The 249,180-nt window shown below is 40.4% G+C and overlaps 3 protein-coding genes and 2 long non-coding RNA genes across 16 annotated transcripts; 3 read left to right on the top strand and 2 right to left on the bottom strand.

Annotated features, from left to right (window-relative positions):
- Window positions 1–10,140: 10,140 nt before the first annotated feature.
- On the bottom strand, window positions 10,141–41,533 carry IL6ST (interleukin 6 cytokine family signal transducer). The gene is made up of 16 exons (XM_086868326.1): window positions 41,386–41,533; window positions 34,306–34,386; window positions 33,412–33,723; window positions 31,483–31,615; window positions 30,075–30,235; window positions 29,584–29,735; window positions 27,037–27,196; window positions 25,900–25,982; window positions 24,811–25,030; window positions 22,385–22,561; window positions 21,575–21,673; window positions 20,835–20,981; window positions 19,762–19,902; window positions 18,465–18,561; window positions 17,072–17,153; window positions 10,141–16,196 (listed from the first exon to the last, which is right to left on the bottom strand). The coding sequence occupies exons 2-16, from the start codon at window positions 34,370–34,372 to the stop codon at window positions 15,471–15,473; spliced, it is 2,757 nt and encodes a 918-aa protein (XP_086724452.1). The 5' UTR covers window positions 34,373–34,386; window positions 41,386–41,533; the 3' UTR covers window positions 10,141–15,470.
- A 106-nt stretch (window positions 41,534–41,639) lies between these two features.
- Window positions 41,640–160,389, top strand: LOC111941374 (uncharacterized). 4 transcript variants are annotated; one of them, XM_086868322.1, is made up of 8 exons: window positions 41,640–42,094; window positions 43,014–43,139; window positions 47,237–48,029; window positions 51,998–52,093; window positions 52,198–52,296; window positions 53,178–53,218; window positions 152,985–153,038; window positions 158,805–160,389. In XM_086868322.1, the coding sequence occupies exons 5-8, from the start codon at window positions 52,285–52,287 to the stop codon at window positions 159,070–159,072; spliced, it is 375 nt and encodes a 124-aa protein (XP_086724448.1). In that variant the 5' UTR covers window positions 41,640–42,094; window positions 43,014–43,139; window positions 47,237–48,029; window positions 51,998–52,093; window positions 52,198–52,284; the 3' UTR covers window positions 159,073–160,389. The 4 variants fall into 4 exon arrangements, 3 of the variants coding, with proteins under 3 accessions (XP_086724448.1, XP_086724449.1, XP_086724450.1); XM_086868323.1 differs by lacking the exons at window positions 47,237–48,029; window positions 51,998–52,093 and having other exon boundaries at window positions 41,648–42,094; XM_086868324.1 differs by lacking the exons at window positions 41,640–42,094; window positions 43,014–43,139; window positions 47,237–48,029; ... (1 more) ...; window positions 52,198–52,296; window positions 53,178–53,218 and adding exons at window positions 103,803–103,889; window positions 115,965–116,027.
- Window positions 67,801–115,440, bottom strand: ANKRD55 (ankyrin repeat domain 55). 7 transcript variants are annotated; one of them, XM_023944536.2, is made up of 12 exons: window positions 115,024–115,397; window positions 113,655–113,780; window positions 107,996–108,118; window positions 106,028–106,158; window positions 103,835–103,944; window positions 100,578–100,638; window positions 96,862–96,990; window positions 83,823–84,007; window positions 82,340–82,507; window positions 78,245–78,909; window positions 71,901–72,002; window positions 67,801–68,525 (listed from the first exon to the last, which is right to left on the bottom strand). In XM_023944536.2, exons 1-12 carry the CDS (start codon window positions 115,061–115,063, stop codon window positions 68,272–68,274), a joined length of 2,094 nt encoding a protein of 697 aa, XP_023800304.2. In that variant the 5' UTR covers window positions 115,064–115,397; the 3' UTR covers window positions 67,801–68,271. The 7 variants fall into 7 exon arrangements, with proteins under 7 accessions (XP_023800304.2, XP_086724413.1, XP_023800305.2 ...); XM_086868287.1 differs by having other exon boundaries at window positions 78,245–78,906; XM_086868288.1 differs by having other exon boundaries at window positions 68,418–68,520.
- A 2,569-nt stretch (window positions 160,390–162,958) lies between the features above and the next one.
- LOC147648517 (uncharacterized) lies at window positions 162,959–223,075 on the top strand. 3 transcript variants are annotated; one of them, XR_015280642.1, is made up of 4 exons: window positions 163,057–163,203; window positions 171,855–172,077; window positions 197,971–198,160; window positions 219,664–223,075. It is a non-coding gene; the product is annotated as an uncharacterized LOC147648517 (long non-coding RNA). The 3 variants fall into 3 exon arrangements; XR_015280641.1 differs by lacking the exon at window positions 219,664–223,075 and having other exon boundaries at window positions 162,959–163,203; window positions 197,971–199,328; XR_015280643.1 differs by lacking the exon at window positions 197,971–198,160.
- On the top strand, window positions 189,982–192,139 carry LOC147648518 (uncharacterized). The gene is made up of 2 exons (XR_015280648.1): window positions 189,982–190,096; window positions 190,558–192,139. It is a non-coding gene; the product is annotated as an uncharacterized LOC147648518 (long non-coding RNA).
- Window positions 223,076–249,180: the final 26,105 nt, after the last annotated feature.

Raw genomic sequence — 249,180 nt, 5'->3', positions numbered from 1 at the left:
GCACTAATTCCTGAGAGCAGACAGTGGTCTGAAAAAATCAAGAGGAGCTCAGCCCAGGCACTGTTTGTCAAGGACTAATGAGCATTTCTCAGATTATGGTGGTGCTGGTGGGGGAGTGTAGGATGCACCACCACAATCCACCCCATGACTAAAGTCAGCTTCTCTGGGCATGCTACCCCAGGCAGCTCTACAGCCTTGGGACAGAATGGCTGGAAAGCTTCCCAGTGGAAAAGGAGCTGGGGGTGCTGGTGGCAGGAGCTGAACATGAGCCAGGCTGTGCCCAGCTGGCCAAGAAGGCCAATGGCATCCTGGCCTGGCTCAGCAATAGTGTGGCCAGCAGGAGCAGGGCAGGGATTGTCCCCCTGTCCTGGGCACTAGTGAGGCCACACCTGGAGTGCTGTGTCCAGTTCTGGGCCCTGACTGCAGGAAAGACACTGAGGGGCTGGAGTGAGTCCAGAGAAGGGCAGGGGAGCTGGGGCAGGCTCTGGAGCACAAGTGCTGTGAGGAGCAGCTGAGGGAGCTGGGGGTGTTTAGTCTGGAGAAAAGGAGGCTCAAGGGGTGACCTTGTCACTCTCCACAACTGCCTGAAAGGAGCGTGCAGCCAGGTGGGGTTGGCCTCTTCCTCCAAGTAACAAGTGTTAGGATAAGAGGAAATGGCCTCAAGTTGTGATGGGGAGGGTTTAGACTGGATGTTAGGAAAAATTTCTCCACCAAAAGCTTGTCAAGCACTGGGCCAGGCTGCCCAGGGAAGTGTTGAAGTCACCAGCCTGTGGGTATTTAAAAGATAGGGTGTGGCTCTTGGGTACATAGTTAAGTGGTGAACTTGGCAGTGCTGGTTAACAGTTGGACTCTATGATCTTACAGGTACCTTTCAACCTAAAGAAATCTGTGATTATACAGGGCACATTCAAAAACATAATCCACTTTATTGATACATTTCCCCCCAGGGCAGAAGGTAGCTGAAATCTGATCAGACTTTTTGTAGGTGCACCCATGCATACCATTCCTAAACAAAAAGAATGTTAGAATTACCTCTGTGCTTTTCTAACCTACCCAACACACTCATTTCTTGCTTGTTCAGAGCTTCTTTACAGCTAGTTGTCCATTATTTGTATTAGTATTTGATCTCCCCTCCAACTTCTTGTCTCCCTCAATGGTTGTTAGACCTTACATGAGGAGCTGTTGAGCTGCCATGTATTTTGCATCCTTGCTGTGAGAAGAATATGTTAAACACGCACAGTTAAGGTAAGTTGAAATGCACTCTCTTTCTCTAGTGTTTGCAGAAGCAGAACACCTCCAGGTGTAAACTTTTACCAAAAGGAGATGGCTTGGCCCTGTCACTGCTGCAAGGTGATATAGTTTCATCAGAAGTGATGCAGTTGTGCAGAAGTAAACATATATCACGTGCATATATGCATCTATGTAACTACAGATTCCTTTGGGAAATGCCTGTTGAAGTGCTTGTGTATACCTGAGCATATGCATGTGTGCACATGCCTGAACTCAGACACGTGCACACATGAGGTGTCTTAATTAATGTCGTTTGTGCAAGAGTACCCACAGAGAAGGAAGTTGTTTATGTGATTTATATTGCTGCACAGTGTCATTCACCAGCACAGATGGCATTGCAGGCTGCTTCACTGCTGGGATGTTTTGCATTGTGCATGGACTCTAGTTAAGAGCCCACAAGGTCCTGGCCCTTGACCAGAAACCCTAGCCCTTGTTTGTGCTCTATCTGTGCTCTGTATTTGTGCTTTTAGATTGATGTGCCTGGTTTCTGAGTTTCCTGTGTGAGGAGGTGCCTGGCTCCCTCCATTCACAATTCAGTGCAAAACAGCACTCAGTCTGGATGCTCAGGAAGCTTTGGACACACGGAGGCTCAAGTCCAGAGCTACAGGGTAGGAGTGTCACCCATTGCTCCCATGATACAGGTAATTGCTCAGATCAGTAGTAAGACAGTAACTTGATGCCTTGTGATTGCAGCAGTGCTAGGCAAGGCAGCTCTCAGGGATAAATTGAGTAGATCTGTGCAATGACACAACGCCCTTAGGTTATTAATACTGGGCAAGGTATCATACATTTTAAAATGACACTGAAAGGCTGGGCAGAACAAATGTCAGAGCCCACGTTCTGTGCAGCCTCAAACGTGGTCATGAAAGTGAGGTTTGGTCTGGTGGTTTTTTGTACCTGAATGGTACCAAATCCTTTGGCCTTACATTGTCAAGGATTAGAAATATTACGGGAAAAGATAATGAGTCAACTGAAGTTCCGCCTCAGAGAAATATCAGATTTTAATTTTGATCACTCCCTTTATGAGTTAGAGATTTCTGTTATAGCAGGGGTTTCATGTATTGGGTTGTAAGATTTTAGCTTTGCTCATCTAGATGTTAAAAGACAAAAACCAAAGATTCAAAGGTGCAATGTTTGGTGTAGCAAGCAGTGCAATTCTAAATCTCAGTGGTCTCACAAAACAGTGTTTTGAATAAAAGAATCATGCGTTTTAGGATTTTAAGAGGTAATTTGTGAATACTTAGTGAACAGCTTTATTTTTTGCTAGTAACGATTCTGAAACAGGATATCCTGTTAAATGTCACTCGACAATAACACAGAGCTTATATACCATACATTATTTAAGGCTATATTAAAGCTTCTTTTAAACAGATGAAACGGATACTAATTTAAATTAATATCTGAGTTGCTTTGCTCTTGTATCAATCTGCTGCAAAGATAGTGGAGTTTTGTTCTACTGCTCTGTGTTAATGTCTGGAATACTGATAACAGGCAGCAAGGCATATTCTCACTGCAGGTGAGTCTTGAGCCTGTGAGAGCATGAGCTTATTGCAAGTACAGGTAGTTGTTAATTAACAGTTGTTAATTGCAGCCTCTTCTCTCTCCTGGCACAACAGAAGTAAAATACACAGTGACCTTATGGTGTTTCTCTAGAAAGGCTGGAAAATGTGCTACTCTTGCCTCCTTGCATAACTAAAGGAATTTATATGTCTTGTGAACAAAGGATGACATTTGTAAACAGAGCTGACAAAAAATCATTAAGCATTGTTTTTGTGGCATGACCTGTTCTTAGTCATACTGTTTATTAGATGTATTTATTCCAAAATACTATTTGTACCCTTCTCACGTACATGTTGTGTTTTGCAGTCTGAGAATTTATGAAGAAGGCTCTGAGAAAAAGTGTCAATTTCATCTGTTATGTCTTTCTTTCTTCCACTTTGCAGAATTTTTTTTCTCAGTATTTGACAAAAATATAATTATTCTAGTGAACTTGGACTAGTTTGCCTGCTCTTTCACTGGGCTTTCTAATGATTATTTTGTTTGCCTTTTTTCTCATGAGTAAATAGTCATTTTACTTCTGCCTCACTGTTTAATTAAGAACTATCTTAATAGCTAAATACTAATTAATTAATACTATTCTAAATACTAATTAATACTAATTAAGAACTATCTAAATATCTAAAACTAACTGTTTTATTTTGGTCTCTTGAACTCAGAACATGAAGAGTTACAATCAAAAAATGGGAACAGATGTTTGACTAACACATCCTTCTGTGAATCGAAATTTTAGCAATATATCGGTTTTCAAGAATATCAAAGCATTAATAGAAACAGATGTGCATATTTATGCTGTAGATTTATCCCATCAGTATCCTAACAAGATACTTGACAAGTAAACAGCATGATTATTTGGTGCTGCCTGTGTATAGCAGACTGGAGGAAAGATTAATGGCTTGAAACAACTGAAGTGTGTATTCAGAGCAGGAAACAGGGCAAGTTCTGGGTAGGTGGTGCAGCCACTGCTTCACCCCTCACCCACTGGAGGCCCTGGCCGAGCCCCAAAGTGGCTACCAAGCCACTGCCCCCCAAGCCCGCTGTCCCACAACTTCCTTTTCTCAAAATCTGTGTTACTTAAAACTGGATTTTCCTAAGTGAGTGCTTTGTGAAGTGCTTTACTTTAATTGTATGTTGCTTTAAAATTTGCCAAGTACTTTATTCTCTGATGTTTGCAAATAAAAGTTTGCTGTTCAGCCTCCTGAGAAGTTTGTTGTCTTCTGAGGGTGTCGAAATACCACAGCCATACCACAGCCCTTTGAAACACTTGCTGAGTGAGGTTGGAGTGTACCACCATTCCTGTGCTATACTACCTTCAGCTCTTAAGAGAGACAAGTGTAGAAAGTGCTCTCACCTGACAGAAAGGGACACAGTTTCAAACCAGTCATGTATCTGACTTTACCTGAGAGGTTAATACTCCAGGGTGCAGGCTGTCCTGAGATACCCCAACTACAGGTTAAGGATATCCTTTCCCAGGGTCCAGAATTACTCAGGTTTTTCAAGTGGGCTTGGGGGCATGGAGGAGGGTGGAGGGTTAGCCCACAACTCATATGCTGGGGGATGAGGATTCTGTTTGAACAGAACATCTAAGGCTGCACTGGGCTTGGTTCCCAATTCAAGCTGTCAAAGAAACTAGGCTAGGGTGGTTTATATTTTAAAAATGCTGCTTTAACATTGACTAGTCCTATTGAGTAGTTGGAATAGGCTCTACTGAGATCTTTCTCAGCCTCTTACCTTGCCTTGATTTCCAGGCACTGCTCAGCCCCATACTGATGAGTAGCAAGTCTGCTGAGCCAACTAGTATATTGTTTCAGGGTATGACCTGAGAGAACTGCAGTTTCTGAATACTTATTTCTTGGAAAAATAGCTTTATTTATATTCAATGGGTTTGCCATTGCTATGCTCAGAATGCAGTAGTAGCCTAGCCTAGGCTAACTTCTACAGAATTTTCACCACTACCATGAGCATGACATGAGTATGTCTAATGGAATTTAACAAAGAAGTAACACTTTTCATAATCAGAAAAAGATTATGCAAGAGTATCTAGGGATGTCAGAGACAATGAGCATAAGACTATAATCACAGTTAATGCTCTGGATGTCCTCTTGGACCATCACTGATCTAAACCAAACATTTGATTCTGAAGCAAAGGAGCATTAAAGACTTTCTAAAACATTACTATGGCAAATTATGTCCTAATGCAAGAAATTTCTTTATTATATCAAATGAACCCAGCACAGTTCTGCAGTGAATCTTCTCTTAAGCGGTGTCTGCTAAGTCTGGACATGGACTCCATGTTGTATTTCTGTTGCTGTCTTAGTTAGCTGAGAGGGTTTGAGCTGGGAGGGGTTTTAGCCTTCGTTTCTTTTTCCAGTTTGGTTATGTTTTGTTCCCTTTTAGTGTAGGAATTTATGCCTACACTATCAATAGTTTATGAGCTACAGATTTTTTTATTATTAAAAATCTGTTTCTAAATCCTCTGAACACAGAAAGGTTTGAACAGTGGGGGGTGGTGTCTTTGCTTTGAATGTAAAGCTTTTTTGTCACTAGCATACTGCCCAGAAATGCTCATACCCAGTGTTCATGTGTTCATGAACACATGGCTCATACCCAGCCATGTGTTCATGGGTTGCTGCCTTTGCTGCCTGCTTCTCTCTCCCATGACTTCACACCTCCTTCAAACATGCTCCATGCATTTGCTTTCATCTCTAGCTATTTTATAGCTTGGCTCACGAAGAGGCTTGAACTACTGTTTGTCTTCAGGGACTGCATCTTTCTTCTGCTTTTGCTTTTATTTTCTGGAGAGCTTAATTGCTTTTTACACTTCTGATGAAAGGTGTCTACAGTTTTTGGACCAGACAAGGTTACCCAACATCTGATCTGCAAGGAAGAAAGCAGGGGAGTGTTGAATCATTTTAGTTGAAAAGTAACACAGGAGTTTAGATTTTGCTATTTTTCACCTTTCTTCCAGCACAGAGGGCTGGTTCTCTAAGTACTGTCTTTATTAGGTAAAGAACAATCCTGGTAAGAAGCTGTGCATTCCATCTCCTGATGCAGTATGGTGAGACTGAGAAGAGATGCTTGAGCTTGAATAGGGGTTGCCCCCATCCTCTGCTCCCATCCCTTTTTACCTTTTTTGCCCATATTCCCACTTCCCCAGCCTCGCTGTCTCGATGCAAAACTACCAAACAAAGTGCTGTGAAATTACCTAAGCCTTGGGTTTATTAATAGATCTGCTAGTTTGTAGATATGGACCATGTTATGAATACATATTGTGATACTGGCTTTTTGCAAGTATTAAGATGAATATATGTTAGAATAGCTTTTGCTATGTCTTTTTCTTTTTTCTCCTGCTAGTACCTAAAAAGTTTGCAGGCATAGGTCAAGAATTTTGGATGTTAGGGCTATATCCTGTCTGTACAAAACAACCTCCAGTGAACACATGGATGGGGTCCAGGCTATTCAACCTTGCTATCGATGCTGACCACCCAGCCCAAATAAAAAGATGATAAAAGGGAAATCAAACTTGAAGAGCACATGCTCTAAAAAGGTGGGCCCAAGGAATGACCAATGCAAAAAAAAAAAAAAAAAAAAAAAGTTCCTGGAAAAGCTAAATCCATGTAGCAGGGATGGTATATAAAGGGTGTTTCCAAAACACCAGGTGTGCTCTTGTCAGAGAGCCAAGCACCCAGGCATTTTAACCCTTTGCTTTATTATCTTTGTCTCCTATTCTCTTTTTGTTTATATTACACCTTTTAAAATTTATCAGGTGAGTGAACCTCATTTTTCACAACCAGGCTCCTGAACTAAGGTAGGACCAAGGTAGCTCATGTCTCAGGAAGTGAGCTGGCAGTGCTGTGTCTAATATGGATAGGAACTCAGCTGTACGGGTAAATCCCTCACATGCCCCTGCTTGTTTTGTGGTGACTTGGGTTGTTCTTTTGTTTCCATGTCCTCAGATAAATTCTTGGATGCATTGTCTCCAGCTTGTAGTTGTTCTGCTCCTATGACTGAGGTTTAATTTTGTAAGGATTGATTTTTTCTTTAATGATAGGGCTAACTAGAGTTTCTCTCTGGAGGCACATGGTTGTGCAAGGTATCTCTGTTTACTCGAGTTTTTGTGGCCAAGTCTGAGTTTCACTGCCTTTAAAGGAATTTGTACTCTGTCAGTGTTTGTTTATTTTTGGTGCTTCTATGCTAACATTTTTATTTAAGTTACTCCACATGCTGCACTCCCCCGGAGTCTGACCTTTTCCCTGCATTACAGTCAACCTAATTTTAAAGGCTGATACAAGATCCCTTATTCTTTAAGCTCATGAAATGATTCAACTTTCCTCCATTTACAGAGGTGTATCTATGCATTATCTATCCTAACTGGCATTAATTTATATAAATACATAATATGGAGAGGCCTTCTGACACATGCAAAAATGTTGATAGTTTCACTTAAGGAAGATACCTAGCAGACAGAGAAATAAAAACACATGCAGCAAATGGAGCATAATGAGTGCTGAAAGAACTGAGCCCTGAGCAGGCTCTGGAGACATCTGCTATTACCCTGGGACTATTTGTGTCAAGCTCTTGTGTCTGAGAGAAGAAGGTGGGGAGGGAAGTAGGGACACTCTTCAGGTGTCTGGCTGAACACGGCAAGTTTCATGTAATACATGATAAAAGGACACTCAGGGCATGTTTTAAAGTTTATTTCAGTGACTCTATTTAGGAAAGTTACCTTAGTACCAAAATAGCACCCTTGCCTCATCCACAACCGAGTCCTGAGTGATGGTGGGGAGATGCAGCATGCATGGTGGGGTGGTCCCCGTGGGTCTTTGGTGCTCGTGCAGCCATGCATGTTCTTTTGCTGATGACACGTCTCCTCAAAATGGGAAAAAGCTGAATCTCTTCAAGCAGGAAGAGATGTTCTGCCACAGGTTTAGTCCAGAAATGGTCTTCAGGAGCCTCGTGGATTTTTCCCAAAGCACTTGGCTCAGTGGTAATTACTTATCTGGGCAGAGCAGGGCGGTGATTCAGGCTGCAGCAGTGCATGAGAACAGGTTTCCTGTCAGCAAACCCCAGCACGTCTATGAGCCCGTGGGGACAAGGAACCGGTAATTGGGGCCTGTTTGATGTGAGCTGGCTATTGTGAGGCCCCATCTGGGGGGATGGTGTGCCAAGTGGGCTCTGGGATACTGACCTGCTTGGCCACAGGCCGGTGCTGAGCCTGCCGCTGACCTGGATTTATGACTCAGGAGTGCGGGGGATGGAAAATCTTAACAAGGGCTTTTGCTCACAAAAGGAGAGGAAGAAAAACCAAGGGGACTTGCTAAACCTCCAGAAAATCAATATTAAAAACATTCAGTAGCTAGTGCTGGAGCAGTCAGCCTGCCAGCTTTACAAGCAACATGTGCTGCCCTGTCCTGGTTCGGTCTTGGTGGCCCTGGAGCAGCCAGGGCACAGCTGCTCTGCTCACCAGCAGCACCGTGAGAGGCCAGGAGAGGCTGTGCTGTGCTGCCGAGAGCAGCGGATCTGCAGCACGTCCCCAGCTGCTGCCCCACTGCCCCAACACCATGGTGCTCCCTCCCTCGCTGGTCCCAGCACGTGTCTGCTCAGCTGCATCCTGGACACAGTGTCCCAGAAACTCACAGCCCTATGGGACATTCTCTAAGTAGCTTTATTTGGGATTCTGGTGCCCAGAACCTGCTGCGTGACAGACACTGCACTCGGGTAACAGGCTGTGCCAGCAGCAGAAGAGGACCAGCTGAGAGCTGCTGGAGCTGTGTGGCTCCTGCAGAGCTGTCCTCTCACTGAAACCTGTTGCTGGCCCCTGACCCAGCTCAGAGCCCAGGCTGGCTGTGTGACTCAGGAGCCGCCACAAAAGGAAAGCCCGGGCTAGTACACCAGTGCAAGTACGCTTCCATTTCCAGGCAAGCCTGGAGTCAGATTACTCATTGGGAAAGGCGTACTGCAGCTCCCGGTTGGGTCACTGCTGCTCAGCCTCCTTGGCTGATCCCGGAATTTCCTAGCTATTTCGTAGGGAGTGGGAGGAATATTTTGGCTCTGCTAGTTACTTCGTGTAGATGGAGCCTGCTGGGAAGTCAGTAAGGCACTGGATCACCCTGCCATGAATAGCACAGATGACTGGAAAATACATGTAAGATGGTTTTACAGGTAAGTCCAGTGTTCCTGTGATTATCACTGGTCAGAACAAAGCAGAGATCCCCCAGCTGCACTGCAACCACCTTGCCCAGTGCTGGGCAGGGCTGGCACCTCTCAGAGTTGCTGTGGTGCTGTCCAGTGCCAATCCTGGCTGGACAGACCTAGGCTAGTTCAAAGGTAGAATGTGGTTAGGCACACCTCCTGCTTCTGTGCTGCAGACTGCTTGCCCCTGCCACGGGGATAAGGAACTGTTTCCTTCCAGGAACCGAGCTGTTCTTGGTGCTCTGCGTGTACACTGCACAAGTATGTGCTTCCTGTCTTGCTCTGGCAGCAGGGGAGCTGCCTGTAAAAGACAAACTGCTGCCTCCTCTTCTGCATGCACTGTCCTGCACTGGTGGAGCTCAACTGCACCAATGCTCATCAGCTGTGAGCACAGGGGAGAAGGAGACACAAAAATGTTACACCTCTAGAAAAATGAAGGGCCTTATGTGAAACAGTGGTCAGTGAACTACTGTACAGTAAACCCACATTTTGGTAAAGAAATTTTTGCATCTAAACACCACCAAGCATTAATATGCCTAGGATGGCTCTTCTGCGGCACTAGTAATTCCCCATGACATATAATGGAACGCCCCCTTCCTCACCCCAGTGCCCACTCAGCTTTATAGGGGTCTGTCTCTTCAAATGAGGACTTCAGTCAGGAAGGAGCAGCAGCTTTTCCCCAGCTGCCCACCTTAAAGCCTTCTGTGAAGGTGACCAGCCTTTGAAGACCCACCTCTGCTTTTTCAGAGCTGTGATAATGTCAGTACTTTTCAGTACCGAGATACAAATCTGTGAGGATCCTCCACCCATGAGAAACAAAAGAACTAAACCCAGGTGAGACTGAGAGCAGTACCAGACAGAGGTCAGTGATGCCTTTCATGGAACTGAGGTACTCTACATAGGTAGAGTATTATCTGTTTCCAGGAGCAATTACGAAGGCAGGACTAAAGACCATTCACCTGCTGCTGATGAGGTAGCCTTTTATCCAGAAATGTCATGGTCATGCATCTCTGTTTTTTGCATTCCAGGAAGCAGCCCAGACTCTTCTTCTGTGGTTACTACCTGGTCAGCCTTACAAAACATCGACTCCAGCACACAAGGTAAGTATGGAATTTTGTTTTGTTTTCTTTCTGCATATTATGTACTACAGAAATGCAACATTCAGGCTCCAGTAACAAAGAGGAAGACATTCAAAACCAACCATAAAAATAAATTGTAGAAAGCAGATTTTATATGACAATACACATGCAGCTTGCAAAAGAATAAAGACAGTGAACAGGTATTAAAACACATTTCCATACAGAGACAGCTTATGCAGCAATTTACAAGTTTAACCTCTGGCCAGAGTACGCAAGCCCTTTAAAGCTGGCATTCAAATTACCACTAGCTTAATGAGCCATACTTAGTTTAAGTACACAGCAAAATTTAACTTAATGTTTACATTCACTAGCCATCCAATCCAGCATCAAGGCACTTTCCTTGTTGGTACATCTGTTCCTGTGTCGCACACCTCCGCTCACCTAGATGCATATATTGGCACAGCAAACTGGGTGACCAGTAACTTCTTATCCCCAAATAAAAGCAATTGGTTACTAGACAATCCCTGGCTGTATCAAAGTGTCAGGCTATATGTGACACTGTAAACAAAACTGGTGTATTAAAAAAAACACGGCAAGTTGACTGGATCCATTAACAAATGTGCTTTGATGATGGAAAGTGATAGGTGTTACTAGTTTCACACTGCAGAGAATGCCCATCTGCCACGCCCATGATCCCCAGAGAAGAACAGCTGACAAACTTAAGTCTGAGCAGGAGGATGTGGATGTGGAGCTTTCCAGCCATCAGTCAACAGTTGTGCCATAAGTGTTTTTCATCTATTGTTACAGAAGTGTGCTTCTGCAGAGTAGCAATGACATTATTGCATATATCCCCTTCATGTTGTCTTTGCAAATAAATACAAGCACTGGCTAAGGCTGCATTCCGGGAGGTACTTGCTGCCCACCCTCTCTCTGCACTACAGTTAAGAGGCAGGGAAGCAGACAATTGTTGAAAGCTGGCCCTTCATTATTATTTTTAGGTTTGTTTTATCAAATCCTGTGGCCTTAGAAATGCATCCCTGTGCATTAAGTCAGCACTGCTTTTATTTTCAAGAATGGCTCAGATTGCACAAGTCCTACAAAGGAAACAACAGTGAAAGCAAATATGCATGGTTTTTAGCGTTTTTGTTTGTTTGTTTGCTTTACTGATGCTTTCACTTTAAAGGAAGAGAAATAGAAATTCATGAGTCCAATGCAAGTTACTTAATTTCAACCTGCTCCAGACTTTTGCACTTATACCTTGACTTTACTGCAGTTTTCTGGATCAAAAGCAAAGCTGAAGACTTGGGTTGGCTGCAATTCCCTAACAGCTGTTTCATGACAGAAGACTCAACATTTTTACATAAACTTCTCCTGTATAACATTACAAGTGAATCCTGGAATTTATAATGGTTATATGTCTCTATCCTTGCAGACAGACAAGAGGTTTGGGGGATTATGGGGATTAATGAACTCTTACAGTCAATTAGTCTAGAATTTTTTAACACAGTTAAAGGAATGCATTCAAAGGACAGTTAGCCTCAACTACAACCACTGTCTAGTGGGGAAAATAAACTAGTGTATTTAGTCCCATTTAATGCATACAAATGACAATGTAAAATGTGTATGTCCTGGAGTGGGGCAGACTATTAATAATCTGAGAGTCTTTGGAGTTTCAGATCCCACTGAGAAGTCAATTCCATAGCAGCATACACTGATGCCCATCTTGGGTACCTGAGACCTGGCTCTAATTAAACAGTTACTTAAATTAGCATGGTGATCACCACCTACTGGGCATACTGATGTGTGTTTTAACCACTTGATAAAGATCATGATTTACAAAGCTGAATTTCCCATGCAGGTGATGGATCTTCTCCGGAGTCCAAGAATGGGACTCAGCCCAAGCATGCAAACTCCCTCATCCTCCCAGGGCCAAAGTTTTTTCCAGTTTTTGCTAGGCTTCAGTACCAGACAAGCACATATTTGTCATAAACTCTCCAGAACAAAGTTTAAAAATTTTTTTCTTCTGCTGTGCTTGTACTGCCATGTTAAGGCGTAACAGGCAGCTTAATTTTCTGCAGTAGCATGTATGAAACAATCCCACAACTTTCACTACAGCAGGAGAGGATATTCCTAGACTATCTGCCCTTAAAGTGAGCCAACACACTCCAGGAAACATAACCAAACAACTCCTGGTCTAACAGGACCACCACAATAGAGCTACAAAGGTAATATATTCACTTCTCTTGTAAACAGAGAACATTAACCAGCCTGCATTTAAGAGGTTTATTCAATATACTAATATATTTCTACTAGCCTCCCTTCCCCACCCTCAAATTAAAAGTCCTTACAACTATTCTTTCACCTGTGCCTGAAAAATTCCAGTCCAGAAATCAAGATGGACATGAAAGTGTCTACACTGAAATATGACTTTAATAATGCCTTCATTTTATGTGCACCACTAGCCATTGTGGGGGGAGGGTGTGGAGGAGGGAAAAAACTTTTTATTTAATTATTATGTTAGGGTCAACTCCAAAAATTTCAGTGGATTGCTACAATTACACTGCAGATACTCTTAAAAACCTGTATGCAACTGTTTGATACAGTCCAAAGTACAAAATCTTGTTAAACCCTGAACACTGCATGATATATTTGGCACGCAGGTTTATGAACTAGCTGTAAACCTGTTATTTGTATGTATTGTGGCTTCTACAAGCTGTTCACCCACCATGAGCTCCTGCTTAGGCTTCAGTATTTTAGCCCTAGATAAATGCACTACCTCAAAAGAGAGTATGTCACTACCAGCCAGCCAGAACTTTGTCCAGGACCCATTCAGTTCTTCGAGTTTATTACCACTGGTCCATAAACAACAGTGAAAGATACCAGAAATGACAGGCCAGAACTCTTGTTAGCAGAAACTTTAAAACTCAGAATCTTGCTGCTGTTTAACATCAATTAAGTCTTGCATGGCCCATGATTAACAGCAACTGAGAAGAAAATACCATCCCTTTACAGAAAGACAAATAGCAACTTACTGAATACCCGACAGTCTCCCTCAAATAACATATGCTATCAAAAATTACTATTACTGAATCACAAAAACATAATTTAAAACAAATCATGAACATGTTTTTGAAAACATCCAGACCTCTGCAGCACTGTTTAGACTACGTAGGCAGGTTGTGGCCTATAGCATTTCAGGAGAAGATGGATTAAATGCAGTTCTAATAAGCATGCACACTGCTCAACAGAGACTCTTCCCTTTTACCTGTGGCTTCTACAGTCACTGTGAAGTTTGCATAGAGAAGATAACTCCTTCCCCAGTAAAGTAACTGCTATTTTTTCCAAGAATAAATGTGTTCTGAAAAAGGAATGCTCCTTCAGCCTCTGAAAAACCAAAGATGGTGTCTGCTGTCTCATGAGAGCAGTTTTCATTATGCCTTTGCGCCCTAGGAGGGAGTTTGAAGGTGCTGAGGTGCAGTGGGGAAAGGAAGAAAAAGGTCTGAAGAAAGGTGTAACTAGAGTAAGCTGCAACATAGCCTAAAAAAAAAGTGCCTAGACACAGAAAAATACTGTCAAGAGAAAGGAACTGTGGAATACTGAAATGTTAAAGATTCTGCATTCTTTATCTGTTTTAAATATTCCAAACTTTGAGAGGTAATCCTACAAATTTACTCTTGCACTTGATTTCGTCATAACAAAAGCAAAAGACATGTGGACATTTACATGTATACCCATCTTTTCATGCAGTCTGGCAGACAAGGGAAGATACTGACACAGGCATTTCAAGGGCTTTTAGCAAGTGCTCTACAGAACAGCAGTACCAGAGGTCACAGCACAAAAGGTTTCAGGTCTTAAATACATAGTTATTTTGCTGAAGGAGAAATAAAACACTTGTTTTAGTCTCACAAAACAGCATTTAGTGTTTTGAAACACAGTTTTATTAGTGTCAGATTAGAAAGCTAGCTAGCCTATATTAGATTTAAAATTAATTTTTAAAAAAATCTTTAAGAGTGCCATAAAATTTCTGCTTATCGCTGGAGAAGGGGTTTATTGTCACATAATTTAAATTTTTTTTAAACACTAGTAGAGGAAGTTTCTAAGAAAGGTAGCTTCCTCAAAAAAATGTAAACTGTATGAGCAGGGAAAAAGTGAGACATTAAGAATAAAGTAAGGAACAACCACTGAAGTGTGTTTTGTGGCTCATGATTGCCAATAGAAAAGGAAACAAGTTTAACAACCACTTAAGTGTGCTACCAGCAAAGTTCAAATTCAGAGTACAGGTTCTGGTTTTAGTTCCAAGACCATCAATGACTTCAATGCTTTGGCTGCCTTCAGTTTCCAGGACGTCCTGCAGTATTAGCAGTGAGGTTACAGCACACTAATAGCTGCAGTCTGTCAGGAGGAAGGTCATATTTCCTTTCTCCTGAGCAGTCAGAAAAATGGTAAAAGCTTACAGCTTGTTACTTGAGCTGTACACAGCAAAGGTGCACTTATTAAACAAAGGCATATATGACCACAGAAGTTTTATATAATCAAACAGTGATTGGGGTACAAAGCCTTTAAGTAACCGCTGATCTGTGCTGTCATTTGATTTCCACACTTTTGAGACTGAATTGCTGTGCGTCAAGTTGCAAGGCACATTTTTTAGGCCAAATTACTCAGTCGTTCATGTGTACACACATCTAAATGTAGGTAAAGTATAGATTACTACAGCAGCATTTAGATTCAGGCAATCTCGGTGTTTTCCTATTTGTACACCATAGCAAGTTCTGTTTAATTTTTATGGTTTTTAAACAGGGCTGAAAATGATTGGCAGGTCTGGTAAGCTGAAAATTGAGGCACTGGGCCAAGTCAAAATTCAGTAAGTCAATTAAGTTATTGAAAAGTGTATCATACAAGTATTCTTCCATGTCAGAATACTGAGCTTCAGTCTTACTTTTGCACAAAGCTGCACTATGCAACTAGAGCTGGCTTTTTAGGCTTGTACACTGTCACGCATAGAAGTGTTTCCTCTGGGAAGTCTATTGGCTGATGTGGATATTTAAAACTTTACCTTTTCAATCATGTGAAATTCTGTTATGAAGAGATACACAACACCCAATGTAGCACAAAGGCTCATTCAGTTACCCAGATGTAAGGTTTTATGTAGTGCATAAAAGTAAACCTCCAGTAGGTCTGGACTGGAAATTTTCCACAGAAACAGTCCTTACTGTATTTTGTCAAATTACTCTTCACTTAATTTCAGTTTTTCTATCTGCAGGAAGATAAAAATACCTAGCTTACTTTATCAGAAACACAGGGGAAAATGTGAACAGGCACTAATGAAGGCCTAAACAGAGCCAGTCTTTTCTCTCACTGAGGCATATAGCCCCCTTGTCTCACAGTCTGTGGGAGGTAACTTTTTGGCATTTCATCTACTGACAGTGGATTTTCTTCCACTGTTTCAGGTCTCACAGCTTGTCCTTCAGTACATGTCTGTAAAACATTTGATAGAGCAGCTTCCTGGGTATTTTTTTCCATCCCAAGGCCCAATGGCTGTGAACTCTGACCTGAGATCTGCAGTTGAACAAATCCAACAAGATCTCCCTCATTAGCATGAGTAACCTGCTTTGTTCTTTCAAAGCATGGCCTGTCTGTGTTGGTTTCATCCTGACCACCATTTTGTCTGAAATACTGCTGCCTCTGTGCTGTACTCTCAGCTCCTCCAGCATGATCCTCTGATCTCTCTTCTGAATCTAGCAGTGGCTGAGTTGACTCAGACCTTGAAAAGACTTGTACAGGTGTCTGGTCTCTGTAGCCATTAAGCACTACAGTCGAATACTGTACAGTGCTTGAAGTGTTCTGTGTTGTTTCACCTTCATCGCTGTCAGAGACGCTTTGCCTAGGAGAAGACATGCACGAGGATCCTCCAATACCACTGCTGTGCCCTTCTGAAGTACTTTTTTCTTTTTTAAGCAAGTCAAAGGGTTTTAGATCTTGTTCTGAAAAAGACTTCTTGTCATCAGCTTCTATTTCTACAATGCTTACATCTGTAAGGCTGCCTTCTGGGGACATCTGATCTTTGGAATTAAAGTTATGCTGAAAGAAAGAGATGTATGTCACCTAAGAGGAAGGTTATGTTAAAAATCAAAAGCCTCAAATATATGAATTTTTATTCATAATGCCTTTGAATTTCTTCATTTAAGTCTTCTCTTTACAAAGTCTGGCAATGTCTCCAAAGCACAAGTTAAAAAATGAAGGATACAGCTTTGTTTCCAATACAGAGCCTTAACTATGTGACTATTCTAAAATCATAGTGGATGTGTGAGCAAATCTTTGCTCTCATTTTAATTATTCTTCAGAGCTGTAGACACAGAAGCATTTGCTGTGCAGCACAGGAACATTCTGTACTGAGAATCACACATCGCTTCAAACAATGTACCCAAAATCAGAATACTTCACAGAAATTTGCCACAAGAAAGGCTAATTTGTTGAATAGAATTTGCCTGGTCACTCACCCCACATGTCACATAAATTTTGCTGCCATCTTTTCATATTCATGAGGAACTGTTTATAGTTCCTTCTCTCTCATTCTTGACTGAACTTTAGTGAAGCAAACAAGTCACTTGAGGGTTTTAAGAATGGGAATCACAAGTTGTTTACTTAATACCAATCTCCCATGGAACAGCAAGGAAATGAGTACTTGACCCTTTCAACTAGTAAACTGAATGTAATTCACAACTTTAAAGCCCATACTAGACTTTGAATTTGTGCTAATCTGTAGATTCAGCTAATGCTGAATCTACAGATGCAATAAAGGCTTCTAACCATTTGTATAATAATGTCAATGAAACTTAATATTCAGGTTTTTCCTTGAAATCTATGTTTGCTAGAAGACAGAAGTCTCCCACTGGTTAGTTTATCTGAAACCTTGCACGCTAGGAAGATATAGGATGCAGAAAGGTGAGTATTACCTTAGCTGGAACTTGAGGAGACCACTGAGCAATATTACTCTTGGATGGGTCAGGTACGATAGGCCAGATATGTTTTTTAATTCTGTAAAGGATTAAAAACAGAATACAGTCACAAGATGCACACCCCAAATTCCCTGTTCATAGCAACTACAGCAGAATCCAGGACACCACTCCCTTACACAGAAACTTTGCATTTCAAATAAGAATGCTTCCAGGGTTACTCTGCATATTTGTATGAGGCAGTATGACTTTTCAAAACACAGCATTGCATTTAACATCTCCAGACATTAGACACAGCTATCAAATGTAATACAAAACAACAAATGGTAATGGTGAGAGATTTTCAAATTTATAGCACTCTAGAATGTACAGATATATTACTTAGGCAATTTATGACGCGTTACAGTATGAAAATAAAATCCTGCTTTTGTTTTAATATAATTATGAATACCAAAGACCAAAATCTAAGCAAACTTCACAATTAAAAATAAAAAAATACTTGGAAGAAAATCTTGCTTTGTAATTCTTAAGAATGTAGTGTAACTTTAAACCAGAAGCTTTTGTTTGATACATCACCCCCAACCAAACCAGCTTTGAAACTGATGCACCTATCTTGCTCTTTTATAAACAGGCTCCCACAACAGATCCTCCGTAGGAGAACTCTGAAGAACAGTTCACAATAGGCTTTCCAACTGATGTCCATTAAGCACTAATTTCAGGAGCAGCAGGGAGGTCAAAAGGAAAAGGGCATAAAATGCAGTCTTTAATTAGAAAGGAAGGATAGTTGACAGATGACACAGGAGAGGTGCTACACCTTGCCAGGGGAAACACTGCAGCAATGACATCTTGGTTAAAGCCATAAACAAGAAATTTGGGGTGGGGTAGCAGGAGGAGGCAGGTTGTTTCCCAGCAGTCAGTAAAGAGACAGAGTTACTGGAGATGATTATGTCTGCTTAATTTTATTTTATTTTTTTTTTATGAAGCTTAACATTTGTTAATGCTGTAGTTAAATAGCCCAAATACAGCAAAGAGATTTCCATGCTTCACAAACTAGGGACCATAACTCCACTCACAGGATAACTAAGAAGCAGACAGCATATTCTGATCAAAACCTAACAAAGCTAATCCTAACTGTCCAGCAAGAAAAGCATTTATTTTCTTGAAGGACTGAATCATAGAACACATAGTATGTGTATAATTAACAGTAAGAAATTAGTATCAGAAGAGGCCCTAGTTTCTCAAGGAAAACACTGACATTTTTAACACCCATCAATATATGCATGTTTTAACTTTTTTCCTGCTCTAACTGAAGAATACATAACTGGGTTGGTATGAATTACTGCCATTTCTGTTATGCTCAGAAATATAAGAGGAAGAGTTAATTTGTACTTACAGGTCACGTTTGTTGAAGCAAAACAGAACTCCAAGAAGCACAATCAACAGGAATGCTAGACACACAGGTACAACTATCGCTTCAATTTCTCCTTTTCCTGAAGGAGGTGAAAAAAAGGAGTTATGGCCCATTTTGGCATTTAAGGAACTCAACAGTAATACGTATTTCCAAAAGGACAGGGAGAACCTGAAAATGAAATACCTCATTGCTCAGTCTCAAATCTTCACATTCAGAACCTTTTCACCGTATGAAAAGCACCTCTTGGTGAAAACATGAAAAGCTCTGTCCTGACAATCTAGTGCCTTGCATCAACAAAAAACATGGGCTGGTCTATAAGGTGTAATACTGACAGAGCAAATAATTTTTCAGCTTGGGCAGGTATGACAGTAACATCTTTGTCAATTCATCTGCTGCCCAGGTGTTTCAGTGCCCTGGGGGCTGTCATAACATGGTCATGGTCAAATAAGTAAAGTTACTACTCATCCATCAGTTTTTTTCTGTACATGAATATCTTCTCTGCCCGCAAACACCAAAGTTTGCATTATTGTTATGTATTCCTTCCAGTGTAACACACATTCTTAAGTAAACCTTGGAGAAGGTTTAGGGAAGAGCAACACCATACAGAAAAAAGCCTCTGCTAAATTTAAGTAAGTGTCTTGCACAATTAAATTCTGTTAGTAATGTTGCTGTTACCCTTACACATATAAGAAATACCCTAAAAAAGCTGAACATACAATAAATTTAACTACTCAAAATAAGTCTCCATAAAGAACTGTATATGATAGTGATATGAAAGAACGTGGAAGGGCTCTGAGGATGACATATGCTTACTGGTACCTACAACAGCTGATCAAGATATAAGCAGACATCACTACAGCTTCTGCAACATACCTCAGCAGGATTAAAGCAAAGACTCTTGACTGGGGGGTAGGTGCCACTGGACACCAAAGAGACAAGGGAACTGGGTAAATCCTAATTACTCATGAAAGGTCATGGCAAAATATTATAACCTGTAGTATACATAAAACACATCCAAAACAACACAAAGTGTGATTCATGAGATTTGCAGAGGACATCTTGTTCTCTATACAATTAGAAAAATCCTGACTAAATTACCTTTTAAGTTACCTGAAGTAGCACTAAACAAGCCACCCAGGTATTATGAACATCACAAGCTGACTGTAACTGAAACTTTAAAATAAAAGCACCTTCCCCTTCGAACACATCTTTCACAGACCCCCACTGTATTGTTGCAACATTAATTCCTACTTTTACCCATTGTGCCACTCTGCCTTACCAAATTTTTGTGTAGTAAATGTGAAATCAGGACCAGTCCTGCTTCCATTATCTGTGGATGCCATCATCCGCACAGTATACAGTGTGTCACTGGTTAGAGAGGAAAGGGTGTACTCTGTCTTGGAAGGGTCCACTGTCACAACTAAAAAGAATAAGAGATTTAGACTAGTTTTCTACAAACAAATTACATCTCCACTAAAACAGCAACATTAAGATATCAAGAATTCAGATGTGAAAGGTAGTTTTAACAGAATGCACAGCATACGGAAAATACAACAGTCAAAGAACACAAATTTGTACAAGAAATGCTGAGATTCATTAGCTTCTATTTAGGTGTCTGAATTAAGCCTCCTTCTATATTTAATTGCCTGTGAGATTCTTCTTATCCCCAGAATGCCCCTACAAACTAAACTAGTAGAATTGAAGCTTCAAGTCTGTCTAGTAAGCCAAATACATAGTGCTAACAAGGAACTGCCAATACTGACTAGAAAAAAAACAAGGTAAGGAACAGTAAGACAGAGGTATGCATAAGAACCCTTACTGGCCCTTCCAATTTAAGCAAACCTAAAAATTAAAGTTTTGATAGTGCCAGCTGCCTGCAGTATGCCTGCAGGTCATACACACTACTGAAAACTAAAACACACTTGAAACAAGATGATCTACAACAGTACTATGTTGATCCAGGAGGATTAAAATCTACTCCCCACTTCCTTTTCTTAAGGTTTTATCATAGTTAAATGTAGCCAACTCGTTTTGAATCTCAGATGGTCTACCATCACCTTGATATACCACATCTCATTCTGTATTTAGATATCAACATGTGAGCACAATACTCACAAATCAGCTTTCAGAAATTAAACTCAGTACCTCACTATATACTGACTGAATGTTCTGAATTCTTCACTAGGGACTTTCTGTTCTGTATGGAGGAGAATTATGGCTCAGACACCAGTTTTATGTTCTCAGAACAGGTTGTCAGCTATAACTGATTCTGTGTATTTTTTCAGGAACAAATATCAGGAAGGAAACAGGTGAAACACTTCAATGCCACGAAACACTTCTGTTTTCTGGTACCTGTTTCATTTCCATCAATAGTTTTGTACAGTATGGTGTAATTTCGGATAAATCCATTTTGTTCCTCAACTGTGAGATGGTTCCATGTCAAAACAGCTTCAGCTTTTCCTACTTTTTTTGTCTGAACAGTGGGTCCTTTTGAGGGACCTGTAATGGGAGATGATGATTAGTTTCTGCTTGGCAACCTTGCATTCACAGAGCAGCATATTAACAAGCACTGAACTGTTTCAGCATAAAAACTTCAATGGAATAGTTTGACTAACTTATCTGGAAAGTATTGTTTTCAAACAACATAGAAGTTACACAGATGTTTTAAAAAAGAAACATTCAGGAATAGATATTAAAAATAAAATCAGTGCATTGCAGGAAACCTTCAAATGAAGTTAAGTCTTGATTTCACACTTGAAAAATAAATATCAGCATATAAATATCACCATTAAAAATTTTAATTATATAATATATAATTATAAACATATCACAAAAATAACAAATTCATATCTAATTATTTGATAAAGGTTGGAAAAACAAAGAGCCAGCCAGAGCCAGCCATCTGTCTAGTTCCAAAACACTGTAAGAAAGCAGAATGTATAACAGAAATGAAATAAAAAATCAATGATGTCACCTGACCCTCAAGTACTAAACCATTTTTCATTATACAATCCACATTAAAGCAAAGGTTTCTTTACTTTTTGTCAAAAAGGGTCAGTGTATGTGCTTCAAGGCAATGATTTTATACTTACGATCTTGCTTAAGATAAGCCTTCACAGACTGTCCACTGCCCTGACCATCAGCATACAGAGGGTACACAGTTATCAAGTAGCACTTGAAAGGCTTTATACCTAATAAAAGGAATTTAAAAGGTGTTGTTTCACAGTCAAATTGCTTATCATTCTTCTCATTACCTTCAGATACAGGTTTCTGAGTTTCTGCTGTTCAACTAGGTGCACTTGTACCTAATGACCTTACTGATACACTGCTCCAAAATATGAACTGAAGGAACAATACTGCTCCAAAATACTAACTAAAAGATCAATATAATGGTTCACATTCAAATGTAAAATTTAATAAGTAGACTTCAGAGAAGTCAGGGAGTTTTTTTCTAATTTGTTTGAAATAGAAAGCCCTTACTTGTCTGCAGCATTAACTCCCCAAATTATTGATTTCAGATACTGATCATAATCTCAGAAGAACAATAAAGCTAATCAAATTTCACTGTTTGAATTGAGTAACCAAATAGTTTGACTTTGAAAGAACTCAGCCTTTTCACTATTTTAATGGTTTCCAAGCATGACAATACCAAAATCAAAATGGAGATAAACCTCTTGTTGTTACATTATATAAATTATAAAATGCAAGATCAATACAGTTGTATATTTGACAAAAACATACAAATACTTCCATAAGGCTCACAATAAACTAATTTAAACCATCAGCATTAAACTCCTATTCTACCATAAAATTCTAATCATTGTGAGGATGTTTCTAATCTTCAGAATACTAGGCAGTTTTTAGTGTCCTACAAACTGTATGTAGATTTATGAGCTAAATACCTTTTAAGTCTATTCCTTGAACATCTCCTAGTGCAATCTGCCAATCTATGATGCAGTCTGAGCTGCTGGACAACAGACACCATTCGATCACATATTTAAGAACATAACTATTAGGAGCAGTCCACCCGACCCACAACTTGTCATGTTTAGGTACTGTTCTAAGATTCTTCACAGGAGCTGTAATGAAAGAAAAGAGAAAAGTGATCAATATTGACAGTTCTTTCATGATAGGAGCTTTTCTGGAAAATGTTGAACGTTTTAAGGTAATGGCAGCAATTTAACAGAACTGAAGTACGTGTAAATGCCGTTTTCTGAAATTTGGAGATTTACACATGGATCTTTGTATCAGAGATCCAAAAGCAGTATCAGGCTATTTAAAAACTGAAGTTAGACTAAACTTCTCTATTCTCATAGACACTATGTTTCTTTCTTGCAAAGAAAGGTTTTATTTCAAGAGAGAAATCAGACCTAGAATGGGAATTTACAAATGTATCAGTTATACTCAAGCACGATACTAAGTACTTTATGTATAGTGTGTACGTATATATATATATATATATATATATATATATATATATATATATGTAAGTAGATAGTGTATATATAATGTCCAGCCCAGAAATGGGCAAACACATCCTGGGATGGGTGTGAACTGGCTCATGGGTCAGGCACAACGGGTTACAGTGGATGGGGTGGTATCAGACTGGACACCTGTCAGTAGGGAGTTCCACAGGGCTCCATCCTCGGCCCTCTGCTTTCACATCTTCACACATGACTTGGACTCAGGAAGGGAAGGGACACTAAGCAAGTTCCCAGATGATACAAATCTGAGAGGAACTGCTGACTTCAAAGGGAGGGAGGCCCTGCAGAGAGACCCCAACAGATGATGGGCAATCACAGCTATATGAAGTCCACAGGGGCTGGTGCCAAATTCTGCACCGGGATGGGGCAGCCCTGGCTGTACAGACAGACTGGGGAATGAGAGGCTGGAGAGCAGTGCCATGGAAAGGGCCCTGGGGTTCTGGGGTTCAAGTTGAACATGAGCCAGCAGTGCCCTGGCAGCCAGGAGGGCCAAGTGTGTCCTGGGGGCATCAGGGACAGCATCACAAGCTGGGCAAGGGAGGGGATTGTCCTGCTCTGCTCTGGGGCGGCTTCACCTCAACTGCTGGGGGCAGTTCTGGGTGCCACAATATAATGAAGTTACTGATCTCTTAGAGAGCACCCAAAGGAGAGTTAAAAACACAGAGAAGGGCCTTGATAGGAAGCCATATGAGAACAGCTGAGGTCACCTGCTCTGTTCAGCCTGGGGGAGACTGAGGGGAGACCTCATTGCAGTTACACTTTCTTTAGCAGGGAAGAGGAGGAGCAGGCACTGATCTCTGCTCTGTGTGACCAGTGACAGGACTCAAGGCAATGGCCTGGAGTTGTGTCAGGGGAGGTTTGGGTTGGATATCAGGAAAAGGTTCTTCACCCAGGGGATAACTGAGCACTGGAACAGCTCCCCAGGGAAATGGTCACAGCACCAAGCCTAACAGAGTTCAAGAGGCATTTGGACAATGCTCTCAAGCACACAGTGTGACCTGCCCTTCCATGCAGGGCCAGAAGTTGGACTTTGAGATGTGTCCAACTCAGCTCATTCTGTAATACATATTATATGCTTATATACTATGTATATATACCTTACTAAGTACTTCCTCCTGGCTCCAATATTACTTTGTTTTAATTATACCTTTAACTAACTCATCTAATAGTTTTAGAACCAGTGGCTCTCTCTTGGTGTTTACCTGCACCTATCCATGTACTTTTTTTGCTTCCTCTCCTGGCAGTGTTTGGATTGTTTAAGAAAATGCTGGAAATAAGGATAAACCAGCTTGTCCTTACTACTAGTGCAATAATGAACAAAAAAAAGAACACTAACAGTAGGGAAACAGTGGAATCAGATAACAAAACAACCAGGTAAGATACTGAAAATGTGGGAGAATGAGACTGGGACAAGTGAAGAAAGGAGTAGGAGGGAGATCAGGAAATTAAAGGAGGAACAAGGGCAGAATGTATACATAAATATGTACCAACCCTTTGATGCTTTCATATTTTTTTTTTTTTTAGAAAGACAGAAAAATGCCTGCTATGCCAAGAAAAGAAATAACAGGGAATATAGTACACAGATGCCCCAAGAATCAAAAACTAGCAGAACACCACAAAGAGCTTCAAATGACACTATAAGTACACAAATTCACATGTTCCCTGGTACACAAATGGCAGTATATACAAAAGGCATGAAACTGTAGATAATTCAGTAATCCTTTAATTATGTGTCCATATATGTACTATTATATACAATATATGTACTATTTTATAACACTGAATATTTCTTATAAAAAGGGCCATGCAGATTTATTTGACGGAGACATTACTAGGACACCCACCTTTAGAATTACTTGCTGGGATAAGTAAAACTGATGGAGGTGATGCCCCAACACTGTTACGGGCAATCAGAGTCACTTCGTAAGTTCCCTCAGGCAGCTGCAAGGTATGGTTGGTGCTGGTAACATTGTATTTCTTCACTGGACAGGAAAGACATGATTTATCTCTGACAGTCACTTCATATTGCAAGATTACTCCATTGGCTTCAAATGGCTTCAGTGCCTATCAGAAACACATCTTTGATTAAGCTGATATTGAATAAATGTGATTTAACCCTTAGTGTCCTAAGGGAACGATCAAAAGATATGAGAGCAAGGCAAGTTCCACAGATCAAATACCTACATTTAAGAAAAGCATAAATAACCTGTGCACATTTCTATAAAGCGGTCACATCCAAACACTATTTTTTCTTTCAATACTCTTTCTTTAATCATACCTAATGATTTAATAAAAGCTATTCTGTAAGGACTGCAAAACTTGTTGATAAAACCTCAATTTCATGTAACTTTACACCACAATGACATAAATCTCACACCTTTGGTTCTGTTAGTATGACAAATATGACACAGTTTATGGACCAAAAGAAAGCAGGAGTTGGAGAGTGACCTTAATTACATTCCTCTTCTCAGCTGGACAAACCATCCAGTTGGACACAGCAGCCTTACTGCACACAAATGCCCAGTGCTGTTTTTAACAACCTTGGCCTCTGCAGTATCTCAAAACTTAATGGATTTTGCAGCTGGGGTATCACTGTCCAGACAGTGTTGCCATTTTTTAGGTTACAGCAGAAGGCATGACATGAAGCCATGCTTTGTTCAAGTGGCAGTTCCAAATCCACAGGACAACAAATGAGGGATCTGAAAGTACAGTCTGTGTATTTTAGGTCACATATGAGTGTCAATTAAATGATAGCCTTTGCATCTGTATATTTAATTTTTCATAACTAATTATTATAATAAGAATACTAAAGTCACTTCTCATATCAAAACCTCCTATACTATCTCAGCCATCTCTCAAGGCTGTTGGGTAGATTTTTCTACTTAAAAATCTCATGTTTTCACAAGAATGCTCAGTTTTGCAATTTGCTTTACCTTCCATATTAGATGCACAGTCCAGGAAGCTGGTGAGTGAGAGGTATCAATGATCCTCCATAGGGGTGGTCCTTTAGATGGTTCTGAGGAAACAGACAATACATGACAGTATTTTATTTATTTTCATTTATTTATTTTACAGTATTATTTAATCTGTTTGAATTAATCCTTTGATTATCATTATATGCTAACTTTCTTTAAAAAAACCCACACATATTAAAAGGCATTTCCTTACTTTCTCAATGAAAATTATGCTTGGCATATTAAGTGGAAAATTTCCTGAAGAGAGGAGCAAGACACCTGTTCTGCTTTTAAGTGTACAGCATCAAAAGAAGTATGAATCACAATGGTGGGCATCTACAAGATGGCCACCATTGTGACTTGTATTTCTTTTGATAGACTGAAGGTGACAATGCTGAGTGAGGCATTATCACATCTACAGGGCACAGCCTGCATCCAGCCCAGCACACCTGCACCCTGCAAACCTTGCTACAGTCTGTACCCACAGTTCCTACCCCTCTATATCAAGTTACCTAAAAAAAGGTAAGTGCACAAGAGTCAACAAGGAGACAAATTTCTCCTGGCAGTAAGACTCCTTGATTCTAAAAGAGTAACAGATGCAGTACTTTTTTACAATACTACAGTACGTTTTGGCATCTGTACTATGAAAAAGTGGTATTTCCAGAACAAATTCCATTTCAAAGTAAAAAAAATTGCTCACCTATGACTTTTACTAGCCTCCTAAACATCAAGTTGCTCATAAAGTAAGGCAGTTGGCCTACTAAGAAAATCTCTTATAGGATAACTTCTGTTACAGAGAATAATCTTCAAAATAAAAAAACCAAGCATAAAGCCTAGATTTCCTCCAGAAGACAGTTTTCTGTGAAGATGGCTCTTCTTCCCTGCTGCTGTTCTAGCTGTTTCAGGGAGCACCTCTACACTAGCTTAATGGGAAGCTTTTCTTATGCTCCTTGGAATGCACAGGCCAAGTCAGTGCTGAAAGTAACTCAGGACAGCTTTGTTGCTTATACAAGCAAGCGGCTCAAGCAAGGATACACCATTTCAGCTGGCCATGACCAAATTGCTGAGCACTCACACACTTTGTAAGTCAGTGATCTACTTTTATACATTACTTACCATCTTCAGTGGTAATCCCAGTCTTTTCTTTACTCCAGTCACTCCAGTAGCCCACTCCATCTTCCTTCATGCAACGAATGGAAAAGACATACTCTGTGTAGGGTCTGAGACCTTGGACACTGAATGAAGTTCTTGGGGAAGCTGTATCTTCAGAAGGAACCTGCAAATGTGACAAAGATTTTAAAGGCACTGATCAAAATACTGTAGAGCTGAGTTCTGTGCTACCTAGTCATCAAAGAAGGCTCCCCACCACACACACCCCCCTAACACAAACAAGCTTTCCTTCCCTCTCTTTTCCAAAAACTTCAGTTCTCAAACACTGGTAAAGGCTCAGTCAGAGTTGTGTCTTTTACCAGGTATAAGAACATACATACACTAGAACAGTTAGGCAGCTACCTCAGAACAGTATTTTTTAAATTTTTTTTTTAAAAATTAGCATCTCTCTCCTTCCTTCCCACATAATTCTGCTGCTTACTAATCTGTAGTATCCTGCCTCAAAACTCAGAACCTTGCTATGTTACCTGCTTGATTATTGATTTCAAAATTATTGTTTACTGGAAGTCCAGGTTCATTGCTTCCACTGATCCAGAACAGTGCTTCTTGAGTGAAACTGAAAATAGTTTTAGAGTAGTTTATAGTTTTGTTAATAAATTATTTTCATAAGCTCTTTCATTTCTCTTAGGTGAGAGGCCAGAAATGTATTCTTAGTAGGTATGTAAGGAAGCAAGGTGGAGGAGATAGTGGACACAGGTAGGTATACACACTGACTCCCAAGGTTATTCCACTTGCAATGAAGGGCTTTTTACAGTGAGAATCCCTGCAAGGAATGACTCCAGATTAAACACAAATGCAAGACACTTAAGAGGTTAATCCTGAGGGCAAAGAATTATCTAGTCAAATTCTACCACAGCTAAGCAAGTTCAGCTGATTTTAAAGTTACTATTTCATTTATTTTGTGCATATATTAAAAGGACAAGAGAAGTTAGAAGAACTTGTCCTATTGTCCTACCAGGACAACATATGCAGAGATCCTAGAGTTGCACACTAGATTGTGCAGGCCATTGCTTTTTAAAATAGCAGTAGAGGTGACCTTAATTGTTCCTACATCTAAAGCCACATTAGTCACAAGGAGCTGTGTTAAGCTACTTGCTCCAAAGAGTATTTTGGTAAAATCAGAAGCAGTCTTCCTTCCATGAACTCACAGAATTCAGAATACATTTGGGCCTCTGCTGCAGTACTGCTGCTCTGAGAGAAGGCTTAAACTACGGGAAAGACTAAGGGGCTATTAAAAATATGTCCACAAATTAATGTAAAGAAGAAAACCCCCACAGTTCTTGATGACAGCATCATAGCACATTACAGGTAGGCTTATTCCTTACACTTTTCCTGTTCTTCGGCCTCACACTTGAGGCACGTACACAGGGCAGCCAGATTGTACAGAATTACACAATCATCTAGGCTGGAAGAGACCATTGAATCTAATCATACACCTATCACTGCTAAATCCACTCCTGAACCACATCCCTGAGTGCTACATCTAGACCTCTTCTAAACACTTCCAGAGATGGTAACTCTACAGCTTCCCTGGGCTGATCCTACGCAATTCTTTCCATAAGAAAGTCTTCCTCATATCCAATATAAACTGTCCCTGGCACGACTTGAGGCTATTTCCTCTCATCCTAATGCTTGTTATTTTGGAGAGCAGACTGACCCTGACCTCACTACAACCTTCTTTCAGACAGCTGTACAGTGACAATGTCACCTCTAGCCCCTCTTTCCTCCAGGCTAGATAACCCCAGCTTCCTCAGCTGTTCCTCATAAGATTTGTGCTCCAGACTCTTCCACAGCTCTCTTGCCATTCTCTGGACATGCTCTGCTCAGCACCTCAGTGTCCTTCATGGAGTGAAGGGCCCAAAACCAGAATTCAAGGTGTGGCTTCACTAGTGACAAATACAGGTAGACAGTCACTGCTCCTGCTGGCCACACTATTGCTGAGCCAGGCCAGGATGCCATTGGCCTGTTTGGCCACCTGGGCACAGCCTGGCTCATGTTCAGCTGCTGCCACCAGCACCCCCAGGTCCTTTTCTACTGGGCAGCGTTCCAGCCATTCTGTCCCAGCCTGTGGCCCTGCCTGAACCTACTGTAGCCCAGCTGCAGGTAGAGTATGTTCTAAAAAGCATCCCAGCATGAAACAGTGTTTACCCCAGCTCTGAAAGACATTTAGATCACTCATTTTGCATATGCATGGAAAGATGAAAATTCATTAATGTTCTATTCACTGCATGTGCCAAATAAAACTTAAAATAAACATACTGCACTGTGACAGGGAGGACAGCAGAAAAGGCCACGAAGATATGGAAAGGTCACCATACTCGGACTGTGCCAAAAAATACCTAGATCACAACCTCCATGAACAGGCCAGATAAACTTCCTGGAGTGGCCATAACAAAATGAAAGTGAATGCCCTGAACTGCAACAGAGGGAGTTCCAGTTTCACATATGTCTGGGTTATAGCAGAATCATGGCAAGAAGTATTAGTGGTATTACCTCCATCCAGTTTGTGTCACCAGCTATCTTGTAGCGAATATTGAATTTCAGCGTCATCACAGCATCTGAAATCCAATTCTCCCAGGAAAGCTTCAGAACAGTAGGTAGTATTCCTGAGCTGACTGATACATTCTGTGGAGACAGTGGTTTAACTAGAAGAGAAGAAGTTAAAGTCAACTTCACAGCTATTCTTTAACATGCCTTTAGAAGCTGGCTCACTGTGTTGCAGCACTACTATTAAAGCCTTTCAGGACCTGAAATAGCTGCTACTTTATACTATCTTCTAAATCAGACTGCTCAACACAAACTTGCTGTCTGAACTCTGATGAAATCTCTCACCACCCCTACCTTTGCCCAGCACAGTTCAAGCTCTAGTGAACAACATCTATGCAGTGGTAACTTTTATAGTGAAGAAACATGAGCATACCAGTTAAGCAATATGCACAGCAGCAGTAGTAATATTGTTAAAGCTTTAAGGGGCATATAGTTACCAATGTCAATGGGATCAACAACAAGAGGATCAGATTCAGCCTTCCCAAGTGCATTTGTTGCTTCTACCCAAATCTCCGTGTTAACAAAGAACTGAATATCAGTAACGGTGCAAGAATTGTTTACATCTTTTGGTATACAATCAGGAAACATCTCTTCTGGCCTAAATAAAAGAGGAAAAAAAAAACCCAAGATACAAAGCAGTAAATTTGGTTTCCTTTAGAGAATATTTTGAAGTAGATCAGAGTGAGCAAACAGTTTATCTTGTATGTCTCCCTTCTGCCTTAATTTTGTAAGCAAAGGGAGGGGAAGAAAAAGTGGGAATGGCTTGTTCAGCCACAAATGCGTGATTGCTTTAAAACTGAAACCAAAACATAATCTCTTGACTTCCAGTCACATATTTTCAAAAGCACAAGCTAGAGCACTGTAATTAAATCTGTATAAAAACTTGACCTGGCTTAAGAAGAACAAGAACTGATACAACTAATCAAAAGCAACATGGTCAGTAACTAAAATGCAATAGAAAATGTAGTCAGTGCTACCCACACACCTTTCAAGAGTACAGTTAGAGGTGTGATACCTAATTTCTATTCACCATCTTCTTCTACACTAACACTAGATAGTTGGGTATCAGGAAATTTGCAAGGCATTAACATTTTCTATCTGCACAAGCCTTCAACTACACCTGTTACCAAAACACTTCAGCAGAATGGGGTAGCAGGAAAGCTGTAGGCAATCACTCCTGTTTCCAGATTAATGCAACAATCCTGTTCACTCCTTTTTAAACTATGAGAGACCATACAGCGAGTCTGGAAAGTAACTTAATTTGCTTTCACAGGAAAAATACTTCATTGAAGCTTTCATGTTAGGATTAACTCAGAATAGTGTTTGTACACAGCTCCTATGAACTGCAGATAGGTAATACCTTTACAAAATTCAGTCATTTCAGTAGTTTCCCTACTTAGAATCACAGAATGGGTTTGGATTGAAATGGACCTTTAAAAGTCATGTTGTCTGGTCCTCCTGCAAAGAGCAGGAACATCATCTGCTTGTTTAGAATGGGATAGAAGTGTCAACCCAGAAAAGCATAGAAGCTTGGGTACAGCCCCCTATTATTAGATGTATTGTACTCAAGACACACTAATCATGTATTTAAAGAATAAAAAAATATGGATTACTGTTACTCCAGAACAAGTTCAACAACAAAACTTCCAATCTGACTTAGAATTACTTGAATTTGTTAACTTCTTTAACTCTTCCCTTCTCCCACCTACCAGACAGACAGCAATGCTTCAGAAAACTGGACTTATGTTAAGAGCTCTTCCAAAGAATCATGAATTTCAAGGACTGTTGGTTTAGCATAAAAATATTCTTCAGAATTATTTAGATATTTTATAGAACGCTACTTACCAGCTGTATCTCAACCTGAACTGAGTATCTAGGAATGTGTGCCTTCCAGGGTTCCAGGTACAAGTCATAATATATGTGAATCTTGATACCTGATGCACAATGCAGCTTAAGTTTTTGGGCTTCTCTGGGGCCACTGTACAGAAAGAGTTAGCAATAATTAATCTAACATTTCAACCCAGCAAGAATCCTTTTAAAGGCCCACTAGAGCAATTTTGGTGAACATCAGAAGCATTTAATTAATTACTTTTTTCCTAAAGAATGTGGCAAAAAAGTGCTGGATACCATCCTGCAATCAAAGTCAAGAAGCTTAAATAGCTGCTTTGACAAACAGTAGGCTGTGTAAGGATTAAGCATCTGCTAGTAAGGAACAAAAAAGATTTCTCATTCTGAGGCAGAAAACCTTGTATTAAACATTCCTCATATAAATACATTTTAATTCACACAGAAGAAAAATAAATTGAAAACCAGTACTGAATTGGCACATGTTGACTGCCAGTGACCTGAGCTCTGAAGGCAATTTCGTAATTCTGTTCTCTCCCAGCTGAAGTATGGATGAAGCTTTTGTTGCAAACCCATGCAAGAAAGGGATCTTCATCAATGCACTGTAGTGCATAAGAAACTTCTTCAGAATGCAGCAAAACTATTTTCTTTCCCTCTTAAACTCAAACATATAACATACAAAGCATTTGCTCCTACCCCCTATATTATCACTATTTACAACAGTAAATAATGTACTTAGAGAATCTTACTTGCTTTCAAGCAGAGTGCTAGTTTCAATAGAATAACCTTATTGCTTTCTTCCTGAATAGCTGTATTCTTCTCAAATCTGTTGCTAGTCTCATTATTTAGTTTTTCTTTAATTGACAGTATCAAAATACAATAGCTTTAAATAAAAATGCATCTCAAGACTTAAAATATGAATTAAAAATGCAGAATGTCATCTGTACTGTCATTACATTTATAATAGAGTAATTTATCTGTTCTCACCTTTCCATATATTTTACCTTGCAGAAATATTTTTTATTTTATCTTTTCTGGTACAACAATATTTATTCCACAGAAGTTGAAATGGAAAACAATTTCCCGTGATAACATTTTGTAAGTCATATCAGAAGCACATAATTTTAAATTGTGAACCCAAGCTGGCCTTTTGCATGCAGACCATTCAGCAACTGGAGTACCTTTTGCAATCACTAGGAGACAACATAATTCACCAGGCATATCATGCGATATTTAGGACACTACAACACTTGTCCCATTAGCAGGACACCAAGTAATTAAGAAGTAGCATATTAAATTATTCACGTGACTTTCTCAAAACAGTCTTGTCTAAAAGCACTTGGTCTCCACCACGCTAGTGCTATCATTCTAGAACAAATGAAATTTATTAGTAGTTAAAAGTATTTTCTAGGTATAGAGGTAAAGTAATCAAAATAGTATGTTCTATCTTTAAGGCAATTCAGGTTAGCTTTAGTGATACAGATGAACTAAATGTTTCTCAGCCCATTAAAGAGGAAAACATTTTCAAAATGTTAGTATAATACCAGGACATATCCCCTAAAATCTACCTACCTCCAACTCTGATACAGAATCAAGAAGTAAGGAAAAGTTAATTTCCTGCTTTCTATTTCAGTTAAATTCACATCTTTATTCTGTAATTAAAATCTGCCATTTTTGTTGTTCCATTTTTTTCTATTCCAACAGTGAAATACTCCAGAGTATTTTCTACTTTTTAGAAAACTTTATTCAGTGCATACTGAGCAGCTGTGGTGGCACATAATTTGTCAATATTTTTACTCACTTATCCAGGAACCGAGGGAATAAAAATAAGTGCCTCAAGATATGCACACATTCTATTGTTTGCATTTTCCCATTTCTCAGAAACAATTTTCTTAAGACCAGAATAAAATATAAAAAAATGGTACTCACAGCCTACTGTAACAGTAATTCCATAAATGTTCTGTTCAATCTGTCCATCTGCTAAAATGTTGCATGTCAGAGGGGTAGCTAGTGTAGAAGTGTCATTGAATGTGACACTGGAAACTGTTCTGTTTATTTCACGATACTGTTCTTTAGGTACCAGTCTATTTTTAATCTTCCAGATAATCTGACTGGCATAGATATTGCCAAAGTCAAGACAACTCTCATTCAGAATGCATAATGCTGTGAAATTGGAACCAAGGGCCAGTACAGGTGACTCCGGAATGATGTGACCACATGACTGCACAAGACCACCTGAAGCTAAAAAGAAAACAAATTTCATATTTATTAAGAGCTACAAAACATTCCCTAATCAATATTGCTACTACATCACTAGTGCAATGTTAAAAACACTACATGTATTTAATCAGCAAGTTAAATAGTCACTTGACAATTACAAAACTGAAACGCATTGGTAGACTACCAAGACACCAAGAAGATTTAAGGGCAAAAACCAGTACAGCATTCTCTAGGCTTTGCTATTACAGAAGCATTTTGCCAACCTAGGAAAGCTCTACTAACAAGCACAGGCACTTAAAAAAGAGAACAGTAGGGGGTCAAGGGCTGAGTGTTTGTATCTTTTGAAGGAGAAAGTAATTATACTTGAAGTTACTATTTTGATAAAAAAACATTTTCTGTTAAGAAAGTAACCATAGGAAAATCGAGGTAAGTGCGCACCTCTGTTGTGGTGAAGTAGTGTTAGAAGATTAGGTGTGTTTATCCTAATACACCTTGCCTTCTGACCTCATCCAACAAGCATCAAGACAAAAAGAAAGCTGGTGCTTCACACATCCAATGTAACTAGTTCTATATTCTCTTGTATTTGAGACACAGAACCCTTACCGTCAGGAGAACAAATGTTCAACACCAGATAGAAGCCACAGGCCACCCAGTTCCACCTAGAAAACATGCTGCACAGGATTTCTGTAACAAGAGAAAGATATATATTTTTGAATTTAAACTATTACTCTTTACTTTAGATCAATGTCATAATCAGATTTGTAGTTGCTCTAAGATAATTTCTCACATATACACATTTATTTTCCTTTGTAGCATTTGTATCTTCTCTCATTAGAATGGGCATATTGTTTCCAGTTTCCTCACTGCTAAAACAAAATCAAATGTTTACTTAAAAAAAGGAGTGTTTAAAGCTGCTTTAATTGCAAGTTTAAGAAATTTATCAGCTTTAGGTTTTCACACTGTATACGAAAACAACTTCACTGGTAACTCTGTGGGAGATTCAGTTAGAATACAGGGTATAACATTGTGGTTCAGATTTTAAAAGATAACCCCCTATGAATATGATTATGGTTATCACACTTAGCTAACTTTCAAGGGCACCGACACAAAAGCTTCACACAAGGTTCAGAACAACTGACCACAAAACCATGTGTCTCACTCACACAAGTGATTTAAAATACATTCAGGAATTACAAAGCACAGTGCTTCCATATCAAGAATTGTTGTCTGCTATAGAAAAAGCACAAACTAATTCTTCAAAACGTTACAAGGGAGCTTGCAAAAGCTGCAGTACATTTTATAACACTGTATTTATTTCTGTATGGCAACAGAGCCTACTCTGTTCTCGAGTTTTGACATTTCTAGAAAACACCCTGGAGAAACTGAAGTATTCACACAGTAGCTTCCACACTGTTGTTCTGAAGACACTAAATCTGTTCTGATTTTCTCAAGCTACAGTTTTAAAGCAGTCCTAAACTACGAAAAGCAAGTGACCTTTATGTACTAAGCATAGGACCTATATTATTTTTAGCTACATTTAGGCATCTTTACAGGAACTGGTAGATTGGCTTAGTAAAATAAGGCATTTAGTTCACAAACTGACTTCTAGAAACGGACTTTATACTATCCTTACACCTAGAAACTAAACATATGTTCTCTAGCTTTACTAAAATTTGAGATGAGATGGCTTGCAGTTAACACTGTTTCTGAAGTCTTATTTTCCACTAACCTGACAAACTTCTTTGGGAACTAGTATTCTGAGCTTTACCCCATAAAACGAAACTCACTAAAAGTTTTAAGGAAATTCCACAGTATTCCCTAGACAGGAAAATTATTAAGCTACACTTACTATATTATCAGAAGATGAAGCTGCAATTTGTGACAGTTAACACGACTTTGCTTTGATTGCATGTAATTTACTTTATAATAGTAACAGAAGGACACAAAGCATTTCACATATGTAAGTAAAACTAGACACACATTTAAGCATGGATCACTATCAAGCCAGAACCTCATTCTTTACACATCAACACAACTAACCCATTTTTTCTTTACAAATCAAGATAAACAGTGTAAAGAAAAATCTCTATTCACAGGAACAACTATATGAAAGCAGATCTCAATAATTTATAGCAGTCTTCATAGTGTTTGCCAACCCAGGTATCTTTCAGTTAGAACTAAAGTAAAAACCCATCAGAATCATCCAGCAGTATTTTTCTTTGTTTTTATACTTGTGAGTTCATTACTCAAAAACCACCAAAATTTCCAATATAGAAGCTTTATAGTAGGAACACTGCTGATTGAAAGACTTGACAAATATGTTAACAAGCATTTGTTTGTCATTAAAGTTTGTTGGTTTGTTGTTTGACTAAATAACAAGTAATTTGCAGCTATATGGCATTGTGAACCAAAAGGTTATTAATTTTTTCTATGTTCTACTTAAATACTCTCAATGGGCTGGATACAAGAACCACTATACTACTTAAAATGCAATGTGTACTTGGATTTTTATTAGAAGAGTACAGTAAAATAACTGTATCAATTGATTCTTGCCTATTTTGGAAGTGCCCACTATCTGAAAGATAAGGTGCCTACCCACACATGAATTTCTATATTTTAAAAAAATCCTGACTAGTTTAACAAATTTTTATAAATTTGCATGGTGAATTCAACCAAACTCTAAAGAGTATCTTCTTTTAGTCTAAATAACTAAATAAAACCATAAAACATACTTTAGAACATAAAACATACTTAAATGATTTGACTTATGCTAACACTTACCAGAATACTGTTTGTTAACCAAAGCTTATTGTGCTCTACTATGGATAGCCTTTAGGATCTGTTATTTCAAGAAAGACCCATTTAAATTATTTAATCAGAATAATTTGAGTTGCAGAAGATCTGAAATTCATCAGAAGCCTGAGGGCAACTGCAAGCTGGGTGGAAAGAAGCAGGAGCTCTGCTTCACGGCTAATTGACAAAAGCTGCAAAACAACAGCAGAAGCAACTTTCACAGTGAATGGGAAAGAATGAAACAGGTGTAAAAAAAAAAGAAGTTTGAAAAATTTTGTTTAATTTCTCTCCCATTTGCTCTCATGATTCATACTACCTTAGAATAACAGCAGGGTCATCTGAACTATTACATCATTACAAAGCTACTGGTTTTCTTTTGGGTCATTAAAGTCAAAACAATATATCCACAAAATTATTCACTGATTTTCTCACCAGCAGTTATTAAGTATGGCTCAGGTTATTAAAAATATACAGAAAAACAACTGAAAGAGTAAATAAATAAAAAGCAATAACCAACATAATAAGTAAACAATAATATATAATTATCACACGTTTTGTCCAAAAGTGTGATTTTTTTCACTGGAAATTAAAATTACTAACTTTTTGTATAAATGCCATTTCTATATTAAACTGTTTTCCAGACTTGAAAAACAACATTTCAGTTGTTCCAAGCAAATTCATTCACACATAGGAGACTGAAGTTCTCTTCTACTACTTTGTAGCTCTCTACTACTTTGCACTTTGGAAAGTTCAACAATTGTATTGAGGGAGCAAATCACACTATTTTCCACCAGTCAGCTCCTGAAAGGCAGGAGAACAGAGCTTCATTCTCCAACACCTGCAAAGGAAAGTTAAGTAGGAAGCCTGCCCACATACAGTATGGGAACCAAGCAGCTGAAACCATAATGTCAAAACCATGCCATAATTCAGCATATACCTGCTTTAAGCTGTTCTGATGTATTTTACTTACCCCCACCCCCTGCTGATCAATGTAGTCTGAAGAAGACTGAAGCTAAACACCTCCAAACCCACAAAGGGGATATTACAATCCCTTCAAATGTGTGCTATTTTAAAAAACATTAGTGTTTCTGGCTTTTTACAAGACTGATTCTTAATTGAAATTTAGTTCTAGGGGAAAGATCCAGAGTTACAATAGACACTTCCATCAATCTTGCCTATATGAAAGCCATAAAATAAATGTAAAAACAAAATAAATGGTGGGATTTAAAACTAACAAAACAAGCATATTACAATGAGGAAGATACTCCTACGCAAACTGCTGTTTTCTTATCTGAGTGTGTAAAAATGCTCAGGCAAAACCAGTGCAGAAACCCTGCATATAAGCTACATCAAACTTAAAAGATAGTGCCATCATTCAACAGTAATGCTAAACACTAATTGTTCATCATTAATGATTTTAAGTCAGAATAAGCTGTTAGCCTAGACAACAGAAAACTCAGTTTCTTTCAGTCACTATGCACAGCTCACCCAAGCAACTGGTACAGTGTTTATGTATCTAAGACGAAAGCTGAATGATGCTGAACGAACACTGAAACAGCTAGTCAGTTCAGATTCTTTTATTAAAAAAAACCACAAAAAAAATCAGCCAAATCAACACTTTCTATCTACACTACGTAGTTACTGTGGATCACTAAGTGAAGGGGCAAGGGAGCCAGAGAAAGAAACTACTTTAGAAGTTTGCCAGATTATTCTCATGGTTTAGTGGCAAAAGATCAAAATAGATGATAATACTACTGAGTAAAAACAACATGGTCAATTTAGGATGCTGCTGGTGACAGTCCTTAACTTAAAGAAAATAAATTACCTTGAAGAGGAAAAAAACTCTAAAATACTCTCATTATTTCTGTAAAGACGGACTTATAAAACTAATATACCACAAGATCACCCCATTTAATCTCCAAATCAGATGGGACTTCTATTATTCTTCACATCCTGCAGCCATTTTGAAAAGAAAGCACTAAGGCACACTTTATGCTTGATCCGTAAATTGATGCTTCATTCAGTGTCTATGAAAAGCTATTAACAACCCTAAAATAAAACCTTATATGGACAAAGTAGAAAAAGTGTTAAGTTTTAAGACAAAACTGTGACTAACCATTTGTGAAGTAGTATCAGCCTTTCATGCAAAACAGGTATCACTACTTATTCTAAGCAAGAGAGAAATCTTAAAAACTAATCTAATTTCATATGTCACAAGAACTGCCCCAAAATGAACACTGGGATATGTCATTATAAAATGACATATACAACAAATCTCTCAGTTTCAGAGAAGTGGCAATTCCTGTCCAAGTGACCTACAAATCACAATGTCAGTTTATGAAACTACAGCTAAAATAACATCCACTTGCCAGCAAAGCCGGCTTGGAAGTCAGGAAGTATAGATAACACCACAACCACCACAGGAAGGTGTTCGGTCTATTAAGGCTCATCATCACATCGATCACAAGAGACCAAAGGTTGCAAGAAAATGCATTTCCAGAAATTCCTCCAAAAAAAATGAAGACCTATGTTTACAGCTTCAAGAGCTAATCTGTCACTAGGAATCCACATAGCTCAGGCAGACAGAACCAGGGATGCTTCACAAAGCAGCTGCTGCTTGAGGTTTTATAACAAGCCAGACTGTACCTAAAGCTATCTAAAAGCTGTAACTATCCTCAAGGAATTCTGATTACTCAAAGAGTAACTGCTTTCTAATTAAGTGTGTTTCATTTGCAAGCTTCCTTCCTTCCTTCCTCCAAGCTTACTTCCTTCTTGGAAATATTTGTCTTTATGTCAAAAAACACCAGACACCTCTAAGAGAAGTACTTGAAAATATTACATAATGTTTTATGAACAGAATATTCTGAAACACATTTTTGTATTTAAAACGTCTACATGCAATGACATTTCTGTCCCTTTCACTATCTAAACAGGCAATTTCTCTGCATTACTTACTCCTCTGCCTCTAGAAGGAAGCTTGTCCCTGGAGTTTTAGTAGAGCTCTCAGAATAAAAAAAAAACAGAGGAAAAAAAACCAACCCAAAAAAGGTAGTTTTTTGTACCTGAAATACCTAATTAGAGGCACCAAATATTTGCTTGCAATAATTGAGTTCCTTCTGGTACCCTCTTAAAATGGTAAATTAATTTCTCTGAAATACTCCAGATTTTTTTCACAGGTAGCAAGTAGTTTTAGTCCAAAAATCAGATTAATTTATACAAAGCGATGTCTTAGCATTCTGTGTTCTCATTTTAAAATCAAACCTTCCAGACTGACCACAAGCAGTGCTGCTTCTCTAATCTAGACAGTTCTTGCTAGTACAAGAAAAATTGATAAAAAATGGTCAAAAAGTTTATTTGATTTCCCATAATCATGCTAGTGCTAATCCTCCAGACAAGCAGCACGGGAACAGAATCTCCATTTGATATACTCACTTACAGATATGCATCTTTCTCCTCAGCCAAAAATATTTATCCATCGACTTTACTTGAAGCACCACATTTCCAGACATATAAACAACATCCAAATAATTACTTTGAATGCTCAACTTCTAGGAAGTAATCTCAAATTTTCATCATCAACACTTACATTCTTATTGTGCTACACCAACACATAGATTAAAAAAAAAAAATCTCTGTTCAGAAGTTTTATGCTTTGGACAGTATATTTTATGTAATTCTGCCTCTGAAAGTAACAGCATATAGGAAGCATAAATGTTATATCTTTATAGAAAAGATGGTCAAAGAAAAAAGACATTAGCTCCCAATAATATCCAAGCTCTTCAGGTTGTGGATTTCCCCCTCTACCCCTATGTGAGAGGGAAACACTAGTGACAGAACTATCCCACATAGTTCTACTACCTGGTAGCAGAACTATAGCTATGTGTAGAACTATGCCTTTGGAATGCCTCAGCAGTAACAAGCAGCCACCAGCTGGCAAACCCCTAGTAAGCCTAAAACAAGCATAAAAACTGAGACAGGGAATTATTCCCCTCAATCCTGCCAACACACTTGGCAGACTGCTTTCCTTTGTGCCTCAGTTTCATCATCTGAGAGATGAAAATAATGATGCGGATTATTTTTTTTAGAGAAAGCATCAGAACCCCACTAGAGGGTTGATTGGAGCTCAGGACCACATGGGAAGTAAGCAGAGAGCCACTGTACCCGCTCCTCCCTAATTCCCCAGGGAATCCCCTCCAGTGCTTGGACCAGCAATAAGACGAAGTGTGCCTATCTTTCAGGGCAGCAGTTTTCTACCATCTACAGGCAACAACAGCAGACTACTTATGGCGACGGCAACAAAACGCAAATCTCTTCATCAAGGAAATGCCTGTCGGTGGCATGGCCACGCTTATCTGACAGTCGAAAAAGCCGAAACACGCGAGTCCCGCGAGGGTCGCGACACCTTTGCCAACTCAGACGGCCGGCACTAACCACCACAGCTCTGGGGAAGAGAGCAGATAACCTTCAGCCCGACCCTGCGCCACGTCGGGCCAGGGCTGCGGATGGGGCACGCTGGAGCAGCGCCGCGAAGGGCTCGGCACCTCCAGGCCCACAGCGAGCGGCGCCGGGCGAGGCCTTGCTGCGCTCTGAGCGTCACCGCCGGGCAGCTCCGCCGAAGCCGACGCGGAGAGGCTGGACAAGACGAGACACCGCCGCGGGGCACGGCTGGCGATCGGCCCGGGAATCGAGTGGCGCAAGGTTGTCCACCCGCCCGCCCCGGCCCGTCTCCCGGTCGGCCCTGAATGAACGCCCCGGTGCCCCCGCCCGCGGCGCACGGCCCAGAGGGAAAGGATAGCCCAGAACAGCCCCCGCCGGCGGATGCCCCTCAGGGAGGGGGTACTGGGAACGTGGAGGGGAGTCCCGCACAAAGCCGCTCAGCTCAGCTCTTACCTGGCACCGCCGCCTGCGCTGCGCGGCCGCTGCCCCTAAATAGCGGCACAGCCGCCTCGCGCCATCGCGCCGCCGTCCCGCACGCGCGGCCCCGCGCCCGGTCACGCTCCCGCCCCGCCCCAGCCTCCGCACGCCCTTCCCTCCTCCTCCACCCACGCCACCATTGGCCAGCAGGGGCCATGACGTCCCGTGCGGGGCGGGGCTGAAGGAAGGGGCGGGGCTTCCCGTAACGCGGCGGCTGGTGCCAGGATCCCGGGGGCGCGGGGGGCGCGCGCGGGGGGCGGGAGCGGCGGCGGGGGCTCTGAGGGAGGCGGTGCCCCACCTCGCATCGCTCCATCCCGTCCGTCGGCCGTGCCCGACGCCCCCCGCAGGGTTCTCCCATCAAAGTGTGTGCTCGCTCTGGGCGGCAGCCGCGGGACACCGGCTGAGGACAGCCGGACCCTCCCCGGGCCGCCGCCGGCCAGGCCTCTGGAAGTTTCTCCTGGCCCTTGACCGGCCGGGCCTGCGCGAGCGGCGCGGCGGGGGTGTTGTCCTGAGCAGGCCCGAGGAGCCAGCGATCTTCCCGGCGTTTCGCAAGACTCCCTTGGGAGCACGGGCGGCTGGAGAATGCTCTTGTCAACAGCTGCGGTGTGAGCAAAGCGCTGCTATCCGGAGCAGTCTCGATGTTTCAGTCTCTGAAAATCGGTCAGGACTCCAGTCCCTGAAAAAGGTGTTTGTGGAAGGCTAGGTCTCTCAAGAAATGGTCCATTACATAGATCGTAAATACGATCATGACCCACCTAATTCTTGGACGTTTTTTCATTCAGTTCATTTCTTAGCTTTGAAAAATTAGTTTAGTAAATCAGACAGAATCATGTGCTCTAAGATGCTTTTTTCATTCCAGATTTTTTTTTTTTTCCAGTTAGTGAGTAAGAAAGAACGCTTTTCAGTTCCACACTGCAAATTCAGTGCTTAGAGTGTCAAAGGAGGCTGTTCCTAATGAGTGAGGAAAGTACCAGACATCACTGACGCATGCCCGAGTTTATTCCTCCCGTATGCTTTAGGATTCTTTAGTTCTTAAATTTCATTTAGGCTCAAGTAGTCTGTGCAGTATATTACACTTCTAGTTACATCTGTAAACGACTGGGCAGACTGGCTAGATAAAAAAGAAAAATACAAGATGATAAAAAGATATGACATCTAGTTCAGTACCTTGTTTCAGGCACTGGCATGAGCTGCTAATAAGACAAGATTTGGAACTTTGGAAAAAAACAGTGGAACATAGAATGTTTCTCATGGATTTAGTACCAGTCTCTGATTATGCTTGGTGTACTGTCTCAGATGGCATAATATCCAGCAAAAATGTTGTTGCTAATTCTGAAAATATTGTATTTTTTCTATGCAACAGAGTAAAGCTGGATGGGCACTTTAAAATGGTAATTTTTTTTTGCTCAGCTTTCCTAAAAACAAAATTGTCTGTACATACAAAATTTATGATAGGTATTTATCTAGGCTGCACATTAAATTTATTACTTTATGTCCCTGCTTGCAGCTGATGCTCTCTAGTAACGTTAGATACTGTAGATATTGCTGTTTTCTCCCAGTGGTGATTTCTCAATAGACTCAGTCCTTTCCATTTTCTCCTACAGGATTTTTGGTGTTCAAACCCTTCTTAAGGTATCAGGACAAATGACATCTGGGCAATAAGTTTCACAGTTTTTTCAATATGATAAAAGCATTACAGTTGGTCACTTTTGCTTTCTCACCAGATAATGGTAAGTATGTTTGTGTTTACATTGATTCTGCATTACAGTTTGAGACTGTAAAAGTACAATTTGATTGTATAATTGGTAGATCTCAGTGTGTATGGATATGCCTGCTTCAGCATCCTCAAAAAATTGGTGTTTGGCAACAAAACTTTAAGTGGAACCAGGCTCTAACTAGAAGGAGTGAAAAAATTAATGTTTTTTCTCTTGTTCTAGCATGTCTTCTGTCTCTTGTAACATCGCTTGAGTTCTGCTGCTAAATAGACATTCCAGAAGTAGACTCTCCACTCCTCCCCCAGCCAGCAGAAAGCCTCTTATGACATTCTTATTCTGAAATCCTATAGCCTGAAGCGATTCCTGGTATATTGCCAGAACTTGTAGAACAACCTCTCACTTGCCTTCAAAACCAGTCCTGTGACTGGCTTCACTTACACATGACATGCATTGTAACTCTTCAAATAAGCAAGAGATTGTGCATTTCACAGACTATTTATGGATTCAGTGTAAAAGTATGTACACATATCAGAAGTTGTGTAGAAAAATAAAATAATTTGTTTGCAACTGGACTTAATTTTTCTGTATTGGCACAAAGTATGATTTATTCATTAACAATTTAGTTGCCAAAAAACTGATTGTTCTTAGATGCCAGCCATTTCTGGTGCAAGCAGATAAAAAGTTAACAGCATTACACCTGCCACTGGATAGAATCAGGACATTTGGGATCCCTGGTAAAGAAGAGAATTAAGCCGTTCAAGCATGTTGTGAATTGGCTTTTCTGCACATGGATGATTTCCTGGAAAGACTCCTTAGTTTGATTTACTACTTCATAGTCTTCCCTACATGTTATATGGCTTTATACTGTATGTATATAGATAATATACACTGTACTGGTATATAGGTAATATAAACACCAGTTATATAAACTTTCAAATACTGAGAGAAATTAAGAATTCTGACCACATTTTGTAAATGTTCATGCTAGCTAGCATTTTAATCTGCACATTGAATAAAGCATTATATGAAGTGTTTATTTTATATATTTGATTACATGTTTGGTTATATATTCCTTAAATAAATGAGGCAAGAATAAAAGAAAGCTAGTTGTCAGGAATTGGAACGTCTTTGATATAAACTACCCTCTGCTTATTCACACTGCAATTTATATTCTGACACAATGCTCACATCAGGGCTATATAAGATATTTCCAGACTCCTGTGATACACAGTTAGGATAACAGTCAGTGAAGCACGCCTTTACATCCTCTGCTTTCTCAGTCCCAGAAAGAAGGAGGTACCCTGGAAGTGTAAAGATGGGCACTGACACTTGAAAAACATGGAGCTGTTGGTGAAGGTTGATAGCTGTTCAACTGTGGCAGCAGAGATGTTTTTGGAGAAGCTATTAGAGATTGCTGAGAAACAAACTTGTACCACTCTATGGACATTTTCAGCAGTTTTGTAACAAGTTGTGAAGATTTGCAGTATGTGCAGAATTCACTGAATCTTAAAATAGGTGAGCCACAGAGGAAAAATCTTTCTGGAATGTATTATTACCTTGGTATAAGGACATGGAGCATGCTATAGATGCATCAGGGGTGTGAAAAGATTCCTCACTCTGACTACATGTGGGTTTTTTTGATAATGTGTCACTCTCAGAATAGGGATGTTGGGGACGATCCTCTTAGTAAGGGAGAAGCTGAGCAACAACACCCTTTAAATGGCCGTGTTCTGACCCATGCCAAGATATTTTCTGTGAGATGGGTGAATCACTATATAGAGCTATTTGCCTGGAGGTTCAGTGATAGATCCAAGCCTCTTGCCAAAGTGATGATGTTGTTGCAGCCTTGTACCTCTTCTGAGCTTAGGTTTAGGATCTCCAATGTCTGACATTCTTTAACATGAAGAAGAGTCACTTTATTTTTTTTCCCCCTTTGGCCTGAGTGGTCAGAGCAGTAGCAGACTGTCGTATTGAAGCCACAGTCTTACAGGTCATAAAGTCATGGTGAAGTCCTCTGAAGAGGTTGGGAGGAGACAGTAGCAAGGAAAAAAAATGGCTGATGTAATTGTTGGAAATGATTTAGTGACAGTTGCAACAATTCACAGCCTTTTAACTTACCAAACATGAGTAGCTCAGTGGCAACAAAAAAATGGACTTGGTAATTCATTGCTTCCTCTTGAGAGAGATGGGAGCATATTGCTTTTTTTTGAGAGCAGGTAGGTGTTTGCAATTTGTGTGACAAATGAGTAAAGTTCACTGAACCACAAGCAGCCATTATGGCAACCTAGTATGTACAGCTGGATGCTTGATGACATCTCCTTACAAGGGAATTAATGATGCATATTTCAACAGGGCTGACCTCATTCTTTAGCATTGCTATGTCCAGTGAAAGGGCATAAAACCTGAGACTGGACAAGAAATTGCAAAATTCAGCCAGGGTCTGTTGAGTTTCATCAGGACTTCAGAACTTCATGAGAATCTTGTGATCATTGGAAGAAGCCAGGAATAGGGATAGCTGACTCCTCGACATGTGATATGCTTGATAGAAAAGCTTTGGAGAGCTGAAGAGGGCTTGACCTGTTCTTTCATCCTGATTCTCAAGAATAGGAATGCTAACACCATGAAACTGAAGCAGGGTGTATAGAATAGAAAGGAGATTGGTTACAGCCCACTTTAAATTAATGGAACATCTAATGGACCAGTGTGGAACTTAGCAATTTGCTTGTTTTTCTGTGGTGGAACTCACAGAGCTAATGACATTTAAGATCTAGACTGGAAGCTTTGACTGATGAAACATGTTGCTAGGGGGTGTTTTTTAGGAAAAGATAATGGGTAGGATAATCAGAAAAAAGTGGTCTGGTCTTAACTGGAAGAACAAGACCAAAAGTGAGCTCAGAAAAAGGAAAACAAATAGGAAATGTAAATACGAAATTAAAAAAATTGTAAAGGATTAAATTGATTAAACATGAAAAATGTTTAAGTCAGAATAAGCAATACAGTTCACTGAGAAGAAATGCTTGTTCAGAGCTATGGTGAGGTGGAGGTCTCATGCTGCAGTCTCTTATACCACATGGGAGAGATGCCCATGAATTTAGTATGCTTTTGGCAGCTGCTGGAGCTAAAATGCCTTTGGAGTAATTCTGCACACACAGACCAGAATGTGGATCTGTCCTTAAGGCAGAACTCTTGGGCAGTGAGTAAGAAGACCCAACTAGGAGTAGCAGAAGACGATTAAAAAGAAAATGATGTCTCAGATTGACTGTAATCAATGTTTCCTACTTGGCCACAAAGGCTTTCATGAGCAGTATAGCCAATAAAAAATATGCAAGAAAATGTATGTCAGTACTTTTTTTTGCCAAAGTAATGAATTATTTGCAAAAAATAAAGTCATGTATGAAGAACAGCTGAGCTGGGCCTAATTATTTGGGTTGACAAAAGACATGCTAGCAATAGAAAAAGGCATTCTGAAATGAAGGCTGTGGTTCAGTCTGCTCTGTTACGGGAAGCCAGTCTGTCTTATATCAGTGTAATTGTGGATTCTTTTCTGATGCTGACCTCTTAAAAAACACATGGGTGGCACTTCTGTCCTTTCCAGTGAGTGAGGGAACAGTTCTAGTCAGGCAAATTAGCACTGGCCATGGTTATCCACGCATTCCCTTGAGTTTTGGCCAGGCTGTAACAAGGTTCTAGTTGGTGCAGAACAGCGCCAGGGATGTGCCATTTCAGGTTGTATGATGACTGGCATACAAGGCGTGGAGTCACAAATGGAGCACATGTTCTTGGTCCTCAACTACGGAGTGTAGCAGTGACAGCACAGGGGTGCCTAAATCTATGCAACACACTGTGATTGCTCCATTTAGCCTTTGCCTCTCCAGACTAAGGCTAAAACTTGTCTGTGTGAGAGCTGGTCTTAGTGGAATGACTCTAAACACAGAGTATGTATCAGTTAAGCTGTGGTTGGAAATGTTTGCTTTCTGATACTACAGCTTGTGACTTCTCAGGAAAGGATGGTAGAGACATATTTAAGAAACAGTGTATATGTAGCTTACAGAGGGGAAATACGCTACAGACAAACTACTGACAAGTTCTTTTGGTATTTTTCCTTGCTACAGCTAGTGTTCTACACTATACCACTGAAATCAATACAGTGAGATACCACTTGACTTCCAGGAAGAGAGCTTTCAGCAGTAGTAGATAATTGTCTTGAAGTGACATGTTTTAAAACAGAGGCCTTGACAGCATTGTGCTTCAAGTGTTCTGCTTGAACTGTTAGAAAACACAAAAGGCTGGAGCGTGTTGCTACAAGTAAAGACTGTGGAATTCACAGGGAAGTACCTTCTCATCACTAACGCTGAAGCTAAGTTAGTGTTATATAACCCCTCACTGACTGCTGCCTTATAGTTAAATTGCTATTCAGAGCGAGAAAAGATATACATGGTAAAATATATTCAGTCCTAAGTACTTCACTGATAGTATCGTCAAAATGAATGCTTTTGTGAGAAAGAGTAACAACTTTGTATTATGAAGGAATGAAGACCTCAGAATAAAAGCAATTGGAAAAGCAGAAACAAAATTTAACATGCCAGGTATATTTGCGTGTAAATTTGGAACTAAGAGATACAGAAACAAAGACAGGATTTTTTACATGAAATTCTGTGGAACATAAAGTATACAACAGATTGAAAGAGAACAAAGGAGAATATTGACTTTTGGTAATAATTTCTAATTGCTGAGACTATATATATGTATATAGTATAACTTCCTTCAGCTACAAGACTAAATAATTTATGTCTGGAGTGAAGCAGTACCTAGGAAACTTATGGATTCACTAAAAAATTCAAAAAAACAGTAAGGATTTGTATTAGCCAATTCATGTGGCAACTTCACCTATGGAACAAAATACAGGTAAAGATCTTTGCCCCAAGTGTTTCACTGCCTTTGAGGATCTACTTTGTATTTTACATTTCTGGTCTCATTGATCTATCTTCTCTTCTTCAGCTACCCTACCATTTATTTACCATTCTTTACCATTTGTTAAGCGTTCTTTCTTGCTTTTATCTCCTTCTTTTTGATCTTTGCCATTGCCAAACTCAAATTCATGTATTTTCCTGTTTTTTTCTGCCCTCTCTAGCATTACCCGTTGTATTTACAAGTTTTCCAGCATCAGTCTGTCAAAATAATTCCTTTAAAGAGTTATTTTAGGAGAAGGTAAATTGCTTAAAAATACTTTTGTGCTCAATTTATACTATCACTCAGCTATATAACAAGTAAAATTCTGCCAAAAATCTGAAATGACAGAGTTCATTTTCCTCTTGTCTCACCAATATGGCATAACAAGTGCTTTGCACTCAGAATTTAGGAAACAAAAATGATGGTGGCCATGCATAATCAAGTCTAATTTGTCAGTATTTAAACGACTCTCTAGTGCCAACAGCACTGAAAGCTTGCTTTAAGAGATAAGCCAGAGGCATATGAATCCTAGCCTGAGAACATCTCCTTCACTGATCTGTGAAGCATTCTTTTTAGAGCCAAGTCTGCAATGTAGAAATTGTCATTGTTCCTTGAAATTCTGTAAAACTTTAACTTCCAAGAACAGAGCTTGGTATGTTTTGTGATTTCTCTTTGGTTTAGTTATCTCACTGACATTTCTCAGACTGAAGTAGGAGCACATTGTCTTGTCAGTATATAAAAGTATAGAAAAAATGTAGATCTTCCCCAGAATCAGAGATCCTAAAAGATAAAGAAAAGATAAAAGAAAATGGTAAAAAAACATTAATAGTAATAAATGTAATATACACACCAAACTGCATAAACGTAGACTAGTGCTCCCTCATTCTTTACCTTATTGTTGTCTCATTTCTTTTTCACTTTCCTTTCTCTTTCCTTTTGCCCTTCCTTTCTACTGTAATTGGAGCCACTTACCATACATTCTGTAGGTGTTTGCTTAAATGTGTTTTGTCTATAGTTAACTAAGCAGTGGGAGAATCCTCTTGGAGAGTTCTACATACTCTACATACTCAAGATCAGGTTCAAGTCACAATCATCCTTATCAGTATATCCTGAGAGATATAAACTTTCCATATTTCAGTGCCTTTTCTGAACAGATCCTTTATGAAACTACTTCCTAGTATTTCCTCCAAAGTTATAGTTCATTACACATTACTTGAATTTTATTATATGACCGTCCATGTAATCAATATCAACTTAAATAATAATTCATTCACCAACCAGGAGAGGCATTACAATTTTTACTATCCTGATAATTTGTATACGGTCCTTAACCATGTGAATAAATGTATTTCAGAAATGCGTATAAATTCATATATCGTTCATTATTGCCTGATGAACTTGATTCAACAGGAGTTGTTAATAAATTACTTCTAATGCATTGGATATGTTGAAAATTTCTCAGATTATGTTGATATTATCCTCCTAGCTTCTTCTTGTCAGCTTTATACTATAAATTGCATGCATGTCAACATATTACATGTTGGTATAGAAAATATATATAACTCCTTTTAAACTAAATTTTTGAAAAACAGTACTATGGAGTTGGATCATCTCATCTTTGGATGTGCTGAGTGTACATCCAGTTCCCTCATAAACTGATAAGTGTGTAATACAATCTTTGAGAGAATGGTAGAAGCTCATCACCTGCAGAATTTACTTTCTAAATTATTTACTAAATTGTTTTACAATTCTATGCTAATCAATAACTTATCACTAAAGATCAGGCTATTAGCCCATATGCTGTCCAATGCATTTACTACCTATAGAATTACAGGAATTTATTCAACATGTCTTCTTCTTCTATTTTTTTTTTTTTTTTTTTTTTTTTGTGGTACATTTATGCATACCTTATTACAAATTTAAATGTGCATCACTGATAATATACCTATTTTATACAGGCTTAGATGACCATTAATGCCTGGAAATACAGCAATACATTCACAATAACCGATCATCTCCTCTGGAGTGATTCCATGTTTAATGTAAAGATGAATTCCTTATGTCATTTTGAAAAAAGCTGCCCTATAATGTCTTAATGTTACCCTTCCTAGTTCTGGGAAAGCTTTTCAAATGTTGTCTAAGCTGTGGTCTAAAGCCGCTTTGCAAATTGTTTACAGGTCATGGTTTTGTAGAACACTTGGTGCTCTCAGGAATGACCTGGTAGTTGCTGTCTCTCCTGCAGTGTTTTAAGTGTCAGGCTGTTCTTTTCCTACCTTGTCTCCTTTAAGTCTTGTCCCACTTGTCCCAGATTTCTTTTCCCTGACTTTTGCATGTTATTTTGAATTTATTTTGTGTTGTCCAGGGCATGTCTCACCATCCAGAGGCAAATTTGGTTAGGTAGATTGGTATGGTACAATTCATACAGCCTGTGATTGGTGGGGGAACCTTGCAGAAGTACTAGGAGCAGGTAGAGACAGGGGAGAAAAGGAAGCTGTGAACAACAAGGTGCTATTCTCAGTGCCTGAGTTAGAAATTTATGGTGGCTGTATTCAACACTGGTGAGGCCACACCTGGAGTGCTGTGTCCAGTTCTGGGCCCTGACTGCAGGAAAGACACTGAGGGGCTGGAGTGAGTCCAGAGAAGGGCAGGGGAGCTGGGGCAGGCTCTGGAGCACAAGTGCTGTGAGGAGCAGCTGAGGGAGCTGGGGGTGTTTAGCCTGGAGAAAAGGAGGTTCAGGGGTGACCTTATCACTCTCCACAACTGCCTGAGAGTGTGGCCAGGTGGGGGTCAGCCTCTTCTCCCAAGCAACCAGTGACAGGATGAGAAGACATGTCATCAAGCTGTGCCAAGGTTCAGATTGGACATCAGGAGGAAGATTTTCACGGAAAGGTTTATTAAATACTGGTATGTCTGCCCAGGAAGATGGTGGACTCACCATTCCCAGGAGCATTCAAGAAGTGACTGGAAATGGCACCTAGTGCTTGTGACACTTGGTGGTGGTTGAAGATTGGACCTGATGATCTTAGAGGTATTTTCCAACCTAAATGATTCGGTGATTCTGTGAAACTGGTATCTTGTATACAGATGAGCTATTGACGGTATAGTGGTAGGATCTTGTCCCCTGGGAAGCAGCAGTTCCTGGCTTCTGTCGAGTTCCTTCCAGCAAGTTCAACCACTGAGTTAGAAAAGAAAAACACAATCTGACATATAATCCTTGACAAATTGCTGACCCTTGTATCTGAGGGATGAGAGGAAACTATTATCTGTGTTCACACAATTCTTTTCTCTGTAAGCAGCAATTCTTTGTCCTCAGCCTTAAGGAAAAAAGTCTGAATTGAATTCAGAAAGTTCAGTCTTATTTCTGTGTCTAAGAAGTCCCTTTTACAGATGATTGAACTCAGCCATGTCTGGAGTGAATGTAACAATTGTTTAAAAATGTGAAGTCTTAAATTATATCCAGCTGATTCTGTAGGGGAATTTTGCAGGCAGGAAGAAGTTAATTATTCAAAGCTGGATCCAGATCAGGATTAGGTTTATTGGCTCACACACTGTAAACTTGATAGTTCTAATAATGTAACTAACATATTTTTCTTCTATCATTTATGAGCATGTGCAATGCTGTAAGAAAGTGTTTTCCCAGACAGCTCAAGAAACAACTTCTAACCTGTTTGATATTCAATTACACTTTTCTTAAGAAAAGGAATGTAAGCTAAAATCATATTCCAATATTTACTGAAAAAAAAATCCAAGTAGAAGCTTTTCAGGTCATAGTTTAGAATTCCTTGGTTTTGCTTTTTTCCCCTCAAAATGGTCAGGGTCAAAATGACCAGTATGTTTTCAGTGTTCTCATTTGTAGAAATGTGATGTTATCTTGGTGGTATGATTATCCTGAAGAATCACAGCTAGATTTTTGTCATATTAAGGGCTGGAAGATTTGGTTCCTGAACCATGAAGTGAAACTTACGGATGAAAATCTAGACCAGCAAAGCTAATGAATGTTTTGTTAATCACCCTGTAGGGTGAGGATGTTCTCTGAGGAATTAAATCTTCAGCCATTACTAGAAAGTTAAACAAAAGTATGATTTTATTTTAATCCTAATTCTGATTTTATTTTTAAAAATAGGTGTTTGCTGTTGAGCTCAAAAACAACTGAAGTCTCTTGCTGAATTCTGCAAAATTGTGCTGACCTCTGCTAATCCCTCTTATTTATATGAAGCCTAAGGTATCAGTACCATGAATAAGACAATATTTACAAAAAAATACCCAAGAGAATGAATTTTCATAAGAATTATCTTATTTAATCTCTAATTTCAAATTTGACTTAGTTCACAAGTTAAAAGATTTTAGAGGTTATAGCCCATGCTTAGGGTTACGTTAGTATTGCCTTCTAAAATAATGTTAGGGAGGATGAAATTTGGACTTACAAAAGAATGGAAATAAATCTGTCTTCAAAGAACAGAAGGAAGAAGAAGAAAGAAATAAAATTGTCTGCTCTTAAGACAAGTTGGTACTCAGAAATTAATAACATGAAAACACCAATTTTTAGTTAGAACAGGCAAGACATTTTGAGTTACTTACAAAAAAAATAGGATCATTATGAAAGTACCTTGAACTCTTCAGAAACCTTATAAAATATTGGTACAAAAGTAAAGTTATTTCAAGATACAATGGTATTGTTTTTTCCTTTTCATATGTTATGGTTAACTGAGGAGGAAAAGTTTTCTAGGATACGTATAGCCTACATCAGGTAAAAGAATCTTTACTTCAGCAGGAACCTTCTTAAGCAGTATAAAATTTGATACTGTTAATGCAGTATATCTGTGTTGAATGAGTTTGATCTATTTGTGCCTGTTTGTAGAACTTTTTTTTTTTGTAGATGAGTCCAAAATGCAGACAAGAAATGTCACCTCTGGCAGACAGAATTGATTTTCTGCAAGGGAGTTTTGTGAACAAAAATTGTAGTGCCCAAATAATATTTTGTGATATTGCTTATGTACAAATGGAGACTGAAAAACAGTATTTCCTTGGAAAAGTTTAATGTATAAAAGAAGTAAAGGGAAATTCTGTACTCAGTAAAGTTATTTTCTTTCAATTGTCTTCTAGGTCAGTTTTCATCCTCAGTTTTCCAAAAATGGACTATCCAGGTGAGTAAATGCAATCTAGCCAAACTATAAAGAAATGTCACAGTAATTGAGGTCCTCTACATATTCAGCCTTTAATGGTACATTTTTCACAATGTGTATCTTTTCAGTTACAGTTGATTTTTGAAACATGGATGACAATAGTTGTGTCAATTTCTTTATGAAATGAAGCTACAGTGTAGTGGTGTAACGCTTGACTGACCTACAGCTTGAAAGGAAGGGAAGTACAGTGAATCCACTTCCTATTTGAGTCAAACCCTAGTTCTAAAAAAAGAATCACTGATAATAACAACAAAGAAAAGGGCCAAAAACTGTCAAGGTGAAAAGGGGGAAAACAGTAACAAGATTATTGAAGAGATACAGAGGACATTGTGCCTCTGTCAATGATATTGGGGTACTGCATAAATTTTAGCTACTGTAAGAAAAAGGAAATTTATCTTTTATTGTTTACCTTACACAAATAATCTTTCAAATTAATTGCTTTAAGTAATAGATTTCTTTAAACTCCACCAAGTTTCAACCTCTAACCTTCTCTATTTCTTATGCCAGGACCTCTGAACCAGGGGCTTCTGTTGTTTTTTGGTTACATTGGTACAATAGGCATATAACTCATTCTTCTGTGAAACCAAACAAATTTCTCTAATTATCATGAATATGTTATATTGCCTAGCTCTCTTCTTTGGATTCTTACTGTTAGTATTTGCTGACTTTTCAAAGGTATATTATGCGACCATTTTAGGTATAGTGAGCATTGTGTTGTCTAATATAGGTATAGGAAATGCTTCTTAGCCCATCTAATAACACCAGGAGGAGTTTGGATAATCTTATCGTCTTAGTCTAATGTTGATTGTGAGTACTAGAGTCAAACCCAGCACCATTACCTTCAAGCACATGTTTGTTAAAGCTTTTCCTAGCAGCCTGTGTTTCCTCGAAAATAGTCAACATCTAAGCAAGACCTTGCATTTAAATAAAGTGTTTGAATTTGTGAGCCAGTCTGTATAAATTTACCGACTCCAGACTTTTTTTTACAGAAAAAAAAAATAAATTTTACAGAATCTGTAAAATTTTAATTTTTTTGGAACATCTATTATTTTGCTAAGCCTGATCATCAAGCAAAGCCCTTTGTGTTCACAACTAACCAATATTAGCCATCTGGCAGCTATCTGTAGATTTAGTTTCCCAAACCATAATTTCTTTCCAGTGCTAAGCCTAGGCAGATGACCAGGGGCCTCCATTGGCGTCTCCCTTTCTGTTATTTTTAAAAATTACTTCCAGTATTTCTGCCCAGTACTTAGCACCCTTGTTTACTTTAGAGTATTTCCAGCAGATGGGGAAGAGTGTTCCATTTTCCTCACATTCAGCACATTTCCAAATGTCTTTTTTTTTTTTTTCTTTTCTTTAGAGCAATAATGGGACAATATACTACTGGAATAATATGTTTCAAGAGGGTTTTCTTTCATGGCTGCACTTCTTGATGACCACAGAGATCTCTTAGATGCCACTGTTCATCTTGCTTTGTGTTGCTTTGACTATGGCATAAAAGCGGAAGCATAGTCTGTAAAATGAATCTGCTCTAAAGAAGTACTCCAGATCTTCTCCCCTGCTTTTTACAGCTCTGTATTCTTGCTAACTGTGGCTGACAATTACAACTGAGAAAACAAACAGCTGCTTCAGATTACAGGAAGAGCAAAATAGTCCTCAATTCCAAGATAAGAATTGTTAAAAAAGTGAAAAAAAAACTCACTGCAATATTACCTGTAGTTTTTCTCCTGGTTTGGAAGAGTGCTATATTTGCATGCTAGGGAGGCTTATAAAAGCTTTGAGTTATGAAGACAAAGACAACACTTTTGATAGTGCTTTTTGCCCGTGACATGGCTTCTCCAGCCTCTGTTCAATATACAGGGTTTATATTCTAAATATTTGGTCAATACAGCTACAAGACTGGAAAGCACACACTCTCTAAGCACTTAGCAGTATTGGGAAACCAGTGAAGCTAAGGTGAAGTTATGCTGGTGTTGTTTACTTTTAAGGGTAATGAGGATGTTGCTTTGTTTCACCTATGTAATGTATTGTCAGAAAGAAGAAAAGCTCATGCTTTCCACTTGTATGTTTTGTGGCTCACTCAAGTTTTACCTAGGTAGTATTCTCAGCAGACAGACTACTACATTTCCACTGAAACAATTCAATTCCAAGCCCAGGAAATACAGATAAGAAATGAAATAGAAACATTGATCTAAACTTTGTGGTTACATAATTATTGGTAACAAGAAGGCTGCCTTCCCATTTTATTCATCTATGGGTTCATCTAAATCAGGCCTTAAATCAGTTTTGAATGGACTGAAATCAGTGTAGCTTAGAAAGCTGTCATAGAGGTTTCTGAAACTTTACAATCTTCCCTTAAGAAAGGCTGTGGGCCTCCTTGTGATAGGAGTCTCTGTATGAATAAAAAAATTATTATTTAGGACACAGAAGACACTCAAAAAACACTGGTGTGAAAATTCCAGGGAAGGATTATGGGAGTAGGTTACAGTTTCTAAACTTTCCAGGATGGAACACAAGCAGGAGTTGTTGCACAGTGTATTCTGGAAGAGTGGGTGTAGAAAGTCATGTAGTGCTCAACCAGCTCATGATTTGGCAGGTGAATTCCCACTTCAAGACATGCTCATAGCCTGTAGCTCCTGGCATCTTGCCTGCTTTTCTGGTTTGAAATGGGAGGAGTGGATTTCCATGTATAAAAGTACTTTTGTCTACAATTCACCTCAAATAGTTGTTTATCAGCTGCTACACTTTCTAGCTGGCCTTAAGCCTCAAACCCTATGACAGAGAAACTTTTTTTTCTAAAGTACTGGAGAACATATATATGTATTTGTGATTTAAAAAAATATAAACATATTAACTACATTGGAAATATTGTTCAAACAAATTGGACTTCCTTTTAAAGAAGCCAAGAAATATTTGGGGAGAAAGATTTTTTTAATTTTTTTTTTTCTATTTTCACTTTCTGTATTAAATCATTCAAAGCATGCCGATTACAGCACATCCTCTTTACTTCTTGTAATGTTCTTCTCTAAGAGAAACACTCATATAAACATTGCAGCAAATGGATCTAACATTTATTTCATTTTTCTCTTCACCTCAGGACTGTAAATGAGCCTAAAAAAAGATTGTAAAATTCTAAAAAGTGTTTTAAATTACTAACAAAACATGAAGAATTTATACACAATATATCTGAGGCTCTTCTGACATGCGACATAAAGGGTTCTGAAAGTCCTGTTGCACTTATCTACTAGAATATTTTACAGTGCAATTGCATCTCAGAGCTCTATAAACATTATTTTAGAATTGACTGGAACATCTGAACCTAAGTCACTGCTTGATGCTGACTGGCCCAATGTTCCTCTACAATCATTTTACACTAGTGTATGTAAGAATTCCAACAGCTGTACTTTTCAACTGGCCTTGCAATCTCCCATTTTAGACAATATGTTTACATGTCTGGCTTCTAAAAACAGTACCAGGAATGAGGTGAAGGGTGAGAGATGCCTTGCAGGAAGACTAAAGAGCGCTCTCTAAAAGATTCTTATGAAGCTAAAAGAGCATGTATTTCTTAGTTTACAAAGATTGCTGATACATTTGAAGGAGCATGGGCTGTTACTATTAATTTAAAAATAGTTAATAGTTAGAGAAAGCCTAAGGAATCATGCATATATAATCATTATGCTTTATCCACTGCTAAAATGCAACCCCTCTTAGGGTGAAACAGTGACTGCTCAATATGGCTTGTCAGCACTACAAGGATTCTATCTGTCAGATAACCAAAGTGACTGGTATTAATGGATGACTTGAGAATACCAGTTTTCAAGTTTTCAGTAATTAACTGCAAATGGGCATCATGCATGGCTGAATCAAGAATCCAACTAAGATACCTTCGCTATATCACCTTGGCCAAAATAGTTTCATTTTCCCCTTCTGTGTAGCCTGCTTATTGCAGTTATAAATTTGGGGATTACAGATGTCTATTTCTTGTAACATATTTGCAAAATAAGAAGCACAATCATGTTTATATTTTCACTGGAATGTCTAGGTGCTACTTTGATATGAGGGAATAAATTACAAACAGTTAAATAAATAGTCACATCTTATGTATAAAAGATGCACTTTAGTGTAATTGGAGTCTAATGGAACCAAAATGAATGGCAAAAGATTTGCCTGCAGCTTGGGAGAGGATGGATGCAGTCTGAGACAATGCTGGCTTCTGCCACAAGCTGTATTTCCAGTTATGCTGACTGCAAAGTGAAAGAATATTTTGCATAATGGAATTGGCCTTTTTTTTTTTTTTCTGTGTACACCAACCACATGAACCACACCCTAAATGGTTGCTCTTTTATAAATCACGGTACAGATTACTATCATGTGCCCTGCTGCTCTGTGACACTGGGCTCTTTCATGAACATATTTATTGCTTACTTTCCTATACTCCTGCTAGACACTATTAAAAGTGCTCACTGGTGAGATCTTAATTTAAACTGGGTAAGTATTTCCAGAAAGTCAAAACTGTTAGCATAGTCCTGGCATTTTATGGCATAGGTGTATGATGCTAAACAGGTTGAGTGTACATAGAAAACACTCCTGAGGTGGTGTATGAGCCAGCTATGTTGCTGCTGGCCAGTATGAACAGGTAGTATGAAAGCCAGTATATGATCACAGCAGAAAGTGGCCAGGAATCCACCAGGAAGTCTCTCTGTAAGAGAGTTAGGATGACAGTGGGAAGAGAAACAATAAGCTCCTCTGGCTCTGCCTGGAAAGAAGGTTCCCATTTTTGAATACAGAAACAGAAACTTGATTCTAGTGCTTGTTTCTTTGTATGTAGGAAGCATAACCCTGCTATTGAAAAATAATCGGACCAAGTTAGAGACCATGCTTCTAACCTCTCATGTATCTTACTCAGATTTATTTGCTAGTCATTAGGATCCATGCAATAGTTGCTCTCACAACTATTGTGAATACTTCCCTGAAAATTCTTATTTTAACTCTAATCACATTTGGAAACAGGGCATCATGTGGTTGTTCCTCAGTTCCTTCCTTCCCCATTGAAAGAGTTTTCCAGCGTGCTTTGGTATGGACACCTGGGACTTAGAGCTCAACACACTGAGTTCCATTTCATTGCTCTGCTGCTCTATTCTGTTGAATTAAGCCTTACAATTTCCTCTTTGCAGAGGTTGTGGTAGAAAGTGTTCAGGTTTTAAATCTTACCAATCCATTGAGAACACCACTAAAATAAGTGAATGTGATATATCATTTTTATAAAGAAACTTTTTTTTTCAGAGTACACAGCAGAAATTAACTGGTGATCTGAGATAGCCATTTGTGTTTTCCAAGAACTTCAACAGTCAGCTGACACTCTTTTACCATTTGTCCTTTACAGACAAAACTACACACTCTGGGAGACCTGCCCTGAAAGGAAGATTGGGTAATCATTTTAAAAATGACAAATTGAAAGTTTTAGTCCAAAAAATATAATGCCTGAACAAATGCATGCATTATAGTGAGGTGATACACGATACTGCAACTAATTGCAGGAGCTTGATGTTGTGAAAGAGTTGTTTTACTGAGTTCATGTTATAATTTCCAATAGTACATCACTATTACTCTGTGTTGTTGGCATTGAGGGCTTAGTACTCCTTCATCCTAAAATGTAAATAACAGCTGGAGGATCAGTGCTCCAGATTTCAGATGTCGCCCATAAACAGAAGAAAAGAATAATCCCTGCAAAATTCATACTCTTGTAGAAATCCACATGGTTGTCTAATCAAAAATGACATAGAATCACAGAATTGTTTAGGTTGTAAAGGACCCTTAAGATCATTGAGTCCAGTTGTTAACCCAGAGCTGCCAAGTCCACCACTAAACCATGTAGTGAAGTACAACATCAAGGTTTTCTTTTAAACATCCTCAGGGATGGTGACCAGCCACTTCCCTGGGCAGTCTTGACAGCTCTTCCCATAAAGAAAAGCATGGAACATTAATCTCCCCTGGTGCAACTTGAAGTTCTTTGCTCTTGTCCAATTGCTTGTTACTTTGGAGAAAAGGCTGACCCCCACCTACCACACTCTCAGGCAGTTGTGGAGAGTGATAAGGTCACCCCTGAGCCTCCTTTTCTCCACACTAAACACCCCCAGCTCCCTCAGCTGCTCCTCACAGCACTTGTGCTCCAGACCCTGCCCCAGCTCCCCTGCCCTTCTCTGGCCTCACTCCAGCCCCTCAGTGTCTTTCCTGCAGTCAGGGCCCAGAACTGGACACAGCACTCCAGGTGTGGCCTCACCAGTGCCCAGGACAGGGGGACAATCCCTGCCCTGCTCCTGCTGGCCACACTATTGCTGAGCCAGGCCAGGATGCCATTGGCCTTCTTGGCCACCTGGGCACAGCCTGGCTCATGTTCAGCTCCAGCCACCAGCACTCCCAGGTCCTTTTCCAGTGGGAAGCTTTCTTCCCCCAGCGGTTATTCCCCCAGCCTGGGACTTTTGTGACCCAAGGGCACTCGGCCTTGTTGAACCTCACACTGTTTGCATTGGCCTCTTGATCCATCCTGTCCAGAACCCTCTGCAAGCCTTCCTGCCCTCCAGCAGATCAGCATTCACACTTGGTGAATCAACTTGGCTACCAATGTAATATTGCTGTTTAGTTAAATAATACAATGAGGTTATCCATAACAACCAACAGGACCTCCCCACACCCCCAAACTGTTGTGTGGAATGCAGAATTTATCACACTTTTCCAGATTATAATGTTGCAGAAATGCATGTGAATTGATGCTTTTACAGAGTTTAGAAGATGGGCCAGGAGGCAACTAAAGCTTCTACTGGTATGAGAGCATATTGGAAGAAAATAATAAGTGATATCTAGTGCAGAGACAAAAGTTCATGTTTTAAATTAGGATCGTTTAAGTCATCACTTGAAGCAATTCATACTTGTTAGTTTGAACTGTCCCAATAGTTTAGTTTAGCCCAACATTTGCATTAGTAAACTTGTATTATGGAGTTATACATTTGAATGTTATATATGAATGTTAAACAAGGGAGACAGCTAATGTAGGTTTTATTTTCATATCATTTAGTTGGCACAGTAACACAACAAAATTTTCAGACCAGTCTGTTGCCTAAAGCAGAGCATGTCAGTAAGAACTGAAATCCTATAGCTTTCCAGTGGCCTCTGTGGTTTGAATTGATGATTTTGCTTCAGCTCACAGAAGCCAGTTGTAAGCACTGGCCTTTTTAATCTTAAAGACAAGTTAAAGAACAAATCAACTTGTGATTTAGATTTCACTGTGAGAGTTTTTAATTTGGTACAAATGGAGAGCATGACAACCTCATCATGCTCTTATCACCTTTGCTATAGTGAACCTGTGTAAATAAAGCTGTGCATTCTCAAGTGCTGTTCACCCAGCATCTTTTTTTGGGTGACAATGATGGGCCGAGATGTTTACCGAAGGGTGCTGCCCAAGAGAGGTTGGGCTAACCATAAGTACCATGTCTGGTGTCCCTTCATGGGCGGTACTACAAGGCAGCAGCATTTTAATTTGGATCAGCTAGGAAATGTGAAACAAAACCATCTTTTGTGATGAGTGTTATGTGATGGGTTCAGTTAGAGTTCATAAAACCTGTTAGGAGAGCAGCTGGAGTGCGCTTTTAGTGGATTAGTTTGTTGAATCTCTTTTCTGTAGTTTGGGAGGGCAGAGTGGTACTGTGACTCCAAAACCTCTGCCTATTCTCTTCCATCATCTAAGAACGTTATGGAGAAGAGAGGACAAGGAGGATCAAGGAGACAACTTGTCTTGCTGTACCTTTCCTCATCCAGTGAGTGATCACACAAAGCAATTGCCAAGAGAAGGTTCCACTTAATTTTTCTGAGGATACAGTCTGTTTCCAGTCTGTTCCTACTGCTCTTAAGTTGTGATTCTGGGCTAAGATTCCTGGTGTCCTGAGTGAACTGTTCATAGCTATGGGTAATGTTGCTTTCCCGTCTGCTAGTGACAGCACTGTGACTACTACATATTACCCAGTGGAACCCTTGCAGCTGAGCTGGCCAAGGTGGCTTTTGGTCAAGAATAAGTGTAGGCCAGTGGCCAGGCTCTGCTGTCAGATTCTGACTCTCTGCACTGTACCCTGAGAAGAATAATTTATTGTCTTTGTTTCAGCCCTCAAATTGTTTCTTGCATTCCTCCACTTGATTGCTATAAATGCAGAACACTCAAAGCAAGTTAAGGAGGGAATACATAAGCCACATTTTGGAAGTTTAACACCTGAGCACTGAAGTTAGCTCCCACTAGCCACAGTTCTAGGAATCCATTATTGGAAATTTCATGTCTAATCTTTCTACCTTAGTTTCTTCAAATGTGACTTGGGCTAATACTATTTAATAAAGTACTGGGAAGTTTGCAGTCATGGAATGATAACGTTTTTGTTCAGTGATAAATTTCATTAGAACATATAAATATATCCTGCATTTGGCTACAAGATATCTATGGATTTTAGTAAACTGTTGCTATCCTTGCATAAAATCTGTGAGGAAAATAAATCCTCTGTGAAAGCAGACTATCTGCCTGTCTGCCACCTTACCAGAAAACACCAGAAGCATGCAAAAACTGGTACTGGATTTTTTTTTTATTTGCATAAAGAACTTACTCTGATTCCTGCCAGTTTGAGTGTTCTTTTTACCTTTGTCTGACATGTGCTGATCTTACATTTACAAAAATAACATAGAAAACTAGTGTCAATAGATCTGACAATAAAATGAAATCTTATTTGTGAAAAAGAATTTGGAAAAGTATTTCTTTCTGTTGTGTGTAACAATTGCCTCAGTTAAGAGGGTGGTGTCTGAATTAAGAAGTGCTACTCTAGTAAAGGAGTAATATTGCTGACAGTCTGGACATATTGATTTTTGCATTTCTGAAACTAAGTACTATGAGGTCTGCATTGGGAACAGTATAGGAGAGGCTTTAGCTGTGCTTTTAAAGAGCCTATAAATGCAGCATCTGTTTAACTGTACAGTAGGTATGCATGCAGTAGTGAAAACAATAAAATCCTGATGAAAATTTATCTGGCATAAAAACCCCCAACAGAACAGAAGGCAAAAGAAGGACAGTAAGGACACAAATTGCTCTTCTTGGCCTATGTCATTAAGAAGTCATTATGTGGAAATCACCTTGTGTATTAATTATAATTAACCACCTTAGTGGACATAATTTTATGTTTCCTGATGAAACCTAAGCAGTGACAAATCGGAGGCAGTTTTCCCAAGACATGTCTTGGAATCTACCAAAAAAATAAGGTGACAAATTAATTTACAGTCAAAACAATATTTTCAGAATATTCAGCTGAGGGAGAAAAACTACAGAGACAACAACAAACTTCAGTGGTTTCTGTCTGTAGTTTCTAGGACATAATGGAAAAATATCTCAAATCAATGTGAGGAAAATCTTTATAACATCGCAACATAGTGAACTGTGGAAAAAACACTAGACACTCTAACAGCAGAGGTCAAAGCATAAAAATATTTTTAGAGTTTCAGGTGTTAGAATTTTCAAAAGCATCCAACTCCTTCCTGATAAACTCCCTATACAGGATGTCCCTTTGGATCAACGGCTGGAGAGTGAATGAACCTTTCAGAAGCTCCAGACCTCTAGTTCTGAAAAACTTACATCTCTAGGGTGCTAGGATTGGACAGATGAGGTGGCAGCGCCTCTCACTGGTTTCACAGAATTAATTAACGATTTGGTTTATCTGTTCTTGTTAATAAATCTCTGCTTGCTTCTAAGAGTCTACTGCAAGAATCACTTCAGAAATACTACAAGTTTGGTGAATTTTAGAAACCAAAAATGCAGTCTTTACAAATGTATTGTATAACCAGAGTTTCTGGTCAGAACTTTTATTTTTTTCCTTCCTCAGATTATATTTACTCTCAACTTCTTATGTGAAAGATACAACAACTGGTGTTATTTTCACATAAGATACAATTATTTAAGTGCAGCCAACAATTCATGCACTGTAGGAAGGTCTTCCTTCACAGCCTTCAGTGTGTATGCAAAGCTACTTTCACCTCATCAGGCAAGCTGAAAGTACAGCTGAAGTTTGTGGCATTCTGTGTGAGAAAAGCATCTGCTTCCTGATGTAATCATGATAGGAAAGGCTGTGACTGTGGATCTTTTGTAGTGGTGATGATGGCTACAGGGACACATTTGAGAGCTGGACCAAGCCTTTTCTTAGTGCATTAGTGCGTTCAGACAGTTTCAGTCTGCTCCTGTGTGATACAAGGAATTCTGCCACATTCTTCTTCCAAAGGATGGAATTCCACATGCTTAGCATAGAAACTTGTGCAAAGGTACAGGAAGGCACACATGTGTAGAGTCAAATAATACTCTTAGACAGGTATGAACATACCCTGACTCTGCAGGTTCTTTTAGTGTTTGCAGAACTACAGAAAGTCACACCACTATGCCAAGTACCCTAAAGCATCACAGTGACATGGGAATGGAGACTTCATTACAGAAGGCTGTGCAATGTAAGTGAGCAGAGATGCTGAACCAGATGACCCACTGCGGCCCCTTCTACCTTGACCATTCAGTGATTCTGTGATTGTGTGACCTTACTAAGCTCAGTAACAGCTGCATCAGGCAGGCCCTTGTCAGTGTTGGCTATCTGTGAGGAAAAGTTGGACTTCAGGATCCTGACAGGCATGGGGTTAATTTTTTGTTTCTGTGTCAACTGCTTTACATCAAGTACTCCTCTGTGCCCTTGGTCTCAGGTGGCTCTGAGGCTGGGCACTGGACGAGCTGGTCTAAACTGTCTCTTATAATGGTGAGTTTTTACACAAATAAGGCCAGCGCAGAAAAAAATCTCAGAATCTAAGGAATTTCCTATGATTCTCTGAATCCTCAGAAAACCCTGTGAAAAAAATGAGAAAAAAAATACACCTATAAAATACATAGGTAAACAATGTGTACTTGTAATATTTCTCCTAAATCATTATGAAGGTGCCAATGCAGAGGAAGAGGTGTGATGAGCCATGATGACATTATGTGAGCTCTTAAAGCCGTCTTACGATTGTTTGAAAAGTTTATATGCTTTTATATCCCAAAGTGATAGCTATGGTGCTTCTGGTGTTTTGCAGTGGAAAAATATATGGATTGTGCAGACAATCCTTTGGTGATGGTAGTAGAATGCAGTCTATTGAGTGGTGAGGGGACAGAGATCTCCACCTTTCGCAGTGGTAGAAGTGCTTTATTAGGACTGAATTTCAGAAACAATAACTTGCTCTGTAGGTATTTAAACAAGAAAATTAGCTCGTCAGATATTCTGCTCAGCAATAGAAAAGCTTTTGAAAGACTGTCATAATAGTAGGTGATCCTTTGTTTTACATGTGCATGTTTTTCCCTGTTTTCAGTAATGGACTAAGGCTAATCACCTGCAGTTTACTGGAAGAGTGGACCAGTCCATTCAGTATCAATGTATGAGCAAATGGTCATTTTAAATAAAGACTGCTTTTAAAATAATTTTGAAATTATATTCATAGGAATGGTATAAGGGATGTAGAGCTTATGCTGGTGAGGAGACACACTGTGTTTTGTTCAGAAAATATATCCTTTGTTTATATATGTTTTCTCAGCTCCCTGTGCCAAGCTGAACTCCCCAGACACCTGAATACTTCACACTCTATGAATAAATTCTCAACTAGTGTCAGAGAAGAATGTGCCAGGATTATTCAATCACTAGGCAGAGGGGAAAAATATCTCTGTCATGACCTACCAACCAGACATTTCTTGGCAATTGCTAATCAACAGTGTAAGCCTTTTATTGTCTCCTGCCATTATCTTCCAGGAAAGGTCTGAGCAAGAGGTCAGAGTAGCTTAAGTAGGTATTTGTTCATTTGTTATCTTCCATGCAGTGTGCTGGAGTCAACAGTCTGCTCTCCATTGAAGGTGAAATACTTCACCTTAATTTGTTATGTTCCTTTACTGTAGAATTTGGCAACCAAACTCAAAAGATAAGAATACTTTCTGGTGGGAATGTTTCTGAGAATAATTTTTAGTGCTTTCTATGAGCATTAATTTTTGAAAGATATATATTTGGTAAATCACAAACTACTTCCTTATTGGCAGTCTACAGAAGAAACAGATTAGAAAAGTGACCTGGATCTTAACTCAGATTACCAACTCCTGCAGTTCAGGTAACAACTGTATTCTATGCTTAACTTTGAACAGGCAATTGGATTTGCATTCCTTTCCTGAAAAAGACTTTCTTGGGTTGCAGACCCCCAGAAAAAAAAACATTAATTCCTAGAAGATGATAAGGAAAAAGGGGGTAAATTATATGAAAAATTAACCTAGCACCTGCCTTCTGTCACACAAATAAATTGCCTAGATAGACAGTGGTAATGTGTGTGGTAACAAGTGACTGGACTTGAAATTCCGCATTTTTTTAAGGACTTTAATTTGAAGACCAGTGCTTTCTTTGATCAGAAATTGTTCATTATTCAACTTTGTCCACCCATGCTGCCTTAAAAAAGCACTGCTGAACAGGAAAACCAGAAATTTGATTGCTTCCTTTCTAGGAATGGAAGTACCCATTCCCAGAAATGGGACATTTCTCTCCCTTTCTCTTTTGCTGTAATACTGGAAACATTTGAAATTTGTTCAAGTCTCTATGGGAAACCAAGACAGACAGCTCTATCTTCCTCTCCAGCATAGAACAGCAGTTGGCAAACAAATGACGACTGCCACATGGTTGCCTTTAGGCAGCCCAGGACTCCTGGACCCTGGACATGCAAGGAAATGCAAGAAAAGAGAGAAATTCACCTCCTCTCTCAAATCCAGCAGTAGCAATGAGGCTCCCCTTCTACCCAGGGAAAAATGGAATTGCATCACATGACCAGCCTCTTTTGAGGCATCCCAGTAGATAGCTAAAGGTATGGTTTCCTTACCCATTGAAAAGGGTTAATGTGGCAAAGGAGTTACAAATGCTTGACCTCACTAGGATTTCCTTGTTATGCCATTTGGTCTTCACTCTCTTCCACATGCTGTACCCATTCCCAAGCTGTTTGTTGAACTAAAGATAATTAATCTCTGCCAGAATGGTTAATTTAGGCTTACATTTTGTGAAGACAAACCACATTCTTGTGACGGCCAGAGCTGTAGGAATTAGATTTCCCTTCTTTTCTGTGCAGTCTGCACCAAAACCATTTTATTTGTACCAAGTGGTAATGGCAAAAAGTCTGCACTGAAGCTTTAATGTTTCTAGGAAATAACTTATGAACCGTTTCTCTATTGTATGAGGGCACACAGAGAGGTACAAAGTGGCATAAGTTGGGACAGAGATTTTGGGACTTGCAGTAAGGTAGAGTTTTATGCAGAGAAGCTCAGAGGCTCTGTAGAGCAGAGAGAGCAGATTAGCCAGTAACCTTGTGGAGCAAATACCAGTCTGCTGTACTACAGGAGAGATTCTGGACTTTTCAGTGAGACTGGCCTTAACAGGACTGGCCAGGTGCAAAGACAGAGTATGCCAGAATTGATTTTTCTTTTACATGTGCATACATCTGTCATGCAGTGTTTTTTCTGCCTCAGGGAGTAGTTGTCTGTGATGTCCAAGCACATGAGCTTTTTAGTCTTACGTTTTTCATCAAGAAGCTAGATGTTTACATCACTTGATGAATTTGAGCTTTATAATCAGACATTTGGGTGAAATATTTAAAAATAAAACTTTGTTTTATTTGTGTACTAAAGTTCCACTTCCCTGTGTTGCATCAGAGCAGCTGTTGTTGTGCTCTGCTTTTTTCTTTCTGGGACTGTCTATGACAGCCACCAGCCATCCTATTTACAGTCATTAGCACAAGGAAATTGGAAACTGCAGCTTCTGGAACATGATTATCTTCTTCTTCCTCTCAGGTTTGTCTTTTACTGTGACACAGGAAAGGAAATGTTTGTACAGCTAAAAGACACAGAGATAAACAGAAATGCCAGGTCCTTTTTGAATGAGCTGCTGATATTGAGCTAATTTTGGACCAGCTTACTAGAAGTGGTGATACAGAAGGGTGACAAAAGGGGACAACCTCCCCCAGCTCATAGCCCCTCTATAATCAGAAGTGTAGAAGCCTCTAAAGCAATTGCAGCAAGATTTAGATAAGAACCCTGAAAGAAAGCAGAGGCTGGCATCTTTGTTAGCCTCTAGGAAAGGACAGTCTTGTGCAATGTTTAGTCAGAGGCTTATACCACTCGTAAAGGTTCTTGACTGAACAGCAGTCTAATTAAATTTCCTCCAGTTCAGTGATCAAAGTGAAACAAAGCCTAAAAACTCAGGACTGTGCAATCATTGTTTTATGAAGATAACAGTAGACAATTGCATTTTTGTCAGTGAGGAGTATGAAGAATTAAATAAGACATAAACCTGTCTGTGAAATGAACAGTTTTGAACAGTGCATGCTAAATGTCTGTCTGTTCCACAGGAATTAGTGTTTTGTTGTACTTTTTTAACTTGTTGAATTCACAAAACCAAAAAATTTACGAATCAGAAAATGTGTGAAAAACAAGACCACAGTTGCTAAAACTGCCTTTTATTTTGAGTTTATTTTCTTAATCTTAACATGATTTTTTAATGGCACACAGCATCAGAATCAGCACCTCTGCATTTACAATGACTGAGAAGCCCTGCCAATTTGTTTCCCCAGTTCCAAATTTTAAATCATGAAGAAAACCTTACTCTGTTCTTTTTTTCTATGAAAGGCATTACAGCACATTGCTGCAACAAAATCATGTTATAAGGGGTTCATTCACAAAATAAATTTACTGCACATTAAATGCTGATTTAGTAATTTCATCATAACTAAAAACTATAATGCAAATGCATATATATATAGTGCAGCTTTTGTGAAGTACTAACTTATCTTGGTTTTTATTATGCTCCAGTTCACAAGAGTATCATTAGTGCAAATTAATGAGATTTAACTGTAAAGTTGTATTTTAACAACCACTTAGATATATTTAAGCTCATTTAGGCCAGTGTAATGAGTTAATATCCAGCATCTGATTTGGTGAGCGCTTTCTCAAGCTCCTCTTCAGGATTAGGTTTCTTCTGGTTTTGGATAGCAGGTAGGACACAGCTTGGTTTTAGATGCTCTCCTGAGAGACCAGGCAAGAGAGAACAGAGGGTATGACTCTGAGAATGTCCTGTTTTCACTGATCTGGAGATTGGAGCTGGTGGGAGGATAACTGCACTGGTTCGTAGGGACTTAAACTTCTTAGCATCCTGAGATGGTAGCTGAACTAGAGGAAATAGGAAATAGAAAATAGGAAAAAAAAAAGAGAAAGTGCACAGAAAGTGAAAAGCATGGCATTTTTACAAATGATTTTGCATCTTTCTTTGAGCTGTTGTCTCTTACTGTGTGTACTCAAGCCTGTACCTGAAAAATGTGATCATAATATTAATATATTTTCTCGCACATGGTAGAATACTTTGAGTTCACTCAAAAAATTTTGATGTGCAAACCAAATTTTGAGAGGCTCACTAGTATTTCTCTTTGGAACAGTCATTGTTAATATATTCAAAGTTCATGTCTGTGTGAAAAGTATCCATAAAGCTTTATGTATTTTATGTACATCATTAAAAGCTTTAAATGATGGATTTAAGTAGGCCAAAAGCTTAACTTCAACCCATGACAAAGCAGCCATCACAAACTCATGCTCGTTCAAAGAACCCAAACACCATTGCTTCCCACATAGTCCCACATACTGTGCTCAGTTTATTGGATTTAAGATTTCAGGATTGGTACATACACAGCTCTGAAACAATGCATATAATGACTAGTGTTAGTACATGTGCTGAAACACATGAGCCCAGACCCAGAGCTGGGATCTGTGGGAGGCAGAGCCCTTAAGGACCCAGGAGCTACATAAAGCAAAAACACCATTAATGACTGACATGGGGAGAGCAGAATTGGCCACCGAAGACCTAGTGGTACAAAGGAGCTACTGGTTCAGGAAGCCTTTTCCACTCAGTAGACTCTGGAGTGGTTGTTATTACAAACTGCAGAGGCAAAAATAAGGCTGTCAGAAAGGCATTGCCTGAGGAGTATGGAGTCCAGCAGAAGAATAGGTCTTAGACTCCCCTCCTTTGCAAGCAATGGACCGCAGCACCTTTCTGCAGAGATGTGGGTGCTTTGTGGAGTGCTTTGCTGTTAATTTGGGAAAGAAGAAACTTCAAATCATGATGAATAATGTCAAAAACAACCACAGATCTCCATAAACACTGTTAAATGACCCATAGAAATAGATTTTAAATTTGTTTTTTAAATTTGTTGTTGGCTTTTTTCCCAGCAAGTAATAATGTCACTTTTTTGTGCATCAGACACATGTTGTCTCCTCTTATGTCTCCAGAATCATCAGACCTTCTTAATTACATGGAGAAATGACAGCAGCAGAGAGTTTTCTAGAAGTCCCATATTTGTTTGAAAAATTATTCTGACATTTTTTAAGGAGTGTGTGACAGCCTGTTTTCCAGAGGGTGTTGGAAGCATTCCATGTGGAGATAGAAAGAGTGTGTGGGGGATGAAGTAGCAGCATACAGAACAGGTGATGCAGTCTGTGTTGTGGAGACTCAAGAAGCCATGTGAGGGGTCTTTGGCCCTGGGAATATTTGAAGGCTGAGAATTTATGGTTTAAAGTCACTCAAATACTCTTCTTAGGCTACTGTTTAATTCCTATTTTCCTCTTTCTAATGTGTATTTTAAAATGTTTTTACTGAGAGATTTAATAATTTCTTCCTTCTTTTTTTTTTCCCCTTCCTTTTTGGGGGGAGATAGTTCTTCTTTCTGTTAATCTCTGAGTAGTTTCAGTTCTCATTCTCGTTTTTGCTTATTTTATTGTTACAGCTTCTTGGTTTTGTTTTTTTTTTTTCTTTTTCCTTAGCATATTTTTAACACACATCTAGTTATATACTAGAGAATAAAAATAATAGAGAAACACAGGTATTTATACTCAGTCTGTTGCTGGAGCATTTTGCCTGGATAAAGGCCATGTCCAAAAGAGTAATATTTTTAGGGCTGGATGGAGGACAAGTGAAATCTCATATTGAGATGAGACTGTGTTATTTAGAAAGCTTCAGAGGCAAATATGTAATTTGTGTTAACAAGAAATACAGTCTATTTTGAAATTAATTTTCGTTTTCTGTTACTGGCTTGAACTAACGTTCCAGCAGTAATGGTACCTGGATAGATGTGCTGTGTTCGTTCATTAAACCATGATTCTTAATTGTGACAATTGTACCTTATTTGTAAAACAGTTTCCGGCATGAGACTAGAACTAAATTCTTGACCATTTGTATGAATGCAAGAACGACAATTACTTTGAATGAATTTTTCATGGATTTTGCTTACAACTATGATTTAACTAGAAGATACAGAAAACATGAGTAGAAAAGTTTAAAAAATAGAACACTTGGACATGGGGTTTTAAAAACAATTAAATTATTTTCTTCCTTCTGGGCTGACAGAGAATAAGTCAATACTCAATACTCAATATTGAATTACCTCAGTAATTCAAACACCTTTTCTTCTTCCTGTCTGATGTAAAAAGCAGTAGCAGTGCAGGGACCTGTGTATCCCCACCCAATCTGATGGTCCCTATAAGGCTGCCTCTGCCTCCTTTCTAGTAATACTGTCATCACTGCTGAATTGCTTCTGACATTCAGATTATAGGCAGAAGGGAATCTTAAATTTTGATCTGAATGCTTTAGGACCTGGCTGATCTACAGAAGGACAATTAGTAACCTGTAAATCTTCATCCAGTATACAATGGAGATTTGTGCTTTGTGGAGCACAAGAATGAGAGGTTGAGACACTGCTGGGAGTAGGGCTAGTGTCTGTGTATGAAGAACACCCCAGTTGTTGGCTTGATCCAGCCTTTAACAATCACAGTCTTCACACTCTGCTGAAACGCTGGGAGTGGGGTGATGCTCTTCTGCTCTTTGGGACCACTGCTTCCCCAAGCTGAACATAAGCCAGCAATGTGCCCAAGCAGAAATACACCCAACAGCATCCAGGGCTGCAGATTGTGACAGGTGATTCTTCCCCTCTACTTAGCTTGGGTGAAACACATCTGGAGTTCTGAGTCCAGTTCTGAGGCTCCTAGTACAAGAGTGGGGGGCCATACCATGTCCAGTCCATGCCTATGTCCAGTGGAGGGTAATGGAGATGACTAAAGGAAAGGGCTGGGACTGTTCTGCCTCAAGAAGAGAAGGCAGTTCAAAGGATATTGTCAATATGCATAAATGTTTGATTGTGGGGAGTAATGGAAAAAGAGACAGACTCTTCTCAGTGGAGTTCTATGGAGGGAAAAGAATCAATGGCCACAAATAAGTAATAAGAAACTTTTTTCCTCTGAGGGTAGTCAAACACTTCCCACTCACTTCCACTGGGAAGAGATGGCCCACAAAAACTGTGTAGTCTCAATCTCCATTCATAGAGATATTTAAAACAAATCTGGGTCTGATCTTAGGCCATGTGCTGTAGGTGACTTCTCTGTGAACAGACAGGGGGATGGACAGACAGTCTCCAAACAAACACGAAACCTCTCTCAAGCCCTCAAATGCCAGCGATGGAGGCACACAATATGAGACTGTAACTGACACTTGTCTGTACTTACTTTTGTGGGCACTGTGGTTTGGTATTGGAGCTAGACTGTTCTGTACAGGAATAATATTTTTCATTTTCTGCTGGTCTATGGACATCCGTTGAAAACTTCTACCTGTGAAAGAAAAAGAAAATTATTATGGAAATAATTTTAACTAGTGTGGTGCACTGTGCATTTTTCTCCAGAAAAGGAAAGAAAACTTACTTAGTATTTCTCAGAAATATGTAATAGCAAGAAACCACTGACCAAAAAAAAAAAAAAAAAGCAGTTGCTTAGTTCACTTTACACTTATAAAAAGGACTGATTGATTTAGTATAACCTTCACATATACCCTTATCACTTTTTCTCATATAACATAGCAATAGGTCTTAAAATGGGCACAGTTTATTAGCTAGGTCTCTGTAAGAATATTTGGACTCTAAATCTGTAAAATTATTCAAATAGATGATTTGATTTCAGAATTGAAGCTTAAATTTGCAAAATATCCTGGTAGGTTCTCAGCCTTTTTAAGTATTAAAACACAGAGTTCAGCTGCTGGGTGGAAAAGGACATGGAAGGCTAGTTTTAAGAGGGTTTTGTTGCAGAAAAAAGCATTACACAACCAATAGAAGGCAATACTGATCCTTATTAAACTATGATTATGGCAGTATCATTTTCACCAAGAAGAATATATACTGGAAAATGAAAGGTTAATTGGTTAATTCTGGCATTAAAAAATACAGTATGTTAGATGATGTAATGCATATCATCACATAAAGGACATGTCTAATACTAAAAAAGTAGAAACTCAAGCACCAAGTCAACCTTTTCACCAGATCTTTTTCCTGAGCTGATCTTATTTGTGATACTCAAGTCCCTCAAATTGTTTTTCTTGTTATCACCAAATCTGTGGTGAGCTGTGTAATGAGTTGTCTTGGCAAGCAGCTGCTCATCTAGCATTGCTTTTCAACATAGCTCAGTGAAGAGCAGGCATATGCTCTGTCAGCACACAGAGACAAGGGGAGACATGGGGTGCATGTAGCAGGACATCCTAAGCAGGATGAAGAGATGGAATTATATTAATTATGCTTGTGGCTTTGCAGCTGATACTTAAAATTACCTATGTGTTGCTGGGCTGTAAAACATAAAGCTAAAGAAAAATAGTTGTTGAGCACTTTTCTAAAGTAATGAATGCTGTAACTATGTTCTGTGTTGCTGACTAAACAGATTCTGTGTGAAAGGAGTTGCAGTGGTGTTTGTCAGGCAAACCACCATGTTACAGTGCAGCCTTCAGCTCAGCATGGAGCAAGGTTCTGGTCCAAAAGCCACAACAGTTGATAGACATTGGGTCAGTCTGCTGGATCCTGTGGTTAGGCCGATGTCTTTGAGCTAAAGCATGAAGAATCTTGTATGGGTCAGCTCTGCTTAATAGAAACAGACTTCAGTTTGCTTTTCCCGTGTTTTACTCTTTAACATCACTAGTGTCTAGTTGGTAAATTTCTTCTATAGACCTTGCATCCACAAAAAACTAAATATATCAATTTCAATATAGCAGAAAATCGTTTGTTGCTCTCATTAGAGCAATTCAAGTTATATTGGTTTCTATGCTTATGCTTATGCTGAGAACTAATGGCTTATTGTGTATATACCATCATGGCTTTGATAATGGGAGGTTGTTGTTGCTATCAAGAGACACGTTCATTCCATAAATGGGGCTATCTGTCAGCAAAACAACAGTAGAAAACATAATCATGTTTGCAAGGGTGCCATGAATGCTTGGAAAAGAATCCTTGTTAAAAGTTTTGGCATCAAGGGGAAATATTCTACTTTTCCTTTCTATCTGTTTCATATAACATCTGGAAAAATATTTTTTCTCTCTTTGAGACATCTCTTCTGTCCCTGAGAGCACATTTATGATTGCAGTTAGTTTTGAATAAATGTAAAGGAGGCAATTTCATTCTTAAAAAATGCAGGACTGCATTTGGGTTTTTCTACAGGTTGTTTTTAAAAAAAAATTTCTTTGCATTTAGGAAGGTGAACCACATAGTGATATGTAAAAGTTGTTAATATTATGATGAATGTCTCTGAGTAAATTGGTTCTTAAATTTGAGAACGTGACAGCCACACTGATCATCTTTGCTCTGCTTTCCTAGTAAAAAAATGTTTCCTGTTGAACTACACCATACTGCTTATATCATCATAAACTTAATAACAGCCCATTTTTCACATTACCTATCCAGCTAATAGGTCAAAAGGTACTGAGCTGCTATAATAAAACCCATAATAAAGTATCCTCTTACATCTGGAAATTTAGTAACCCCAGAGAGGAGTGGGTGATAGGCATCTCAGAGCTGCCTTATACTGGAGACAGGTTTCCTGTTACCCATATCACTAGGAATTTTTCTACTTCCACTAGTTTTCCTTGCAAATGTAGATGGCAGTACATTTTGCACAGAGATGATTGCAAAGGTCGTAAGTACAAAATGTTTCAGATTTTTTATGCCAGTACTGTGGCCAGCAAGAACTCTTGAAATTTTGACAATTTTTAGTATAGACTGTCTTTGCTCTTCTCAGTGGAGTGCAATAACTCTGACAGAAACCAGTGGCATAGTAGTAAGGTAATTCTCATTGCTACATACAGCAACCTCTCCCCTTTTTGTAAGTGCTAATGCTCAGCTAGTAAATTGACTCATCTTTCATTCCCGGGAACACAGAAAATAGAACAAAAAAGCCTCCAAAGGCTTTGGCGCATATATGGGCCAGCTGCCTTTGTGGCAAGTGAGCATAAAAATTAGCTTTCACTTTGACAATGGACATGGTCATGCAAGACAATCAACACTACGTATCAACAGAGAAAAGAATTTTCAAATTTAGTTTCTTTAGGTTATTGATACACACGATCCTGGGCTAGATATTCAGTGATTAGGAAATTATATGTAGTCCCCCCCAGTCATGAATTGAGAAATGAAGTATTAACACTTCAGTGTCTTCAAAAACCAGATGTTTTTTTTCCCCCTCAGCTAAGTTTCCTGCAGAAAGAAAGAAAAATCAATTAAAAACAAACAAACCCAAAACCAAACCAAACAAAAAACCCCAGCAAAAACCAACAAAAGATATTTTTTTCTCATACAGAGAGCTGCCTGCACAGCATTGCTGGCTGGGCTGGAACCAGACTTTGCTTTCTGATCCCTGTAAGTGCTGCAGGAACAGCACACTGGAGACCTGGAAGCCCTGGAGCTCATACAGTAAATGCAGTTCTAATTCACAGAAAGTCAGGTGGCTTTAATTACAGGGGCAGACAGATTTAAACCACACACAAAGGCATGAAGAGGGACAAGCAGATCTTTTTATCACAAAGAAATGTGAGACAGTATCTCTGTTGTGCAATGCATTCCTGTCAGACACTCTTTTCCTCCATAGAGGATTTTAATTCACATGTTTCAAAGGAAGGTCCTTTTTGCCAGCTACAGGAATAATTTTACTGCTGGAAAATGTTGTTAAAGGGAGTTGGTACAAAGAAAACTAGGCTTAAAGAAGACTCAGGCTTTTTATTTTCTGAGAGATAATAAATCGTCAGAAATAAGATTATTACTTTCTCTTTGGGCATGCAAAGATTGCTCCATTTATAAGAACTAGATTTTTGTCATAGGATATTCACAGAAATATTTTTTTCTAGGAAAACCACCTATCCTTCTGCCCAGATCAGACAAGGGTTTAACCAATATCACCATTTTCTTAGGACTGTAGTATACTTCAATATTAAGAAAAATCTAGAATCCCATTTTAAATAACATGGTAGTTACTTCCATATCAAATGTATTAATAATCTAGCAAATTCCAATAGGAAACTTTACCCAGAAATAGTTGTCCTCCAGTTTTGGTTTATCCATTTTGAGATCATTCCTGCTATTGCTGTCAAGTTCAATGTTCCCAAATATCTTAGCCTCACTGTACCCTATTATAGTGAGGTTATAAAGTAGCCCTGCAGGTATTCTTGTGTTCCACGTGTGAGATGAACCTTGCAGAATTTAGTGTAGAAGGAGTCGTGCAGAAGCAATCATTGCTGGGCATGTGGAGTCTGGGGCTCGTATGGTTGAGTGAGTAGCTGAAGAGTGCATTGTAAAAAAGTGGTGACACCTACGGAGCAGTTCTATTAAGCATTCAGGAATGTGGTCTCATATTCAGGAAGTGGCACTTTTTAAATAGTTCCTTTTTACACGAAAAAGCTATTTCCAGGTTTTATTTGCACAATGTATGTATAATGACCTGTCATTCTGAAATTGCTCTAGGTGTCAGACATGTGTGCAAAGATTTGCTTTTTTATACTTCACTTCTCTTAGATTTCTGTACAGTTTGCACTATCATGTGGCTAACTGGGGGCTCTTCTTAGGGTTTCTGTTCACTCCTCTTTACACTGAAGGGTAATGTCACTCACGTCTCTCGGGGTGAATGTAGATTAACTTCTTGTAAAATTTTTACTCCTTTTAAGTGTATTCTGGAAAGTTTGAGGTTTGCTTTTGCTTGCTTCATTTTCGGTTAGATACTGCAGTGATTAAAAGGCATGCTAGATGTATTTAATTTTTGCACGGGACTAACCCCAAAGGAGATTAATTTGGAGACATTGATACGTTGAAGTAAACTCCAGAATACAGGCCAGCCAGGCAGATTCATTTAAAAATGGACGTGAGTCAACGAAAATACTAGATCCCAAATCCAGCCAAACTCTGGTATCAATTTCACCTTAGAATTCTAATGCTCTGCTTCATTACTGTTGCATTACAATTTCCAGATGTTGGGGGCCAGGTTTCTTTTTTTTTTTGGTTCCTTCTTACCTATGGAATTTTTCCCATAAGTTGCTAAGAAACACTGACTACTGGGCACTTACGGGTACTTAAGAAAACAAAGGAGTGGCCGAGCCCAGGGGGAAGGAGGGCATCTGGTTGCATTTCTCTCCTCTGGGGAGTTTCTCTCCCAGGGACGGCGATACCGCGGGAATTGGGCAGGTAAAGGAGGGCTGGGGCAGCTCCTGGCTCTCTCTCGGGGGCTTCAAAGGAGGATGGTGCGAGCTGCTGTGCTCGGGGAAAGGAAATCGCTGCCACGGGCGTAACCCAGCCCGGAGCTGCTTCTACTGTGAAGTGAGCCTCTGCTCGTGAGAGCAGCCACTGACCCGGGACCTTATAAACACCTGCCTCACTAAAAGAGGGACCTATCCGCATCTCCTCGGTGTCCGGGAGCCTGAGCTGGCCTCTCCCTGCCCTGCTGGGAGCCGGGCCGCCGCTCCTCCGGCGCTGCTCTGGGTTTCTGTGCGCTGCAGCCCCGCCCTGCCGGGACGTCCCGCGGATCCAGCCACCGCTTCTGACACATCTCATCCACCAGCAGGGGATTTCTGCTCATTCCTGCCGTTCCAGCTTGGTGCTTCCGAGAGTCCTGCTGGGGCACCGGTATCGACTGCCCCAGGGGCGTTTGTGAAGCAAAGCCTCTCCTCCATCCTTTCCCGTCTCGGCTGAGAGGGCTGTCACGGGGTCCCTGGTTCTGTTTGTCCTTAATGCCATAGTTGTTGTTGTTTGGTTGCCTTGTTATACGTACTAGTAAAGAACTGTTATGCCCATCCCAAATCTTTGCCTGAGAGCCCCTTAATTGCAAAATTATAATAATTCAGAGGGAGGGGGTATACATTCTCCATTCCAAGAGAGGCTCCTGCCTTCCCTAGCAGACACCTGTCTTTCAAACCAAGACACCAGACCTCAGCATAAAAGTATTTGTTACATCTCTGTAAATTTAGCAACCTGAACTCAGCTTTGGAGAAACCGTAAAAACCATCATACCAAAGAGCTGGCACTCAGGGTTGCATTCAGGGTGGGAAGGGGTGCCACTGCAGCCTGGAGTCAGAATAAATCCATAAGGGTAAAGTGGAATGGCATAAAGCTGTCCAGCATAGCTCTGGACCTGGTTGGTTCCAGAAGCAGCTCTCAGCACAGTCAAAGATTTGAGGGCAAGACTGTTCCCTTACACATCTGCATCCAGGATGAGATGTGGACACAAGGCAGCAGGTCGAGTAGTGGGTGTTAATGTACAATTCACAAAGCACATAAATGACCTGGAGGCACTAATTGCTCAGGTGCCTTTTAGGCTTTCTTGATATCTGCATTTTTGCTTGCTCATCAGACCTACTTAAATCTCCTATTTCCCACATCTAAGCACCTTGCTTCAGCTTTCAACTGATGTCCCACCCACATGCTATCTGTGATGGCCAGATAAAGGAGAAATTGAAAAAAAAGTTAAAAATAGAAATGTTATTGGTCCTTACTTTTTTCTGACTCAACTTGCCACATCAGTAGATATTATAGGATTTAGGATATAGAGAAGGAAAAAATTACCTGATGGAGAACTGGGAAGTGAGGGAAGGCAGGGAGGGCACAAAAGCACATGGTGGGATCTATCAGAGTTTAAGCCATTCATCAGTTTGTCTGAAGGAGTTCTAGTACAGACTTTGTAAGAGAGTCTTTGGTTAGAGACTGTGTTCCAGGGATCATCCAGCAAAATGTGGCAGCTATCTGCGTTGTCCAGCAAGTTGTGCTCACTCCTACTCTTTTGAGATTTGTGTGGAAAATGGTGGGTACTGGAGCTGGAGCAGAAGCTTGATATTTTGCTCTGGGAAGCAGTTAGGAAGGAATTGCCTGCAGTGATTGGGGGGAAGGTCTGGGTGGTGATGGGTGGGAGTCCCTGACATACTGATGGCTTCTTTTCTGGTATGAGGTACTTAGTGTCTGTGCTCTTTCTTTTAAATTCAGGTGTGCTCTTACACTCATCTGGAATGTCTTTGCAATTTTTGTTCATAATGCAATCAAAACGGGTGATGATATCATCTACTTCTGAGGTCTCTTCTCCAGGAGATTGACCCCTGTTTCTCTCCTTCTGACTGGTTTTCTGATAGTCTTTCTTCCTCTTGCAAGAGAAGATCTGGTTCAGCATACTGAATCGTCCTTCTTTCTTTATAAGTCTGTTGTTCTGGGAGGGAAACTTATGAACTGACTCAGATCTACTGGAAATACAAAACAAAATGTGATGTCAATATTACCAAACAATGAGAAAATATCAACTGTATTACTCCATGAAAGAAGCAGCATTCTATCCAGATAAATTTGCCTGGGTGGTTCAAGAAAATTAGGATCCCAAATTTGTAATTAACAAAGACTGAAAGTGCTGCTGTGTTACTTCACTCTTTCTTATAGATGAATTGCCTTACAATCATCTTAATGTAACTTAGCATAGCTATCTGGGAAAAAACAAACAAAATTTTCTGGCTTTGGCATTCTGGTGGTTTTAAAGCTAAAAATCCCCAGAAAACTTACTCATCTCTTCCTGTGAGATATGGATTAGGAGAAAGGCAAAACAGGCTCAACACTTAAAAGGAATAAAGAAAGTTTATTAACAGAACTACAAGAATAAGAAACCAGTATGAAACCTCCAGAAACCTTTCCTCCCTACCACCCAACCTTTCCCTTGTCCAGCTGACAACATAGAGACAAAACCTGGTGGTTAAAGCAGTCTAAACTTTACAATAATCTTTTCATCTGTCTTTGTAGAGAAAGGAGCTCTCTCTTGTCATGGGGAGTTCTCCACAAGAAAACAGTTTTCTCATGGCTTTTCAGTCCTATGATTGGCATCTGCCCAGAAAAAACCTCTGACTCTCCTCCCATTTTCACACCACCCTGAGATATGTTCATGGGCCATGAACACAAGGGGTATTATTTTAAGGATGAGTTTTTCAAAAGCAAAGGTTCTCTTCATCTGTCTCTGTGATCATCTCTGGGAACAGAGGTTTTCTCTTTTTCTCCCTGGGGGCCAAGGGTCTTTATCAACTCTCATTTCTCTCTCTCTGTTCAAGCATCTCATGGGATCACAGTTACTCCACCATTTCCTTAGCTTATCAATGGATACCTTTGCTCAGATCTACACATTGAAATACTTCATTTCCCCCAAATACTCTTTCATGAATTAAAGGAGTTTTTCAGAATATTATTGTCCATGGCCCTACCAAAAGAATATTTCAGCTTATTAAAGCATCTCCTCATTCTCCTTCCATCTGAGGCTTGATTCTTTCTTTCACTGACTTTGATGGTTTATGTTGTCTCTTTACATGTTGATCGCTCTCACTTTCCTCTCTCTGGGAAGGGATTAAATCTGCAGATCTCATCTGGGTAGTGAAAGGGTTAAAATCTGGCTCGAACTGCAGCAGGTAGTCACGGTGTCGGATTTCATCTCGGCAGCGAAAGGCAGCTGAGGGTTTTCGGCTGCTTTTTTGGCCTGGAACCGTCTGTGCAGCCCCCCCGGGCCACGGTGGGGGGAGAGGAGATACTGGCGAGATGTCAGCAGCCATGGCTCGGCCCAGCCTAGGGCCAGGGCTCCCCTGGGAAAGGCTTCAGACACCCCACTGGACCGGGACCCAGAAGGCTTCCTGGGAGGGCCATAGCAGAGCCTGGCTCCAGCCTGGGACGAGGAAAGTCCCACAGGCTCCTTCCCCCGTCCGGGAGCTACGGCAGGCCAAGCCCAGCCCCTGCCGGGCCGCACAGGCCTGCGGGGGGAACGGGAGCTAGCTGGAGTTCTGTTACCTTTCAAAGATGGAAACAAAAAAGAGCCAGAAGCTCCTGGGCTTAGGTTTAAAAGCTGGTATTCACAGAGCTGATCTCACTTTTCAGTGGTGAACAATACTGTCAATTCTCAGAAATGGCCAGCTATTGGCCAGGTCTCAAGCAGAGAATAAAGTCCCAACAGCTTCTCTCAAAGCCCTCACTTCCATGTTTTCTACCTTTTTTTTTTTTTTTTTTTTTTTTTCCTAAATGCCAAACCATCATAAGCATCTACCAGATGTGAGGATGAATGATAATGAGAAGATCATGCTGTGGTCTTTTAAATCAGGTGGTCTTTGTATTATGCCACTTTTGGAAAGGTATCTCCAGTCATTGCAAACACTGTAAAAAAAGGCTCTAGTTCCCCGTTCCTACTGCCCCCTTCCTTTTTCATCTTTCTCATTCACCCTTTCACTTCTAGCCCCTTCTCTTGCCTTGCTTGTGCTAAAGAAGTCCAGCACAGTTTCAGATTAGTCAAGATAATTACTTACACTGGTATTGTTGCCTTTTCCAAACTAGAAATGAAACTCAAGGTATTTTTGGTATGGGAGGTAATATAAAAGCGAACATTATTGAAGACCTTCAGGGGCAGTTATGGAAAGATGTCCATAAAAGCCCACCCCCACAAGGTTGAGTACATTTTTATGGGTTTTAGGAAGTTAGCATAATTGATACAAGAACATCAATTCTCAAATAAGGAGAAGAAGTGGTGATGGAAATCCCCCCCAGGTCAAGCCCCTTCTCTGGAGCCCCTCCCTTGGTACTAGTTATAGTTTGCCCATGAGAGTGTATCTAGAGCAGTTGTTCTCAGCCTTGGTAGCCAGGAAGAACCAAGACAGCATAAGGGCCTTGTACCCCTTGGGGTTTGGAGCTCTGGAATTTGTTTTTGTCTTTCTTCCTAGAGAAAGGCCATGGAAAATTACTGGGAAAACTAGCCACTAGTACAACAGGCTACAAAGGTACAAATATATATATATATATATATATATGCGCGAAGAATACAGAGAACATACAAAAAAGAAAAAGGCAATACTGAAAATGGTGTCAGTATTGCTGTCTTTGTTTTGCAATGAAATTTTGGATAATCTCCTACCTTCTCTAATAGACAGAGTGCAGGAGACTGGGGAGAGGTAATATCACCTGTGTCTCACATTTGAGGCATAGGACATAATACTAACTTCTGATTACATAAGTACAGAAAGCACAAAGAAATGGGGAGAAAAATATAAGTGCATACTTGAAGCAGAAGAATGCAAACTAATTAAAAAACAGCTACCGAAAAAGGACTAATACAAAGAAAGGAAGATTGTAACCAATAAGTATTTTTTAATACTTTTTAACAGACAAGAACACAGAAAAAAAACCACATCAAGGTAGAGAACTAAAGAAGGCTAGGAGAATACTACCAAACCCTTACTCTGAGGATGAAAACTGGAGATTTATTTTATTGTCTGTGAAAGCTGCTTTTGTGCTCAGCCTATCTGTCTGACATGAACACACAGATAGGGCACAGAGATTTCAAAGAAGTGAAAGGTACATATATCTGAGGGCTGGAATTTTGTTACACAAATTTTGTATATGAAGGTGACTGAGCAAGAGCTATATGCGCATCTTCTTCAGAACCCTCTGCTGCTTGGTAGAGTGGTAAAACAACCTCAGTGAGGAGTCTTTAGTAGAGAACTGATTGTGATGTTGTAACATTGGTGGAAAATGAAATGAGTATTGCCAATGAATCAAGAAAGCACCACCAAGAGCTCAAACCCTTCAGTAGTATTCAATAAGCAATAAATTTGTTTTCTAGTCAGTGGCAATACGTGAGCAAGATGTGAAATTTACTTTTACCTGCTCTCCTGAGACAGCAGCTTGATGCATGCAGTGTGCCCACAGTATATTGCATATGACAGAGGAGTGTTCTCATTGATGTCTCGAGGGCTGCTGTCTATCCCCAGTTCTAGCAGTGTTTGTACACAGTCAGCTTTCCCTGCTGCTGCAGCCCAGTGCAAAGGAGTCCTACAGGAAAGGTAAAAAATACTTGAAGGTAATAAGAAAAGCCTCTCCCAGATGAATGACAAGGACTGAACACATCTACCAGACTGCCACTTTGCCAGTTCATGAGTTCTGCAATAGGCAGAAACCAGAACACATAGAGTTTTGAACCTCTACAGGAGAATCAAACTGATTTTGTGCTTGGCAGAAAATTTGCATCTTGTATTTGGAAACTTTTGTCCAGTTTCCAAATTGTAGTATTTTGCTCTTGTGGAAAACCTGAAATCACAGACAACCCTACACAAAAAGCATTTAAGAAAAAAAAAAAAAAAAATTGTATTCCTTTTCAGTCCCAGTGATTTTGGATTGGGTGCAATCAGAAACACAATAGAATGAAAATCTTATGTATGTGTTTGTAGTGAAAAGCTTATATTTTCCCTCTCCAAGGATAATTTATTCTGTGGAAATGTCTGAGCACAGATATTGGAATAGGTGGAATAGTCTTAATGACTGGAATAGGTGAAATGTCTTAATGAATTTTGAAGTGTAGGCAATCTCCTCCCTTTGCTCTTCTTTCCATAGAAACATAGCCTTCTCAACTACATTTTAATGATGTTTAGAAACTGCTCAAGAACCCTGTTCATTTTATTTCTGTTCCATTTTATTGCACTTTTCCATTAAGAATGATATTAAGTACCTGAAGGCCTAAGCCAAGAAAACCTTGGCTTTTGCTTCACTGCAGAATGATCAACATGAACAGCCAGCTAGCTCTCTTTGCATTAAATAAGCTTATGAGCAAAGTTCCAAGGAAGGTAGGTGTGGAGTGAAAAAAAGGAAAGATGACTCTTCTGTACTTATGAAATAGAGATTTAATCACAGAAGGAATCACAGGTCTTTTCAGAATGGAAGGTGAGGCTCCTCTGGTCCTATAGGAGTATGATAATTTCAACTTAAATACAACAAAAGAACACTGCCATTTCTTAAATAAAAACAACAACAGGATCATGGCTTCAAGTTGCAGGATTCTATTGTTTCGAAAAGAATGTTCACTTTTTATTGAAAGAAACAGGTGAGTGGTGGCAAAGTCCTTACACAAATAGTCTCCTATTCTAGCACAAACAGAAAGCTAAATATAATTCCTTCTAGTCAATTATCATCCTAAGTATGATACATGTGAGCTGGACTGGTTTGCAGTGTTTCTGAACAAGCACAGCTCTCTGTGGAGTGCAGGGCATTACTAGGCCATGACCAGTGAAACAGGAAACATGATTATATAGTAAACAGAGCTGGTATCAGGCTATTAGAAAGAAAGCAGCAATTTCAGAATTTCCATGGTTACCTGTCATCCACATCAAGGGCCTGCAGGTTGCACTTTGGGACTTTAGCCAGCTCACTGATGATATCACTGTAGCCTGCAGCAGCAGCAATGTGCATGCATGTTTTGCCATTCTCATCATCACAATTTATTATTGATGGTCCCTGCCAGTGGTCCAGAATGATGGAACACAGAATCCTGTTGCCACTCTGGAACAAAGTTCAGAGAAGAAAAGTTTTACATTGGAGCTCACACAAGGCTGCATCTTCTCTGGTATAGGATGCAAAATACAATAATGGTATTCTTCCGTGTGTATATCAGAATCTCCAGGTATGAAAGCCAAAGTCTTCCAGTCTCCAGCTGGGAATTGTGCTTACTTTATGAATATTCTAAAACACTCCAAACACTGGAAAAATAATAAATAATGAACCACTGCAAACATCTCCAGAAGTTGTAGAGTGTAAATGACTTAATAGAAATTGTGGTTTTTGATGTTTTGCTAAGCCAGAGTCCAGAAATATAAGCTTATATTTTCCAATAGAAATTTAGGGCTGAAAAGAACCTCCAAAAAACCCATATCTGTAAGTCTGTCTCAGTACACTTAGAAAAGCCATGTCAAATAATTGTTCAAGTGCTTCTTGGAAACTTTCTTAGCTAGTTTGCTTCAGTGTCTGATGTCTTTGTAGAATGTCAACATCGTTCTCTAATGCAAATGAAATTAAACATTTTATATCCTACCTTAGTAGAAACAAAGCAAAATAATTCATTACTTTTTTATAACAACAAAAACACAAGATTGAAAAGGTCTTTCTGTATCATCAAATTCAATCCCTGCAGTCATTTGAAGCTATGTTACATCATCCCTCTTATAAACTTATCTTGTCCATTAAAGGCAATTAGGGTTTTTTTTTGCCCCCATTACTCTCAAAGGAACACAGTTCAAGAACTTCTTTGTTTTAATGATTTGTATCTCTAATTTCTATTCATACTCAGGGCTGATTATAGCCTTTTGTTTCTGTTCCAGCATTATTATTTATATTAAATACTTCTTTCCTTTTACTGGTACTTGTTCTTCAGATGTATTTATAGGCAATCATCACATCTCTTTTGAATTGTTCTCTTGCTGCTCTAACCAATCATAGTCTTTTAAGTTTCTTTTTGAAAAACATGCTTTCTGTTTCTCTCATTAACCTAGTAACCTTTTCCTTTTGTGTTTCGGTTGTGTTTCCTTGAAGAGGGGTGATTAAAACTGTACTATTCATACAAAGATGTTTTTGCCAGATCTTATACAGTGACACTGCTATTCCTTACTTGTGTCAGAAATACCTCTTTTGGTATGTCATAAAATAGCATTTGCCTCATTCACAGCTGTGTCACATTAGAATCTCCTAATCATTCTGGAATGACTCTTTACACCTCAGTACTTCTCTTCCTTAGTTGTTTTCAAGCATAGAGTTTCTAGTTTTCGGAGGACCCTCTGTTACTAGCACCCAAGTGCATGACTTAAACATTTTATCCTATTCAGTTTTGTCCCATTTGTGTTACTCAAGATTTAAAGGTGATCCATATCCCTGTATGATATCCCCATTCCTTCCTGTTATTGTCTTTTTTTTTTTTTTTAATTGGCAGATTTTATCAGAAAGCTCCCATATTATGTGCCAAGTTATTATGAAAATATTAAACAAGAGTAATATCAAGTCTTGTTCCTGAAAGTAATTTCCTTCCAGCCTCTATTTAACATTTAATCATACTCATCTTCTGGATTTTAAGACACAATTTCTTCTGCTTCTCTGTACTTTTGTATATTATTTTGTAAGACAGCTATTTATTCTAAATATATCTTTTAAAGATGGGTAAATATCCATTATCTCAAGCCTCTTCTATACACTTTTCTTCTCTGCTCTTGGGATTCAGCTTCCTGACATATTTTGCACCATTGACAGGATACATTCCAGGTCCCTGGAACATTCTGATCTCAAAACTACTCAGTCCAGCTGAGAATTCCCTTAATTTATCAAAACATGTCCCCCTGAAAACAGAAATTTTGGTTTACATTTACTTGGTTTACTCAGATGTTTAATTTAGAGTCATCTTAATTGGATTAATCATGTAATCCAAACTCATTTTCCATGACCAGTATTTTGTAACATTTTGATTAACAACGTTCAAATTGTTATTAAGTTACAGTTGTCTCAATAGATAATGAAAAGAAGAGTGTTTATCCTCATGTTCGGGATTACTGGTGTCCTTTGAATAATTGTTGTTTTCCTTGTCCAGTCCATATGCCAGATACCAATATCCTCCATACTAGTGTGATTCCCAGTTACATATTTTCATCATTAGCGTCAGTGAAATCTCTATTCACATTCAGGGATAGCTAAATTTAGAAGTCTATTATATACTTCTAGCACTACCACAATAAATACCTATCTGTTACCATCCTTTAATAAGAAATTTTTGATACAAAATAATTAACATTAGCACCTTACTACTTCTGTATTCATGTTCTAGTGACTACTATTCCTCAGGTTTTACATTGTCTTGCTAAGTCCAAATTTTGCACCTTGCAGCTACAATTTCAGTCCCTCAATGTTCTTGCACAACTCTTGCCATTCACATAAATTTCCCACTGTTCTTACTGACATTTTATACGTTTACAGAGTGTTCTGTCTCCCACCAATCTTCTGTTTTCTAGACTAAACAAACCATTTCTATCTCCCAGTGTGGGTCAAGTTTTCCAACCCACTTATCATACTTGGTGCTTGCTTTTGGCCATTTTTCAGCTTGTCCACAGTTTGTCTCAACCATGGCACTTCAAACAACATAATTATCCAGCAAAGGCTTCTCTCCTTACATTGAAAATAACTTTCTGTAGCCCACATATACTATACTTCTGTTAATATGTCCTAGAATAATGTCTGTTTGATTTATATCAACAGCATAATATAAACTCCTACTCACTTTTTAAATCTGCTAGTCTATTACTCTTAATTTTGCACAAAAATATTTATTTTTTTCACAATTCTATATACAGTGTTGTTTAATTAATTTCAGTTAATTCCTACAATTTATCAAAATAATTTTGAATTTCATCCTCACCCATGAAGTATTTGGTCCCTGTAATTTGATTTTAGCTGTGGGTTATATATGTGTTCTGTATTTTGATGCCTCATTATGGAACAAATAAAAACATTCTTATGATACATCCCTGGTTGGACTGTCTATCAGATATTCACCTCCAAAGATTATTTGAACTGTCCTGAATGTGGCTGGTAGAGAATTTATTATGTGTGATAGAAGTCCCTGGTTGATTTTGATGGCATCACTCCTTATTCTTCCCCTGTGGAACATCTTGGACTGAATTCTGGGTTTATTAGCAGGTTGTACATATAAAAATTGTGTTGTTGATATCCTTCAATGTGATTAAATTTGCATGTACTGCTCAGATCAGAAAGAAACAAAGAATAAGAGTTTTAATTATAACTGTATTTGCCACATGCTTAGTAAGGCAATGTACCATATGATGAACTTTATCTTGTCACTTTTCCAGAATTCTTATGTTTTACTACATGGGATTAAACTGATTAATTGACACTAAACATACTATAATCTAATAGCTTCTTATCTGAGGAAGCAATAATTGCTTTGAAGATGGCTATGAAAATTCTGCTAGTTTTAAAAATTCAATGAAATTGTTACTTCCATTTTCTAAGAAATCAAAAAAATATTTCCTAATATTAGAACCTTCTGCTGAACAAGATTTCTGGGCACCGGCTTTCCAGTGCTCTCCTCTTAGAAATGCCTTCTTTAAATTCAACTTGGCTCTTTTAAATTGCACTCAAAATTCTCCTAAAATGCTTACAGTGCCCTTATTCTTAGATTAATAGCTTTGAGCTGTGGTCATCAAAAATGTAGTGTTCCTGTGGTAAAGTCACCACAGTACTATTGTTAGACCAGGATATTCTCTGTTAAATTTACCATAAGAAAATTAAGAGGTTTTGTAACCTTACTGTATGCATCGCTAAATTTCATCTTCCCTTTTTGTATTAAAATTCTTTTCAGCAGAGATTCAAACGTTCTCAGAGATTATCAGTAATTTTTGCTATGTTTCTAAAGAGCTTCTCAGACCTTCTGCCCCTCCCCCCCGCCCCGCCACAGGTTTTGTTACATTTTTGTCCCATCTCACACTTTTATCTGCTTCCATCCATTATTAATTCTCCTCAGTGAAATTTTCTTCCTTAGATCCCTCATCTCACTTAAACATACTTTACTGTCCCAGGGTGACTTTACTTGTCCCAAACCAGGACTTTTATGAAGAAGAAATGTCCTAAAGTCTGGATCCATGAGCCCGTGTAAGAAAATCTCTCTTTGTGCTTTATGCAAATTTTTGTCTGAGATTTGTGTTATCTCCAGACAGTGGCAACCAGCCAATTCATTAACAGGATATTTAGCTTTGACACTTGATAACAACTCCGGTTTCTGTAAGCTGGTTGTCAGACTTCTGAGGCTACGTCTCTCAGTGCTTTCCAAATAAGAAGACAATTATTCAGGAAGTGCCTATCAAGTCAAGTACCATGAGGAGAATCCCAAACCTCTGTGTCACTTTACTAGTTTTGGCACTTCTTTCAGATATGTCTACTCCATTAACACTCATTGTTACTACAGCCATGGTTCTCATACTTCACCCCGTTTTATGTCCAACTGATAAGCTGAATAATAATTTTACTTAAAAAGTTTCTTGTCACTTACATAATAGTATACCATAATATTGCATTTTATTCTGCCAGGTCTTCAGTGAGAAACATTGAGATGTTTTATTCTGTTCACTGCACTGTATAGAGGGTTATTTCTTCCCCTCTTCAAAGTAGTAAACTACATAATGGGGTGGCAAAGAGGAGTCACATGAAAGGAGTCTGCTGAGCCTGCTCTCAGTAGTGGAGGGCGGGGAGGGTAGAGCAACAAGCTATGGACTACTTAACTGTTCCCACAAAACCCTGATAAAATATTTTTCTTCCAAGTAAATGCCTCTGGAGATTACATGCTTAGGTTGTATTAGTTCTCCTATATTTTCTGTCTGTATTAGCATGCAGTGTAAAGCCTTCCTCTATCTTTGCTGGGTGAAAATTCCCTACCAGAAGCTCTTAATGTTGCTTCTTATCATTAGCATTGCACTTTAAGTCTGTGTTTTCCTCCTCTTTTACATTCTCTCATCTTTCAATTCCACAACTATGAACCCAAAGCTTTGACCTTTCCTTTGGTAACTTCTGCTCCACCCCTGTGTGGCTTGAGATTTTAAGCATTATTTCACTCCTTTCTGGAGCAACAAAGAAATACTATCACCACTGCACTACTCTGGGAGGTTACTCACTTTTATAAAAAAGCAAAATTAATTACATTTACATAAGTACTTCCAGCTTCCTTCTGGAAACCAGCAATGTGCATCATTGGTTGCTGTTTGAGTTTTACATTGAGAATCCAAGCCCTTTTTGTCTTTCCTCTTATCCTTCACAAACAGACATCCATAGAATAATCTGAAATCAACTGAAACACCAGCAGGACCATTGGAAAATAAACCAGCCAAATGAAAGAAAAATCTCCTCTTTGCTGTAATAAAGAAACACGAGCCATTTAAAGTATTTTCTGAGCAACCCATAGCAAAATTTAAACAAATAACTTGTCTGTGGACTTTCTGCTTTATCACTTACTATGTTGGTAAATACATCTTCCCCTTCAAAGAAACTTTCAAACCTTTTTCTTTATTCTGATAATCAGTATTTACCAAAAGCCATTCCACATTATTTTCTGACTGGATCTCTTGACTGGATCTTGAAAAGCCTTGATCTTTAACTCAAGGCTATTCTGGCAGAAATTGTATGTTTAGTTACAGCTATACTGGCAAAACCCAACTATTCTACCAATACATTTTTTCTTTTATGTGATTAATTTCACTCATGTGCCATTTCCCTCATATTCATATGCAGAGAACTGTAGCAGTATATCACATAATTACTTTTACTGTAATACAATTTAGAATTTCATCCTAGAATCAGAGCAAGATAAATGTTGCATCATTTGTGTGTGGGGATAAATCAGGTTGGAATCAGATATTAAGGCAGTATAGAAAAACATATGCCTATTGTTGTAGGTGCAGTGTCTGCTGTTTTAAGGATGGAGAATGCCAGACTCAAAACCAGAGGCATTGCTTCTAGTCTGCAGCCAACAGTGCAGTGAGAAATGTCCTGATATTGGCAGTTTGTCTTGCTGAAGAGTTTTGCACGCATCAGTGCTTTCTTGCATGTATCAAGGACTTCCAGCACCTCCCCCTCTGCACCCAAGACTAGAGAAAGCTATAGAATGGAAACACACTCACTCTACCTTGACTGATGTTATTTCCTGGCTGCTAGATGACTGAAATTGGCAGTAGAGAAGTGAGCGAAAATTCAGAGCATTCTCTGGTTTCTCTGCCCTGAGAGGACATGGAAAACTGGTGTCTGTGATGGGGAAAGAAACAAGTCATAATATCATCTTCATCTTTCGTCTTGCCAGGGAAACTATGCCAGAGATTCCTTGAATGCAGCCCAGGCACTTCATAGGGTATGTTTCTGATTGCAAACCAATACAAATGATCAAAAACTCTACTCACACCACTATAGTTATATTGGTGAGACTCAGTCAGCTCAGAGAGAAGCTCATTTTTCTTTTCCTAACCCAAGTGCTGCAGCTTTACACACCCACTGAGACAGTATCTCTGCAGAGTTAGAGTGACACAGCTTAGCTTGATTTTGTGGTACTCTTGGAAAGAGAATGTGTTGTTGTACGGAAAGTTTGTCCTGTGCCCCTCAGAGCATTGCTGCATCTGCTACAGCTAGGGGGACATGACATTTAAAAAATATTTATCCTTTTAGCACCCTTAATGTGTATTGGAAAAAGATACCAAATGAAAAAAGCAATCATGGAGACATTATTCTGGCTATTATTTATCCCTTCCTCTCCTACCCCCTCTTTGCTCAAACAAAACACTGCATGAAACACTGGCCAAGTCACTCTGAGAATTTATTTTCACTTGGAGTCTAAGTGCATATGATTTACTGTGTAAATGACTATGACTATGACTAAAATCACTTGGCAACTTTTCCCTGCTATTGCATTGTTGTAAGGACTGATTTCTCCAAATGAGCTGTTTGCGTGCTTTGGAAAAGAGGTAATTTTAAAAATCTGCAGAAGAATAAGGATTTATTGTCACAGAAATGGAAGTGTTTGTCTTTAAGTGCCTTTTGTCAGGCAAAGGAGATCAGGACATGTATGGATATGCAAGAAGTGTGTTGCATGTACATTACTCATATTCTGGCATCCACTGTGGAGTTACATACTCCACACTGTGTTGCACTGTGTGCTGGGAAGAGTTCTGGCAATTATCCTGTACTTACCTACAGGCTTTGTCCAAGACATTCCTGCTAAGCTCAATGGGAGTTCTCCAATTGATTATCTCAGACATTTGATTGGCATGAAGAATTACACCGTCTATGGCATGTTCATACTTTAAGGGCTTACTTTTTAACAGGCTATTATTTCAGTAAAAGTTTTTCTGATGATCTGGCTGTACTGGTGAGTTTTTATATTAATACTGCAAGTCTGCAGATGGTACAAAACTGGGAGGAGCTGTTGACATCCTCCAAGGCATGGCAGAAAGACCTGGACAGATTAGAGAGATGGGCAATCACCAACCTATGAAGTTGAACAAAGGGAAGTGCTGAATTCTGCACCTGGGATGGGGCAGCCCTGGCTGTACAGACAGACTGGGGAATGAGAGGCTGGAGAGCAGTGCCATGGAAAGGGCCCTGGGGTTCTGGGGTTCAAGTTGAACATGAGCCAGCAGTGCCCTGGCAGCCAGGAGGGCCAAGTGTGTCCTGGGGGCATCAGGGACAGCATCACCAGCTGGGCAAGGGAGGGGATTGTCCTGCTCTGCTCTGCTCTGCTCTGCTCTGCTCTGCGGCAGCCTCACCTCGAGTGCTGGGGGCAGTTCTAGGTGCCACAATATAATGAAGTTATTTATGGGGAATAGAACAGAGAGTACAATGGAACTGATAAAGGAGCCTGGTATCTTAGGCCTGATCAAGTAGAATCTGTGGGAGAGACAGACACAGGTAAGTGCTCCCTGGGCAATAAGTGACCAAGAAACTGATTGTGAAGCTTTGTGATAAGATAATGTTACCAGGTGAAGTGATGTCATGAAGAATGTGTAACCAATAGGAATTGTTACCAAAAACAGAACCCTATGTAAGTGCCATACAGGTAAAACCCTATATAAATGCCTTGTATACTCAATAAAATTGGCTTCTGATCTCAACTCAGATGTCCCTATCTCTCAATCACTAATATTATTAAACTATAAGAGACCATCCAAAGGAGGGCAATGAAGATGGTGAATGGACTTCAAGGAAGCCATATGAGGAGCAGCTGAGTTCACCTGGTCTGTTCAGCCTGGAGGAGACTGAGGAGCTGGCGTTGCAGTTACAACATCCTTGGGAGGGGAAGTGGAGGGGCAGACAGGCCTCTCTTCTCTGTGGTGACCAGTGACATGACCCAAGGAAATGGCCTGGAGTTGTGTCAGGGGCGGTTTGGGATGGATATCAGGAAAAGGTTCTTCCCCCAGAAGGTGGGCAGGCACTGGAACAGGCTCCCCAGGGAAGTGGTCACAGCACCAGCTTGACAGAGCTCAAGAAGCATTTGGACAATGCTCTCAGGCACACAGTGTGACCTTGGGGATGGTGCTGTGCAGAGGCAGGAGTTGGACTCAATGACCTTTGTGAATCTCTTCCAACTCTGCTTATTCTGGGATTCTGTTATAACTTAAAGTGGAGAAATAGGTTGCAGCTATATAAAAGAAATAAAGTAGCAGTCAGGAACATCCTTCAGTACTGGAATTTATTTTCTGTATCAAATAATTCTTAAAAGCCTCCCTGCCATGGTTTAGGCCTAGATCAATTAATACTTTGCCTACCAATTCCTGGAGCTAATATGGGTGCCAGCTCATTCCCAGTGGGTGGTCTGTATATGACCATTCTGTTTGGGAGAATAAAAGAGTATAGTGGGACACAGGCAGTCCCACGATAGTTTGCCTCAGTGCCAGAGCCAAGACTCAAGCACATTTATTTCACTGTTGCAGACAATGTCACAAATATTTAGGGCACTTTATGTAAAAAAGCTCCTGTTGGTATTAAAGAAAGTTTATTTCTTACTCAAAACTATTTGCAGACTCTCTTCCATCTTGTTTTGCAACCTGACAGCTCATTCTGTAGATCCCTGCTGCTATGCAATGTTCCAGGCTCAAAAAGCAAGAGTTGTACAGTTTCTGGAATGACAGTATTTACACAAGGAAGTAATTTTTAAAGTGTATATTTAAAAAATGAAAATTGATTATCTTTTTGACTTGTTAACAGTCAAAATTGTCTTTAAAGCTTAGTGACAGAAAAAAGGTAATCACTACTCTTCCTTTCAAGTAATTTTTAGAAAACTACATGAAAAAAGGAGAAACAAAGTACAATTTTGCAGGGAAAGAAATCTGCCTGAAGCCAACTAGACAGTGAACCATGCCCAGCAAATGCAACTTTTCTGCCCAGTCCAGTAACAGACATATCCACAGTAGAGAAACATTTACTGGGTCTTAAGATGTCTTTGGAAGTCTCTCTGAATTCTTCCCCTAGATGTAGCCCACATGAAAAAACGGGGTGCTGGGCAGAGAGAAGGAGACAAGTGATCCCTTGGGAGAGATTCTGAGCCACCACTGATTTCCCTGGCCCCTTCCTCTGCTCTGGCTGGATAGCCAGCTGCGTCCTTGAGATGTCCTGCAGCAACAGAGACATTCTTTCCCAGAGATCCTGACATTTAAGTTTGCTTTCACCTTCCAAGTAGTTACAGAGAGACTGCAATCCTTGGTCAGCCAAACATAAATTAATACTTACGTATGCATTTCTTTTACAGTGTGTTTTATATATACAGGTATTTCACTCTTTTTACTGGAAACAGAGGAATGAAATAACTGTGTTGTTGCTATGGAACAAATATGCTGGCTTCTAATTTTTTAAAACTTTGCATGCCAAATCAGCCTATTAAAAAATCATAAGCACATCTCCCCATGGCAGAATATTATTTTCAATAGTTTCTCTCTAGTTGCTTTCTTTTTATTCTTACAGGTTTGTATTTCTTCACTTAAAAAAAAAAAATAAAAAAATCTGTTTTTTTGTTTATCTGTTAATGGAAAGCTGATATTCTCACATAATCATATGACCTGGGGAGCCAGAGTCTTTGAGAAAGAGACAAACAAAATTCTGGTAAAAATGATGACAACTGGCAAGGCAATGTAGCAAGATTCCAAATCTTCCCAGGCAGTTTCCAAGATACTACTAATACTGCAATAGTATAGTACTATGTGCTGTATGGTATATATTATATTTTACTAGGATTTCAATAATATCATTACATAGATTTGTTAAAATGGCTTTACCCTTTGCCTCAATATCAGTTAACAGTTTTGTATTTCAAAGGTGTGTTTCCTTTTCACTACAGTAACTAATGCTGGCTGAAGTGAAAGGAGAGAAATACCCCGAGACACTTCTAATAGGCCTGTCTGCACCAGCACAAAGAAATACTGCATGTGTAAAAAATGTGACATGAGATAGTCTCACACCAGACAGTAATGATCAGCGTTTTTGACACTGATACATTTGCATTTAAGATGTGAACTTGAATGGCAGGAGATTTGAGCTTTTCAAAAGAGCAGACCTTGGTCTGATCATCCCGTGATGCCTGATGGAAGACAAAACCACAAACATGCAGTCTTTGAATTAGCAGGGAACAATGATTTCATACGAAATATCCCTCAAGCCCAAGAATTTGGGTTTGAATGGTGGGCAATGGTTTTCATATGGTCGTACTGCGTGTTTCAGCCCAGTGTGCACAAACTGCCTCTTTCCTGCAACTTCTGAAACAAGTTTCTGTGCAGTGTCTGGTCTTCCCCTTACTGCACTTTAAAAAAAAAGAAATTAAACACAGGGCCCTATTCAGCCAAAAATAACCCTTGCAGCTGTACTGCCTGAGCTCTGTGAGACTCTTGTTCTCTGAGGATATTTATACAATTCTTAAAGGGAAACTATCCCCTTTCAAGCAGTCACAGAGGAGGCTATAACACATAATGATGATCCCATCCAGCAGAGCTGTTGTTCTGTTCTCTGTCACAGCAGAGAAAGTTGTGCCTGTCCACAGTATCCAAATCTCCTGGGCCTAAAAGGGAAGCAGAGAGAACTGGCTGGAAGTGGTTGTTACTTGGCCAAGAACTTTATTTCTTGAGTAAGAGAAATGCGAAGAGATTTATTTCATGCTCTGGTATTTCAACTGCCACTTCTGGACCTAGAATGTGGAGAAGTATGTGGATGGAAGAATCAATTTATAAGGTTTCATGGCAAAAATCTCACAATAAGAGTAAAAGGGGTGTGTGGGTGTGTCACCCTGCACACTTCCTCTTCATTTCCGGGAGCAGCTTAAAGGAAGAGAAAAGAGGGTATTTGTGACTTCCATTCACCTGAGGCCAAGTGGGTTTCATGCAGTTTCCATTTCCTTGTTTCTCAAGAGTTATTCTGCACATTTGTGAGAGAAGGGTTGAGGTGAGCATTAGCAGTGGAATTAAATAATAAAATGTACAAAATACAGAATCAGGGAAAGCTTAAACAAGAGGAGCTCTAAAGGTTATAAAGAGGATTCACTTTTCTCTTTCTGTTTGTTGGACAGTTTGTCCCCAGAGCTATGATATAGCCCACTGGCTATCATGCAGGAGTTTGCATGACATTCAGAGGTTTCCCACTGGAAGCAGCTGGAACTGGAGTAAGTCTGGTAAAAATGAGCAACAGGTAGTCCAGTAGATACCTTTAATTTCCTAAGGGAAATAACAAGTTCAATTTAAGATTTATTAGAAATAAAGAAGAACAAATTTTTTTTGTTTATTATTTTTGAAATAATACCAGTTGCAGAGGTCAAAATATACCTCTACTTCAGAAAAAAAAATATGTTAGGCCTGTTATATGTTAATCATCTTTGTGAGGCTGTGGTTGAAGGAAACAGACTATATGTTCAGTAACAAATTGTAAAAAATTTGTTCAGTAAAAAATTGTTCAGTAACCCCGTAACAAATATAGTATGTGTCAGTTCAGAACTTTTGAATTTCCTTGTTGACACTTCTTTTAAGAATTAACTTAGACCAAAAGATGAGGATGCAAATATTTGATAATTGTACAAAAATGTTGCTGGATTTTTGTGTTTTATTTTGGCTTATCTGTTGTGCATGTATTTTCAACATTGATACTGGAGCTTGCTATGGCAAGAGAGCAAGTACAAACATACAATTTCATCTGACCAGTCTTCTGCAGTAAACTAGGAAAACCAGTAAATTATGCTGTATTTTATATCACTTACTAACAATTACATAATACAGTTTTTAATGTCATATTAAACCTGTATGGTTTGTTCCTCTAATGATGGCCTGAGTATTTGACAATGTTCTTTTGCATATGAGATAGGAACATACTGCTCAACAGGAAATGTGTTTAGCTCCATGTCTTCTCCAGTGTCCAGAGAAGTAGGGTCTCAACCCTTCAGCTAATTACTTCATAGATACAGCTCTTTAAATGTGTTTTAAGTTGTTTTTACATTACTTTATTCTCAAGGGCCTTTGGCAAGAAAGCTGCTGTTTCTGCAACCCTGATTTAGTGAAAAAAAAATTAGGCATGAGTTCAACATGAAGCATACACGTAGTCTCACTGAGATAAATAAAAACTTTAGGGCAACAGGGGCCCTAACAGGGCCTCTATTAGTTATGCCTTTGTCTTCAAAGAAGATGCTAGATCCTTGATCTATACCAATTGGCAAAATGCTGGGGCTTAGTGGGCATTCTTAGCATCAACTTCCTTATTCCACAGTCCCAACTATTTCCTTAGGAGTATCTAGTATCTCGGACACCACAATAGCCAACTCAGTTCAATAAACATCCCACTGCGACTGTATTGTGGCTCACCTGTACTGCCCAGTGCAGAGCTGTTTTGAAGTCCTTGTCCACCAGAGTTGGGTCTGCTCCCTTGTGCAGCAGAGTCTGGGTGTGCTGGGGTCTGTTGTGGAATGCGGCCCAGTGGAGTGAAGTCATTCCCTGTAAGCCACGAACCCAGAGGGCAAATTATTGTCACTCACAAGAGCACCCTTCAACTCTCTGTAGATAAGCCAGGCAGCCCTGAAACTATCCAGGGTGGACAAATTCTTCCCTCCTCACCTTGATTTGAAACAGTAGCAGCTTCTAAGAGGAGGAAAAGCAATTTGCTTTTTGGAATTATTACAAAACATGGATACAAATACAGATGCTTACTCCATATACATGCCTATAGCCTGTTATAAATAACGTGGTCATGGCCACAATGGCTGGGAGGGACAGTTCCTCACTGCTCAGCTTGAATCCTGCAATAAAAGCCTGGTTTAGAATGGTGCTTTGGCATTACACAGCGTAATGTTTGTATCTGTTCTTGTCTTTGATCCAAAATAAATATTATAAGCTATTACTGCAGCTGGCACTAGTCAGCAAGCTAAAGAACTTACAGAGTGATGTCCACAAAAAAATCACAATATAAACATTTTATATGTACCCTTCAGGGAGAAAACAAAGAAAATGGTAAGGTATTCAGATGCCTTTTCATTCTATCTTAGCTGCATCCAGTCAGTCTTAACAGATCAGAGAATTCATGGCCTATATCTGCACCTTCAGCATTGCTACTCTCACCTGCATTTTACCCCATATCCATAATAATTAAGATTTTCTGTATAAATTGATTAATTTATTATGTTTCTAACAAATTGCTAGTGTTTTTCAGGTGTGGTGACATTTTCCTTTTGGACCCTGTTGTTTTCTCTTACCAGAAAAAATGCATTTCAAGGGTCTTGCCTTATTTCTACAAGGATAAAAAGCATTTAACAAAAAAAACCAACCAACCAACAACAAAAAAAAGAAGTTGAGTGGAAAAGCATTTAAAACTTGAAATAGAACCCCAAAAAAGCCAATTGTTAATAACCTAGATAAAGTATGAGCAACATTGATGCAGACAGCTTATCAGTGCATTAAAGTGGAAGCTGTTTGCAGTGATTTTCTGACTAAAAGCCTGAACGCCTTAGCATTCATTTCTCTCACTCATCATGTATCTTTTAAGTCTTTTAAGCTCCCATGTGGCTTAAGTATGAGTGATAACAAAACAGAGCAGTTGAATGAGAGCAATTTTGGTTTTAGTTAAGGTTTGCAAGGATTAATCATAGGGGTTTGGGTTTTGTAAAGCCAAAATTGAGGGTAAACTCCTGCACCAACTTAAATTAATGGGAGCTCTGCCACTGATGTCAGTAGACATGGGGGACTTAATACTGTTAATGGACACACATTATCTGTGGGGCTTCAGTAAAGTGATTTCCAGCTGGGAAATGAGTACTGTCACTAGTCCTGGAGAGCATGAAAATCACTGAAGGAGAAACTACCGTGTACCAGGCCGTCTTCCTGTCGTCCTCTGCCAGTGTGTTGATATGGCCAAAAAAAAAAAAAAAAAAAATTGAAAAATCAACTTTCTCTCTGTTTCTGCTGTGGTAGCCAGCAGAATCAGCGGTAACATAAGAGTGTAAAACTGTGGATAGTTTTAAAAATCTCTATAGTACAGTGACAAAACTCAGAGAGATCAGTAGCAGATGCATAGTGCAAAAATATAAGAAACAAGGCTTGATAATATACTGCCACCTAATACATGGTAATCAGACTAAAGACTTCATATGACATCCAGCCCTCTAAAGAGTGATGATGCATTTTCAGAAAAAGTATTTATTTTCATTTTATTTGAAACTATTGCCTGATAATTTTTGTAGAAGTCCCCATATTTTTATATGCAAAACCCCAGACCAGTAAATAGTAATTTTCTTTTCATTTCTATGCCATTTATGATACCATGGATTTATATCATTCCTCTGATGTAGTTGCCAAGTTGAAAGTCCTGTTATAGTTAGTTTGCTCTAGTTAGCCTGCCCATGTAAGGAAGCTGCTCTATAACTATTATCATCTTTGTAGTCCTTTTTCTGTTCCTTTTCTTATGTATTTTTTTCAGCTTACTCTTCTAGCCATATAGCTGTACAAAGGATTCAAACAGAGCTTCATGCTTTATTCTTGATTTCTTTTCTAATACTTTGTACATTGCATGTGTCCTTTCAGAGAGCCCAATAAAGCAAAGAGCATTGAGCTGTTTGCAGCAGCAGCAGCAGCTCACTCGTGTGGGCTTTCTGCACACACGGTCTGTGGTTTGTGCTACCACCCTTGAGTGGCATCTGTAGGTAGACGGACTACTGTTTGTTAGTGGAAGCATGAGAGTGGTATCAGAACTGACAAAGCTGAGGGTCCAGCAGAATACAATCTTAGAGGTGAGACAGCCAAACAATTGCACATTCATAAAAAATAAGGAGCAGTATGGGACATAAAAGGACAAGAAATACAGTGTGACACTTGTTTTGCTCAGATTCAAGGCTTTTACAGGGAATGTTTCTTCACATTGTCATCTCACAGGCTTCACTAATAAACCCACAGAAAGACAGTTGTGGAAGCTATGAAACCTCCAGATGCATTTCTTACTGTTTACGTGTTCGTGCATTTGTCAGGGTGTTTTTCTCAAGTGTCAAATGGGAAAACTGAAGTGTTTTACTTATGCCAAAAGAACAGCTCTGTTAGTTGTAATCATTTATGAGGATCCACATTTTTCAGATAATGTGAGTATTCAGGGCTTAGTACTGACATTTGAACAAATATATTGTCAGTGCCAAATGACAATGAGATGGACTAAGAGTTCCAAATTGCATGTAGCAGTGCTTTACAGCAAAATACTGTGGCTTGAAATAATGATCCACCGTTCCATGCAATTCATTAGCCACATAGTTCTACGTTAAGGCAATGCACATGTCTGGTTTAGGATGTTGTGAGCAGGGTCTGAAAACCTTTCAGTAAGTAAGGAAGAGGAAAAATTAACAGCCCTCTGACCATTTTGGCACTGTCGAAAAGAGGCACATCCTTGAGCAATGAAACATATGAAAAGACACTCAGAATCTCTCTTTTGTCTTGGCTTCTCTATTTGGAGAAAAATGCATGGGAAGTTAACTCTTTCCTATGTACCATATATATACATGAAGGACACAATTCCATGTGGAAGACAACGGTATGAATTTTTGTGCTTCCATGACTGTTCTGTGTAATGCCAGCTCTCTGACACTTTTCTTGAGAACAGTACTTGAATGATGGGATCAAGGAATCATTAAGTCATAGAATGGCTTGGCTTGGCTTGGATCTTAAAGATCACCTGCCTGCCGTAGACAGAAGACACCTTCCATTAGATCAGGTTGCTCAGAGCTCCATCCAGCCTGGCCTTGAACACTTGTTATTGGAAAAGGTGAAGATTTTGTCCAGTGTCTAATTTCAGAAGAACTGAGGGCAATTATTGTCTTGACAAATGATTTAAGAGAAGGACTCAAGGTAACTCATAGTTGGCTGAATAGAGAGAAGCTTTATTAGCCTACAGGTGCATAGTATATAGAAGGAAGAATGAGATAGTACTTTGCAGAGTTCAGCAAAAGCAATATAGAAATTTTTGACTAGTGCACAGCCTTATTTTGAAATCGAATGGTTTCTATGCCTCCAGTGCCAAGGACTGTGACTTGTAGCACAAGCTCACTCACCTCATTGTCCTGGTGATTAATTTCACTAAGATTTGATTGCTGCAGAAGCAAGCTCAGAAGCCTGTGGAAGCAATGATATAATCAGTGTGCTGTATTCCTGACTAAACTTGAAAAACTGACAGTTTTTTAAAAAACAAAATGCACAATTTCATGAAAAATCAGCATTAGTGATGGCCACAGGTCAGAATCTTAGGTATGAGCTTTGTCATATGAGCAAAACAAAATAGGATTTTATGGGTTATGGTAACAACAGAAGTTTAGAGCTTAGAATTAAAAGATCCACTCAGAATAACTGTTGTGCTGACTGCTAGGCTAGATTCAGAATGTATAGTACTGTACATGTGTGCATTTTGGTAGCTTAGCAATTTGCTGCCAACATATTTTATGTCTTAAACAGAGATGCCAGCTTCTGTAAGGATTTTTCACTCTAACTCTCAGAGTAAAAGGATGTAGTGTACACATTTGTGTGTCTATGTGTGTACGTGCATGCTTGCCATATGTTTACAGACACAAACCCCAATATTTTACAAGGCCTTACATAATGTCTGATAGAATAGGGCCATTATTATGGCATAAAACATAGCAATGTTTAGGTTCACATTTTATAGAATATTGGACTACAAACACTCCCCTCTGGTGGAGGGAAAAATAAAATAGTTACATGAAATACTATTCAAGCACAATAATATTTTTAACACTTCGTTTTCCTTTTGCGATGTTGTGAAGATGTTCTGAAGTCACTATTGGTTTAGCAAAGATGGTTGTTTTTTATAGCAGGATGCTAAGTGTTTGGGTCATGTACGTGGCTGGGCCATGGAATTGAAAAATACCATCCAATCACATGCTGTAAAAAAGCCAATCCTAATATGAATATGCAGTTCTTAGGATTCTAGCAAAAGGAAGGATGTATCCTCAGTGGATCACTGTGCAAACCTGTGGCTCATCTGATGATGTGAATTTGCTAGAAACCTTCAGAACATGAAGAAGACATACTATTTAGCAAGGAAAGTAAAAGATAATGAAGTATAAAGGAAAGAAAGCTGATAAATGTAAAGATAACACAGAAACAAATGTATAAAATCCTGTATTCATGCCCATGTAGAGGAGACTGAATGAAAATCTTTTGCTGCTTTCTATCTTCAACCACTTCTAGTGTATTTTCTGGACTGAACTGTGCTCAGGTGTGTGCATTAGATTAAGCTGAGACTGTTTCAAGTCAAATTTGTTCTTCCGTACCGGTAATAAAGAGCTAGCTATGTAAATTATTCAAAAGAAGATATTTACAGCTGCTTAGGGATGATTTTGACAATTCTGCAGTGAAAATCTTATTTATAACTAACATCTTCCTCAGGTGTTTAAAGTCCAAATTTAGGAGCTCTTTTAAAGCAGAGTCCCTAAAGGGTGATGATTGGGAAGATCCCAGCACATGGATTGTGCTTAGACTTCAAATGCATTTGCACATGGATACAAATTCTTGTAGAAAAGAGGTGTCACACCTCTTTTTCTAAATAGAATCACATTGTAGGAACTCTGAAAAGGATGACACTAGGATGGTTGAGATTGGTTTGGTAGAAGTTTGTAAAAGTGAAGAAAGAGTCTGTTGTCATTTAGCAAAACTACTCAATCTCAGAAATTCAGTGTCTGAAAACAGGTGTTGGTAAATATCAACTAGCGAGGAAAAATAAAGTGAGATAACCATATTGTGCTTGCAAAACTCATTTATCATGTAGTTTTGTAATCTGATAAAGGGCTCTGTGATTCCACTCCGGATATGATCAGTGACACCACTGTATGTGAAAGCAATCTAATTATTTGACCTGAATCTTTAGCATCAACAAAATTTGACTCAGTTACACCATTAGACCATTATGGCAACTTAAGTGATACCATTTAAATATGTAGATACCCAACCAAACAGCTGAGGTTTCTCTGTTATCTACTCTTGAAGGCATAGAACAGGAACAGATTCGCTTTTCCACCTTGCCTGTTAGGCTCTGTGGAGGCCCTGGAGCACATAAATCAACTATCAAATCAATACATGAACTGTCTCTGTCTTTCCATGCTGCCTCCAGCATGTGAGTAGTGGACTGCCAGATTTCAAATTTAGCTGCAAAAGCATTTCACAAGTGGCAATTGCATATTCTCTTTTGGCAGTAACACAGAATTCAAGGGACTGACAATGACCATGATGGAAAAACCAGGCCCATGTGTGGGCTTGGGGCAAACCCAGTGGGAAGACAAGAAAAGGAAAACTGTGCACAACCAAGAAAGGGCTGACTGTATCCTTGGAGAACATGAAAAACACTCAGGGGACCCAGTGTGCTCCTGGTTGAGAAGATTAGTGTTCCTTCTCAAGTAGCAATGTGTATGGTGTTGTACAAACATTGTCTTCTTTCTTGTGTAGGCTTTGTTTAATGATAGTGACCTTTATTGCAGAAATCTCAAATTATTCTCTCCAAATGACACACGAAAAGCAAAGATAATGTGGAAAATGAGCAAAGCTGTTAAAAGAGGCTGGAGAACAAGATCAGCGGAAATGGCCAGATGTCTGGGCTGGTCTGATATGGTTACAGCAACAAAATCATAGACTCAGTGATTAAGTCACACAAACATGTTGCATGTACTGGAATGTTTTACCTGTTACCTTGTCTTCCTATACCTTCAGGCATGATTTACTTAGGGGATTTTTGTGAGTGAATTTATTCAGATGTACAAATCAAAATTTATTAAACATTCCTATTGTCACAGGCTGGAATCAGAAAAAGAGAATCTTTCTTAAGAGTTCTTGTGAAGACACTCTGTAGCTATTGTTCTACCTTCAGTAAAAGTAGTTAAAAATGAGCCAGAACACAAATCCTTAACTTCCCCTTTATGGCTGGGGATTTTCAGAGAGGTTATCTTGTGGAAAACTTTTCTCACATTTGCCACACTATTCAAGAGAAGTCCAGAGAAGGAGTCTTGTAATATTTCATGTGGGTAGGACAGATAGTTGGGCAGGGGAAACGCAGGGTTTCAACCTCTAATTATTTTCTCTCCTCCAGCTATTGTGATATTAAAACAGGCTCCTCATGTTACCCGGCCATCGATCTCTGGTACACAAGTGTTGCACAATGTTTTTCCTCCTCTCTACCCCCTTCACAGTAACCACTAAACAAAGACAAAGGTCGCAAGTGTAGCTGTCACAGCTATTAATCCTGCTCTGGGCTCTCCCTGGGTTGCTGGATACCTGACTCGATCAGCCAAAGCTGGGCACATACCTCACGTCAGGCTCTGCGGTGGCAGCATGTAGCGGCAACCTCCCGTTTTTGTCAGGTATGTTCTGCTTAGCACCATTCCTGAGCAGGCTGACACAGCCCTCCAGCCAGCCCTAAAAAAAGAAATTGGAACATATCAAAAAGGAAAGTCAAAAGTATAAGGCCAGATCTTTTCTTGTTGCTGCCGGCATTCACATGTGACTGTAATAATTTCTGTCAGCAGAGGAACTGCACTTTTTTTCCGCAGTAGAGGTTAATCAGCACTGAGAGTAGTTCCCCTTTGGAGTCTGTGTCTCAAACTACCTCAGTTGTTCATTTCTCTGATGAGGTTTAATTTACACTGTATTATTATTTGTTTGTTTGGTTGGTTTTTTTGCCTGCAGCTGTGGCAAGCACTAACAGTGATTAAAAACCTACTAATTCCTGTATCACTAGCAAATGCTACACATATTCTTGCATGTGAATTCAATCATACTAGATTAAACCAAGAACATGAGCACTCCATCTGATTTTGTCTGTGATATTTTAGCAAGGATGGCAAATCAATGGTAAAAGCCTTAGAGTGTGGTCTTACAAATGTTGTTGCCGAAGTTTGTATTAGTGGCAGTGTTAGACTGAAAATAGTACCGAAACAGATGGGATGAATCAGTTCTTGGACTAAAATCTTCTACTGATCACCTCAGCATAAAAGCAAGTAAACAGCCTGGTTGTGACCACATAAATCTTTCAGCATATACTTAAGTCTGAAGAAAATCAAGCACAAGTTTAAATGATTTTTTAAAACCTCAGCAGGTAATTGATAAAGACCATTGCCTCTCATATGAGCTATTTTGGATTGGCATTATGAGCATTTCTGGGGAAAATGTGTGGAATGGTGGAATCAGAACAGCCCTGTTGGAGCTGATGGTGGACGTACAACGCATTCAAATGCCACACGCAGTCTTGACTGTGCAACTCTCCTGAATTCATTTGTCTGGACACACATCACAGATGAATTCTCTCTGGACCTCTTGTTATATCCCTCACAGAAACAGAAATGGAAACTTAGAAGCCTGGGTGGTTTAAATCTTTTCCAGTCATTTAGTTTTTTCCAAAGAATATTTTTTCCCCTCTGGGAAAAGAGGAAGGAAAAAATAAGTGTGACATTTATTATGGGATATTTAAAAAAATATCTTGCAGAGGAAATGTTTGTTTTCAAGTAAGTGGGGCATGCTCCTTGCACTGGATGAGACTGCCTGTTTTGTTATTTTCTACACTTATTTTCTGGCTGAATATTGCATAGGTAAGCAGGAACATTATTTTTGTCCTGGAAGACAAATTTTCAGGAAGAAGCTAGGTGCAAGGCATTTAATTAGGCTACCACAGTGTCTGTTTAAATGAGCTGGCAGTCATCCAGTGCAGTCATCCAGTGCAGCCATAGCTGCACACTCCTTCTTCCTTTCTGTCCAGTTAATAATGGAGGCCCAGTCTGCTCAACTAACTTGGTCCCCACTTTCTCTCTGAAACCTGAATTACTTCCCGTAAGGAGCAGAAGACTAGGGAGAGGAGGACTGTCCTTGTTACTTTAGACAGATTCTGAAGTACAATTCCTTTCCCAAATGTCTCAGTGGGATGTCTGCTTCTCCAGTCACTTACATGTGGCTTGATCAGGGCACTGGATTATGATCTGGGAAAGTGCACCTGCACCTTCAGCACCTTGACCTTCAGTTCTCAACCTGGCCAAACAAAGTCAAGCACCACAGTGAAAAGAAGCCCTGGTTCGTGTGGTGTGCAGGAACACATGCCTACTGACCACCAGAATCTGAGATAGGAAAGCCCTCAGTTGAGCATAAATATTTAATGCTGGCTAAGGGAGAAGTCAATCTGCATATTAAGAACAAGACAGGACATTCAGTGAACAAAAAAAAAAAGTTTTTTCTTGTGAGATCCTCATATCATGCACTTTTTTATAAGCCAAAAGAAAAAGGACACTCTGATAGGAGTCTCTGAAAGGAATCCTGATTCTCTTGTAATAATTATTGCTCCAGCTCTGCATTGTAGTAAAGTTTCAAAACCAATTCCACTGTTGTCTAAAACCAAATGTTTTGTGCTTTTTTTTTTTTTTTTTTTTTTTTCCCCCTGTAGTATAAGGAAAAGTCTTATTTGGTCTGCACATTTACTCCCTTCACTCCATCCTGGTGCCCCAAGTCTTGGTACCAAATAAGTTGCCAGAGATAAACTGGTACGTCCACAAGCATCTTGAGTATTAATATTGGCTCCCATCTTCAACAAAAGCTTCACTGTGTCAACCTGGCGTCCTGACACAGCATGCATCAAAGGTGTGCAACCTGGGGAAGAAAGCCAGATTTATTTTACAATTTCATTGTGCCATGCCTATAAGATATAGTTTCTTACTTTCTAATGTTAACACTGGCAACTTAACAAATCCTTTCTCTGATGACTGTCCACTAGTTTTACTGAGCTTTTTCTAGTCAGGAAGTAACTTCTGTTGCAGTCACTGACCACTGATTTTAAAAAGAGCATGACTATATTAGCAAAAGCTTTGCCTCATTAACACTGCTTCTGGAGGGAAAAAGTGCTCTTCTGTTGATAAGTTCCCAAAATGAACTTTTGACTTTGTACACCATATTTTGGAGGCCGATATTCTTCAGAATGACTAGTAGCCAGATGGTGCTTGTCTAATTTTCTCAAACCCCAGCTTCATTCTGTGTTTGTATTCAAATCACTTATCAAGTGTGATTGAAACACTAATCAAGCTGTGTCCCTTGCAAAGGTATAAAAACGTGATTTGGCCCTATACGCAGAGAACGACTTAATTGGAAGTCTGGATTTGCTCTAGGATATTTTATTTCCTGTTTTTATATAAACTTCTTTAATATCCTGCAAAAATTTTCTGTTTTGTAAAACCCCCGAAATTTACATTTAAAACTAATACTCAAATTTCTTTTTGAAGTATTGTATAATTTAATTGCTTCCGCTTCCTTCCATTCTGTTGACTGTTGAAAAACAGCAAGAGCTTTTCCCACAGAATCTGGCAAAGCAATTTAAAATTACTAGTCTGGGAATAAACATGAGTATTAGAAACTATAAGAATATTAGCAACTTCACATATAGTTAAAGAATAATTATTCTTACTGGACCCACTGAGATTGCTGAAGAAATGTGCAACTCAAGCTAAGATCATGCCAAGCCTGACAAGTGTGCAGGATATGAGCTGTATGTTTCGTGCTGGAAAACTAGTCTTCAGTTACATTTGCATGGACAACCTAGGACATAAATTAGTGCCAGAGCTGAAGTACTCCTGGCCAGTCCATCTCCACTTACTCCACCCTCCATTCATACCTAGTCTTTTTCCCATTAAGGGGGGAACAGGGACCATTTTGTCTTGAGTAAATTTTCTCTACGAACCAGAGGTTTTAAAGACATCAATTAGAATGCCTGGTTTAAAGTATAATTGGTAGCTTGGTAAAAGCTGTTAAACATTAGAAAAGACAGTGTTCATATGGAAGTTTTATAAGAAACTGACATTAAAAAAGTACTTCTGACAAAACAAGTTGTCCTTGAGAACAGCTTCCAGAGGTCTGTGGTCCTTACTCACTTAGGAAATAGATGCATATAAAACCCTGCCAATGTATAATGATTTGTAATAACATTAAATAGTAACTTGAACACAAAATGAGCACAGCCTGACAAATAAAACAGATCAGTTACATAATTGCACATTGTATAACCAACCCTTTGGCAAAAAATTACTTGACAAAACCATTCAAACCGTGACTGTACACATACTATAACCTCTGTGTTAGAGATGTGCAGAGTGTATGTCATTGGGCATTGGTAAAAATATTCTTTTTCCTCCCCTGAAATGTCAACAGTTTCTCAGCATCTCCCTAAATAAGATAAACTAAATAAATGGTAAAGTACAGTCTAATCATAGCAAAGCAGCTTATTTGTAATCATATAAAAATATCTTACAATTACAGGGGGAAGGAATTATCCGAACTGTGCATTTCCAGTGGATGTTCCAAAGAGTAACTCAAATTTCCCATATTCTGCTACTAAATATACTTTGCTGAACACAAAAATGAGAATAAAAAAAATGAAAAGTTTAATTTGCAAGCTGAAGCAACAGTTCTCCTGAGAACAAGCTCGGCCTTCATTTACCCTCTCTGTCACAAGACTCCAGGATGGAAGGATCCTCTCGGATCACTGCAGTCAGGGTGTTCACATCTCCATTAGCAGCTGCTTGGTAAACCACAGCCAAGTCGATCTCTTCTGCTGCATCAGCTGCAGAGAGGGAGCACATCCATGAGTAAACAGAGAGTAATTACAAAAGATAAACAGTGAAAATAATGACACTTGTCTGACTGAGTTTAAATGACTGTGTAACTTGGGGTGGAACAAAGTGTATCCAAACAGCACTGTGGTTTTCGTTAGTCATCTGAAACTTACTTTTCATCATAACTTCTTCCAAAAACTTTCAAACATAGACACTGAAGAGACTTAAGAAAAATTCTGTAAAGTTTCCACTTATTCCAAGAAATCATACTAACGTAACACAACTTGAGAAAAAAATGTAATAGCTGAACTAGCTCATAATATTTCTGGCTGCACTTTTATGAGATAGGATGAAATCAGGACTCAGGTGTTTTCAATTTTACTATCTATGTACCAGTCTGAAGACTGAGGCTTTCCCTTCCCTATAATGTCCAAGGGAATTCTCTCCTAGGGGAGTAAACTTCTGGCAGCAATGGTTTGTGTTGATAATTCCTGCAAAAAGGAAAAGTGGACTATTGCTTTTAACTCAGGTTTATTTTGTTTGGCAGCTACAGTGTAAGTTATTATTTAAAGCAGATGCTTTGCAGGGCCTGTTCTGGAATATTCCTCAGACTTTTTCTAAAGAAATAATAGCGATGATTCTCTTCCCTTCTTCCATTTCCCGTCCTTTCAGACTGGTCATCCCATGCTCCACATGCATACATCTCCTTTAGCTTCAAGTAGATTATTAACTTCTTAATTCTAGGAGTCAGAGGAGTAGATTTTTTTGGTGCAGGGTCAAATCTGATGTAATGATAAAATGCTCTAGATATGTATTGTTGGTCAGAAACAGTCTCATGTTTCTGATTCTATCAACTCAAAAAGAAGTACAGCTGCAGTGAGCAGCAATGGCTGAGGCATTAACCCCATGCAATGTTGGGAATTAACCCCAGATGCCCCCAATGTTCAGTCACTGCCCTGACCCCTGTGGGGTGGGAAGGAGAATCAGAAAATAGTTAAGTTGGTTCGTTAAGATAACAGTTTAATAACTCAAATAACATATCATCATCATCATCACCACCACCATCAGAAGAACAAGATCATTAATAATTGTAAAAGGAGAGAGAGAGATGAATAAAACCCAAGAAAGGCAAGTGATGCACAATACAGTGCTTGCCACCCGCTGACTGACGCCCAGCCTGTCATGCTGCAGCTCTCCCCTGGCCATGCCAGTCTGTGTGCAGAATATCCCTCTGGCAGGTCAGGTCAGTTCTCCTGGCCATGCTCTCCCAGGCACGCCAGGCTCTTGGGCACCTGCTTGCTGCAGAGCACAGGACACTGAAATATCCTGGATTTAGGGTGAACACTAAGTAGGAACAACTAAAACAGTACTGTGTTTTCAACATTAGTCTCATTCTAAATTCAGAATACAAGCACTGTATTGGCTGCTAAGAAGAAAATTAACTCTTCCAGGCTAAACCAGGACAGGGCGAGAGCTATACAAGGTATCACTTGTCCAGCCACTGCACTACCTTGTTAGCTGGAGAAAATGGCTATATCACACTAGAGAGCTGCTCAAAGGAAATACACATTAAGTGGCTGGTGATTTATCTGTACTGTCAAACTTCTGGAGACAGCACGACTATGTAAGCTGTGCAGAAAAAAGGGAGATAGTTTAAAGAGCATTGAAAAGTTAAAAAGCTGTTATCATAATCAAATATTACATTATTTGTAACACGTTGGTAGAAATATTTTAACACTGCCATTATATTTTTTTGAGTGATAAAAGACCTTTAAATATTATTGTAAAATATTAGCCACATTACTCATGTTGTGATCAGATGCTGTCTCAGATGAACCTACACAAGCTCTATGTCGGGCTTCACAGCCTAGCCTAATTCTTCATGTGACCTCTCACTGGGTGCAATCAGTACTCTGGACTTCAGAATTTGGCTGCCATGGAAACACAATATGCTCTTACCCTGGAATATGTTAGTCTGTCAAAGCTGGAACTCTATGGGCTTGGGAAAATTAAAAAGCTGATGTTAATCTGCCTTTGCCACAGAGTACCTCTCAATTTCTCCTCAACTAAAGAGAATCTGATTTATTTTCTTTCTTCTAAATAGCATTTTAAATTACACACTTCATAAAGTTTGTGAATAAAAATGTTGACTTGATTTTTATTCTGCTGAGGGGTCTGTTGCTGAGGCAACTATTCACTTGGCTCAGAAGGTTTGTCCTGTGGGCCTGGGAGATACAGAGAGATGAGGAGTCATTGCTGCCAAAGAGTCATCATCAGTGACTGGTACATGAAGAAAAAGAAGTGACCTTACCACTGGTACAGTTAGTAATATCTCCATATTATGTCAGACCTGAAGATGCCTCTCACAATTGGTACACTTGGCAAAATCATGTTAATGACAAGCTCAGGCTGAGTGGTTGATAGCTTGTATTGCTCCTCTTGTCCAGTCTCTGGAGAAACACAGGGGGTACCAGCCCTGAGCACTGACAAGGCTTTTCTCACAGCTGCTGTTGTATACAGCTGTGCAAGTACTGTGTGGGAATGGTACAGAGAAGATGCTTCTGGCACTGGGAAAGTGCTAGATGTACGAAGGCAGACAGTGAAGCTGCCCTCACCTCCTTCAATGCATTACACATGTAAATTTTGTACTTTTTCTTATCTGGTAGGTACTGTTAAGTATTCCTGTTGTGAGTCAGGAGCAGAGAAATCTAGCCACAAAAGGGAAATCTCCATCTCCTGAGCAGAGCAGTTGCTTGCCTGGAGGGTGCTTTGGCAGGAAGATGAGGACAAGGGTGCAGTTCTTCATGTGGGTCTCCGAGTATCTCTGCCCTTTTTTGTCTAGGTAAAAGCAAGACACTTTCCCTTTGCTTCTGCTGGGCTCAGTCTGCTTTACCCAGAGCAGTTATCCTTTTGTATAATGGGAAGTAAAATGGATGGATGGATGGATGGATGGATGGATGGATGGATGGATGGATGGAAAAATGAATTAAGTTTTGCCCCTGCCTCTTCTTGCAGAACACAGGCTCCATTCCTGTTACAGGATGGTGGCATGAAGCCACAAGGATTCACACTTCCCCACCCACAAGTCCTAGCTGCCAGAGCAAGGACAGGCAGGTGGAGCAGGCTGTCACCCTGCCTGGGAGCCTGGGCCAGGAGGAATAGATGAGTGCTCATGCTGGGATTTGAATAAAGATGACTGACATGAATTCCATTTCTGTAGGGTGACAAAACTTCGAAGTGGGGTGTTTAGACCTGCATGATTGTGGATGGGGAGTGAGAAGGAAGACAATGACAGAGAGTTTGGATGTCATTTGTGTTGGATGCACTTGGCTCTAGATGAACAACACGATCACTACTTCTTCCTCTAGCCTACCTTGTCAAGGAATGGAGAAGTATAGGCACAAAGCTAGTAAGACATTTATTTTTGAAGACAACTTCCTGGGCAGAAGAGGAATGGTTCAGAAAGTGGGCATTTTGTAGAAGGCAACAGTGAGTGCTTCTGTTCCCCCCTCTATGAGCTTACCCTCCTGGAGGCTTGGCTGCGGCTGGGGCACAAACACCATATGGCAGAAAGGCATTGTGAACACCCAAATGCCTGACACTTCATCTTCTAATGTGTTAGAGTTACTTCATTATTATCTTGCAGTTCTATAAATGCCAGTAAGTACTGGTCCCATTTCAAATAAATTTTACATTTTAGAGAATTGCTGTGATAATGGTGAAAGGAAGCTATCAGCCAGGTTCAGAAAGACAGGAGATCCATTTAAGTGCTTGAGTACAGAAAAAAGGCAGAGAAGCTACAGGCTGACAGTAGTGGTGTAGAAAGGTTTGGAAGAAAATACTAAATGACACACAGGGCGGTGCTAAAATCCTCAGAAATAATCAAAGTTAAGCTGCAGTGTTTTAAGAATGTGTAATTTCTTCATGGCAAAGTAGTTTTCTTTTGGTCAGAGAAGGGGGTATATAAAAAGAGATAGAGAATGATCACAGGATTCAGAGCAATGAAATTGTGCTTCTCAATACCTTAATTCTTCTGTGACTGTACTATGAAGAATATTACATGATTTGTGATGTTGACTGATGTGTTTGTTTACAAAGTGCACATTATGTGTACATAAGTGCATGCTTTTTAGTGCATTGAATTTTTAAGTTCTAAATAAATTTGCTTGAAGCTTAGAGTTTTAAGGTATTAAAAACTGAAGACAGAATAGTAGGATAATTCATGTTCACTGTGAAGAAGAAATATTTATGCATGTAATTTACTACCCTCTCTCTCATAACTTTCTCTTGTTGTCACCACTAGCCAAAGGCCATATATGATTTCCTACACCTTGTTGTCAGGACACAATACTGGGTAGCTTATTTGTTTTCAGCATGTCAGTGTCAATGGTCTGTGGGAGATGGATGAGTGCAGTTTTTGAAAACTGTAACTTACTCTCTACTACTGCATTTTTATTGAACACTTAGCAAAGTAATAATCACTGTGTGTGCTTGGCAGTGCATGCACCAGTAAAGGCCTCTGTCTGGCTTCTCTGTTTATTTAATGAGCATCTGAAATCAGGAGCAGCACATATTTATTTAAATGGCACCAAGGAATATTAGGAGGGAAGGGGTTTCTGGTACTGCTTGCCTTCTGTAAGTCCCACATTCCTGTTACTACTGTAAGTATTATAAGATATTATTAAGCAGTACCATAAGATGTGTTGCAAAGAGACAGTATGATTTTCAAGCTTGGAATGCTGGGGATTTATTTTCTTTTATAGTTGGGAGAGTCTTCTGATATGTGGGATGGAGGAAAAAGGGTTTGTGGGGAAAGCTGAATTATCTTTCAGACCAACAGAGAGAAATTTAGAGTGTTTGAAAGATAGTTTGTATTCTTCCACTGTTATAAATTTCTGCAATGAAAGACATTCCCTTTCTACTTGCTAAAAAAATTATACCTGCTCAAATCAATAATGTGCCAACACATTAAGATGGCATTTAGACAAAATCCATTATACACTGTAAGTTTTGAATAGAGTGTTCTTTGCATGGTAACCAATGAGCTTGGTATCCCATTACTGTGTGTTTTGTGCTCCTGCTCCCCATCCACCTCCCACGCAGCTAGCACGGAAGGCACACAGTAAATCACAAATCACCTAATGAGTAAGCATTCCTGCAGCACCAGTGAAGCAGAGATGATGTATGTATAGTTAAGGGACCTTCTGGAAGGGGAGTTGATGTTGGTGGAGAGTGACACAGTTTGCAGGTGATGCTGAACAGAAATTGGGATGGGTCACTGTGGAGGGTGGCCTGGCAGCAGGAGGGGGTGCAGATTAGAAGCAAGGGGAGTTATAGGCAGATGTTGCTTTCCAGTTCTGTCCCTTTTATCTGGACAAACTGGTTTGGGTCCATGGTCTTCTGCATTGTTTTCTGCCACCTAAACTATCTGAGGATTTGGCTTTGTCTTCCCCAGCCCTGGTGATATTCCAGCCTCATTCCTGGCACCACTCCCACTGGCTCCGTGGCAGACATCCAGATGGCACTGAGCATGCAGGGTTTTACCTCTTCCTTCCCACTCTGAGCCCTGCTGGGTCGGCATGTGGCACAGAGGACACTCAGTGCTGCAGAAGCAGAGGCTGGAATGGCTGTCTGGAGCTGGAGAAGTTCCATCGGCCCCATGCCTCTGTCCTGTTGGGAAAAATGCTCCTTACATCATTCTCACATGATTTAGGAATACTTGTCTCTTTTCCTGCAGTACAGATCCCCCTTCTACCACTGCACTTCCCTTTATCCTTTACACTTGTTGGTGTTAGTTTTTTTCCTCTTGTCATTCAGTTTTACTTCCCACTCATCCCCTGCTACATGGGGGGTCCAGCTGGGTTGATGCAGACCAGTACTTCAAGACTTGCTCAGGTTTCAAGTGCTACTGTGGCTGAAAGGCAGCCACAAACCCAACACTTTATACGGGCTGTATTCACTCTGGGTTCACCAAAGAAGTGTAGACAAGCAGTAAAGTATAACCTGTAGCACTCAGCTACAAAGGGCAGTGCCTTGTCTTCCTCCTGCTTTCATTTCTGTTCCACAGTCAGCTCCTTTGTTGTGGGGCTTCTGTGGCCATGTGTCAGCTCAGATATTTTGCAGGTCTGCACTAAGACTGTGACCACTGCACACATATTGTTTGGTAAGCCAGCTTAAAAGAGAAATTGGTTGCAACAGGCGTAATCAAGCAATGACAGCATCCTGCTTTGGGAACATAAAAAGAATGCCGCTACACTTGTAGTGGATTAAACCGTAAGACATAGCAGCTTTTACTAACAAATAAAGACATGAAATTTAACATTTAACTTCAAAATAGACAAGAAAGAGACATTTGTATTTCCATAGCAACCTTACAATGTAGAGAATCTTCACGTTGGGAATTTTAGTGGTATCTTAAATTTGCAATTATGGCAATACTTACCTATACTGATAAATTTCCCAAAGCAAAGTATTTCCCTTGTCAGCTTCTAGTCCTTTAAGTGTAGACTTATGAAAACCAGCTGTTTTAAATTTTTTTACTCCATTTTGAACTGCTCTGTTTGCTAGTTTTTAATATCTAGTTTTTTGCTCTGTTGCTGTTTTTAATATCTATAACAAGACCAATATACAAATTAAAAATAAATATATTTACATCTCTCAGTGCTAACCATAAGAGTAGCCAAACACTGGTTCTATTCTGCTGAAAATTAATTTTTAGAAATCGCTGTAGCAATAGACTGAAATATCCATCCAGTCTAAAACTGATGGAAGAAATTCCTTTACATGAAACTAAAACAAACCTAATCTTTCCCAAAAATAATCATGTTATTGATTCTGTCAAGTAATCTTAGTACATTTGCATGGGACGCATTGGAGTACCAGAGGATTTCGAAATTAGTAGCACGTGACTTACCTTTGTGCTGGTCAAACACGGATGAGGAACTGAAATCCATTGTGATCTATCTCATTATTTACAACCAGACCAGACAAATGCCACCTCCAGGGTTTTCAGGGCAGAATCTCATATATTACAGTACACAGTGAAACGACAGCTGTCACCGGTCTTCCTCTCAGAGAATTAAAGTCGCTTTACGGCTGCAGGTTGTTGCCACGACAAGACCCTGATGGAAACATTATATTCTGTTATGGACTCCCTGGAAAGGATAGCCCGGGAAGCTTATCTGAGATTCTGCAAAATGCCATGTCTTCAGCCAGGGGAGAGCCGGCGAGCAGCCGCTCCCGCAGCGCGGGCAGCGTGAGGGGCCCGGGCCGGCACGGAGCATGTGCAGAGCCCCGGCGGGCACCCACCGCGGCCTGCGGCCCGCTGCGCGCCCCGCCTGCGCCCGGACAAAGGAAGCCTCGGGGCTCCCCCTGAGTGAGCACGGCGCCCAGACCACAGTCCGCGGGGCCTCCCTGCCTTGGTTTGGTACCAACCAGCTACAGTTAGTTAAGGGACAGTGCAGGGACAGCAAACGACTGCGGCTAAATCGGGCAGTGTTACCTGCGACAGCACAGTGCAGCGAACACACGGTGCACATCTGTGCTGGTTTTGGCTGGGCTAGGATTTACTTCCTTCAAAGTAGTGCTATGGGGCTGTGGTGTGGATTTGCTGGAAACAATATTGGTAATACAGGGGTGTTTTGGCTCTCCCTGCGCAAGTGCTCACTGTGTCCCACCAGCCAGGAGTCTGGGAAGGGTCACAAGGAGTTGGGAGGGGACACAGGCAGGGCAGCTGGCCACAAATGAATACACGAGTATCCCATTCCATGTGGTGGCATGCTCAGTGTACCAAGCTGGAGGAAGAAGGAGGGAGGAGATGTTCGGAGTGATGGTGTTTGTCTTCCTAAATCACAGCTGTGCGTGTTGGAGCCTTCTTGTCCTGGGGATGGCTGAACACCTGCCTGCCCGTGGAAAGTGGTGAATAAATCCCTTGTTTTGCTTTGCTGTGCATGCAGCTTTTGCTTTCCCTATTAAACTGTCTCTAACTCAACCAACGAGTTAATTCAGTTTTATTCCTCCCCCATCCCACTGTGGACTGCATGGGGCTGAGCTGCTGGCTTAGATTAAACCATGGCAACAGGGGATGTCAGACCCAGGGTCCATAACTTTAAATCCAGTATCTGCCAAACTGTCTTCACCCTTGGTTTTTGATGAGGCCTCTGCCTTCCTAAGTTGAGAACTCAGACCTTGTACTTTAAGGGGAGGGGACCCTGGTGAGCTTTGCTTTTTGCTATGTAATTTCTATGAAAGAAATAATAATAAATGTACTGACTTGGAATTTACCTTGAAAACTAAATTACCAGCACTGACTTGTGAATGGGAGAGGTATAAGTTTATTCAGCTCTGATGCGCTGAAAGAGACACATCATTACTGCTAAGGAAGACAAAGTAATATATGAAACTTAGGAAAGGCAAGATACTTTGGGTCCAAAAATGCAGACAGGACCTGCACTAAAGCTATGCCTATGTTTGTTCAGCCTAAGAAGCCCCTAGACTTTATTTACTGTGTTTATTCTAGTCTGGTGTTTTGGCCAATTCCTATGACTATAGCGCATCATGGAGACATATCCTACATGTGGATACACCATGAATTGTATCTGGAGCTCATTCACATCCAAACACCTGCTTCTGAACGTAAATTCAAACTGTGTGTTTGGGAAAGGATCGTACAGTCCAGGAAGCAACACAGACTCAACAGCTTGAAATGAAACACCAGAGCTGAAACTCCAGAATGTGGCAGTGTGATCTGCTGATCTTATTAGCTGTGAAGAGGCATGTGGTAGGACAGAGGATCCAGAGACAGGCTGTTTCTCTTTTCTGTTCTGCTCATGCTCTTGTGGTTTGCCTTGTCTCATGCCCAACCTTGTTATACTGAGAAGGGACCCACCGTGTGGCAAACGCTGTCTATGCACGGGGGAGCAGAGTATTACTCATGCAGATGGTCAGCTGCTAACTGGCATCTCCTCGGTGGGAGGGTGGCTCCAGGGGTGGCACCAGCAGGAGGAGTTTAGTCTAGTCTAGGCTAATAGACCGACTCTGTTCAAACAGCTAACACAGCTGCTGACTTCATGGGGGAATCACTGGAGACATATCTCTGGTCAGGAATTTTGACCTGCAAATTGTCACCCCTAGTGATCTTTGAAAAATCACAAGAGTGACCTTTGCTTTCTGCATGTGACAAGAGACCCTTTGTCCTCTGTGTACACAGGATTTCTGGCCCTGGGCACTGCTGCTGGATTCCCTACCCTCCTCTACCTAATTCAGTCAATTCATTACTCACAGTTTTACCAGCCCATTTGCTGTTACTGTGTCCTTGTTCTTTCATTCTGCTCCTGAGATGAAGGTGGTAGGCTTTGGGGATTACTGGTTCAGTCTCACTCTTGCAATACATTAGCTTGGGAATGAGGCGCACTGTTGGTATGCAAAGAGGGAATTTGGGGTAGAAACATGTGGCAGCTGATTCCTTCTGGGTCCCCACATGTGGCATAATATTCCCTATAGCACTGTGTACGTTTGCCTGGGGCTTAGTTTGCCTTCAGCTACATGAAAGCCAGGCACCTCCTCTGAGACTGGTGTCCACAGCTGCCATGGTGTCGTGCACTGAAAACCATGGCGTCTTCTGTGTTTGAGAGCTGGCATCTTCTCCCCTCCACATCCATCAGAAGGGAAGTAAGGCCAATGCTTTAGCAAAACACCCTTCCCCATGTAGATCTGAGTACCAGGTGAACATGGTTTTGTGCCTCAGCTATGGTAGATATATCTCAGCTCAGATGCTGCCAAAAAAGCTGAGATTTGGGAGGTGGGCTTGAGTCACTGACTTTCTGTATTGCTTCAGCAGAAGAAATAATTGTCTCAAAATTCCTTATGGCCTCCTGTGTGCGGTGCCCATGAGAGCAGTCTGGCTAAGGACAACAAAGCCACAAGACTTAGACGCTAGTACAGGCAGCAGATAAAGATTGTAGCTTTGATATTGTTAATTTACATTATTCTTTAATTTAAGCAAAGGATTCCTGACTTTTTATTCTGTCGCAGGTAGTTCAGTTTTTGGAAAGTTTTCTTGTGGTCCAGAGAAATGATAAAGAGAGAGAATTAGAAACACTGGCATTCTTTTTGCATGTTTGTTTGCCCGTATTTGCATCAGTGTTTTACTGTATGTGGGGTAGTTAACTCTCTTCCTTCTAATTGTTGTTCATTAGGTGAATGCAAAAGCTGTGGTGAAACCACAGAGAGTGGGTGAGACATATATTCAAGTGCTATGTAAATGTTATTTGCTGGGCGCAGTGCAGAGGCTGAGAGCTCATGGGTGCTTACAGCTGACAGCTCCTGCTCTGTGCCACGCTGCCATCACAAGCAGAGACTCAGCTTGCGGATCTCTTCTCAGTGAGGACACTGGCAAGTGAGCAAGGGTTTTGTATCCATTTGACGCAATGACACAGCCAATGCTTTAGACGAAGGATGGAGCCTCTCCCCTTGCAAAGCGCCTGGAGCAGCAGTGCCCCTGTCTGGTAAGGAGCTCTGCCAGCAGCCAGCACTGCAGATGCAGCAGCTCCAGCCGTAAACTGTGCTTCCCTGCTTTCTTCATGGGCGTGTCACAAGCCTGAATGTTCACACCCTCGTTATTGCTTGGTAAGCATGCAGTTGAGACAAGGGAAGTCAAAATTAACAGAGGGGCGCCATCAACCTTCATTTCCAGTTTTTATTTGAAATCCACTAGTAATAATTTGGTTGTTAAGCTTTTAAAATACAATTCTATGTACCTTTTAAAGAGCAATACTAACTCCTCATATGAGTTCAAGCTCCATCAGTTTCTGTCTGGAAGGTTAGCACCAAGCTCAGGCATGTGGAGAAGTCAGACCACTAACTAGGCAAGCTGCGCTTGCTGGTGGGAACTGATCTAGGATGCTCTAAGCAAACAAGATCACTCTTGAAATGCCACCAGATAAATAGTGACTAGAGAAAGGAGAATAAAGTCACAGCTATATCTTACAGCATTTACCTGCATGGAATGTAAGACATTGCTACTTTGCTCCCTGTTTTTTACGGCCAAATACATCTTCTGCTCAGTTAATATGACTTTTTGCCCTTGACTTCGATGTGGTCAGGGCATCTCTTGTGGTGTGACTTAGTGTGATATCAATGGTACCCTGTGAAACAAATTTACTAACAAGCCAATATGCTTGAAAGTCCTCTCTATGGACTGTTAAACAATTACTGGGTTTAGAGGTATTGTTTTTCCAAAGGATAATCTGATTACAATTAACTAAACCAAATTATATCTTTTTTCTAAGAGTGATTGTTGTGCCCACTTCAGAAGGAGTAGGGAATCTCTCACTGAGCTTATCACCCTAACCATGCTCTAGCTTTCTCGTTACACTCACTCCAAAAACTTCCTCATGATATTCCAGGTGTAAAACTGCATTCAGTGCCTCTGGCATGGTATAAGGCTGGTCTGATGAGTCTGTCAGAGTGCTTGAGCCAGACATGCCTGTGGAGGAGCAGATGGGGATGGGGGTGGGTGTGGAGACCTGCTGAGTCAGAGGAGTCACAGTGCTGGTGTGTCTGTCCTGGGTACACACCCTGTCTGTGACACCAGCGAGCTGGAGGTGGGGAATGACACTTTTGTGGTGTTACACTGGTAAAGAGAAATTTCTGTGCAAATCCTCACTTTTCTATTTATGTTAAAGAAATTCTGTTATAGTTTATTCTACAAGATAATATAAGGGCAAAAAAACAAAAACAAACAAGTGTCTGTTCCAGGTCAGATCAAAGGTTCTCCTAGCCAGGTAACCAGTGTTTGAATGGCACTCACCAGCAGCTGTCTGGTAACCTGCAGGACAAGTGTGTAGTGAATGACATTTCCTCGGAACACTCTCCTGGTCTCCAGTCGTTTTCAGGCTCCTGCAGAGTGGAATCTCCAAGGCAGTGCTGTGATTCTGTGGAGTTCCAGAAGGTGGTGGTCTGGGATCAGCACTTGGCTCCATGAACCAGCAGCAGCAGCTCTTTAGTAGAAACATTTATTTTACTTTCCATTAAATCCTTTTAAATGGAGGAAGAGTTCATTTGTGGGAAATCAGTAATCTCTGACCTTATGCAGTGCATTAAGAATGCCTGCAAATTAATGAAGTCCCATTCCAGATATCAAGTAACAGTATAGAGCATGACTAATCATCTATGAATGGTAAGCTTTGAGAGCTTCCTTAAAACCTTTTTGATAGTAGATTTGCACTGGTAAAATACAGGAAAAGCTCAATGTGTTTTTACTTCCTTGTGTTTGGGATAATTAAAGGTATGTGTCCGTCAAAGTCTTTGATTTGCAATATTTTACATTTCACCGCCAAAGTATGCGGAGCCCCAGATATGAGAAAAAAACAGAAAAAAGGTGTCTGTAACATGCAAACTGTAAATTATGACACAAAGGATTTAGTCCTGCATTCCCTGCATACTTGGAACTCCTATTGATACTTTACCCAAGATTATGAGCTTTACTTCAGGTTTGCAAGGTGACAAGTGCATTAGCAGTAATGGAGCTTACAAGTCTGTGGTTTGGCATTGTTGTACTTACACAAAAGTGGCAATTTAAACGTGCCAGTGAAACTCAAACAAAAACGCAAACATTTAACTGGTATCTTGCTATATGTAGTGCACTCACTGTCAGAAGTTGAAGTTAAGTAGATCGATAGGCAAGGTTCAGGAGAAAGCCAAGCACAGTGGGCTAAACAACCTGATCCTTTAGAAGACTCACACTATAACCACAGCCCAAGAGGCATCAGATTTGCAACCCATCAGGACTCTAGATTGCAGCAGCCTTTATTATTGCTTTGATGTAGCTGGGATAGTTCTCAGACTTACAAGACCTCTTCAAGGACACCCCCTTCACCTGTACAATTGCTTACATAGTTATGGTGAAATTATGGTGGTACTGGGAGGGCCAAGCAGGCATTGTGCTCCCATGGTGTCATGCAGGACTGAAACCTGGCCTGAAACTCTTGAGGTCCCAAGATTTTCCAGCCTACCTAGAGAAGAGCATACAAAGATTGGGAAAAGTGGCCAAGTTCAAGTACAATATGGAGGTCACTTGGAAGGACATAGCAGGGTCACACACTTAGCTAGCAGTTCTGGGACTAGCAAAGAGCTTCCAAATGGCTATGACAGGTGAGTGCTCAGTCACTTGATATCCTGGCTGTGGGAGCAAGGTGACCTTACTAAATAAATACTAAATTGGGAGACTGCTGTGTTTTGCTGCGGTCTGCTTGCACAGGTTCTGCTGTTCCAGTTTACTGGAAAAAAAAAATATTATAATAATATTAATTGGTTATTAATAGAAAAAAGGTTTGTGTACAGAACTGATGTAGTTTTAAGTACTTGAGTGGATGTTTGAAGGAGGGCTGTTGTAAAGTTTGCTCATTTCTCACTGTGGTATCTAGAGTGAGTGTGCAACAGAAATTTAGAAAACATATTTTGCTGCTGACAAGTGGCTTTTATATTTTATAAATTTGTTATATTTAATAATTTTTGAACTACAGGGGACCTTTCCAGAGATTACACAACTATCTTAGTGGGTCAAAACATGGCCTTAAAATATGTGAATACTTTAACTGGCAAAAGAAACTGAAAGCTCTTTGGGACCACTTGAATATTTCGTGTGTGTTTATTCTGCGTATGGTGGACAGGCATGAACTCCCTTGGTTTGTGCTCTGACAAATCAAGGGAGATAAGCCTGATTTTTTAGCTCAAGCTTAGCATTGTATTCATGCAAGCTCACATTTCTCAGCTTGGTGTGTCTGTTCACTATATACAACATATATGCATGGGAAAAATAATTCCAAAGAGGAACTTTTCCACTACAAATGTAACAAAAATCTCCATCTACATTGGTCAGAAGTAATTAATGGATTGCTCACATAGATGTATGCAGGGACAGGAGCATGAGAGTGGACAAGAGGAGGTGCTGCAGCTGAAAGGGATGCAGCACCCACGCAGGATGCTGTGCCACATGGCCTAGGGTGCGGCAAAGTGCTGCGATGCATGCCAGGTTTTCTGTGGCACAGTAGGTTAGATGAGCACAGGCCTTCCTGGCAAAATTGCTCCACTTCAGGTGTTTTTCAGAAGGAGGGAAATGTTTTTTTCAGTCTGGCTAGGCAGGCTAAGGAAACATGCACAGCTTCTTCAGGGACATAGTTTGTGGGAACATGATATTGCTTTGTCTCAGCTGGTTGTAAAGACAGCTTTCATGGCAGAAGCTGTCAGCAGTGGCAAGGACATTCCACGTCCAGCCTGGCTGGGGTACATCGATGGCCGCAGGCAGACCAGCAGCTGTCTGGTGTCAGGGAGGGTCTGTGTTTCAGCTGTATTTCTGTACAGCACCCTGAGGCCAGCACAGCTCCTCAGCTGGCCAGGGCTCCCATCAAGCTCCCCACCAGCTCCCAGCAAATCTCCATGCCTCTGGGCCTACCTTCAACCCGAGTGTCAGCCTGGGGTTGTGCAGAAATGTGATTTTTGTTCAAGAAAGCTATGGAATCACCAGTGTTTGTATGCCTGCCCAAATTCTTTACCTAGACAAGGTGTCTACAGCAAGCTCAGGACAGCAAAAGAGAATATAGAGGGAAGAGAGTAGTGCCCATGCCACTATTAACTCTGTTTTTCCTATCAGACTGTATGCCATTTGGTTTGGGCTCTCACTCACTCCTCTGACTGCTGGCTGCGCTTGCTGCTGGCTGGTGGGTGGGATACAGGGATGAGAGGATGTCCCCTTCCTGTCCAGGGTCTCTGCACCATGCTCTGCCCTCACTGCTGGGAGCAGCTGCCAGGTGCAGCCAGGTCTCACCCAGCCAGTCTCCCAGCAGCAGGAAGGCAAGTGTAGTGGGAAGTGCTCAAGGTTGGTGATGGCTGACTTTTCACTAACCTCAGCCCTTAAAATTAACAACCTGCAGACCCATCCTTTCAGCCTTTCCTGGCACTTTGTGAAGCAACTTAAAAACTTTGAAAAAAACATGCAAAATTCTAAAAATGGTTTTGTGGTTTGGTGTGTAACAGATTGAAGACAGAATCATTTTAAAGTTCTTTGAGCATGTTTCTGTTCTTGAATTATTTTAAGCTATAGCACTTTTGCCTGTTATATATCTTCTTTCTATTCCAAAGTAACTGAAGTCACTTTGGCAGTTGCTAAGTCCTAAGGTATTCATTGTAACATTACCAGGGTGGATAGGGCTGTGTAAAAGCAAGTATAAAAAGCACTTTCAGTCTCAGAAAAAACAAGTGTTATGGAAAGATATATTCAAGTATGTGAAGGCCAAGATGTTTTTAAGTTTATGAAAAAGAAAGCTTGATGTGTTTGTGCTAATATTCAAGTATTCAAATTAGTAGTAAAGAAATCCTTTGCAAATTTTTTTTCTATTTCACAGCTGATTTACTATGAGTTGTGGGGTTGGTTATAATCCACAACTGTCTTGGCAGCTGCATGATTATGAAATTGTTGTGTCTGCAAACCATGAAAATGGTCATGAATCTCTGTAGATGAGTGAGACATTTTAGCTGGTCTTTATTATTCTGTTGTTATGAAATTATATCCATTATTATCATCTCCTTTTTCGAGATTTTTTTCTGCTTTCCTTTCCATCCAGAAGAGGTTAAGTATGCGTAAGTCTTTTCAGACAATTCTGACTGTGCAGGGATTTAAGTTTTTGCAAGTAAGGCTAGAGCTTTACAATCTCCAGAAAGCCATTTTAGTATGTACATTTTATTATACAAAATGCCTGTAGATGATCATTCAAACTAAATGAAAAATAAATAGTTTACAGTCACTTGCCTACTGAGATTTGCCAACCCCCACACATGCAGACGCAGACACAGACACACTTTGCATTTTCACACAAATACGCTGTAGGGCCTTCACAAGTCTTTAACAGGAAGCCAAGACAGATTATAAAAGTTCATCAAAAAGACATTGCAGAGGGCTCAGACACAGGAAAAAAAAAAAGAAAATCTGTATGAAATAAAGCCAGATAACAGACAACCTTTTACTGAACTTGCTTAATCCAGCAGAGGATTTGCTGGTGGATGGAAGGGAGGGGAGCAGGAGACTGTCCCTGCTTCTCCTAAGTGGCACATGCTTCATGTCACATGCAAGGAGAGCAGCTGTGCAGCCTCCCCAGTCCACTTCATGGCTGCACTGATCTCTGCATAATTCATGGCAAATTTATAACCCAGCTCAGGTGGGTCCACATGAAATCACTTCATCAAAACTCTACAACAAGGCTATAAGTTGGCAAAGACACTGGGGACATTTATCTTCAAAGATATGACAGGTTCTCCAATATTTATGGGACAAATATGAATCTGCTATTGCATCATCTCCAGGAACTATGAGGAGCAGGTGCTTTCAAGTGTAGGAACTTATCAGTGGCACTCAGGGACCTACATTCCTCTGGCTCCTTCTATGTAGAAGAGTATGTATTCCTCTATGTCCTTCTATGGCTACTGAAGCCAGGAGCTAGTGCAGGTGTTTTAAGTTTGGTGGATATCTGCCACAGTGAGGAAAGAAAAGCTGTGATTTCTTCCAGTAGAAACAAATGCATTTTCTCTGACAAATCTTTGCAGCCGAGCACTGTGAAATGAAACAAACTGAATGAAATAATGAAAAACTTTCCTGGAATAAATATCTATGTAGCTGAGCGAATGGGATATTTCTGTGAACATTTTCTGAGGACTTCACTGTCAATGTAGAGCTGAACCAGAGTATGTACAGCAGCCACTTAAAATTAGGGGAGAGGCTGCTGTAGGAGGTCTTCTGCTGAATCAATGCATTTTTGGCAGTGATGGATTTAGACCTGTAATTACTAAAGCAAATTAAATATAGGAGGAAGAGGTTATAGTACGAAATACCTGCCAGTAGTATTTTTCATGTTACCAGAAAGGCTATGAAGTATCTTAGGTTTGCTTTTCTTCTGGTAGAAGGGTGCTCGAGAGAGAGGAGATAATAAAGTTCTTAGACTGTAAAGAGGCTAGAAAGCTTTGCATGCATATAATTGCTTAGCAAACACTGGCAAACTCTAGCTTAGAGTAAGGCATTTCTGTTGCAATCTCCTGCAATATTTTGAGCAGGGAGGACAGTATTTCCAAGAGTTGTCATCAGAATTGGAGCAAAGACCACTCCAGGAGTGACGGGGCCACACACTGTGTAGTAGAAAGTGTACATGCACAATGCCAAATCAGGTAAAGGCAGAGTGACAACAGGAGTAGTAGGGATAGGTAGGGATAGGTAGGTATAGCTGTTTCATGAGGCACAGCACCCCTCAAGTGTTGATTCTTCTCTTTGTACAAAAGATGCAACTAATTTGGTGTTCCTGTCTGCACTTCTCTCTTTTGTGTGCTAAGCATCCCATAAACACAACAGCACAGCAGCCAATCCACACATCAGTATGTACAAATATCTGTAAACAGCATCCCCATACACATTTACACACATGTATATGGTGGCCAGCCTAATATATATGTACCATTGATGTCTGTTGTGATACACAATGTGCTTATTTGAAAAGGTGTTGATGGTGCAGTTGACTGGAAACTATTGTGAAATATCCTGCTTCTTTTTAGTTAATGCTATTTGTAATCAGCCTTCAGAATTGCAGCCCAGTATTTTATTGAGACCAATTAAAACCACAGATTTTCTTTAGCTCCACATTTTTACTCATCCCATTAAATTCTAGTCACCTGGACATTTTGATCAGGATTATGCTCTCTAAGGAGATTAGTTAGATAACACTTCTTGTTAATTAGGAGGTTGCCTACTAGATTTTTTCTGAAGGGCATGTGGGTGCATGAAGCAGAATGTTTGGGAGGACAAGTGACTGTGAGACCAAGATCAGAGGTAGGATGCTGTGGAGTATATGGCAGTACAAACATGAGTGTTAGCACAGATGTGCTTTTGAAACAGTCAATTAAAAAGACATTATTAGGAAAACTCCACAATGGACACACTTTTGTAGAAGTAATTGTGTGTCTATTCACCTTGTATTCAAATACACCTATTGTATTTGAATGGAAGATGTGTGCAGACTGCAGTTAAAACCAAACCAAACCAGAAAATTGCAATGAGAAAGCTCGTTTTGAAAACAATTAGAAAAAAACCATGTTGTATCTTGCTCTGAATAGTTCTGATGTAGAGATTTGTATTATGGTGAGCACCTTTACTGTTTGAGAGAGTTTCAGTTGAATGTACTTGAGACCCACCTACATTTCCTGTCTACTTAAGTCCAGAATTCTTTGTACTTCCTAAGAAGACAGAGCAGAAAGAAATCCTGATTCTTTACTTAGAATGGAGGACAACGATTCAAAACTGGGATGAAACACAGTAAAATGTAGGCTGAATATCTGGATAGATGTCATGATAGTAAGATAAATAGACTGTAGAGGAGTCTGATGAAAGCCTGTGAGTAATTTAAACTAGAAAGAACAAAGCTGCCTGGTATAGATTGTAGAGAACAGCCTATGCTCAGGGGGAGAGACAAGATGACATCATAGGTCTTTTCCATCATTCATTTTCTAATGCCTATAATCTGTGATAAAGCATAATTTTCTGAAGGGAGGACAATAGTTTTAAGCCTAGCACTGACACTTGGATCTAGTTTAAAGAAGTATATATCAAAAGCAACCTTTTTAAAACTCTAAGACAAAATGCGAAACGAGTTGAGATGTTACTGTGTTGAATCAACAGACTGCTTAAAAAAGCAGGAGCTGCCTAAGAGGGCACATCTGTTTAGAAGATTGCCTTGCAGTGCTCCATCTGCAGTTGATTCCTATTTATTACAATAAGAAAAATCATAATGGTTAGAAATAATAGGATATTGGCTTTGGGATACCAATAACTGAATCCAAAACCTTTGAACAAACCTACATGTAGATTTAACAAAGCATGGTGTGGTTTTGGAATATATAGGAAAAACAAAAAATTATAGCACTTGGGTTTTATCCTGTCCATATTACAAGAGACCACATCCACTTTTTTCCCAGCATCACAAGAATCAACACCAAGAACTTACAGTGAAAGATATGGCCTCTGCCACTGCATGATGACTGGGAATGTACTGGTAGCTGCTGGCCTTGAATATGCAACATACAAGAAAATATGTAAGAGCCTTACAGCTTTTGTGCTCTTAATATTACAGCAGTATTTTCCTCTCAGCATTACAAACATGGCAATAACAAACACAAAAGGTATATGTATATATACATATTGCATGTAACTGTATTGATTTTCTTACATGCTTTACATTGATCCTTTTTTAAAATAAAAAATCTGCCTGTATGAGGAGAATATAATCAAGGAAAAGAATGTTTGTCTTACATAAAACTAATTGATTCTGTAACATCTATTGGAAGAATCACAAAAAAGAAATTATGATTAAGTATAACCTCAGCAGGAAAAATAAATTAAAAAATCCATGTATTTGCAGTAGAACAAGATGACACAGTGATAATGTGGAGTCTTACAAAGTATTCAGCCCATGTGCAGCCATCTGGGTGAGCCCAAAGTTTGCCCAAGTCCTTGCCAATGCTTCTTGTAATGCAGCAAGCTGCCAATGAAAGTGGTGGGCTCACCAGCCCTGGAAGTGTTCAAAAGGTGTGTGGATGTGACACCTGGGGACATGGTAGTGCTGGATTAACAGCTGAGCTCCATAATCTTAGAGGACATTTCCAACTTTAATCATCCCATTATTCAGTTTGTTAGCTTCAGCTTTTGAGAATCATCTACCTGGTATGAAAAAGAAATCTGGAAAATTTAAATGCAATTCTGCCCAATTGAATTTCAAGATCTCTCTTCTCCTACAATAATCTCTCTTCTCCTACAATACCATTATAAACTGTACATCTGTTTAAAAGGTAGTTATAGAATATGCTTTTGAAATCTCATTGTGGCCCTCTGGGGTTTTGTTTGTTTGTTTGTTTGTTTGTGGGTTTAGTTTTTTGTTGGTTTGTTTGGGGTTTTTTTAACTCTGAAATATGAGGTCTGGACCTTTGAGGAGACAGTATGAATGACCAGCAGTGTTGCCAGGCACAGCATCCCTGGTAGGTCATGCACACAGCATCAGTTCTGGATAAATCCTCTGCTGAATGATGCAGCGGTACAAATCACAAGTTGCTTTCTGAATTGGGCTAGCTATTCTCATCTGGGTAGTTCATTTGGAATCATAACACTTTTTTTTCAACTTTGTGACCCACAAGTACAAAGTAGCTGGCTGACATTTCTCTGTCTCTAGACCACCTAATAAAATCTTGCCTAATAAGTACTATACAAATAAGTTACTAAAAAATACTCAAGCAGAAAAGACTGAGCTTCATCATCTTCCAGTTATTGAAAGTCTCATTTTGTAGATCATTACCACATTTTAGTTTGAGCATGTGAGATACCTTAAATCTTATAAATGATAATTAAAAAATTACATGCTAATTTATTGTTAATTTCCCAGTAATAGAGTAGATCCACAGTAAAATGCATTCTTATATTAAAGGAATTTACAGGTGTTTTCCTAGTTGATCTGTCACAGCACAGTCAGACGCAAAATGTATGCACTTCAGTTGATCATTGCTGCAGAAATATTTAGCAGTGACCACATGTTGGAGTGGAGAATCCCTAAGCTTCCCCAGGAGCTGCAGCTGATAGAGAATACAGGTACGTAAATGATGTCAGGCTTGGGGGAAATTTGACAAACAAAAGAGCAGATGTGAAGCCTGGACTGAGTTAAATTGGTTCACCTTTCAAATGTTGATGATAACCTGCTGAAGCTCATGTGCCAGACTTTGAGAGGTGCTTGAGTATGTGCTGGTGGCCTCAGGTCTTTCCAGCTTTTGTGTGAGGAGGGTGAGAAATATTTCAGCTTACTTTAATCTTGATAGGGAGGGCCTATACTTTTCCTGTATTTGCTAACGTAGTTTTCCCTACACTTCTGGAATCTGGCTCACGAAGTCAGAGTCAAGGCCGATTTCAAGATGTCATGATACATCAGTGAAAGTAATTAGAGAAAGAATGTGAGCTGACACTTGTATTAATATTGCCTAGTAATTAATAGCATAGGTCAACCTTGCTGGCTCCTGTAAACATCTTCAGGCTTGAGCCAGAGTTTCTGCTTTCCTTTCTTTCTGCCTGCTTGACCTCGAGTAACTGTGGCATCTCACCCTTCTGAATGGTTGTGGAGGAGGAGACTGTTTTAGCTGGTATTAGACAGCCCCAGATGGTACTCTAATGCTCAACACCTGCTATGACTCCTTCACTTCTTGTTATCTCTGCCACAGCTTTTATACATGCATTTTTGCAGTTTTCTCAGTGGAACATGGAGAGACAAGTGAAGGAATGAGGGAGGGAGAGAAGGGAGGAGGGAGGAAGACAGTCCAGTAACACGTGATGCAAGGAGGTGGTATTTTCTTGGTACTTCACTCACACACCAGTTTCAGCATAGTGAACCATGGGCAGCACAAGCTCTGTCCCCTGAGTCATCTGTCTTGTGTGCTCATCTAGGAGAGTCTGAACATTGGCATCTCAACAAAATATAGTATCTGGCTACTGTGGCTCTTCCCAAACTGAATGACTTTTCCTTGAGGTTTTCCCTTCTCTCTCCATGACTGCAGATATTGAAGACATTGTGAGCCACCGTTCCTGAAAGACTGAGAAAACTGTATTATGAAGCAACCCCTTATTTACATTAATAAAAATACCTTCTCTGTATGGCCTTCTCTTGAAACATAGGAAACCTCCTTGAAGGCTCTTCCTGGATGAGTGACTATTTTCCAATAGCTGCAGACAACATGCCTGATATTACTGTGCCTCACAGAGGGAGACTGAAGTCAGAGATCAGCTTCTTTCTGAGGCAGTCACAGAAGGGAAGATCAGCTTAGTGGGATGGACTTGTATTGTAATTAAAATGTTCTACTGAATCATGCTTTCACAATATTAGCTCCCATTGGGCAAATATAGATCCACGTCTGGAACTAATAAATGGCAAAATGTTAGTCTGATCCTCCTGATAGATCTGGTTAATCACCAGATTGATTTTATTTCAAGGGAATATACATTTATCATTAGTCCTAATCAAACTGCGGCAGCAGAGCAGGCCAGGTCCTCAGATGCTGAAAGCCAGCAGAGCATCACTGACACCATTTTACCCAAGAAGAAAAGTTGGGCTAACCATAGGCGCCCTGTGTTTGGCACACAGGAGTTTGTGAGTGAAATATATCCTTGATCTCTGGACGTAAAGTAGTCTGAAAGGAGCATGCTCTCTGCAGGCAGTTCTGATTGCTTCCTGTGCCTGTCAGCAAAAAGAGAGCAATCCTGGAAACAAATCCACGTTACTAAATAGAATGAGAAAAAAAAAATAGTGGGCAAACGGTCAGGAGAGTGTGATGTGCTTGAAGGGCATCTGCTAAATTTTTAGTACATGTTATCTGATTCCTTGCTAGCTGATCCAAGTGTCTGTTTGCTGGAGAGAGCTCAAACAAGTTTTAATCAATGAACTAAAAAGTGTGTTTAGAAGAAATTTGGCACAAAACCTTAGTTTCATCAGAAAGCAGTTATTGTGTGTTTTTAAGATTCCCAGTATATGAGAATGGGTGGGTGAAATGGTAGCATATCTTACATAGCCAGGGTAAAACTTTAGTATCAAAAAACATTAAAATAACAAGTTTCAAGGTCTGCTCAGGGTAAACCTCTTTAGTCCATGGAGTTGGTTATTTTTGATCATATTACAAATCCATTCTGGGAAAAATATTTTCCCTCCATACATTATAGCTCTAGATAAAATATTCTGCACAGACTAGACTATTCAATGATTTCCAGTATGTTGGTATACGGAACAGAAAAGTCATGAAGAGATTGTCAGGTTGTATTCTTTCAAATTTCCTATCATACTTACCTCAAAAATGACTGTAACATGCTGTTTTAAGTCAGAGATGTTTGATTTAATAAAGTTTACTTGTTGGTGAGTGCTGATGGTGCTTAACACTGTGCAGACAAACAAACATAGAACTCAGCTAATTTACTGTGTCTCTGAAATTTTTGTCAGGGGAAGTAAAGAACTCCTATAATTTATTATGATGCAAGAAAGCATCCAGCTACTGCTGCAAAGAAGATGATTACTTTCCTATAAAAGATAGCTGGACAAGTTTGGGTAGTTTTTTGTTATCTTTGCTGACCAGGATAAATTCCCAAGGCAGAGTTTCCCTCCTGTAAACAGGCATTGTCTTTGGACTGAGACCCTAGAAGGAAGAGATTGCATAGTTCATAATCCTCTTTCTTTCAGAATAAGTATGTACTTGTAAATAAAGCATGTTATACTTAGAATTCCATAGATGTCATCTGTCTGACTAAACTATGCTGTGGATATTTCTTTGCACTGGAGACACCAGGTTCTGAGTTAGACACTCTGGAGTCCCTTAGAACTGAGAGAAAAACAGATGCTGCTAGCACACAATTAATCTCATCCTGAAGCAAATGTGAAAGGCATGTCAGATAAATGGTATTCTTAATATGTAGGACACATGAGAAATACATGAAATAGAATTACACTTGGAGAAATAGGAAAGAGCTCATGTGCTTCTTTTGTAAGACTTCAAAGTGAAATGAAATCAGGCTGCTCTGAATTTGCAACAGAACACTAAAAAAATAGTCACGGTCCTCCAGGTCCCCTGGGTCACAGAACTGGTGTCTTCACACAGTCTTGCACTATGACATGGTTCCTGTGAACTACTTCTATAGAAATTCCCATTGTTAAGAACTGACATTGGTGTGATGTCAGATTCTTTTAACGATGTCAAAGCTGCTGTCAAATTACAGCAACATTACCCAGAGCCATTGAAACAAAAAAATATCCTCCATTTATGCATACTTTATCTTAGATATGTTGCACGTATGTGCTATTCCAATTTCTATGACCAAAAAAAAAACCAAAAAAACTCCATGATGGTGGAAAATATGGGTTTGCCTTTCAATCAGGTTGAATCAGTTGAGAAAGATTAAGATTAATGGAGAGAGTAACACACTTGAAGGCATGTTCTCTGTAGTCACTGAAGTCACATGTGAAATGCAAGCAGTTCCTGGAAAGTCTTTGTGAATTTCAGAACAGCTTGATAAAATTTACATTTAGCTTGCAATCTGAGCCAAGATAACCCTATCTCTCTGGAGGTATTTCTTTTCACACTGCTATATATACTTCACCTTTTTGCTTTGTCATCAGTTCACTAAGTTCAAGCATCTCTGAAGACAATGTCCACAACAGTTGTCATACAAAAGCTAACCTTGGTTTATGCCAGTAGATATCTGTGAAATTCTTACTAAATTTGTTCAGTTGCTTAATTTTATCACATTTTTGGCACATGTTTTAGCATTTATAACAAGTATTGTGCTTTTAATTACAGTATTAGGCTTTTTACCCAACAATGACTTCAGATATCTCAATTCTCTTTTAATACACTTTTTTTTTCAGCTAAGGGCATGCCAAGAACAGATTGCTTACTTCTGCATTACTGATAGGTCTGTCAGTAAGCTCATCATGATGTACCCTTATCAACATGCAAAAAATATTTCTTAATTCTTCTGTGCATTATGCTAGCAAAGTATTTTATCAAAACTTTTGTGGAGCTGGATTTTGCTAGATACTACTGGCAACTTCAGTGTATCCATATAATGTTTGTATTGCTGTTTTCCCTCCGAGTTCTGAACATTTTTATTTGTGGTTTTGGTCATTCCCTGATTTTAGGGGGAGTGGTGATGGAATAAGCAACATCTATAAGTTCACTCAATAAATTGTTCAGAACTTGCTGGATTGATAAATTAAATATTTTTCAGTATGTTTGGAGCACTTACAAAACAAAGCATACCAGCTTGATCTAAAGCAATTTCATCAGCTCTGAAAGGTCAATAAAGCTAAGTTGAAATTACACCTTTAGTTGAGATATCCTGGGTCTGAAGGTGACCAGTTCTTTGGGTGCTTTTTTTTTTTTTTTTTCCCAAGGCTTTAATAAATTGGAATGTCTCATGATTAGGTCCCTTAAAACCTGCTTTTATTTGGTTTTAAAGGGTCTGCTTCGAAGTGTCGTTTTGTTACAGAATGTCAAAACCACACTGGTCTAGATATCACAATTTCAACATTGGCCTTGGTGACTGACACATCACCTGGTGTGTACCTGCCTTGGTCTAACAAAGCACTAAACCACAAAACATTTTCATTCTCCTTTGGTATAAGAAGACTTCTTGCTGGTTTGGTTTTTTGAAATTTCTTTATGAGTGGTTCTATTGCAATGTTTTTTCATCTTATTGTAATGTTGGTAAGAAAGCATTGGAATTACATATATGTAATTCCTCAACTTTTAAACAGTATGTCTGTTGTACTTTGCTGACATGTCTTCCTCTAATCCTCTTTTGATTATCATGAGTTGCTGCTCATTTGCTGTCTTCAAAGAATTCCATGAATGTTATCATGAAAGAGAATATTTAGTTTATCTAATCATGGTTGGGCAAATCCTGAAATGCCTCCCAAGTCTGTAAAACTGCTATTTTTTAGTCTTCACCTCAAGATATTCTCCTCAACCACAATAAGTTCTGAATTCACTGATTAAGGCATTACAGCTTGAACTTTTGCATTCATAAATACAGGCTGGTGGTATGTGTGCTCCAGTGAGTTACCTAAACTACTCTAGTGATTTTCCCATTTTCTTTTAATTAATAGGCTGAAGTTCCTGGAATGATAATGAAATAACTGAGTAGATAAATAAAAAAACCTTATAACCAGAGAAAAAAAAATAAATCAGTCTTTCAAAAGGGAAAAACATATAGCAAATACATCAATTGATCACAAATAGCTGTCTCTATCAAGTACTTCCAACACAATGAATGCATTCTTGTAGATCACAAAATAGCAATGTCACAATAAATTATGACATAGACTTTATCCACTTTTCACTGAACTTGGCTGGAACTTAGGTGCTTCATTCCATCTCAGGATCTATCATCTTCAGATTAAAGAGCTATTGTAACTCCCTGTTTGTTTAGAAAGAAATTAATTATATCCTGCCTCTTTTTCAGACACAGACTTTATTCTGCCTAGTGAGAGTTGTTAAAAATGCTGGCCTTGATGTCCTAGCTGAAAGATCAGAAACATTAAATCAGCCAACTTTGACATAAAACAGAGGACATATTTTAGCTAAAGTTCCATTTGATACAGACAGGTTCACTATCTAAATAGTTCAACTGATAAAGACACAGCATGTCAAAGATAAGAAAAACAAAATGGCTGTGACTTTTGCACTGATTGAGCTATAATTTCTCTTTGACATAGCTGGAAAGCACCATAGTAAACAGAAAAATAAACAAAAAAATCATAGTTCCCAATCAGCCACTTGCTTTGTTTTCAATTTTTGTAAACAATAATGGATTAATGTAAAGAAAATACTGGAGATACTGGTATATGATTTCTTTTTCTGTCACTGTCACATTGCATCATCCTTGTCACTGTGACCATCATTGTAACCCTTCCCAGTTTGTGCCTGGTATCCTTTGTCATCCATGAGTAATTTCCCCAATGCTCACCTGGAGACGGTGTCAGTCACCCAGCAGGTCTGCTTTGGCGTGGCCTCTTGTCAGTCTGTGTCTGTGCTTGTGGACAAGGCAGAGCTTGGTAATGCCCCAGACCAGGTCCCCAGCTAGCCACGTTTATGCGACACAGATTTTCTCCCCGCTCTCCTCCGTGCCCCACGCAGCTCTTGCCCACAGGACTATTACTGTGTACTTTTTTCACTTCCACTTCTTGGCATCGGAAATAAAGTGACCCCTGTTTTTCAAAGTACCAGCATCACTGGTATGGAACAGAGGTGTAGCTGAGAAGGTAAGCAGGATATAGAACTTGGGGATGTAGGGTGGACAAAAACGGATTTATACAGTGCTGATCACGCTGCCTAATGCTACAGTACAGTGTTGTGGATGTTGACTCATTCTATGCTCTTTTTCTTCTGGAGGCTTTGTGAGTACAAGCATTGTGATGGCCCTAAAATAACAACAACAACATCAACAATAATAGTAATAGTAGTTTAGCTCATTATTGCCTCATAAATATTGATTTAATTCAGAAAGAGAACCTCAGTGTATTACTTTTCCTTCTGTCTGGGCAGGTTTAGGCCCAGGAATAGAGCTCTAAGGTGAACTATTTGTGCTTATGAGACAGGATATCATTGCCATCATATGGCATCAAATTATATGCTTATATAATCAGAGAAGAATCTTTTTTCCTGTCTGAAACAAAATAGAGTAGAATCTAAAACTTTAGTTTTGAATTACTTTAAATTACTTTACTGTCAGTTCTGGGCTAATTCTATGTAGGTCAAGAAACATATCCTGATATCACATGTATGAACTTCACATTCAGAATATTTCACTGTACTAAAGGGGCTGCACAGGTGTTCTGTTTGAATTGTTCATAGGGTCAAGTAATATAAAAATAATCAAACCCATTTGTGAGATATCAAAAATATAAAGTATCTCTTAATTTGCCATGCAAGAAGAATATATATGTAAGCTATATATATGAGAACTATAAAAAAAATGTCTGAAATAGATCATCATCCAAGCTGAAGTGGTGTCAGTGAAAGAGATTTGGCAGATAATTAGAGATGACAGGTGAAGAGGGACCAAGGGAAAAGAAATTGATTGGTTTTAAGTGAAATGTAACTGACAAGTGTCCGTGACATCTCTGTCAAAAACCCTTCAGCTGAGGTTTGTTTAAAAGATACAGCCTTACACACATGTCTGCTTATTCTGTAGAAATAGGCCTGCCAGGAAGAAGTGCACAAGGAATAAATTGATCTTTCTTTTTATATAATGTACATTAACATAGATGTGCACACTCATATGTGGAATTAAATACCATTTTACACTGGAAAAAAATAATACCATTTTATCACAAGAAACTCAATGGCAATCCACTCGTTCTCTTATTTCAGGTTTTTCTCTTTTTTTTTTTCCCCCACTTCCCATGTAGTCCTAAGATTGATGTCTAACTTCTCTAGGATTTGTGTGAATTTCAAAAATTGTTAAGGATGTGTGAAGGATGTATGTTATACCGCTGGCCCAAAGTGGTAAGAATTCCATTGTAAAAAAAAAATATGCAAAAAGTAAACATTGAATTTTTTTTAAGTGAAGACACTAATGGTCTCTAAAATAAACTAAGGTTTACTTGTCATAGCAAAATTGGGATGGAATACCCTTTTTCTCAGTGGAAGTGCACATATGTGCAGAAGAAGGCAAAATGAAAAAAAACAGTCTCCAGTAAGAGCTCCTTATAATAATTTGCATCATTCTTTCATGGGTTCATGTTCATCTGTATTCTTTCCCCAGCATCACTTATACTGTTTATTATAAAACATATCTGCTAGCAAATATAATGAAAGATAAAGAGTAACTTTCATGCAGTTCTGCAAAAGCCTGTTTGTATTTCCTGTCATTTTTGAAAAGAAAACAAGTCTAAACCCCAAAAGCCCAAAAAACCCCCTGCCTTGCAATGAACTATAATGTGGTCCTTTCACTGATGTATTCCTCAGTGTTTCAGGGTTTTTCTGATCATGATATCTGGGATGCTTGATATCCACTGGACTGTGCTGTGCTGTATCAAGAATAGCCAGCCCTAGAGAAAAGAGGTTGAAAATCATTGTTGTGTGAATGATTTCTGGATTAAAATAATCCTGTCACAGTTTGTGGTTAATAAAAAGCAATATCAAAACCAAAATGAGCTTTATGCTTTCTCCTGAAAATCTGCCATTTTAATTCCATCTAAAGCAGCATCACCCAGAAAATGGCTGTAGATCCACCTCAACTGTTAGGGATTAAACCCTCATCTTTTTCTCTTTCCCAGGGATTGCTTTAATGATTAGCAGGACAGTAATTGGGGAAAGGGAGAGAAAAGATTAACTTCCGTCATTCCCACAGAGGTTACTGACCCTTGTGAAAGTGATGGTCAGGCATCATTTTCACAGAAAACTCAAGCTTTGATGATATAATGCTGTTTGGCTCCTGTACTAGCCCTGCTTGGCATGGGATGTGCTCTGGGATCAGGGATGTAGCCCCGTCATCTGTCTGGGTGGCCCTTCACGTCAGAGAAGTGTAGGGAGAGGGGGCTAGGAGAGATTAGGAGAAGGCTTTGCCTGCAGCTGAAACACTCTCTTCTCAGTCATGTTAAAGTTATGGTGTTTTCCTCAGCAAAAACATGTTGTCTGTGGTTGAAGCACCGTACAGAGACTCTGATATTTGGACTGACACACTGTCCACAATACTGTTAGGGTAGATTTGCATAGACAATGGAACAGATTGTTTTGGAAAGCATTTAAGTACAGGTCAGAGATTCCTGTGGCTTTCTCAGAAATCTGATCTCAATTAATATGTCAAGAATGTTAGCAGACAGTTAATGGTGTGAGAATAGGCCCTGACCAGCCTTGCACCTGTACCTGCTTTTAATTCTAAAGTTTGGTGCTGTGCTCCAAGAAAAAAAAAATGGAGTGTGCAAATAATGGTTAAATATTAACATCAGAAGAGAACTAATGGGATGAAATCAGAACTGTATTTTAAATATAAGAAACAAAACCAGTGTTCACAATAAAGAATTTAACATGCCTAATTTCAGTCTGGACTAAGCTCGTTTTTAATGTTTGAGTTGACTGTGAACACAAAAATATGTGTATCTGTAACTGTGTACAGAGCTATGATGAATGAGGATAAATTTACCCAGAAAGCTGCAACTGGTACGACTATAACATTTGTTGGATGTTTGTCAGAAAAAGTCAAGTTGTTTTCTGACTTTATTCTAGATTAACCATGAATATGAGAAATGACCTGGTATGGTATAAATCCTCAGGAAAGATCTGTGGAATGCAGACATCCAGTTAATATAACATCCAGTTAATGTAATCAGTCATCAGGGGTTACTTCTACTCTGTGCAAACAGGATAGAGAGAACGTTTGTCTGGAAATGAATCCCACAGTTTACAGAGCCACTCTCAAGTGCCAGTTATCAGGTTCTCTTTTATCTCCCCCTCCCCACTCAAGTGATCTTTCCATGAAAACCTCTCTGAACATATGTTGTTTGTTCATATTGTTTGTCATTGACTGCTGCTCAAAAAGGCTACCAAAGTTTCTCAGAAACAAGGGCTGTTTATCAAATCCAGCAACTGTCTGAACACATGCACAGTGTTTGCTATGCAGTTGTTCTGTAACAGAGAATTCCAACAATATCACGTGAGAAGGGAATCCTTAATTATTTCAGTGACTCATAATTAGTTTAATGATCTGAGCTTACTTGGTTCATCAGGCTGTGGTAAATGGGTCTAACATGTTCTGGCTTCTTCATTGATTTTTAAAGTATTCTATGTAATGTTGACATTTGACAAGTGGTTACTCAGAGCCTTCAAAATGTGGTGAGAGATACTCACATCCATTGGCTACCCTTCTCTTTGTGAATATTTTAGATAACACATCCCATAGCAGCATCACAGATTTAAAAGATTCTGTTGCAAGTCTCCCACTTTTCATTTTTATTATGTGGGAACTAAAACGGTTGCACTGGAAAAAAAATCTTTCTTATTATGTAGTTCTTCTGTATATGATATTTTTAAGGCTTTGGTACTGTTAGCTGCATGACATTCTTAGTCATGCATTCAGTAATGTGATACAAACTAAATTGGTGGACACTTTAACTTTCTTTTTCAACATCTGAACAAATGTTAATTAAAGAACACTCCTTTGACTCAGATGGGGTAGAGAAGGGTAGGCAAAAGATGAGTACATTAGTATTATGCACGATATCACACAAGCCAGTTCTCCCAGTGATGAAGCAGCAGTGGGGCAGGTCTACGCCTCTGGCCCTGTGTCCATGAGTGCACAAACTGGCACAGAGATCCTGCTGGCTGATCTGAACTTCCCCTGGTCCTACCCACTTTATTTCTTGTATTTTCTTTCAGGGAAGGGGGACACAAATTAGTCTGCTGCATATCAGTCTAGTCTAGATCCACTTTCATTTGATCAATCTACATAGCTGCCAAATGACTGAGATCTTCAGACAGGCTTAAGACCTGCATCTTTTCCCACTTGGTTGGTTGTGGAGCCCTAGATTTCTCCCAGTCTACCTGCAAAAACCTTTGCATTCATTCTTCTGTGTAGTATTTTAAGTAATAACCTTTTATAATACAACAGAGACTTAGTTCCAGATGGTTCCTGTAGTGGAAAAGCTTCCCGTTCAAAAGCAACCTTTCACATACAGTTTATCCACAGGCATGCTATGTGTGCTATTTTTGTATCATATCTGAGTACTGCATAGCAGCAGGTTCATTTCTGAGGACACAGGTCCTTCTCTAGTAAGCCACCCTTCATCTCTTTCTGCAGCCCCTGGCTTTGGGTGCTTCATGACAGGCTTTTACAAGACTTTCATTATTTTCTGATGCTAAATTCACCAGTGGTAGCAGCCTTCTTTATGTTGTCACACTTTCACTTCTTCTTAGAAAACAGAAACAAGAAGACAAATGGATTTGCTTTGATTTCAAAACTTCTGCTTTCTCTTTTAACACACTTTCACATAAATATTTTTTTCACCTCCTTCTTTATGCTGATTCTTTGCCAAATCCTACCATTTGCACATTTATATTACAGACCTTATAAGCTGCAGGGGTGTGAGGCAGTCAGCTGGTAAGGCCATAGGCACAAAACTGTATGTACCATTAGACATCAAGCATCTGATATTTGTTAGCTTCAGAGGCCTTGCCTTAGTACTTGCCTAAATTTATGGGGGCCATACATTCAAGATGAAAAATCATGCTCTTTAAGTTCCCATTCTGCATCAGTGTCAAAATACCTCAGCCTTGGGAAGTCTAAATAGCTTAATCCCAATATCCCACTAATATGCCATTGGGTCATACAAACATGATTTCATCTGCTGTTACTGGAGGGAAGCATCAGAACACATGTGATGCATGTCCACAAGATTAGGCTCTACACAAAACACAGTGTCAAAAAGTGCTTCTATTTAAAATAAATACACAGAAGAAATTACACTACAGTCACCAATCTAGCAGTTATGCTTTTGAAATGGAGTCAGATTCACTAGAGACTGATTTGTGTCCTGTAAATGTTTAGTGTACAAAATTTAGATTTATATGCCTTTATAAACATTATCAGTCAATGTTATTAATACTGGAGGAGTCTAGAGAATTTCCTTGTGTAAGATAGCTAGCTTCTTGCAAGTTTCTCTTCTACTGCTACGACCATTTATACTGGGACAGTTTTCAGTTGATGTGCAGTCTTCCAAAACATACACACTCATTGGAGGGACAAGCAGTATACTTTCATGAAGCTGCATGTCTGGACCTGTCAGTTTTCTCACTGACATCCTGGAGGTTTTGGGGCCAAAGGAACTCTGAATTCATTCTAAATGCTGGTAAGCCCTGTACTTGGTGGATAGGGTTACCTGTCAAGGCAGAGGGATGTCTCTTTCTCTGAAAGATATGTTTAAGTAAGTTTTAACCAGCGGGAAACACACAAAACCCACTAAACTGAGTAGGTAGACCCCTTGTATTTTCTGTTTAGCAGATTCCCTCAGCTGGTGGAATTATTTCAAAATATTTGTATGACTTTTTCTTGTGCCCTAACATTTATGGCTTTTGTTAAACCCCCTCTAAAAGGGTCAGCTTGCTAGGATGCTTTAATTGGAGAACACTGAATGAGTCAGAAACAAAATAGGGGATAATGGGGTGAAACACCTGTCCCAGACCCAGTTTTGGTGTTTTTCTGGATGGCTGCAGCTCCCACCTGGCTGCTGAGGAAGTCCTTTTCTCCTACCACTGCTGAAATTTGGGGGTTTGCCTCTTGGCTGCAGCCTGAGTCCTGCTGTCTGTGCTGTGCTCTCCCTATCACATCCTGTCTGCCAGGCTGGCTGCCCTGGCCTGGGGATGCTGGGGATGCTGGGGATGCTGGCTGGGAGCCATCCCCATGCCCCCAGCCAGCACAGCTCCCAGATGCCACAGGCAGGGCAGGCAGCCCTCCACCTCTACTTCTGCTCCAGCAAAGGATCCTAACAAATGGAATCAGGAAGGAAAGGGCAGACCACAAGGCAAGGCAACAGCAGTGTGGTCAGGAGCCAGTCTTTATGTCTTTGGCCAATAAAAACATTAGTAATAGTAGATTGGGGATGGTTAAGCAAGCAGGCAGGCCTGGAATGTGACTGAAAGTCAACAGGAATGAGAGAGAACAGGGAACAGTCTTGGGAGGCAATCATAGGACAGATGGGCCACCTGCTTTTTGTCCTAACCTCCACCCACCAGGTACAGCAGACCTGTTGCTTTCTTGATCTTCTCTGGCCACATTTTCATCTTGTTCATGTACTGACTGTGTCCCTGTGGCTGACCAACAGCTTCCTTAGATTGTCCCACTCCCCAGCATCCTGACCATCCTGCCAAAACATCCATATTCTGGACAAGATTTCCTGGTAAACAGAGTGTCCTGAAGCAACTAGTGGGCTACACTTGTGACGTGTGTGTGTGACCTGTTGTGAGCTTAGTAACCTGCTGGTGCATGGAGAAGGGCTGCATTAGCCAGATGGTCCATGATCCAGTCTCTGGGCTAAACTTTACTGGGGCTGGTGGATGTTTCAATGGGTACCAGTAGGCTTTTGTTGATTAAGGAGTGGAGAAGGTTTTGTAGCTCTGAGCACACTGAAAAGAAGCAAGGATCTCTTTCTCTGGGTCTAGCTGCAGGAAACAGAAAAGACCACAGGATTGCTCACACCTTCAGGGCCCTGAGCACAGGACTGATTGTCATGGTGCTATGTAATGATGTTGTCATAAAAAACCAAGACTAAACAAACCAGGTCAGTCCAGAACTCCTGCTAGCCAAGTGCCCTGTCTCCAAAAGTGGGCCACATTCACAAAGAGAATGAGAATAAAACCAGACTTGTGGTAATAATTCCTCAGAATATTCCTCCAGCTTCTAGAATGTTGTGTGGCAGCTGAGGCATTAAGGCAGGGGGAGAAGTTCAGATTTCCCCTATGTGGATGCACGAGACATAGTTTTATCCTACATTGCAAAAATATCACAAAAGGGATGGGAAAGTGGTAGCTATTTTAATTATGACCTATGACATTCCTGAAACTAGGGATGGATGGTGACAGTGATGAATAAAGGCCAGAGAATGTCCCAAGACTTTTTAAAGAGAAAAATGATGAGTGAGAATAAGGAGTCCCATGTATGATCTTTTAATTTCAGTGACTTCTGCTGCTGCTTTTGAAAATATGAGCTACCTTCTTCTATTTCCTCAGTTAAGGTTCAGGTGTTTTAGGAGTTTATAGATGCTGATATCCAGCACATGTAAACAGTGATTATCCATTGATGAGATTGTGTTAGTGTTGCAAGCTAGCACGTCCCATTTACTGCAGTTCCTCCCTGTATTTTGAATCAAAAATAACTGTGATGACTGTGGCCTCTGCTGCCAAACACTGACTTTTGGAGTACTGCCTCTTGTACACTCCCTTCTGTAGTGAATGTATTTGTACGTGCTCCCTGTAACAAATAAGCATAGAAAAAACATAAAAAACATTCCAGTCAGATCTTCAAGGGAACTAAAAATTCACAACCATTAATTCTTCCTCGTCAAACATTTCTTGTATTAAAAATTGAATGAAATGATGAGCGAAGGGCTTGTGAAAAGCTTATCAGGAATAAATATTTAGAAAACTTTGCTATCATAGCATCATTCCTGACAAGTTTATCTTAAAAAACTCTTGCTTTATACTGTCTTCCAGGCCAGAACTTGCACAAAAATGGACATTCAAAGTGGTTTCATCTGAAACATATTCAGGCTTTCCATATCCATGTTTCTAATGTTTCCCTAGACACCACTTTGAACTATTTAGGAAATCTCAAGGGTGGTGTTTGTTTAAGATTGGTGAACAGAATTGCACTACAGCCTGGGAACTACACAAGCAAAAGAGAAACACTCTCCTCATGAAATCCGCTGTGGATGCCTTGAATTGCTTTGTATTATAAGTGATGCTAAAATTAGCATTGGAGCATTATTTTTGCAGGAGCACAAGGAGTGTGCTGCAGTTCAAGCAGAGCTTCAATGGCAGCACCCAGGCCTGGACAGGATGGGGGCTCCCACTGCTCTCCTGCCTGCAAATGCCATGTTTCTCTTACATTTCACAATTCTGAAAAAGTACTACTTTCACCCTATCCTGAAAATACAAGGCACCTCAACTTTCTCTGAGCACATAGAGAATTACCATTATTTTTGTATGCTTAATGCTTTAGTCCTTGCAAACCTGGTTGTGAGTAAACGTCTTTCACATGAGCAAAGGCTGCAGAGACTGGTCTTTTCATGAGCAAGGATGTTTCATATTGATGAAGAGAAACTTTGCATTTTATTTTTACCTTCCAGCAATAGATTTTAAAGTATTGTCTGACTAAAATAAAGACAATGAAAGAGAATCTTCTCCAAGGTTGTCATGAGTGCTTATTTGTTGCTTTTTCTTTCTAAAATACAGAAAACTGTGGCTAGAACTTTCAGCCCAAAGGTGTGCTCCTACTTCGAGCTGTGTTCCAGCCCTTCTGTGCTTGTATGTCCTCAGACTCCTTGGGAATGTGGAACCAGATTGTTTTTTATTAAAGGAAACAGGAAAATGATCAGAAGCTTGGCCACACTCGCTATGTTTTTATGCAAGAAAAAGAACAGGACAAAAATTGCAACCACAGTTTTGCCCATTGTCTGGTAGCAAATAAAAAATGCCTAGCTTTATATTTCAGGCATCCCAGTCATATTTCAAGTTTTTTCTTTATCCAGCTTTGCTCACAGACTCAGGTAGGAGCTGGACTGGGCTCACTCTGTTATGCCAATTTACCTGCTTGGGCGCTCTCTGTACCAGCTCTTTAGCCAGGTGCTCCTGTTCAGTTCTGTAACTTCTTCCATGTGGGCAGACATATTTTATTTTCACTGTTACTGTTAGGACTGGTCGTGCTACAAAGACCACTTCGGATCAGCTCTGGGTTAGAGCTCAGGCTCTTTCTGGGGTAAGGAGGCTGGCCAGAGCAGGGCACGCTTCTCTTGGGCAGCAGCTAGCCATCCTTGTGCCACATTAACTCAGAGCATGCCAGGGAAACCAAAGTGTTTGCTAAGCAGAATGTCTGTGAACCAGTTCAAGACATCACATGCAGAGTAAAGCAAATCTCGTTCGGGACATTAGCTTCTTTTACCAACAGCCTGTCCTTATCCTGTAGGTAGCTATAGATGTAGCTGGGCCTGTAAATTAGCCTGCAAATGTATGAAAAGTCAACTAAGAAAACCTGGGTGGTTTTCAGTATAGATTGAATATATAACTACAAAAATGCAGAGGAAGTCAAGCAGCCAAGCAGAAGATCCTCTATTTCAGGAACCTCCCATTAGCACTATACCCCTGCAGGAAAACAGCTTTCACTTAAAAACCACTCTGAATCATAGATATTTTGAATTGCAATGCATGCAAAGAAGCTCTGATGAATTTTTGAGTATGCTTTAAAATGCTGTCCTTCCCGGTGGCCCCCAAAGCTGTCTGTTCCACTTATCTGACAGAGCTTGCCACTAGCACAGGAGAGGCTCATAGCAGGTCCAACCTGCTTACTCCCACCACAAATACAGAGATGCTGGCTGGAGGCAGCAGCACACAATAGGTCTGCTTTAAAGTGCATGCTCCATGGGTTGTGCAAATATTTGCCTTGCTGCACAGTATCACGGCACTCCCTAAGTTTCTCCTCTGAATGGGGCCAAAATTCTTAAACTGAGACCAAGTGAAACTACCATTCTTCAGGTGGTTTTGCACTGAAACCACATCAAGATACATGATTACTATTTCCCTGAGTGTTGTGGAAATGTATATTTAGAAAAGATAAAAAGGGCAGTGACACTTCAGCAATTATATTGTGGTAGAAAGAGTTACTTTACACTGAATGGTGCATCTGGAGCTCTCACATGTTGAGCTAAAATTCGTGCTGTCCATATTCATTCAGCAGTATTTCCAATATATGGTCTTTCATCCCACACCATTTAAGATGTGAAAGCATCAGACTCACCTTCATTCCTTGTCAGTCCAAGCACCTGACTGTAGTGTCGGCCATCCTCTCCTCCTAGGCCAGGACTAGGGCCACAGCTGAAACTCAGGCTTGACATCAATATTTTCAGACAGTATTGAATGGGAGGAAGTGTTGCAGATAGCAAACCACAATTATGCTAGCTGAAGCACTGGGGCTGGAAAGAATAATTGTAGAGAATAAGATTAGCAGCACATAGTGACCAGATTGGCCCTTGATGGGCTGCTGTAGCTTAGATGCTCAGTCTCCCCTCTATCCACAATGCAAACTTAGCACCTGGTGACTTGACTTAAAGCTATCCACTCCTCTCACCTCAAGTGAGCTCAGAGACTGTGTGCTTTTGTTGTGCTGTGGCAAACCTACTTTTAAATTACAATGTTTCTATTTTACCCAAACCCTTACATTTTTGCTAGCAAACTTCAATCCCTCTTTTCAGAAGTGATTCTCTGAGCAGAGTTCAATAGGGATTTAAAATCCTTTTGAAAACAGAACATACATGTGAAAAGCACTGGTACAGAACTGGCTATCAGGAGTACTGTCTCTCCCAGAAGGAACTGGGTTACTGTGCATGTCTAGACTCAAGCTGCTTTGGTGCAGAGTGCAATCTGAGCTATTGGGTAGATGTCCATTCCCAAGTATGTCTTCATGTAGTCTACAATATAGCTAAAACTTAACACTGCAGGGAGCTAAATGCATTTAATGTCTAAATGGCCTTAAAAAAAACCACACTCAATTCACTTCAGCCTATCTAACCACATTATTCTAGTTGCTGAGTGATAATGCTTCAGAAGTACAATATGACACATCTGTAAAATAATTTGATTTTTCTTTAGAGACAGCTGTCATGAATAGAAAAACATAATCTGTTGAGTAAACAGAGACATAGCATGAGGGCAGTGAACATTTTAGGAAAACAAAGAAACAGGTAAATCCAGGACAGTATACCATCTTTTTTATAAAACATACAGAAAAAAATGAGAGAAAGCAAGCTTATACAAATCTCATCTTGAAAGATGTCCTGAAGTGCTAATACTTTGATGATTAAGGCTTGTGTTGACGTGTCAACCAGGCCACATCTCAGTTATGTCTTTATCCATTTGGGATCACTGAAGACTGATGCTGTGGTTCAGCATCAATAGGTTGAGCTTTCCAAGGGGCAGCGTTGGTATAGATGAGATGAACGCATTGGCTCAAACTGGGCAGGGAAGGGGAGGCACTATAGCCAGGAGACAACAGTTAGGCAGTGCTTGCCAGTATACACTGCATTTTCAGGTAATTGTAACTGGTTTTTCCTTCCAGATGAGTTATAAACTCTCATTTATTTTTATTCAGTAGGCTCTTCAACCTGCTGTTGAAGAGAGGATCAGAAGATAATAGCAGCTGGACTCTTACCCCCTCCTATGCTGCACACTGCTCCAAGCTATGCTCAGTCACATACTCTGGGACAGACACATGCTCTGCTGTGATTTTTGGTTTCTGACACCACAGACTGTGGGGACTGGCTGGTATTTTTAATCCATCTGCTGCAGATATCAGTGAGGAATTCTTGTTTGGAACCGCTTCCTTGTTTGTATTCCACACAAGGATCTACAACAGAGTATAAGAAATATAGGAAGAGACAAGTGTGTGTATGTGTGTGTGTATGTGTGTGTGTGAAGAGGAAAGGCAGAAAAAAAAGAGTGAAAACTGATTCAGAAATGTGTCTGTTCTTTCCGTTCAAGCCACTGTACAGAAACTATGCTTCTATTGTGGGACAAAGACCTTTGAGCACAGTGAGATGTGTTTATGCTGCTCCTATCAAAGAGCCTTTCATCTCCACAAAGCAAATTATTAACACATTCCACTGAAGATGTGGGGGTGGAGGCCTGGCCTTGGAAAAAAAAAAAAGCTGGCCAAAAATGAACAATTTTTTTATAAACACTTTTAATGATAGTGAATGGCACCTTGCCAAGACCCTCATGCCCAGTGAAGCACTGCAGGCTGATTGTTTGTCTGGAGAAGTCCCGTGGGCTGAGTCTTTTGTGCCAAGGAATTTCTCATTTGAAAAGCAGTGGTGTGGGAGGTGTGGGCCTTTCCAGGTTCATCGAGTTAAGGCCTGCACTGCCAGTTGCCTTAAACCTGCACCGGAGACTAATTTATTTTGGATGAATGAACACCCGCCTCTGTTCCAGGCGGTAAATCTTGATCTTGCAGAAGAAGCTCAAAACAAGAGGAGTAACCTACACAAAATATGCAGAACAGCTCTGTTAATAAACTACTCCCCATGCACTCCCAGCATCCTGCACAGATGTCTGGCTATCTAACAAAGTTTTTGCTTACTTTTATTCTATGACTAAGTAAATGTTTTATGTTTTCTCCTTGCCCTATGGATCAATATTGCCTTGCTTATGGAAAAAACTTGTTACTAAATGAAGATCTGAAGTCAGAGTAAAAATAAATCTGTTAAAAATCTGGTTTATTTTTTCTCACTACCTGTTTTGGCATTTTTTTTCCTGTTTTATTTGAATGTAATGCCATTATTTGCATAAGCTTCATATTTCTTCACTGCTATTATTGCCACAGAACTATATATATATATATATATGTTGCAGTTCATTTAAATACATACATACACACACATATATGCACATACACAACTCTATATCTATGTATCTGTATATGTATGTGTGTATGTATGTATTTAAATGAGTTGTAGTAATTGCAATGAACTTGACAAGTTTGCATGATTCAAAGTACAGCTGCTGTCCTTGGAAGGCAATATATTTCTTCTATGACAACACTGAAACTGAGTTCAACTCACTGTAAGGGGAATAACTCTGTGTTTTTGCCCATGCCCAAGTGCCTCTTTCACACTGAAGACTTGACTTTTGGGCAGTCATGGATCTCAGAGTGGAATGGGAGTTTCTATGTGCTTCTGTTTCTATGTGCTTGTGCACCTCTGATGTTTATATTCTTGTATTAGCTGATTCCCAGGTAACGTGGGACACTTAAGGAGATGCTCCTTCAAAGGCTCTTCCCAAGATATAAATGTTCATATCCAACACAGGGATGTAGCTCTAGAGTATGAAGCAACCCACTTGCCAGTCACAGTTTATAATGCACAGACTGGCCTGTGGTTAGTATTGTGGAATAGTGCCAGATAAAAAGTTTCATCTTCCTGCTGAAATAAAAATAGACATTTCATGCTTGAAAATGGAATCAGAACTGGGTGGAAAAAATTGCCACCAATTTGTGGAAGATAACAATGTAAAAAAAACCAAAACAACTTTACTATCTATACCTATATCTATACCTAACAAAGAGTTTAAAAGTACCCCCTAAAAGAGTTTAAAAGTGGGAAGATACTGGTTTACAGTGCATATAGTTTCTAAGATGCAGGCCATAGGACCCTGTCTCGCAATAGTCTTAACCTGAAGACATTTGATCTGAGACCTGAGGACTTAAAAAACCCTGAGAAGTGCCAAGGGCTCGTTTTCTGCGAAGCCAGAACACCTGGGTCCTTGGTCACCCTTTGATCTAAGGAAAAATCAGGGAAAAAAATCTACAAGAAACCCACCACATAGCTAGAATTTTTATACAAGTTGTCAATTTCAAATATAAAAAAAAAAAAATCTTGTCAAATGTTTTCCAGCAGTCTTGATTTGAGTAGAGCTGAGTTAGGTGTATCCTAGCAATAAAATGCTCATTATTCAGGGATTGTAAACCAACATAATGCTTCATACACCCAGGTATTCTGTTCCCTAGACAAAAATGGTCTCATTCAATGAGTTTTTCTCTGTGTGTGTATATGGCCATGGATGTATAACATATGTACACACTCCATAAGTTGCTATGATATTGATAAATACAAGACTTCATTATTTTTGAAGACGACATGGGCATTGTTTTTTTTCAAAGGAGAAGTGTACCTTGCCAATAACTTGGCAGCTGTAGCTGATCTTTAGCAGGAACAATCAATGTATTTCTCAGTAAGTGCCCATTATAGTTGTTCACTATATATGTTCACTGAAATGGACATAAAGTTTATTTTTTTGCAATACTTTCTTTATACATTTTGATAATCCATTCAAATAATGAGTTTTCAAAATGTTTTCATAGTAGGTTTTTGAACTCCCAGACAGTGAATGTTGTTTATAAGGTGTGTGTCCTCACTGAACTCAGTGGTTAAAGCCCAGCTCCCCTGCAGCCAAAAGCAAAGCTCCTGATTGATTGTGGCAATAGGAGTTTTCACCCAGCCAGTTTCACTGAGAAGTGCATTTCTTCATTCACTCCTAGCTTCTTTTTAGTTTTTCTTCTCCAGAAATCCAGTTATTTGGCATTATTTTTTCCTCAGTCAGCTGTTCTCTGTTCTGCTGGAGGACAGCTGAGTCCAAAAGATCAAAAGATTCCCAGACTCTTAATCTACCCTTACTTAGAGGGGTTTGTTTTGTTTTGTTGTTTGCTTGCTTTTCCACTGAAAGCTGTTTCCCTGCTCTACTTACCCTGCGTGAGAAAGTCTGAGTAGAAGTAGTCCTGAAAAGACTGTCTTTGCAATATCTGGGATCAGAGGCATCCTTTCACCAGGCTAATGGAAAGATATTGTTCAGTGAGAACTGGTTTGGGGATTCACACTCAAACCCATCAGGATGTTGTTTTCTTCCCCCTGGGTGCAGTGCAAACAGGCACAAGGGAACAAACAGTCTCTACTGCAGAAATCTTATGTATCCACTCTACCAGCTTAGGCATTAGGCAGTGATGTCAGTTTATTATGTGTCTTAGACACAGTGTTTTCAAGAAGATTTTAACGGTTAAGATGAGTAAGTTTCAGTTCTCTTCAGATGCATGAATCTGTGTAATTAACTATATTGCAGCCAATATGTTATTGATGCTGCAAACACAAGTAAAGCAGTTAAACTGTAAAGTGTTTAATAACCCCAGTGTGTGAGGATGTGTGCTTAAGATTAAAGTTAGAATTAATCCTCCTGTTTCTAAATAAATTCAGAACAAATTTAAGAGCCTCCTAGGATTCCATACTGCTTCAAGAGGCCCATCTTCTGTTTTTAATCCACGTGTTAAAATCAATGAGGGTCCAATGATTTTGGGGGCTGCCATGGTTCCTTGGACTTTGCTGTCTCTTTAGAGGTAGTTGTCCTTCAATGTGATTTTATAAAATGCTCTGGGTAACACAGTCCAGTTTGTGGTTTCAGCTTCTTGTCTCAGCTCTGCTTGCTCAACCTCCAGTGGTCCCACATTTGTTTTGAATGTAATACTAAACATCTTCTAATCAGTACTTATTTTGGACTCTTGATTTCCTTTTGGCCAGCACTAAAATGTCACTTGAAAATATGAAGGTTTGCATAAATCAACTGTCTTAGGCAGGATAATTTCTAAAATATAAAGTGTCTGTTTTCGTAAAACACATCATCATAAATGTCTTACTTGCTGTGTTTTGAGTTGCATGTCAATGGTCTGATGAGTCATAGGGACCTGACACGTTGATGTCCTGCACATCGTGACTATACTTTTGGGGTTCTGTATGAAAGTTTTCAAGCCCTTCTCAGAGTTTTGGTTCTGCATAATTTTTTCTTTGTTTAGGGTGCATTTTCCATTTCTGAGGGACAAGATAAAGATTCCATAATATTTCAAATTCCTTATTATAAACATCAGTGTTTTGCCTTTGTTCATTTTCCTAACAGGACTATTTGAGTTGGAATTTTGTTTGTAGCTCTTTGCTTTTCTGCACTTTATAGGCTTTGACTATGAGGGCTAGAGTCCCATGCAGCTTATGATGCTTAACCTAGTCTGACTTGCCCTTTAAGGATATATTGCTTTTTCCCTAGCAGAAACATTTAGTTTATAATGTGACAGCCTCTGATATTGTCTAGGCAGTTATAAAATCCTGGTTTCCCTTCATATTTTAAAAGGGAAGTAGGTCTAGGTTTGAATAAACTCAATGAGTGAGTGAAACAAACATTATCTTGTGAGCAGGACTGGTGTGTCGGTCTGCCTTCACTCCTGATTGTGCAACAAGAGGGAAGCCCAGTGTCTGGAAACACTCCTTGTTATTCAACTGCACAGACTGAGATCCAGGACTAAGAACTGGCTGGCTCTTGCAGTAGGTTATCTGAGACATGATGGTTAAGGATGCAATCACATTAATGAGTAATGTCTATACAAGTTTAACTTCTTTCCTCCTTACAAGGGTCCAAGGGCAGATAGATTTCACATAAATGCAGTGTCAAACACCAGCTCTTTGTAATGTTCTTCCAGTCTGTTGCTTAGTTGGAAGTTTAGTTTCCAATTCCTCTTTGATTCTTTCCTGTTACAGATTTGTCACTGCTGCTGGCAGCTGACTTCCCTGACGGGAGGCAGGAAGCTGCTAATGGGGAAACACCTTTCTCTCTGTTGGTTCATTTGTCATCAAGAGAATGATGTAGTTTCCTAGGATAGGAAACTCTCAAAGGAAGTGAGTGTGTTAGCAGGAAATGGAGAAAGAGGCAGTCCTAAATGGTCTGACAGCAGTGCTGCAGCTGCTCCAGCCCTTGCACAAAAAATAGCCAGCATTAGACTTATTTATATAAATCTGCTTTTTAAATATATTTTGATTTATAGGTAACTGCCTAGCTGAGTTAATTTTAGATCATTTGTCAGGATGTGAAGTACATTTTATTATTTTTAGTCCAGGGTAAACTGACAAATTAATAAGATCCTGGGCTTCCCACTCTGGCATACAGAGCTCCAGCTTCAGAGAGGGCTGAGGAGAGAAACAGATGCAAATTGTTTGTCACAATTTTCTCTAGCCTTTATCTTCCTCTCTGACCTTTGTTAGTGGAGCAGCAAGAGAGTGCACAAGGTGTGTGGCAGTGGCTTGTTCGTGATGATCAACAGCAGCCATAGCCTGCAGAAGGACTCGTCATTGTTTCCCTTAGTGATGGCCAGAAGGTGGTCAGGGTGCTGAGTCAGTACAGGCACAGACACCCAGGAGCACTTAGAATGGTGTCTCTGTGTCATCTCACCTTGTGTGTCCTAATCCTGCTCTGAAAAACACAGCTCTCTGCACTGCTCCATGCTGACAGTGGTTGTTTCTGGGCAGGACTGGAGCAATGCTCCCCTCTGCTTTGGCCCTGGTTCTGTCTGATAACACAGGCTGCTGCCTCCCTGGCATTTATCCATCATGTTGTGTCTGGAAACTGGGTCAGAGAAGACTAGCTTTTTGACATACACTTTATAATCATCACTCTTCATTGTGAGCTGCAAGGTCACACAATTCAGTGGCCTGAGGAGAGACATGGATGCACTGAACTACTGCCAGAGCAGCTGTAAAAGAGCTCCTATTCATTGCAGATTACATGTTTTGACCTAACTCTGTCAGAAAAGCATACCTGTCAGCTCCATGGCAGGCTGATTAGGTTAATTAAGTCCTTGTATATGAGTACAATAATTAGAACTGTCAGTTGTTTAAATGATGATAGAAGAAAGGCAAGATTCAAGGAGAAGCACTGGAGTTTGGAAGTACTAACAATCTAGGAGGGAATCCATAACAGGCAGTGATTTAACACTTCCCTTCAGGCAACTTCATTTATGAATAATGTTGAGGGAAGGAGAAAATTGTGTTCAGTAGGAGTTTATTTTATTTTGCACTGAAAGTAACGAGAATTGAGATAATCAATTGTTTAGATAATCAATAAGTTTATAAATCAGATTTATAGGCTGCAAGCTTGACTGTTGCCTTGGGGTAACCTTGGGAAACTTCACTCTTTTCACAGGGACGGTGTGCAGAACAAGAAGAATAGTGTATATTTTCTTATCCTCCAGCAAAGGTATGAGGAGCCATCTGGTACTCTTGTACTTTTGGATTTGTCAGTACATGCCATGCACCAGGGTGATAAGTTATAGTAGTAGCATGGTTAGTAGCACAGCATGGGAAGAAGTGGAAGCTGAAGGAAGTAAACTCAGGAGGTCCATACGTAAGGCTAGAAAATACGACTCTCATCATTGCAGAGAAGCCTCTTAAGATGTTTGATTTTTGTGCCTCGTATATAAATACATTTGTAGGAGACCAGAGAAAAGAGAACAAAATAACAGTATGTCTGGAAAACGCACTTTTCAGGACCAGAATAGGATTTTGCTATTCAAAACCAAGAGAAAGCTGTGGAGGAAGAGAGGATTCTCATGGTAAACCCTTCCAGTATGATGGGTGGCAGTGTGATATTCACTGAATCACATGGCAACCAAGTGAGAGACAGGAAGAGATCAACTGACATTGTAGGCAGGAAAGGATATGGTAGAATTAGAAAACTTCTAAGTTTTGGCATGGTAGATATTAGAGGAGATATCAAGAAATTAAAGGAGTCTTTCTAAGGGTGTGTTGAAACACTGAAAGGTAACAAGATGATAGATAAATATTTATTTGCATGAGAGGAGGTAAATGTCTTGCCACCTCTTACAGCTCTATCCACTGGTGCCTGTGCAGGGTATTATGCTTTAACTATGTTTATGCCAGCAAAGCATCTCCTAGAAAGATCAGGAGAAAGAAAAAAATAAGGGTGGAATAGAAGGGAGGGAAAAGGATTAGGAGCTGCATGACAATATTGGGAACTCAATTGATTAAGAGGTGGTTTGGAAATATGAGCATACCAGTTTATGCAGGAAAAGGTGCAGAGTAGCCTGATAAAAAGTCCAGTGTCTCAAAAACCCAATACAGATAACCCAAAAAAGTCTGTTCTAATGATAGAGAGCGGAAATGAAAAATGGAGAGGAAAGCAGAGGGGACTGATCACTTTCTGCAGAAGGAAGTATGAGTAACAGCAGATCTGAGGACAAAGAGAATGACCACAGACATAGAGACCTGTCCATGGAGTTGTCATTGAAAGCCTCAGTCATGAAAGCACTAAGGTACTGTACTAAGGTACTCGTACTAAGGTACAAGAAAGTCTTTTTTGGTAACTACACAGCATTAAAATTAGATTTAAAGAATTTAATTATGTGGGTTTTTTTAAAGACCACATCTCTTCCATATTTTTCTTTATGCATGCATACATCACAAAAGAAAATCATGTAAGCCAGACATTAATTAGAAAAAACCCTCCAGAAAACATGATCAACTTGTCTTTGTGGAGCTGAACACTTTCTCATCCTAGTTGCTTAGTCAGAGAAATATATTGTTAAAAAATTTGTATGGATTGATTTGGACATGGTTTGTGGAAGGAGGGGTAATACCCAAATGTGAGGTTCTCAGCCATTTCCTGCATTGCTTAAGAAAATGTATTCACTATAAAGCTGAGAACATTTCATAAACATGAGAGTGATAACAGCCTCATTTTTAACTGACACTGCATAAATCTTCTGTGCAGTTGGCACCAGATGCTGGAAGAAGTTCGTGAATTATATCCATCTCAAGAAGAAGTGCCAGAGCCAATCCTTTTCCCACCAGCAGGAACAGTTGATGTGTATCAGCAGCTTTTACAGTTTAATAAATCTGGTGATTAAAAACAGGGATTCCTCAGGGTAAGGATTGCTGGTGCTGTTTTTTGTTAAGCAGAGGCATCTCTGGCCAGCACTGCCTGCCCACTGCCAGCTGTTAAATGCCAGTTGTTGAGGAAACCTCATTGCAGCTTTTTTTTTCCTACAGGAAAAAGGTAAAAATTATTTAAACATATATTATCACAATATAATGCTCTTGTCTCTGACTATGGTGAATATAAAGTGCTTTAGCTGAGTATCTAAAGATGACGATGGCATTTTGTTATCCAAGCCCTTCCTTTGCCATGCAGCCTCATCCCTGGGCCCCACAGCACACAGACACCTATCCCCTCTACTCTAGTGATAAATGCAGAAACAACGGTGGAGCCTCTGCTATACAACTAAAGTATTTCAGAAGTGAACAGAGACTAAACCTCCACGTCACAGTAATGCCCTGAAATTTGGTTAGAAAGAGAACACTGCTATCTACCTTCCTTTCAATGCTATTTATCTTAAGGGAGCCAGAAATGTCCATACTACTGAATTACAAATAGGAGGCTTTACAATTTTATTTTTAAATATTTTTTTCTTCCTAGAGATCTGCATGTGTAGAATACTGTCACATTTCACATGCTAAAATTGGACCAGTGGCTACCTCACACAAAATTTTATAAACTGAAAATACTTTGTAAAGAAAGTTTCTTACAGGTTTCAATGTAAAATAAATTACCACAGGATCATGAATCTTCACTCTTCAACAAGCAGACTGGGTGTGCATGGCCTCATCCTACTGCAAGTGTGTGGGGAAGTGAGATGTCTGTGTTTCAAGATGGAACAGAGAGAAGATGCCCTGAATTTACTGAGGGGAAAGGGCTTCATCAGAGTCACTGAACATAATGCTCTAACTCAGTTAAGGGCTCAGATTTTACAGACCACTCAGCAAGGGGGGAAAAGAAGTAAATATTTCAGCTGGAACTATAGGAAATTTTGTCTGAACTGAGTTATACCTCTTTTAATTTTACAACATCTGAAAACTACTTCTTTTTGGCCCTATATTGGGTTCTTACATTCTTGTTTTGTGACAGTTGCATGAAAAGGGCATGGCTGTCTTCATCAGGGTGGCCTGGAGAGGTGACATGAGCAGAGCTGGTGGAGTGGGTGAAGGCTGAAGCTTGTTGACATGGGTACTCAAGGGGGTTACTCCAGTCCCATGCTGCACACCACAAATGGACAAATGCCTGCAGACCTGTTGCACCCTGTGAGATTTGGATGTGGGCTTTGTGGGTTTTGCATGCTTCTGTGTAGGCTTCTGCACAGGACTGCTGTTTTAACAGACCTCTGCAGTTAGAGCATCCACACAGTCCAAAAGTATTCAGGTGTAGAATTCACCCAGAGAGGCTTTGTCTTGCAAATGAGTTTCAGGGAGAAGTTTGTGGTATTCTGAGGATATTGCAGACCCGAGCAGGAGACTGGATAGGGTCATTTGATGCCTTCCTGCTCTGGATTTACAATTTATAAGCAGGTAATTGCTGAAGCAAACAACACATAATGAGCAGTGTTTGTAAGAGAAGTGTATTTATAAGAGCTAAGATTCCATTGTATTTTTTTGAGAAAGACAATGCAGGGCAAAGCTTATGCTGAGGAGGTGAAGGCTAATAGAATTGCTTTAGGGGCTTTTGAGCATATGTATTTCATAGTCTTATTAGGATTTCTACATTTATCTAGTGTAGCACATACAGGATGCTAATGACAGGAATAAAAGTGTGGGGTTAACTGGAGGTGGACTTGTGAAAAACAAATAGCAAGAACCAGAGGAAGTAAGCAGTAAAACCTCAGATAATAATGACAGGCTTTAGCTTCAAGATGGATATCAAGACCAAGGACTTTAACCCTTCCTAAATTAGAGATTGTGTATATGTGTGGTTTTATTTCAGGCATGATTCTATTTATAAATAACAAAAAGGTCTTCATGCAACCTGCCAATTTATGCAGATGGACAAAGACAGCTTTGGAAGCCTAATAAAGGCCTTTTTGTTTTACAATTCTACATCTGTTTTAGATAATGTAGGAATGCTGTTTAATAAGATCTTTCATATATGCTTCCCATTTAGTATCTCTCCATAATCAGTTCAGATGTTTGTATTAGCAAAATTAAACTATACAAATGGTACAATGACAAGAGTCAGATCTGAGCAAGGACATAAACCAGTAAACCAGATGTCATCTGTAGAAATGCCCTGGTCAACAAAGTAATAAAATTTTCTTTCCTTCCCCTTTGATAAAGGCTACATTTTATTAAGGAAGCCCCTTCTGACAGCTGTGTTAATACAGTTAGATGATGTTTCTGAGAAACTAATCAGAGAAATGTCTTAAAATAGATTTGGTCTTCTCTTTGATTTAAAAACAGAGTGAAATTTTTAATAAGACCATTTAAAAATAGATTCGGTCTCTGACTTGACATTGTGAATACCTCACAACTAATTTTTTTACTAAAATCTGACAACTCAGCCAGAGTTTTGACAAGATCAACTGTGTCCTTTCATGTGTGGTGTCACAGTCGTTCTTAACAGCATTCAAGATTTCATCTGATTTTATCATTTGGAAAAACACAGAAGAGGAAAATTTAGAATGAATCGCAACTGGTATAAGCCTATGTAACCTCTTTCATAACAATTCACTCAAGAGTATGTGCCCATTTAAAATTTTACTGCATCCTAAATCCAGTAAAGTTTTTACCTTCAGGACAATTTAAAGGACTGCACTTTAAGGAGAATTAGCAAATATACTTAATTTTGCCTATATTATCTGCACTAAGTCCCTGCCTTCCTTGACCAGTTCTTGAATAGAAAAATAGGTAGTGGCAGAGATTGCTTATGAACATCAGAAGAAGGGGTGGAAGAGAATGTCTGTCTTGCTGTTCCAGAAATTGCTGAAGTTTGGTCCCAAAATAATTTCCCAATGTGCTAATTCCTTCATAGGAGCATTGCATGCTCAACAGCAGCTCTCTGCTCTACATGGCTTCACAGAGGCCTTTTGTTAGCACTGACTGCTGGGCAAAGTTACTCAGGTCCACTGAGATCCACCACCCAGCCAGCTGCCAGACTGCCCAGCAGCCCCAGCTTTCGGCGGCGGAGGAACAGTGGTGCGTGGCTCCTCTGAGGGGATCCTGTGGACCAGCACAGCCGTTGGCCGGTGGAGCATATGCCCGGTGGCTGGCAGAGCATATTCCCGGTGGCTGGCAGAGCATATTCCCGGTGGCTGGCAGAGCATATTCCTGGTGGCTGGCAGAGCATATTCCCGGTGGCTGGCAGAGCATATTCCTGGTGGCTGGCAGAGCGTATTCCCAGCGGCTGGCAGAGCGTATTCCCAGTGGCTGGCAGAGCATATGCCCGGTGGCTGGCAGAGCATATTCCCAGTGGCTGGCAGAGCGTATTCCCTGCGCGACGCGTGGTCGCCAGCAGCTGCTGTGGCAGCACCAGCTCCTCCCAGAAGACTGGGCCGTGGGGTGGCCATGGGTGGGGGTGAAGGGAGCCCTGCCCCAGTGCCAGGATTTGAGGGGAAGCGCTGCCATTCACACAGCCCAGCTTGGCCCCAGCCTTGCCAACACACTTGGCACATGGTGACAGTGTAGCCTCTGTGTCAGTGGCTCTTTCAGCCAGTGTGCACTTGGAAAACCAGCATGCTTCAGAGAGAGTCACTTCAGCTGGGGGAACTCAGATGTGCTGTCAGAGGAAATTCCCTGATTCCCACAGCCATTTGCAGGCATCATGGTCCAGGTGCTGAGTTGGCAATGCCTTAGACCACCTCAGAACACCTGAGTTGTCCCCATGTGGGACACACGCAGAAGAAACAAAGCAAGGACCACCCACGTGTGTTTCTGTGTGTCCATGCATGTATATGGAAGCTAAATTGCATGGAAAAGCCCTGAAGTCTTTAGAATCAGGGATTTAAAACATAAAAACTCAAGAAGTTGAAAATTAACATGGACAGTGGGGAAGAGTTGAGACCATTGCAATGATGGCCATAGCAATGCGAGCCAGGAGGGAGCTTGCTGTGTCTCACAGCCTTTTGCAGACTATGCCAACACAGCTCTGATGATTCCACTTCTCCATTCTCCATTCTAGGCATCCAGGTCCTTTAGCCTACAGGACAGTGGGCAAGCACAGCCTGGGGACGTGCAGCCAGAATGCCCCTGGTGCAATGTCTGCTGAAGATGACCTCCCAGTGCCCATGGCCGTGGTTGTGCCTGGCAGCACGGTGTGCACTGGATCCTGCCAGCAGCTGAGGAATGCACTGACTGATGGAGCCTGGGAGACCTGGAGCCTGTTAGAGGGGCAATCTCCTCCATGGTGGAAGTCAGCAGAAATCAGCAGTGCTCTGACAGGAGCATAGCACTTTTGTTCTTCTCTGCAGTGAAGGACCTTGTGCAGTGAGGGTAATCATTAAAGATCTCTTATTGCATCCTTAATGCATTCATAATTCATGATATTCTGAGAGGTATACTGCTTTTATATGTGTGGCACAACATCAAAAAAGCCCACTTTGAAGTATTTTCCTACAGGTTTTACTGATCACAAAATAGAGGCATTTCGGAAGTGTTGTTCCACAAACCATTTTAGGCTCTATTTTAAACTAGCTACCTTACCTGCTATTATTTTGTTAGATTCTCTGAGAAAGCAACAAGTGAGAACGTTTTTTAATGAAAATTCATGACTACCTTTTTGATTAAACCTCAAATGCCTAATGTCCTCTGCTGCTACACTTTAAGATATATTTAATAAAACTCTTTAAAAACCAAGCCCCAGATCTTATCTGCAGATCGACTGCCCAATGCACAAAGAGCTCTTGCATCACAGTTTGCTTTCCTCACTGCAGTCTCTGGTCCCCAGTCTGAGAGTGGAGCTGCTGATATGAAGTAAAAGGTCCTGACTTTGCTCTATTTCTTGCTGTCTGCCATCACTTGCTGTTGTTCCAGCTGGATGTCACAGTAAGCAGCTACACTTTCTTCTCCTTCTTCCTAAGTGTGGACATAAGTGGTGGTGATGAAGACATCTCTGAGGAGGACAAAGGGAGCACAGGGAAGCTTCCAGCCTCTCTGCATAACAGGAGGTGAACAATTGCTGCCAGGTTGAACAGGCTAAGTCTGTGGGACTTGAAACTTGTCCCTCTGCTGCAACAAATGGTTATATATAGCCTGGGGTGGAAATCAAACCTGAGGATGAGTGTTTGGATAGGAATAGGGAAGCAGAAGTTGTCATCTCAGGAAACAAAATCTTGATCATCTCTATGTTCTTTTGAGCATCACTGAAAAGAAGAACTATTTATCAGGGTGAATACCTCTTCCTACCTGTAAGTCCCTGGCTATGTTAAGTTGGCCATCACAGTGATAGATGATGCTGTCCTGGCTGTCCCTGGCAGTGGAGCTCTTGCATGTGGTTTCAATCCTATGGGAAAATAATGACTATTGTGATCATCCCCCCCACACGCACATACACAGGCATATCACAAACAGCATGATGTCAGGTTCAGTTCCTGCAAACTGTTACTGTTGCAGTGGATTCTCATATGGCAGACCGCAATAAATTCATTTTTCTTATTGAAAAGTCAAGGGAATAAAACATGCTTTCTGTGATTAACAAAGAAACCAGATGTTCAATAATTATTGAAGTGCAGGCAAATTCAAAGCCAAATAAAGCAAGCATGGCTCGATATAGTCTCTTCAAGATCTGTTTTCTCTCCCTTCAGTCTCCCAGCATGAAAAAATAAAAATCTTGCTGAGTGGTAACACAAAAGTTGATGATTAATTGTGTAACTTTCTCTCTGGGGTATTTAATTTCTGGGAATCATGTCACACACATCCCTCAATGGGCTACAAGCATTTTCCATATGCAGTAAAATATTATAAAGATTTCTCCCAGCATAGAAACCCTCTTATGATCTAAATAATGTAAAGGGCCCAATTGTGCTTCCTTATGTAGAGTTTAAGCATCATTTTTAAGGGCATTAATAACTACATTTTCAACATGAAAGGCAGAGACTCACAAAGGACATGGCAAACAGGCTCATGATGACATTGAATAGGTTATAATTTTGAGTGAAGACTTATTAATTCAATTTTTGAGACATGCAGGTGTTTGGTGAACAATGTGCTTGTTTATATATACAAACACGGTAACTGGGCTTCCACAAGTAGAAGATTTCTTGAACATGTAGTTTTGTATAGGCCTTACAGAACAATTAGTTCTTCTATTCAATAATCAACACAAGGCAAGCATTAATTCCTCAGGATGTAGGTTTGTGTGCCTTTTAGACAATGAAAACATATTCACATTTCTAAGTCTAGGGGCCTTCCCAGAAAGAAAATTCAGCCAGATTACCAGCCTGGGGGTATGCAATAGGCCAGTCCTTTATGATGTTTTAGTATATACTTTCCTTGGCACACTTTTTGAGCATGTACTGCACACTGCAATGCGCACAGATTCATATACATTGCACAGCACTACTGTATAAAAAGGTGTTTATTTAAAACTAGAAACACTTTCTTCCTGTGAGCTTGGTTTTCATCAGATTTGATTTTGTTGGCTTTGCCCCTAAAGGACAATTTAGGAATATAGGTAATGTACAGAAGATTTGTAGGATATGGACTTCAGAAAGCAGCAAGATTCATTGTACCAATATCTACAGATGTTGACCATTCACTTCTTAATAATGAAGACTTCAAATCAAACACTGCTGACACAATGACACACTTGAATTTAGTGACTTGACTGAACAGAAGATAGGGATCATTTCCTTTATTCTTTTGTCCAGGATATTAACTTTGATCTCTATATATGGGCAATTCTCATTACACTACACTTTTCTTAAATGCTAACTCTCTGCATAAATCATGTATATATTTTTGGCTATTCACTCTGTTTACCACCAAAGAAAAGGGGCTGTTCAGCTAGATATGGATCCTTTTATCCTAAAGGAGGTCAGGACAAACTGTGCTTTCCTTTGTGTACCACAACTGAAATCTTATCACAAGTTATTTTTCATTAATCTCAAATCCAAAATATATTGCAGCAGACATTAAAGCCAAGCTGATATCTTTGATGAATCTCCATTTTTAAGTTAAGTACAAAGAGATTTTCATTTTACCGCTCCATACCCCTTCTCAACTCTTCCAAGTTTTGAAAGAGGAAGAAAATTGCAGGCCTATCACTCAAAAGCTGGGACAAAGCTTGTCCAAGCTGTGGATTCCAGTTTTGAGGCACTAAGAAAGGCAATTTGTGCCTACTCCTTGTGTGCATCTTTATAGAGGTCTAAAAGCAGCAGCAGCAGTAGAGTCAGTGTAACTGTGATTATTCTGCCATGCTGTCTATCACTCTCAGCCTCAGTGCTTGTTTTTGGTACGCAGCCATATTTTCAGTGCAGCTAGGGCTTCCCAGACTCTAGAGATGGTCTTTCATCCTAGGCTCAGTGTGGAGCAGGTTCTGCAGGAAAGGCACTGACTACGGATGCCATGATGAGACATGACAACAAGGCATGGACATGTGTAGAGAACTGATCTAGCCTCTGCATGATGTGGAAAGAACATGAGCACATGCTGTTCCTTCCCACAATGACCCTTCTGTGTTGTTGCTCTTTCCTTGTCTCCAACCTGCTTCCTCACCTCGCCAGTTTCTGTACCCAGCCCTTAATTCTGTCACCCACTTCCCAAGTGGGACTTGGAGACCTGATGTAACCTAGGGAAGCCATGGTTAAAAACACAAGTAGAAGTGTGTAGAGCTTCTTCAAGGTAGATCATGCATTGTAGCAAGCAAAATCTACAGTAGAAAGTGCCAAGATGTGCTAGGAACGACCAAGCACAAAGAAATTGTAGATTTGAAAGGTCTCTATCTTTGCCAAAGGTTACAGGCTTCACAGAAAGCATTTCTGCCTCACCCCATCAGAAACTCAAGCGGTGCCCTTTCAGTTTCCAGAGTTTAAACACTTTGAGAGAACATGTCAGTAAAAGCACAATTAGGTTTGGATACACTCAAAACCCCCAGACCGAGGCTTCTAGGAGTGAAAATGTCCCGGGGTGAGGTAAAGTCCATAGCATGGAAAATTTCAGATCAACATTTAAAGTCTGACAAAACTCTCTGCAACAGCAAAGGGATACCTCTGCCAAGTCATGCATTTGAAATAATTAATCCATGGAAAAAACAACCTCAGGAGCTGCTGGATGCCCACGGAAGCACCACACGGCCACTTCAGTACCCAAGAGGCTGCTCCCCTGGGAAAGTGTGAAGAGATGAGGCGAGCGGGCAGAACTCGGGCAGAACAGAACACAGCCGCTCCTGTTTCGGCCGCTGCCGGTGGCCAGCAGAGGTCAGGGTGCCCCAGCCCAGCCCCGCCGAGCGCCGCCCGGCAGCGCCTCTGGCCCTCCGTGCTCCCCTTCGTGCCTCAGCAGAACCCCGGCCTCAGACTACCCAACAGTGCCAGTCTCTGTCACGGGAAGCCTCCAAAATCTTTCCAGAGAAGGGAAGCAGAGAGGTGAGGTAAATTTTCCAATGTCACCCAGTAGGTTATAGTAGAGGAATGTCGCATTTTCTGACCTCACCTTTAGGAAACCAGCCTGCTCTTCTGTGTGTCCGAGGGATTCAGAAAGCTTCAAGGCTAATTCTCCAATAGTGCAACATATTGCACTATATAAAAATGGTACATTTTCACCATTTTTAGGTTGACAGGCCTCTTCTTCAAGCGTAAATCTGTCACAAATCCAATGCCATGGCCGTTTCCCTCTTTCCCACCATCCTCTTGCTGTTCACGAATATTCCCTTATTGCTACCTTCCTTACACTGGGCAGTTGTTTGCTACGTGATCTCTCACTTCATTTTGCTATGCTATGTGCACAAAAGCACAGGGACACCGTCATTCTTAAGGCAATTTATTTAAAAGATACAGAACAATATTCTGGGGAAGCTGTTTGCAACATGAGAGGAACACCCTCTCCCTGAATCACCCACATTATAAGGTATTCCTTCCAATACCTGTTAAATTTCAGGTTATTGCTAGCCTCTCTCTGTTCTGATTTGAGACAAGTTTTGTGCTTTAAGGTTAGACAATCTAGTACAGCATTTTCACTATTAGAAAATGCTAATTTTTTAATTCCTAATTTTTGATTGTTGATTCCTAGATAAATAAAAAGTAATATGTAGAACTTTCTTTTGTTTTAGAGTTTGACTGGGTGTTCATTTAGATGTACTCATAAAACAGATCATAAAATAGATCAAATTACATAAATTGTACCCTATCATAGCTGGGCTCTCTCGCCACATGTCTACAGGATACATTAATATCAGTTGCAATAAGAGTCTTGGAAAGAAGAAGTGTGGTAATTTTTATGTGTTTTTCATATTTTATATCCCTAATTGAAAATATACTAAAAGTAAAATTATTTAAATGCAGGCTTTTCACTCTCAGGATGAGATCCAGCCATAAAAGCTTCTAAAGTCTTGTACAGTTTTTGTATATTGGAGAGAAAATAGAGAAGAAACTTGATCCTGGTCCATAATTGACTGCAGTGGGAGAAAATACTTGAACCCAGTGGGATCTGTAACCAAATAAAGTGGCAAATTGAGGATTCAGAGGTCAATCTGGAGAAACTAGAAGCTAAAGGATGCTGGTACAATCAGAAATGCCTGCCTACTGGAACAGCATGTCAAGGGGTGTAGGTGGAAAGCAGGCAGTTTTCAAAATGTCTGTCTCTGCCGGGAGTGTGCAGGGGACAGCAGCGTGCAGCTCCAGAGCTGATGATCAGTGTGCACCATCTGAACTCTGCAGATCCTCCTGGAGGGTGCTGTGGCACCCAAAATGGGGGCCCAGCATGGGCCTTTGGATGTCACATGAGCACAGGCTGTGTCTCTTTTTTCCAGCAGAAGCCTGTGTGGGAATGCCCAAAGGTAAACATAACGAACAGGAAACAAGAAAACATGTGGAATTAATCAGTTCCAGTGAACTGGCATTTTCTCATTAAAATGTGTTCAGTCAGGCCCATGAAGCGGAGAATTGCTGCCCTCCCTAAAGTTATATCCTGGTTCTCACACAGCCAGTTTATTCAGGAAATAAAACTGGATGATGTATCCTTCCAGCTTCCACATGAATTCCTGGTGCTTGTTTACATTTGTGGCAAGTTGGGATGGTTTCTTGACTTCATTAGAAACCAAGATGTAGCTCTACCATTTTCAGTGACCCATGCTCAAATACACTTTGCAAAAGCTTAGTTGTGAAAATATCAGTAAGATTTTGTGTTGAAGTAGCAAGTTATTCTCTCCAATTATACTGTCCAGCAGCTGTATAATTTCTTCAGCAGCTGTATCATTTAAATAAGCTTTTAGCACACTTTCTGCATTCAGAGTTAAATATCCAGGTCAGAGATTTGCTGGTTTGACCCTTACTTCAGTGAAATGAGAACATATTTGTGCATCATTAATCCACACACATTTTACTATCAAAATCAGTAAAAAGAAAACAAGATAAACTGTGTGTGCAAAATAGCTGGATTAATTGTGGTCAGATTGTGACTTGAGTTAGTGGAAGTGAATGAATAAAACACAGCAGTTTGGAAGGAGACTTTGCACAGGAGAAGACCAGAGCTTATTTTCCAACAAGTAAAGTAAAGTAAAGTAAATTTTAAACCAGGGATCCATGAACTGCTAAGGAAGAAAACTGGACTTTGAAGGATGTGCATGATACTAAGAGATACGTTTCAAACAGATCTGAATCTTGTTTTTTAAACTTATTTTTCTTGTTTATTACAATCTTATTTTCTCCTGAGTTTATGTTAGAGTAATGTGAAAGTAATCCATGCTATATTTTTATTCCAAACAGCAGTATAAACCTGAAACTTCACAGCCAAGGCATCTCATATATCATTGAATTGTAGAATTGTGAAGGGAAAGGATCTTGTTGCAGAATATGGCTGAGAGGGAGTAGAGTTGTCTCCTATGCTGAGGCTGCATGATGAGGTGGGAGGTAATTATCTCCATGTTCCCATTCTGTAAGCAAACCATTTTCCCAGAATGGTCAAATGTGGAGGTCCTGAGGTTACACCACCTGGGTCAGCCACTTTGTGGGCACATCTGACTTCGGTTTACAAGGGTATGTTGGGGGAATCCTGCTGCAATTTCTTCTCATTTGTGTGGGAAGGTAAATCTCGTATTTCATAACACCAGCATTCTGTCCTTCATTTGCACAAGCCCAGTAGGGTCTACCTGACACTCCATGCTCTCTGGAATGGCCTTATTTCCAGGGCAGTCTCCTCTGGGTCTTGGGAGCTGCAGAAGTCCATAATACACCCTAAGGCCACTTGGGCTTCAGTCTTCCCTGAATGCTCTGGATGCCTTTCAGATTTGTTCACGGAGCCAGACAAGGTCTGTGTCTTCTTATGTGCCAGAGAAGGGACAAGGTGCACTCCAGATTTGTAGCATTCATGGGCAAATGAGCACCCGATTCTTTCACTGCCCTGCTCTGCTTCACTGTGTTTTATGCCAGACACCAATTCTGGTGGCTTCAGTATATATCACTATGATAGCTTCATCATGTCTCTCTGCTTTCATGGCTTCCAAATTTTCACATTTTTATTTTAGCCAACAGTGGCAAGTGTCAGTCCCCTGTGAGTACTTTTAAGCCTCAATTACATCAATGTCACCAAAACATCATTAGCACTGTACTGAGAAGTGTGTAAATCCCAGGCTTCACTGAGACCGATGGAAATTCAATGTTACTTTGGCATATTCAACATAGCTGCATTAGTGTCAAACTTGTGCAAATCATGTCAAAGCATGACCTGTGATTTTACACAGGCCTGTAAAAAAGCAATTACTAATATTTTTCTGCTGTGAGTTCAACTGATACAGTAAAATCTCTGCTGACTGAGAAAACCCTAGAGAAATGCTTTGTGTTTCCAGATAGGCACCTTCAGCACCAGTAGCTGCCTCGGTGCCTGTAGAGCTCAGCAGAAGTGGCAGTGCTGCCTTTGAGCACTGAGCTGTGCAGTCCCATTGAAACTGTGTTTGTTTTCAAATGTCAGTGCTTAGCAGTTATGGGACAGTTTGCTTGGAGAAAATAAAACTGGGGCTGGGGAACGAAATGTCAGTATCTGAGGTGCTGTTTCTGATAGGACACATCAGTTCTGCTGTATCAGTTGTGCAGACTTACAAGGTGGGCTGTTGTCTGGAGAGGCAATCTGTTCCTTTAGCTGTGATCCTCACTCTTTCAAGCTGACTTGGCTTCTCTTTAAGGTAATTGGCAGTGTGTCTCCTTTTTATTTTGACCAGAGTTCAAACATCTGTTTCTGACAACTGTAGTGAAAGTAAAAACATGATCATATTCACAGCCACGAACTGTGTGATGAAAAAGTCACATGAAGTTTTCTCTGCAAGGCATTTAGCCCTTATGTGCTGCGTTAGCTGCTAAGCTGCACTTACATATACAGCTAAGAGCAAGCCCTCTTGTCATGCATTTGTGCACAAGCATCCCACATTGCCTCCTGTAACAACAGCCACATTATGCTTCCTTGCACAAAACCAGCTGTCAGTTTAGATTTTCTTAATCCTGCCAGATTCCAACTCAGCCAGCTAACAACCATTATCTATGGGAAACCCTTCTGCGAAATAAAGCAATGTCCTTACAGAAATGACATGTCATAAAAATTAGTTTGGTCACCAATCCAACAAAATACTTTGTTTAAGTTTGAAAACTACAGACTGGTGGTATCATGTTCCCTGGTGCCATAGATCTCAGAAATGATGAGCAGGACAGCACTATAACAGCATGCAGGGCCAGATCCCTGCTTGCCCTAATTATATAACACATTTAAACTGTGCAATTGTGTTTTGCTAGTTGCTGCCATGTAGACAATGTACATGTATGGCACAGTAGTCTCCAGCATAACCTTTCCAAACTCCATCAGTGTAAATGAGGAATGTGAACCATGAGGATTTTGACAGCATTGGGATGGCTCATTTGAGTGCAACCTGCTCTCTCCAGTGGAAGGGTTAAAGGGGACAGCTCTTCCCCATAAGGACATGGTAGAGGTTTTAATGGGCTCCTCTGTGGAAGGCTAAGGATGGCAAGTGCATGCTAAGAGATTATTTCTGCCCATGGTAAACAGTAGGCAGAAGAAAACCAGGCTGTGTCTCATGACCCTGGACACAGAATATCATATGGATCAGATCGATGAGTGACCGTGAGCATCTTCAATGCAGTGGTCCTCAGCCTTCTTAGCTGCAGTGAACTCTAGAAATCTTTTATGCTTCCCCATGCACCTGGTTCACTGGGCAGGAAGAGGAAGGAAGGCTGGGTGGATGCTCAGTCAATAAAGACCATACCTTGTCAGGGCAGAAAGGGAAGCAGTTTCTGACTCAAGTCAAACGGTTCAAATGCGATGCCATTGCCAGGTCCATAAGCACATGACACTTGGACAAGAATTGCAGCTTCTCAGTGCACCAGCTGATGCAAGCTGAACATTTTCTCTAGGTTTTTCTGTTTTGTCATTGGTTTTGTGCCTTTGTATCATAAATGGTTTGCAAAGTTGTTAACCACAGCCAATTTAAAGCCAGGAGTAGGTGTGCAACGTATCAGTAGATTGTCTTAAAAAGAAAATTCAAAGGTGGGTTTGTTTTTTATATTGTGGGCATCATTAAAAGCAGTTAAGGTGATGTTTCCCTCAAGAGAAATAGGAGAGAAATCTCTTTTTGTTTGCAATGAAAGCTGAGACCTTTATTTGTTTAAAAGATTTGACATCAGGGACTTTCAGAAATAAAATCATAATGTAGCATTGGACTCATGACAAAATACCAAGATCAGCCAATCCATACATAATCTCATAATCCTTTTACATACTGATCATTAAAGACTGTAAATTTTTTTGTGTGATTGAATGTGAATCTCCTCATGACATTTCAAGTCATGCACCAGATCTGGTTTACGGTTCACAAAGTAGAGTACAGCCCACAGCTGTGCTGTAATCACACAAATGAAAACATGTGCTTCCTTTTTTGGGAGTAATAGTATGCCTTTTTAAAGAGAAGTTTTCTATGGCTAGGGGAGAGGGGCTAGTATCTCTTCCAATAAGTGCAGTAACCAGCATTTTATGAGCTTTTCTTTAATATTTTTCTTTTCTAAGTGAAAATTATGCTTATTTATTAATAGTTATTTCCAACTTAATTATTTTGGTTATCTGCAGTTCAAACAGCTATTTAGAGTGGAAAAAACCCAAAACCACTGTGGCCTGTTCCCTGTAGGTTGATGGAGACCTCTAGGCAATCAAAATAATCAGAGCACTGTCTCAGGGTCAGCCTGATCCCTGCAGAGATCTCTGCAGAGGCTATAGCTGAGCTCTTCACATCATGTTTGAGAGCTTTGCTTGTTTTATGTTAAAGGTGACAAGCACAAGCATGCAAGAATCCAAAGCATGCCAGAAAGGTGTTTTAACAGGACATCAGTGCAAACCTGTTTTCAAAACTCAGTATTAAATCACAGGTAGCAACTGTATTTTTGGAAACGGGGAAAAAAAAAAAAAAAAAAAAAAAGAAAAAGAAAGAAAGAAATACCACACTGCAAAAAAAAAAAAAAAAGTTCCCCAGAGCATTGTTTCTAGACTGAGAGCAAACAAGAAAAAGGATGGTCTCATGTTAAAATGCTGAGAAAAGCTGGGGTACAAATCTCCTTCTGTTAGAGACCTCCAAAGTGATTTTTTGGTAATGTCTATGCTTACATTTCTTCTACTACCGAAGGGAGACAGCAGTACACCCTTTCTGGACCCCTTTATCTGTCCAGTCGATTTAGACTTAAGTACTTAGTGGCAGACACTCTCTCCTCAGTGGCAGAACAGTGTCCTGCACAATGAAACCCTAATCTCTGGCAGAGCCCAGCGATGCTGTGACAGCAGTAGTAAGAATGAAGCAGAAAGTGCAGCATTTAAAGGCAGCAGGAGAACATGGTTAGGCAAGATCACCTCAGATTAAACCTTTCTGACTGAGTAATTACAGGGTGATGATGGGTGAGCAGTGTACATAGTCTGATTAATTTCAAAGCAAAGATGGCTTTAGAAATCCCACTGCTTATGGGCATTGGCAGGGCTCCTGCATCCATTCTGATGGATGAAAGACTTCAAATTCCTATACATGGTTCTTAAAACCTCAGTGTGTGCATGCGTTATGCCAGAAAAATCTGTGAGGGTTGTTGAATTTTCAGTTGATCACTCAAAGGCCAAGAAACATCAGCAGAACTGTAATTCAGCCCCTGTCCTGTGTGCTATGGTAGTGGTATAGTCCCTCCCTCATTCAGTGAAGATATTGGATAGTGGTTGAATAGTGCTAATTACAGCTGCTGCCATGGGAAAGGTTTTTGAAAGAGTGCATTTACTGCCACTCCATGCTAGGGCCAAGCCTACTAAGTTCAGAAATAAAGGTCTTTAGGCCTTTGGGAAGTCTAGGGAAAGGGACACAGACTTAACAATCCTGATTGTTTTGGAGAACTCTTCTATAAAAAGGCTAGGCAGTGCTGGATGTGAAAGAAGGTGAGGAGCTCTGGTGGCTGGAAATACCCAGTAAAGAAGCCTGTTGGGATACAGAGCCAAAAGAGCCTGGTTCCACCATCCCATAAGACACACCATCACTTCTGAAAGCTTGCAATGGGCAGGACAAGAGGTGCAGGAGAGAAGAGACGGCCTCATGGTTAAGTATGATTTAAATTTTGCCCTGGAGAACTGGATTTTGTCCATGATCATGCCACAGCATTTTAATTGCTGGGAAAACCACTTGAAACATGTGGAAACTCTCTGTAGTTTCCTCTTTCTCTGTTTCCTGAGACATCTGGGTCTAACTTGCAGGAGGCCATAGAAGACAGTGTGTCAACTCAAGGCAGTGGAGCTGTACCTGCAGCTCTCTGTCCCCAGCACATGCACTGTGCCTGGTCCCCCAGCCATGAGCGAGAGAGCAGCCCCTTGCTCACAGTGTGGCAGGGGTGAATGACTCAACACCTGTGTGTGGAGATGAAGGTGTGAGCGCCTCAGCAGCGAGTGGGTGAGCCTGTTGTCAGAGCAGCAGCACTTGGATGCTGTGCTGGGGACACCTCTGAGCCACACATGTCAGCAGTGAGATGTAATACTGCCATTCATTCCACAGCCAGTGTCCTTCCTCTGCCCTGAATGGGCACAGGGACCCTGTGGGGATCAGTCACTTCAGTGTTCTTGTAACATGTGTCTGGCACAGAGACAAACGGCCCTGCCTTCTGGGCTCCTTCTTTGCCATTTGGTTATTAATAACCTTGTCCATAATGAAAATACAAACTCATTTTCTGGTATGAGAATTGTCACCGATTCAGGGACATTTTAGGGTCATGGAGTGTAAAGAAGTGCCTTAGTCCCATGCAGAGTGCACTGGACTGATGTTCAGTGAGGCTCTTACTTGCATTTCTGTGGTCAGAGTATTTCTCTACCACCTCTCTGTACGTCTGCTTTCCCATGTGGAAAGCATTACAATGTTCTTGAAATTACTTGGTTTGTGGTTGCAGAGCCTGTTTTAATGACATGTATTAAAATACCTGTCAATTCCTGCTCATGTCCCAATGGACTTGACCAGATTGGATTTCCATAGCAACAAGCTGAAGAAGCTGAAAGTAGATCTATAGAGATGGAACACTGCAAAAGCCCTAAAAGCTCAGAGTGGCCTATTCTATTCAGGAAACACTCTATTTTCTTGCAAAACAAGCAGGTAGTACTGGGCAGTTTGGGCACTAATTCAGCTCAGAACAACTGTAACTAGAAAATGCAAAAGTTGGTTTAGATTTATTTTTTTCCACCTAAGTCTCTTGAATTGAAAGGGTTGTTTAAATACTAAAAAAATCAGGAATGTCATGAACAGTAATAAAGAAACTTAGTTTCATGGAAACGTTATACAGCAGTGTGGGTAAGAACAATGTTAGGCAAATAGCTGTTGATTTTTCTTGTGAGTTTAAGCACCTTCAAAGCCCTGAATGGGCTGGTCAGGAGCCAAGAAAATGACACTGTATGACAAGTGTGGAGAGCAAAACTAGCCAGGGGTGTGGAATGCATCTGCTTTGCTTCTGCTGACAGAATGGAAAGATCTATTTTATGAAGTGTTCTAATGATGACTGTTGGTTTCTTTTTCCCTCTTCAGGCAGAGGTGTGTCCTTCATCTCCCCTGACATCAGTGTGGCAGTCTTACACACACCCCAAGCGTACTCTGGTCTCCCACTGATGGAACTTCTGCTCATTGGGGTCAGTGTCATCTGTAAAAGCATGACCTCTTGCTTGAGGGGGCATAGGGGATTTAGCAACATCCAAATCCTGCAAGCAGAGAAGATGACTTTAAGGCAAGCATTTTCCTGTACTGACTTCTGGTACGTTTTTCCTTTGTGCTTGCATTTCTCTAAAAGTAATGCATGTGGCTACAGAAGAAATTGTCCCTACTTATTTTGCAACATGAACCATCTGGAAAGTTACATGAATAAGACAGCTTCCAAGTTTTACACTTGAGAGCAATCAGACCTTGCTCTTTTACACTTGTAGGTCTCTAGGAAACTTTACATACATTAGTTCACTTAATAAAGATTTCACCTCAATTAATTTTTATTTTTAACTCTACAGCTTATAAAAGGGGGAAGGTTTCCTACAGAGATTATTGATATAAAAGAAAAATAACAATGACACAAAAGTTTTCTGCTGATTGATTTGTAGTAGAAAAGCAAGCAAGAAAGACAACATAAATAAAACATTGTATACTGAAGGTAAATGATAATGAATGGAAGAAGAGATGGGATTTGAGAAGGGAAATTAATGTCTTCTTGCTGTGATCTTCCCATAAATATGCAGTTTCATAGGGTCCTCACTGTACAAATGCTTGCATCAGTATTTCTCACATTTCTTGGTTTGGATTAGACCCATGTTAGGGGTGATTGGTCTGAGCTAGTTTTTAAAATCTGGAGGTTTGTCTCTAATATCAATTCAGATAAAGAAAGAACTGCCTTCTTGAATTGTCTCTGTGGAAGGAATCTGTTTCCTATTTATTCTGCTTGACTCCAGAAACTGGCTACCAGAGCAATACCACTGTTCTCACTGACCAGCTTCTGACACTGAACAGCTTTCTGATGAATTTCAGGAAATGTCAAAAAACCTGAAAGAAAGATGGTCACTTTGGGGTATCCAAGCTTTTTAAATGTTTACTCAAATTTTGTCTTTTTGGAAAACATAAAAATCCTATAGGTTGTACAGATGCACATATTTATTTAATCCAGCTTCTTTGTAGATGATACAGTAGTTATGCTGTCTTTCAGGAGCCTGCTGAATTAATGGGAAACAGACTCTGGACCGGATATGAGATGCACTGATGTCTACACTTGGTTGCACTGTGGCTCAATGACCTGTTGCAAAATTTGTAACCTTTCATTTTTGCCTCCTTTTCTCATCTTATCTTCTGTTTGTTTTTAGATTATTTTAGCCTTGTCCTGTCCCTGTACCACAGATACCACAAAAGTCCAGGCTTGCTCAGGGTTTTGAGTAGTAACAAAACACAGAGATTAACTAACCACTGTGGCTAGTTGGAGACTATACATTTTGTTTAAACAGGAACTGACACACATTTAAGTTTAACAGGAGATTCCGGTTCTGACCAAGTTTCCTGTGAATTCTCCCTTATGCTGCATTCCTGTATGCCAGGAGCCTCCCCAGGGAAAACACTTTCCCCCTGACAGTTGCTTATTTTTTGGGGTTTCCATATGCAGGTGACGGTATATGAAGTATTACAAATTTCACTCCCTAAAGCTGAGGGCATCTAACCTGGGGAGTCTTTATGTTCACATAGCAAGGATCACGTATTTTCCATTCTAGCTCTGCTTTTGTTGCAGGTGTACAGTGAGTCCATAAGGCATAAGGGCTCTGGAGACTGAAAAGGGTCCTACACTCAGGCATGATCCCAGCTGTTACTGGTGCTCAGATCCTGCTCACCATTTGGTCACCACTGCAGAAGAAGCTGCCACTCTTTCTGTGGCACAGAATTTCAGTTCACTTATGCTAATGCATAACATAACCCACCCCCTGGTAATCAGCAGAAAGGTCATATTTTTTATTCACTAATCTGGGAATTTACACACAGCGTTAATGCAGTTAACTAAGATAAGCTGGCCAGCAGAAGCTTGTAGGGAGAGGTTCAGAGGAGTGTGGCTGCTGGCTGGTGCTACCCACAATGATGAGGATGGGGCAGCAGCAGGGCTGAGCTGTTGTGGTCCCTGCACTCTGCTGTGGTGCAGCCATATCGCTGCACATCCTGTCCTGCAAGCTGTGTTAATGCTCCTGTCAGAGGTTTAGCTATTATTTAACCATGTTCTTAGCTGTTTCCTCAGCTTTAACCCTACCAGGCAGACTGGGAGCCACCTTGGCTAGGGCTGAGGACTGCTCAGAAACCTTCCCCAAATTCCCCTTCTGGGGCTCAATGCCATTCCCCAGCCATTTGCTGGCCATCCCCACTGTTCAGCCACAGAACTTTGTTGATGGCTCATGAAAGCAGGCTCCAGAAATTCACAAAGGCAACTTAAAAGCCATAAGATTATAGCAAGTTATAAACAATAGGATTTTTAATAATTTTTTGAGGTTTTAGCCTTTGCCTTGAAGCTACAAGGACCAAATATTTATTTTATCTTAAATATATACTATGGTTTCCACATAATCATACACAGGCACAGGCCAGGCACCAGAAAGCAGATGTGGGAAAAACCAGAAACTGAGGGCAGTGCAGTTAACATCAGCCAACAGGGTCAATTTCCTGCAGCGATTATCATGTTGATGAGACTGTAGTAGGTAACATAGAGAGAGATACAGATTGCACACGCAGATGAGAGGGATTGACTGGAAACGTGGGTCTGTCTGGGCAATATGTGCTTTAGTCATGGAGTCATAGAATTCTTTAAGTTGGAAAAGACCTTTAAGCTCATCAAGGCCAATCTTTAACCCAGCCCTGTGAAGTCCACCACTAAATCACGTCCCATATCCCCACATCTACATGTCTTTTAAATACCTCCGGGGATGGTGACTCATCCACTTCCCTGGGCAGTCTGTTGCAGTGCTTGATAATCTGACAAAAGGCAGAATTGCTGTGGGAAAGCTGAAGAACACACAAGGAAAGGCACACCACTGGAACAGATTCAGCGAAACAGTGGATAATAACTAAGCATCAGCTCCCAGGATGATGTTATTCCTAGCTCTATGAAACTATGACTCCAGGAACTTTAAAATAAACATTCACCATTATAAGATTCATGAGAGTTGGCAACATTTTCAGCCCCTATCCCCTCTGGTGTGCCTCTGGTGTCAGGGTCTCCAGTGTGTGTGTGAGGGAATGTGTCTGTGATTTCTGCAGAAGGGCTGGTGTGCTCAGTGGGTTTCCCAGGGACTTGTGGCTCCTTCCTTGGGTTTGCTTGCTTGAAGGATGAACTTCTCTGTAACATTCTGATCACCTCAGGTCTTTGACTTTCCTGCTAATGGAAGTGCACTTTCGGATGTGACAGCTGTAGTCTTGCATGAGTGCAATGACAGAGAACACCGCAGGACTCACAGTTCCATCATAACCTTTGCTGAGCCCAGCCAGTGGGGTTGCCCTCTTCTCAAGGGCTGAGGACAGTGGTGAAGGGTCTGTTCACATACCCAAAAAATGCATGATTTTGCCGGAACCATGAAGCACAACAGAAGGGTCTCGTTAGCATGCAGCACTTGATAGAAATCCAGAGATTATGAGAAGGTGCAAGTCACAGCAGAATTTTTAGGGTTTGAGCAGTGTGGGGGAGAGAAATGGGTAAAACACACCTCTGAGCTGGAAGTTTGAGGAAGCTAACCAAATCTGTAGCTGACACTACTGCGGCTTGCAGTCTGCTGCTTCGTTCTGAGGCTTTGGCACTGTCTTCCACTTGAAAATATTTATGCACCGACACTTCATATTACACCTCAGTCAAATGGAAGGGTTGCATGTCTTGCTCCTGTCCCTGGGTTGTAACACTACAGGTGTTAAATGCTTTCCTTCCCATTCCTTTCAGAGAGGTGCATGCTGCCTTAATTTGATAAGATTTTGAGATGATTTTGTATCTCTTCTGAGCTCTGGCAGAGGAAACTTGCTGACAGTGTTTGTCTCTTTGGGGCAAAAATATCAGCAATTTTACGGAACTCATAAAATCTTGACTGTGCTGCTTCATTTTTCCTATTACACTCGGGGCTAATATAGGGTGCAATTTGTCTTTAAAAAGCCCATGGCTATTTCTAAAGTAAGAAAACTGTGTAAGCATGTACAGAGAAGACTGTAGTGGAGCTTTAGTGGTGCCAGCCAGGGGCAAGTATTGAAGTTCATCTTGGTGGCAAAGAGTGTAGCAAGCCAAAATGGTGTTTTCTGGGAGAGGGGTCACAAGGCAAGTGCATGAATAAAGTGAATAAAGGAAACATAGAAACACCATTAAGAGACACTGAAAAAAACATACAAGGGCTCAGATATATGATTCACATCTCCACTTTCATGTTTGCTGCTTTCAGTTACCTGTTTTCCAAGGTCTCTATCTGCTACCGGGGAGGTCTAGGCAGTTATCACAGATCAAACATCTAAATTCCAAATGGCTCATTTCATCTCAGGGAAGGGCAGTGGCACTTGGGAGCAAACTTCAAAGCTGCTCAGCCAGTTGTTCAGCCTCTTCCACATGAAAGAGCTTTCCTTTATGGGACTTGGTTACTTGAAATCACTCTCAGTCAGGCTGCAATACTGTGATGTGTAATTGTTGCTGACCTCTGAAAAATTCTCAGTTTACAGCAGTACAGGGTGCTGTGAACCCACTTGTGTTGCCTCATAGCTCAGCCTCTATCAGATAGGGAATATAAACGTCAGACAAAGCATGGCTCCTGCGTTTCTTCACTGAGGAACAGAGCAGGAATTAAAGCTCTTTTTTACCTGGAATAGTTTCACCATAATGCATTATTTATTTATAATAATTATAGGTAAACGATACACACAAACACATGCACATACACATATATGCTATATGGTATATAATATGCAATACATCCTTATATTATGTACATATAAATCATATCCACCCATTTTGGCCTCTTCTCTCAGGCAAGTGACAGGATAAGAGGAAGTGCTGTGCCAGGGGAGGTTTGAATTGGACAGAATCAGGAAGATTTTTTTCACTAAAAGAGTGGTGAGGCATTGGAATGGTCTGTCTGGAGAAGTTCTGGAGTCACCATCCCAGGAAGTGCTCAAGAAACAACAGGACATAGGGTGCTTAGTGCTGTGGTCTAGTTGACAAGGTGGTTATCAGTCAAAGGTTGAACTCAATGATCTTGGAGGTCTTTTCTAAACTTAATAGTTCTGTGATTCTATGATTTGTATGTATTACACATGAGAAGGCTTGAATTTTTAATTTTGAATTCTGCTTACCCTCCTGTTAGTAGGCATCATGACTTATTGATGAAAATTGGAAACAAAAATATGTGAAAGGTACTATGTTAAATAAGTTAAATAAAGGTACTATATGTTAAATGACTAACTAAATATCAATGTTATAACTAACTTACACGTTGATTTTTTTCATCATCTGGAGACACAAGACATGAGAGATTCTCTGTGGCTGCAAAAGCATCTCGGTAGGGTCCTGAGCAATGTTTGCAGCAGAGAGGTTTGCTTAACAAAATATAAAATGAGGATAAGCATAGGGAGAAATCTGTGGAAAGTTTGTAATTTGTAGTTTTGTCACAAATAAAGAACATGGCGGGACTTGATGCATTTGTCAAAGAGCTATTAGCACAGATAAATTCCACCTCTGTACTGTCACTTCTGGGCAAAGTAGTAATCCAGAGTTGCTCTCTTGAGTCACATGGCTCAAGGGCATAATGAGTCAAGAGACAGGAACTTCTTGATCCTGAAACATAAGAGAGCATCTTGCAGTGTTAGGGATGCATCCAGGGGAAGATCACTTGATATAATTTGACACGAGAAATAACACAGAAACAGAAACCATATTTGCAAAAAAACTTGTGGTGTTGCCATTCATAAGGAGAATTAATCACAGATATAGTCTGCTGATGAGTCAAAACTAAATATCAATCAGTTAAAGACCTAGTCAAACAAGACCAGAGAAACACAGTTGTCAGTACTGCTGGAGGCAGACCAGCTTCTCAAACATGAGGGCTGTCCCCAGGGAGGGCAGACCACAGGGCAGCCATGCTGGCTGCTGAGTTGCAGAGAAGCAAGAAGTCTCTTCCTGCCCCCTATTGCCTTTCTCAAGGAGCTTTCTCCCTCAGTGGACACCGATCATGTCAAAGACACTCACTGCCAAGTGGTAAAGCTTTATTGGCAAAACATTCTTGACAGTGTCCAGAAGAAAACCCAGAAAACAAAGCAGAAGTGCACAGAATAAAGGGATGCACATTCCTGGTGGGAGTTTGAAAAGTTATCTGTGGTAGAAGAGGAATACACTGCAGAAGTTGCTTGAGTTTAAATTTGCACCCTAAATTATAAGCTGTGTGGAAATATTCCACAGATGCAGCTGCAGTTAAGGGGAGAACAGAAGTCAGAATTTCCTGGAGCTGCAAGCTGCAGTGCAGCCCGAGCCCCTGCAGTGTGCAGAGCAGTGATGTTAGGCACACCCCAGTGCAGCTGGGCCCAGCTCAGAGGCACAGCACGCTCTATGCCTTACACAGCCCTGCGCTGCACTCAGGTGAAAGTGCTCACGTGTCGGGGTGGGCTCAGCACCCACACTTAGAGGGATTTGCTCTGAGGTCTGCCTCCAGGCCCCGCCAAGATCTGACTGCACTTTTGCACTGTTTTACACAGCTGAATGCTGCCCGGTGGCATTTGCTATTAGTCATGAAGAAAATATTTTCTGGAATTAAAAAATCATATTATTTGGAGCGTGATCACATAGAAATTATTTCTCCAGACATAATGACAGACATAACCTGGATAACCTGGAACACAGTGTTCTGTTTATTATAGTGGGGCTATATATGTATTCAGAGGTTGTTTCATTCTCATTCTAAATGGGTACAGAGGCTGACCAGAGAAATAACTGTCCTCTCAAGCCAGAATCAAGTCAAGCCTCTGACAGTCAGTATATTTTAGATTTTAAGTGATCCGCTGTGAATCTTCCAAGCCTAAATAGAAGCTGAGAAATCGCATAAAAAATAATGAAATAATAATTCACATTATGTATTTCCTTCAGAGAAAGAAGATCTTATAAAATGATGCTAATAATTGAATTATATTGGGTTTTGGCTTAACACATGCCCCTTAATGGGCGGATGCAACTACCATAATGCCATCTTCTGTTCATTTATTTTTCAGAATAAAGTGATAACAAAGCACAGCACAGATGGTCCAACGCCATCTGATGCATTTAATCCTAGGCATAAATCCAGGAGGCCTTTTAGGAAACAATGGACAAGCTTTGTTCACATTACAGATCTTTGAGAATGCACAAATATCTAGTTGAGTGATATACTTTAAAGTTTATAGTAATAGAAAAATTGATTTAAAAGGAAAAATCTTTAATCTGGAGAAAGTTGAGCACTATATTTGAATCAAAATTTGAAACCAGGTCTAGCTCTAAGTAACAAATTATTCCACCTCTCCATTAAAATACCTCTGTAAGCAAGAAAATGTAAATAAGAGATACAACATCCATCCAAAAAAAGGATTTTTTCTTTGTTGAGTCATGAGTTTTGTAGCACGGGGAAAGTGAATCAAATTTATGCATGAATATGATACAACTTTATTGGAAAGACAGTATCAACAATGAAGCCATCAATACTTTCAAAATGAGGTAATAGAAAGGAAAAGGCAGCTGTCCTGTTGGGATTCCAGTCAATCTTCTGAGCATGACATTGCATATCAGAAAGAAATCCTTCCTTGCAGCTCACACCCAAGTGATGGCTCTGAGGTGGGTGGTGGTACAGGGCTGTCCAGTGTTGAAGAGGACTGTTAGGGATGCTGGAATGATGTGCAGAGCTGCAGTCAGCAAAGACAAGACTGCCAAGTTCCTATGTAAGCAAATGGAAAACTCATCCTGCTCCCCTTGCCTCTCTACAACTGCTTCCTATTTTTAAACTGAGTTTTGTTGCTGACTATAAAATAATGTAGTAATAGCATGAAATGACAGAATTCCTCACCCAATGGGTATGTGTAGATTTTGTAAAATTGCTTGAGTCCCTAATTCCTTCCGACATGGATGGACTGAGGTGCCTGCATGCCTCTTATCAGAACCCAAAGCTTTCTCTTGCTGTTTTCAAGGTCTCTCTTCTCTGGCTACCCCAGGCAATCTCCTTGCGTAGCCCAAAAGGGGGGCTTGGACAGGATAACAAGGGCTTTTGGCTCCTTCCAGATGGACTGACCTTGTGGGCACAGCAGGTGCCTCATCACCAATCCTCCAGAGACACTGTCTGCTGCCCCCAGGAGGGCTCTGCCTGGAGGGGACCCTGCACCTGGATCCTGCACCTGGGCAGTGCAGGGGCTGTGTCTCCAGCGTGTCTGCCAGTGAGCACCTCTTGCCTGTTATGTGTGATGAGGGATTTGCAGCGGTGCTTGGTGCTTGCTGACCGTGAGGCGGTTGCCTGAGCACTCATTGTCGAGGTTTTAAAGGAAACACCCTTTCCTCAAATCATTTAGTTACTTTTATTTTCCAGATTGTCACTGTGAAGCCTAGCCAGTTATTTGCTCTTTGTGTACAGTTTGTTTTGGTCATCTCCTAAGCCCTGTGATATAACAACCTGTCATATGAAATATAAACACAATAATGCTGCTGTAGCTGTAAATTAGAGAAATTGGTGAGAAACCAGTTTTCTCTTACACCATGCTTCACTTGCATGATGAATTCCAACCTATATTGGCAAGGCTTTGTTTGGGAGACCATATGCAATTGCTTCTTTCCACAGTGGAAGCTGGCAATGTGGTGTTCAGTCAGCCATTTCCATGCAGAAGGCTTGCACAGCCCTGTTTGTCCCCTCTCCCAGGAGGGAAGGCTGGTGCCCTCCCCGCTGGTCGCTCTTGTTTGCTTAGCTGGATCTCTGGGCGGTATTCCCTCTGCTAATTCCAGCTGAAGTCACCTCCTGAGCTGACAAAGCTGGCCAGTGAACTGCCCTGGCCAGACTGCTGTCATTGCTCATTCCTCTTGCCAGAAAAATACTTCTCTTTTTTTTTTTCCTCCCTTTCTTTTTTTCATTATTATTTTTAATTTTCAGATTTGGCCAACCAATAAGTAAAAACTTTGTCTCCCAAGCAGAGGTGAGGTCATACAGATACTGAGCAGAGCTGGGAGTCTGAATGAGCCAGTTATGTCAGCCAGTTAATAACTTCACTGTTGTCATTTATTTGTCATTCATCCAGAAGAATCCAAAAGTGCTTTGCATTCTTTACAATCAGATTGGAGGCTCTTCTTGCTTCACACCCCACCAAGAGCCCATCACCCCTTGGGAGCAGTGCAGAAGTCCTTGGTGGCTCCCTGCCACTCTGCTCTGAAGCAAAGACTGAGGGGGGTAACTGCAGTAGCCAGAGAGTTTGATTTTCCCAGGTGACCACTTGAAAATTGTTCTGCAGCCTTGAGCTGAAGCTTCCCACCAGTGCAGAGTACTGTGGTAATGGACCATGGTGTCAGGGCCACCACACCTGTGGGGCAGAGCCCTCAGATGCTGCCAGGGACCCTGAACTGCACTGCTTGGGCTTCTCAGTAATGTGGGCATGTGCTTAGGCACTTGGCTGTTTCTCAGTGATGTTATGGCAAATATTACATAGAAATTCAGCACTCAAAATCACTTCCTTCTCTTGTTGAATAGGGAAAATATCTCTGGCTAGGATGTCTCAGAAAATTTTTGCATAGGGGAATTAATTCAGCTTTGCATGGTCCTTTGAGAAAGACTTGGAAAGAAATAGAGCATCATGTCCTGTCATGGCACAGGTTAATTCCCTGCACTGAGAGAAGCTCTGTGTGTGACTAAGTGTACAGAAACCTCCCAGCTCAAATCCCATCACATAGCTGTTCAACAAATGTTGTGTCCCTCCCTCCCTTCTGGCACATCTGTGCCAGGAATGGGCTGCAATATTTTCAGATGTGTTGGCAGCCCATGCCCATGCTTCTTTTCAACATTTGGCTGAATGCAGTCTTTTCTATGACACACACTATTTGGGGTTCTGTTGGTATTTTTCCTCTCTCTGAACAACTGATTTAGTCAAACAAAGTCATGAACCCTTGTCTGAAGTTTTCACTCTACTTGTTGTTTCCATGTGAGCAGGGAAATTACTCAGCACAACTCATGAGGCATTTGTGTGTGTGTCTCAGAGCAGTATGTTCTGACAGCAGAGGGCTTCTCTTCCCTGGAGCTTTCTTAGGCTTGGGGGGAAAAGGATGCTAAAGGGAGGAAGAGGGACATGTCATTTTTCTCCTGCTCCCTCTGAGGTCATGCTGACCACTCTGGGCCAGCCTCCCATCCAACAAAAAAACCCTTCTTTGACATGGTCACTGACCCATCTTAGCTTTTCTCATGTTCTCACACATGTTCCAACTCACTACTACTTTTTTTCCCCTTCCTTGACCCTGGGAAACTCTCTGATGCTCCAGCAATCACTTCAGCTCCCGGTTTCAATCACACTGCTGTGAAGTCCTCAGTCTGACATTCCTAAATGCTTTAAGAGTTGAAATTTCCTCCCCCACACCAATTAAATTAAGAGAGTTTGCCAGTGTAAATACCCCTAGACAGCAGAAATGAGATGTATGAGGTGCCTATGTTTCTGCAGTTAATGGAAGTCCTAGTCCTCTGTAATCCAGGACAAAATATCCAGAAGGTTTCAAAGTTTGAAAGCCACCTGCTCACATTGTCCTAATGACTCCGTTCTGAAGGAAGGCCTTTATTAACTGGATGAATTGGTGAAATCCATGATCAATGATGCCTACAGAACTACAACTACCCTAAGATTACCCTAGGTTTTTGGGTTTTTTTAAAGTTTTTTTTCACTCTGTATGCTAAAGGAAGAGGTCTAGATATGTGTTTTGCTATTGTCTCTCTCTGTGGATGTGAATACTGACATTTTTTGGCTGACACAAAACTATTTTTTGTGTCTTGGAAAATGAATCTTTTATCCCCCTTTGCTTTTACAGCCTGGCCTCTCTTGCCACACTGTATTTCCTGTGCAGCCTTACACCCTGTGCCTGAAGGGAAATGAGTTGGTTTGATGGGATCAGAGCTGCAAGGGAGAGAGATGATCTATGCTATGACAGACATTTTCCTTGGTAGAAGTATATTTGAAGCCCTTCTTCATGAAAATGTATCTTCAAAAGATTAGAGATTTATAACTAATGTAATTAATCCCATGGGTCCTGTTTCCATTTGTGAAAGCAGCTGGGAAAGAAAAGTGTTACTTTGAGCTTCTTTACTCCCTAGTAAATTGCTTACTTGGGGTAAAGTAGCTAATGCCTCCAGGATGTAGGATTAGGAAGAGTTTTGGTAAAGTGGAATACATGTAGATTCTTCCTGATGCTACAGTCTTCACTGCCTCATTTCCGTTTCCTGCCAGTCTCTAACACAAGAGCAAACAGACTGAGTCACTGATGCCCACAGGTCTGAGAGGAATCCATGTCAGTCCTGTCCACCACCCATCTGTCGCAGCCAGAGAACATGCCATTCAATTTCTCTCCACTGACTTCGCTGAAATGAAGAATGCAGCTATTACTGGGGATCATGGTGTATATCATTTCCCTCTAACTCAATAAATTTAATCTGGTTTAATCTATAGGGAGAATGCTCAGACTCAGCTCATGTCAGCCATGCTCTGTTGTAGGGTTTTGGTTTGTCTCTACAAAGCAGCTGCTAAAATCACAGCTATTTCCCAAACCTGCTGCTAAAAGCCACCTTTGGTCACCACCTATGACAGTATTGCTTCTGGCTCTCTGAGATGTGTTAACTACATTCAGTACATCCAGTGCTGTTCCTCCGTGCCAGAGGGTGACAAAGAGTGGCTTGGCAGCTTGTTGCAAGCAGGATACCCTGAAGGTTGATACTAGGACCATTATTGTTCAATGTCTTTATCAGTGACCTGGGAAATGATACTGAGCATTTCCTCTGCAAAATGCAGATGACACCAGTCCTGGAGTATGGCTGAAATTCTGAGAGACAGAACTTCACCCCAGAGACAGATGGATAAACATTTCACTGGGTAGACTGCATGCAGCCTTGTGAATTCAGCAAGGAGAAACACACAGTTGTGGAGCTGGGATGGAATAGTCTGATGTCTGTACAGGCTGGGCAGTGACAGGCTGCACAACACCAGAGTGAAAAGGAGTAAGACTTATGGGTGGGTGGCAGAGTCAACAGTGGCCAGATGTGCTCACGTAATGGATAAGGCAAGTTGTGCCTTTTGTTCAAGGGGGATGTAGAAAAACTAGAGAAAACCCAATGGATGGCTCCAAGATCTTCAAACCTAAAGTGCAGAACCTCTTAAGAGGGACTGAGGGAATTGGGCTTGTTTAATCTGATGAAAAGGAGGTAAGGAATTTATGACAGCCTGCAAGTTCTTAAAAGGCAGTTTATAAAATGATGACTCCAAGGGAGTTAGTAAGACTGTAAATCCAAATGATTCCTAGCCATTAGAGGTGGTAAGATAAAGTGTAAGGGCAACAACTGTAGCACAGATTGTCCAGGATGAGCATAAAGGAAAGCACTTTCATCAGGAGGTTTTGCCACACTGGAGCAAGTTACCTGGGAAGGTTTTCAATCACCACTCTTGAAGGTTTCCATGACCTTGCTAGATAAAGCTGCAATTGACCTGATGCGGGTGATAAACCTCTTTGAAATGGAGATCAAACTAGAGACCTGCCCACAGGTCTAGCTGACATTTATATGGCCCTCTGATCCCTTCACAAAATCAGGTCTGAGGCAAAAGTCCATTTGCCTGGACACACATATGGGAAAAGTCTCTGGGCTTCCATGCTTCTATCTGTAGGAATGTGCTCCTTTTCCACTACTGGATCAGCATTATTTGAAAATGTACCAGATAGGGTCTATGATTAACTTTGGGTCAAAATCAGTTTGGTGACAGTCACCAGTTGCATGCACTATTTACTACCTACAAAATTTTCTCTTGGCTAGGTCTCTTATGCACCCTTGCATAGTGGAAATAGGCAGATTATTTCTCTTCATTCCTGTTTCAGGCCTTGCTTTTCAAACAGAGTATGAACTTCATGAGACTGATCTAGATAATAGCTGCTGGCTGCAGGCATAGCTATCTCCAAGCTGTTTGAAGATGGGCGAAGTTTTATGTGCGCGGGGCTTGATGCAGGAAAATAGTGCAGAGTCCTTGTTCCACATGCTCTGTGATTAATATGATATTGGTGCGTGATGAATGAATAAAAGGACTATAGCATTCTAAAATACTCCCAAAAATGAAACCTTTATGCCCACTGATTTTTATTTCTTAATATTTCCAAGATGCTTTTAACAACAGGAAGCCACCTGTGCCTACCCATTATCAGAAAATCTGCTTGTGATAGTGCCCTTTCACTGGACTTTAGTATGTGAAAAGGGCATTCTGATTTTTTTTTTTTTTTTAAATTTAAATAGGTAAGGCTTCAAACATCTCCTCCAGATGACCTGCAGACCCTTCAGCCTTGGCAGATTTCCTCGTGTAATTTTCTAAGTGTGGTATTTACCTGCACTGCTGATAAAAGCCCCACTTCCAAACTGTAGTTAGTTAGCCTTTAAATCCCTGCCAAGACCTGCTATTGAAAGACTGCCTTTCCGTGACCTCTCTTTTGGCACACCCAAGAATAATGAATAAAAAAAGTCTTTTACTTCAGCTGCTAAAACCGATTAACTGCACTTTCTTTATAAATTAAATAAATGTTCTGCATCTCAATAATAAAACCTGCATTCTTCAGCATCCTATCTACAGGCCATTTCACATTTTACCATCAGCAAATTAAAACCTCATACCTAGTTTTGAGAAACAGCAGTGTAATTTGCTACAAAGCTACAAGTCCTGCATTTGTTCTGAGTATGACTTAGCACGTGAAAAGAGATTAATTATGACAAATACTTTCTGTATATGAAAGTTTCATACATGGTATGCTTCCTTTCCTAAGTTTAAAATATTTTCAATCTCAGTTTGGAAAACAAAGTAGAAATACTGCTATATAAAGCATGTAAAAAAACATAATAAACATCCTGGTCTGAGAAACCTAATTCTGCTTCTATTTAACCCCATTAGTAAGTAGAACACAGTCATCACTACATGAAAGCCAAAACCAGATAATAGACTGAATTATCCAGTTCAGTGTGTAGCAGGATGAACCTGTTAGAGTCTCTATTCCTCTTCTGTAATTAATGCCTAATGCCTTATTGATAGATAAAATAAATCAAGAGAACTACTCTCATTACTCTCATTTCATTAGATAGTGGTGTCTGTGAAAACATTTATCCAGGTGTCTCTAGGGTGAATAGTCACTGATGAATGATGAACCTTTTTTTTTCTTTAACCTTGATTATCTGGTGTCAGCTGCAATATAGGTCACAAATTGAGTGATTTTATTGTAAGCCAGTAGTTCTCAAAGGTTTTGCATCAGTCCCCTTCCTCTGTTTTGTGCAAGGCTTTTGCTTGCCCTCCTCAGGATGAGCAGTGGCTCAGTCCTGTGAAGCCAGGGTGGGAGGCAGAGCCTCACACTGCTGACATGCGGGTGCCTGGTACCAGCAGTTAGATCAGCCAGCTGATCCTTGGCTAGTCCAAGGTGTGACTGTAATTAATATATAGTCACTAGCTTTCTTCAATCTTCAGCTGTTAGTATAAGGTAAAGAAGCACAATATGACTATTTTTGTGTGTGTGTAAAGCTGTAGAAGAATGAGAGCTAGAAATGAGGGAAGCAACATTTCCATGCATCTTTTCAAACAGAAGATGCCTTATGTGTGGCAAAGTGTGGTTCAAGGAATGAGAATGAGAATGCACATCACTAGTCAAAAAAAAGTGCTGAGAAGACTCCTCTGTCAGCTTTTTATTTTGGTTACACTGCTATGCAAGAAGATAACTACAATTAGCTGTGCTTCCACTTCCTTTTCAAAAATCATGTTGTAAGAAATACACGAAAGAAATGAGCTGACAAGGGAACAAGCTTAACGATGAAAAAAACAATCAAGGGAAAAGAAGACTTTCATCACTTTGCTAAGCTTGTTAACAACGAAAGGTGGAATTTGGATCTTAGTAATTTGTTCAGTTCACAAAGTTTGGAGAGGTAGGTGGTTTCTGTAATTGAATTGGGCTTTGCTGCCTCTCAAGCACTGGGTGGTGTTTGTTTAGCAGAGTCTTGTCAGGCTGAGGTTTGCCTTTCAAACAAGTCAATAACAATGGTAATAAAACACTTTTCACTTCTAAATGCCCTTTCATCTGAAATGCCAAGGCACTTTGCACAAATGGAATGCTTCTCACTATACCAAAATGAAAGTATGGATTATTATCCCAGTGGCAGCAAAATCAGAACATGGGATCAGAGTGAGAAAATGGTTTGCTCAAGCTGGTGACAAAAAAAAAAAAGGAAACATAATCTGGGCACAAGTCGCTGCACAAACCAAATTTGGTTCACTTGCTGTCCTCTATGTGTCTGTGCTGTGATGATATTCAGCTTTTTCCTGTCTCAATCATTACACTGGTTGTGTTTTTCAAGTTATTTTTGTGATGTTGAGTATCCAAGGGCAAATACAGTTTTCATAGGAAGTGTCTCTTTCCCAGACAGGAAACATGCTTACTCAAGGATGGGGGGAAGAACCAAAAATGGTTATGGCTAACAAAAATCATCTGAATTTCCATATCAAAGAGACAAGTGCATCATTTTCTAATAAGCAGGGACAGCCATGCTCCTGGTCATTTCACATAGCTGCATGTAAGCTGGGCAAGAAGCTACTGGAATAAAAAGCATATTTTCTCTCTCCTTCTCTTCCACCCACCTCTACCTCTTATGAGAACTTGGAAGTTCTCATAAGAGGTAGAGTATTTAAAATTCTCTACAGCTGGGATTTTAGACTAGTGAAATGTCAAAAGAGTTGTCACAGCCCTAACTGGTATTGCAGTCTGTCTTTGAATGCAAATCAAGATAAACTGAACATACCCTAGAGGACTTAATCCAGTGAGACTGGGTAGACTGATCAGAAGCCTTTCTGCAAACACTCTCATTATTGTGTGCTGCTTTGATCGTGATGCTGGAGCACAGGGTGCAACCAAGCCCAGCAAGAGCAATCAGGCAGCACACGTCACATGGCACCCCAGCTGTGAGCTGGGGAAGGGGCATCCCCAGGCCAGAGATCCTGCCGTCCCAGACTCCCAGGCTGTCTGTCCACATAACTGCTTACACCCAGGGTGCAGGCAGGGCTCAAAGCCTGCAGGGATGGGGTGTGTTTGGCTGTGCCTTACATCACCCGGGTTGTATGCAGAGGCAGGTTGGAGCCTAGGAGATGCAGGAGATGCTGAGGTTCACTGTCTCCAGAGCCTGCTGGAGTTTACAGCATGGTGAACTCTTATATTGTGTCTAAAGGGATGGAGCAAGCCCACTGTTGAGACTAGCCTCACAGCACCTTTAATGTGCCAAGTGAGAAGTTTGCTCTATATCACTGTATCTTGAAGTAACTGAGAACACAGCTCTGAAAGTGCAGCTGATACCAGTGTCCTTAGCTGGGTTAAGCTTTGTGTTTCTCACTCTGCACTTCGGTTGCTTGGAGTCCAGGAACAGGCCACCAGCAGACCTGCAGAAATAATGGAAGATCACTGATTGCTGCAAGGTTTTGAGAGTGCTGGGCTTTCCTGTAGCCTGTCCAAACCTTCAGATTATTTTCTGGCCTTAGCGTGGTAGTTTTTATTTAGTCTTATTTTGGTTTGTATTTTTTACATTTTTTTTCTTTTTTGCATTTTACAGGAAAAGGTAGGAGAAGTGGAGCAGAGCTTAAGTACTCAGTGAGTTGTTTGCTATTACTGTTCAGCAGGTATTAAGAAATCCATTTGGGTTTCCTGCTGACTGAAAAATGCCCTGTTTCCCAGTGTCATTGGGATACTTTCAGATTTTCTATCCGGCAGTTATCTCAGTGGAACAGCAGTTTCCCTCCTCCCATCTGTGCTCTGCGCTGAAACAAAGAGGAAACTCGTATCTGCTTGTTTTACACAGCTTGACCCCAGCCTGCAATTTTTATGATTTGTGTGGCAGTGAAAGGCAAAGAAAAGGGAAAAAAGCAAGAGCACAGGGAGGACAAGGAGAAAGAAGCTTCGTTTTTCCCAAGCTGCCCTAGGACTGACCGCAGCTCAGCTAGGGCTGATTTGTGGCCATCGAGTAAGCGAACACAAAAGCGTCAGGGAAAAGGCACAAAAGGCTCTCCTTAGAGATTGACAGCTTGTTAAGGACCATTATTAATACAAGTTCAACTTGAATGACAGGGTCACCTATATGATGCTGTTTGGGCTCCCTGCCCTGGTCAGATAGCATTTTGCTACATTTTATTCAGTGTGTTTTTCTGACAGGCACATAACCCTGAATTAAGCAAACTTTATTCTCAGTTACCTGATTTTATGGACTCTGAAGTGGCTTATCACTGACTGAAAGGACACCACACTCATCACTATCCTTCCTCATCTTTGGTGGAAGGAGGAATCGTAATAAAAATAATAAAATAATCTGTTTTTTGTTTGAACTTTAAAGGTCATATTTTATTAAGAAAATGAAATAAATGAGTGGCATAGGGCTAAATACTATAAATATTCAGTGGTCTACTATTTTAATGCATTTTTTGTGGACTTCTAATACAGTAGCTTTGTTGTAGGGATCCTGCAGTCCAGGATGATGATTTGTTTTCTGAAGAACCTGACAAATGGAAGAACCATTCCTCATCTCTGAAATAGTAAGACCATGGTTTAAGAGAAGACAATTTACCAAGAGAAAGCTAAATAGTTTAGTTTAATGTTTACTGATGTTAAGTAATTTATTACAAGATCCAAATCTAACTACCCTAATTTTATTTCCTCCTTTCTGTGATTTACTCAATGATACCATTCCAGTGAAGCTTCAAATAAATTAGACATCAGTGTTTCAAAATATTATAAGTGGTATTTGATGAGCATCCTATGTATGGGAGAGAGAAAATAAAAATGCATGTTTTTCAAGCTGTATAATCTACTTGGTTATCCCATGCCTCTCTCCTGACAATTCCTGTTAAAGAGCAAGATGACCTTTTTAATTAAGGCCTTTTCCTTTTTTCCTGCCAGGAATAACTGAAAAAGAACTACTTAACTGAGAATTCACCTTCAGCATCTGGTTTAGCCAGTCCATGATGCTTCCCTGTTTCCCAGCAGCATCCAGAGAATGAAAGTTTAGAGAAAGGTGATGTAGTCCATATCTGTCCCAGTTTTCCTTTGCTAAGAGGCCGTGCAAAGTCTGTGGATCCTTCACATCAGTAACAGCAGAGTATGGCTTAACTAGCCTGTTCTGATTCTCAGATTTTGCACAAAAGTAAACCCTTGTTTTGGAAACCCACTTCCTTTGTGCTTTAGAAAGCAATAGTAATTTGAATATGTTGTAAAAAACAGTAGCAGAGCAAAGACACCATATAAGTAAAAGGCTTAGCAGATCTAAATCAGCATCAATCTGTTGAATTCAGTGGAGCTACACCAGTGTGGGTAATCTGAGCTTATCATCACTGTCATCACTGAGTACATGGCAGTCTTTTTGGGAGAAAATTTATCTGCAAGAGCTTATTTTATTACCTTTTTCCTGCCTAGCCTGTACTTGCTTTGGATTGTATTGTCATCACCTCTGAAATAATCAACATTTTTCTTTTTCAGGTCCTGAAGTTACGCATTGTGCAACTTTAACAGTGATCAGAGTCAGAGAAGGGGCCACCTACATGGTGTGACTCTTCCATGATATTTGCACATTAGAAGAAAATCTAAGAAACTAGGACAATTTGTTTTAAAAAAAATAAAAGGTTGTGTGAGTTTAAGGCTGCTCAAGGGCAACCTTAATTTATGTGCCAATAAGTTACACAAATATTTTCTCTACTATTCAATTAAGAACAAGTAGTTTCCTTGGCAACGGCCACATTACATGGAACTTACCCGGGCTCTGAGTTCCAGCAGAATACTTTCCCTAAGAAAGGAACATACTCATCTATCATGTAAATGTCTAATTTGTACACGGTTTTGAGAGAGAGGGGAGAAAATGGAATTTCCGGCAAATTAACACAGCCCTTCTCTTTTACTGGAGTCATATCCATGCTCTTTTCTGCAGTTTTCTCCTGCTTTTATATCTCAATGATAACTTGTCTATTAAGACTGTAAAAGAGTAGGATTGTGAGCTGGGTGTATTAAAAACTGCAAAAGGAGGGCAGGCTGCTGGTGGAGGGGATTTGGGAGGGTCTGGTTTAGAAACAGGAAGGTGGCACTCTTCTTCCATGCAGAGTTGCCACTGAAAGTGCACTCTCTGCTTCATTAAGGATGATGGTGATTAGTCATTTTGCAGGCAAAAATTAAGGATCTTAGCCTGATTACACACCAAACCGCTACTTCCTTTTAAATGATCACCTTTCTCGTGGATGGATGCCTTACATGGTCCCATAGCCCTTGCCAGGCTCTTGGCTCTTTGCGCGCAGGTCCCTTAGGAGGTGCGTGTGCAGCTTCTGTACCTGGGAGTGAGCTGGGAATCTGCACGGCTGTGGCTGTGCTAGGAGCTCTCTTACTCTCCTGAGGCATTCCCCAAAACAAACTGAGCAGCTGGAGTCGGAGCCAAGCCTAAACACCATCTCTGGGTGTGGAAATATGCAGCTCTGTAGCAAGGGGAACAGCCTGCCCCACCTCCACCTCGGAATGCCTTGCTCCATTTCCACAAGGCCTCTTCCCAGTGAAGGCTGACACCAGCTTCCCTAGGAAAGTGCTGTCTGTGTGCTCCCATTTGCATAACCCTGCTATGGAAAATGGAGTTGGCGTTGTCAGATTTAATCCCCATGGGACTTTTTCTGCAAAACTGGAATGAAGTATGTCCCACTGTTTTCATCTTCTGGCTTACATTCCATCTATAAGTAAATTTTAGGTTTTTATGATGTTATTCTACAGATTTTTCCACAATTCCTGCACCTGTTGACACTGTGAAGCTGGAAATCACTGTTTCGAACTGATTGCAGATCTTTGCTTTTGGAAAAAGTATCTCCTCAAACTTTAAGACTCTTTGATACCACAGGTACTCTTTGTATGTGAAGATCTCTCACTGGAAGAAAAGGATTGTTTCCATCCCTTCTGTATTGTGGGAATATTGCTGTGGTGTACAGTGGTGGGAGAATGCTGCACTCTATCTGCCTAGTCCACTTTCCTTCCATCTGTCTATTTGTTCTAATTCCATTAATACTAAAATTAAAATTATCAGTTTTAATTGTATCTTTTATCTCTTGCACATCCGATCTCATGTAAGATTATTTAATAGACTTACTATGGCAGTACTTTTCTTTTGAACTGCATCCTGCTCTGAAGGAGCAGCAATTCTGAGTAGCTTTGCAAAATTTGTTCCTTGCAGTTAGCAATCAGATTATTTTCTGTTAGATAAGTCCCTAAGGTACCAAATCCCAGAAATAATATATAATTACAGTTATCCAAGAGTAGGTCACTGTGAAGATGCGATTGTGATGAAATACATCTTCTTACTTGCTAAAACTTTTGATATTGGCTATTCAGAGGTTAACATTAAGGATTAAGGATTCTGTCATAACTTATTTCCTTTAAGTGCCTGAGCACTGTAAATGATGTGACAGATAAACACAGGCTCATCATGTAGTGGCCTTACCTAGACCTGCTCCTTTCCTTTTCAGCATTTAATTGTACCTAGCCTTCAGTTTGCCTATCTCCCCCTCAATTACATTCTGGAACACATGAATTTCTGTAGCTTCTTTGGAGGCTGGGAAATGAAAAGTCACTGCAGAGCCACTTCATCTGTGAGCAGACAGTGTGGGGTGAGACAGGAAACACAGCCTGTTGCTGTGTGTGCAGACAAGGTCTGATTTTTCTTTTGTCCAGTGGGAGCTGACACATTTTTTTGCTAACTTTGGGGTATTTTTTCCTTTCCCTGCTAACTCTAGTGAGAAGCTGCTGAAACCCAGAATTTTGTTAGCTCGGGAGGTGTGTGAATCTTGCCCTCATTTTCTGGGGATGAGGTGGAGGCAGCCCAGGATCAGTATGATAACTTGCAATTACCCTGTTTGCTTGAAAGTGTTAAGAGTGTCTAAGTATCTCGATGTGGCTTTTATTTCTCTTTTCTCCCTCCTCCTCCCTTCTTTCTCCCTCTTCCCCAGTATTATAATGGTGCTAAGTTACCTGATCTGTTTGTCAAGTACCATACTACGATGTTATGCCAAAAAGAAATCATTACTAAGGCCCATTTTGAAATAGATATTAAATATTGTCTTGACTCCTTCCAATTAAATTGTTTGACAGCATCACTGGGAACTCATAAAAAATCTGATTAGTTTTTTCAATTCCTAAACTCATCATAAGCTTCCATGGAGCTCTGAGCAATTCAGCCATGCCATTTTCATAAATCTGGACGTATTTTTTAATCAAAATCACTGTGACATACTGTTAATTCTCCTTCCTTCAGGTCATATAATATTCCAGGCCACAACACTGAACATATGAGCAATATACTAGAAAATGTTTTTCATATCTCTTCCGTACACTTCTATTTTTAAAAGGAAACTTATGGTTGGACCGGAAAATTACATGGCAGAAGCCACCATTGTGTGTAATGAATTCACTAAAATGTCACAAACACAAAATAAAAATATCTTTGAAGTTGTCCTTCAAAGAAACCATAATTTAAGCATTTGGGAGATGAACAGAAGTATTTTCTTAAATGCCAGGGGAACACCTAATAGGTCTCTTCATGTAGGCAGTGTAAGATCTGCTCACCTCTGGTCAAATTGCATCCAGCTAGGGGGAGTTTAGGGGGTGTGGTCAACAGATCAGCACACAGATGTGTAGTAGCATTCAGTGATCTGGTGCTGGAGAGCTAAACTTCCATATGCAGTGGAAATAACTACTCTCCACTGACTTCATCAAAATGCAAGACCTATTTGACAGGAAAAGAATATTTTTTTTTTTTTTTTTTTTTACCATGGTGTATGATGCCTTTCCTACTAAAAGTTTGGAGTTGGGAAATATGTGAAGGATCAGGGAACATAAGATAGCTCTGTAGTAACATAGGGGTCACTTATATAAAAGCTGATTTTTAAAAGATGATCTTCCATCTCCAATACTGAGCTCTTTGCTGCCAATTGGACTCTCCCTTATTTTGGAGCATTTCATGTGTGCCAATGGCACAAAAGCAGTCTTTACCATTAATAATTTCCTCTTAGACTTCGTATTCTGAGGAAGGGAAATTGCACGTAATTACTTCTTTTTGCTGAAAGAGTTAAATAGGTGACTTAGCATTCTTGTTGTGCATTATTCAGCTGCCTAATACACAACATCTCTCTATTTTCAAGACAGCTTACTGTGCCAATTCTTTTTGATGCTGTCTTTATGAGTACAGAAAGCCCATACAGCAACACTCAACTTGTAAATGGAAACTTTTTGGAACAAGTTCTGTAAGCCTGACAATGACTGCATTGATCATAATACTGAGACAGGAGTCTAGTTTTTTACATTCACAGAAATGATGGGGAAGTGATGCGTAGGTAAGTTACACACTGAAATACAGAGAAAAGCTTTTCACTCGCGTCTCTTCAGGAGCAGGGTACAGCTATTTCCTTCACACAACATGGGAAATGCATCTCCCAGTTACACACTACTGCATTTTTCGTTGCAGTGGCAATGATGTAACTGAGAGCTGAGAATGGTACAATGTGCTTTGTTCAGCCATCTGCCAAATTTAATGAAGTGATAGGGGCTCTTTTAAGCTGGATTTGGCCTGCATCATATGATTAAATGGGGGAAGAGCCCTTATAATGTGTTAGATGTGCTTTTAGGTAAAGATCAGATTTGTGTGGTTGCATGAATTCAGGGTATTTTACCTTCTTTACTTCTTCAGAGCCAATAACTATTTAGTGCCCCTTAAATTTTGATGGCTATCTTTCATTTTCATGGCAAGAAGTGAAGTTTCTGCTTGCCTTACTAACCTATATTTAATGTTCTTTATCTTTTGACTTCTTCTGAATTCTATCATTTTGAATCAACCCCTTTTGATTTCATAAGAAAGAGTATTTGCTCCAGAAAACAACAGACTGCATGAAGATCTATGCCTGTGCTAGCCGCCTGGAACCAGTAGAAACAGGTTTCTCACTGGAATTTCCTCTTGCAATAGGCAAGTCAATACATTTAATCTGAATGCTGTTGCTCCAGAGGCTTGTGGAGGCAAAGGTACAAAATTAATAATTTCTTCCACTTTTGGGTGACAGCTCAGAACCTCCCCTGGGCAGAAAATCATTTCTATTTTAGCAATACTGGAAAAAAAGTGTGGTGAAGGAAAACCTCAGACACTAGGAAGCATATACTGCGATGCCTTATTATGATAATAGGGTCTGAAATCCTCAGCTGAGATCATATCCCTATTTTGGTAGGTGTTGCAGAAACACTGAGTAAGAGATACAGGCTTCAGGGTTCCCTCTTTGACCAGGAGAGAAATGGGTACTGAGGAAATGTGGATTCAAATCCAGATTCAGTTTCATGACAGATGCATGGAATAGGCACAACTGGAAAAGATATGAGAGCTTTTGTTAGTGCTTAATGGAAGTCTCTGACAAAGTGAGGAGTGTTTCTTGGATGTCCATGTGTCCAGTCTGCTGTGAGGCTAAGAAGTTAGTCCCTGTGCAGGTTTTGCTGCCATGGTGATGCCTCCACTACCATGGGAGAACTGGCTGTGGCGAGAGCTGCAGCATGGCATGCTCTGAATGAAGCGAGTTGCACTGCCAGCTTTGTTGGCAGCTCCATTTTATTACTTGAGGGAGGGACTGGGGGATATTTTAACCAGGGGAAGACAATCTGATGAGCACTGGTCAGCGAGTTCATGACAAACTTTGTGCAATACTGCAGTGCAACTGGTATGACATGACTTCAGTGTCATGGAAAAACTGCAGTGTTGCTTGTTTTAGGTTACACTACTGGTATAATTGTGTCTTTTGTCACATTCTGGGGGCTCAGTGTCTGAGCTCAGAGCTGTGTGGTGCTGTTTGAGCTGCCACTGCTGCTGCTAGCAGGCTTTTTCTTCCCTCAGTCTTGTCCAGAGCTGCACAAAGAAGCTCCGGACTGGATGGATTAGAAATAATGTTTTCTCTGTTATTCAAGATGATGAAAACAGTGATCTTGCATAGTATTTTCCTTTTTTTTTTTTTGTGGCAGTTTTGTCATAAAGTTTTCCCCAGGCTTGTTGGGCATAAAGGCTTTGCTGCAGGATTTATCACTGTCCTCACAAGCATAAAGAACTCTGGAGAAAGGACATAGCAGCACTGGGTGCTATTGGTATTTCTCAGGCCAATGACAAATTGGCAATGTCAGCAGTGCCATAAGAGGTAACATTTGAGGAGGAAGTGGTAGACAGCAGTCAAGGCATGTGAGCTGGGGACAGGTTGGGGCTGAGCTGGTGCTTTGCAAATTTTAACTCTGCTTTGCTGGGAAGCTACAGTGACAGAGGCAGCCAAGCCAACAGAGCATGTGGGCAGGGGCAGAGGCTGGTCAGATGCCTTTGGGTGAGCCAGTTCAAGCCTGGAAGCAGTGCAGTCACCACTGAAAGCTGCTATCACTCACAAGTCCCACGGACTGACAGCACAATGCTGCACAGATGCTACAACAGCACTTCCAGGCTTGAGCTGGTATGCTGTACAGAGGTCTGCCATCCCTTGCCTCCCAGCCCCTTGAGCTCCCAGAAATCTCTGTAGGATGCTCTGTGGGACATAGCAGGCTTTTTTCTGGTTGCCCCACACCCGGAATCATGCAGCTGCAGGATAGGCAGATATTGTGTCAATTCAACAAGCATGGGTGTTATTCTGTGTTATTTAGACAAAGGGAATAACATTCTCTTAAAATTAAATATGGGAAGTGAGACTTGTGAAGCAAAACAAAATAATTTTACAGAACCCTGACAGATTTTGCATGTCTTAATAATGAGAGGCTGAGCATCTCAGATGTACACAATCAGGACAGGCTGAATCACAACAATAGTTTTTTCACTTGGTATGTGAGAGAAACACAGTTTTAAAGAAAGACAGGTGTCAGTGTACTCCTTTGCAATATGATTTTTCCACTGACAAAAATGTACTTTTTCCTTCACATCACCCCCTGATTTTGAACAACTGCATTTATATGGATGCACTCTGGGTGATCTGCAAAAATTGTCCTGTGGTGGTGCCGTGGGAAGGATGGTGTATCCCCTGGGAATGTGTCTTGGGACTGGTGTGGTGGAGAAGGCAAAGCACTCTGGGGTGCCCCAGCACTCAGGCAGTGGGAAGGAAAGGGGACCAGCAGAACTGATGACACAGGCACTGTTGGGGGTCCTTGCCCACACACACACACAAAAAGAGGTTATACTGGTTACAGGGAGACAAGGATGTGCCAGCCAAGACTCCTGGCAAGGATGAAACATAGTGAGCTGTCATGATTAATAATAGAGTTTAATCCGACACTGTGAGGCATAAAATATATTCAGAGCCCACCATGTTACTGACACGTTGGAAACTCCTGGCAGAAATGTGTGCAGAGCTGCCAGATAGCAGAGAATTGGGAGAAGCATAAACATTTCTGCACCCTGCTTCCTGTGATGCAGGGTTGAAGGCCGTGCTGGTTTTGGACCCAGATTTTTGCATCTTCCATGTACCTGTTGCTTGCAGGTACGTGGTGCCAGACATCCTGGGCTCAGCAGCTGGCTGCACCACTGCCATCACTGGTCCTGTCGCAGCAGGAAGCCCCCAGCATCGGAGGGGCTGAAGTTCTTACATGGCTGATGCCCCCTAGGACATGAACTCTCTAAAACCTTTTTCCTTTTTTTTTAGCTATTTTCTTTCCTCTTGACCTGGAATTTTTAGAACTTTGCAATGTGTCTGATACCAGAATTTTTCTCCCAGCAATTGGATTAGTCTTAAACCCACAAAAGCCACAAAGAAAGTAAGAAGGAACTTCTTTGTAAACAACTTATTGAATTGAAGTATTTGAGGTCTAGATTAGTGATTCAGAAACTAGTTTTTGCACCGAAAATATACCAATTTTGCTGCCTTTTGCTTTCAGGTGAAAAGAATGACCTCAGACTACACACAGGCAGGATCCAGAAGAAAGGAAGACGGCTACAAAACCTTGTTGTGAACTCAGACACTGAAAGACTGGAGAATTTCTGTTAAATTCTCTGAAACCAGTTTTTACCAACATATTCCATATTATCTGGCAGCAAAACATTTTCCTGTTGATATTACACTCCAAGGTATATGCTTTATCATATATGACCGAGACTGATTAAACACATTTATTATTTCATTTACCCATTCCCATATTTATTGCTAATTGAATACTTTTCTATTCCCATTCTCCAAATAGTTCATGTTTGGGCTCATTACAGGTATTATAATCCCACCCTTCTGAAATGAGTGCATGTGAGCTCAGATAGTCTCTGAATTGAGGTCTGCTGATGACAGATGTATACTGACCTTGGCAGTAAATGGTTTATCAGATTTTTTTTTCTTCTGCAAATATTTTACCTTATTTACTTAATTTAAAAATGCACTTAATTTATTTTAAATAAATTAGTTTACTTAATTTACTTAATTTTGTGATGTATGGCCCATAAGACTTTAAGATGTGATGAACTTTTCTAAAAGCATTTAGTCAGGTGTTTAAAGTAATCTTTGATGTCAGATGGAGAATTTTGGCAGCAGGTTGTACCATATTTCATTCACAGTGAAGCTTATAAACTTCTCTCAGAAGAATTCTTTTTACAGCTTATAGCTACATCCATGCTGCATAAAGTAAGATGCAGAAGTGGAGAGTCTGATGGGAAAGAAAAACTCTGGAAAAATCACCTCCATGAGTTGTCTGTACCTAGCTATAAACCTGTACAGCTGGTGATTCTGGTCGGCAGTTTTTGTTTCATTGGGTTTTTCGGGCTTGTTTGTTGCAAAATGTAACCATTAGTTAGTGCATAAAAATTTTCTACTTTATACACCTTGTTATTCATTGTGAGTCACAAAAAAAGTCAGAATCCTTTGGCATTGAAATAGTTGAGCACATAAACCCACAGTATAGTGACTTTATCTCACCCCAAAGGTTACAGTAAAAGTAACAGTAAAAGGTAATAGTGGAACAGGCTTTTGTCTCCTCTGAAGTGCTTACATATATTTGTGATACTTTGAATATGACATCAGACATGAGATCTTTCTTAATCTGCATTCCTAGGAAAGGCATGTGAATGTATATATGCCGAAGTCTCTTAGGAGGGAAAAGTTCCTTTCCAAGCACAATCACATTTTAAATGTAGATATACCCAAAAATTTTTATTTTTAACCATGATAAGATGTTTAAGGCTACCTTAGAGAAATTACATTGTAAATAATTGCACTTCAAGGCAAGAAGATTAAAAACCAGGGTTTGAGCTCAAAGAATTTGGAGGTTTCCTTTAAGTCCTACATTGTTAATTTAATTTAAAATTTGTTTCTACTAATTTTAGATACACCTGAAACTAAATTCCAACCCAGAGGATTTTTTACAAGGAGATGATAAAGGTTTATAGTAGAAATTCTGTACAAGCATCTCTAAGATACACTCACTAGAAGGAACCATATAAATGGGAGGTGAGGAAGCAGGAAAACACAGCTCTAAGCCATGCTTCTAGGATTTTCTCCATCTCAGATTTTTGTATCAGGGATAATCCCTTGGAGTGCTGCAAAAATTGGTTACTGATGGTGAAATTTATATGACTGCATAGAGGGGTTACATGCTCAGTCCCACTGCCCATAATAGAAATGAGACATTTAAATCCTTGAAGTGCTTCTGAGAAACTGATACTGGAATATATCAGTAGCAAATGTTACCAGATCAAATCCTTTGCATGTACTGAGCAAGTGCAGTTCTGATGTCCACCACTAGCAATGTCATGGGTAATATCCTGGTTCTTGTCACTCCCATCAGTCCCCCCTCCATTGCAAGAAGGACCCTGGTCTTCCTCATGAACATGTGCTCTGTGCACCTTCTGCTTGGGTCTGATGCCATGTTTCCCATCGCGAGTGTTTTTGGCCAGAAAGCCTAAGTATGAAATTCAGAGAGGCTTATCAAACTCTGTGGGTGGCACCAAGGACTGAAATCTAAATCGCTGCCCCACAGACAGGCTGAGAAAGGGGACAGCTCTCTGTAACCTTTTGAACTTTCTGAGAAAGTCAAGTATTGCCTCATAGCCTAATGTTTCTGTTTGTCCACTTGGTAGCTGTTTATATTCTTCTCTATGGAAAAAGCAAGATGTTTCAGTCTAGAGGACTTTTTATATGTGCTTCTGTGTTGCCCCAGTGCACAAATAAACTGTGTAGGTGCTTTGTGATCAGAATAATCTCACATGATCAGTCATACATTGTTCTCTTGTCAACAGCAGCCATCTAGGACCAGCCTTGTGTCCTGGACTGAATCCAGAATAAACAAGCACCCTGATGGAAATGCTCCATAAACACCCAGAATCTGGAGACATTCTTAACTTGCAGGATGCCAAGTTTTTTCTGGGAAGAAAAAAACCCCAAACTATTATATCTGACATAGCACCATTTATTTTTTTCTGGAATATTCAGATACAGAAAAATTCAAGCTAATTAATTTATAAAGAAAGTTTGGGAGTTGTGCACAAGTATTTAAAAACTATTTTTTTAAAAAAAACAGCACCATTATTTTCTGTGTACCAGATAAGATATACATAGGGCCAAATCTGTAGTGGCATAAATGAGAAAATATACTCAAGCTAATGAAGCTGCTACTCACTCTCATCCTCAGTTTTTACAGTCCCTTCACACTGCTCATAGTGCTGTAAAAATTCATGACATTAGCAGCACACTCTCTTCCTCACAGTACTTGGGAGGCACATTAGCTCCTTGTCCTGTGCAGCTGGATCACAATATTCCTCTTCCCATAAGTCATGTTAATGGTAGATAAAAATGAAACTGTTCAGCTGGCAGTTGTGCCCCAGGAAATTGATTTTTCATATGAAATTCACATGCCGTTTCAATTAATAAAAAATAGCATTAATACAAATGTGGGACTTCTACCTTGCAGGTAAGGGTCTGATAGGATTTTAAAGAAGATTGGTGCTTGTTGTGTTTTTTTTAGTGATTTTCAGGCTCCTAGTGGAGATGCTGAAGATCTTTCCCAGTATGTTACTATTTCTTTTAGTCCCCCAGCCAGGGTTTCTAGGGCTGACTCAGGACCTCTGCAGTTTAACAGGGCATTCGTGTTAAATTGAACAGCAGCACCAGAGCTACATAGTGCGCTGTGCACCATTGATAAGCATATTATAATCTGCACCTGAACCTGTAGGTTAATGACCCCCTGGAAAATAATGAAATACATTATTATTAAAAGGATTTTAAGTATAGGGGCAAGCTGAAGCTATACAAACACCTGCATCCTTTGCTGCTGACCTAATGAAGACTTGTCTTGACATTACAGGAGTTAGAATTTAGACCTCAATTGTTGGTTTTTTTTTTTTCTGTAATAGTGCACATAGCATTTCTTATAATCTTTGTGCTTCTACCAATGTTTTGCTCTAGATAGTGCCAGCATTTAACAGTGTGGGTTCATATCTGACAAAGGGATCTCTAACTACTCTCCAGTATTATCCCATTTACGGAAATTGCTGCTTCTCCATAAAATCAGTAGCAAGAATACTTCCTCTGAGAAAAACATTTCCATTCTCAAACTGCCCAAGGGAGGAATTAGAGTGAAAAGTATATACATCACAACAGGATGTACTCCAGTGTGTTAGTGCTATTTCAGTATGCAGACCTTTATCTCCATTCCTGCCTTTCACTCCTCACTGTTCATTATCTTCTCCCTTCCAATGAAGCTTCAAGGCATTTCCACACTCTCTCTGCAGCTGGGAAAGAAGAAATGCTGGCAGAGAATTAGATTAGTGTGTGTGAGGGGGAATTCTCCTACTTTGGGTTATGCCCTTAGCAAACTGTGTCACAACATCTGTATGTTATTATACTGCAAAGTCTGTCGTTCTACCCGTAAGAAATCCTCCCAGCTGCCCTGAAAATCTGCTGGTTTTTTATTAAAAAGTAATTGTTGAAGCATTTGCATATGTTACAAAGAGGCCAGGAGAACACCATCAGAGTAGGAGAAACAACCAAGGGATACAAAGGAAAAGAAACAAGAGCATTGCACCCTTCCCTCGTTTCCTTCTTTCTTACCTCTCTCTGTAGATGAAAAAGGAGCAGCCAGGACTATTATGATTGTGTCAGATTCTGGTCTGACAAAACAGCGTGGGTTGAGGCAGTTGTGGTACCACACAAGTGGGGGCAATTTCTATGTATTGTGGACAGTTACAAGTGTGAGCCATTTTGTCTTCTCCCTTTCCTCTGCCCGCATAAATACATACCTGGATCAGGTACAGCTACAAAGGCAAAAACATTTCTCAGAGGAAGGGTGCAAAGATGGGAGTGTACGATTGCCAGATTTTAGATGACTGTGGTACTGCCAACATTTGCTTTTTGCAGAAAATTAATTTTATTTTTCTTTTCAGTCTTGAGTTTGGAGGTGGGTAGGGGAAAATGCAAAATCTCAGGCTGGGTTTCCCTTGCTGTTTGCAATGAGGGCTGGCAAGTATCATGCACCATGGTCTGTCAGGGATCTGCACAGCACCAGGTGTCAGCCTGGAGGCTGATGGCACATCACTACAGCCATCTGAGGGACCAGAGCAGGCAACTGAGCCATTCCGTGTTCCCATACAGGCAATCAATGGCAAGGACATATCTGGCATGAGTTGCACGCAAATTAGATGCAATAACAACACAGAGAAATATGTTAAATATTAAATATGTTAGAGCTGGCTCCAAATGTTCTTGAAGTAGAGTGTCATTGTTTTAAATAGGGAGGGTTGAAGATTGCTGCTATATATGCAAGTTTGGCTGGGCTGAAATGCTGCATTTATAAATGGTGGGAAATCAGAGCAAAGAAACACAGAATTCAGAAGCAAGGAAGTTAGAAGTAACAACACATAATAATCAAAGAACACTTAGGTTGGAAAAGGCCTCTAAGATTATTGAGGCAAACTTTTAATCTAGCAATGCCAAGTCCACCACTGAACCATGTCCTCAAATGCCTCACCTACACTTGATACCTCCGGAGATGGTGGTTCAGCCTGTTACTGGGACATGGTCCTCAACCTTGGAAATGTGATCCAGTGCTTGACATCTCTTTTGGTGAAGAAATTTTTCATAAGAGCCAATTGAAACCTCTACTATTGCAACTTAAGGCCTTTTCCTCTTTCAGACTTGAGAGATTAAGAGAGGAAGACAGCAGGCACATCCATTTTCTGGGATAAAGAGGGTAAAAGGAATGGATTCTGTTTCAAGGAGATTTTGAAAGCAAGAAAGAGTGGTGTCTTAAAAGGATAATACTGTTCAGGAACTGAAAGACACAAAAATTAAAGCATCCAATCCAGAAGTTAATCCAAGTCCAGAGATACCTCTTACATCTCTGAAATTCCCTAGGGAAACCCTTTTCGTTCAAGTTGTTTAGGATGAAACCAGCATGGCCATTGCAGACATTTATGTGGCAGGGATGCCCTCGAGAAAGCAAGAATATCAGGAGTGACCGGTCTTGGCACCTGTGCTTAAGTTGCTGCTAAAAATTCAAGCAGGACTGCCCTGCCACTTGACATGCTCGGCCACAGGGAAGCCCAGCTAGCCTTGAGGATCTGGGTTAACCCCAGGAGTAAGGGAACCAAAGCCATCAGTGCTGATCAGACCAACCCTGCTGGGTGGGCCCATCCAAGGCCATCTGGTTTCTGTGGAAAACTCCCAGGTGTCCATCACCCCACACCCCAGCCTCCCTGAGCAAAGTCCTGGACATCCTTATGTTCCAACTACTTAAAGGTTTTGGCATGTGGATTGTAGGATGAAAAGCATTGTCCATCCTGCAAAGGGTGGTCTTTTATGTCTCTCATGGCTCTGTTTCTTCCATCTGAAAAGAGTGATGAACCTAGTAATAAGTCAAGGGTGAGTGAGAGGGTGAAATGAAAATAGTATCTTTGCCTTGAGCCTTGTCCCTTTTGTAAAAAAATATTCATGCTAAAGGCTTATTAGATGTCAGATGTACCCAAGGCTCTGATGTATGTTTATTTATAGTGACATAACATTAAGACAGCAGTGAACTGAATCAATGGGAAAATTTAAATATTATCTGAAAAAGAATAAAAATGACAGTGCTGTGATGTTGAGAATTGACATGCACGCAAACACAAACAGATTTAGAGGTGGAGTTTTTACTTCCATCAAATCACCTTTTTGTTTTGCTTAGGGCTTTTAAGCCAGCAAACTTCCTAAGTACTTTCCAGCACTCATGAATAATCAAAATAGTTAATAATATTATATAACTGTGGTTCTTTTCATTAAATTCATCATCCTAAAAACTGATCCTTGAATAAAATTTATAGTCCAGTGTACAGGTTCTGTGAAGACAGAGAGACAAAGTCCATGTTCTGACTTCTTGGGAGCTGCAATTCCCTGGTGGACTGCAGCTGTTCATTATCCCCCAGCTCTTTCAACTTTCCCAACCTCCCACACAGACCACCCTAATTCTCCCAGCCTCTTTCTGCTCTTTCTGCTGGGTCCTTCCCCTACACATCCTTGAGATGTCATCCTGACATGATTCACACAGCTTATACACACACAGCAGATGAAAGAAGGTTCCTGGAGACAAAGATAAGGAAAATCAAGACTTCAAGCTATGCTTTTGGTTTTGCTGTCTTGCTGTTAGGCTTGCTTTTGCACTGACTGACAAATACAGCTGTAGAGCATCAATCTCTAAAATTTAATTATATATTTCATATAAGATGATATAGATATAAAATAGAGATAACAATCTCTAACATTCCAGTCTCAGAGCCCTTTCTACCTATCAGCATAACCCTGTTTGTAGAAGTCATCCAGCAGAATGATATTACTTTAAATCCCTGTCTACATACACAGTTCTTCAGGGTGTGAGGACAGAGTGACAGCTGCCATATTCTGAGGGTTCATCCAATTTTATATCAGGTGAGGGATTAGCACAGAGCATCTTGCCTTCCTGGTGAAACTGTGGATATTGCCTGTCCAGTTGAGAGGCCCAGCAGACCAGAGTGTGCAGTCCTGAAAGAGAAGCTTTTGAACACTATAGCAGAGCAAGAGCTGGGTTGTTGAGAACTGGACCATACTGAGTGCCACAAAATACACGTGACCACATCCTGCCCTGTCTCAAATGAGGTCATGAAAAGAAGGTATAGAAACCCCTCCAGGGCAGACAGAGAAAAATCAGTCCTGTCAGTCCTTTAATCTTAATAGAGAGGCTAGTCAGGTCTATGAGACCTGACTATGAGATGTGAGCAGACACAGCTCTTCTGTAAAGTATTTTTATTATTTTTATTATTTCACATTCTTACTAGTGCGTAGAGATTCACCTCTTTTCTGAATCTTGGTAGGTGTAAAAAATTTGTATTACAGAGAACTAGCCCTCTCCTAAAAAGTAAGCTTCCAGTATGCATAATTGCAGCAGAAATGGGTCTTAAAAATAGGATCTACTGTAACCTGACAACCTATTGAGCTCTCTGCTGCCTGGTGGGCAGTTTTTCACTTCACTTTATTTCAATTCACTTCATTTCATGTCACACTACTTCACTGTACACAATTAATGTTAACCTAATTCACCACTGTTTAGCAGAAGTTAATTAAGATTAATAAGATTTTTTTCACACGGTTTAATATGAATTTGTTCATGTATTGATCTAGAGACTATCAGAGACTAATCTGTTTTATAATTTAACTAGACTGTGTTCATTAGTGAAAAAAATATAATTATCTATTTTTTTCTCCTTTTGGATGACAAAATAACTAAGCAAACAAATTCCACCCTTGAGATATTTTCCTAGCTGTTGCTTGTGCAGAGGAAAGGGGATCAGGGAAAGGGAGGAGAAGCAAGATAAAGGAGGGGAAAACTGTGGAGAGGAAGAACATTTAGCTCCAATTTGTAGGATTTACAGAATGACCTTATGTCAAAATCTCAAATGTAAGGCCAAATATGTTTCTGGTGCTTCAGCATCAGACTCTCTGAAGTGCTGCCAGAAAGGGCTTTAGCCTAGTGTTATATAGCAGGAAAGTGGGAAGCTTCTTCTTCCACAGAGAAACATGTGAAAGCAAAGGTTTACCCAGGAGCCATAAATCCAGGTTTCATAACAGATAAAAGATAAAATGCCACACGAGCATCCCTGCCCTGCCTGCGTGTATAGCCCTGCAGCCTGGGCACCACTGGCCTGGCAAACTGCACAGCTATGACCGAGCCCTCATCACAGCTGGGCCAGACAGGGCTTTGCTCGCAGCTGGCAGTGCCCCACAGCACACAGAGGAGCTGGTTCTTCCCACAGGCCTTTGCCTCCCACGGTCCGGCAGCAGCCGCATCCTCTGCCTCTCCAGACAGCTTGTGAAAGGTCAGCGCAGATCCCAGCAAGGACGTTCCCTCCATCTGTGCCTCTCCGGGTGTGGGTGGGATGCATTGACAACTGACGGCTAAGAAACACATTCAGCAATAACCTTTGCTGCAAACAAGCACTCGGTTTGCCATTGTGCCCTGTGCGTTCTTTTAAAAGCCTTGGATTTAAAGCTGTGTGTTAAGAAGCACTGACAAATCATAGAAACTGACAAGTGGCAGACATGCTGGAAAAATGGAAACAAATTTTGCAAAAATGCTGTAAGTACTCCTTGGCCAGTACTTCTGAAAAAAAATACATAAAAAAATCCATATTCCTAAAGGAATATTGAGTTAATTAGAGAACAATTTCTGTTTTACAGGATTTGGAATGAATTTTAAAAAAACCCAAACCTGTACAAAGCCACGGCTGTTTTGGACTTTCTTCACTTTAAAGAGCAAAGGCATCCCCTCCCAGTTGGATTTTGTAGGACTTTACTGAAAAGTTGCTAAAATAATAGTAGCAGTGAATTACTGTAAAGTCAAAATTGTGTTGTTCACATGCCTGCCTCAGGCTCTGTGGTTTGCTTCACTTGTTCTAACTTCTGAATAAAGACTGCTACTTCCAAAAAGTGCTATTATTAACCACATTTCTCCCTGGTGCAATGACTTCTGCAATAAGAGGTCACCCCTTGGCATATGACCTGAACAAATGCACATAAGCTTTATCTATAAACTTCCAGAGTCTTTTTTTATGAAGTTTTCATTAAACTAGATAACAACAAAAGAAACCATCACCAGTGGAATAAGCAAACTCTTCATCTAGTGCCAACAGAATTATTGCCAGGTCTTTTTATTGAAAAAAGAATGAGATTCTTTGTTGAAATACAAACAAGGTTGCTTCTTAGATGTAGGCTGGCAAGTGGCAAATTAAAGAGTTCAAACTAAACCCCATTTGTGTAATAACAAACCTAAGAAGGATTCTGCCTCTTCTTTTACTTCCCATTTCAGCTTTGTTATAATAGTCTCTTAAATACTCCAATTTAGATTTAATATGGCTAGGGCTTTCCCAAATAATGTAGAATAAAGAGAGAAGTACAAGTTTGTCAGGTTTTTTTGTGGGTTGTTTTTTGTGGGGCTTTTGTGTGTTTTTTGTTTTGTTTGTTTGTTTGTTTTGTTTTTGGTTTTTTTGTGTTGTTGTTTGATTTTTGGGTTTATTTGTTACTGCCAGAATAATCACATACCCTTTGTATTATAAAATACTTCATGCTTCAGGGCTATACTCTGATAGTCATGATTACTACTCACTTAAAATTTTAAGAGTTCGGTTTCTGAACTAGTGTAAGGAATATCCAGTCAGCTACTGACAAGGTCCAGTACAGATTCAGCTGCCAGAATTCAACAAAGCAACATTGTTTGAAAATAAACATGGTATATCTGTAATACTTCTTGACATATGTATCTGCTGACATATCTCTCTTGACATATCTCTCTTGACATATGTATCTGTTTTATATTACAAGCACAATGATTAAAAAATGTAGGAGCTTTTAATGCATAAAAATATACCAAAGCTTGCACATGAAGCTTATTGTTTCAGCCTCCCATAACTGTGAACTGCAGATGTGGTCCTGGGTGTTGGATCTGAGACCAGGATAGGAAGCGTTTTCAGAGACATTGACTTTGAAAAGCTAGGAAAGACGGATTCATCTTACAGGTAGCAAAAATGCTGTGGGAATAGTGACGTGAGTCATGATCCTGCCTTAAAACTATAACTTCTGCAGGCTTGTAAATGAGATTTGATCTTCACGGACATTTTCTTCAGACCCTCCTTCCCTCTGGATCATTATGAGAGTGTGAAGACCCTTGGTGATAGAGGACAACGGTTTTCCATGTAAAGGCACGCAAAACCAGATAAAAAAAATCTAAACAGATCAATGTTGAAAAAAAAAAGAAAAAGGATATTATTAAATGTTAGTGATTGTTTTCCTATGCAATGCAGCTTTGCAGTCCAGCAAACAGGGTCATTTGAAAACCACCAAATTTATTGTGTCATATGCTGTTTCTTGCTAGGTTAACCAGCACTCTTTAGATGAAGGGAGCATTGGAAGGTTGTTTTAGCTTTACACATGTAGAAAAAGAGAACACAATTAAAGCTGCCATCATATAGACTTTGGAGCCAGGATGTTTCCCTTCAACTGTTCCTCAATGAATGGCATTATTCAATATGTGTAATCCTTCAGAGATTAAGAATAATTAGCTAATAAGATATGCCTTACTGCATCTGTAACATCTGCAGTTTCCTGGTCACTGAAATGCATTTGTCGCAGCGAGCACAAGGAGGAAACAGGCAACCATTCCCCAGTTGAAAACCTTATGAAAGCAGGGACCTCTCAAAGGAGGCTGGGCAGGGAGGGAGACAGCTTTGCACGCTGCTTGCTCCCTTGCACAGAAAAAGCAGAGTTTATTTTAAAAAAAAAACAAAAAAAAAAAAACCCAACAAAAACCCTCAGAAAAATCCTGGGACTTTAAAGGACAAAACCAGAAATACCAAAATCCAACAAAACCAAATACTTGTGGTTCTTCAAAGGAGCAGACTCAAAAGAAACCGCCCTGAAAGCAGAGGAGTCTGCTAGGCTCTTTGCTGCTCTCAGCATCCGCGTAAGTAACTCTCCACAATTATCAGCTGAGTCTATTCCACCACAACGGATTTAATTGTGCATTGACGCTGAGAGGGAGGGAGGGAGATGACAGGCAGCCTCGAGGAAGAGATTTATCCCGGCCTGTCAGGCAGTTTGATAAGGGATGTGGACTCTGCGATGTCTCACAATGGCTTTTTTATTTGTTTGCTTAATACTGGGCTGTTTCAGAAACGAACACAGCTGAGCTGACAGGAGATGCAAACAGAGCACACTCGTTTGGGAATTACGGGGGTGGTGGTACACAGGAAAATAGCCTCAGTCTTCTTCACAGGAAAGTCAGCTGATAAACTGATCTAAAGACAGCGTATCTTCCTTCCTGTAAAATGCAATAACAGGCAGATCTTGTGACCTCGGTGACCTTCTGCCGAGTTTACTCCTAACCAGGGAGGGAATGGGGGAAGCTTTCCTTGGCAGCGGCAGCGCACAGCTCCTATGTGAATCATGTGGCTGTGCTTAAAGCGAGAGCCAACAATACCAGCATAGTGGGCCACATATCTTTCAAAGCAAGCGAGTTCACAAAGAAGTCCCCTGCTCGCGGAGATAAGCCGCAGCAGCCCTTTCATTAAACATCCGCTGTGTACTTCCCGTCGGAGCCGCGGGCTGGCCCAGGGGACGGCCGGCTGACGAGAGCCAGCAGACACCCTCATGGCTCCTCGTTTGTCTATTTAGGACAGATTTTCCCCGCAGCACTCGGCAGACGGCAAAGAGAAACACACCATTTATGTCACCCTATTAAATACACACAGCTTTTGCAGCCCTGCATCATGCTGCAGCCTTTCTCATCCCTCTCTTGGCTCTGCGCAACAGAGTAAACATCATAAAGAACATAAAAAGGAGTTTTCCTGAATTTTCCCTGACCTTCCTTGGCAACAGAAAGCTTTAGCAGGGTGAGGTTTTTTTTCCCCTCGAGAAAACATGCCTCCCGCCCTCCTTCCTCCTCAAATAAATTTGGCAAAAACCTAGAGTCTTGTGCTTGAGGGTCATGCTCAGGGGTCCTTCCAGGAAACTCCATTCAGAAGAGTTAATGCAGCAGCTCACTTGCCTTCTTTGAGTCATACTGTGGCTGTGCTCACTTTTCTTCCCCTTGAATTATGTTTGCTTTGTAGCATCCAGATTGTTACAGCTCACTCCTGCTGTACAGGTTTTCAGAATAAACCAGTGTCAGGCTAGGCTTTCCCCCGACTTGCACCAAAGATGGCTTTTGCCATATTTGCTGTGTAGTATAAAACACTCCTGTCTCTGTTGGTACGGTATACCTTCCTTACTGCTTCTAAAAGCTGCATACCCTTCTCTGAACTATCCAAGAGTGCTTCCACTTAGTCCTTTCAGCATTTAAAGCTGTTAGAGTTTGTGCTGGTACAGAACCAAGAGCCTAGGGCGGGACTTAATTTTATGGGATGCTATATGTGGGCCCTGATTCAGGAGCTTACAAGACAAAAAGGACTAGAGGAGACAAGCAAGTCAGGATCGGGTACGGGCAGGATGCATGAACTCTCAATACTGTGCACACGTGTCTTGAGCCAGTATAATATCTTAAGTTGGTATATAATTGTCCTTATTGTTATGATTAGGAAAATGAGGTTTAAATTAAAGTAGCTGACTTATTTGCCAGGGGATGCACTGTGTCAGAGGTGCCACTGTGCCTGTGCAGCGTTTCAAACCAGGATCAGAATTTTTGAAAGCAGGTCTGTGAGGTCTGTAGCTGGGTTATTGTCCCAATATATGACAAACAATGACATCTAAACTCCAGTAAGACTGCCTGTGGCTTCTCAGGGGGCTGAGAGCCACTACCGCCAGCAACGGTACTGGGTCCCACTAACAGGGGATGCATTTAGTAGCAGAGGTTTGTGGACCTTAGTAGTGATTTTTAAGATTTGCATTAAACATGATGGCCAATATTTTTGATCATAGCTAATAACACCTCTTTCTCAGATGTCCTGTTTAAGGGTCATCTGCTTGGGAGAGACATGGGCATATGAGTTGCTTGCTGACAAGCTGATTCCCAGCCCCTTCCTTTTCTAGTTCCCTGGGCTGACACTTGGTACCCCATTTTATGGCATTTGATGCCCAGGTAGCATCATCCAAGTCAGACACAATAAGAGGCATCATTCAGGGTATAATTCTCATTCTCTCCTTTTTCACCTGAGATTCTAGACGCAATCTTCATTTTATGGCCAGCCAGCTGTCATTGGCCCACCAGCAGGTGCTATTCACTGCTTGTAAACTGTTCTAGAGCTAGAATACAACTTTAAATGGAGAAATAAACATGTTGTAAATTCAACACTGCTGGCTATCAAGCAACATGCCCTGCAGCAGGGGAAGCCAAGGGTCAAAATTCTGTTTCCGAAAACAGGCTTAATTAGCAGAAATAAAAACCTAATTCTAGAGGCCTGCTCATTAAGGAAGTTCTGCCACTTTCCTGTCTTTTTGTCCATCTGGAAAGATGAAAATACCCTATGTGGCCTCTGCAGGGCATTTCTCAGGAGGAGGAAGGCACCCCCTCCCCCTACCACAGTGCAGTTTAACTCATGAAAAGACAGACCCTGCATGGCTGACTCCAGGAAGTGTCTGTGCAACCAAAAGGTTATTTATTTTGGCAGAGCCCAGTGTGGATTTTTTACATGTCTAAAAGTCACCTGATCTATCCAATATGGGTCAAATGGGTGGCAGAGAACATGCTAACAACGAATCTGTAAAAATGGCTGCAGGGCTCTGCCTGATCCTGTACTTTGGTGTCTTGGGTTTTCTATAACATTATCTAAATGGATGCATTACTGATACAAAAAAAGTTGCAAAGAAATCACCCAAACTTTGCTTGAAAATTCAATTCACCTGGTGCAAATGAAATTAGTTCTGAAATAATCCACATATTCTGACCTTTCAATGCAGAGAATTTCTTCTAAGATTACAGTTCTATATAGAGTGGAGAGTGAGCAAATGATAACTCATAAAAGTTTATAAATGTCAATTTGAGACAATAATATTATCCATAAGGTAAAGATCCACAAGAAGAACAAGAAAGGACTTTTTATTAATACCAAAAAAGAGAAAAAGAGAAGAAGGAAGTCTTCTCCCCACCTTCTTAATACAGCAGAGTTAGAAAGGTTGAAGCCTGATTTTTTAAAACTTCATAAAATTTTTTGAAACCATAAAATGTCAACGTGAAAAACCCCCAATAATTTAAGGTAGTTCCATCTCCCTATTTGTTTTCTAGGTAGTAATAAATTTACTAACATGGCCCATGAACACATGTTTGAGGGAAAAATTAAATATGGTGGATAATATTTGTACAGGCTTGTCATTAGAACAGCATGCCCCTGTATGGGTGAAAGATAACTGTAGCCTCACTCTGTGGCTCCCACTTACTCACCTGGGCCAGCTGCATTTATGAAATAATACATGAAATAGGGGATGTTTTTTCACAGTACACACATTTTATGAGCTGTTAGCTGGTAAAGGCTGGCCTTTAGGATGAAATGTCAGTTTATGCAATGCTGCACTGTACTGCAGTGTGGAGTAGCCACAAACTATGTACAGACTGTGTGGTGTAGAGTGACACATGTCACTTCAGTGCATCTGATAGTCTCAGTGGTAAGGAAAGATGGCACTTTCTGAGTCTTTATTCAAAGTGCATTTGCTCCGTGAGAGAGACTGTGCAGTGGTTTGCTGCACATTCTCTGGGGCTCAACTCTAAGGGTCTACCTCAGCTGCGCTGCCTTGAGATGGTACTTTAATACCAACACTTTGGTGAGAACAGCAGCTCTCTATCCTCAGAAATGGGGTCTGCAGGTGTAAGTTCTTCCTTCAGATCTCCTCTGAAAGGGAATGAATTGGAGCAATTATATCAAGTCTTCCTGCTTCTCTTTCTAACATGTACCCTCTCTCTCTGCTGTGGATTAGACACTCCAGACATCTTATACAGTCCCTGTATCACAACGCTCATGAGGTCTCTCATCAAGCTAACAAGCAAATTACCCATGACAGTCCTGGCCAAACTCCTGATAAAGGTTCTGAAACACAATGACATCCTCACTCTTTCTTTCTCTCTTGTAAAAATCAATCAGACTTACACTTTAAATAGCAAGTGGCCTAAAAGAGAAATTTTCCCAGACTGTCAGGGTCCTGGGAAGGGGAGCTGAGGAGGCTCTTTCTGCTTGTTGTTTACTGTTGAAAGAAAATGGCTTACGCCAGAATTATAAATCTTCAAATGGAGAGAAATATCTGTAAATAGTCCATAAATGACTGGCAGTCTTCCTCCTGGCTGTATTTCACATCCTACATTTTCTTGAGACCTTTCTGATTTTGCTAAGGTGACAAGTCATTGTTAGAATGTGTTAAACTCAGAGGAGTATAGGAGATTACTGATATAATTAAGTGTCATGCTTTGTGGGGGCCTGTGGAATTAAAATAAGCTCTCACAGTTTGTGGAAACCCATGGCTAGCTGGGCCACAGATTAAAAAGCTGCTAGTAACTCTATAAAGATGGTTACATTAAATGGTTACCTCTCCAATTTGTGGGTATTAGTTGGCATGCCATATAAATTGTACACTGTGCCTCCCTCCAGAACCCAATTCTAAACTGTTCCCCCAGTTTTGCAGTATTGCACAGAGCTTTCTCTGCAAGGGTTCATCTACTTCAAGAACTTCACAAAATTGATAACATATTGCAGGTAAATTATCATTGTTTGTTCTACTATTCAGTATCTTTTTCAGTGTTTGCTCATTTATCTATCAATCTGCAAAAAGTTTACCAGAGGTTTCCCACTCAGTGGTGCAAATTAAAGGAGGTTTGTCTGTAGACACTAATTGATTTTCAGTCAGAATTGCCAGACGTACATACAAGGCATACGAGGATATTGAGCCAGGCCCCCATTTTATGTGACTGAAATGTGACAAGCTCCCCCTGCCCACCCATCCCCACCCCCATTCTCCTGCTTCTTTTTATGTTCCTGGCTCATGTTTGGATTCTGAAACTTCTGGGGTCATGTTTTCAAGCCTCTCAACTATGTGATGCTCTTGCAGAAAAGACAAATGTCACTCTGAGATATATTAGAAGGGGTGCTGGGTATAAGACAAGAGAGGTAATTATTCTGCTCTACTTGGCACTGGTGCAACCTCAGCTGAAGTATTACATTCAGATTTGGGCGCTGCATTTTATGATAACTGCAGCAAGATGATAAGGGGTTTAGAAAATATGAACCTCTGAGAAAGGTTAAGAGAACTGGGATTGTTTAGTCTAGGAAGTAGACAGAAGGAAGTTGTTAGCACATTGCAGACTCATAAAATTGATTCTAAAGGAGGCAGAAATCAGTTTTACCCTTTTCCACAAAGGGTAAGACATGAGGGCATAGAGTAACAGAATTGTTTATATTGTAAAATACCTCTAAGACCATTGACTACAGCCATTAACCTAGCACTGTCAAGTCCACCACTAAAGCATGTGGCAATCTACATGTCTTCTAAATGCCTCCAGGGATTGTGACTCCACCACAATACTGGACAGACTGGTCCAATTTTTGACAACCCTTTTGATAAAAGAATCTTTCTGAATATCCAATCTAAACATCTCCTGATGCAGCTTGGGGACATTTCAACTTACCCTATCACTGGTTGCCTGGAAGAAGTGGCCATTCCCCATCTGGGCACACTTTCAGGCAGCTGTGGAGAGTGATAAGGTCACCCCTGAGCCTCCTTTTCACCAGACTAAACACCCCCAGCTCCCTCAGCTGCTCCTCACAGCACTTGTGCTCCAGAGCCTGCCCCAGCTCCCCTGCCCTTCTCTGGACTCACTCCAGCCCCTCAGTGTCTTTCCTGCAGTCAGGGCCCAGAACTGGACACAGCACTCCAGGTGTGGCCTCACCAGTGCCCAGGACAGGGGGACAATCCCTGCCCTGCTCCTGCTGGCCACACTATTGCTGAGCCAGGCCAGGATGCCATTTGCCTTCTTGGCCACCTGGGCACAGCCTGGCTCATGTTCAGCTGCTCTCAACAATCATCTTCTGTCACTGGTTCACACTGCATCTGTGTGAGGAAGTTGTTTTCCACACACTCCAGGAACTTCCTCGGCTGTTTCCTCCCCACTATGAATTTCCAGTGGCATGTGCTAAGTTTAAGCCCCCCACAAAGGACAGTGATTGTGACATTTCTTGCGGGTGTTTATAGAACATTTCATCTGCCTCTTCAAGTATTTGTCTAATTCACCACTCAAATTTAGAGTAAATCTTAGGAAAAATAGTCTGATTGCAAATGTAGTGTAACACTAACACTGTAACCAACTTTTCAGAAGCATGGAGTTCCCCTGGAAAGGAATTTTTAAGAACGCATCAGGCAATCATCTGGGACAGATCATGCAGTCTGTGATGTAATCCTGCTTCTCTGACCTGTGGGAATAACCTGCTGATATTTTTCTAGTTCCCCTTTTCTCAAATGTGTTGGTTCTAAAAGTGTAGGCAAGAAACAAATATAGAAAGGAAAGAAAGAAAGTGGGACTACAACATAGCTGTTTATCTCCATGCCTTGGCTCTATGTATGAAACCTTCAGTTCTGTGAGAATTATGGTAAAATCCCCCAAGTCCAAAATGCTCTGTATGGCATCTTGTGACCCTTAACTTGGACCTCAAACATAGCAAAGGCTACTGAATATTCCTTTTGGGTTTCTCACTGAGCTCCATCATTTTTGAATGATTAAGCTCATATATTAGAAATATGTCCAGACAATCTCTAAACCATCTTTATTTCTTTTTCTAGCAAAACAAAAAGATTCCACTACATTATTTTCTGTGCTTCTTGAAAGGTTAATTGTCTTAATGGTCAGAAATCTGCATATTATTCCTGTATATCCAGCTTTATCTGACCTCTACTCAACCTCATTAAGGTTGCTTCTGCCAGCAGATGTTACTCGTATTTAGACACTTAAAGAAGGTCAGGTTACCACATGGCCTGCTGATCAATAAGCTGAATAAAACCGGTGCAACTCTTCTATCATGGTAAGACTGTTTCTCTACTTCTCTAAAGACTCTCAGTGTTCATATGTGACCACCAAAATTTGATACACATATGTGCATAAAGCCACAACCACAAAAATATAGCAAGCAAAATAGGCTGTTGTGTGACATATATAGGCACTTATTGGATGTGCCACGACCACAAACTAGAATGCAAAAGCAAAATACCCAATCTAAGTAGCTCACTAATACAATCTTACCAACCACATAAATAGTCTCTTGCTGTCTTTCTCTTGCACACACACATATACATTCATTTTGGTTACAGACACCATGTTGAAATGGTACTTCTCCCTAGTCACACTACACTGAAGACAAATATGAACATTAAGTAGTCCAGTTTACAGACTCAATGACTGGTTGCTCCTGCAGGTAAGGAAAGAGTGGGTATTTGTGTTTTCTGAAAATAAAACTACTAAAGTTTATTCGTTTCAGAGGTGAACTTTAAAGACACTGAAGCTTTCAGTGTCCTTTCAGTGTGGTCCTAACAGTAACAGTCCTAACCAGACTGTTTTACTGTGAGGCTGTTTTTCTCTTATACATTCAGATACTCAAACTAAAAGCTTTCCTGTCCTTGTCAACAAATCCTAACCCAGAAGAACCCCTTTAATAAGGATCACAAGGCACTTTAGTGTCTTTGCTGATTAAGACTCTGGACAGAAGGTGAGGTGACTAACTAGGGCTGTTGCTGGGGCTAATTTTCCTGCTGACACTTGTCCACTCTCTAGGAAATTAAATGAGACCACCACAGCATTTTAGGAAGTCTGATAAGAAGCTATTAGACACCCATGCCTTTCTGTATCTAGGATCAGCATTTGCCAGATTTGAGCTAATTATCTAGAGTCAGACTTGGGCAACTACTTTATTTGGAATGGCTTTGTCATGCTGTCAGTGGGCTTTTTTGACCCTGGTCCCTGGTTTCTCATCTGAGTTAATAGTTAACTGACTGGCAGATAATCTGCAAACATATTAAATGAAAGGAAAAATCTTGTTGTATGTATTATTAATGCAATAAGTTTCTTCTCTTTTACTGGATAAATACAACTTCTAGAATCAATTCCTGATTCTAGAAACACACTCAACTGTGTACTCAGATTTGGCTTTGCTCACATATTCTGTAGATGTAGCCTAGGCATTCTTTGCTCTGGAGAACATTTACTAGAGTTGATGTATTCATTAGAATATTTGTATGAAGCAAACATAAGTGAGATGGAGCTGAAGGAAAGAGAATTTACTTCAGAAATGCAGGGACGGCACCACCACAGGAGTCTTTCTGTCTACAGTTATGTATTATTCCCAAAAATTCTACAAAAGATACTGAATCCTTCTACTGAACCTTCAGTCACTTCCACAAAACAAAGTTCTTAACTGTTGACTTCACCCCCAGTGTCAGGTCCAAGTATTGAGTATTAGTCATGGAGTATAGTTACACAGAAAATTTGGGCATGCCTCAAACTGTCAAGTCTACTTGTGCAAACTCAATATTTATATTAATTGAGGTGAGAAGTGATTCACAATCAGACAACTGCTGTTTTCTTTGTTTGGATCTGATTGGCAGCACTAGATTATGCTGTGCAGTAACTGTCAAGGCGAGATAGGACATGTATCAGCCCTTCATCTTTGAAATGTTTGATGAGAGCTTTCATGCTATAAACCTGTTTCATGCTGCTCTAGATGAATTTTTTTTAAATTAAAAAGTAGCACTAAATGGATGTAAAAGCTTTTATTTTCTGAAGAAATAAGATTACCAATTAATTTAACAGTACTAATAGAAAAATTCCTGAGACCTACATTTCCTTGAACTTCTGCTGCTTGAATCCAGGGTCTGAGATTCCTTCAATCTCTCTGTAATATAGCAAGTGCAATTACAATGTCCAAAAACCAAGGATCTTCAACTTAAATCAATAACACACTTCAGTCTTGATTAGCCACATGCACCATGTATTGTAGAGAGAAACAAGGCTAGCTAGGTATGAGTCACAAAGTAGAAAGTTTGGTAATTATTTACAGTGTGTTCATCGAAATTACTATAAAAGGATAGGCATGACATGAGGAAAAACTGAGCCTGAAGCCTTTTTTCCATTTACATTCATTTGAATCAGCCTGGAATCAATAGAATTCTGTCCAAAAGGACAGGGTGTGCTATGTCAGGTGGTAATTACACCTTGGTGTTGTTCAGACTATTTATACCTTCATTTATTATACCTTTCTTGGCAGGTATAATCTGCCAAGAAATTTTAAATCACAGTATACCTGGTAATCTCTTCATTCACAGTAAAACAGCTCAGAAGATGATCATTAACTGTGAAAGAGTTGCTGAACAATCATTGCTTGCTTGCTTGCTGTATGAGGGATTATTAATATATTACATCCTTTATAAGTGAAAGTGAACTCTTAATTCTATGGAATAGGAGAGTCAGAGATGAGATTTCTAATGATGCAATAAGAAAAATATCAAGAAGTCAATATTTTATGGCTGTCAAGCCCTTTACTTCCTTAGGTTTCTTTTTAAAATTTATTTTGTTTTTCCCCTAAGTAACAGGGCTGATATTACATCTAGACTGGGACCTTCACCTTTGAAAAAAAAAAAAAAATATACAGGCTTGCAGTAAAAGACCACATTCAAGGAATATAATTTGTCAGTGAAAGAAAAAAACCAAGTTCAAGAGTGCCACTAATGACCTAGGTATCTCACTCAACCACAGGATCAGTGTCTACCCACTCAGCAAACTTAGCTTGAGTTTTACTCCAATGTTTCATGTTATAGATGGCAGCAGGCTGATGCTAGATGTTACTCTATCCAAGCTAGGTAGTTCATCCTCTGTCTAAAATCAATCTTCATGTTTCTGAAAGGTTTCTAGTATTTCTAGTTTCTGCTTTACATAATTTGCTTTTCTGTACCTGGTAAGATTTTCAAGTAAATCGTTGAAACTTAGGTCAAAAGAACAAAGATCTTAGGTTCATATAATGTGTCATTTAGTAAGAGATAACTTGCTGGGAAAAAAATAGACACAAAAACTAAGGGAAGCAAAGGATAATTCATGTTTTCTCTCAAATGTGTCACTGGGAATTTCACTAGGACCAACCAAAATAAATCCAACAAATTCCTGATATCTTTAATAAATTTCCTTCTTACTCTGCAGTCAAAAACATTTACAGAATGAGTGACTACTGTGAATGAATTGTCCGCAAGAAAACAGATGGATCAATGGCACTATCCACTGCTAGATCATTCATGGGCATGTTAAGGGTGGGGTTGGTCCAGCAGAGAGAAGATAAAAGTCCTGTTTGCTTTTGTTTCTAAGGGAACCTCCACTCATGTGTGTCATCACGTACTTTCGCACAAGGCTTTAAGAATTCGTGCCTCAAGGCTAAGGGACAAATATTGTTGTCTCAAGTTGCAGATATGAGAGGGATAGTGCATTTAAGCATATAATGGTCAGTGCATGCAGTATTGCTGTGCTTTACACCCCAGTATTCTTAAAAACAGGTGAGTACTCCCCAGGAGGTTTTTCATTCTATTTTGCAGATGCTGTGTTAACAATTCTTGATTTTTTTATTTCACTCACTTTTTTTTTTTTTTTTAGACAAGCAAGAAAGATGGATGCTAAGAGAAGTTAATAGCAAGTTCATCGGAAAGAAATTGTCTGAAAGTGTTTGTGCTGTGATCAAGTTGTCTTTACAGTCATGTGTTTTGCACAGAGAGACAGGCTTATTCAGCAGAGAACCAGAGGAGCTTGATATCTTGCTTGGTATCTTGCAAAAGAAGACAAAACTGATGTGTTTTCAAAGCACACATCAGCTTCCAGATGTAACCCAGTGAATCTTCTTGGTTTTCTTACTTTGGAAGAATTAATCATTTTTGCATTTGTGAAATCTCAGTTCTTATCAGAGTAACATTTCCCATAATGTACTTTACTTGATCTTACTAATTCACATAGCCATCCCAACTGCTTTGCTGTTGTTGCCCAGCTTCACAGGCTGCTGTTACAGAAAACATCAGGGTTCTGTGAGCCAACTTACTCTTTTTTAAAAAACTTTTTTTGAATAAAATTCTCAAAGACTTCTTGTTATGTGTGCTGGGAATAAAGGCTGCATAAATGTGGAATGAGGGCCGTGGGTACTGACTAGTACAAAGAAAAAAACAAGGTCTGATAGCCATTTACAAGCATTAACATGTTTGTTGCACTCAAAAAGATCACTTTCTTTTTATATAAGTTTCTATAACAAATTGCTTTAGCAGCTGGAGAAACCTGCACAACTCATGTTATGCTCTGCTGTTGCTGGTGCCGTATCCCACAGCAAGCATGAGATTTTGAAAGTGTTTATGAAGTGCTCCACTTCTCTAGCACAGTGCTTTACTACTAAATATTATGGGTAGCTGACACCGGATAGCAGTGCCCCAAGCACAGTTTTCTGGGAGAAAGGCAGATCCTGCTCCCTTCACTGCAACAAAGTGGAGTGGAGGTGTACAGGGTGGGACAGGCTTGGCATCAGGAAGAGAGTGGTAGGATGATAGCTCTCTTGCACTCCCCAGGATGGGCTACTTCTGCTAAAGTACCCTGTGCTGGGTGCCTTGTCTCCGAGGAAGTGCATAAAAATTTGAAGTCCTAAATAAATTAAATGCTCTAACCACCCTTAGGAGTGTGAGGTGACTTCTCTCTGCAGCCTCTCCACTGGGCTTGGCAGAGCCATCTCTGCCCGTGCCAGGGCTGAACCTGGCCCCGCATTGCTGCACAAGCCTTATGTAAAGTCCCTTTTGCATTTCCACAGAGCTGTAAAAATAGTTGTCCATGACTCAGAGATGTTTTATGATCTTTCTGGGGAGTGAAATGCTTCTGACTTCCAGAGAAACCTCTACCTGTGCAGCCCTCTGGATGAGCCGAACTAATGCCTTTTGCTCCTGAGAAAGTTTTCAAGGACAAAGGGAACTGTTGAAGGCAATGTGGTGCTCATGTAACTTTTTGTCTCTGCTAATGTCAACTTTGTATTCATTATAATCAGTCAGTGTGAAGGTCTCTGTTGATATGTATCAGAGAGACAGCTTACTCCACGCCTCTGTCCCACTGGCTTCCAAATCACTTTCCTAGTAATCACATTTGAAAGGGCGATCATTTTTGCCTTGGATTAGTCTAAAAGCCCTTCTGTCATTAACCCATTTTTGCTCCTGTGCCCGAGGCAGTCTGAGGTGAAAAGGTAGTGGGTGTTTCCTTTGGTTTGCTTGTTTTCTGCTTTTTGCAGCACCTTCCTCAGGAGGAGGGGGACATCGCAAACACAGGCATAGCCAGTGCCTCTGTCCCCACCCAGAAGCATGGTCCTATGCTTGGCATAGCTCATTTCAATGCAACCTAATGTGTTGTCAGCCAAACTGGATTGCATCGAATGTGCAAATGATTTTAAATGAAAATGGGTAAATTATGGCAGAGCCTTCCCAAGTGTGTGGAGAGGGGTTGATATAACCGACTTCTAAAAAATAGAGAGAAAAAGAGACAGCTGATAAGAAGGAAAATATTAAGCCCAAGGGCAAAAGGAAGTATTTGTAAGAGTGGAGAAAGCAGTGGTTTAATCATCATGCATGAAGAGCTTTTAGGTGCAACCTAACAGCAACCTGGCTCTCTGCATGAGAGAGGGACTACTTTCACACTGTGTAGGTGTTACTTAAGGACTTCACCAACACAGGGTGCCACTGACCTGCAAGAGCAAAGGCAATGGCGGGGGGGAAAAGAGCAACTTCTTAAAGAGATTACTGGGAAGAAATAAAGGCAACAAAGAAAAGCCTCAGAAACATGTGGAACAGAATATTTTTTATATATATTTATAGATTTTACTTTCAATTTCTTTAATTTATATTACAATGTTCCACAGGAAAGTTCATCATAGTGGGCTGCTTCTTGTAACTCTCAGGCTTTGGGAAGACAAGGAATGTATATATGAAATTCTCTGTCCATTCACAGACTTAGAGATCTTGGATCAAATCAAGACAGTAATGACTCAAAGTTTGGCCTACTGGACTTGATTTGCTCCCAGCAATGGGAACATGGCTGAAACAGAAAATATTTCCTCCTGGAGGGGTTCCATGGAGAGGCTAACTGCAGGGTACATACCAAGAACAATGAATAGTGCAAGGGCTGTAATGTACATTCCCAACACAGTCCAAACAGTAGTTTCTGGGTATAAGTGCAAGCCCTGAGTCATGCTGTAACTGCTGTTTGAATGATCAGACCAACCAGCCTGAAAACCCAAACCCATTTTTTCTGAAGTAGGGAGCTTTCTTTCTAGTTTTAAAAAGACAGGAACATGAATAGCTTTTAATAAGCCATTGTAAGGATAAGTATAAATGTGCAGATGTTTGAGTGACCTGCTAGGTCTTGTCTTGTAATCCTCACTAATTGGAAGGCACAATATGTTATTTTGAGTGTACTTAGGGGATCAAGTTCTGCAAACTGTAGATACGGTGATATGTGCAGAATTTGCCATGTTTGGACCAGACCATAGACTAAATTCATTTGTGTAGACCTAGCTTTAGGATTTTTACCAGATCAGAATGTAGGTGATCAACACTGCAGTGAGGTCTTACTATGAGAATGGAAAGGGTGCATAGGGTGTACAAGTATTGCTATGGAAAGTGTGCAACCATTGTCAATCCTTGTTTTGTAGCTCAATGATGAAAGCAACCTCTGCTGTTAATGAAAGCCTTAGATTCTAAAATTAGTCCCAACACAGAGTCGGAAGTCTTGTACCGATTTTAGGATACCAAGCATTCCCATGCACTTTAAAGAAATATGATATCTTTTGTCACTTTAAAAAAAGTTAAGTAACACATTTATGTGTGAGTTCCCTTTTAAGGAAAATCAACTTGATATTGAAAGATAATGCTAGTGATGTTATTGTAACTATACTGATAACAATTTCTGACTTAGGTGTTCCTATGCATGGAAATCTAAATTAAATTTACTGTTCTCCCTGTATTTTTTTTCAATTAAATGAAATCAATACAAACATCTTTTCAGACTATTTTCTGTTGACAGTACCCCCTGTAAATATTAACTCATTATTTATCTATCCCAAGGAATGGTATGCATTGAAAGACAGTCACTTTGCAGTGGAATGTGACCTTGGCTAGTCTGTAACAGCAGAAAAATGCCATCCCTCTGACGTTATATTGTTTTGATGCAAGGGGAAATTAGCTAACTTATTTGGAAAGCTGCAGTGATCTCCAACCTCTTAGAATGGTTCAGCTAACCTTTAGGCATTCTCTTTGGGAATGCCATTATCTTGTGCTGGCACAGAATCTTTCTCCTAAGAGCTTTTTACAAAGCATTTAGGAAACATTCATAAGGTTACATCATTTCAGGAGAGAGACAAATATTGTTAACATCACTTTAAATATCAGACTCCGGAGCTGGTCTATTTTCAGCATTAGGGACTGCAAATGGACCCTGTGACAAGCAGCAAGCTCCGCCCAGTATGTTTAGGTGTTGTGGGATGCATCAGGGAGGGCACAGGGGTCACACTCAACTCCTCTCTCAGCCCTTGTCCTGGAGCAGCCCTGCTCCTGCTGCTCCTGGGCAGGGCTGCACATGAGTACTTTGTCACACAGACTGTGTCCACAGAAAACAATTGTCATCCTTGGCTATCCCAGAAAATGAAGACTGTGTGGTAGTCCTGTCATTCTGTCCATCATCCTTTTTCAATAGAGGATGTCTCCTTCAAACAGTGTCCCAAAAGCTCTCTGTGCTGCTTTGGCTGATATTGTTCTGGGGTGCTTGATGAGCAGCTGCTGGGATGCTGATATTTGCACACTGTTGGCTGGTGGGAGAGGTCTGCTGGGGCACCAAACTCTGCAGAGCATGGTGCATCTCCTGTTATATGTGGGTCTGAGGAAAACACTGTAAGAGGCAAAATACAATGTGTAAATAACTCTTTTTGGAATTGTGTTTCTGGAACACTTCCCCTGGGTCACTCAGTGTGTCAGAGATAATCTCTTTCTCATAGTCACAGAATTAGTGACCTCAGCCTACTCCCATTAACATAAACTTGTTCTAAGCTCAGCAGAGGCACCTCTCAATGCTAGTAATGGTTTTCCTTTGTTATGTTGGTTGTTGGGTCTAGAGTCAGAACTAGGATCCTGGGTGTTGGCACCACAACCATATCTGAGCACTCCTCCCTAACTGAATCAATGCTGCTGGACATCCAGTTCTGGAAATCAGACTGGAGCAACCAGGGGAGGAAGGTCCACTTAGGATAACATCTCAGGTTTGGATTAAGGATATTTTTTAAAAGAAATTTCCCAGTTCCCCATCCTTGCCTTGTTTAGGTCAGCTGTGCTCCTAAGAAAACTGTGTTCCTTTCAGTTAAAACCAAAACTGAAGGATGCACTCCAACATCCAGTTTCTCCTAATGCTGTCTGTCCCCTGGAATCTTATCTCTGATTTAAGGACAATTTCATAGTCTTTTATTGTTTACTCTATAGGAAGTAAAGAGATGATGCATGTGTAATGTTTGGCATGTACACAAAGAAGAAGATACCTCCCTTTTCTATTATATTTTCTAGTAATAGAGATACCACACTCTTCCCTCACTAGAGCTGTCACTTTTGCTTGTGTGGTTTCCTTGTATTTGGATGTCTTTACCTGAAATCATACCACCTCAGGTGAGGGCGCCTACTGTTAGACAATGGCTAGGTTTTTTTCTCATTATAAAGAGTCATTTAAGTCTTCAAATTCACATGATTAGATTTTAATTTTTAAGTCAGTCAAAGCATCAAATCTGAATGGTCCCATCATGCTGGACTGTTTTCTGGAAAACAAAATTAAGATTTCCAAAGAGTCTCCCCCTCATTCTTGTCCTGTTCTGTCACCCTCCTTCCAAAACAGAACTCATCAACTTTGTCCAACAGATTTTCCTTCCAGAATATGTTTACTGTAAAACTGTACTGGTTTTGCAATAATCAACATTTGGTGAGGAGGGAAGAAGCCACCCACAGAGATGATTTTTCTGAGAGGGGCTGCTAAGACCATCCTCTGTGCCTAGCAAAGATCAATAGCTGGCTAGCTCTGTGAATTGACAACCTATTAAATCATTTAGAAGCTGGGTCTGCCTCTGTGAGATTCACATTTTGAAGGCAAATCTCTTGCTTCCAGCCTTGAGGTAACTGGGCGCTGGTGAGGCTGGCCCCTCTCTGCTGTGGCCTGCGTGGCCTGATGGGGCTGGGGCAGGCCGCAGCGATGGCCGGGCGGGGGACAGGAGGCTGTGGGGCCTGGCTGAGGCCAGGCTGGGCTGTGGCAGCTGACATCTTGCCAACACTAAGCCCTGCCTCACTGCCGGCCCTCACTGAGGCTTTGAGATCTTGACACAAGCCCCAGCACAGCCTGAAACGCATCACCATGACTGCTTTGGTCACTGCCCAGCAGAAACCTTCATGACCATCTGCAGGCCCCAGGAGAGATATTAACTCTTTCACTGCACAGATGAAACTTGCAAAACATTGATCCTAGCTCTAGTGAGAGAAAGGGACAGAGTAAAGACACTTAGAGAAACATCATGAAGACACCAAGGTCAGTAAAGAAGGAGTCAAGTCGTAGATGGGAGGAGAATAAGGAGATGCCTTAGTCTTGGGCTGAAACTTCTTTTGATAAAGCCATGGAGATGGACTATGATGCACTAGAATATCCCCTTCAATTCATGAGAAAGTATGGGGGGATGGAGTGTTCAAACTGTAGACATGAACAGAGACATCCATAATGAGGCAAAGCAGATGTTGAAGGAGCTGGGATCCCATGAGAAGCTTGAACAGAGAGAGATGAGAGTGATTAAGACCCTTTGGCCCCAGGGAAAGAGGAAGAAAACCTCTGTTCCCAGAGATGAAGATGATCACAGAGATAGATGAAGAGAACTTTTGCTTTTGAACAGCTCATCCTTAAATATAGTACCCCATAAGCTGATATATCCCATAAACTCAGCTGTGGGAAGGCTGAGGATAGGAGGAACTTCATGATTGCAGATTTTCCAGATAGTTGCTGTTCATGGAAATTAAAAAGCCACTTGAGAACTGTTCCTTGTGAAGTCTCCATGGCATGGTGAGAGAAACTCCTCTCCCTACAAGAACAGATGGAAGACTATTGTAGAGGTGGTAACTGATTGAAAATCCCAGGTTTTGTTTCTATGTTGTCAATTGGGAAAGAAAAGAAGTCAGGCAGAGGGAGGAAAAGTGTTCTGAAGGTTTCATTCTGATTCTTATTCTTTTAGTTCTGTTAATAAAGTTTCCTTTATACCTTCTAAGTCTTGAGCCTGCTTTGTCTTCCTCCTAATTCGTATCTCACAGCAGAAAATGAGTGAATGATTCTAGCAGGTGCATTGGTGATTTTAGCCAGTGCTAAACCCACCACATTATTTGGTGCATTGGCCAGGAAACTCAAATTGGCAAACCTTAACCGTTACACAGACATATGCAACATTCTTGAACTTAATACTAGATTGTGAGTCTACAGAAAAGTAACTTAAATTTTAATAATTTCCAGTTATTCTCTAAAAGAATGCTATTTTGCAAGCTGCTCTTGCAAATCGAAAAGAGTGAGATTCTATACATATTATAGAGTAGAGCAGTTATTGGAGCCATAGAGCTCATTGCAAGGGTAGAAAAATATTAAGATAATGTCACATTGAAACATAAAGTCACCAGGATTTTGGCAAAGAGAGAAACTCAGTAAAGTTTCATTTTTCTGTCTACCTTTGCCCTAAATATATAATTAATCCAATCTACTGTTTTTAACATTTTTTACTGATCTTTAGTTTCAAGTCAAGCTTAAAATGAATATAAAGAAAAACAAGATAAATAATAGAAATATCATATTTTAAAATGTCATAACTTACTATGCATTCTAAAATTTTTCATGCTTCCATGTCAGGATTGCTGAAGAAGAGACATACATTTATAACTGTATGCATAGAGAAGCATCTAGTTTAGTCAGTAGTTTAAAAAATCTTCTGAAATATCTCATTCTTCTTTGCCTTACAGCCCAGGTCATTGCTTTGGAAAAATTAATATGAAATGAGACAAAATAAAAGAGATAGTATAAACAGCAGGCCAGCCTGGATGTTGATACCACAGTTATTTTTACACTGAACTACTGTATCTGGTGGTCCTACTGTCTACTGAGTATCTGATTCCTATGTCAACCTCATATGAATCCCTTCACAGAGGTAGCCATACCATGAATCCCACACCACAACTTGTATCAATTACCCATCTTGCTGACAGGCCATTTTCAGAAGCCGAAGACTGAGCAGACTTGGAGAGTGAACTCTCTCCAGTCATCATGGTGGTCCCACAAAAGCTGGCAAGGGAAACAGGTCTTCTGTGGAGAAGCCTGTATGCCTGCTGCTGTCTGCATTAAACAAGGATACTGTGCTGGCTGGCCTCTGCTAGGCAAAAGCCTAGTACTTTTATACATCCATCCTCTAAATGTTTTATGTTAAAAAAAAAGTTAAAATTTCTGGTCTACAGCATGTCTTCTGAGGATATGTCAAATAATCTGGAGAAGTGAGACTTCAGACAAAGAGTCACAATAACTGCTGCAGAAACCCAGTCGTCAGACTGCAGTTTATCCAATCAGGAAGCACAGCAGAGTCATGCGATCCAGACAGCTTGCTTTCAGTGCTCCCAGGGAGCACTGGTTACAGAAATAGCTATGACTTCACAGCTATTTGTCACAAACTGTTTAGCCAGTAATTTAAATACCAATTGCATTAGTGAAAATCACTACCTGTGCAGCAAGGTAACATTTGGAAGATTAATAATTTCCTACAAATTATTTGACCTATGTTAATCTCTTATATTGAGCTACTGCAGTTATCTTTTCCCTTCAGGCTAGCTGCTCTCTAATTGCAAGCTGACCTTGAGGTATAGCATCAGCTAGGTGAAACTTAACCCAGGCTGGAGCATCACCAGCAAAAACAGAGTTGTGGTTATTACTCAGCAGTTGTGTCTTAGCCATGCTTTCCTGACAGTAAGCCCACAATAGCACCTCTGCATTAAAAACTGCTACTGCTCTTTATTAATTGAGTTTTTGTTCTGGCTGCACATGAGGAAGCATCAGTAGTTATGTAGTAGAGCTGGTGTTTCATTAGCTGATGGAAGGTCACTGTGAATTTCTCTTGGCTCAACTGCTACACAGCCAAATTCCTCACTCAGCTTCAGGCTCTCTGAGATGTGACTTTTATTTAAATCAAAGTAGCAAGATCAAGTATCTAGTACATAGCTCAGAGAAAACAACCTGGACCTCACTCATATGGTGCTAGAAAGTGTTACCACAGTGTAATCAGATAAAACCTTTTATTGTCCTTGAGCACACTGATCAGGTGGCATTAGCTGCTGCCCAGGGCAAAGGGTTGTTCAGTAGGAGCTGTGACAATTTAATCTGTCTGCAGGTCCCTGACAACCTTCGGACAGCCTAGCTCCTGTGCAGGAGGATGAGAGACTTCATCCTGCATGGAGTCAAAATTTGAGGGCAGGCTTTTTGAGTCTGGCAAGGAGAAGCTCTGGTCCACATTTGCTGCAGTTTTATCCAGCACCATGCTCCCTAACCATTGGAAAGGCCTCTCCCTTGTGATGCCCATTCAGAGCAGGAGCTCTCAAGTAGGGGGACTTGGGCCTGGCAGGTGTTGAGGGAGGCTGGGAGGGACTGGGAGCCAGAACGTCAGCACAGGACTCCCCTCTGCTCCTGGAGGTTCCTGGTCCCACACTATGTGCAGATCTGCAGGAGAGGGGAGACAAAGGCTCTGTTTTGCTTTGCAAAGGGGGTGGATATTTGGCACAGTCCAGGGAACAACTGACTTCAGAGTTGTCCTTTTCTGGGTTTTCCTGCACAAGGGACTGAGTTAGACCACTTCCTTGTTTATAAAAGGCTCCTATTTTGCCCTTCTTCTGTACAAACATACAGTTAAGATAGAGAGTACAAGGAAACTTGTACTCGTGGAAACTTGTTTTTGAAAGATGGATTCTGGAAACTTGAATAAGAACTGGATTGTATATCCAATTATTGGGGCAAAATCATTCTCTCCCATAAAGCCAGAGTAACTAGCCAGTGTAATCAGTTATTTCAGATACCTCTAATGTGACAGGAAAATTGATGTCTGATGACACTCAGACTTATACCATTTCCCTAGTAACTTCCAGTTGTATTTAAATGACTTTTCTAGTAGTCCAACCGGATGGATGTTGTTCAGGGAGTGATAAGCCTGTAAATATTTTCTTTGTTAAAAAGAAATGCCAGACTCAGTATAGTCCTCTGGGAATGTGAAATTGACAGGAGTTAGGGTTCAAAGATCAGAAAACAATAGCATTAACTTTGGAGTGGACATGGGTTTCTAAACTGGTGTTGTGAGTGGAAAATTCACTCATCAAAACCCTGGGACATTAAACACCCCCGATTCCTCTGACTCTTTCATATTGTATTAGCTTTCCTTCACAGGGTTAATTTATCCTTGCTTATTTTGAAACACATCTGAAGATTTTTTTCATGATTGTAGGGGTTACTGAGGAATAGTACTATCTAGATCCTGGCTGCACGGGTGAACTAAGAAGCTTGTGTATACATGTGTGTGTGTATATGGGTGCATCTGGGTAGCAGTCATTCTGTATTAAGATAATACATGTGATTTTTTTTCTCCTTAATCCTGCTCTTGTTGCATATTTATGACCATCTGCCTGTACTAAACACAGTGAAGCTGTTCATTGATATCAGGATTATGACAACTCAGCTCAACAGATAGGTACTCTATATATCAGTAGAAAAATGCAATCCCCACCATGTGGGAACTGCACTATCCAGCCATCACTCTTTCTTGCATGGTACTTGTCCTGTAGTTCTCTGAGTTTTGCAAAAGGAGCATTCTTTATATGCTATTTTTACATTCCAGTCTGACATCTTCAGGTGCCTCATGTGATTTTGATTTAGGTAAAATCTATACTTATCCTCAAATCATGCCTTTGTATTTAAAGACTGTAATTTAGTCACCAGCATTTCTCTAGCTACAGCTGGAGTTTTCTCTTTTACCTTGCAAGTGCATCAAACTCATCTCTTGAAGGGAAAGAGGAGCCTGAGATTTGAGTGAATTCAATTGTGCATGTGGGTGAGCAGGCAAAGCTCCCGCTGGCTCTAAGAGAATACTCACATGCTGTACATAGTCCAAATATGCCTCTTTCCTGGCCTTTATTTGCAATTCAAACAGAAACAATAATAAAGCAAACTTCAGCCAAAGTTCTTTCTCCAAACTTGGCTAAGGTTCCTCTGCATGAATCCCCTCCGTCCCAGCCCCTTGTTTATGCCTTTCAAAGAAAGAAACCCTTCTCCCATCCTAGCTGGAGCAAACAGGATCCACCTGCCAGCATGAGTCAGCTCTGTATTTTTGTGCAGGACTCCAGTACCTGAGCAGAGCATGACTAGGCAGAGCAGCTCTCCCTGTGTAGGAAAGGGCCACCCAGTTGCAAGAGTTGTGTTCAGTACCTGTGTCTGCTTCTAAAGGACAAAGACAAGATCAGAAACAGCAGGAAGAGAACTGAGAACACCGCTGTGAGAGAGGGTTATGAAGAGCTAATGAAATTAGTGCACTTTATGGAAAAGAACTTTGGCAAGTGTGTGGATCAGTTTATAAGGCACTGTATAAAAAGAGGGTATCAGATACCAGGGAGATATTTAATCAGAGTGAGTGTTTAAAGTTAATGTCCAGGTGTTGAGGCTAGACAGATTTACACTGGAAATAAAATGCAAGTTTTTAATACCAGGACTGACATATTTCCAGATTAATTTACTAAGATGTGAGGTAAACGCCCTATCATATGAAACCTCTTAGCCCCTCAGGATTTCTTCAGGCAGAAATTTTTGACAAAATGAGTTATAGAAAGTAGAAATCCAAGCAGACAGCTCAGAATTGCTGTCCCTTGCCTTTGAAATGACATTTGGTCCTCCCCAGTGCACTGCAAGCATCAATATCATGGAATACCAATATGACATTGGTCATTTATTCCAGCCCATGGCCAGAATTTTTATTGCTGATCCCACTCATTAGCCATATCATACTCCTGACTCTGGGACAAAGAGGCTGAGGTCAGTATGCTAATACGCTTCAGGAAGAGATGCCCCAGTGCTGCCCCCACTTTTAGTGTAGTTTAGAAGTGAGCATTCCCAGAAAACACCAGAGAAAGATCAAAGATCTTCCTTATCTGCTGGAGTGCTTGCTGACTTGTGTTAGCATTTTACAACATTGTCTCAAAACAGATGAGAGATGAAGTGACAGGTCCTGTTATTGTGCCCAGGAATTTTCTCTCTGTGACCAGAATTTTGACATACAATATGGACAAAGCAGTAGGGAATGAGGATACTGTGGGTACTGACCCCTTTTCTTTCGGATTCATTGCTCTCCAGAAAAAAAAAGAAAATAAATGCTCACTTTGTACTTGGTATCATGAGCACCTCTTCCCACAGAGAGTGTCCTAGACAACCTTATTTCATGCTTCAGCAGCACACAAGGTTTATAGGGGTTAGACTTCAGCATGAAGAGATTTCTAACTGATGGGAGGGACTCTCCAGGATGGGGAACTCTCTTCCCGTAAAAAAGACTGTTCATTTCACATTAAGTTTTAATTTAGCAGAACAATTGCTTGCTTTCTTCAGAGGAGAAGAACATGTTCCATGAACAAAGACTGTCTATAACCATTAACTTTGGCCCCACTAAGCAAGAGGTCAGGTTTATTTTCCATACACTCTGCCTGCCAGACCTGTTTTTCCTTGTTTCATTGTACTGCTTTTCATCAGGTCACTCTTATTGTAATTCATCCATGAAAAAAAGCAGCAAAAAATTATTTCCTTTAAAGCAAAATTAATTAAAATATCAACATGCAAGATGAGAATCAGAAAACAGCAATATAATTTAGAAATAAGCTTTTTTGTTTGACCTAGCAGAACACATCTCACAGCTCTAACAGTGCAAGAACAAATATTTTTCTAGACTCAGCAACTGGCAACATAAAAGTATGACTGTTTTAAAGGTTGGAGAAATTCAGACTGGTGATAGCTACAACTTGCTTTCAACATAGTGTAATCACAAGCAAGGGAGAGACAAAGGGAGTAATTCAAGATTTATTTTTGCCACCAAATTTTGTTCTGAGAAATCTAGATTTTGGCATTACATCAAATGACTAGTCCATTAATCACATTTAAAATACTCTTTGCTTTTACATTTTCTTTTTTTGATTAATAAGAGTATTTTGTCAGTGACAAAGATATAAAGCCCCACGTGTAGATTCAATTAGGAAAAGAAATCCCTCAGACAGAGTGATACTCTTTCTATTTTTTGATGCAGGGGAATACGGTTTTAAAATTCCTGAGAAAACCTGTGGAAGAAAAGATTATCTCATACTTGAGTATCTTCCAAATTTCACAAAGACCAAAGCTGCACTGATTTAAATGTTTGGAGCATTATGAGTAACAGCTCTAACACAGCTCAGAGGCAGAAGAACACCAGAGGCCATCTTGATCTGGTGCAGGCTTCACTCTGAAACTCGATGCAATTACTTAGAAAGAGTGTGACATCTTGGAAACTGGTGCAAGCACCAGTTTGGGCTGGGCAGCTGGCTGGTTAGCTGAGGTCCAAGCAGCCTACAGGAGCTGATGATCCACTGGTGGGTCAACTGTTCTCTGGCTTCCCCATGAATGAAAAACATCCAGCTGTGGGCACAACAAGGTGTTTCATGAGGTACCAGCTGAAGTCTCGTGGTCATCTGGCTGGGGTGCAGCTGTGCTAATGGTATCACTCTCGTCAGAGAGGAGGCTTTGGTCCCAGAGAGAGGAAGATGAGTGAAAAGCAAAGAATGCTCTTGCCCTTTGCTTTGGCACACAAGCCTCTCAGTGTGACAATCTCATTTGAAAGAATAAATACACCACCTCCATTCCAAAGAATACTTCATCTGAGCTAAATCACAAGCAAAGTCACAAAGAAAAACTGTGACAGTGAAAGGCAATGCATCTATCATGAAACCTAGATACAGCAGTGACACTGAGAAGGTTGTTTTCTCAGCAAATAAACCATTGAGCCCCTGATCACATATTTCCCTTTGGAAAAAGACTGTCCTCAGCCATGGGTCTGTTATTCTCAAGTTCAGTTTGTTTTGCTCAGTTTTGTTTGTTTCTGTAGTCCTTTCACAGTTTTTCCAAAAGGGACACTAACACACAGACACACACAAAGTGGAAAAAAAAATGTTTTGCTTTCTGGAAACCCTGTGGCTAAGAACACCTAAAATGTCAGCTGCCAGTTTATTTAGACATGACAAGGCATATGACTAGACATGGAACACAGCTGAGACCAATTCTATTCCCTTTTTGTTATTACATAAATGTCTTCTGAAAAAAATAAGATTGAGAAAATTGGTAAGGCATCAGACTAGGGAGACCTAGCCTTTCTAAACTTAGACTTTTCTTGCTATTTCCTTTCCATATCCACCTTCTCACTACAGCCAAAGCTTATGTTTATGTATATCCTCTTTTCCTCTACAGTTCATAATTGGTTAAAATCACTGGTTTTAATCTTTCTTCCCTGCCTGTACGGTGTGTACAAAAAGACTGGGTGGGGACAAAGAGTAGAGGTCTGCCTAGCCCTTTGGTCAGCTGACATCCCAAACCCACTCGTGGCAAATTCTCTGTGTTCCAGCAGACACAGAGATGGGAACTTTCACTCAGATTTCATTGCTCCTTGGCTTATGGTGGCTGGCTGGAAGGATGGAGCAGGGAATTCCCTGGTACCTGAAGTCTGTGTGCAGCAGAACATGGCTTCAAGGCAGATGCCAGGATGTAGCACATTTCACCCCTGCTCACTGAAATAATCTTAACTTATTCTTATGAGATCCAGTAAAGGAGAGACTAGTACTAGATGACAGAATAGGAACAAAGGATTTCTCTAATTGAACTGTTTATTGGGTTACTGAGATAGTCTTGCATCAGGCAGGACATGGTGATGTATGTGACCTAGGAAGAAGTTGCTGAAGCCCCTTAGGGCAATTCAGATGGAGAATCTCACCTACTAACGCTATCAGGGTATTACTTTTCTCTTCCTACATGCTCCACCACTGTGATAGGATGAGATTACTTGCCTGGCTGCTCTTGCCTTTGTGGAGTAAGGTCCTTCACCCTCACAATGGACAGAACAATGGTGTTGCTTAAGTTGCTATTTGACCAAAGACCTGTGAGTGGAAGAGGCAGGTTCTGCTCCTGAAGGTTTCAGAAAAGGGCAAAGGGACCTAGTGACTGGGCTCTGCTAAAATGCAGGTGACAGCAGGATCAAGAGACTGTTGCAAGAATATTCCTCCAAAGGTCTGTCATAGCAGAGTCCAGGGAGGCACAGGAATGAATCATGAGCTATGAGAGATGGTGGAGCTCAGTGGCAGACCTTTTAAATTCGCTGGGAATTCAAATATGGAACTGAATAAAGAAACACTGCTATTTCCCAGCAATATCCCTTTTTTGTTTGTGTACTATACCAACGCTGTCACATGAAATGAGAAAAACATAATGTGTCATTTTGAAGGACATATCAAGGTGGTAAAGAGCTGCTGGCTCTCAGAGACACTGAGTGTGCTACATCTGGTCCCCCACCGAGGAGCCTGGGGCTGACGCTGCTAAAGCATGGCTGGGGTAGCACAGGAGGTAGGTGGTGCGTGACCTTTAATTCCTCAGTTAGAGGAAACTGCCTGCAAGAATGCAGGAGAAATTAGAGGAATTAACTTAGGTCTGTTAATACTAGATCTGTCAATCTAGTTCTTTGGTTAAAGTGCATGGGAATTCCTATAAACAACTGACGGCTTTAAAGGCTTTTAGCTAGAAGTCTGTTCGCCTTCCATCCTACTTTGCCTGACCTTGAGCCCTAATTAGAAGGTCTGTGATTCATGACTAAACAGAATAATTGCATAAAACAAAGCAGAAAGGTATTCAGACATAACTAGATTTACTCTAAATATGAACATTTGTACACGTACTGATCATCATCAGGATAATAACATGGTACATTCCAGATCTTTGTATATAATAGTGCAAAACAAATAGACCTAGGTGGTTTCTGAAGTGAACAAAATCCTGTTCTCACTCTGTAACTGTTAATTATTAACTTCTACTTACATTCCTCTTACTTTACATATTAAACCTGCTTGTCATCAGTTATTGATTTCAAAGCTTTGACATTCAGTGAAGAAAAACAAACTGCGAGACATGAAAAAGAAAATCTGTGTCAGGATGTGCTCCACTCTGTGTGCCATTTAGTAGAAGATCTACAAACTACAGATCCCTTTGGCATTGTCCAGCCTCCTCATCCTTCCCCCTGGCTGGAAAACAGCAGAGGAAAAAGGGGTTGTTTTTTTCAGACAAATATGAGCTCTCTTCCTTCTGTGGCCTCCTGAGTGTGCCTTCACTCTTTCTAAGCAACACATATATGGGCAGCCCTCAAATGCAGTTGTTGAATAACACGGAATAAACCTCAGTTCCAGTTTTAGTTTGGCACTGGGATACACCCCTTCTGTTTCCCCTCCTGCACCTGCTTGTGCCAGGAAAGGAACAGGGGGCTTGCTCTCCAGTAACTACCCTCCCTTCTTCCCCCACAAAGCAGCCTTTGCTGCTGGGTGTGCTCTCTACGGATATCTGGCTTCTTCAAGCAGAAAGTTTTGACAACACAAAAGTTGCTACTCTGCCAAGTGCAACAACCTCTGAGAGTCAGAATCCAGCCTATGATTTTCTTCACCAGATATTTTGGACAACCTTAGTTACAGAGATTTTTGTATTCAGTTGTGATAAAAACCTGCAATAGCAGGTATTTCCCTCCAGATCAGTAAATGTTCATCAACCTTTTACTTTCATGAAGTCCAAGCAACAACATTCAGGTCCTCAGTCCTTTAGTGCCAGAAGGCACAAGACCCACACCCTGACAGTGCAGAAACTTGCAGCATGGCCTCTCCCCTCTGCCCATAGGCTACTGATATTTCTAGAAATTCAGGCTTTATTTTATTTCCAATTTCTGTAGGGAGAGTTGACCCTAAAAGAGATGGTGCCAGGGGATGTATATTAGCTGCAACACTTTGGACATGGATTCTTAGGTTTTATTTAGCTTGGTAATTAAGATTTGATAAAATAGAGCATTTATCAAATCTAAATGAGGTAGAAATATTACTACTTTGACAAGGCAGGTATTGTTTTGGGTTACTGTGTACACACCCCTGCCAGTACAACACTGAGGAAGGGTGATAAACAAAGGAGTGAAGTCAATGAAAAGTGAATCCTATGCTGCAGTCATGACCAACATAGTAAATCGGCCTAAGCAGTGCCTGGTCAAAGAAGGGAACTCAATAATTGCAGTGCAATTCTTGTAATATACAGGGACAAATGTTTTGTATACTTAAATGTAGACATTGCTCCTTGAGGAGCAATAGTATAGATTCATTTGTCCCCTCCTCCAGTCTCTCTTTGGGGTCAGAGGCCTAAGGAGGAGGGCAGTATTGAATAAAAGTGTGGACTGGGGGTCCCTGCCTCATGTGTGTCACCATGGAATGACACAACCATAGGGCTTTCTGTAACAGCAGGCAAGTAAGATACCATGCTTTAAGATTTTGGAAATGTTTTAACAGTCAAAGAAACTAAATTAGTTGGGTGGAAACAGTGTTGCTTTTCATAGGAGTAGACCCTGAGTACCTATGCAGCATCAGATGCAAATAGGAAATGAAATTATCAGGAAGGAAGGACAGTTTTCAGATTATTTTCAGGATAAATTTGGGAAAAAAATTTCTCTTTTAATTGTGGACTATTTCAGATACCAGGTATTTCAAATAGATTCATTTGGACCTATTTGGTCCAAAATCATTGATCAAAACTAATAAAAATCATAACTGTTTCTGAATACTTACATCCACAGGGAATTATTATTTGAATTTTTTCTCAACAGCACATATCAGACTATCTGATAATATTATGTACAGAATGAGTTCAATAATCTTAATGATGCAGTATTTCCTGGTCTGCTCTGCTGATCAGCCCTGCTCTCAGGGTCTGCTGAATGGAAAATCAGACACACGAATGTCTCAGTCCATTACTGCCTGGCACCCCTCCTAATTTCTGACTTCACTGTGCACTGCAGGAGCAAGCTGCTAGCACAGAGCTCTTGAGCAGTGCATCACAGAGGAAGGTTAATAACCTCTATTGTGTCCACCAGAGAGCTCCTGCCTCCTGAAGGTTAATTTTCTGATTTCACTGTTTGCATTCATGCTGTTCTTAAATAAGGAGAAGCACACAGATGAATTCCTAAAGTAGGAGGAACCTAATGACAATATGCATACTTTTGGAGATATCTCTGTGTTGGTCCCAGCTCCCAGCTATCCAACCTGAAAATCTAGAACAAACCCAGTGCTGTTGAAGGGTGCAATACTTGACCTGTAAAGCTGCTAAATTTCATCAGATTTCATTGAGCATCTCAAGCTCAGTTTTGCCACTATCTTGCCCTGGTGGTCATGCTGGCATGCTGCAGGAGTTCTGCATGTTACTTTCTCTCTCAGGAGCAGAAGATGAAGGGGCAATGTCTCCTCTTGGGCATTATCTCTTTTCTTCATCAGTGACACCACTCAAGCAGTTAGGTCCAGGAGATGAAAGCTTCAGTAGATTTTTGTGATAAGACTAATTTTGTGCTGATTTCATTTTGTAAACACATATTTGCTCATTTCTTCCTGTATTCACATGGATTTGATTTTCATACCACAGTCAAATGGTTTTAAAATCTGTTGAATTAGGGAGAGCACATCATAACATAAACCCCTATACATATTATCTTGGTCTATGGATATTTGATTGACTCCTTAATGTATCTATCATTTAGTTGACATGCAAAAGGTGCACAGAGTTCAGTTTTAAACCCTTCATACAAAGTAATCTGCTTCACTCACTGCAATAAAAGTAAATGTGTCAGGGAACCACACTGGAGGCTGGCGTGCTCAAATATTTCTTTTAGCAACTGGGATGCTTTTTAGCTTGAAAATTCACACAGGCAAGTTGTTTGTTCCAACTTCAATATAAGCAGTTTTTTGATGTGCATTCTGTATTTCTAGTGCCTGCTTTGAGGCAGAGTTTGGATGCAGAACTGCCAGATATTTTCTCTTGATATTGTTCTCACACTTGCTCCCACTGTCACAAGACAACTTTAGAGCAGGCTGAAGCTAAAAGACACAGTGCCACAACCACATTCCTCAGTTCCTGACTCTGCTCTATGCCTAGAACTCATTCAGGCAGAGTTATGCCCCTGCCAGTCTTTGACCAATTACAGATGCCAGACTCCAGATGTCAGATCCTCTGTACTCAACAGGGATGCTGCTTCTCTTCATTTTTCCTTCGAGTAACTGCTTGCCAGAAAAATCAGTGATGCAGAAATAAGAGTCAGACAACAAACATTAGGAATTGGGACCGAAATTCGGTCTTCTTTTTCAATCTTGATCCTCTCTGCATTCACAAAAGCCTTTTGTAGCATCAACCTGAAGTGTAGTGACAGCTAGAGATTATCAGGAAAATGATCCTGTGAAAAGTAACAGAAGTGTCATCATTGATTAAAGACTGAAGCAAATGGGATCACACTAAGACCATGAAAGAAACCTCATTTCCAAAAATATCTGTGTTTTATTTTATAAATTCATCTTTCTTTACACATTCATTTGTGTGTCATACAAGTCTGCTTAGGAAAACAGCTCCTGAGAGAGTACACATGAAACACCTACTGCCTTAGTCCTTTCTACACGCAGTGCCAGGGATTAGGAAAAGTGAACACAAAAAGAGCATTAAACTGAAAGCAGGAAAGAAAGACCATTTCTCCTGAGGACTGTAGAGGCAAGACCATCTCCTGAGTCAGGAGAAACTTCCATTATAGGGATTCTCCAATACAAGATAGTTATTTTCCTTTTGATCAATGCTAATTTTATTGATAAAAATGTCTGGACTGGATTATGTAAGGCTTCACAACTCAGAGGTGCTTACAAGTGTGTATAGGAAGGACCAGAAGAGAAAGTGAACTTTCCCCTGCCTGCACTGAAGTGAGTCAGAGTCCAGAGAGGTAGGGAAGATGTGACCACTGCCCAGCCAGTGCCCAGCACTGCAACCAGAGTGGGGCTCAGACAGGGATATGGTGGGTTGCCACTGGAGGTTATCCTGCCCAGGCTAAATGTGGCAGGGCTCAGCTATACTGTGCCACGGCACTCCTGAATGTGTGTGTGCATGCACAGACACACACCCCACATATGTATACAAAAATAGATGCATTCAGTGCATGCTCTCTCTGCCCAGGTCATGTCTGAAAGCCACTACAGAGCTTTAGATTGCTAAATCCATTTTAAAAATTAGTCAGCTGAATTTGTCCTAACAATCTCAGCTTATTCACTCTACTCCCTCATTTGCAGCCTGGCAGCTGTTGGGCATGTGGGATGTTCAAGACTGTGTGTCTGTGACTGTCCTGTTTGGGGAGGGAAGTCCTAAGGAAAGCCCCTCCTACAACTCACTCCTCAGACACATCACTGTCCCTACACGGAGAGGCACATCCCTGGGGAGGCAATGCTTTTACCATGTACTTTTGCCTTTGCTGCTGAACAAGCACTAACAGGAAATATTAGCCTGTCCTGCAAGGATGCACCTGTACTCTGAGTCTTGTCCTCTTCAGCACATTCAATGCAGGTGGCATTTTATCTCTTGGGGCTGCTTTGTGGTATCTGACCTAGTCTTTTTCTGATGACTATCTACCTTCCCCCTGGAAAATTAGTAATTTTTTTTGTCATTTTTTTAAATTGTTTTTTTCTTATTCTTGTTGTAATATCCCAAAGGCAATAAACAGCAGAGCCTTTTTCTGTGAAAACAGATCCTGGTTTCAACATATATTGTTTCTGTTTGATTTCAGAGTAATTTTCTTTCAGCCTAGTGACTTGCAGCAGACAGCCTAGGTTTGTCCAGCCACTTACAAGAGCTGAAAAACTTTGACATCCTGGGAGGAGCTGCTGTTAAATGACTGCTATTGGAGTATCTGCCTGGTGGGGGTTTGGTTTCCATCTTACTTTTATTATCTCCAAAATCTAGTCCGTTGCTCTCAGCCATTTACCAGGCACTCTGCTCACTTGTGCCAGTTTACTGGCTTAACACTGGTGGCTTCGTGGCAAAAATCTATTCTGAGAGTTTCTGAAACAAAGCCTTAATGATATATGGCTGCCAAAGTTAGCTGTTTCACAGCTGTAATAGCACACTGTAGACTGTGTGGCAGCCAAGCTGTCTTTGTTACTGTATTAAGTGAGGTGCAAGTGCCTGGAATGCTACAGGCAGCAAGAGCCATCGTGGGTGGCAGCTGCCTTCAGAGTCCTTGAAAGGATATGCTGTGATAACTTGATAAGGTTTTTTGCATGTGTTAAAGGCCATGACATCCGCGAAGGGCTGGATGGTGAGAGAACAATTTTGTCTGGATGTGAGGTGCTCCAAACTGCATTAGAACTGGGTAGAAAATATGAAGCATGTTGTATTTTTTCTACATGCCTTGAATTATTTAATGAAAAGTAGTTTTCCTAGTAATGTCTAATTCAGTTAATCTGTTTAGAGACTCTTTTACAGTACCCCTCAACTTTTCCAGTAAAGATATACTGAATTTTGTCAGAAATCCTGGAAGTCATGGCGCTGGGATGTGGGTTGGCATTCCCAATCTGGAGGCTGGTTTCTGTGAAGCTGCTGTAAATCAGCAAGAATTCCACAAAGCTATTTTGATGTAAATACAGGGTAGATGAGTAAGGTCTTAGACTTGATGTTCTTATTCTCTGCATCCATGTGGACCTAAACACTCTGGGCAGCAAGACAGTTTGACCACTGCAACTGGCCTTCTTCTCCTTCTTCTCTTTCTCCCAGCTCAAAATTTGTCCTTATGTTTCTTAAACATAATAGATAAACATGGATTTTGCACTTCTGGAAAGCGTAAGTGGACCCTTTTACATAAAGGAAAGACACAAACTCTTTTCCTAGTCAGATACTCTCTCTCCTCTGTTTGTCATCATCAGAAAGCCCTATCAGCCCTTCCATGCAGTCAGGTCCCACACAGCCTTTCTTGTTAGGCTGCAGTGGTTCTTGCTACCAAGCAAGAACTTTAAAGGTTCAAGCAAGCTCTTTAAAATAAGTGTATAGGATACAGTATCTAAGGATTTATGTTAGGGTGATTCTACCTTGCTCAAGACTCATTGCTCTCTGGAGCTATGCTAGCACAAGCAGGTGAGATGCAAGACCCTTATACAGTGTGAATACCAGCATTCCCTGGAGAAGGGTAAACAGCATGGTGAGCATCTTTAAATTGCCCATGGTCAGCCAGAGGTGCTGTGGCTGCTGAGAAAGCTAATTTTAACATAGATTTGGTTTTCAGAAATCTTGATTACACCCTATAACTGATTGGTGTGTCAGAGTGATATGTGTATCCCATAGCAATAGAGTATTTTAAGACTACATGCTGCCCCTAATGAACAAACTAAAGTCACAGTCACATGTTGAACAGTTTCTGGTCCCATTTCCTCTTGGTGAAACCTCATACCTCATGAAAAGAAATTCTCAGGGCTTTTTCCCCTTATGATCCATTTGTCTAAATTGCACTGAAGAAATGAAAATTTAGCAAAAGGAAATGAACTCTTAGTGATTGTCTTGTCTGAAAGATTGAATGGATTGAATTTATAAGTAATCCAGAGACACAAGCCATGTCTTGTTGTGAGATACACACAGATGATGCACAAGTTATTGATACCAGTGAATCTTTCCCATGGTGGAAACCTGAGCTGAATGATTTGGACTACAGTGCATATAGGTTGTTGTAAGATCTGTAAACTTGACAAGGCAAAAACATATGCTGTATTGCACATTGCTGCATTTGGGCTTCATTTATTTATATTATGCTAACAGAAAATACAAAGTCCCTCTTTCTCTTCCAAGAACTTTCGAACAAGAGAGAAAACTGTAAACCCAAGCCATTTTTCTTTTTGCCTAGCATAATTTTCAAAATATTTCTCTTTGGCAGAGGTAAACTGGGGGCAGACCAATCACATCTAGACTAAATGTGATTTAGGAGGTCTGAGGTCTTTTCAAAATACCAGGAGAGATCCTCAGTTCTTTAGTGGGACACCCAGACAAGTTACTCAGGGTAAGACAGGGTAGGAAATGAACTCAGAGAGATGCACACATGCATGTGATCAGCCCACCATGAGTGCAGAGAACCTTACTCCTTTCTCGCTTAGAGTAAGAAAAGTTGCTTCACATTCAGCCTGGTCTAGTGGAAAGAGAGTGTCTCTGCCTATGGGCTGGAACTAGTTGATTTTAAGGTTTCTTCCAACACAAAACATTATATGATTAACAGCAGGCTTTAGCAGTGCATGAAACAAGTGGTGTGCTTTAAACTGGCATATTTTCTTATTTCAAGTACCTTTTTCTTATACCCATAACTTGAATGCTTTTGCTAGAAGTTCCTCAGTCTCATATATGAATAATGTTGTGTATTGAGTTCCTGACCTCCAGGTTATTTCAGGATGCCACAAAGTGGGTGTGGCTGGAGATCTTGGGCACAGGCTGCAAAAGTGAATAGATATTGAACTGATGTTTGGTATAGATTAGAAGTCAAAGAACATAGGGATAAATTTCCAAAACTGATACAGAGAATTCTATGCTTCCTGGACTAGTGATTCCACATGGGTAATTAAATGGATTATAGTTGTTCAACTGCCCCTCTTGAAACTGTTTTTGTGCTTCCTGAAGCTGTTTTTGTTCTGGATGTAGGTAATCCGGAAAGGGATATGTTCCACCAGCATTTTCATACACAAAGAATGATGAATGTGTTGAAAATTCAGATGAGCTGGGAATAAATTAACTTTAACAGGAGGCTTTTAAATAAACTGAAAAATTGCAACAGTGCTGGTCTATTGAAGTACATTGGAATTTTCATCTTCATATATGAGGTATAAAATACCTCAACAACTGAAAAATTAGAGTATACTAAATCTTATCTGTCTGAATATCTTTCTGAACTTTGCAGCAGCATTGTGTTTCCTAGCTGAATACCACATATTTTCAAGTCATTTCTTCTCCTACATGAAAAGAAAACCTGACCCTGTAGGCTCCACTGCATAGTCCTGTCTGTTGCACAGAGAGCACAAAGAATGAATAGGTCAGATGTCAAACTCAGGTGGGTGGTTGTCCTTTTTTTAATTTTTTTTTTTAAATTTTTTTTTCTTTTATTTTTTTTCCTCAGTAGCCAGGGGTATGATGGCACAGGCAGATACTGAGTTTAATTCCAGAATTCTGTATTCAGGTCCTGGCTGTTTGGTTGGCAGATTCACTGTTGCTATGCATCACCATTATTATTATTATTATTATTATTATTATTATTATTATTATTATTATTATTGATATTACCACTATTACTACTGTTACTACTACTACATGGGAGAGGTAAGTTTCCTCCTTAGTGTGGAATAAATGGTCTGAGGAACAGCAGTTCAATGAAAGTTCAATTGGTTACTTACCCAATGGGCCTGACAGATCCAAGATGTGGAGCAACTTAGAAATGATAGCTAGAACCAAAAAATCAATGAGGAGGTGATGAATCTTGGATGAGTAGTAGGTTTATGTGTTAAGCCAGCCTTCTGGGAGATATTTAAATCAATTCAAATTGTTTTGACAACAGATGAAGATAGCAAGTAATCATTCATGATATAGCTACTATTCAGAAAGCAGTTGCATTCCTCTCTTGTATGTTTCCTCTGTCAGGGAAAACTTCATTCTGAATTTGTGTGGAGAGGCATGAGCTGAAAACTCAGCCTTCTGGGAATTTACTGTTTTAATGGTCTATGGAAAAGCTGCTGGAGCCCCTTTGGTGACCCCAAGCTTGTCTCCAATGGCTTTCTCTTGGCCTTGTTCCCTGACTAAGCCAGGTGGCTGTGGGAAAGATGCTCCATTCTACATTCAGGAACAGGGAGAGAGGAGAATGATGCTATAAAAAGTTTCAACTCCAGTGAGAAGTTCAAACCTATCACTCATCCTGTAGAATGCTCTAGAGTGCTTCCCTTCCTCCTAAGCCCCCTTCTCCCTTCATACAGTCAGGAAACATTTATGAATCTTAAACAGACGTCACGCCAAAGACCCATCCACTTGATTTTGTAAGCCCTTCATGTGCAATGAACAAAGAACCAGTTACAGATTTTTCTTCCAGCTTTGTTAAAAGAGCACATGAAAGGACAGGTGGAGTCAAAGCTGTAGGAGGACAGTGGAGGTGCATGGCTGTAGGATCAGCAAAATGAACCTGTGGGAGTGTTCAAGTGGTGTAACTCTTGCATGCAGGAAGAAGCAGAGGAAAGTTTTCATAGACTGGATAAGGACTTCAGAGGGAATGCTCTCTGTTGCACACTCCCTGCTGCTGATCCCTCCAAGGGAGAAGAAAGGCTTCAGGTCTAGCTGTCTTGTCCAGACTCTCCGCTGCTCAGTGGGTACCTGCTAGCTTCATTTCTCCTTCATTCAACAGAAAAAGTGGTGGAGCTGTGGAGGACAAAAAAACTTTTTGGCCATCTTTGACTATTAATGTATTTTGTGTTGACTTCTCATGTGACGAAAACCAGTGTGTTGTGTGTGTTTCCATATCAATACAATCATTGAGTCCAATCATTAATCCACTACTAAACCATATCCCCCAGGGTCACATCTACACACTTTTTAAATCCCCCTAGGGATAGTGACCCAGCTGTTTCCCTGGGAAGCTTGGTCCACTGCTTGGCAACCCTTTCCATGAAGAAAAGTTTCCTAATATCTAACCTAAATCTCCTCTGATGCAGCCTGAGGCTCTTTCCTCTTGTCCTGTCCCTAGTTACCTGGAAGAAGAGAGACACATTGCTACAGCCTCCTTTCAGGCAGTTGTAAAGAGTGACAAGGTCACTCCTGATCTTCCTTTTCTCCAGGACATACAACCTCAGCTCCCTCACTTGCTCCTCATATGATTTACCTCCTAGACCCTCTCCCAGATCTGTTGCCCTTTTCTGGACTTGCTCCAACACTTCAATGTCTTTCTTGTAATGGGATGCCGAAAACTGGATACTCGAGTTGTGGCCTCACCAGTACAGCCAAGTACAGTGGGACAATCCCTGTCCTGGTCCTGCTGGACACAGTGTTGTTGATCACAGCCTTGGCCACCTGGGCACATGCTGGCTCATGTTCAGCTGCTGTTGACCAGCATCCCAAGGTCCTTTTCCTCTGGGCAGCCTTCCAGTTGGTCTTCAGTGCTGTGCGGGGTTGTTGTGACTCTAATGCAGAAGACAGCACTTGGCTATGTTGAATCTCAAGACAACATTTCACTTTCTGTAACCTAGAGAGTGTCTGCCAAAATGGTGACTTATATCTTGGAATGCTGCTAAGAGAGCAGGCAAACAGAACATAGGATATCAACAGTTTTTGTGGCAGTACATGCAGAAAGGACAGTCATCCTACCAGCTAAAGAGAAGGGCTCTGCTGGTGGTCATCTCCATCTCAGAAAGAGCTCAGATGGTATCTACCTGGCAGAAAGTCATGTCCTCTTCATTTGCCAGAATGGATGTGGCAAGCCAGAGAGTACTTCTATGAAAACATGACACCGTCCAGGGCCCAGGCTGCAGGAAGTGCCAGAGTCTGTCAGTAGTAATGAATGGCAGTAGACACAACAGCTGTGTGAGGTATAACCAAGTGGAAGACCTTCTCAGCCTGGTGTCAGCATTACAAGAGGAAGTAGGAAGGTTAGAGAAGTCTGAGAAGGAAACGGACTTGTAGAACCATTCTCTGACCTCCTGAAGATGGAAACAGGAATAGAAAACAAGATCAAGGGGATCCTATGTTTTTCCCCCAGCAGGCTGAAGACAGTAGCTTAAAGGGAAGGAGTAAATGGAGGCAAGTCCACACTCAGAACAGCAGGCAAACCTATTCTCTGCCCACCTCACCTTCCAAGTGCCTCTGTACAGCAAGTGCAAGGCTCTGGATATGGAATGCCAGCCAATACGTGATGATCGCTACCATAACAGTGTGCCATTGGTAATTCTGCACTGACTGGGGCTCCATGACCCCCATACATGACATGGATGGACCTGAGAGCCAGGAATTGGCCAGAAATACTCACTCACCCTTTAGTAGTCCTACATGGCCAATGTATAAGTCCAATGGGGAGTGGAGACTGACTGTGGCCTATTGGGGCCTGAATGAAGCCACACCACTATGGAGTGATGCTCTGCTGGACATGCTGGAGCTTCACAATGAAGTGGAGTCCAAGGCAGCAAAGTAGTGCCACATCAAACATTGCAAATATGTTTCTCTCCATTCCTCTGGCAGCAGAGTGCAGGCCACTTTCACCTGGAGGGGAGTGCAGTACACCTGGAACAGACAGCCCCAGCGGTGGAAGCACAGCCCCACCATCTGCCATGGACTGATCCAGGCTGCCCTGGAAAAGGGCAAAGCTCTGGAACATCTGCAGTATGTCGATGGCATCACTGTATGGAAAAACAAAACAGGGGAAGTTTTTTAGAAAGTAGAGAAGATAGTCCAGATCCTCCTGAAGGCTGGTATTCGCATAAACCAAAGCAAGGTCAAGGAACCTGCCTGGGAAATTCAGTTTTTAGGAGTAAAATGGCAGGATGGACAAAATCAGATTTCAATGATTCATATTCAATATCCAATAAAATAGCAGCTATGTCCCCAACAACCAGCAAGAAGGAAACGCAAGGTTTCCTAGCTGCAATGGGGTTTGCAAAAAGGATATTCTAGATCACAAACACTCAGACTGTAAATGCTCTCCATCATGTGATATTAAAGAAGAATGATTTCAGGTGGGGTCCTGAACAGCAACGATTTTTGAACAACTTAAACAGGAGATTGTTCATGGAGTTTCCCTCTAAATTGTTCTCTATGCATGATCTTTGAAGCTCTGTGTGCATTGTATGTGGATTTGCTTCTATCTTAGGAGTTAAACATCATGTATTATAATACATTATAATACAATATTGCAAATGTATGAAATGGTAACTTTAACTCAGAAGGTTAAACATCCACCATCCTCCTGACTGGAAGAGGAAGGGGAGAATTTTCAGAGCTAGCAAGACTGAAGTGACTTGATCCAGAAGGAATGAAGTTGTTACTTTGAAGATGTGCTGTAATTAACCCAGTGTAGGCATCGTCCCTTATACAGTGCATTGCTGTACCTCACCTTTTTCTGCAGGATTCATCCTTTCTGTCTAACAGATGAAAGTTAAAATGGGTCCATGATGTAGAACTGCTAGATGAATGAAGCTGCAGAAGCTTCACTGTTCAGTTGCAAATTGACTTTTAATTTGACATCCTAAGTGCCTGGGTGGTCTTGACTATTAACATGCCTATAAAAAATGCTTATGTCTACAGACAGAATGAATTTACATTCTTGTTTTTCCTATCTCATTTTAGATACATGGCACTGAGCATCGTAACCCAAGCATGTGTATTTCTCATCACCGTAGCATCATTTACATTGCAGCCAGACTAATTTCAGTGTGTATTTGCTGCCTTCCCCACAGACCTCAATTATTTATACTCCAGAGACTCAAGCTGGTTTCCAAATTGCAATTTTGTTTTTCAAACAACTGAGGAAACCAAAACAAGCTTTGAGATTCACCATTAGATATGGTATCCCCTCTATCACTTTTAAAGCAGCTGCTATCCCCAGGACATGACACTTGATTTCTAGGGAGAACATCCAAGCAATGGTGAGTCGAGACAGATTTCTGGGACACATATCTAGAAATTCAGGAAAATATGTTTCATATTGTTTGTAACACTGATCATATTTAGGCTGGTATAAATACATGCTTCCATATGCCTTTGAACAGTTATTAAGGGACTAATGCTAATACATGTTTAACTCTGCAACTGCAATTGGCCCATTTCCAGCTATCTTTTCCTTTTCTGAAAAGCTTTATTTATGAGAGAATAGCAAAGCTGGCAACAATATTGAATTTCTTTATATGATTTCAGACACATGAATATTCAGGTATAACCTGTGTGAGTCCTGGCATCAGCAATTATGTCCCCATGTGTGCTTATCTTCCCCAGGAGTGTGCAGGGGCTGTAGAACAAGGTGTCAGGTGTGTTTGCATGGACACCTGCAATGGCTTCGTTTTCAACTGCTTCTGGCACTTAATCTGTAGCATATGTAGTATAAATTTTAGCTTAATTGCAATTAGGAGCAGCATGGCATCTGGTGGGCAGAAAGATGTCAAGTTGGACGTGATGAGGTTCAGATGCTTTATGTCCACAGAGCCAAGACAAAAAATTACATTCTCTGGTTTTCTGCTCATGAAAGAAAATATCTATTTGTAAAAGTGGTATTGAAATGGCTACCTTTGACTTTGCTTTTTTCATCTATTACACAACATATTGCAGAGAAATGGAAGCTGTTATGCTGGCACTGGCATAAAATTTTCTGGCTTCTCCAAACCAAAACATGTCTTTAGTCCCCTGAGACTCTGAGTAATCACACATTCTTGTGGAAGTTCTCAGTTAAGTGATGCTTCAATAGCATTCACAGATAAAAAAACACGCACAGAAAATTTTCAGCCAGAAAATACATATGATTATGGCTACTCATACATATCTCCTGTTGATGAAGAACTCTTTGGCTTCAAGGCTTTTTTGGGCTTAATACAGTTTCAGAAACATACACAAAAGAGCTCAAGCCCATGGTTTGTTGCTTAGAGGCATTTCATACAATGAAGCCACACTATGACTCTTCTCTTTCAAGACTAAAATTTTTTTCTCTTTTTAACATTTCAGCCTCAGTCCAATGGGAGGTGGGTTGCTTCTAATAGAGGCCAAGATTTTCAGGAAAGGCCAAAGGTTATTTTTACCAAACTTCATGACAGATACTTTAAAATGACTGAACTTTCAGTGCATGTTCTGCACTTCAGGACAAGCAAGGTGGTTACTCTGAGTCCACAAAAAAAGAAAGCACTATACCGTACTCAGGTTTTTCAATCTTGGGTGATCACTAATGTCTTGCAAATC

This window comes from Cyanistes caeruleus, chromosome Z (genome assembly GCF_971803275.1).
Source record: "Cyanistes caeruleus chromosome Z, bCyaCae1.hap1.1, whole genome shotgun sequence".
Taxonomy (NCBI): Eukaryota; Metazoa; Chordata; class Aves; order Passeriformes; family Paridae; genus Cyanistes; species Cyanistes caeruleus.
Note: the sequence above shows the minus strand (reverse complement) of the source record. Positions and strands in the feature narration are given on the sequence as shown.

What these genes read in the sequence shown, in the direction of transcription:
- LOC111941374 (XM_086868322.1), top strand. An exon ending in TCCAAAAATGGACTATCCAG is followed by an intron (nt 53,219 to 152,984) that starts GTGAGTAAATGC and finishes CTCTTTTCACAG; the next exon opens with GGACGGTGTGCAGAACAAGA. An exon ending in TTTCTTATCCTCCAGCAAAG is followed by an intron (nt 153,039 to 158,804) that starts GTATGAGGAGCC and finishes TCTCCATTCTAG; the next exon opens with GCATCCAGGTCCTTTAGCCT.
- ANKRD55 (XM_023944536.2), bottom strand. Translation starts at nt 115,063, where the DNA reads ATGGATTTCAGTTCCTCATCCGTGTTTGACCAGCACAAAG. An exon ending in ACCGCAGAGCCTGACGTGAG is followed by an intron (nt 100,639 to 103,834) that starts GTATGTGCCCAG and finishes TTGCTTCCACAG; the next exon opens with GCTTCTGAGCTTGCTTCTGC. An exon ending in AAACCACAGTGCCCACAAAA is followed by an intron (nt 68,526 to 71,900) that starts GTAAGTACAGAC and finishes TATTTCCTCTAG; the next exon opens with TTCAGCTACCATCTCAGGAT.
- IL6ST (XM_086868326.1), bottom strand. Translation starts at nt 34,372, where the DNA reads ATGTTTTCTAGGTGGAACTGGGTGGCCTGTGGCTTCTATCTGGTGTTG. An exon ending in TGGGATTACCACTGAAGATG is followed by an intron (nt 25,983 to 27,036) that starts GTAAGTAATGTA and finishes CTGTTTCCTCAG; the next exon opens with AACCATCTAAAGGACCACCC. An exon ending in CCCAGCAAGTAATTCTAAAG is followed by an intron (nt 22,562 to 24,810) that starts GTGGGTGTCCTA and finishes CTTTCATTACAG; the next exon opens with CTCCTGTGAAGAATCTTAGA.